This window comes from Dermochelys coriacea, chromosome 20, assembly GCF_009764565.3.
Source record: "Dermochelys coriacea isolate rDerCor1 chromosome 20, rDerCor1.pri.v4, whole genome shotgun sequence".
NCBI classification, from domain to species: Eukaryota; Metazoa; Chordata; order Testudines; family Dermochelyidae; genus Dermochelys; species Dermochelys coriacea.
Window position 1 is genome coordinate 6036604 of NC_050087.2, and position 215783 is coordinate 6252386.

Genomic DNA, 215783 nt, shown 5'->3' on the forward strand with positions numbered 1-215783 from the left:
TGTATTACAATACACTTTGAAGCCCCATTTGTGGACCAAGATCCTGCTGTACTAAGCACTGTACAAACTGTGACAGACCCAGACCAGTGGGGTACCGGAGTCTGGTCGAAGGCAAATATACCGGCCACTGGATGAATAGTTTTTTGTTCCCTGAGTGACCAGAGCAGGAGCTGCCCTAGAGCAATCAGGAACCTGCTAGAACCAATTAAGACATCTGAGCTAATTGTGACACCTGGAGCCTATTAAGAACTTACTAGAATCAATTATGGCAGGCATGCTAATCAGGACACCTGGTTTAAAAAGGACCTCCCATCAGTTAGTGGGGGGTGTGCCAGGAGCAGGGAGTGAGAAGGTGGGCTGCTGGAGGACTGAGGAGTACAAGTGTGATCAGGCTTCAGGAGGAAGATCTTGCAGTGAGGATAAAGAAGGTGCTGGGGGGGAGACCATGGGGAAATAGCCCAGGGAGTTGTAGTTGTCATGCAGCTGATACAGGAGACATTGTAGACAGCTACTATCCACAGGATCCTGGGCTGGAATCTGGTGTAGAGGATGGGCCTGTATTCCCCCCAACTCCTGATCGGACACAGGAGGAGTTGACCTGGTTCTGTGAGAAACACCAGAAGGGAAGGTCTAATTTGGAAAGGGATCTGGCTTGTCCCTGACCCACTAGGTGGGACAACAGAGACTTTAGGGATTGTTCTCCATTTCCCCCATGCTGGCCATTGATGAGTTTAGCTGGGTGAACGGCAGGTTTGAGCCTCTAGCAGAAGTGGCCAAACTGAGGGCTGCCGCGAACCTCTGAGGTGAGCAAATCCACCAAAAAGCTCAGAACCCCCAAGGCAGAGAAGGAACTTTGTCACAAAACACAGAATAAAAAGATGGTGTCTGCCCAAAAGAGCTTATGTTCTTCTAGCTATTAGCTCTGCAGTCCAAGAGGAGACTCATTTGTCCAGCAGATTTTCACAGTGCTATGGGGAAAACTTTTTAATAATAATCGACTTCAAACATGATTCAATAAAGACCAACAACTGAGAGGAACCAGGTGACGTCAGATAGCAACAAGCTGGAAATTACAATGATTCCCGAGGAGAAATTATCCCCCCACAAAAAGAACATTATGGGAAATAATGAGGTTGCGGGAATAAAAAGCCTCAAGGATTTAAGAAAATGGATAGAAGCTGAAAGTAGTGAAATGGCTTCTGTTTGATGTACAGGGTTTCTCTGCTGCTCATACAGTAGACAAAATCAAGACAGGCCCAGTTCCATAGGAAGCATATTTTTTTACTTGGTGCATGACAGCATAAAAACCGCCTCCAAAGAATAAGCTGGCAATGTGTAATTTACGATGCACAGAAGCAGGTTATCTGGACAAATTTGCCTTTCACAGTTATTTTTCCCTGCACCCACTCCTTCCCAGAATATAAGTATTTTGAACTAGAAATTCAACCACAGCTAGAACCCAAAACTAAAATTAGCAAATGAGACAGAGCGCTGCCAAAAGGAAATTGTAGGATCTAGAATTAGAAGTCATATTTCAGAGGAGGAACAAAGTCCAGCCATGTTCCTCAGAGGGCACTTTTGCCACTCTCTTTGCCCCACTCCCTCAAGCCACAATAACTGCAGCTCAGACGCAGCCCAGGATCTGGGCTAGAAAGCATTTAAGTACATGGAAATACATGAAGATGATAAAGATCTGCTGGGTTACCTAGGAAGGTGGTGGAATCTCCATCCTTAAAGGTTTTTAAGGCCCGGTTTGACAAAGCCCTGGCTGGGATGATTTAGTTGGGGTTGGTCCCGCTTTGAGCAGCGGGTTGGACTAGATGACCTTCTGAGGTCCCTTCCAACCCTGATATTCTATGATTCCGGTAGCAGCAAGGCGCATTGTACTGTACATGAGGATCTCTGTGCTCAGCTATGTAATTTAGATCGGGGGGAATCGTTTGAAGTGGTGTTCCAATCTCTACCCTCTTATAAAGACTTAGGTGCTCTCACCTGCACTAGTGTAAATCTGAAGTAACTCAACTGAAAGCAAATACATGGCTGTGAAACCAATGCAATTAAGACAGATGAGCATCAGAACCCAATAATGTAAAACGTAAATACCCAGATGAAACCTTTACTAACTGTTCAGGAAACTCCCAATGTTATTCCCGTTTCCAAAAAGTCTGTGGAAAAAAAATGTTACGGTTACAGTGCTTTAAAAAGAAGTTTGTAAGTTCCAAGTTAAGGTTTTCACTGAACATTCAAGCTTATTGGTTAATGCATTATTAGTTATTATTTATATTCAGTAGCACACAGAGGTTCCAGCCTAGATTGAGGTTCTGGTATGTTGGGATCTGTCCATATACTTTGCAAGGGACAAAAAGAAAAGGAGTACTTGTGGCACCTTAGAGACTAACAAATTTATTAGAGCATAAGCTTTCGTGATGAAGTGAGCTGTAGCTCACGAAAGCTTATGCTCTAATAAATTTGTTAGTCTCTAAGGTGCCACAAGTACTCCTTTTCTTTTTGCGAATACAGAGTAACACGGCTGTTACTCTGAAATTTGTAAGGGACAGTTCCTCCCCTAAAGAGCTGACAATCTAAATAGACAAAAGGTGGGAGAGGAAACTGAGGCACAAAAAGGGGAAGTGATGGGGCTAAGGTTATCAGCAGAGCCATGAACAGATCCCAGATCTCTTAATTCCCTGTCTGGTGCCTTATGCATTAGATCACACTGCCAAATGACCAGCTATTTGTAAATGTAATGATATCATGCTTAAAAATGGGACCTCAACTTGGCTCTTCTGAATTTTAATTTTAACATCCTGCCTTGCCTGCGGGATGTGCCTGAATCCTGTTAGAGACAATGCACAAACCCTAAGCTTAACTGAAGATTGTCCAAGTATCAGTACCAAGAGGCCTCTGAACATGGCAACAGTTGCTCTTGCCACTTGCTATTTCTGCTCTCTTCCCAGGCAGAGTGGGTGAAGTAGAGCAAAGCAAAGAGAGAAGAGTCGTTGCAGAGGGAGTGCAGAGAGAGACAGAGTTCAGAGACACTGTGCAACATTCTTTCAAATTGGTAGTGGACAGAAGGAAGCAGTTTTCACCTTATTTTCTTCTACCATAGCAGAACAAGACAACATGGGGTTAGCGGTGGGATTGGTAACTGAAGTTTCAATGTTAATAGCAAATATTGAAAATGACTTTTGCATGTGGAGGGGAGGTCAAGATAATCTTCCACTCTTGGCATAGCTGATCATTGACTGACCCGTACATGCTCTGTGCACATGCAGACAGCTACGTTAGAGCTGAGTGACAAACAAACAGATACCAGTTTCAAACCAAAACTGATTTTTTTTGCTTGCCAGATCTACATTCCTCTTTCTTACCCCCACAATTGCAATTTATTTGCATTGCAGTAGCACCTAAAGGCCCCAACCAAGATCAGGGCCCCATTGTGCTGGGCTCTGTACATATAATTCCTGCACCGAGGAGTTTATATTGTATACTGTATATATATACAGGCTCCTGGATGGGGCAGTAGCCCCAAGTTCTTGCAGAAGATGAGCCAGATTTTCACCTGCTGCAAATCAGCATCTCTCCATTGACTTGAGTGGACCTGTGCCAGTTTACACCAGCTGAGTAACTGCTCGGTGATGTCTTCTGCATCACCTGGCACCAGCTGTCTGGACCTTTCAAGGGCTGGTCTGGAGTCATTCAGCCTGATTTGGCATTCTGTGGCCAGCATCCCATTCCTGAAGCGTCCCAAAGCCTCTGCAGGAATCACATCTCCGAGCTCAAAGAAAATGGATGGACAATGAAAATAAAGCGAGACATGGAAATAAAGCGGGAAATGTCTCAGCCACCCACATTCCTTCTGTCGCAGGTATTGGGGTGCGGAAAATGCAAACCGGTGGCCACACTGAACTATCCTCCCTATCCACAAACCTCAGCGCCAGCTCCAAGGTGGAACATGTAGTGTAATGTTTAGTGTTCACCCCTCAGGGTCTGTGGTACAGAATCAGCTGCCTCACCCATGGCAGCAAAGGCTCCATCAACACACACCAGGAAAAGTGGTTTCAGCCACAGACTGTCCCAGTAGCAGAGAAACTGCAACGTTCCCTCGGAAATGAGAGCAAGGAGGGAACAGCTCACGCAACCCAGCTGTGGCAAGGAAGACTCTGAACAAAGCAAATGCTGCCCTCGGAGCTGAAAGAGGAGCCAAGAGACATAAACCCACCAAAGAACATCATGGTCCACAAACCGGGGCCTGTCTGGGAAAGGGCACAAAATGCAAGAATAATAAACAAGTGGAATCCAGATGCACCGTGATGCAGAGCTTACAGGGAAAATATTTTACAGGGCCTGATTCTCATTTACATAGGGGCCCCTTCCTGCCACTCTGGCCACTGGGGCCTTAAAGTGTGTGTAACAGTAATTGACAACCCCACCGGGGCATCAAGGAGCCTGATTCTGAGTGTGAATCTATTTTAGGTACTTGTAAGACATCCATTACCAGGCAATCTGAGCACTTCGCAGCCTTTAGTGCATTGATCCTTGTGCATTGATCCCATGCTCCTTGTGAGGCAAGGCCCTGCTATTATTATCCCCATTGTACAGATGGGAAACAGAGGCCCAGAAGAGCTAAGGGTCTCTTTTCACTGCACAGTTAACTCAGATGATTAGCACCTATGTGAGTCTAGCAAGCGTATCTCCAAAACTTGGGTCCTCACCGATGTGTCTGGGGGCACATCCCCTTTGTGCTGAGATGCTCTGAGTCTTTCCCACCCAATTGTGGAAGAACTTTGTCTGTTCTTTGTGAGGAATTGTGGGAAGGGCATTGGAGAACTAGCCGCACTCCAGTGATTTTTGCCCACATCATGGCTGCAAAGTACTAGTCAGGTTCCAGTCCAAGTCTCAACCTCACCCACAGCTGGGTAAGCTAGCCTGGCCTTAAAGCACCTGCAAGTCCAAGACAGAGGTTTTTCCTGTGTGGATGGGGTAGCGGGAGGAGAGGTTGGGCTAAACCCCAGGTTAACTACAGTGAAGATAAGCCCAGCCCATTTGTCCAAGGTCACACTGGAAGTCTGGGGCAGAACAGGGATTTGCACCCGGATCTCCTGAGTTCCAGACTAGTGCCCTAACCACTGGACCACAGACTTTCACTTCCAGCAAAGAAATCTCCTTCCAGCAAGAAGGACCCATGCTCAGGATTTTAGTCCTCAACTACTCCGAGTGAATCAGCATGCCGGAGCAGTGAGGCCCGAAAGGATGAAATTCAACCTGGTGCAGAGGATTTCGTGACTCAACTCCCACATGAGCTCTCTTTACATGTTAAGCAGCGCTGGCACTCTGCACAGTGGTAAATTCTACCCTCGGAAAGCATCTTTATGGTTACGTCAATTTTCACCAGCTGAGAATCCAGCTTAGGGAGGTTCCAGCCCAGGAAACTAGGGAGGTTCCAGCCCATTTCACGGAGCTACCATGGCTTTTGCCAACCTCTTGAGGCTACTTCATGCTCCAGGGGCAAATGAATTCTCTGATTGAGGTCACTTGGCTGATGCATGTGGATACTTTGTCAATAAGTAGCTAATTTCCAGGAAGAAGCATAGTTTATCTATATAAGGATTCTATATTGCCACCCATAGCTGTGGCATCTAAGCGTATGTCTATGCTACCCACTGGATCAGCGGGCAGCGATTGATCCAGCGGGGGTCGATTTATCGCATCTAGTCTAGACGCGATAAATCGACCCCCAAGCGCTCTCCCGTCGACTCCTGGAGAGGCACGGGCGGAGTCGACAGGGGGAGCGGTAGCAGTCGACTCACTGCAGTGAAGACACCACAGTGAGTAGATCTAAGTACATCGACTTCAGCTACGTTATTCACATAGCTGAAGTTGCATAACTTAGATTGATCCCCGCAGGGCAGACCAGGCCTAAGTGTCTTCTACATACAATCTATTAGCAACAGCTAAGTCCCTTCCGGACTCCATCATTGATGCAGCAAAGACTATTTTGCACAGGATGCTGATTGGTGTGAACATGATTGGAGTTCATCAGCCTGCTGCCAGCTCAGTCCTGCAAGGTTCTGAGCATTTCGGTCTGGACGCAGCAAACTTGCAGCATTTGTTTAAATACCAGAGTGGTCAATGGGGCTACTTGTGCTTAAAGTTAAGTATGTGTTGAAGGGTGAGATTTTGAAAAGAGCGTAAGTGATTTGGCCGTACAAATCCCATTGAAAGTCAATGTGGCTTGTGTGCCTAATTCACTTGGGTGCTATAGAAAATCCTCCCATCCTAAGTGCTTTGCTGAAGCAGAACCAGAGAGATCAACACCATACAAGAGGGAGACCTGAGAGCATCAGGTTCTCCGTGTGTTTGGAACTGGGCTCTTGGGAAGGGAAAAAGAGGCAAGTTTGCTCTATCTGTGTCCAGCTCTCCTGTCTTCCAAGCATCCCCTGGCTAGTGTTACCATAGGACAGCACTGGTGAAAGTCAGCACTGAATTTGAATCACTACATCCCTGGCAGAGGAATTTGAAGAATGAAAAGATGAGAACATCATACTAGGACGGTGAAGCTAATTCCTCCCTGAGCTGAGCTGAGCCAGGCCTGGCCCTCAGAACTTTGGTTCTGCTCCAAGAAGAGATACCCAAGATACAGCTGTTCGGAACACTTTGTTACCATAAGGTCTACAGAGTGGGCTTCTATTTGTGTTGCCTGGAGGCCCACAGTTATCTCAGGGCTGTCATTGTGGTGTCCAGTGGCAACGCCAGGAGAATGTTTCACCAAATATGTTGCTCCAGCTTAAACCCCAGAGCTGTAATTACAACTGTGATATGATTTTAAGAGACAATCCGAAGCTGTAGGGCAACCTACACTTGGCCCTGGCACCCGGCTGCAATACACCACAAGGGAAACCCCTAATGAGAGTCCAGGTGGTGTTTTCAATCGCAATGGGGGAGGCAGCTTTTCCAGCACTTCTGAAATCTTGCCCAATTTCAGAACTCCGGGGGCCGGATCCGGCCCTGGAGTAACCCTGTTGACTGGAGTGGAGTTAGCACTCCTGAGCTCAGTCACACCCTGAGTGTGACAGAAGAACCAGAGTAGCTGGATGCAGACGCTGCTTCTTCCTGGCCTTGACCTATTTTCTCTGCCTTCAATTTGATTCCAAGGGTTGAGCAACAGCAGGAAATATCAGTCTAGCATCTACACTGACTTGGTCAGGGTTTCAAAACAGCTGAGCACCCAGCATCTCGCATTGTTCTCAGTGCGAGGGAGGAGATTCTCCATTGTTGTCGGTGGGCAGAGGTGGACTATCCATAACTGTCCATTGATCTCAGTGGGGGGAGATGGATTCTCCATTGGTCTCAGTGGGATGAAGTGGAATTGTCTATGGTTCACAATGTGGGGAACATGAGTCTCCTTTGTTCTCAATGGGGTGGAGATGGATTCTCCCATTGTTCTCGGTCGGGGAGTGGGGGGGAGGGAGGGGATTCTCCCCTTGTTCTCAGTGGGAATTTCAGGTGCCAAGCCCTTGTAGTTCAGTATCCCATCAGTGAAAGAGCACATTCATCACGAGCGTGTCCTCTTGTGGCTGGGGTAGCAGGCTCCTCCCCCTGACAGTCACTCCAGCCCAGGAGCGGGGTCTCTTCCCATATCTCAGCCTTCCAGCCAGGTCAAAATTCAGTCCCACCCCTTTCAGGGCAACGAAGTCCAGCAAATAAAAGTTCAGCATCTTACAAAGAGGTTTTCAGCCCGATGGCAGGCCCTCACACCCTTCTCTCAGGCCTTTCCATTGTTCTTGCCCCTTTCCATCAGCAGAGGCTTTATGCCCCCTTCTCTCAGGCCAGGACTCCCAAGGCTCCCCCTGGAATCTCCCAACAAATCTCAAACTGAAAGTACTCACTTAATGCAACTATCCTTGGTTTTTGGTTTTGTTCCTAAGTTAAATGGCTCTCTCCCTGGAAGTCCAGTTCCTGCCCCTTGATGGGCTACCTACCAGAGCCTGCTCCATTTTGGTGGCTTCTCTGGGTCTTTCCTGGGCTCTTGCTAGACTTTTCTACTCAAGCGAGGATCTCGGGGCTAACACTCCCCCAGCCTTCCTCTTTGACCCTCCCCATCTTCCCACTCTCTAGTCCCAGTGCGTGACTCGAGTTTTTCCTTGCAGCTCTTTTCTAATCTGGGCTTCTTCTCCTAAATGAGCCTCCCAGCTCCAGCCCAGCTGGGCTTCATGATTGCTAACATTTGGCCCACTCTTCAGATGCAACTCGGTAGCTAAACTGGCCTCTCAGGCCCACATTCAGAGCCTGTCTGGGGTACACACCCCATCACACCATCTCTAACAGGAGCCAACACCACAGGCTTCAGAGGCAGGTGCAGCAACCCTGCAGGAGGCTGAGATGAGATAAGCCACCCCCAAGCAAAGTTCCTCCCAATCCCCAACAGTTATCAGCTTAAATCCTCTGGTAGGAGGGTTTATACCAGTGCCGAAAGTCTTGTGTATGGTTTTTTTAATGTACTTATTATAGCTCTGGGCGACTTCCTTATCTAAATAAATATTCTTTTTAATTATGGCTAATCCTATTTCACTCTGATGCAACACTTCTCAAGTGTCTAATCTCTTTCAGAATCCTGCTCAGCTCTTGGCCTCAGGTGTATTGTGACAGTGAGTTCCACAGGGTAAGTATGGATTGTGTGGGGAAAAGTATTTTCTTTGTTCCATTTTGGATTTGCCATTTTTCCATTTCTTTCACTCCCTTGGTGCTGTCTGCAGTTGACTCTGTGCTGCTAAGGGTGGAGGCAGTGTGGTCTAGTGACTAGCACGCTGCATGGGAACTCAGACATCAATTTTATTCCTGGTTAGGCACGGCTCCGCTGTGTGTCTGTTTCCCACACCCTGCAAAATGGGGATAAGGATAGAACCCTTCTCTGTAAAGTGATTTGAGATTTAAGGACTGAAAGCTTTAGGAGCAAAGTATTATTATTTCAGACTTGATAGCTGGGATGCTAAGCCAGCCCCTCTGGCTAGTTAGAGTGTGATAGGGAGTTGTACCATTTGTTGTTTAAATCACAGAAAGCAGAGTTGTGAATGTTTTCCAAAAAAAATTTCTAATTTCAGCCAAAATGCAAACACTTGAAATATTTTGATTTGGCAATGCTGCTGCAGTGTATCATGGGAGGTGTAGGTCAGGTGGCTCATTTTCCCCCATTCTCCACTCTAGGCTGCGTTCCTTGATCGGACTACATCTCCCATTACATACCCCAGTCTCCCTTCTTGGAGAGGGGAGATAGTGGATCATGGGTGTCCCTAAACATAGTGCATCATAGGAGATGTAGTCCAGCTGAAGAGCTCAGCCAGCAGAGGAGAATGGGGACATGAGGCCACTGAACTACAGTTCCCACATGGCATTTAAAAATCAAAATATTTGGGGGGGGAGTGTTGTTTTTCAATGAAAAATCAAAATTTTCCACAGGAAGCAGACACGTGTTGTGCAAATTGTCTGTCATTAAGTCAACAAGCTGATTTCCTGTTGAAAGACCGATGAGATGGAAAATGTTGAACTAGCCCTAGTGACCATGCCAGCGTTATCCATCAGTTGCATGGCAGCAGTCCCTCATGATGCAGCATATATCATCAGTAGCCGTGTCCCCCGTCAACATCCCAACATGCTACCTGGAAACACTTGTGATGAAAAACAAGAGCACTTGATCTTTGTGCCCTCCCTTTTATTGCCCCGCAATGCTCCCATCTTAAAATTTTATGACTGGCAAATCCTTGCAGTTTATTTTGGCAGGGGGCAGGGTTCAGTTCAGAACCTTCCAACCCAATAAAGGCAAATTACTCCTCCCTCAATAGCTGGTGGCTGGTCTGAGCGCTCTGATGGGACAGAGTTCCTGCCTTCTAGCTTCAATTGTCACCTTAAAAGCCCTCCCCTTGCCAACTCACCCAGGGATGTGTATATTCACCATAATGAAGTGGCAACATTTTTTCCAAAGGCAAATAAAACTGGTGATAAAAGAAGGCGGCCATAAAAACTGGATAAGCACCTGACACCTGGGAGGAACCCTTGTAAAACTCCCCAAGGCTACGTTCTCCTCCCTCAAATCTCTCCCTATACAAAATATTTGGCAACTGTTAGGTATCTGATGGGCTGTAACCAGTGCTTATTATTGTGGTGGGCTGAGTGAGACTTTATTGTTAGAGGCCGGGCATGGCTGCTGCCTTATATTTAGGACAGGCCACGGCGTGTGCAGGGGGGCAAGCAGGGGCACACCCCCTCCCTCCCAGTCAGTGGGAGTGACTCCTCCAGGGCTGTGGCGGGGAGAACCAGCTCCTCCGACTGCAGGGAGAGCATGGGAGAGCGAGCCCCACCGGCCCAGGCTAGGGTGGGAGATGACAACTCCAGCAGCCCCGGAGCAAACCAGCTCCTTTTGGGGGGTGGGGGCAAGCCAGCTTCTCCAGCTACACGGGAGGGCAGAGAGCTATCTCCTCCAGCTGATAAGGGGGGGAAGAGAAGCAGCTCCTTGGGGGCGGTTGGGGGGGTGATCCAGGTTCTCAGGCTGCACAGGGGGGCAGGGAGCCATTTTCCAGCTGTGGGGGTGGGGGAGAGAAGCAGCTCCTTTGACTGTGGGGGGGCACAGAAAGTGCCCCTATAAAAATGACCACATTTTTATTCCTGTGCACTCCCTTGGGGGTTCTCAACCTTTTTTGAATCACACCCCCACCCCATCATAAAACACACCTTTCCAATGTGGTCTAGATGGAGCCAGGGCCATTGATTCCAATAAAGGGGATTCTGCTTTTTAAAAAAAAAAAAAAAATCAGCCCTTTGATGCTGTCTAGCTGTACCTAGGTTACGGGCCCTTTCAAAAGCACATGCCATAACTTCCCTGCAAGTTTTCGGGGGCAGTATGTCTCAATTTCTGCATCGAAGACATCTAGTGGGGAAGGCCATCCCTGTGCTCCAGGTTGCAACAGCACTCATACCAATTTGGCCTCAGTCATGCTGATGGAGGGCCCGCTGGGCTAAATTTGATTGGCATTGCAACCCCGGGCATCAGGTCACTGCAACTCTTGAAAGTTTGAACCTCCTCCCCCAGGGGGGGTCGCACCCCACTGGTTGAGAGCTTCTGATGTAGGATAAATGTAGGGGTTAGGGCTTGGATAAGTAGAACTGTGTGTGTGAGACAGACAGACACAGCACAAACCAACCCACCACCGGGCAAGCTGAAGCACCGCGAGAAAGCCCTGCAGAAAGGCTGGATGCTTTTGGGCGCCGAGTGTCAACTGGAAAGGCAGGCGTGGAACTGCAAATGAAGGAATTGTCTCCGGCTGTTTGTTTGCTCCTGTGTTCAAAAAACCAGGACTTTGTACATTCTTTGTAAGGAAAGGCTGCATCAAAAATGCCTGATTAGCACCAATTTCTCCTTCTGAAAGGAACAGCTTACACAGGACCCCACGTTTTTGTCCAGCCAGTCAGCGCTCGGGTCAGTTGACCTGAGCTCGCAGGACTTAGCTGTGGGGCTAAAAATAGCAGCATAGATGTTCAGGCTCAGACAGAAGCCCAGCTGTGAGAGGCCCCTGCGTGGTGTAGGCACTGCCCATGGAAACACACGTGCCTTTGAAAAAACCCCTCAAACCATCACGTGCAAAATAATGACAAACAGCTCCTGAAACAATCGGGTCGAGATTTATAACTTCACCACATTGGAGAATCAACAAGTTCCCATTCTGCAGCAGCCAACCTGAGCTGAGCGGAAAGTTGAATTCTTTCCCATTCTAATCTACAGCCTTCTTGCTTCTTTACCTTTAACCTTGCTTCTTTATAAGTGAAGGGTTTTTTTTGCATGAAAATATTCCAATAAACTTCTCACCTGTGCCCCCATAAACTGATGCCTTAAGAGGCCAAGGCGCTTTCTTTATACTTTTTTTTTTCTTGCTGCCAATTTCTGTTGCTGATGGAAACTTTATGGATCATTTGCTCTCTCCTTCTTAGCAGCAAAACGCCAGCATGATTTCCTGGTTCACTTCTTACAGACAAGAGGCTGGCGACATAGGCGCTGACTCCGTGGGTGTGCCAGGGCTCAAGCACCAACTGAAAAAATATAGGGGGTGATCAGCACCCGCACGGCTGGATTAATCTTTTGTGGGCTCTGGCACCTGAGCCATGACCCCACTCCCGTGCTCCACCAGAGGCCCCGCCCCTGCTCAGCCTCTTCCCTGAGGCTCTGCCCTGAGGCCCCATCCCCATTCAGCCTCTTCCCTCCCCAAGGCCCTGTCTGCGGCTCGCACGGGGAGAGGGGGCAGAGAGAAACATCCACCGGCAAAAACAAAAGTCAGCATCTGTGGCTAGGGACCCGCTTCTAGGGCTCAGTGATGGATGGTCTTGTATCTCTAATCAGTGCTGAGACGAGCAGGGAGAATAGAGGGGAGCTGTTGCATCGTAGGTCAGAGTTGGGATACAATGTGGTAGGTAGAACAACCATGGAGCTCCTGTAATGACACAGGGCAGCCCCGCGCAGAGGGATAGAAACTAAAGAAGGGAACAGAGTTGCTTCCATATACAGCAGCATGGGTCTGAGCTGGGTGTTAGGTGCCACCTGCTCCTGTTTGCAGCGCATAGTAGCAACAACTTTATGGAACTCAAAATGTACATGCAAAAAGAAAAGGAGTACTTGTGGCACCTTAGAGACTAACAAATTTATTAGAGCATAAGCTTTCGTGAGCTACAGCTCACTTCATCGGATGCATTTGGTGGGCTTTTTTTTCCACCAAATGCATCCGATGAAGTGAGCTGTAGCTCACGAAAGCTTATGCTCTAATAAATTTGTTAGTCTCTAAGGTGCCACAAGTACTTCTTTTCTTTTTGCGAATACAGACTAACACGGCTGCTACTCTGAAAAATGTACATGTGCAACAGTGGCTATTACTTGTTTCTGCCACTAGATGGCAACCTTTCTATAGAACTATGAATATAGGCACAGATTATTTTGGGTGTGGGGTCTGTTATTAAGGTTTCCCCAACACTTTCCATTATAAGCCCCTGTTTTTGGTTGCTTATAACTTTGCCAAACTTTAACAGTTTAGGCTGAAATTTTACATGCCACGTGTGTGCTTCTGGCTGACTCACCTCCCATGAGCCTCTGCTACCTTTGAACTCTCAATCCTATGGAGCCCTGCTCCATCTGAAGGTTGAGCTGGGACTTGGCTCCCATGAGCCCCAGCTTCCTCTGCCCCCAGTGCTGGGAATCACCTCCCATGAGCCTCTGCATCCTGTGTTGGGACTCAGCTCATCCGCCAAGCTTTATGTGAGGACTTGGTTGCTGGCTGTTTATGCTGAGCATTTTGCTTCTCATAGATATTAAGGTCAGAAGGGACCATTATGATCATCTAGTCTGACCTCCTGCACAATGCAGGCCACAGAATCTCGCCCACCAACTTCTGCAATAAACCTCTCACCTATGTCTGAGCTACTGAAATCCTCAAATCGTGGTTTAAAGACTTCAAGGTGCAGAGAATCCTCCAGCAAGTGACCCGTGCCCCATGCTAAAGAGGAAGGCGAAAAACCCCCAGGGCCTCTTCCAATCTGCCCTGGAGGAAAATTCCTTCCCGACCCCAAATATGGCGATCAGCTGAACCCTGAGCATGTGGACAAGATTCACCAGCCAGATAACCAAGAAAGAATTTTCTGTAGTAACTCAGATCCCACCCCATCTAACATCCCATCACAGGCCATTGGGCCTATTTACCATGAATAGCTAAAGAATCAATTAATTGCCAAAATCATGTTATCCCATCAGACCTTCTCCTCCATAAACTTATCAAGTTTAATCTTGAAACCAGATAGGTCTCGTGCCCCCACTGCTTCCCTTGGAAGGCTATTCCAGAACTTCACTCCTCTGATGGTTAGAAACCTTCGTCTAATTTCAAGTCTAAACTTCCCGATGGCCAGTTTATATCCATTTGTTCTTGTGTCCACATTGGTACTGAGCTTAAATAATTCTTCATCTGAGCTTTTGGCTGGGACTGGTTCCTGTGAGTACCAGCTACCTTCAAGCATCACGCTAGGACTCACTTTCTAGTCATTCCTGCTCCCACGCAGCCCTCATTTCCTGGGAATCCCTCTCCTCCCAGAGCTCATTTCTTGGTCTCTTCCTCTGCCTCTGAATGTTTCTGGGATGGGACACCGCTCCGGAGAGCTCCTGCTCCCTTCGACCGTTGCACCATGACTCCCACTCCCTCGCAGCGCTGTGCCAGGCTTCAGCTCCTGCCGTGGACACTACGCCAGGGCCCCGCTGCAGGGAACCCCTGGCTAGGATATCGCCTCACAGCACTAGAATGTGCATCGTGGATCGAGCCAGGGAGGTAGGAGGTCCATACCTTCCGGCAGATTTTGCTCTAGGAAATTGCAGGTCCTTTCCTCTGTGATTCTAGTGTGGACAATGAATCACTGCCTCTTTAGCTCCCTCCTGCTCTGCCAGGGAGGGTGTTGGGCAGCGGGGATAACACTTTAACAAAGCCAAACCCCAGTATCTACCCTGTGATGGGCTCAGCAAAAGGCTCCTTCAGATGACACCCCCTTGTATAAGAACGGAGGGGGCTCAGATACCCAGAGATTGCTGAAGGATAAAGCCCTGATCCTGCACCATTTAACTCAATGGAAATTTTGCCATTCAGTGAACTCTGAATCTAGGATGGATGGATGCAGTGATGGGCAGAGAGAGTAATATGTCAGTTGGATCCTGCTCTGAGTGAGACTTTTGCCAGTGGAAGTAGGATCTATCTCATAATTTCCACACTGTGTAGATTCTTGCCATCTTCCATTTACCTGCGTAGAGACCAGACTATATGGTTCCAAAGACTTCTCCAGTCCAATCCCACCACCCCATCCAGCACTGAACCCCCTTTGCAACACTCTTGTGACGGGTCGTGGGTTTTTTGTCTAGTAGATTTCTGATCTCCACAGAATTAAGGATAGGAACGGCCCGCTGAGCCAGAGCCTTCATCCACCTTCTAAATCTGCTCCCACCCATTAATTTTAATGCCATTTTTCATGCATCAATTTTTATAGGTTTACATTTGCACAGTTGCGGATAGTTATAGAAACGGTTTGACAATTATTTAATGACCGCAGATGTCGAGAGGCAAGAAGTTAAAGTTTTATAAACCATTAAAACGCAAATTGTCAACATCTCATGTCAAAACACCCAAAGTAAATATTCTTAAAATCAACAAATCATACCCGTTTTTCCTGTCCATTTGCTAGTACATTTGTAACAAGCCTAATACAAATGTCTAAATCACTGGATTTTGACACTAAGAAGTACTCAAGCAGCATTTTTCATATTTTGCCTGTCTGTACATTTTGATTATTACAAATGGAAACTTTGTTTTTCTCCTGTTTGAGTGTGAGATCAACGTTTTTCCAAGCCTATGTACATAGTGCATTTCTCTCCAGAGATCCCAGCATGCTTTATTTGGTGGCTGAAAGCACAATATCAGAAAGCGAAACTGAAATGAAGAGATGAAAATGACTTTCCTACAGTCGATCAATGGCAGAGCAGAGACTAAAAAACAAGCCTTTGAAGGACCAGTGCGACACCCAATCCACCAAACCACACTACCTCCTGTTGAGAAGAGCTCAACTATTCCATAAAGATTGTATTTATTGATGTCATTTTTTGCATTTGGAAGCTTCCTTCTTGTTCAGCACCCCAGATGACATTAATTGAAATGGCGATAGGGCACAATTTTGAAAAGCACCTAAATGACTTAGGATCCTACATCCCATTTTCAAAAGTGACTTGGGCATAGGTGCTGGTGGCTTCTCTGCTGAGTATGGAACATGTCTTGTTGTAAAAGTGGCAGGTCTGTGGCCCAGCACTAGATCGCTTGTTGGCCTCCCTGGCTTTGTGGTACTTAGCTTTTACACAGCACTGCTGCAGGTTTCAGTAGTTTGCCTTCGCCTGCATCCCCCTGCAATCTTGTCATAGATGTTCACATTTCAACGGCTGGTCCATAGCCAGCCCCGGAGCACCCATCTGTATCTTTAGGCCCCTAAATCTGTTTGATAAGCTGTCTTTTGAAAAAAATGGGACATAGGCACTTTTGACCATGTAGCCATAGTGCTCTGTTTAGTGGGTACCAACTGCACTGCGCCCCCCACAAAAAGCCCCATCATTTTGGCATAGTCTTGGGGAAAATAATCATGTTCTTGGAAAATGAAAAGACTTTGTGGGACTTTGTTCTGACAAGATGGTGGGGGCTTCCCCTCTTATTGTGTAGAACTGGCCGAGAACCGGGATTTCTATTTTGTGGGAAATTCTGGGATTTAAAAAATCTGGTTTTGTTCCAAATCTGAACGAAATGTCAAATTTCTAAATTCCTGGTGAATGAGAGTCATTTCAGATCCATTGAAATGAAACGTTTGACTTTAGTTTTTATCTTTTATTTCATTGTATTTTTGTATTATTCATTTTATAATATAAAATAAAAGTAAACAGCTAAAATATTTAATATTAAATACAACTGGGGGAAAAAAACAGAATAAATTTTGAAATGAAGAGGCATTTTCAAACACAGAAATTGCAAAACCTTCCATGGCAGCAAGGTCAAAATGGAATGTTTTGATTAAAAAAACACCAACAACTTTTTTGTTGAAATCAACATGTTCCCATGGAACATGTCGGTTTCGACAGATCGGCATTTTCCAGTGTGTTCCATCAGAACATTTTTGATCAGCTCTTATCATGAGCAAGAGATTGTTCATCTTTGTCTCGAGGCTCCAGGCACACGTGCATGTCACTGCAGCATATGATGTAACATTGCATGAGACGTTTTGAATTCTCTGATGTAATACAATAGCACTTCAATCCCCACCCAGAATCAGAGCCCTATTGTGTAGCAAACTAGTTACAGCTCACTTCATCGGATGCATCCGATGCATGAAAGCTTTTGCTCAAATAAATTTGTTAGTCTTTAAGGTGCCACAAGTACTCCTTTTCTTTTTGCGAATACAGACTAACACGACTGCTACTCTGAAACCTATTGTACTAGGTAGGCACTGCACAGTCCCTGTCCCAAAGAGTTTACAATCTAAAGAAACACGGAAGACAAAGGCCTGGAGAGGAAAAACAAGCACACTGAGGGAATAGGCCAGCATCACAAAGGAAGCCACTGGTAGAGGCAGGACTAGAACCCACATCCCGTGACCCCTACTTTAGTACCATCACTACTGGACCACACCGCCTGGGAGCGTGTATGCTAGCTAGCATCTGTGTTTAGGCATGCTCAGCCGCTTGAGTGACTTAATAGCCCTATTCTTAGCTGGTGTAAATGGGTATAACTGTGTTGAGGCTGATGGAGCTCTGCTGATTTACACCAGCTGGGGATCTGTGACTTCAATGGAGCTGGGCCCATTTACACTCTCTAGCTGAGAATATGGCTCTAGAAGTTTCCATTTGCCTGTTCCCTGATCCCTCCCTAAACATAGAATCATAGACTATCAGGGTTGGAAGGGACCTCAGGAGGTCATCTAGTCCAACCCCCTGCTCAAAGCAGGACCAATCCCCAATTTTTGCCCCAGATCCCTGAATGGCCCCCTCAAGGATTGAACTCAAAACCCTGGGTTTAGCAGGCTAATGCTCAAACCACTGAGCTATCCCTCCCCCCCGACGCATTCCTGCCCACCTTTGGAGCCCCAAAGTCCACCCAAAGAATCGCTGTATCCTGACCACCAGGGCCTGATGACCATTCAGGAACGAAGGCACGCTTTACAGCGGGCACTCTCTGCTACGCCGCGTGCTCTGGAATGGAAAATCCATCTGGTTCTCTCTCACATCCTGAGACACAAAGAGGCGGTGAGTGATTGGAATGTGATCCGGACCGGGCCATGCGCTGTCTGCTATAGCCCAGGACGCATCTCCTGATCTTCTATCTCCAGAGCCCCCCCGCCTCCCGAGGCTACTAAGAAGAGTCCATTGGGTCTGCTGTGACTCTGGCAATGTTGGGCTAATTGTGAGGTTAGCGGGATACCAACTGATCACTGGCGTGCTTTCCTAGAAAGCCAAACCCTCGCTCTGTTTCCATGATGAGCTTTACTTAGATGCTCCTTCTCTTTACTAACCTTCCAATGCCCAATCTGCCAATACCCTCAAAAACACATACCGGGCCAGGCTTCCAGCCAAAACCACTTGCTTATGTGCTGGCTGGAACATATAAACAGAACATCACAGCAGGCCTTCTCCACCCACAGCACCTTCTCTGTCCCACATCCCTATGTGCCCCTCTCTGCCTCGCATCCCTCCCCCCGCTACACCCTTCCTCCCAGAGAAAGCAGCCGAGGCTGGGAAGGAAGAAAGGAGAGCGATTGCTGGGTTTAGTTTTAAATATTCAGGAGGCGCTTGGAAAATCAAGTGACAAGGCCAGATGAGAATCTAGAGATCATCCCCCTCAGGAGTCATTAATACTAGATCTCAGAGTGCTTGACAAAGGAAGTCAGTATCATTATCCCCATTTGACAGCTGGGGAAACTGAGGCACAGAGCGCAGCTTGCCCAATGTTACCCAGAAAATCAAGTGGCAGAGCTGGGAATAGAAGCCAAGGTCTGGCTCCTGAAAAGCGCCTAACTCCCATACCTCTGAGGATTGACTCCTAGTCCAGTGGCTCAACTGCCTTCTGGTTCAGGTAGTCCCACTGCCATTAAGTCTGGTGACTCTTCCAGGTGTGGTCTTTTCTGTTCTGGTTACACGGATTGCTCAATGTATTACTGGTGACGTAAAATGTATCTCATAAAACATACAAGATGGGCCATGCTGGGGCGTTCAAGGGACAGCACCAGCTACAAACTGGTTCCAACGGTAGATTTTGGAAAAGGGGTCTGGGGAGCTATTACAGAATTCCCCCTCCCCCCCGCAATGAATTTTTAGAGGCCAATGGATGCAGTTGTCTTTACACAAATAAACATCTATCGCAGCCTTTGCAGCCCCAATGCTGCAGCTCTGAGAATGTGACAGTAGCCGGGGCCTGGCTTCCTAGAAGTCAGAGCCTGCACCATGAGAGAGAGAGAGAGGGAGTTAGGACAGTCAGAGGCCCTGCCTTTCTGGAGAGGGCTTTGCAGAGCTCTCCAGTTGTGAGGATCTGGGGCCTAAAGGCCAGACAAGGTTACTAGAGAGAGTGGACCTTGCAGGCAATCCAGTGACAGATGTCTGGAGAAGGGAAAGGGTCTAGGGGGAGCTCCGAGAGCAAGGGCCAGATAGACACACAAGCCTGGAGAAGATGAGGCTTGAGGAAGTGCTAAGTAGCAGGACCTGGGTTTGGGGAAGAGCTGTTAAGCCTCGCCAGGGATCATGACTTGGGGGAAAGAGACCCCACAAAGGGGTGTTATTTGACGTGCAAATAGGGCTGGCTGGAAAATAGGAATTGCATTTCAGGGGAAAATGTCAAGGTTTCATTCTGTGTGGGAAAATGTTCACGAAAAATGAGTTCTCCCCACCCACCCACCCACCCATGTGGAGCCAAGAGCCTGGGGATTAGGGCATGCCGTGGGGACGAGACAGCCCCAGATTCAACTCTCTGCTCTGCAGTGACCTGACCCGAGGTCTTCCCTATCTTAGGTGTGTCTCCTAAGCATGTGGCTATTTTGGGATGGCTATTTTTCTTTTCCAGCAAAAAAATTCCATTAAAAAAAATCCCTACTAGTTCTACTTGCTGGGAGCAGTGACTGGGCCAGCCAAGAAGGGGAGCGTGAGATAGCAGCAGGAGTTGATGCTGGACCAGGTAAGACCCTGTTAATTAAATCACTTCAAAGATACCCTTTGTACCTACTCACAGAAATGTCTGCTAACAACCACCCCTCTGTTTTTGTGGGCAACAGAGCCAAGGACTGTCCTGCTAACAAAGCGCCACCCCATTCTGCAGCAACGCTAAACTCCCTGCAAACTTTGAAGTGTCTCTTTGTGCCCTGGGTGGGAATGGAATGCAAATAATGAGAGGGAAGATTGCAGCATTACATTGGGAACAGCCTTGCATTTCTCCAATATGGCTACAGCTGCATCTGACAGACCCAGACTTTGCTCATCCCAATTCCAAGTTCCCCACCTACAATGAAGCTCTCATTTCAGTAGTTGAGCACTGCATTTACTGGAGGCTGCAATTTGCCATGTGTCTAGCCTCACACAATTTGCATTCAGAAGCTTGTTTAGCTCAGGAACTTGCCTTGATAACAGGGGGATGTCGAATAGGACCTATAGGAAAGGCACTCTAGCATAGTGGTTAAGATCCTGTGGCCTAGGGGTTAGGGCACTGGATTTAGGAGACCTGGCTCTGCTGTCATGTGGCCTTTGATAAGTCACTTGCTCTGTGCCTCAGTTTCCCCTCCTACCTATTGTCTGTCTTGTCAATTTACAGAGTATGCTCCATGGAGCAGGGACCATCTCTCACTATGGGTTTGTCTAGATTAGGAAAAGAGACCTTTGTCCAGACCCTTTCCCAGATTCTGATTAACCTCAATTTAGCTGGCCACAGTCAAGGGGGAACTGAGGGAGGAAGTTTTAACTTGCATCTACATTAGGAAAAAGGTCAGGGTTATCTAGCATGTGTTAGCCAACCCTGAACTCTCCCCTAATATAGACGAAGCCTCGATGTTTGTACAGCACCCTGCACAAAGGGGCCCTAATCTCAGGTGGATCCCAGTAGGTGCTATGGTGATATAAGTAGTAGTCATAATAATAATAATAATAATAATAATTAATAAAGATGCCAACTCTTGTGATTTTAACATGAGTCTTGTGATGCTTGTGGGGTTTTTTAGAGTTCTTCTGATCTCTGGCTTCAAACTCGCAAAGTTTTTCCCTTATCCAAAATGTCTACTGGCAAGTGGTCTGGAGTAGCCCAAGGATGAGTGCCAACCTCAGGGAAGACTGTTAAAAGGCAGAGCACAAATCCCAAATTCATGGTGAGTTCTAACTTAGATTTCACCAACAAGTGTGAACTCCTCCCGCACTATGGCAGCCTAACCATAGAGTCACAGACGGTCCCCTTGGGCACTCCAGACTATCTTGCCACGCAGGCAAACTTGCCTTTGTGACAGCTGGTCCCTTAAATCAAATCTCACAGCAATATTCAGGTTACTCCCAACCCAAAGCACCAGTCACTTACCTTAGGTCAATTGCACCTTAGACCTAACTCCAAAGACAATGCTTATGGCCAATCCTATAAAAAACGGACTAAAGATTTATTAACTCAGAAAAATGAGTTATTTACAAGCTCAAAAGTAGTACACACACACACACACACACACACACACACGAGCCAGAGTCTTAGGTTCCGAAAGTTACCTGGGATCTGAGTTACCCAGGAAAGAATTTTCTGTAGTATCTGGCTGGTGAATCTTGCCCATATGCTCAGGGTTTAGCTGATTGCCATATTTGGGGTCGGGAAGGAATTTTCCTCCAGGGCAGATTGGAGAGGCCCTGGAGGTTTTTCGCCTTCCTCTGTAGCATGGGGCATGGTTGACTTGAGGGAGGCTTCTCTGCTCCTTGAAGTCTTTTTAAACCATGATTTAAGGACTTCAATAGCTCAGACATAGGTGAGGTTCTTCATAGGAGTGGGTGGGTGAGATTCTGTGGCCTGCGCTGTGCAGGAGGTCGGACTAGATGATCAGAATGGTCCCTTCTGACCTTAGTATCTATGAATCTATGAAAGGTAACAGAAGCTGCTGTGGTCTGCAAACTTTCTATGTCCTTTAGAGCTAAGCCAAGCGGTGTGGGGATCCCTTGCTTATGCTTAGAATATTGCCCTCTCCAAATTCCAAGCAGTGCAGCAATACAGCCCCTTCTGAGCAGGGATATTTATCCCCTTCCCACAGCGTTCAAACTCATGGGATCAGTGTCAGCGCCTTTCTCCTCTTCGTGAGTGTAGGGGGGCAAGCAACAAAGTCTTTGTCCTTTCATGTTTCCCGATGGCTCATTTGGTTTCAGTGGGCCTTCTTGTGTGCAGGACCAGCTCTTTGCATTAATTTATGCTTCTTTCCTGTTTGGTGAATCACCCAGTTACAGCGGTTTACAATGCAAACGCTCAGTGTTACTTTATACCATGGGCTACAGATGCTATAAGTCAGATTACTGTATGCAGCATCCTACAAGCATGTCATGATGTCTAACCACATTTTTAAAAAAATTAATGCCTCTTAACAATGCGACCCCACAGGTGACCCCGTCTGGTTCCCAGCTATGCATGTGTCAGTGTTCAGTGAGGCCTAGGGGCTTTGGTATGAGCTGGCACCTGGTCTGCCAGCATCCATTTCCCATGACCAACAAGAAGACTAAAGCCACAGACTTCCCTCAGGCAGGATTTTCCTATGGCCTTTGCAGATGTCCCTAGTAAAGATGACTATCATGTCCCATTGCTTGTAGTAGGGACATTTCCCGGTCCTGAAGAAGAGCTCTATGTAGCTCGAAAGCTTCTCTCTCAACATAGGTGCCAACTTCCCCTCTTTCTCGTGGGTGCTCGACCCCCTCCCCCCGGCCACTGCATTGCCCCCACTCCACCCCTTCCATGAGGCCCCACCCCTGCCCCGCCTCTTCCCACCCCTTCCCTACCCCCATTCCAACCCCTTCTCCAAAGTCCCCACCCCAACTCTGCCCCCTCCCTGCCAATATTCCAACTCCTTTCCTAAATCCCTGCCTCTTCCCCCCTCCTTCCCTGAGCGTGCCATGTTCCCACTCCTCCCTGCCCGTCCCAGAGCGTGTTAATGCTGCCAAACAGCTGTTTGGCGGCAGGTGGGTGGGAAATGCTGGGAGGTAGGCGGAGGAGCGGGGACATGGCCCACTCAGGGGAGGAGGAAGAGATGGGGCGGGGGGATGAAGGGAGCTTGGATGCTGGGGGGGGCAGAGCACCCACTGATTTTTCCCCGTGGGTGCTCCAGCCCTGGAGAGCACCCACAGAGTGGGCGCCTATGCCTCTCACCAGCAGAAGTTGGTCCAATAAAAGATATCATCTCGCTCATCCTATCTCCAAAAAAGTTTGGCTAAATCAAGGATGTGCGGTGCATCGGACGCACAATGACTAATCAGCTGTTCAAACTGTTCTTCCCAGATTCCCATGTCAAAGCTCTGAGGAGAGACATGAAAAATGGCTCACACGTCATTGTTTCCAGTATGTACACTTCTATGTTTTTTTCATCCTCGCTTCCAATGGCCATAATGCCCTGGGCCCAGGTGCACCTTATCACCGAAACCTCTGCTCTAAAATTCACTTTGAACTCATGCAGTGTCAACTAACAAACTCCCTGACCTGCAAAATCGAAGGGGGAGGGTTTTCAAAGGTGCTGAGCACCAGCAGATCCCGGTGCGACCCATACAAGTGTCAGTCCCTCTGAAACATCAGGCTTCAATATCATTTCGTTCCATTTATCAATTGCAAAAGAAGTCAAGTATCATCCTTATTGTACGGATGGGGAAACTGAGGCACAGGGAGGCCAAACGACTTGGGCAAGGTCACAAGCAAGTCAACAGCACAGACCGAACTAGAACCTAGGTCTCCTGAAGACTAGTCTAGCGTGCCAACCATGGGGCTCTGCTGACTTTTCCAAAAAAAAAAAAAAAAAAAAAGAGAGACTTTACTTATTTTATTTACAGCTGGGTTTGGGTGTGGTAGGAAGATGAGCCAACACAGCAGCCTCTGACTCACCATGCTCAAAGTGGTGCAATAGGTTTCCTGTGCTCGAGGAGACACTGTGGTAATTAACACCCATTGTTCTCTGTGTATATAAATCATCTCCCCACTGTATTTTCCACTGAATGCATCTGATGAAGTGAGCTGTAGCTCACGAAAGCTTATGCTCAAATAAATTTGTTAGTCTCTAAGGTGCCACAAGTCCTCCTTTTCTTTTTGCGGATACAGACTAACACGGCTGCTACTCTGAAACCTGTGGTAATTGATGCAGCCATGAGGGGGGCTGCTCTCCCCTGCTCGTTCTCAGCCAGGATGCTCTCAAATGGGCGCTTTCGTGAAATCGTTTTTCCAAGCACTGCGTGAGGCTCAGGGTGACTGGCTATTTCCAGCTGACATTAAGTTACCTGCTGATAAGAGGTGGCAATGGGAGGTCACTGGTGCGTTTCACATAAACAGCTTCTCGGACACAGCAGGATTTTATGGAGTATAATTCCTGGAGCCAAATTTACCCAGAAACTGATTAAAATCAGCGCTGGGCAATGAATTCTCCCTCACAATGAGAAGCTATTTATAGAGACACCCGTATATACACACACACATTCTACACCAAAGCATAATTGTCTGTGGCAACACATAAGGACTGCATGGGTGGGAGACAACAGACATCTCACCATAAAGGGATCTGTAGTTAGAAGGATGGATCCCCAGCTGGTATAAATTGCCCATAGCTCCACTGAAGTTAATGGGGTCAGATCACCACATGGTGTAAAGTATCATAGTCTAGTGAAGTCAGTTGGGCCAGATTCCCAGTTGGTGTGAATCCATTGAATATAACAAAACTAGGCTGATTCACACACCAGCTGGGGATCTGGCCAAATATCTCAAGTATGGTCTGCACCAGAAGCCTGCACTTTTATAATTCAACTGGGTGTTTAAATCAATTTAGTAAAACTGATGGAAACCCCTATGCAGACACCCTCTTCGGTTTAAACCTGGCATGTATCATTTATGGGAATTTCCTTGCTGAACCAATAGTTAAATCCAAAGGAAACCGATTTAAGAGCATGTCCACACAGGAGTTTGTACCGCTTGAACAAACTCAGTTTTAAAAACAAACAGTCAAGCTGTCTGGCGTGGCTCATGACTGTGAGTGCCAACCAGTTGCATCCGATGAAGTGAGCTGTAGCTCACGAAAGCTTATGCTCAAATAAATTTGTTAGTCTCTAAGGTGCCACAAGTACTCCTTTTCTTTTTTGCGAACCTCAGGGCAGACACCCCAAACTGGTGGTATGGTCTATAATTAGATTTCACCAAGCCAGTAACAAACTTGAACTCCTGAATCACTATATCAGTCTTACCATGGAGTCACAGACAGTCCGCTTAGACTCCCTGGTCTTTCTTGCCACCCAGGCAAGTTGGATTTAGCGATAAATGGTCACACACAAAAAAAAAAATCACAAAATATTCAGGTTGCTTCCAGTCCCAAGAGACCAAATCACTCACCCCAGATCAATTTATACTTTAGATTTCACACCAAAGACAACACCTGTAGCCAATCCTGTAATAAACTAAAAAAGGTTTATTAACTAGGAAAAAGAAATAATAGATTTTTTTGCAGGTTAAAGACAGCAAACATACACACAAATGAATTGCAAATGAAATCCTAAGAGTGACAGAACTGTAAAGAGTGATCTGTCAATTCAAAGTGTTTTTCAGGGAGGGCCCAGAGGTAACCTCTGAGGGATCTCTGGCTTCAGTTTGGTGTCTCTGGCCCTGGGAGAGTTCAAACAGCAAAGAGATGGTCAATTTTCCTGTGTCTGTTTTATTTCCTTCATTCAGCCTCTAAGTCCATGGGACCAGCTTCCGTGTGATAGGGCCATTCACCAATCCTTTCGTATTGCATGTATTGCAATGTTCCTTGATGGCCCATCTGATTTTGATAGTTCTTCTGTATGGGTGGGAGGAAACACTCTTCCCATATGAGTTCACAAGCTTAGAGCATCCGATGAAGTGAGCTGTAGCTCACGAAAGCTTAAGCTTAGAGCTGGAAGAGACCAACTAGCTTTCCTACTGCACCTGGTTGCTAGCCTGGCTCTATTTTAAAATCTACAGTGTGATAGATCAGTGACATAGACAAAGCTTTGCCATTGAGAGGTAGTGTGGTCCAATGGGTAGGTACAGCCTCCGGAGCTAAGGAGACCTGAGCTCAAGCCTTGCTACTGACCTGTAATATGACGTTGGGCAAGAAACTTTGCCTTGCTTTCCTTTCCCACCTTTGTCCATTTCTTTAGACTGCAAGTTCTTTGGGGCAGTGACTTTTATCTGTGACTCTGTGTTTGGACAGTACCTACCACAACTGGGAGCTGATCTCAGTTGAGGCATCTAGCTGCAACTGTATGATTCTCCTTTTGACCCAAACAATTAGTCAGTATTTGGGGCCTTGTGGGTCGTTTCCTTTAGGAAGAGAAATTGATGATGGAGTCAGGTGTTTCTTTGATGCAGTCCTGTTTGTTTACAAAGAATATACATGAAGTCCTGTTTCTTTGAAAACAGTAGGAATCAAATAGCAGGGGACAGTTTCTTTGCTCACAATTCCAAGCATCTTTCCAGACAGCACTCTGCTCAAAAGCACTCTTGGTTAGCTTTTTCTTAGGGCAACATTACAAGTAATTCTCTGAGTAATTGCTGCCTTCTGTGTCTGCTTCTTGTGATGTTTCTGCTTCTCTCTCATGCACACAGCTCCCTCAAATACTCTGCCCCTGTGTTTACATTTAGCCCTTAGGGAAAATCCCTCTGACTGCACGGCTCAGCTTTTGCTCCAGCCTTGCCTGTGGCCTGTATTTTGAATGGTGGCTTCTATTTTTTCAGATATCTTCTTCCATAAAGGAGCTTTTTACATGTATCCTGAAGGAGGGGTGGCTGTTATGCCAACCAGCTTCAGTGAAGTTTCACCCAACCTTCAGCGTAACTGTATTATAAATAATGCACATTATCTCTCAGGGATGTGAAAAATCCCCATCGCTTATTCCCAACCCCCTGGTGTAGCCAGTGCTAGGTGGATGGCAGAATTCTTCCATCAGCCTAGCTCTCACATCTTGGGTGGGTGGATTACCTGTGCTGATGGAAGAACCCCTCCAATGGGTGTAGGGTGTGTCTTCCCTGAAGTGCTACAGCTGTGCCACTGCTGTGTTTTAAGTGTAGACAAGCCCTTAGTTGTGGCTGTGCTGCTAGCCTTCCTGGTGTGATAAAAACATCACTGAGAAAGCAGCGGTGAATTGCAAACTCTCCACCGTTTCTGCCCTAGCTGTGATGACTGGGAGATTAGACAGGAAAAGATCAGCACCGCTGTCTATAAATAGCACCTCATTGTGAGGGTGAATTGCCCAGCGCTGATTTTAATCAGTTTCTGGGTAAATTTTGCACCAGGAATTAAACAACATAAAAAAGCCAGCCAGGGCTGAGAAGCTGTTTATGTGAAACGCTCCAGTGAGCTCCCATTGCCACCTCTTATCAGCTAATGGAAACAGCCATCAGACAGCACAGCTAGGAACACGATTTCATGGAAGAGCACCCACTCGAGAGCATAAGAACTGAAAGCGAGCCCCTCTCACAGCTGCATCAAATGCCCCAGAGTCTCCGCAAGCACAGGGCTCTCTGGAAAGCCCGTTGCATCGTTTTGAACCTGGTGAGCTAGATGCTGCTGCTTTCGCTCATCTGCCCATCACCCCCAAACCCAGCTGCAACTAAAATCAGGAAAAGGTCAGCACAATCTGATGGCGAGGGCCTCAGGAAACCTGGGTTCTAGCTCGTTCTCTGCTACTGACCTCCTGTGAGACCTTGCCCAAGTCACTTCGCCTTCTGCTCTTGGTGTACTTAGATTGTATGCAAGTTCCTCAGGGCAGGATGTGCCTGTCACGATGACTCAGATCCTTAAAGGCATTTAGGCACTGAATACCCATTGATTTTTATGAGAGTTAGGTGCCTAAATACCTTTGAGGATGGGGGGGACGAAGGCACGGGTGGGAAAACTTTTTGGCCTGAGGGCCACATCTGGGTATGGAAATTGTATGGCAGGCCATGAATGCTCATGAAATTGGGGTTGGGGTGCAGGAGTGGGTGAGGGCTCCAGTTGGGGGTGTGGGCTCTGGGGTGGGGCCAGAAATGAGGCGTTCAGGGTGTGGGAGGGGGCTCCGGGCTGGGGCAGGGGGTTTGGGTGTGGGGGAGATGAGGGCTCTGGCTGGGGGTGCATGCTCTGGGGTGGGGCTGGGGATAGGGGGTTTGGGGTGAAGGAGGGTGCTCTGGGCTAGGATCAAGGGGTTTGGAGGGGGGGAGGAGGATCAGGGCCGGTGCAGGGGGTTGGGGCATGGGGCTGGGGCCTCAGGAGTGCAGGCTCTGGGTGGTGCTTACGATAAGCAGCTTCCGGAAGCAGCAGCATGTCCCCCCTCCAGCTCCTATGTGGAGTCATGGCCAGGTCGCTCTGCGCACTGACCCACCTGCAGGCACCGCCCCAACAGCTCCCATTGGCCGTGGTTCCCAGCCAATGGGAGTTGTGGGGGTGGGGCTTGGAGCAGGGGCAGCATGCGGAGCCTCCTGGCTGCCCCTACATATAGGATCTGGAGGGGGGATATGCTGGCTGCTTCCCAGGAGTCATGTAGAGTGGGGCAAGCCCTTGACCACACTCCCCGGCTGGAGTGCCAGAGTGGGGCAAGCCCCTGACCCTGCTCCTTGGTGGGATCTTCAGGGTTGGATTAAAAGATCTGACGGGCTGGAGGCGGCTTGCAGGCCATAGTTTGCCCACCTCTTGATTAAGGGCTTGTCTGAATTTAAAACAGCACAGCTGCACTGCTGTAGCACTTCAGCGAAGACACCACCTACAGCGCTGGGAGTGGGTCTCCCGCTGGCACAGGTAATCCACCTCCCCAAAAGGCAATGGGGGGGGTGGATTTTTCACACCTCTGAGAGACATAGTTATACCGAGCTAATTTCCTAGTGTAGACCAGGCCTAGCACAACTGGGGCTAGATGTCTAAATCTGGCCCTTACATTAAAGTCTGTTCATGGCTGGGAATGCTCTTTTTTGTCTTACTATGGGGTGGGATTTTCAAAATGGCCCAAGTGACTTAGGAACATTTGCAAGTCGATGGCACTTGTGCTCCGAGTCACCTAAGCACTTTCAGAACCCCCACGCTATATAAAACAGTAAAAGATCCCTAGGTAGGGTGTCACATTCTACAGGACTTGCCACCTAGTAAGCATTTCCCTCTAGTTTCATCCACAACAAATTTGGAAGGGATATTAAAGTTCATGCTTAGGGATTTAAGATGCAGCCCATGTGGAGGCCTAATCCTCGCACACTTTCTTACTCTGGGGTTTCTAACACCTTTCTCTGCAGCATCTGACACATAGGAGACTAGATGGACCATTGGTCTGATCCCGTCTGGCAAGTCCTGTGTTTTGATCGGGAGTCACGCCTCCCTTGTGATGAAGTGGGAATTTTCTTAATGTTTGTGTGAATACGATGTGTGCCTCAGTTTCCCCATGTGTTGCACAAGTATCTAGGTGGTGGGACAAGGGTGTGTGATCGTTGCAGCGACCCCTAGAGGGCAGGTGTGATGGCCATCTAGCTGCCTGGGCACAGACAATGGCCAACACTCAGTATCCTGGCAACTGATGGCTGCAACCCACTCTCTGCAAGAGCCAGCCGAAGGAGTTGGAGAACAAAGAGAGAGGTGGATGCCAGGGGACCAGTTTGCCTGGGAAAGAGTCAAAGGATGGAGGAAGGGCAACTGGGAGTGGGGCTGCTGGAAACTAGTCAGTCTCCTAGTTTGGGACAAGAATCCAGGGCTCTGGTCTCACCAAGATGGACTACACCAAGTGTAACCCACCCACCTCCTGGGTGTGGGGTTCTGTCCCATCGAGTGGCACCAAGACCCCTTAGAGAGAAATTTAATGAGTCTGCTCTACAGCCTTTGCTAAGAGCCCCATGGCTTTTAGCTCATGCAGTAGAGGCTCATGCATGTAGCTCCAGAGGTCCCAGGTTCAATCCTGCCCGCCGATGACTGAGGGGGTCTGTCGGTGTTACATAAGGCTTCCCCAGCTGTCCCATCCAGGTGGACTCTCTGCGGGCAGCGCAGGTCATGAACAGGAGTGCTGCTGAGCACTCGGTCTGACCCAGGAGGCGCGGAAGCCAAGGAGGCTTGTCCTAGTGAGAGTGCGCCCTGGGGGGAGTATCATTCATTTCCACTGAATGCATCCAATGAAGTGAGCTGTAGCTCATGAAAGCTTATGCTCAAATAAATTTGTTAGTCTCTAAGGTGCCACAAGTACTCCTTTTCTTTTTGTGACTACAGATTAACACAGCTGCTACTCTGAAACCTGAGGGGAGTATCACACAAGAGGGTCCTGTCTGAACTTCATTCCCAGTGGTTCCAGAGCACTGGATTTGTGCTCCCGTCACACCCCTGTGCTTCTGTATGTGACTTTCTTCCCCTCTCAATCTCCAGTAATTACCAAACCAGCACTGTGCTCAGTGGGTTTAAACTCCCCCGTGTCCCCTCATCAGGATGTTTATTTTGTGGAAATTATTTCCTCCCTAGCAGATTTCAGAGTGTGACTTTTCTGCTCGGTAAATTGCCAGCCCTGTTCTCTGTGTCACGCCACTTTCAGAGATCTTAACTTTTTGTTTAAAAGTTTTTGATTTAAAAAAAAAAAATCTTCCTGCCATACTTTTAAGCAGAGTATATGGATGTGTCATGAAGAGCAGCAGTTTCTGTAAAGAAATACTATTGCAGCTCTAAAAAAAGAACAGGAGGACTTGTGGCACCTTAAAGACTAACAGATGTATTTGAGCATAAGCTTTTGTGGGTTTATGCTCAAATAAATTTGACGGCTGCTACTCTGAAACCTGTCATATTGCAGCTCTGATTTCTAACAGATTGATTCTTCCTGATGGGAACAGCAAGAATTGGAGGAAGAACAGCCCAGGTTTTTGTCTCGGGCTTCCTGTAAACCCAGATGGGATTTCCTTGCCTTGTAGGGTGTGGTGTAGCAGTAGATCGAGTTTGGGGGAAGAGGAGCGTCTGGTCACAGATAGGGAAGTCTTACAGCTGTAACCCAAATTGGTGCATGGGGAAGGATGGTCTTGTGGTTAAGTCTTCAGGAAACAGAAGTTCAGTGCTTAGCTCAGCCACTGACTGACTGTGTGAGGCATTTCATCTGTGTTGTGCCTTCATTCACTGCCGGTAAAAGCGGGAGACACTCTTCTACCGTGCAGCGGCCCAGGGGTGTTGTGAGGCTGAAATCCATTAATCTTTCTGAGGTCAGGATTAACTGCACCTTTACCCTCCCTGCAGGCAAGCAGCCCCTTGCCTTCACCTGTCTGGAGGTGCAGCATTTTCCCACTCGCAGATGGAGCTACAGCACCCTGTTTACCCAGCAGACCTGGCTGATTTCAGCTGCCTTGCAAGACTTCCCTCAGGGGCTGCAAACACAGTGACCTAAAACAGCCCTTTCAAAAAACTGGATCATTTAATTAGGCATTGGAAGGATTCAGTTTTCATTGGAAAATGTTGCTTTCACTGTACATCCCCTCCCGCCCCCCGACAAAAAGACATTCCTATTGATAATAGCTGAAATTCACAGATAGGCAAAGGAAGAAATATGCTGCTTGAGAACTTAATAGAGTTTGATTTAAGACTATTTGCTTCGTGTATTTTGACATGCGATGTTGCCAGCTGGTGTTTTAACAGTTGTAAAGCTTGAACTTTCTGAATCTCAACATCTATTGTCATTAAAAGGTTATTGTCTGGCTTCCCTATTGTCTGATCCGCCCACACATAATTAACCACCACTGTGAAAATTTACACAGATTAAAATTCGGGGAAAAAAAGGCTTGCAAATAAATATTGCTATTATCTGTTGAAATTGGAAAACAATAAAAATGGAATTCTGCCCAGCCTACATATAATCTCAACAGTAGGCAGAAGGCATACAAGAGAAGAGTGTTCTTAACCCAGTAAAGGGGCTATATGCCTGGCTGTCTCACCTATAGTTTACCATCTCCCCCCGCCCCCATTTTAGGATAGGCCAGCTCCTCAAGACCCATCCTGCGGGACCTTTCTCTGTGGGTACGTCTACACAGCAGCTGGAAGGGGTAATTCCCAGCATGAGTAGACATACATGTGCTAAATCTGCCCCACTCCTCGGGGATGTAAGTGTTACTGCTGCTACATTTCTACCTTTAGGTGCTGGCTCAAGCATATAGGTCTACTTGAGCCAGGCCTCACTCCTCCCAACTACGGACCCTGTGTCAGTCTCCTTGTCCGCAAACAGCCCCTGACAACTGCCTCCTGTTCTCCTTTTAACTGTTGCCTTTTGATCTGTCTGTTCACAGCCCTGATACAACAGCTGTGTAGCTTTGGGTACAGTTAAGAGCACAGCATCATTTCATAACCTTCGGCCCTGTTGCTGAGAAATAGAACTGCGGGGAATTATTTGACCAAAACTTTTTTTTCCCAGCAAAAAAAAAGCAGATTCAGGTCGACAGACATTTTGCAAATTGTTACTGGGGGGGGGGGGCGGTGGAAATCCCAAACAAAGTCAGAACTTTTTCATTTGGAAATGCCTGTTTGTTGCAAAACTTCCTTCAGTTCTACAGAGAAAAGTTTTCAAATCACAAGGAACTTTTCCTTCTGATTTTTCCCAAACTGCCAACAAATCAAAAAATACACTGCTGGAAAAAGCTCTAGCCAGGGTGGGTTCCCTCGAGTCATTGTGTTACCTTCAGCAAACAACCTGCTATTCCAACCCCCATGCAACAAACATTTCAATATAATCACACAAGGAAGCATTTCCTATTACCTTGTCAGTACAGATCTGCCTCATGTCTTTCACACTGAGATCAAAAGGTGATAAGGGACACAGAAGTACCTAGATAAATAGAGGGGTTTGGGGACCCTGTAGTGGCTGAACCATATAAAGGGATTTTTGACCATGCTACTAAGGCTCAACTACCAGGAGGTGATCCCTTAGTTCAAGCAGTCTGATACATACCTTTTTTTAGAGCCACTGGTCCTGGGTTCAAGTCCCATTTGTGACTCCCACAAGAGCCCAGCCCAGGGTGATTCAGTCGGGGAGAGAGCTGGTTGGGAATTTGTTGACAAAATGTTTTTTCCACTTGAAAATGCCAATTCAGCAAAACCGAAATGTTTCATGGTAATGCACTCATTTCAGCGAGAAAGATTTTGCAGGTCCAGAATAGAAAATCAAAGGAAAAGTCGCACCTTGCAATAGCCCTGTGGTTATGGTGCTCATCTGAGATGCGGGAGATCCTAACTGAGTGCCCTAACCAGCAAGCTATTCCCTGTTCAGGAGTGGGTCTCTCTCCTTTTGGAGTTGTTCCACATTGTAAAAAAAATCATGGAAGCAGCAATTTGAACCTGGATCTCTCCCCTCACAGGTGAATGCCATAGTCACTGGGCTAATGGCTGCTTTGGAGTAGGGCGCTCTCTTTCGGACTTTTCACCCCAAAAATAAATAAATAAAAGATAGATGGGATTCATGGGAAATCATTTTGAACTCTCAAAAATTTTGCACAATGGGAAAACTATCTCCTACCCAGCTTTAGTGGGGAAATATATTGTATTAATGGGATGAACCATTGGGATCAGAGAAGAAATGTATCCAAAAAGGCAGTCATGCCTGTGACACAGTCCCAAAGCCAGCTGAGCTAGGAGAAACCTGTGTCAATTCAATAAGCAGCTCTACTGAACTTGTTCACAGCAGCAGCTCTCTCCTCCATTGGCTGAATTCTTCTCTGGCCCCTGTATATCTGAGTGAGGTAGAAGGGCCAGAGTGGTGTCTGTCTGTCATGGTCTTACCAGTCCACTCTACTATGCTGTGCACTCATCCCACAGGCCTCTGAACACAGAGAGATTCCTGCATATAGTTCGTACAGCTAGTAAATTTTGCAAATGCATGATCATTACCAGCCTTCTCATGGCGACGCTTACCCGCCCCCATAACAAGCACTATTAAAGCAATCACGCAGGAGTGGGAGCAGCCATTAAAATTAGATCGTTAAGGTTGCAAAACCATTTCCGCTCTCACGTGCTCGTAACTTTCACCTTCTGGGACAAACTTTTCCAGCTTTGATCTCTGCCAGAAAGTGATGTTTCTGGGAAAGTTTGAGCACAATCCCGTCAGCTGTTTGGGGGTTCGGAGAGTTTGAGGGATGGGTGGGGGGAGACGTGCATTTTCCCCCATTATAAAAAAAAATGTCTGTTCGTTTCTCTTTTTGTAGGGTCAATAATCGCTGCCTCTCTCTCTACTGTTTGCATTGCACCTCTAATGTCAGGTTGTTGCTAACTGAGGCATTTTTATGGCCCCTATCACCACAGTATCTGACATCTGAATTTATTCTCACAGCATACACATGGGCCCTGGCAGTGCCATTATCCCCAATGAACGGATGGGGAACCAAGGCAGACAGGATAAGGAACAGAGTTTTAAAGATATTTAAGCATCTAATTCTTTAAAAAACTTGCCCTAATTCAGGCAGGAAAAGCAAGGACTTAAACACAACTCTCCCAAGTCATAGGCTAAGGTCCTAACCACTACGCCATCCTTTCTCTCAGTGAGCCAGCAAAGATCAAAGGAGAAAAGGGCTGAATTTCTTGAATGTTTAAAAAAAAAGAATTCAGAAAATGAACAAAAGGTGGACATAAACAAGCAAAAGACAAGGCACCCGTCTGTATTATTTAATATTTATATTACTCTGGGTTTGTATGGCGCCTAGCACAATGGGCCCTGTTCTCTAGGCATGATAGAAAAGCTAATAATAATATTGCAATGCAGATGTCAAATTATTATTATTATTATTATTAGTTTTCCATTGTGCCTGGAGGTCCCAGCTGAGCTCAGGCCCCCATAGTGCTGCACAGACACAGAGTGGGAGACAGTCCCTGCCCTAAACACAGAGTCATCGTTGAGACCCCAATTAGGAAAGCACTTAAGCACCTGCTTAAAGTTAGGCAGGTGCTTAAGTCCATTCTGATTAAGCAAAGCATTCATGCAGTGCTTAATTTGCACCAAGGCTTGCCAGGGGGCAGCGATGTCACCTCTAGGCTTGGCAGTTCATAGTCCTGGCACCTCTTAGCTTGCTGCATCAGTCACGAACGTAAAAAAATTGCTTGAATCCCAGCACCTAATTGCTTGAGCCCCAACACTTCTTTCATTACAAATTAATCACTGCATTTATAGAATCATAGGACTGGAAGAGACCTCAAGAGGTCATCTAGTCCAGTCCCCTGCATGCATGGCAGGACTAAGTATTATCTAGACCATCCCTGACGGGTGTTTGTCTAACCTGCTCTTAAAAATCTCCAACGATGGAGATTCTACAACCTCCCTGTGCACATGCTTAGGTCCCAGTGAAGTCAATAGGACTTCAGCACTCGTGATTGCATGCTTTGCTGAATCAGGGCCTTAATAAAGAAGGCAGGGTGCATATGGGATCATTTTTGTGGCCTCGGGAAATATGGGTTCTTGGTTCCTGTATCAGTTCATTGTGTCCCATGAGTTCCCAAGCGTATTACCATACTTCACTGTCTTGCCATCCATCATTGTACAACAAGGATGTGCCCATCCAGAATTAGTCATCCTGTTCTGCATGCAATTATAGCCTCAGCGAAATTAAAACTTGGCCCTGTGATTACACGACAGAATCCCCATGTGTGTGGGAGAAGAGAAATAGATTGGCATTATAGCAGGGGAGAGACTGAGAATGTGTGACCTGCGGCAAACCAGTTGCTAAGAACTGGATAGGATATGACAGAGCAAAGGAGACCGATGGGACAAACCTGGAAGAAAAGGCCCCGAAGAGGGTACAAAGAACAATATAGGTGACAGGTGCTGACAGAGGCAGTGTGATCCAGTGGACAGGGAACTGCAATGGGAATCAGCTGCTGATCAGCAGTGGGATGTTGGGTGAGTCACTTCCCCTCTCACCCTTAGCCTATTAAGATTGCAGTCCCTCTGAGGATGGTCTCTCATTGCATATCTGTACAGCACTGAGCACAGTGGGGCCCTGATCTTGGAGGGGGACCTCTGGGTGCTACAGCAAACAGAGAAAGAAGGTGTCTTTGGTAGCCAAGAGATGTGGTTCTGCCTATAGATCTTAAATCTGACCCAGGGAATTCAGCCACATGTAATCTGTTCGCTGAAGAGCCAAATTCATGCGTGAACGTGCAATACTTGTGAAGGTGGCTGTTCACATGAAATTCACTCACCTATCTTGATATCTCCTTGTGCTTTTCAAATCAGCCTATTGGAGAGCAGAAACAATGCCATGGGATCTCTGGTGCTCAATCTCACAGCAAGAAGAGCAGTGTTGTACAACTCCCATGAAATCTGGAACTTTCCTTAAAGCCCCTAGACCCCGGATTCATGGGACTATATGGGGGAATCTCGGCTTTTGTTTAAAAAAATAAAGCCATTTCTAGTGCTCATGGCTACTACGGAGAAAAACTGGAAAGCAGGAAGCAAGGGCACCCTGAAGGTACAGAAACCAGAATGTAAATAAAAAGAGCCCAGTATTTATTATTTTTAAAAATCTCTTGGTTTTTAAGCCAATCTCATGATTTTTGGAGACCTGACTCAAGATTTTTGAAAGCTTGAGGTTGACAATACTGGAATAGCGAGTTATGAGCAGCAAATGCCTGAAGCGATAGTTGCTACAAATAGCCTACAAGCCCTTCAGAGGCTGAAGCATGTTGGTAGGAACCATCTAGGCAGCAAAGAACAAAGTCCTACAAATTGAGGTCTGTTCCTGGCAATGTTCCAAGTTTGCTTCCTGTATGTGGAACGAATGGATGCCAGAGCTCATGTCTAAAACCTAGAGACCTGGCTTTATAGGCTATAAGGCCCCCCATGTAGAGACCATGGTGATCATCTAGTGCAGTGGTTCTCACCCTGTGGGTACGCAGGGGTCTTCCAGGGGGTACGTCAACTCATCTAGATATTTGCCTAGTTTTAAAACAGGTGACAGAAAAAGCACTAGCGAAGTCAGTACAAACTAATAACAGACAATGACTTGTTTATACTGCTCTATATACTGTACACTGAAATGTAAATATAATATTTATATTCTGATTGATTTATTTTATAATTAGATGGTAAAAATGAGAACCTAAGCAATTTTTTAGTACTAGTGCGCTGGGATACCTTTGTATTTTTATGCCTGATTTTGTAAGCAAGTAGTTTTTAAGTATGGGTTATGCAAGACAAATCAGACACCTGTAGAGTGACCAGATGTCCCGATTTTATAGGGACAGTCCTGATATTTAGGGCTTTGTCTTATATAAATGTCTATAACCCTCCACCCCCTGTCCCAGTTTTTCACCCTTGCTATCTGGTCACCCTAGACACATGCAAGGGGTACAACAGTCTGGAAAGGTTGAGAGACTCTGATCTAATTTGACCTCCTGCATAACACAGGCCATGGGACTTTCCTGAACTAATTACTGTCTAATCTAGAGCAGATCTTTTAGAAAAGCATCCTATTCTGATTTAAACATTGCCAGTGATGGAGACTCAACCATGACCCTTGACAAGTTGTTCCAATGGTAAGTTACCCCCACTGACAAAAATTTGCACCTAATTTCTAGCTGAATTTCTCCAGCTTCAATTTCCAGCTAACCTCTTGCTTGGTTAGCTCCACACTCCTCCCTGTATCTTATCGGTACAGTCACTTTGGTTTGTCTCATTACCCCACCAATCTAACCCCAACATCCCAGCATGGGATATTTAACACCCCCTCTCGCTGAGGAGAGATCAAACAGTCATAGCAAACCAGACATTCTTTGACAAACAGGTCTTCCTGCATGAAGTGCATGACTCACTTATAGACATCTTTGTGCTGACACAAAGTTCAGGCTCAATCAAACCTGTATCAGAAACCTGACCCTTCTTACAGGCAGACTTGGAGCGCCTAAAGGCATCCCATATGCACAGTCAGTGCCAAATCCTGAGCATAAAGTGGTTTGACTTTGTGCAAAATGTCACAATCACGCAGAGATCTACCCTTCCTTCGGTTGCTTATTATAATCAAAAGCGGCTTTGCATGCTCTTCAGCCATGTCGCCAAGAGGGAGAAAAACACCCCAGCAGGCCATGCTCTCAAAACAACATCGGCAAGTGAAGGGCTGCATGCCCTAATCCTATCTGGCGCTTCCCCCGGGGCCACTCCAGAGATTCATGGATTTGCAGCATTGAACCAGATCTGGGAACTTCACTACAGAATGCCTGGTTCACTGCCATCAGCCGTGGTCACTCTCGGAGGCACAATGGTTCTCAGCCATGTATGTACTTTTGATAATGATCTCATTGACCCCTACACCAAAGCCAGAGATAGTTAGGCTGTGCATTGCCAGGGGGTGTTAAAAGCCCAAATCCCAGGCCTACACTACACTAGGAAGCTATGGAAACATAGCTATGTTGGGTGGAAGTAATAAATTCACACGCACCCCTCGCTGACATAGCTATGCAGACAAAACCCTCAATGTAGACGCAACTATGCCAACAGAAGTGTGTTCCCGTCACCTTACTGAACATTGTTTTGGATATATTGGCAGATGTTGCATCTACACAAGGGGACTAGGTCAGCATAGGCTCTGGAGCATAGACATGGCCCCAAGGAAAGTCAAAGGAATCTGGGCAATAAACTCCCTCATTTCTGTAGTCTGCCCCTTGTATAGTCATTATAGTGTTATCCTCTTGTGATATTTGGTGTTTTTCTTAAAGCCCCAGCTCCTGGAGTCATGGCAGTATGGGAGAATCTCACTTTTCATTGAAAAAGGTGAAGTACATTTCTAGCTCTTATGGCTAGAGAGAAAAGCCAACATATGTGATCTCTAAAATCTCCAAGCCCAGAAAGCAAATAAAAGAACCTCAAATGTATTATTTGTGTTAAAAGTCTCCTGATTTTTAAGCCAAGTGTGTGATTTTGGGAAAGGCCTGACGTGTAATTTGTGAATGCTTGGAGTCAGAGACACCAGTGCAAGGTGGCTGCAGATCAATACCATTTGGTGTTAATAGCATTTTACTCTCATTTTGCACAAGGTCCAGGGCAAGGGAGAATCTGCCTGGCTGTATTTCCCCACACTGAGGCTGTGAAAAGTTGCTTATCACCCAAAGTCTGTCTTGCACAACTATAACTAATGTTCACCCCAGCTGACTGCAAAGTTCTGAACATTTTGATTGACTAAGATTTATTTTTCTGATCGGCACCATTAAACCAATTTAGAAAAGTTTAGCAAAACATTTTTCCAGGGCAAATTAAAGCTGTTGAACTTACTGTTTACGGTTCATAGCTAGGAGAGCAAGGACTTTTTTTTCTGTTGTGCTGATGTGTCAGACGCCTCTGCTTTCTTTCCTGATGTAGGTTTACTTTCCCCACATGCAGTCGGGGCCATAGGACCCATTTCTCCTGGGGATCGGGGGCCAGAAGATGTGTGAGACATTCAGCCAGGCCAAATTTTTCAACCACTTTTTTTTCTGCAAAAATGCAGATTTGATGATACCAAAATGTTCTGCGAATTTGTGCCAGTTTCGCATCATTGCTCATTTTGAAAAAAAATCCCCCAAAACTCACCAAAAAAATCAAAATGTTTTGTTTCCACATTTTCAAAACAAAGTTTTGATCTTTCCCTTTGAAAAGACTTTTTATTTAGACATCTCCTTTAACCTTTTTTTAATTAAATGTTAAAAAAATCTAAATTTAAAAACTTTTTTCTGACTTTTTGATTTGCTGAAAATTTTAAAAAATGTTTTCTATTCAATCTGAAAAATTCCTCCCCCACCCCTCCAGTTTTCTTTGGGAATTCCCAACAAACTGAAAATTCATTATTTAGCCAGCTTAAATTCTAGCTACATTTAACTAGGGTTACCTGAAAATCCCCTCCCAATTTTATACAGGGGGCTCCAAGTCATAGATTCATAGATTCCAAGGCCAGACGGGACCACCGTGATCATCCAGTCTGCACTCTCGCACAACAAAGGCCACAGAACTTCTCCAAAATAATTTCTAGACCAAATCTTTTAGAAAAATATTAAATCTGGATTGAAAAATTGCAATTCACAGATGCTTTTACAGACATATGTCTGAAGAAGGAAAATGAGGAAATAGGTTAAGGATTTGAAATCTATGAATCCATAAATAACACTTTGCAGATTTATGTGGTAGCCCCAATGTTTCCTAGTCTCACAATATTAGGTGTTTTCTTAAAGCCCCAACTCCTAGAGTCAGGTGATTATATGAGACTTTCAGGTTTGGTTATTTGGTGGCGGGGGAAGGTAAGTCTCTATTCCTCATGAGTACAGAGAAAAAATTGAAATCATGAACCCTAAAGACTCCAGATCCAGAAGGCCAATAAAAAGAACACAAAATCTGTCTGCAGATGCACTATTGAGGCCAAATTCTCATGTGGTGTAAACCAGGACATTTTGGGGACTTAATTGGGACTTAAGTACTGCATAGGCCTTGTGCTGGGTCTCTGCATTGGGGTGAGAGGAGGTAATTTTCCTAAGGGACTGGAAGATGTCAGGAAAGTCCTGAGGTAAGAAGAAGAAAGGATTGTCGTCTCTCTGCCAAGTGGTAGCAGATCTTGGGACCCTGCATGGCAGTTTCCCAGTGGAGGAGAAATCAGTGAAGCAGAGCCTGGGTATTTTCTCAATGTAGCTTGTTGATTCACACTAAACACACCCATCCTGGAACAGAGGGGGTCACAAACAGCAGACAGACAAATCCCCTTTTTCACAGGTCTCAGTCCAGCAACCAATACCTAGTTTCCAGGAAGCAATGGTGCCCAGAAATTGACTCTAGTTTGAGAGATTGAGGCTAAGAACAAACTCTCCTGCTGCTCCCAACAGCTCCTCCAACAAGAATGTGCATTGCAAAACTTGCAGCAATACAGCATTTCTTCAAAGACTGTACATTGCTTGAATGCTCAGAACTAACCACCTGGGGACTCCTGCCATAACAGTATACATGGGAAAAAGTGGGGAGTCATGTATTTGGAACTTAAAAGCGGAAGGAAATTAATTCATGGATGGAAGGAACAGGGACAGTCAGAAGAAGGGAAATTAATGGGAATGGAAGATCCAAATCTCTTGGAAGATCTCAGCTGTGCAGTCTAAACAAGGGCACATTACAGAAGTATAAGGTGTGCAAAATAGCCCAGAGTCTGCAGGAAACATGGTTAAAAACAATGCAAAACAGGGCTATTGCAAACCCAGATTCATCAAAATTAGTCATCCCTGCAGACAGAAAGTCCGGGAGATAATTAAATGCTGGAACCATCTTACTGTATTTAAACAGGTAAAGGCACGAGTTAGAGATTGCTACAACTCCCAAAGGCCCTTCCTTTGAAGGAAGCTTCATGAGAGCAAAAACAACAGGACACGAGTTCCTTCTTATGAAGGAGAATTTGCTCAGGGCTCCTCTGTGCACCTGGGAACTGACTGCTGCCCCGCCCTTTAAGAAAGGGCATTGTGCTCCCAGGGCCAGATCTTTGGGCAGCTCTGGGAAGCAAATGGATATGCCTATAGCTCTGCCTTTTCCTGGGCTCTCCTGGGAGGGCAAGGGTTACAAATGGAAAGGTACAAGTTTCCTTAAATTCCCCCTCCCTACATACACCTGTGACAGCTGCCATCTGAGGGTATGTCTACACTGGAACTACAGGGTGTGGCTGCAGCTCATGCATTAATCAAGCTAGCTAGTTCAGGTGCCAGAGCAGTGAAGTTCCAGCAGCATGCATTTGCTCCATGAGAAATTACCCAGATTTCTGGGCAGTCTTGTACAGCAGCAGCTTCACTGCTCCAGGACCCTAGATTAAAGCTAGCTTGGGTTTGTCTACACAAGCTTCAAACACACCCAGCGATTGCAGTATAGAGCTACACTGAGTCAACAGCAGGGCATTCCAGAGCTGAATGCCTAAGCATCCGATGAATTGAGCTACAGCTCACTTCATCGAAAGCTTATGCTCAAATAAATGTGTTAGTCTCTAAGGTGCCACAAGTCCTCCTCTTTTTTAAGCTGCTTCAGTTTGAGCTAAAGAGCCAGACTTTGTAGCTAGGGCCTGTGACACACTCACATACTTTGTAGGTCACGCACAGCAAGGGACACGCTGACCCAGGGGTTACACATGTGCCCTCGGGCTGCTGGGCACAACCAAAGGATGAAATTCTCCCAGGCCTGCTGCATCTTTTAAGCCTAGGGTGACCAGACAACAAATGTGAAAAATCGGGACGGGGTGGTGGGTAATAGGAGCCTATATAAGAAAAAGACCTCAAAATCGGGACCGTCCCAATAAAATCAGGACATCTGGTCACCCTATTTAAGCCCCACATGCAGACCCTCTGCATTCATGGGGTGAAATTCACCTTAGCTCAGAGCAGTTGGCTAATTGTCAGTCCTAGGTCAGCAGCAACTATTCTGATAATCTAGTCCAATCTCCCACATAACACAGCTCAGAGAACCTCCCCCAGTAATCCTTTCATTGATGCCAATAACTTGTGGAGCTGGAGCTATAGCTAGGGAGACCCCGCAGTGTAAATCAGTCACTCTTCCTCACCATTGAGAAATGTTCCCCTGGAAACTGCACGCAGCTTGGCAGCTACTCATGAGAGCGGTGTGGGGGGGAGAAGCTGGGAGGGGTGGTGACATGGAGGGCAGGTGACAGAACGGCCAGTGAGGCAGATCCAAGGCTGGTCATCTAAATAGAAGGTTTCAGAGTAGCAACTGTATTAGTCTGTATCTGCAAAAAGAAAAGGAGTACTTGTGGCACCTTAGAGACTAAAAAATTTGTTAGTCTCTAAGGTGCCACAAGTACTCCTTTTCTATTTAAATCGAAGTTTCACACTGGTTCCTTAAAATAAGCCTTGACTGTATACAACCCTTAACTTTCAACGGTTTCAAAATCAACTGGTCTATGTGCAATGTTGTATTTGGTTAACTAAAGGTGTGGTTTTAAACCAATTCAGTGCAACTTTGTGGTGCATGCTTTGAAGTGCCCATAGGTGCTGCTAAATCAATATAAACCAGATTTTAAACCGGTGCAAGCTAAATTGATACATACAAGACAGATTTAAGGGTATAGGGACACTGAGATCAAAGATGTGATTGCCGCTATACCTGCATGAGCTTTAATCTAGCTAGTATGGCTAAAAATGCAAAAAGATATGGTGGCATGGACCCTGGCACTGGCTAGCAACAGAGCCTGTACCACGGGGACCAGGCAGATTAGTACAGCCTGAGCTGAAGCCCCTGGGGCTGTGCCTTCACAGCTGTTTTTAGCGGGTCTAGCTAGCTTGAGGCTAGCAAAGGTATGCCTGCCTGCAACCACACCTTCGATTGCAGTATAGACTGTCAACAAGGGGATATACTTCCTGGGCACTGGAACTAGGGGTGCTGCTGCACTCCCTGACTTGAAGTGGTTTCCATCCTATCCAGGGTTTAAAGTTTGGTTCAATGGCTCTCAGCACTCCCACTATACAAATTGTTCCAGTGCCCCCTATACATTAGTTTAACCAAACTGATTTGAAATGGATTTAAATTGACCAGTGCAAACCTTGTGTGTAGACAAGCTCTCTGTTAAAGCAGTGTAAACCCCTGTGTGGATTGGTTTAAAAAAATCACACCATTAGTTAAACCAGAGCCACTCCTGTGAGTGAAGGCATGTTGGGGTTGAAACATTAGCCAAACCTGGTCAGATAGCGTGAGAATGTTTCAGGTTTTCATCACGTTTTCTGGCAACATGGCTATAAGCGACAGTCGGTTCTGATTGGTTGGCCGTTATGAACGAGAATGAGGTCATGCCAATAAAACTCTAATAGCGCTCTTTGATCCCATTTCTGATTTAGTAGGGGAAAAGGTCATTGCACAGAGACCATATTTGGCTTTGTCAGGTGTCTGATAGAGAATCATATAATTGATATAAAGGATCGCAATAAAGAGCACTTAGGAAAGAACTTCACAGCACAGATTAGAAGTTAGTGTTTGGATGGGAAACTGACCTCTGCGGTATGGAGATAGCTATTATACTGTATTTGCAGCTGTAGCCCTCCCCCGCACCCCAATAACTCCGGAGTTCCATTGGCTGGGAACTGTGGCCAATGGGAGCTGCGGGGGGTGGTGCCTGCAGGCAGGGGCAGTGCGTGGAGCCTGTGGTGTGGGGCCAGGGCACGTAGGGAGCCTGATTTAGCCCCGCCACCCAGGAGCCACCCAAGGTAAGCGCTGCCTGGCCAGATCCCACACCCCAACCCCCTGCCCCAGCCCTGAGCTCCCTCCCAGAGCCAGCACCCCAACTCCCCTCCTGCACCCCAACGCCCTGTCCCAGTCCTAAGTCCCCTCCTGCACCCAAACTCCCTCCTAGAGCCCACACCCTCTCTTGCATCCCAACCCCCAGCCCAGGCTCAGCCCGGAGCCCCCTCCCACACTCCAAATCCTTCAGCCCCAGCCCAGAGACCACCCCCCCCTTCACCCAAACCCCCTCCACCAGTGGGGTGGGGCCTCCAAGAGAGGGCGGGTCAGGGGTATTTGGGTTTGTGATTAGACAGTTGGCAACCCTACCTACACGCCATTGTAATAATCTTTCTACAAAATATGCCGTGTGAAGTATCATTTGAAAACTCATAACTCACTGGTCAATAATATCATGATGAAACATGTGTAGCAATGTTAAATGTTAAAGTTCTGAATGGGGTGCTGGAACAATTTGGGGGGGTGAGAGCCATTAAAGCAAACTGTAAACCCTGTATATGGTAGAAACTACTTCAACCCATGGGGTGTGGCAGCACCCCAAGTTCCAGCACCTAGGGGTCTAAATTCCCCCTGAATAGCATTAGTAGCACATGTTCAAACCCACTTAGTCCTGGTTAGGCAGGACTGGTCAAGCAGGTCTTAAACACAGGAATGTGTGTTCACCTCAATTTTCATATAAGTTGTAAACAGTGAGACAGTGAGAGGGGGAAGATAGGAAAAAAGACAAATCTGCATTTCAGCCAAGAGAGGTGAGAAGAAACAGCATGCACTGTGTCACCTTCTTTACTGTCTGAATGAACTTGAACTGGGGTTAGCCCTCAGGAAAATGCATTTCAAAGGGTGTCTGAACTATAAAGGTGAGGGGCAAAAACACTCCAAGTTATCTTTCCCTATCCATCTCTCTTCTTTTCACCTAAAAGGACAAAAGAAACAGCCGCTGGACTTTGGGGGCCAATCCTGCCTGAGAGTTTGGTCAGCAATGTTACTGGAAACATGCAGTAAGGGACTCTAGTTTGTTGAGTTTGTAGTTAAAGACACTTGTTTCATCCTTCAATCAAAACTAATACCGTGTTATGAAAAGAGTGGCAACTCCATTTAGAGTAGCAAACTGTTGTATGCTGATCCCCTTAGAGGGGCAAATGGACCTAATATATCTGGTCTGTCAAAGAGAGGGCTGGACAGTGCAGAACACCCATTTTGGGGGGAAAATCCGGGACTGGAAGTGTGTTGGGGTCACCCTGCAAATAGTAACCAAGGCTACTGGAAGCCAGAGCATGGCTGGTGTTTGCTGACAGGCTGCTGGGGTCAGAGTTGCTGGACCAAGGCTGTGGCTATATGCAGACACTCAGGTGTGACCTGCATGCTGTTTGGCTGTGTGTGAGGAGATCAGAGCTACAGCAGCAAAGCATTGTGAGGCGCACCAAGTTGCAAGGCAAGTGGTGACACAGCCCCTCACTGGTCTGGATTGCAGCCTGGAATGTCATATAGGGAAGCTAGCTGCATTTGGAGGGAAAGCCAGGCCTAACTGAAGAAGCAGCCCAATTGGGCAGGAGTAGGCTGGCTTATAAAGCCAGGAAGTTTGCAGCAGAAAGAAGCTGCAGGGAGAGAGGCTGCAGTCAGTCTCTGGGAGAGGACAGGAGAGAAGAAAAGGGAGAGAGACTGGAGAGGGAGCTTGACCCACACTCACTTCACAGAGGCAGCTCCTGTCCCACGAGGCTGGGCCCAGCTTCCAGCGCTGGGTGTTGTGACCTGGAGCCCCAAGTTGCATACCAGTCTGGTTTGGAAGTTTATTATAAATCAAATGAAACCAAAGGTAAATGGAATAATATCATTTCTAGTATACAAGGGCGGCAACAGCCAAGCTAGGTAGGTTAAACCTTACAGAGACAGTCCTGGTAAATGGGAGATCACAGTTTAAGCATTCCGTGTGTCTGTCCCATGGGCTCAGCCATTATCCCAACCTCTCAGTTCCTGAAATCATAGCGGTCAGTGAGACTATTCCAGTCCCCTCTTCTGAGGGTCTGTCACTTACACTCTCAGTTCCTCTAAAGTCTAGGTTGCGAACGCTATCCCCTGATGCCTGCTAATCTATCATAGAATATGCAATGGATTTTGAAGCCAAAACACCCTCCCCAGTAGATCTCCCAATATTATTTACTAATAAAGAGGGCTCTGTTTGCATGAACAAAGAGTTTTTCATCTCCTGTTATTTAAAATACATCCCTTCAAAGTAAGTCCAGGAACTGTTTACATACCACTTGATAATAACGACATCTAGGTACTGTAGTGTAGGTGTAGGTTTGTAATGAAAAATAAGGGGTGGGGGGGTCCAAAGGGGAGAGCCCAGGCCTCTGGGGCTGCTGACACTTAAAGCAGCTATGAAATCTTTACTGGGTGGTCAGGTAGAGACAAACAACAAACCATCGTAAGTCTTCTGGCACTGAACTAACTCTCCGCTGTGTTGTTATAACTGTACCCAGGCACTGTACAAAAGACTGATAGTGCCAAACTCTTATACAGTTGTAGTAACACTGAACTGACTCACTGCTGTGTGAGACTTAATTACAATGATCACAACAGTTAAAAACCCAGGAAAGCATGCCCTTCCCCGCCATGAGACCCCTACACCCATCTCCTCCCAGAAGCCTCAGCCCTCAAGTGAGCCCCCTTACGGTCCCCTCCCAGGAGCCCCTGCCCCCTTCCACCTCACTCCTTCGCCTTCCTTCTGGCTTGAGGCTTCTTTGGAGGAAGGAATTTTAGGGTCTTACCCTCTCTGCCCCACATCCAGCCCAGCTCCCCCGCCCCGCTGGGTTCCTGGGAAGGAGTTGCCATCGCAACTCAGAGCGGGCAAGAGCAATCACGTTCCCCCTATCCCTCCCTAGCTCCCTACCAGGCCAAACCAGAATAGCCCAGCTGCCTCGCCCCACCTAATACCTTACCCCTGCCTGCTAGCTCAAGGCTTCCCGCCAGTCCCCAGAACTGAGAGGAGCTGCCGCAGGCTCAGCAGGCTGAGTGGGACCCAGCTGCTGGCCATGCTCCCAGCCATGGAAGATGCAGTGCACCACTCAGCCAGATTTCTGTGGGTACAATTGCACCCATTGGCCCCAGCTAGTGATGCCCTTGATTGTATCCTAGGAAAGGCCTACAAGCCCCATATGAAATCAGAGCATTGCTGTGCTAGGTGCTGTAAGAACAGACAGTAAAACTCAGTCCTTGCTCCAAAGAGCTGATCGTTGAAATAGACTCAGGGAGGAGAACCAGAGGCCCAGAGAGGGGATAGGATTCGCCAAAGGTCACACCAAAAGTCAATAGCAGATCCAGGATCACAACCAGGTCTCTTGGGGACTCATACAGTGGCCTAGCTACTAGACCACACTGCCTCTAAACACAAGGGTGGGCAAACTATGGCCCGAGGGCCACATCCCGCCCTTCAGACATTTTAATCCGGCCCTCGAGTTCCCACCAGGGAGCAGGGTCCGGGGTTTGTCCCGCTGCAGCCGGGGAGCTGAGTCAGAAGCTTGCCCCGCTCTGTGCGTGCCATGGCTCCGCGCGGCTCCTGGAAGCAGCAGCATATTCCTCCCCTCCAGCTCCTACGCATGGGGCAGCTAGGGAGCTCTACACACTGCCCCCGCCCCAAGTGCCACCCCTACAGCTCCTATTGGCTGGTACCATGGCCAATGGGAGCTGCAGGGGCGGTGCCTGTGGACAGGGCAGCACGCAGAGCTGCCTGGCTGCACCTCCACGTAGGAGCTGGAGGGAAGGAACATGCTGCTGTTTCCAGGAGCTGCTTGAGGTAAGCATTGCTCAGAGCCTGCCCCCCTCCCACGCACCAACCCCCTGCCCCAGCCCTGATTCCCCTCCTGCCCTCCAAACCCTCGGTCTCAACCCGGAGCATCCTCCTATACCCCCAACCCCTCATCCCCAGCCCCATCCCAGAGCCCTCCCCCCCACCCGAACCCCCTACCCCAGCCCAGAGCCCCCTCCCACATCCTGAACTCATTTCTGGCCCCACCCCAGAGCCCATTCCCCCAGCCAGAGCCCTCACCCCCTCCCACACCCCAACCTCATGAGCATTCATGGTCCACCATACAATTTCCATGCCCAGATGAGGGGCATGTTATCATGGAACAGTCTTCTCCTCAGACACCTCCTGTGTGTTATTTTTGTACTGCTACTCATATAGTGAGAATGGGTCCATTCTTGCAACAAGTGCAGCATCTTCCTACTAAAAGAAGTACTTGTGGCACCTTAGAGACTAACAAATTTATTAGAGCATAAGCTTTCGTGAGCTACAGCTCACATCCGATGAAGTGAGCTGTAGCTCACGAAATGTTATGCTCTAATAAATTTGTTAGTCTCTAAGGTGCCACAAGTACTCCTTTTCTTTTTGTGAATACAGACTAACACGGCTGCTACTCTGAAACCTGTCATCTTCCTACTGCTTTAAACAAGCTGTGACCCATCAAAGCCTCAAGGTTACTAGAGCCCTCTGCTCTGGCAAGGGGACCTGGCTCCCTGACCCAATTAAAAACCTCTGCTGTGACTGACCGCAGTTGCTCTAGCAGGACCAATAATAGGTGAGGATAGAATGCATGCTGCCAAGCTGCTGTAGCCTGGAGAATAGGCTGGGAACAGAAAACAGCCCCCAAAAAGAAAAGCCATTGTTGCCAGAGTAAAAACAACACCCCAGCATTTTCCCCTGATTTGGAGGGCTGTTAATTATAATTATTTATTGTAGCAGGGTAGCCAGACAGACAGCTTTGGCCTGAGGCAAAGCCCCTTTAAGAATGGGTATTTGGGCCTGGGGTAGAGGGGATGATCAGACCCAGCTGGGAATGGGTCTGACTGCCCAATGGACACCTGACGCCAATAAAAAGCTGAAAGCACCACTGAGGTGGGCTGAGTTATGAGAAGCAGGTGAACTATTAGTCCATAGGAGAAGTAGGGAGGAGCTGGCTAGGAACAGAGTGGGGGCTGGTAATGAGGCCCCTGGGTCAGAGGATAACTAGCAGCTGGATGCTGGGGTTTGCTGAAGATTGTTGGTACAACTAGTAAATGGTGCCCTGCAGAAAGGGGAGCCCAAGCCAGACCCTTGGTTTGGTGTTTAAATCTTCCGGGGGGGGGAGAGAGAGAGAGAGAGAGAGAGAGAGAGAGAGAGAGAGACCGCAGTAGCCAGCATTTATTTATTACTGTTGCAGTACTATCTAGAGCAGCCGTAGTCAATTTATTTGTCAGTCTAAATTTCTTCCTCAAGGTATAGTTGAGGTCTAGACTCCAGAGAAAATTAATAAGGATAAAAAAAGCAAATAAAGAGTTTGGGGTCCATTCAGAAGTGCTGGGTGACCTGGATTTGTCCTATCGTCTGGCTATTGGCTCCCCCTGATCTAGAGGTCTTTCTTGACCCTGTTGTGTTAGGTGCTGTATAAGCTTGTGAGTAAATGACAATCTCTGCTTGCAAAAAGTTGATAATTTAGAATAGCGGTTCTCCACCGTTGCCATCGTAGGACCTGTCTCCTGTGTGGCTGGGCCTCCCATCTAGAAATATGGGAACAACAGGATGGTTGTGATGCCCTGATCCCTTTTTGTGATCCTCCAGGGGTTGCAGCCACTGGGCTCAGAACCCCTGATCTAAAAGGCAAGAGGTCTCTGTTGTGTGAGACAAACAAGTGAGGAGGGCAAAGTCATGCTAATAATAGTATGTTTTAGTACAGAGTACCTAATTCATAGATGCAAGGTGGTAGCAGTGACCCTGGTTACTGCAGCTGACTAGCTGCTTAGCAGACATTAGATGGCAATCCTATCCCACCATCCAAAAAGCAGCTTTAAATGTGGTGTAGACAGGCTTGGTGAAACAGCGCTTTTCCCATTAGAATGGGATGCATGTTGGGGGCTCTGCTGAGAGGCTCAGCAAGGAAGCTTGTGAAGTAGGTGCTGATTCTTTCATGAACCCTGGGCCTAGTTTTCTGTTGCCCTGCATGGTGCAAAATGCACTCAGAACAGCAATATTGCACCTTGTGCAAAATGGGTTAACAGGTCTGAGTCTGGGTATGTGTTTGGAGGCGGGAGTGCAAAACAGCAATACATTTGGCAGTGATTTCTGAGCTGCCTGGGAGGTATGGAATTTTTTTTTTATTGTTTCCTTTTACAATCCCATTCTTGGGCACCAGCGCCAGCAGCTGCCATGCTGAGCCATGCCAGGTAGCCAGCAGGGGAGAAGAAAAACACTGCAATTAAGAGTAGGGACACTGAATTTGTATACGTAGGAGCATTGCCAGCAGATCAAGGGACATGATCCTTCCCCTCTATTTGACATTGGTGAGGCCTCATCTGGAGTACTGTGTCCAGTTTTGGGCTCCACGCTACAAGAATGATGTGGAAAAATTGGAAAGAGTCCAGCAAAGGGCAACAAAAATGATTAGGGGGCTGGAGCACATGATTTATGAGGAGAGGCTGAAGGAAATGGGATTATTTAGTCTGCAGAAGAGAAGAATGGGGGGGGGATTGGAAGCCCCCTTTCAGGTAGTTGAAGGCTTCTATCAAAAGAGGATGGATCTAGACTATTCTCAGTGGTACCAGATAACAGAACAAGGAGTAATGGTCCCAAGTTGCAGTGGGGGAAGTTTAGGTTGGATATTAGGAAAAACTTTTTCACTAGGGGGGTGGTGAAGCACTGGAATGGGTTACCTAGGGAGATGGTGGAATCTCCTTCCTTAGAGGTTTTTAAGGTCAGGCTTGACAAAGCCCTGGCTGGGATGATTTAGTGGGGGTTGGCCCTGCTTTGAGCAGGGGGTTGGACTAGATACCTCCTGAGGTCCCTTCCAACCCTGATATTATTGGATTCTACGGATGGAGGCAGGGCAGCCCTGGTCTAGAATTTACTTGCAAAAATATTCACTATTCTCACCTGCTCGGAGAGGTACCTGAGACAGACCCTCTTACCAAGGGCTAATTCGGTTTACACCGAGGCGGTTTGCAAACCCACTCAGCATTCCCAAACTATCTCAACTGCTCACGTTAAAGTTCATTTATTTGAAACCGCTTACTTGAAAGCTTCCTTTACTTAACGGCCTTCCCCCAGTCATCCGCTAGAGCTGTGCGAAGCCTTGGGAGAGAAGGAGCTCTGTGCGCTCGTACAACGTGCTGTCGTGGCGCACGTGCTGCTGACGGCTGGGAATGGAGCAGAGAAAGCACCGCTCCCTACTGGGCGAAAGGAGTAACTTTGCAGACTGTGTCAGGCTCCTCTATTTGATATGGGACAGCTAGACTAGCGCAAGGGTGTCAAACATGCAGAGGCTGGAACTGGCCTGCAGGCTGTATCCATGTTGGGCAGCATCTCGGCTTTTTTTTTTTTTTCTTTCCTAGCCCTCCTGGCTTCAGAGATACTTGGCGCCCATTGGGAAGGTTCACTGCGGTGGCCATCCCTGCCTGAGGGTGCGGAGAGCCTCGGGGATCAGTCAACGCCCCCCCCCCCCCGTTTCCTGCTAATTTGATTGGAGCAGCAAATCTACAGCTCAGTGATGACACTTTATGAACTGCTTCATGGCTGATTATTTTGGCAGCTGGAAGGGGGTGAGAGAAGCACATGGGGGGGGCACGGGATGGTGACTGGAACTGGCAAAGCAAAGGGGGGACAAAACATGGGGGGCAGCAAGACAGGGCTGGTGGAGGTTGGGAGGAGGGCTGGGAGTGGCAAGGTAGGCCTGATGGAGGGTAGGGGAGCTGGGGGCTGAGAGAGCTGGTGGAGGGAAGAGGGGCTGCAGGGGTAGCAGGGCTGGTGGAAGGACTGGGGGGCTGCAGGGCAGAGCTGGTGGAGGGAAGGGGGTTGAGGGGCTGCAGGGCTGGCAGAGGGAAGGGGGGCTGGGGAGTGGCAGGGCTGGTAGCAGGAAGAGGGGTGGCAGGGCTGGCAGAGGTAAGGGGGGTGGCAAAGGGAAGAGGGCTGGGGTGTGGCACGGCTGGCACAAGGAAGTGGGCTGGGGTGTGACACAGGGAAGGGGCTGGCAGAGGTAGGGGGTGGCAGGGCTGGCAGAGGTAAGGGAAGTGGCACAGGGAACGGGGCTGGGATTTGGCGCAGGGAAGGGGATGGCAGAGGGAAGGGGCTGGCATAGGGAAGGGGTGGCAAAGGGAAGGGGCTTAGGGGAGGTGGCAGGGCTGGCACAGGGGAGGGGGCTGGAGGCTGGCACGGGAAAGGGGTTGGGGTGGCAGAGCTGGCACAGGGAAGGGGGGTGGCAGGGCAGCTGGGGGGTATCAGAGCTGGCACAGGGAAGGGGGGTGGCAGGGCAGCTGGGGGGTGGCAGAGCTGGCACAGGGAAGGGGGGTGGCAGGGCAGCTGGGGGGTGGCAGAGCTGGCACAGGGAAGGGGGTGGTAGGGGGCTAGTGGGTGGCAGGGCTGGCACAGGGAAGGGGTGGTGGTAGGGGGCTGGGGGGTGGCAGGGCTGGCAGAGGGAGAGGGGTGGTACGGGGCTATGGGGTGGCAGGGCTGGCACAGGGATGGAGGTGGCAGGGGGCTAGGGGTGGCAGGGCTGGCAGAGGGAAGGGGTGGCAGGGGGGCTAGGGGGTGGCAGGGATGGCAGAAGGAAGGGGGCGTGGCACGGGGGCAGAGGGAAGGGGGGTGGCAGGGAGGCTGGGGGGGTGGCAGGGCTGGCACAGGGAAGGAGGCTGGTACAGAGAAGGGGGGTGGCAGGGCTGGTACAGGGAAGGGGGGGCAGGGGTGGCACAGGGAGGGGGCTGGGGGGTGGCAGGGCTGGCACAGGGAGGGGGTGGTGGGGGCTGGGGGGTGGCAGGGCTGGCAGAGGGAAGGGGGTGGCGGGGGCTGGGGGGTGGCAGAGCTGGCACAGGGAGGGGAGTGGTAGGGGGGCTGGGATGTGGCACAGGGAAGGGGGGGCAGAGGGAAGGGGCTGAGGGGTGGCAGGGCTGGCACAGCAAAGGGGGGTGGCATAGGGAAGGGGGATGGGGGTGGCAGAGCTGGCACAGGGAAGGGGGTGGCAGAGAAGGGACTGAGGGGTGGCAGGGCTGACACAGGGAAGGGGGTGGCTGGGGTGCTGGCACAGGGGAGAGGGTGGGAGGGGGTGGCAGGGCTGGCACAGAGAGGGGGTGGCGGGGGCAGGGGGTAGCAGGGCTGGCAGAGGGAAGGGGGAGTGGCAGGGGGGCTGGAGGGGCTGGCAGAGGGAAGGGGGGTGGCGGGGGGACTAAGGGGTGGCAGGGCTGGCAGAGGGAAGGGGTGGTGGGGGTTGGGGGGTAGCAGAGCTGGCAGAGGGTAGGGGGTGGCGGGGGCTGGGGGGTGGCAGAGCTGGTACAGGGAAGGGGGTGGTAGGGGGCTGTGGGGTGGCAGGGCTGGCAGAGGGAAGGGGGGTGGCAGGGGGGCTGGAGGGGCTGGCAGAGGGAAGGGGGGTGGGGGGGCTGTGGGGTGGCAGGGCTGGCACAGGGAAGGAGGGTGGCAGGGGGGCTGGAGGGGCTGGCAGAGGGAAGGGGGGTGGCGGGGGCTGTGGGGTGGCAGGGCTGGCACAGGGAAGGAGGGTGGTAGGGGGGCTGGGGGTGGCAGGGCTGGTACAGGGAGGGGGGGTGGCAGGGCTGGCAGAGGGAAGGGGGTGGCACGGGCGGCAGAGGGAAGGGAGTGGCTGGGGGGTGGCAAGGCTGGTACAGGGAAGGGGGGGTGGCAGGGCTGGCACAGGGAGGGGGGTGGCAGGGGCTGGGGGGTGGCAGAGCTGGCACAGGGAAGGGAGGTAGTAGGGGGGCTGGGGTTGGCAGAGCTGGCACAGGGAAGGAGGGTGGTAGGGGGCTGGGGGTGGCAGGGCTGGTACAGGGAGGGGGGGTGGCAGGGCTGGCAGAGGGAAGGGGGGTGGTAGGGGGCTGGGGGTGGCAGGACTGGTACAGGGAGGGGGGGTGGCAGGGCTGGCAGAGGGAAGGGGGTGGCAGGGGGTGGCAGGGCTGGCACAGGGAAGGGGGGGTGGCGGGGGGACTAGGGGGTGGCGGGGGCTGGGGGTGGCAGGGCTGGCAGAGGGAAGGGGGTGGCAGGGGGTGGCAGGGCTGGCACAGGGAAGGGGGGTGGCAGGGGGGCTGGAGGGGCTGGCAGAGGGAAGGGGGGGTGGCGGGGGGCTGGAGGGGCTGGCAGAGGGAAGGGGGGTGGCGGGGGGACTAGGGGTGGCGGGGGGACTAGGGGTGGCGGAGGGAAGGGGGGTGGCAGGGCTGGCAGAGGGAAGTGGTCTGGGGGCTGGCAGAGGGAAGGGGGTGGCGGGGGGCTGGAGGGGCTGGCAGAGGGAAGGGGGGTGGGGGGGCTGGGGGGTGGCAGAGCTGGCACAGGGAAGGGAGGTAGTAGGGGGGCTGGGGTTGGCAGAGCTGGCACAGGGAAGGAGGGTGGTAGGGGGCTGGGGGTGGCAGGGCTGGTACAGGGAGGGGGGGTGGCAGGGCTGGCAGAGGGAAGGGGGTGGCAGGGGGTGGCAGGGCTGGCACAGGGAAGGGGGGGTGGCGGGGGCTGGGGGTGGCAGGGCTGGCAGAGGGAAGGGGGGTGGCGGGGGCTGTGGGGTGGCAGGGCTGGCAGAGGGAAGTGGTCTGGGGGCTGGCAGAGGGAAGGGGGTGGCGGGGGGCTGGAGGGGCTGGCAGAGGGAAGGGGGGTGGCGGGGGCTGTGGGGTGGCAGGGCTGGCAGAGGGAAGGGGGGTGGCACGGGGGGGTGGCGGGGGGCCCGGCTGGGAATTTGGGGGGCAGGGACAGCGGCAGGACTCCGGCCACTTCAGCCGGCGGAGGCGGGAGCTGGGGGCGGAGCTTGAGCAGCGGGGGCGGGGCGGGGCGGGGCGGGGGCGCCGGTCAAAAGGCGGGCGCGGGGTGGGTGCGGGGAGCAGCCGGCGCTGGGCACCGGGACGCGCAGGTACCGAGCCGGGCGTAGAGTTGTCGCGGGGGCTGGGCGGGCTCCGAGGTGCCCCGGGGGGGGCCGGCTCCGAGGTGCCCCTCCACCATGGGGCTGGGCTCCCCCCTGTCGCCCTTTGTGCGGGGAGGTGTCAATTTCTCCCTCGTGCAGCAGGGTGGGCAGCTTTCTGCCCCCTTGCCCAGGGGCTGTGGAGGGGGGCCCTGAGTTCCCTCACCCCTGGGGGGCCTGGCTTTAACCCCTGCCAGGAGTGGGTGAGGCCTCAGAGCGGGCAGGGTCGGCTGTGAGTCTTCCTCCCCCTTCCCTCTTAGGGGGTTTTGTAGCATGGGGGCCGCGGGGGCCCCACTCTGGAAAATACTCTGTAAGAATTTAACCCCTGCCTACCCCCTTCACGCACTTGTAGGTTCTCTTAACCTTGCCCCCTCACAGGCTGTCCCTTAACCAAGCTCCACTCGCTTATTAATCTTTCCTCCCTACTGGATTCCTCCAGCCCCCTAATCTCTTCCATGGCTCTTCCTGAGCTCCTGTTGCTTTGTCAATTTCTTTCTGGTAACCTGGTGCCCAGAATTGATGGTCATATTCCTGGTTTCAGAGCAGCAGCCGTGTTAGTCTGTATTCGCAAAAAGAAAAGGAGGACTTGTGGCACCTTAGAGACTAACAAATTTATTTGAGCATAAGCTTTCGATGAAGTGAGCTGTAGCTCACGAAAGCTTGTGCTCAAATAAATTTGTTAGTCGCTAAGGTGCCACAAGTCCTCCTTTTCTTTTTGCATATTTCTGATGTGGTTGTATAGAAGACCTCATGCACTTCCTTGTGCCTAAAATTGCATTAAGTTTGTTTCCTTTATTTTATTTTGCAGCCGCATAGCAATGCAAGCTGATGGCTAACTTGCTGTCTCTGCTTGTAAAGAAGGGCTTTCAACATTACTGATTCCTTGACTGCTTGTTTCCGTGAAGGACCTGATTTAGATTTTCCCTTCTCCGCCCCCCCCCCCCCGCACATGCCAATACACTAGCTGCGTTTTTCTAAGTTGAATCTCTTTAAAACTTTTTGCCCATGTATCTAATCTCTCTAGAGACACACACACCCTGTGTTTCTCCATCCCCAGTGGTGTCTGCAGCTCCTTCCCATTCAATAATCTAAGAATGTCAGTTCAGTTTAATAAAACTATTGGGATTACAAATTTATACAAGTGTTGTCAAAGTGTTAAGAAAACCCAAACCCCTCAAGTATTTGTTGGGGTGGGCATAGCACACCCAGGATAGTTACATGCTGTATTTGGGTTTGATTGCCATGTGGATGTCATTAATATTTTGCTTACTAACTCTTCTAGATAATTAATGAGCATATTACAACATGTCTTAACACTGGTTTCTCAGCATCTCCCCGTGTGCTACTTTGCTACTTGTCATAATCATTTTGTATATGGGTTTCCAGCCAGCTTGCAATCCACAGGAGTTGTTCTATCTGAGCCAATTTGAATTAACTTCCTAATTGAGATTTTGTGAGGCACAGTATTGAATGCCTGACTAAAATCCAGATTGAATCCCTGCGTTCTCTTTCTCTAAATCTGACAAACTCTAGATTTGTAGTGACTTGTTCCAATATATTCCTAACGATAAAAGTTTGCCTTATTGGGATATAATTGCCAGGATTTTTGCTCTTTTGCGAGGGATAAACTCTCCTGTTCATAACCGTATGCCCCTCCCTGAGTTGTCTGGGATGTGGGTAAAAGATTAAGGCATCTCTGAACTCCATTGTGACAGGATGGAGTAATTAGAGGGAGAAATTTCTTTTTGGGGCAGGGAGGGAAGGGGGAATGGGTAGGCAGGGTTAGGAAGAGAAGTCTCTGTTTGGGGCAAAGGTGAAGTGAAAGGATGATTGCCATCTTCTCCTCTGCTGTGGTTTTCTCTCCTTTTGGGGCTATAACTTGCTGATGTAGTAACAGCAAAGTCCTGGTGTCTGATCGTCTTCTGACATTAAAGTAAGGTTCCATAGAAGCCAATTTTCATGAAAAGCCCCCCTAGGGCTTGCTCTGTTCCATAGCTTGCTCTCCTCCCACAGTAGATGATGTCAGTGACTCATCTTCCTTTATGAGCTCAGTTTAAAAAGCTGTAGCAAGTTCAGGAGCATGTGCGTTTCCTTCTGAAGGGGAACTTTGTTCAGAGTTCAGCTTTAGTATGGAGTCCACAAAATCCAGTGTAGCTGCTGCCACTCAAAAAAGAAAAGGAGTACTTGTGGCACCTTAGAGACTAACAAATTTATTTGAGCATAAGCTTTCGTGAGCTACAGCTCACTTCATCGGATGCGTACTCTTCTCTTGCATCTGCAGTACAGTAGGTGTGAGCTGGGTCAGTAGGCTCTGGTAGAATGGGATAAAGGCCTTGATAAATACTTTTAAAACAGTATAGTCACTAAAGAATATTTAATCTGTCATATGCCAGACACAGAATAATTATGTAAAGTTTAGTCATTTATTGCTCACTTTTTAAAGCCTCTTTTCCCCACCACAATACTGGCAGTTTACAAACTGAATCTGAGTTTAAAGTGCTTAAAGAAAAGGAGTATTTGTGGAACCTTAGACTAACAAATTTATTTGAGCATAAGCTTTTGTGAGCTACAGCTCACTTCATCGGATGCATGCAGTGGAAAATACAGTAGGGAGATTTTATATACACAGAACATGAAACAATGGGTGTTACCATACACACTGCAACGAGAGTGATCAGGTAAGGTGAGCTATTACAAGCAGGAGCGAGAGAGAAAAAAACACCAGTGTGTATGGTAACACCTATTGTTTCATGTTCTTTGTATATAAAATCTCCCCACTGTGTTTTCTACTCCATGCATCCGATGAAGTGAGCTGTAGCTCACAAAAGCTTATGCTCAAATAAATGTTAGTCTCTAAGGTGCCACAAGTCCTCCTTTCCTTTTCTTTTTCCGGATACAGACTAACACGGCTTCTACTCTGAAACCTGTTAAAGTGCTCAGGTTGTGAGGCAGATTTTTCTGTCATTTAGATAGGAATTTTCTGCGTTCTAAGTAAGTTTTTCTGAAATCTGTCAGCAAACTTGAAATGCAGGAAAGTTCAAGCTAATCTTGTTATGAAACAGTTAAGAGTCCTGATTGCTCTAGCAAAAGTTTTAGGAGCGCTACAACTTTGATAGGTTTGCATTTAGAGTACAGTTCGATCATGTTACTCAGATCAGAATGATTTTAACCAAATGCTCTAGACACTTAAGCTGTGTGTTCTAATCATGGCTAGGGAGTATAAATGGTACTGAATACTCTGTAAAAGTTTTACTTAAAATGTATTATGAGCAGTTAGTTTCACACAGATTTCTGTGTGAAACTTTCTCAGTCCTTTTTAAAGGAGCCTTATAAAACACACATGAAAACCTATTCTCCTGTCCTTTAGCAAATAACTCAAGTATTTGCTTATCTTTCCCCCACCCCCTAAAAAGCTACTGTCCTCAGATGACAAATATTCTGCAAGGACACATTTTGTCTGGCTATCTTGTAGACAAGGATCTATAGTGGACCATAAATTCTGTGCTTTCATCACTTTCAATTTAAGTTGCCTCACCACCATATGGAATCTGCAACTGCTTCCAGTGTCTTCACCAACAAAAGCCAATGCAAACTCTCACCCTGGTGCTCTGAGGAACCCCCCCCCCCCGCCCATGAATTTCTAGAACAAATTCTTTCTTGATCCTAATCTCCAAAAGCTTTCCTATGTTGGGACTTGGCAATTTTGGGACCACACTTCATTGCCTACAACTCACCCAAGTGATTGTGCTCGATAGGGATTATGCAGTTGGAGAACCCCAAGAAAAGACTGCTTGGAGGCTGACTGAGACCAGTCTTGCTTGTGATCACATCAAGATGTGGAACCATGCAACAGAAGTCCAGATCTACTCTTTCAAAAACAAAATTAAAAACAAATTCTTGAATCATGAGAAGAATTGCTTTCTGTACTGTCTGCTTTTTACTGATTTTTGTGCCTAGATACTAAGGTACTTAAGACAGGTGGCTATATAACATAACCCTATGCAAATTGCAAATATAACTCTGCTACTTGTGGTGAGGTGGCTATTTCTGTCTTTGGTTAAAGTGCTGACTGTGTTTTAAAGCATTTTTATATCTCTGTAACTTAGCCAAAACTAAAACAAGTCACCTGAAACTTCCTGTGACCTTCTGTGAAGAAATACTGGAATCTTGGGCAGTTGGACAAAGAATGATCAGATAACAAAAAACAGAGGTTTGCAAAATTTCTCACTTTGCTGGAAAATCCTGAGCTCAAGGAAAAGATGGAGAATCATGGGATTTAACAGTGAGCTCCATGAATTCTACAGAGTTTCCCTTTTTGGATAAACTCTTAATTGTAAATCAAAGAGCACAACATTTTTAGCAAACTGTACAGAAAAATCATGTTATCATTAAATAACTGATAACCTCTTTCAGAGTAGCAGCCGTGTTAGTCTGTATTCACAAAAAGAAAAGGAGTACTTGTGGCACCTTAGAGACTAACAAACTTACTTGAGCATAAGCTTTTGTGAGCTACAGCTCGCGTCATTGGATGCATCTGGTGGAAAATACAGTGGGGAGATTTATATACACACACACACACACACACACAGAGAACATGAAACAACGGGTTTTATCATACACATGCTGGTGATGGCTCATCTTAAGTGATCACTCTCCTTACAGTGTGTATGATAAAACCCGTTGTTTCATGTTCTCTGTGTGTGTATATCAATCTCCCCACTGTATTTTCCACCAAATGCGTCCGATGAAGTGAGCTGTAGCTCACGAAAGCTTGTGGCACCTTAGAGACTAAAATTTATTTGAGCATAAGTACTCGTTTTCTTTTTGATAACCTCTTGCCACTGCCAAAAACCTTGTGAGAAAGAAGGGCTTTGCCCATGTGGGGTCCAAGGAGATCATTTAATTCTACTTTTCGTGTCTGTCCCCAAACCACCTGAAGTTGGGTGGCCAGGCTTAAGTCTGTAAAAGTTTCTTTCTTGCATAGATGGGGGAGGGGATATATCAAGATTATACTATACTAACCTACTTAACTATTAGTTTCTGAAAGAGGGATTTGATTTAGTCATCTTATATACATTTCTAAGGCTGTGGGGGGGTTGTATTTCTTTGTGGAAAATCCCTACAGCAACAGCATTTCACAGTTTGACTAAATGGAGGGAAAATATGGCTCCCAAACACTGTGAAAGATGGTAGTTTTGATAATACAAATGACTGATCTGTTGTCAGTGAGAAGGTTATTAACAGCAACTCTGGCATGTGGAAACAGTTTGTACTTGTGGGGAGGAGGGAGGGACTGGTAAAACCAGAACACGAATATAAACTGCAAGATAGAAAGGGAACAAAAGTCCAGCCAGATAAGCCAGGTCAAAGACTCTTGTCGGTCTTAAAGTGGTGTGTGGTGGTGTGGTTTTGTTTTGTTGTGTTTTGTTTTTTAATAATTCTGTGGCAAATATGATGACTAAAGGGAGGAAAATTAGAATGCCACTATTTTCTGCTAGAATTAAGCTTGTCAAGGCATTCTGGGTCAATTAAGGGTTATTGAGGACATGTTCTGGAATATAGAATGGGTTAGAATAGCTTGGGTGGATAAGGATGGTGGAGCTGCTATGAAGAAGTCTTGGTGAGACTTCTAAAATGAAGCTTCTTAATCACTGTATTCAGCCTGGAAGACTACGTGAGGGATGTTCTCAGATTCCTGATGTGGACGCCTGTATCCATCGTCTTCTGACTTTGGATGCCTCAGTTTCTTGGTGTCCAATTTGGGCCTGATCTTTCTTTTCCCAGTAGTGCTGAGCTTCCAACAACTTCAGTTGGAGTTGAGGGTGCTCACAGCCCATGAAAATAGGGCCTGAAGCTGTCTCAAGTTGAGCACCCGGAAACTAGAAGCAACTGCTTAAAACATGGACCTAAAAATATCCATTCAGAATGATAAGGGGATGGGGAGAAGTTAAGAAGTCCCACATCCAGTTACCTGTGCTTAATTTGTGTGTGTGTGTGTGTGTGTGTGTGTGTGCGTGCATGCGTTTAAAGGCGATTTACACTAGCAGGTGTTACTTAGCAAAAGGTAAATAAGCAAGCCACAGACGATCAGTGGAAAAAAAATGACACATACCAGTTAATGTTCTTTGCTGTTTAAGACAGATTAATCTGTTTGGTTATATCTAAAGAGAAAAAAGAGGGCTAAAATAATAGATATGCCTAGTGCTCTAAATCCTCCTTGGTTAATATTAGTTGTTATATGGGAGTTTTGTTTCTTTGGCCTTTAGCATTTTCTATTAGTATATTCAAATCTGTCAGTTGATATTTCTTGTGGCTACAGGGCAGAAAGAAGAGGAGGAAGGGGTTCAAGGCAATCCATTTAATTAGCTGTCAGGTTTCCTTCTTGGTCAGACTAAGATGTATATATTTTTTATTACTATATTGTGGAGCCATGATAATGGCTTGGTGGTAAGGTTAATTTCTGTTACAGGCCAGAGACATCCAATATTGTGCCTCTTTTCCTCCACATAGAGACTGAGATCCAACCTTCTGTCATCAACACTTTTCACAGTGATCAAGAGATTGCTACAAGTAGCATCTTACTCTGAATATTTAGGCACCAATTCAGCAAGATATTTAAACAGCCCCATTCAATTCAATGGGGTTACTCACATGCTTAAAGATTGGTATGTAGTTAAGTAACTTGCTGAATTGGCTGTAATTCAGAAACTCTAGTTTGCTCCACCGCACCCAGGATATTAATGTTATCAATATAAACCTAACCTTGGGAAGTAACTCATGGTTATAGCTTGTTGAAAATGTGAACTAAAAAGCTCATGGAATGACTACCTGAAATATTAATACATGCATTTGATTCTAGAGACTGCCTACCTTGTTGCCAAGATTATATACCCCTTGCCTGGAGTGTCAGTAGGTGCCAACATAAGTCTTCTGTATCTTGACTCTGAAACATTCGTGTTGATAGAACATCGGTAAGTAGCTCTTTAAAATACTTTATATAGAAGATAGTCTTGCAGAATTATAAATATGCAACAATTACTTTTGTGCTTATGGTACTTTTGGCTTTAAAAGCCAACTCTAAATGTTGTCTCTTACAGAAATAGACATTCAGAAAAATTAGTTACTTCAGCTCAGAAACCTGAATTCTCAGTTACCCTATAACAGTAGTTCTCAAACTGTGGATCGGGACCCCAGTTTAATGGGGTTGCCAGGGTCAGCATTAGACTTGCTGGGACCTGGGACTGAAGCCAAAGCCTAAGCTCTCCCCCCAACCCAAGGCAGCAGGGCTCAGGCTCCGGCACCCTCTCCCCACACTAGGGGCGGCAGGGCTTGAGCTCTGGCCACTTACCCCAGGATCATGTAATAATGTTGTTGTCTGAAGGGGTTCACGATGCAATGAAGTTTGAGAACCCCTGCCCTATAAGGTTCTTGCATACCACTCTGGCAGCATAAAGAGGTATCACATCCAATTTAAGTCCCTTTCATGCTGCCAGAGCAGGTGAAGGGTGCTTCAGTGTAACTGCATCAGGCACTGAATTTTTAGTAGCTTTTGTTCTAACGATGCTGGAAGTGAATAGTAGTTGATACTTTTTAGTTGCATAGATGGCATCAGAATTTCTTTTGTTGAAAGATACATGTCTGGCATAAAGGTCTTGTGATGGCTATAGTGCTTGAGGCTCTGTGTATATACAGGCTGGAGTCTTTGGAAATCATGTAAAATCAAAACAAAATGCATAGTTCTCCCTCCTTCACTGCTTCCGTTTGAATTGTATTCTAGCATAGCTTGTCCTGCTGGCATGAGTGAGGCCAAACCCTATTGCAACATATAGATTGGCCATGCAAACCATGTTAGAAAACAGTCCAGCTGGGATCGTTATTGCACTGTGAAACTTTTTTTAACATGGGTTTGAAACATTACCCCACTGTTACCCTATTCTGTATATGTGTGGGTGAAAAGGTTGTTATGGTCTGTATTCCTGTTTTTACTCCCTATATGTCCAAAAATGAGGCTTTTAAAACAGATCCCTTCTGTGTCAGAGACTTCTAGCATATGACTGGTAGAGTTGGTGAGCAAGCTAAGAATTCTGGAAGAGCCATAATATGTGATTAGAGACTACAACTGTGGGTTAGGGCATTGCTGAGTCCTTTTCTATGGAGAGAAGAAAATTTTGTTGCACTAGGACCTTTTGAGTTGCATAATTAGGTGTGTGCTTAACCATCTTAACTTTAAGCAAATTATGGGGCTTAGTTGTCTATTTTTCCTCCCCTTTCTCCGCCCCCCCCACCTTCTATGGCTCATGTGGGATACAATGTGTGACTGAGATACAAGTATTATTCATGTGGGAAGCTCAAAATGCTGTAGGAATCCTTCTCCTGGAGTAAATAACACTTTTTTTTCCTAGAAACTCAGCTTCTTGATTCTGTATTTCTGATGTAAATAACTTTCAACAATAAAAGTGAAGAAGACACCACATTGATCTAGAATGTAGGGAACTTTAGGACTAAAATGGGTAATGCCCATTGAAATGAGGGAAACTTGAGTAGCATGGTATCTAATTGTTAAGTGAATTTGCTTTCATTTAACTTTCTTTCTTCATAGGAAAAGCTGTGCATTCGTGTAAGTATTAGCAGAAATCGTCATCTGTCCTCCATGATTTAGGAACTTGTCTGAGTCTCCTTGTAGACTTCTAAACATCTGATTAGTTTAGGCATGTCCAACTTTCAGGCGTGATCTGCCTACACTTAAAATTTAGGTTGCTATAGCTACTTCACTTGGGATGTGAAAAATCCACCTCCCTGAATGACATAGCTATGCTAACCTAATCCCCCAGTGCAGATGCAGCTAGGTTGATGGAAGAATGATTCCATTGACCTAACTACCATCACTCAGCAATGTGGTGGACCTATGCTGATGGAAAAATGCCTTCTGTAGGTATAGGCTGCTTCTGCACCAGGGTGCTGTAGTTATGCTGGTTTAATGACTGTCATGTAGACATGGCCACAGTCTCTCATTTCTGTGTTTAAAAAAAAAAAGTTGTAGAGTCCGTGAATATGCTGACACGGTAGTTGTTGTTTATAAATCTTTATAGTACCATAAATGTAAGCACTTTGCAGAACATAGATAAGACACATTAGCTTGCAGTCTAAATATAGATTTGCTTATTTCTATAGTGTGTTTTTTGCTTTCCAATCTCGGAACTGGGGTCATTCACCCAGTTTCTGTCCATCAGGTGGTGGTGTGGCTCAGTGGGTAGGGCATCAGACTGGACTTGAAGACCTGGATTCTATTTCCAGCTCTGCTACTGACCTGCTGGGTGACACAGGTCAAGTCACTTAACCTGTTTTTGATTTAAATCTTTTATGTGTAAAATGGAAATGGTAATGACTAATTCCTTTTGTAAAGCACTTTGAAAGCCTTTATACAGCACCTTTCATCCATAGATATATACTATTGTTAATATTGCTGGCTGGAAGTCTGGGTTTTTTAAACTGGGAAGACACTGACTGTTGTTGTTCAATATTAAAAAGTACTATATCATACTATAGTTTAGTTTAAATCTTGGTTTACATTAGGAGTATAGAGATCATGCTGGCTAGTTCAGATCTGTATTTTGCCTGTTTTGAGGATTTTTTTTTTCCAATATAGTATATCAGTCTTTGCTAGTGAATAGATATAGCATGTTGCTTTCCCTGCAGTCCTGTGACTTCAGGTGTGGAGCTCTTATCTGTATTTATGCTAAAAGTAGTATACTTGTAGTTTTGAACTGTAGTTATCTCAGGCTTGTGTACTCAGACGTGATTATTATTATTATTATTATTGTTTTTTCGATTTATTTCTTGACTGATTATTTCTGACCTTGTCTCCTTCATATTCCGATATGGCAGAATCTTCTTAATATCCTAGTGGATAGAACTCTGGATTGGGAGTTCATAGAACTCAGTTTCTTTTCCTGTCTGTAGCACTTATCTGCTGGGTAACCTTGATCAAGTCATTTTGCCTCTCTCTCGCTCTTTCTCCTCCTGCTCTTTGTCTGCCTTGTCTACTTGGACTGCATGGTTTTTCAAGGCAGGTACAGTCATTTCCTGCATGTGTTCAGTGCCTAGGACAATGGGGGCCCCAATCTTGATCCTCTAGGTGCTATCGTGATACTGCTAATAATAATAATGACTCACACTAACGACCAGGAGATGCATTGTGAATTAATTACTTGCTGATATGATAGTTCACGAACATGCAAAGGTTATTGCAGTGCAAAAGATACTTTCTTCATTTTAAGTAACTGTAGTTTAGTTTCAGAATAGCAGCCGTGTTAGTCTGTATTCGCAAAAAAGAAAAGGGAGTACTTGTGGCACCTTAGAGACTAACATTTATTTGAGCATAAGCTTTCATGAACTACACTCACTTCCACGAAAGCTTATGCTCAAACAAATTTTGTTAGTCTCTAAGGTGCCACAAGTACTCCTTTTCTTTTTTGTAGTTTAGTTTGTAATTCAAGCCCTAGCAAAATGTGAAAATATTTTGAAACTAATGAAATCTTGGTAATACAAAACCTCACAATTGCTCTCTGTTATAAAAGCTTTGAGGTGGGGGAGAGACTATAAAGGACTTGATCACTAATTCTAAACATGTGAAGATCCCATTCAAGTTAATGGGACTACTCACGCTTAATGTAAATGTGCCCTTTGTGGGGTCAGAGTGGAATGTTCCAAGATCGAGCCCAGATTAGTAAGGTTCTCCTCCACTTGGTGAATGGGAAGAGGAGCTTTTTGACTCTTTTTTTTTTTTCTGCCCTCATGTAAAAACACGTAGCCTCTCTACCCCAGCCCCAAATGTCTTTGGTCAGGCTGCTTTCTGAGCATAGTGTTCTGTTTCAGTGTAAACTGAATTGTAAACCGTTCCGTTTCTGGAAGTTTGACTTTTTCTCTAGGAATGGGGCTCTCTTATCAAAACTCATCCCTGGGAAGGGAAAAATAATTACCTGTAATTCTTTTCTCCAAAGGTACATGGTCATAATAGGTTTCAGAGTAGCAGCCGTGTTAGTCTGTATTCGCAAAAAGAAAAGGAGTACTTGTGGCACCTTAGAGACTAACAAATTTATTAGAGCATAAGCTTTCGTGAGCTACAGCTCACTTCATCGGATTGTTTCATGTTCTCTGTGTGTGTGTGTATATAAATCTCTCCTCTGTTTTTTCCACCAAATGCATCCGATGAAGTGAGCTGTAGCTCACGAAAGCTTATGCTCTAATAAATTTGTTAGTCTCTAAGGTGCCACAAGTACTCCTTTTCTTTTTATGGTCATAATAGATCCACTTTCACCCGCTTGCTTCCTGTGAGTCCTCAGCCGTGTTGCTAGAAAAGGAACTGACAATTGAGGGCTGGGGCATTGTGACTCTGCCTTCAAGTCACATGACTGCCACTCTGCTGAGAGTTTTATATTCTCTGTTTACTAGTTAGCTCCACCAGTCTGTCATTGGAGGCACAGACGTAGCAGTCGGAACCTCTTATAGCTGCATGCTGCCAGAGATCAAGTACTGCAGGTAAAGAACCTTTTTTTATCTAGTTTAGTAATTTACCCAATCCTTAGATTCCTCCACCCTACCAGTCTTGGTGCTCCAGTTTTGCTAAATTCAGGTGACATTCACTGCCTTAAGTAATGACAGGTTTCAGAGTAGCAGCCCTGTTAGTCTGTATTCGCAAAAAGAAAAGGAAAACGAAAAGGTGCCACAAGTACTCCTTTTCTTACTGCCTTAAGTGTGATCTTTCTCATTAGTGTTCTTAATGCAGGCAAGAGACAATAGCCTTCTAAAACAAGTCTTACTGTATTTAAGAGTGTTTTTAGAAAAAGTTTTCCTAATGACTGACTAATAATTACTAGGTTTAAAAATTATTTACTTCTCTTTATCCTTTGTTTACCTGCATTTTTGCATTACTAAATATTCTACATTGACATAGTGATTTCCCCCTCAAATTAGGGACAAAGTTGTTTTCTCCCCCTCCCCATAGGTCTGAAGGTCTTAACTTGTCCCTGAGCTATTTATAGCAATTTCAGAAATATTTTCTGGCATAATACAAAAAATGATTTCTGATTTTTTTCCCCCCTGCCCCCAAGGGATAAGGGCAGTAATGTGACTGTAGTCATAGTTTGTCATGTAGTGTCAATAACTTTATAAGTTACTTGGCACTGATGCAGATATTAAATAGGTATTATGCTTTCCCTTATATTCTAAGGCTCTCTGGAGTCTTTAATCTCTGTTTTTGGGTGCGGGGAACATCAAGACACAATTGATATTTGAAATTACTTTAAGAAAACTAGAGATGTGTTTAAACTATGATGCATGTTTCTCTTGTTCGTTAATACAGAATTCTTAGTTTACAAGTACAGCTTCTCTTTCCATTCCAATAATCTTTTTGTTGTTGTTGCACACTTTTTGTATTGAATAGTGTCACCATACTAGGTGATAAATTTTCAGACAGAGTTTTGTTAAAAACTTAAAAGATCATACTTCAAACAGACAACTGAAAGGTTTGCTTCTTTTTAAGTCCTCCTTTCAGACCAGGACTCTAGTACGAGAGATACAAAACCCTGAACTTGTCTCTTTGGACCAGATCCTGCAAAAGCTTAAGTACCTGTTTAATTTTACACACTATGAGAAATCTCACTGAAGTCAATAGGATTTTTCAGTGCATAAAGTTAAATGTGAAAATTATTTGTGGTATTTAGGGCCTTGATAAATAAGTGGAGGAGGACCCTCCTTTCAGAGGTCACAGTATCCTCTTGCACAGAGGATACCCCTTCCAGGGAGGGGACCCCAGTTATTATAATCAGACAGGTAATAGTTGTGTTTGTGAACTTCTTGCTGGGTGCAAAGGTTGCAGAGTTTTCAAGACATCTAGATAGATTTAAGTGCTGGGGAGGAACTAGTGAATGTGCTACATGCAGGTACCAGTGAACTAGGGAAAGGTAGGACAGAGACCCCGGAGGCCAAATTTAGGCTGCTAGGTAAGAAATTAAAGTCCAAGATGTCCTTTGAAATGCTTCTCGTTCCATGTAGAGGGCCAGTTAGACAGGCAGAACTGCAGAGTCTTAATGAGTGGATGAGATGATTTTTGGAGGAGGGATTTAGGCTTACTAAGAACTGGGGAACTTTTTAGGTAAGGAGGAACTTGTACAGGAAGGATGGGCTCTACCTAAACAAAAACAGAAGCAGTTCAGATTGCTGGTATGTAAAATTAAAAAGGTCTTAGAGGAGTTTTTAAACTGAGGGCTGGGGGAAAGCTGACCAGTACAAAGGAGCAAACAACTCAGAGCGGGATCCCTTGGGGGAGGATTTATTAAAGGGGATACTCTATATCCTAGTAAAGAGGTGAGGACAGAAGTTGATAAAGTATAGCTAGGAACTGAAGAGAGACGGTCAAAAATGAGTCCCATTCAGTTACATTACATGAAGGCAGACCACTAAATATTGGCACATTTAATAAGTGTTTGTATAAAAATGCTAGGGAAAAATACTAAGAAGGGTGAACTTCAGTGAATGGTATTAAATGAGGATATTGATGCAAAAGGCACCATAGAAACTTGATGAAACAATTATAATCCATGGGGCACAGTTATACCAGGGTACAAAATACAGAAGAATGACCAAGTAGGTTGTGCTCGTGGAGGAGTGGCATTGTATGTGAAAAAGCTTAGAGTCAAATATAGTAAAAATCTTAAGTGAAGATACCATAGAATCTTCATGGATAGAAATTCCCTGCTTGAATATTAAGAATATAGGAGTAGGAATATGCTACTGACCAGGATGGTGATGGTGACTGTGAAATGCCCAGGGGGATGAGAGAGTTTACAAAAACAAAAAATGCAATAATAATGAGGGATTTCAACTATCCCCCTGTTGATTCCAGACATGTCACTCAAGACGGGATGCAGCGAGAAAATTTCTAGATCCCATAAATGACCGCTTCTTGGAGCGGCTAGTCCTGGAACCCACAAAGGGAGGGGTAATTTCTGATGTAATCCTAAATGCAGCACAGGATCTGATCCAAGAGGTGAATATAGCTGAGCCGCTTGGTAATAGCAATGATAATGTAATTAAATTTAAACATCCTTGTAAGGGGAAAAACACCAAAGAAACCCACCACAGTTGCATTTAATTTCAAAAAAGGGAACTACATTTAAAAAAAAAAATGAGGAAGCTAGTTAAATGGAAATTAAAAGGAACAGTCACAAGGGTGAAATGCCTGCAAGCTGCATGGAAACTATTTTAAAAAACACTGAAATAGAGGCTCAGACTAAATGTATACCCCAAATTAAGAATGAGAGCATAAGAGAACCCAAAAAAAAGCCACTATGGCTAAACAGCAGAGTAAAAGAGGTGGCTAGAGGCAAAAAGGCATCCTTTTAAAAACTGGAAGTCAAATCCCACTGAGGAAAATAGAAAGGAACATAAACTCTGGCAAGTCAAGTGTAAAAGTATAATAAGGCAGGCCCAAAAAGAATTTTGAAGAGCAACTAGCAAGAAACACAAAATCTAACCGCAAAAAATTTAAGTACATCTGAAGTAGGAAGCCTGCCAAACAATCAGTGGAGCGACTGGATGATCAGGGTGATAAGGAAGACAAAGCCATTGAAGAGAAGCTAAATGAATTCTTTGCATCTGTCTTCAATGCAGAGGATGTGAGGGAGAGTCCCACAGATCTGAGGAACTGTGCCAGATTGAGGTTTCAATAGAGAAGGTTTTTGAACAAATTGATAAATTAAACCATAATAAGTCACCTGGACCAGACAACCTTCAGAACTCTTGGATGAATAAACTCAGATATGAAATTGCAGAACTACTAACTATGGTATGTAACCTATTGCTTAAAAAGCCTCTGTACCAGATGACTACTGGGTAGCTAATGTAATGCCAGTTTTTTTTTTTAAAGGCTCCAGAGGTGATCCTGGTAATTTACAGGCTCGTAAGCCTAACTTCAGAACCAGGCAAATTGGTTGACGCTATAGTAAAGAACAGTATTATCAGGCTGATTATAAAAACTGAATTATATCAGTTGATACAGTGTACTTGGGCTTTCAGAAAACACTTGTCAAAGGCTGTCAGTTGTTGTTTCTATGTGTGTTCTCTCTGCATGGTGCCTGTACAGCGTCCTTCGATCAGGTGGCCCAAGGAGTCCACAGACTGTTCAGTGGTGAAGGCACTCAGCCAGGTTTATTCCCGACAAAGCACAGTATTAGTGCCCTATAAGAGCTCAAGGTACACTTAATACATGTATGCCCATGACAATGGACCAGCTCAGTGAGCGACAGAACTTTCCGATTTCCCCCTCCCCGCCTTGGCCAGACAGCCCCTCTGTGACCCCTCTTTTATACACTGATACAAACATGTTACATATTGCCCCTCTGAGGTTGTTAGTTACCATCCTTTACTTTGCACCTGTAGGCTCGATCAAAACATCTCTATCCGTCATCCTGATCTTATCTTTAGGAGGGGTCAATGTGTCCCTGTGATCATCTTTGTGGGAGTGTGTTTACACCATAACCTTGTAGCGGGGTGTTCTGGTGCTACCCTTCTGGAATGTGTTTATGTGAATACTCAGTGCCTAGGAGTGTTTTGTGTTTTTGCAATGCCATTCCTGTTCTTGCCAAGCTCATGTATTGGATAGTGAACCTGCAAGCAGGCAGCTACTTTGTAACAGGGCCTGACTTTTGCTCGTAGCTTGATTCTTGCTAAGTTTGCTTTATCTCAACAGGGCCTTATACTAGGTCTCAGGCTCGCTTTCTACTACAAAAAGGTCCCACTCCAAAAGATCATAGAATCATAAAATATCAGGGTTGGAAGGGACCTCAGGAGGTCTAGTCCAACCCCCTGCTTAAAGCAGGCACAATCCCCAATTTTTTTTTTTGCCCCATATCCCTAAATGGCCCCCTCAAGGATTGAACACTCAACCCTGGGTTTAGCAGGCCATGCACTGAGCTATCCCTCCCCCTTATCTTAAGCAAAATAAGCAGTCATGGGATAAGAGGGAAGGTCCTTTCAAGAATTAAGACGGGAAACAAAGGGAAGGAATAAATGGTCAGCTTTCTCAATGGAAATGGGTAAATAGCAGGGTCCCCCAGGACCTGTACTGAGACCTGTGCTGTTCAATATATTCATAAATGATCTGGAGAAGGGGGTAAACAGTGAGGTGGTAAAGTTTGCAGACTATACAAAATTACTCAAGATAGGGAAGTCCAAAGCTCACTATGAAAAGTTACAAAGGGATCTCCCAGAACTGGGTGACAAAATAGCAGAGGAAATTCAATGTTGATGAATGCAAAGTAGTGCACATGGGGAGGTGGAGAATAATGGGGTCTAAATTAGCTGTTACCACTCAAAGTGATCTTGGCATTGTCATCATGGATAGTTCTCTGAAAACATCTGCTCAATATGATTGGCAATCAAAAAAGCTAACAATGTTAGGAACCAGTAGGAAAGGGATAACACAACAGAAAATATTGTCATGCCACTCTATAAATCCATAGTACACCTTGAATACTGCATTCTGTTCTGATTTGCTCCATCTCAGAAAAGATGTATTGGAATTGGAGAAGGTTCAGAGAACGACAACGCAAATTATTAGGAGGATGGAACATCTTCCGTTTTAGTCCCAGTCATTTTAATCTCTCCTGTTCATCTTAGAAAAGATATAACTAAGGCAGGGATATGACAGAGATCTAGAAAATCATGGTTAGTATAGAGAAAGTGAATAAGGAAATGTTACTTACTACTTCACATAACACATGAACTAGAGGTCACCCAGTTAAATTAATAGGTAGCAGGTTTAAAACAAAAGGAAGTACTTCTTCACACAGTGCAGTCAGCCTGGGGAACTTGTTACTCGGGAATGTTGTGAAGGCCAAAAGTATAACTGAGTTCAAAAAAAGAAAAGGAGTACTTGTGGCACCTTGAGACTAACTAACAAATTTATTAGAGCATAAGCTTTCGTGAGCTACAGCTCACTTCATCGGATGCATTTGGTGGAAAAAACAGAGGGGAGATTGATATCAATCTCCCCTCTATCTCCCCTCTGTTTTTTCCACCAAATGCATCCGATGAAGTGAGCTGTAGCTCACGAAAGCTTATACTCTAATAAATTTGTTAGTCTCAAGGTGCCACAAGTACTCCTTTTCTTTTTGCGAATACAGACTAACACGGCTGCTACTCTGAAACCTGAGTTCAAAAAGATTTAGATAAGTTCATGGAGGATAGATCCATCAACGGCTGTTAGCCAGGATGGTCAGGGATGCAACCCCATGCTCTGGGTGTCCCTAAACCAGCCCCAGCTTCTGGCAATCAAGAGGATGATGGGATGGGTCACTGAAATATCTGACACAGGCTACTGTTGGAAGACAGGATACTGGGCTAGATGTGCTATTGGCCATACTGGATCAGAACATTCTCATGTTCTTAAATTATTTTGAATTTTTTGTTTTAAAATGTATTTAGATTTGAATATAATTTAAGATTTGAACCCATAGAAATACTTTTGGGAGTGTTCTTGTATCCATGACATCAAGAATAGACTTGACAGATTTTTTGAAAACCATGTACAAATGTGTGTTCCGCTGTCACAGTATAAAGACATTTGAAAATCTTCCATTTTTAAACTACTTAATCTCTGGATTCAAATGTCTTAGATCCTGTATCTAATACAGAGGTGGGCAAACTACGGCCCGCGGGCCACATCCGGCCCATGGGACCGTTCTGCCCAGCCCTTGAGCTCCCGGCTGGGGAGGCTAGCCCCTCCCCTGCTGTCCCCCCTCCCCCACAGTCACACCGCAGTGGCTGGGTGGTGCGGCTGCTCTGAGCGGCATGGTCAGGGGGTTGGATTAAGGGGCAGGGGATCCCGGGGGGCAGTTCGGGACAGGGAGCAGGGGGGGTTGGATAAGAGGTGGGATCCCGGGAGGGGGAGGTCAGGGGACAAGGAGCGGGGGTTGGATAGGTGGGGGAGGGTCTGGGGGGGGAAGTGGGAGGGGGCGGATATGGGGCTGGCGCCAGGATGTTTGGGGCGGCACAGCCTTCCCTACCCGGCCCTCAGTACAGTTTTGCAACCCTGATGTGGCCCTCAGGCCAAAAAGTTTGCCCACCCCCGGTCTAATATAACAATTTGTAACCAGGTACCTTTATCTTATTGTTAAGGATTTGGATAGGAGATGTGGGTGGGTGTTGATGTCGGGTGTAAATTTATGACTACAGTTAATCCTTGGTACTGATGAAAAATCAAACTTGTTTTGAATACAAGGAGGGTGAGGTGAACCTGTGACCACTCAAAATACTGTACATTTATAATAACATGTCCAAACAGTTTTCTGGATAATCTGGTTTACTTGAGGATTTGACTCAAAACAGATTAATTTTTTTGTAAAGTAGCTCAGTCCTAGTCTCCTCTGGGAATAGAATTAATCTCTCTAGAAAGATTTGAGGAATACTGAAATTTCCGCTCTTCAGCTCTGATAATGAGACAACTTGAGGGTTCATAGTTGTGCTGGTAATTGATCTTCACCTGAATATAGATATGCCGCTGGGTGACTGTCTAGTGATTAAGTGTGAGTATCTAGTTTATGTATTGAGGTTGCACAAAGATAGCAGAGAAGGCTGCTGTGCAAGGTTAGACCATGCAATTTGAGGGTTTTTTTTTTAATTTGAATTATAAAGGTTACATATTGCTTCAGAATCTCGGGCATCCATGAAAAACATGCTGCACCTTTAACTTGATCACTATGAATCCAGTGACAAGACACAGTTCAGTTCAATTAATGAGACTTCATTAAGCTATAAAAGTGTTGCAAAAGAGTAAGAAAAAGACAGACCTGTGTTGAGGCAGGTATAGTTTGCGGAGGATGGAGTTGTGCTATGTTTTCTGTTTGATTCCCCACTGTCCATTTGTCATAAATGTCAATTCCTGACCCAACAGCAAGTTGCTACGTTTTACAACACACCTTTGCTACTCTAAAATATGAAATCTATATGTAATGACCATACTAGTGGATAAAATCTAAAATTTCAGATGTCATCATAATCTTCAACTCACCCAAATCTGGGAACCATGAATATCATTCAGTTATACCCCAGTATTGTAGTAGAATTACACACATGTCCAATGTCTTGCGCTATATCACAATTGCAGATAATCCTAGGCCATGCTAGATGTTCGTTCTTTAAGTGTAACTTACTGTTTTAATACACAATGAAACTTTCATTTCTTTTCTCCTGGCTTTCACTCTACTGAAAGAAACTATATTTTGCAAGTCTATATTTTAAAAAGAAAAGATAGAAAAAGACTTTCTGGGAAATTCTTTATCCAGTGAATGTCCACTGTAATCCTTGGATTCCCAAACAGGCACTATTGCACAATTAAAATCTGGATCACCTCATCGAGATGTTATGACCGATATCCTAATTTCCTGCAATATAATATGCTTGCTTCTAAAGAGCTGTGTGATAACTTATAACTGCAAGCAGTTACATTTTTCATAGCCTTTGAAGAGGCCTGGTTATGCAGTCTGGCTTTCTGGGGATAACTGTGTCGGCAGGGCGCTGTGCAGCCTGGAAAAACCCTGGCCCGGAGCGGGAGAGAGGTGCGTGTCTACCCAAGCAGGGTGGGGACTGAGTAGCCCTCAAGGGACCACAGAGGGGAAATACAGGTGCAGTTGCCTTGACTTATAAAGTATAGCGTGGCCGAGTGTGTGGGATGTATGACAATGTGAATTACCATAAGTGAACAGCAGTGAAAGCAAGTGCCACAAAAGGGGAAAGCACACAGAAAAGTCTTGTAGTCCTTTTGGGAAAGAGACAGCAAAAAAAGAGGCAGGGAAAGCTAATTATGAATAGCTAAAGAAAAAGCAGCTACAAGAGCTATGCAGAGAAAGGCAACTCAGTACTGAGAACTGTACAAAGACACAGCTAGTTGACTTGCTGTAGTTGCATGACCAAAAGAGGAATGACTGTCCAGGTTCTCGGGGAACATCCAGTCCACTGGCAGAGCCCAGAGAAGGGAAAGGGAGTGGGAGGCGTGGGGGAATCTTGGAGTTGACTCCTTGAAGGGAGGCCAGAGAAAAGCTGACTGACAGCAACTGTGTTCCATTGGGATCGAAGGCACGGCTGCAACAGGAATTGTGGATGGATCAACTGTTAGAGCAGCAGAAGCAACAACTGTCAAGGCACAGAGTGCATCTGGAAATCCAGCTGCTTGCAGACCTGGAGCAAGAGAGAGGCAGCATCAGTGCAAGAGAGAAGAGAGGGAAAACTAGCACTAGGAGAGGGAGACAAGGATTGTCAATCTCAGCTCAAGGTGGAGAAACTGCACCAGGAGAACCATAGTATGTTTCCAGTGGGTGGCATAGACTCCAAATTACTTCCTTGCTTTAGAGAGGGGGGAAGACGTGGATGTGTTTCTAAATGCTTTTGATGTGGTATGGTATCTGGCTCCACTGCTGTTCAGGCCAAAGGCTTTGGGAGCATTTTCACCCTTATGGACCGAGGACTATAAAGGTTACAAGTGACTGTAAACAAGCTTTGCAACAAAAGCTTAAATTGGTCCCTGAAATGTGTAGGAGAAGATTTTGGGGAGTTTGGGGGAAAAGGGGACATGACCTGTGCTGAGGTTCAGCCCAGATTAGGGGTATGTAAGAAAGTGGGGAACTGGTTGGAGGGTTTCCATGATCGATGAGTTAGTGGGTTTAGAACAGTTCTATAAACTCTGCCACCCCAACCTAAAATCTCAGTTAATAGACAAATCCTAGAAATGTAACTGCAGGGGAAATGGGCCCACCCTTACGTGGATAGGTTTTCTATCAAACACAGGCAAACTAACGGGAAAGGAATGTCATCAAAGAGCAAGGATTGAGCCCAAGTGCAGACCCACAGCCAGGGGAGGGAAGCCACTTCTGAGAAGCCCTGGGACAGGTTGAGGAAAAGCAGAGTTCAAATGTAGGCAGCTGGCTCACTTTGCCCAAGATTGCCCATTCTGCCAGCTGAGGCCCAGTGCAGTGCTGGAAAGACCAGCTGTACTCCAAATCTCACAGAGTTCCCATCTCAGAGGGAGAGTTGCGCAGCCAGTCCACTGATGGCATATAATGTTTATGCTGAGCCATTCACATCCCAAACCACCGCTTCTGTGTCATTCTGCGCCCTGCTGGGTTGCAGATCCAAGGCTCACCAGTGGAAGTAGTTAATTGGAGACATTCATTAGATGGGGAGATACTGGGACTGCTAAGACTATAGTTAAGCCCCATGTCATGAAACCCCATTAAATGCTCTCGGGGTGTGAAATCGGGGGTTAAAATTCCCACCGTAAAAGTCTTTGCTCTACTTACAGCACAGATTTTTATACAGATCCAGGAAGGGTCAAGTGACCTGAATATTCCATTTAAAGAGTCATCTGTGGTGTCAAAATATCTGTGGTCAGATATGTTGAGTGAGGGAGAGACATCAATTTAGTATCTACTTGCACTGACCAAAAATTCCCTTGTCTTTTTGTGGGGGGAGGGGTCCATTTGCCAGAAAAACTTGTTTTTATACTGGGTGTTAGTCTGTGACTTAGTGACCCTCTGAGCCACATACAACAATCTTCAGAAGTTCATGAACCAGAGCCCTGGCAGGCATGTCCCACAGGGTTGAAGCCCTGAGATCTCCCCCCCCCTTCTTTCTGGGCAGATGCCTCTACCCCACCACCTTCCTGCAAGACAGAGATCCTGAGCTTTCTCCTCCCCCCCCCCCCGCCCCCATCTGCTAGATGGAGAATGCGGGGGGGGGGGTGACCTGGAGGGGGAGCTCTGCGAGCTGCACTTTAACTGTAAAAGAGCCACATGCAGTTCGCGAGTCACTGTTTGGCCATCCCTGGTCTATGATGTTCAAAAGTGCCTAAAATCCCAGCCATAACTCACTTGGCTTTGCTTGCAGTGAAAATGCAGCTCTTGTGTTCCTACCTAATTAAAAGCATCACTTCATTTTTTTTTTTCATTATTTACTTTATCTCCTGAAATCTCTTACTTAGTTTATAATTTCAAAGGTTATTGAATCAGCTGGCAATCTTAGGACTGTCCGGTGTATTCTGCGTGGGTTGCCACTTCATAAATCTTGTCCTTGATCTATAGACCTTGAATTCTGAACTCTTTCCTGCAGAAGCTCTATATTTAGTGCCTTGAGCAAGAGGGAATCAGTGAGACATCCCACTGTTAATTGCTACTGTGATGAATGTGTAAATATCACTTGAATAATTTGTCAGCAAACCGTGCTTGACTCAGGACTTGCCTTAAGTACATCTCAGTTCTTCAGTGCTGAATGCACACTTGTCCGACACTGCCACAGCTGAACTGTATATTAATTTCAACTACTTGGATTAAATTACTCACATCTTCAACTCTTTACCTGGTCCTTATTCTTAGAGTGACCAGACAGCAAGTGTGAAAAATCGGGACACGGGGTGTGGGGTAATAGGAGCTTATATAAGAAAAAGACCCAAAAACTGGGACATCTGGTCACCCTACTCATTCTCCCACTTTACTGTTATGGGTCACAGCATGCATTATTCTTGCTATTCTGTCTGTTTTGGCATACATTTTTGCATTTGTTATTTTAAGTGACGGAATGATGCTTTTGTGAAATCTTTCTCTTTTTCCTTTATTTTAGGAATTACTGAAACTAAAGCTCTGATAAAAGAAAAGAAGTACTTGTGGCACCTTAGAGACTAACAAATTTATTAGAGCATAAGCTTTCGTGAGCTACAGCTCACTTCATCGGATGCATTACTGGCCTCCAAACTCTGGGCCAGCCCTTCAGCTAGTAAATCAAACATAGCTGTATTGGCTTCAGTGGAATGCTGTTGATTTTAAGCCAGCTGAGGATATAGTCCTCCTGTCATGAATACATTTGGGGCATAATATCTGAAAGATTATTTTTTGTTTAAAAAGCTGCATGAAACTCTTTAGTCCGTGTATCCTTCTGTTTCTCCTTCGTCTGCTTAATTGTTTGTTTGGGAATGACAATGAATGCTCCCTCGTTACTGGCATTTAGTTTAATGGTTTATATGTATTCTTGTATCTTCTCAAGATATTTAAAATTCTGAGGAGCGTAGGATTTGCTTAACACAGGGGAAACTCCTCCCCACCTCTTAATTTTTGCTATTCTTCCCTGAGTGTTTTGGAATATGAAATCTGGGGAAAAGAGAGCTACGTAGCCTAAGAAGTCAAGAAATAAAATTTTTAAAAGAAAAAGGACAGTTATGAATGGGGCAACCTAGTTGGCTAGGAGTGAGAGGTGCCAATAACTAAATCTGGCCAAGTAGTCGAGGAAGTAAGAAATTGGGGAACAAAATTTGTTTTCACCTGAGGTTTGAAAGGAGATAGGGGAGCTGATTATCAGCTTGACTACTGCTCCAGCAAGTAAAGTAGATGTGAACTATAGTTTTGTAACTGAGCAAGTTGATGATCTGATCTAATCTCCATCTCTTTTCAAATCTCAGGTTAAAAGTAAGGGCTTCTCTACATGGGCAATTTACAGTGCTGCAACTTTCTTGCTCAGGGGCGTGAAAAAACAACCCCCCCCAAGCGCAGCAAGTTTCAGCACTGTAAGGTGCCAGTGTAAACAATGCACCAGCGCTGGGAGCCACGCCTCTTGTGGAAGTGGGTGGCTGGTTTTTTTGTCTTTGTTTTTGTTTTGTTTTTTTGTTTGTTTTTGTTTTTAGAGCGCTGGGAGAGCGTGACTACACATGCCACATTATCATTGCCAGTGTAGACTAGCCCAAATTTTCTCCTGCTCCAACACGCTTTTGCAACTGCATTATTTAACTTTAAAGTATTTTGGGATGGTTAATATGAAGGATGCTGTTAAAAATAACTTCCATGATGGTGCTTCGCTTTCCCATGCTAGTTCTTCTTGTCTGGGATTTGTAAAAGGGTGGGTGAAACTGTTTTGAAGAACAAAACTTTCCCTTTGTGCTGTCCTTGCCATACCCTGCAGTTAGCTGGATGTGAATGTGTTGCTACTTTCCGAGGTGCGGTGATTTGAACAGTTCGGTAGTGCAATTACGTGGATAGTAATATCAGTATGGAAATCATGTTGACTAAGCTAAAGGCAGAATTCCTAGTGGAAAAAGTAGCTTGGAAAAATAATTGTTCTAGATAAGAAATGAAAATTAAAAACAAAATATAGAATCACTGCTACTTGCCACTTTTGTCCAGCTGCATGTCATTAAATCTCCCTCCCCGGCCGCCTTTATTTGTGTTTTGGTCTCTACAGACATCTGCTTATTTGTGGATGGGTTTGAGTTAGATTATTCTAATGCCAAATATTATGCAGTACAGATGGTGTTTCATGGAGACTAATGGTGCACAGATTTAACTTTTAAGAACATTTCTCACTCTTAAATGGTCTCCCTCTTGACCAGCTCTAGGATATAAATTCTTCAGAGGACTCTCAGAGTTCAAGATGAGGTAGCGCCTAACTATTTAGCATCTTAGCAATTGTTCTTTGTGTTCATTTGAGTCCAAAAGGCTTGCATCCAGGAGAATAGTGGGACCAAAGTGTTCCTGTGTTTTGAGTCAGTGGGAATGCTACTCTGAGATGACCTAGGTTATTTGAAGAGCTTCTCATGTTGCTCCAAAACTGCTACAGTTGGATTCTAAAGTGCCTTTGATATGTCTGCTCCCTGCTTTCTCTAACATCTACATTTGGTATAGGGAGGAAGAGATTCCCATCATTGATTTCCCAACCTCTATGGTGGTGGAGTGGATTCCCAACGGTGACATTTAGTTTAAGGGGTAGAGAGAATGAGGAGCTGAATTAGGAGAGGGTGCAGGGACAAGATGGGAAGTGAAGTTTCAGATTACTGTTGCTGATTATATATCTTCTTTTCCCCTTCCACTTCATCTCTTGGCCTGATATTACTCTTCATGCTGTCAGTGCTCCTATCTGACTTCTCAGTCTGACTAGTGATTTCTTGACCAGGGTTGTCAGATACAAGACTGATTCTCTGGGCTCCAGGAATCTAATCCCTTTGACTAGTGAATATAGCACCTTCTCTTACAGACTTTGTCTCAATCATGTACTCAGAAATCTTTGAAGCACTGAGGAATGCATCAACCAGTATGTGTGACTCAGAGCCCTGTGGATGGAAGCCTGTGAAGGATGTCTTGCTAGAAGAAGGTCATTGCTTCTTTCACAGAGGGCAGCCTACTAGACCAGGCCAACCAGTTCGTGAGCTTTGCTCAGTGCAAATGACTTTCTAAAATACCACCTTGGCTCTAACTTTGTCTACTTGGGGGTTGAGAGGATATCTGAGCAGTCTCCAATTGCACCTGACCTCTGCCAATGTCCTTCCGATCAGGAGGTAGCACTGAGGCAGTGCTGTTGGTCCTGTCACCCCAAACGGGCATCTGTGGCTACCAGTGCAGTTTGGATCCGTGTGGAGCTCTGGATACTGTCCATCATGACATTGTCATTGACTCACTTAAATGACTTGGTAAAGGAAACACAACTAATCCAGCATCACTTGTTTCTTTGAACAGATGCTGCTGCTACTCCTCCCTCAGAGCGCTTACTTGTGGAGCGTGCAAGGCTGTCCTCTCTTCCCTTTATGCGATGTGTATTAGAGCTCTAAAAGAGATCACTAGACTTGAATGCCAGCAACATGCACACTATTTCGGCTTTCAGAGTAGCAGCCGTGTTAGTCTGTATTCGCAAAAAGAAAAGGAGTACTTGTGGCACCTTAGAGACTAACAAATTTATAAGAGCATAAGCTTTCGTGAGCTACAGCTCACTTCATCGGATGCATTAGTGACTAAGGCAGATTGTTAGCCACTGAATAAAGGGCAATTGGCAAGACTGAATTCATCATGGAAAAAGAAACAAGTTGACACTTTCTGAAGTGTTGGATGATTTGCTTGATGGAGGCTGATGTCTTACAATTGTAAAGATTGTGCAGGCTTAGTCTTGGGCCCTTAGGGATGCTTTGCTTCTCCTGGATACTCAAATGCTGTGGCTAGAAACTTTTTTCCTTCCTCTTTCAGCCAGGTATCTGCACCTCTTCCTGTTGTAGACTGACTTGTCCTTAGTGAGCCAGATGTTTCAACTCAAAAATCTGCAGCTGTTTCAACAGGCAGCAGCCACTACTGTCTGTCTAGTAACACAGGCCACTGAGAACATGTTGCTCCAGTGTTCCGTGCTCAGCACTGCCTCACAATCCAGTGCCAGGTCCACTTCATGGCATATTTTGGTCCTTGGTTAAATACAGGACTGCCATTCTCTGTGATTCAGGATGACCGTTACCATCAAAGGAGACTCTTGAACTGGCAGATCCCCATATGATGCTTACTCACCCCAAGTACTATGCTGCTTTTGTGGCAAGCCCTTGGCTTTGGAACTCCCTTCTAGACGATAATGAACAAGTGTAGACCATACCCCATTCTGAATGGCATTGTGAACAGATGTCTTCCAGCTGAAGACTAGCATAGGCACACATTCCATGCATTCTAGCAATGTGATAAGAGAGTGGAGAAGACTGTCCTGTGGACTGAATTTTGCTTTAAATTTTGGGAGATATCCCGGTGATGGGTGGCATGTAAGTAAATACCAACTGAATCAGCTATATAATGGTATCTAGTGGGCTTATGCCAGTAAACATTCCATTTTGTTTACCATGACCATTTAAAAAAGTTGCTTCTAATGGATGATATGGGAGCCCAGGAGCATCTCCATTAGTGGTGTGAGTTCCTCTTATAACTGCCTTTAGTAGCTTTGTAGTTAATAAAATGGTCTTGATTTTTCACTGCTTTAACTTTGTTTAAAGCTAGATATAGAGGCTGCTATAACTCATCTATCACATTCACATTCTTTAGGATCAGTTAGTTGAAGTAGGTAAGAATTTCCTTGAACTCTAGTGATCAGATCCATGTCAAGTACCATAAGCTTTCCCTTTTTTTTTGAATATTCAGTGGAGGAATTCTTTTAGTTGGCCCCTTCGATGACACACCTGCTGTGGGAGACACTCTGACTGCATTCTCAACATATGTCCAAAATATTTTCATCATCTTTTCTGGCTAACTTTAGAAACAAGGGGTGGTTGAACTCGGACAAATCTCTACATGTATTATGAATCCCATTATAACCTAGGATTTTTCTAAAGCATTTGCTTTTTTGTATCTTTTCTACTGGTCTCTGGCTAACAAGTGTCTGGTAATATTCCAAATGCTGAGTAAATGGCCCTAGCCACTGCTGGAAAGTGGGGAAAGAACCTGTTAAGTCCTATGGAGGGAAAAGGAGACAGGACCTAGTCCCTATGTGCTGGGCTAACCATCAAACTCCTTAGTGAAGCAAGAGCCAGACTTTTAATCCACGGAGCAAAATTTGAATAGCAGTTGACTATCTTGGCCTGCTCCCTGAAGAGCTCCTTTTACCCTCTTTGTGTTGTGAATGACATGGCAGTTTTAGATAATAGGTTGAACTTCATTTTCTCATTTGCTGATTTAAGCCAACCAGAACTTAACTAAAAGCACAACAAGACCTTTCCGCGTTAGTAACTAATGCCTATCAATGTGTATATATTTGCAGTGACATCCAGACTTGCGTACAAAAAATAGTTTAGTGTTTATGGTCTGTATGTATCTTAGAAACTGGAGGAGATTGAAAGGGGTGGGTGGGTTTGAGAACAGCATGTCCTACCAATCTCAGTAGCTCAGTAGGGTTATTCTGCTCAGCACCACTACTGAATTCATGTTTATTTTAAAGCGTTTTATCTATTTTTATCAATGTATATTTTCACACTTGCAGGAAATTATGGAAGGGAGTCAAATATTCAATGACTGTAGACACTCAGATTCAAAAAGTTAATTTTGTGTTTCAACAGTTTGTAAAGCTTTAACTTTGTATGTCAAAATATACAAGTAAACATTCTTCAGTCAAACTCTTCAGTTCTCAAGCTGCAGTTTTCTTTTCTTATCTGTACATTTCAATTATCAATGGAAAGTGTGTGTGTGTGTGTGTGTGTGTGTGTGTGTGTGTGTTTCAGAGCAGCAGCCGTGTTAGTCTGTATTCGCAAAAAGAAAAGGAGTACTTGTGGCACCTTAGAGACTAACAAATTTATTTGAGCAGTGTGTGTGTGGTGAAAGTGACGACGTTTACTGATAATATAATCCTAAATATATGGTTAACTCCACTAGTTATGTATGTGCTAATTGTGTTCTGTAAATAGCTACTTTAGTATTTTATTACAGTCAGTTGGGTGACTGCCCCTACACAGAGCTTTGTGAAATTTAGGAGGGGGGAACAAAATTAGCTCTATACCTATCAAGATTAATGTGACAAGGTTAGCTATTTAAAACCATTCTTTAATGTTGCTGTCTTGCTAGAGACACCTTGGATGACTGTACTGTTCTTCTACTAGCCTGGCTCTTTTTTACATATGGCTTATCTGATCCCAGACATTTTCTATCTGCCAGTTAGCAGGTAGAGACAGAATCCACTGTTTGGCTTTCTCCAGTGTGTGTACCTCCTAACAGAGCTGCAAGCTTAGACTAGTTACTTGATCTTTGCCTTTCTTCCAAAGAATTTGGCAGTGGGTGGAGGGTGTTAAATCAGATGAAGACCTTCTGCAGTTTCTCTTTCAAGTGGCTCCACAGCGGCAAGTCAGTGACTTACTGCATCTTTCCACTTTCTGACCTAAGGAGATTTGTTATAGCTCTCCAGGGAGACTCTGGAATGAGTGATGCTTCAGCTAGTATTTGAAGTGAATGGTGTTTTGCCAACATCTGCATTACAGGTTCATCCAGAACATATGACTGTTCTTTAAAATCCTTAAGAAGGAAAGTGCTTGGATTATATTGGTGAGTCAAAAAAACCCACTGGTTTCGGAGTAGCAGCTGTGTTAGTCTCTAAGGTGCCACAAGTACTCATTTTCTTTTTGCGAATACAGACTAACAAATTTATTTGAGCATAAGCATCCGATGAAGTGAGCTGTAGCTCACTTTAAGCTTATGCTCAAATAAATTCGTTAGTCTCTAAGGTGTCACAAGTACTCTTTTTTTTTTTTTTTAAACCACTGAATTTTTTTTGTTTTTCTTCCATGTGCTGGCAGTTTTAGACCTTCAGGTTGCATCAAAATTGAATTAACCCATGTATGACTTCCTCAGATCATCCTCATAATTGCCAAGTATCCTTACTCACCAACAATAAATAAAATCAGACATTCATACAGATATCTAATCTAATGCAACAATGAGGTTGAGAATTTAGTTTTTCAGTCAGGATATCCAGTTTCCAATCGTGTAGCAGTAAGGTTGGTATACAAGTGTTAACAAGTTCATATACTGTAATTTGAGTTATATTTTTACAAGAGATGAGACCATAACACACACAAATTTGGGAGCACCTAGAATCTAATAAGGTAATAAATAGCAGTCAACAACAAAGAACAAATCATTTTAAGCCAACCTATTATCCTTCTTTGACAGGGTAACAAGCTTGAGGAATAGGGGGACATCAGTAGATATGATGTGTATCCAATTTTTAGTAATGTTTTTGTTACTATCTCACATGACCTTCTCATAAGCAAACTAGGGAAACATAGCCTTGGCGAGCCTACTGTAGGGTTTGGTGCACAGCTGTTTGGAAAACCATACTCAGAGTAGTTATCAATGGTTCATAGCCCAACTGGAAGGGCATATCGAATGGGGTCCTGCAGGGGTCTGTCATGGGTCCAGTCAGGGCTGGTGCAAGGAGGTTTCACACCCTAGGTGAAACTTCCACCTTGCGCCGCCCCCCTCCCTGCCTCCCTTCGGCCTGGGGAGGCCCCCCCCCGCAACAGCTCCCCACCCCAGCTCACCTCTGCTCCGCCTCCTCCCCAAGCATGCAGCCGCTTCTCCTGCCTCCCAGGCTTGCAGCGCCAATCAGCTGTTTGGTGCACAAGCCTGGGAGGGAGAGGAGCGGGGCGGTGCTCAGGGGAGGAGGTGGAGCAGAGGTGAGCTGGGGCGGTGAGCGGTCCCCTGTGCACCGCCCCTCCCTGACTTTCTGCAGGCGACCCTCCCCGTGCCTCTCTGCCCCAGCTCACCTCCTCTCCACCGCTGCTCACAATCGCTTTGCGTCCTAGGCGACCGCCTAGTTCACCTAGTGGTTGCACCGGCCCTGGGTCCAGTTCTACTCAATATTTTAATAAATGACTTGGATAATGGCATAGAGAGTACATTTAATTTTTGTGGAAGATATCAAGCTGAAAGGAGTTGCAAGTGCTTTGAAGGACAGGATTAAAAGTCAAAGTGATCTTGACAAACTGGAAATTCAATTAGGACAAATGCAAAATACTACGGTTAGGAAGGAATAATCAGTTGCAGAAATATAAAATCGGAAACAACTGCCTAGAAAGGAGTACTGCAGAAAAAGGATCTCGGGGTTATAGTGGATCACAAACTAAATAGGAGTCAGTGAAGTGAACGCTATTCTTGAAGTATTAGCAGGAGTGTTGTAAGTGAGATGTAATTCTTCCACTCAGCACTGATAAGGCCTCAACTAAAGTACTTTGTCCAATTCTGGGCACTACGTTTTCAGAAAGATTTGGACATAACAATTAAAGGTCTAGAAACTTGGCCTACGAGGAAAGATTGAAAAAATTGGGGTTTGTTTAGTGTTGGAGAAGAGAAGACTGCATGGGGGATATAAGTCTTCAATTTGTAAAAGTTGTTATAAAGAGGAGGATGATAAATTGTTCTTATCTACTGAGGACAGGACAAGAAGTAATGGGCTTAAATGCAACAAAAGAGATTTAGTTTGACATTAGGAAATCTTCTTAATTGTAAGGGAGTTTAAGCACTGGAACAAATTACCTAGGGAAATTGTGGAATCTCTGTCACTGGAAGTTTTTAAGAACAGGTCAGACAAACATCTGGCCTAGATCAGGGTTCTCAAACTGGGGGTTGGGACCCCTCAGGGGGTTGCGAGGTTATTACATGGGGGGGGTCACGAGCTGTCAGCCTCCAGCCCAAACCCCGCTTTGCCTCCAGCATTTATAATGGTGTTAAATGTATTTTTAATGTGGGGGGGGTCACACTCAGAGGCTTGCTATGTGAAGGGGTCACCAGTACAAAAGTCTGAGAACCCCTGGTCTAGATAATACTCCAGTCTTGCTTCAGTGCAGGGGACTGGACTAGATGACCTATTGATGTCTCTTCCAGTCCTCCATTCTATGATTTTAGTAAACTGGGGGAAAGTTTGAAGCCATCTCTAAATTCTGTGGCTTGAGCCTGTCTCTAGGTTTTTGTAGCAACTGTAACTCTCCCCACTTCTTGCATATTTGTAGCTGTGTTAAAAGGCAGTGTTGCTGAGTTGGGGCTGCAATGTAAACCCTGACTTTTGAACTTCCTGACTCCTGTATGTCAGATAAGGGAAAAGAGAAGGTGCTGATATAGTTGATATTGCAGATTTTTGGATGACAGCAATTGAGTGCAGTGTAACTTGGCTTCAACAAAAGTTACAGCTTGTGAGGCAGGGGAGGGACTCAGGTGCTCAAGTTAGGACATGCCAAAATTGATGCTGGATGTGTAACTTCAAGTGTGCTTCTTTTTGCAAATGCAGCATTACTACGCAGGCTTTAATTACATGATAACCTACTATTTTCCAGATAACTCAGTGTAGTATCATGCAAAGATACACGTATAACCTCTTTTATAATATTTTCATTCCTTCGTATACTTGCGGCATTGTAGTGGTCCAGCTGATCTTTATTGCCTTACTTTTTTAATACAAGATCGCCTATCTACCAGGTATGTGGGGGTGGCTTTTTTTTGTTTTTTCATAACTTAAATCCCATTTTCTTGTTAACCAATAACTCGTCCTCCCTTAAGTACTGCTCAGGAGATGGGGCAGTTAGCTTTAGTTAACTTTGTTGCTGACTTAATGGTCTATGTACCTCGGTCAATGTTCAACTATTTTCTATGTTCTTAAGTCCTTCTTTCACAACATATTACAGCTTATTTACTTTAAATGACTTCTGTGGACTCGGGCATACATGGAACAGTACACAGTACTGCAAGATGCTACATATGTTTATGTAAGTTGGCAGGAAAAATATGGTACATTGTGCTGGTATGTGATCATTGTAATGCATAAGCACAAGTGGTCAGTCATGCATCTATATGCAATGTCTTTTTACTTCTAACATGTGCAAATTTGATGTAGAGTAACAGCCATAAAATTCCATAATGCTATTTTTAGAGTGACACTTTAAATTTACAGTGCTATTTCCCATTCCAAGTATCAGGAAGGCTGCAGTAAAGCCATAGTGCAGCAAGTTAGATGTATGTATGTTTGTTTGTTTTAAAGGTAGCAGCTTCTTGTGAGTTACTCTAGAACGAGTAGTAAGAGCGGTTACAAATACTTATTCATCTGACACTTTGGGGTGCTAACAGATTTTTGTAAACTATTTATTTAGGCAGTTTTAACAAATTTGCAAACCTTTGCCATGTTAACGTCCGAAACAAAACAATCATTACAACAGCTAACTTTTGTTCAGAGACACTATATAGGAATACAGTCATCCGATCTTTCTATTTAACTGGTGTTACCATCGTAGAGTGAACATCATTACAACACCTGTAATATATCATTTCTAGTGATTTTTATTAAATGGAGTGAAATCTCTATCTATACATTTAACAGATCAGGCATGTCTATCCAATATCTCACAGCTCGTTGGTTGAGCCCCGAACAGGCATCATGCCTAATCTGGCAGGCACAAGTGCTCTTTGAAATTGTGGCCCTCAAAGTCCATATTCATAGTCTCCATTTTTATGTCTTCACTCTTTTTGAATATCGGTGGACGATGGCGGGAAGTTTAGAGATTAAATAATTTTATTTCTTTTATGTTCCTCTTGGGTCCTAGGGCTGTCTGACCTAGCACTGGTGTGTGTGGTCTGTTCTACTGGTGTGTGTGTGTGTGTGTGTGTGTGTGTGTGTGTGTGTGTAAGGCTGGCCAGCTGTGTCTCTTGCGAGCGGGCCATCTCCCCCCCCCCCTTTTTTTTTCTAGGTTTCATGGTTATGGAGAAGAGTTGGAAAACATGAATCTTAAAAAGAAAAGGAGTACTTGTGGCACCTTAGAGACTAACAAATTTATTTGAGCATAAGCTTTGCTGTAGCTCACGAAAGCTTATGCTCAAATAAATTTTAGTCTCTAAGGTGCCACAAGTACTCCTTTTCTTTTTGCGAATACAGACTGACGGCTGCTACTCTGAAACCTGTCATTATGCAAGGCAATGAATCTTAAAGGCTCAAAAGAGACAAATAAGCCACAACAAAGTTTTAGTGCAATTTTGGGGGGCCCTGACTCATGATTTCAAATTCAGTTCTGGCTATTCTTTGGTCAGGAATTGTGATCTGAAAGCAACTATAAAATCTCTGAAATTATTATGGAGAAGCAGCTTTGTGTGTTTCGGAGTGGATTTTTTTTTTTTTTAAAAAAGCAAAAAAGAAACCTTGATTTAAGATGTTATTAGCTATTCTGAAAGAAATGTTGATTCTCATGGGTTGGTAACTAATTAATTAAATTTATATTACAGTTGCTTTCAAAACTTGCTGATCATGTAAGTGAACACCTGATATTCCAATGATTCTCTGCAAACCTAGCTTGGCAGTGAATTGGAGGGCTCAAAAGAAGGGGTTCAGAGAGTGAGCATTGGCAGAACATCTAAACGCTGCTTCTCTTATTGGAGTCTATCAATAAGTTAAGAAAGTAATCCAGATATAGAAGATACAAGAGAACACTGTTTGTTCTACTGAAAGAAGATTCTGGAGGGACTTTTAGTTAGACATCCAGGTGCAAGAACGGATGCATCATGGGGCGGGGGGGGGGAAGGGGATGGTACATTAGTTGAGACTGAAGACAAGATAAAGGAAGAATATGGAAACAAGGAATAGTAATAAGATAAAGAGAGGAATTGTGTGTGTGTGTGTGTGTGTGTGTGTGTGAAGCTAGTCAACCTAGACCTCTCTTTATAAGATGGAAAATCAGACAGAAGAAAGGGCCTAATGATAGACTGTAGCTGGCTAAGTGAGCAAAAGCTGAAAAGACGCTACTAAAAAAAAGAACAGGAGTACTTGTGGCACCTTAGAGACTAACAAATTTATTTGAGCGTAAGCTTTAGTGTGTGCTAAAACCCACTTCATCGGATGAATGCAGTGGAAAATGAGAGAGAGAGAGAGGGGGGGGGGGGGGGCAGACGCGAAACAATGGGTGTTATCATACACATTATAACGAGAGTGATCTGTTAAGGTGAGCTATTACAGCAGGTAATTCCCTTCACATAGGGATTGAGACAGAAAGGATGGCTGCAGAGACCAGCATCCCAGGATATGAAGGGCATGAGACTGAGAAGAGCAGTTGATGGGTATTTAATGTAGAGAGGCAAAGCATATAAACTTTTAGGATTTTAGAGTTGCCACAGTATCCAAGTATCTTTATTAGAACTCATGTGACGTGGATTAGGTAACAAACATTTCACATCTAAAGGTTCCAAAATCCTAAATGCTGTTCCTTTAAAGGAGTGGAAAGAAGCCAGGTATACAGGCTTTCCAATTAGTGCTTGGGCATAATGACAAGGTCATGCTGGAACACAGGTACTCTGATTCCTGACCAGCACTAACTAAACCTTTTTATCTTGAAGTCCCCTAAAAAGCAAGATGCAGAATTCTATTCTCCACGCATCTTTTTTTTCTATTTCCATCCCTCCTACTCCATGGGATGGCCTCTCTTCTGGAGCTCAGTTTGAGGATTCCTCCTATTTGATATATCTGGTTAGTACAGTTTATGTCTGATGGGGCTTCACATATTTTCCCATAATTTCTAGTTTGTGATGGCACAGGGTGGTGAGAGAAAACATCTAAACTCTGTGGGGCCACCTAGTATATTTCTGTTTTGGGGTGTAAGCCAATGAGGAGAAATATGGGGAGTAATGAGGCCAGAAACACTTTGCTATCTCTAATTAGAAGGTAAAAACGATGTTGCTTCTGTAGGCCGAGCACATTGCACACATTAGGGATGTTCCTTGCTTGCCTCCATTTCCCTCCTCCCTCCCTCCTTCCCTTTCCCCCCAACCCCCCAAGCTCCATGTGTGTGATTTGCAGTAACCTGTGTTCCTTCTGACATATGCCAAGGGCTCTGTCTCCCCTTCCCTCTTCCCCACCATGGCAGGGTCCCTATGTGCCCCCACCCCACCCCATTCTTCCCCTTCATAAGAATGGCCATATTGGGTCAGATCATCGGTGCATCAAGCCTAGGATTGCCAGCCCTCCAGGAATTAAAGATTTGTCATGTGATGAAGCCTCCAGGAACATGTTCAACCAAAATTGGTATCCCTAATCTAGCCCAGTATCCTGTCTTCCGACAATGGCCAATGCCAGGTGCCCCAGAGGGAATGAACAGAACAGGTAATCATCAAGTGATCCATCCCCTGTCACCCATTCCCAGCTTCTGGACAGGGCCTCTACAGTCCCCCTTCCAGTTTTCTGATTTTTTTTTTCCACCAAAATCAGTAGGATTCTGTCCCTTGATACCTAGAAGATTCCTTAAAAGTTTGGAATTGTTTGGATGTGGCACTCGGAAGTTAGAAATGCCACTGAGTTCAGTGTAAGACCTTGCTTCGCTTGACCAAGTTTCCTTTTTTTTTTTTTTTTTTTTTAAAGCTTTAATACCAGGATATGGCTTTCAATAGCTAACTGTATTAGCTAACAGCTTTCTGGCTTTGTAGACATCCATAATCAAATTGAGTGGATTTGTTTCACGGTAAAATCTTTGTATGGCCTCTCTAAAGGCTATGATGCACTCCAGTTTCTCAGAGGTAACGAGGTAACTGTTCCTTTTTTATATTAGGATGTATGTTGTATCTTTTGACCTCTAAACCAAAATACTTACCTTGTTTGGTTTTTTTTTTGTTTTTTTTTTCCAACTGTCGGATGCAAAGGAAATTATTTTTCCATTGCCAGACAGCACTGAGCTTACTCAAGCCCAAGTCCTAGCACATTTGAGAATCCTTCCTGTGAATGTTTGTAGCCCAGTGACTCTGTCCTCTGCCTTGCAAAACTGTACTGGAAACACTTCATGAAAAAAAACACTTCATGAAAAAACAGACTAACACGGCTGCTACTCTGAAACTGCAGGATTGTCATCCTTCTGGAGCAGGAACTGTGCCTTTCTATTTGTTCAACATCTAGCACAAGGGATCCCCTGAGCGTGATAGGGGTCTCTGGAAGCTCCAATAAAATTAATGGAGGGAACAGTTCTGCAGTGGCTGACGGGAGTAACTAACTGCCAGTCTGCATTCCAGAGTCACTGTGCTCCAATGTTGCATGCACAGCCAGCTGCCACATGTGGCCTACGTGTAGAAGCAAGACCTATTTGAACAGCATGGAAAATAACCGCTCCCCAGTTAGAACTGCAACAGGGGGCTAAGGGAGATTCTGTATAGGGAAGCAGATCGTGCATCCGATGAAGTGAGCTGTAGCTCACGAAAGCTTATGCTCAAATAAATTTGTTAGTCTCTAAGGTGCCACAAGTACTCCTTTTCTTTTTTGCGAATACAGACTAACATGGCTACTCTGAAACCCGTATAGGGAAGCAGATGCTTAAGGAAGTGGGTACATCTGCTGTAGTGTATGAATTCTAGATGCAGCCTACGGGCATACCTGAAAAACTATCTAAAAGCAATTACTATAATGTGGCTGTTTCCATGCCCAGGAAATAAGACTCTATGCCTCACCTCCATATTGGTGTGTAATTTTTTGTTCGTTTCATACAGAAGTGGAGGTGCTAGTTGAAAGTCAGTGGGATTTTAGAAGACTACGGGCCTAAAGGTCAGAGTTTAAAAGGTAGTCAGACGCATCTCACTACCTTTAGAACACCGACCTTTAAGTGACTTAAGTTCTTGAGAAAATTTTACACTGTATCTCTTGTCCCCAGCCAGCTTATCCAGGCTTCCACATTAAATAGCTTCATGTTGGGTACCATGCTGTCTATTATGAATATGGTATCAATGTTTTGTATATAAGGAGGCCATCAGACATCTGTTCAATAACTCTCATTAAAGGCAGCTGAATAATAGGGCTCCCTGAAGCTGCAGGAGAAAGCAACTTAATTGCATTTTTTTCTTTCCAGAGAAGGGCTGCACACGTGTCATAACTAGACATTATGGAGAGCTAGTTTTGTACTGAAAAAGCCTCTTGAATTTCAAGTGTTATACCAATAAAATAAAAACCAGCAGGATCTTATAAAAGGGGAAAAGGCAAATGCCACATTTATTGTGAATACAGAAAGAATCATAGTAAGCAGTTAGTTATAGCTATAACATGCCATTCAATTTCATATTTATTCTCTCTCTCTCGCGCGCGCACACATTCTGCAAGGTTGTTATCATAGTTACCAGACTTAGAGTTACTCATGCCAAGCCACTGGCCAGGTGTCCTGGACATGAGGAGGGAGCAAGGCCTTGTCAGATGCTCATCTGACGCTCCTGGAAGTTGGTTTGCAGAATCAGACCCCAAAGTTCTCACTTTCTAGAGTCCATTTTTATAGGAATTTCTTCCTATGTCTGTCTATGGGAATTGCTTCATCATGCTGTTGCTGAATCAATCAGCAGATGGCACATTCCTGACAGCTCCGTGTATCTTGTTCTTTGGTTCTCTCATTCTTGAGGCTGTAAGGTGGATTCCAATCTGCCCTCTGGAGGTACTCTGATTATTTCCACTTGACGCCTTCTTCAGCCGATGGACATTGGATTCTTAGGCTGGCACCTCTCTGATCATTCAGTTATTATCCACACCAAGCATCCATCCACATACATCCTCTATCTCTATTTTAATCACCATTGTTAACAAAGCAAGCTGAATACAACAAAAGGGCGGGGAGACTCTGGGTGCTGTTTCTGTTACAGAGTATTGCTTTGAGTCTATCTCTCTCTGTGAGTAGGTTTCAGAGTAGCAGCCGTGTTAGTCTGTATTCGCAAAAAGAAAAGGAGTACTTGTGGCACCTTAGAGACTAACAAATTTATTAGAGCATAAGCTTTCGTGAGCTACAGCTCACTTCATCGGATGCATTTCCAAATGCATCCGATGAAGTGAGCTGTAGCTCACGAAAGCTTATGCTCTAATAAATTTGTTAGACTCTAAGGTGCCACAAGTACTCCTTTTCTCTCTGTGAGTAGTTGTTGTTACAAAGAATTGCTTTGAGAACAGACTCTGTCTTATAACTGCGGGATCGGTCGCTGGTACACATGGCTCATGCGGCGCCTCAAGGTCTGACACAATCCGATGGTCCAGGGACATCTACATCGAACACATCATCGGCCACCGACAGTACTAGGAGGTGTGAGCCGGTACAACATTGTGCATCAATTATGGGAAAGGGACTGAGAGACTTCTTTTTTTTTTTTTCATTGGACCATATGAACTGGAACCATAAACTCACTGAACATTAAATCCCACCAAATGAGGGTAGATCCATCCTCATCATCGTATCCACTCATTATACTCCACACCTGAACATAGCTATTGTATGAACAACATACCCCCGTATCTCAATGTCTGTACTTTGATCCGTTAAACTTTTACCCCCAATGGGGGAGATTGCAGATTATGTATTCTTTACGCCACCCGCACCTAAACTGAATTTCGCACCCCTTGATAATCTGTACCTTATTCCCTGATAACCAGAAACTTCTATGCCTAAACTCTGTATCTTTTTTTTTTTTTACTTCAACATTATCTTAATAAAAGTACTAACACAATTAGCAGCTTGCAAGTTTCACACAGAGAGGGAGAGAAACAGTACCAAAAACCAAGAGACCTCTTAATTAGTAATACTCTGAATTTAAACTATGGGGAATCAAACTCATTTGTGATTTTAATACAGAACTTCTTTAATATGATCCAACACAAGTACCATGCCAAAGTTTCTTATGTTAATGCAGGGGGGATCATTGCATTTTTCACGTCACTGTTGTGAAACAAATGTGTGAACCATAAAGCTAATAGAATCATAGAATATCAGGGTTGGAAGGGACCTCAGGAGGTCAGGAAGGGACCTCAGGAGGTCAATAGAATATATGACCACTTACTTAACATGAATAAGTTTCTTTAATGATGAGTTTTTGAATGATATAGTTCTAGCTGTGTATTTTATCAGCTACACCAATCACAGTTGTTTTCCTGATCTCTAGACCAACTGAAGATGGTCATGAAAGAGGGAAATCTCAGTAGTGTAAATTCATTAACACTAGTGACTCCACATATTACCTTTCACATATGACCCTCTTGTTGAAAAGCCCTCTGTTGGTGTTACATAACCTAGATTTCAGTATAAACTCAACTTCTAGGTTTTGCTCTTGTCCTAACTCCTGCTTTTGTCTTTACACGGGGGATCCCCCCTGGGTATAACTCTCTCAAGGCTTAATTCTCCTGGCAGCCTTCAGGCTTGAGAGGGGCAGCATAGTTCAGTGGATAGGGCATAGGACAGGGGTGGCAAAGACCTGGGTTCTAGTCACATTACTACTGACCTGCTGTGTGACCTCAGGTCAGTCACTTCACTTCTGTGCCCCCTCCTACTTTTGTTTTGTCTAATTAGATTGCAAGCTCTTTAGGCCAAGGATTTTCTCTCTTGCTATGTTTATTTATACAGTGCTTAGCCCAGTGGGGCCCTGGCACTACTGTAGGCCTCTGGCCACTCTGTAATCTCACCGCTACTACTATTAGTTATAATATATCCTGGATTATTAGTCTTATTGCTTACTCTAGACACTTTCATATACTTGACTCTGCTCTCTATTACTATACCCAGCATCCAAATGAGACTTGACCACATGTAAATGCATATTCCAATGGATATAAAAATGTACACAGTGGGAAGTATTGAGATAAATGCATCTGTGAAATTTAATAAATTACTGCAAACTAATCAATGATGGGAAATCTGATGTTGTGATGAATGATGTACTCTTCCATTGCAACTTTTTTAATAGGTTGAGGTTTGATCATTGGCCTTTACTAGCATGAATTCCTGGCTTTTGGTTTTTGCTTAAGCCATAATATTTATAGCTGCTTGTTTACTTAATATCCTAACTAGTGAACCAGTTTAATCAATTACTGAACAAGGCAGTCCTATACTGTGATAGTGATACAGCAGTTGCTATGCAGGCAATGAATTAGAGTGACTAAGATTCTTTAGAAAGAACGATCATCCAGTGAGAAGACATCTCCTTCATTCTGCCAAGACTTACTCATGCTTGTCTGTCTTGCAGTTCTAGGGAGCTAAGCATGGGGTATAGCCATAGAAATTGTAACCTCTTGAGAAGCCAATATACACACTATAGTTAAGTGCTAGAGTCTGGAAGAAATATAAAGATTTTTAATAGTTAGAAAGTTCAGTGATTGTTGCATGAAGAAAAATGTTTGACATCAGGAAAATGGTGCCTACTGCAGAACCCAAGGGAATCCGTTCTAATCACAGTAGCTAGAAATACAAGACTCAAGTAGATCAATCCAGTTAATCGTCTGTCAATGCAGTATTGTTCCTTTATACACTTCTCCAGTCTAGGTGTAAATGACCCAAGAGGTGGAAATTTCTACCACTTTCCATGGGAGACTATTTTGTAACTGAATTGGTCTCACTAAATTTAGGCTGAATAAAACATGGGGTGAGAGATTGAGTATCCTATTAATCCTTTCTTTGGGGAAGACTGTAGGCCTGATTATCCTTTGCCCTACACTTTTAGTAGTAGTGCAGAGTGGATATAAAATGCTATGAAACTATAATTGTTTTTATCGTGGTTTCATAGCATTTCATACCCGTATTACACATGCTTTTCCCTGGTATAAATGACTGTCCATGACGCAGGACAATGCCAGATCTGATTCTGTCCATTTTACAAATATTTATTTAAATTGATTCCAGACTTTTAGTGAAATGAGAATTCGTCAACTACCTATTTTCCCCCAAGTTTAAAGCCAGCCTGCCTACCAAGCCCTGTCAATTTTGAACCTAAGAGGTTAGTACCCATCTGCTTAAACAGATATTAGTGCTGAATGTCTGGATTAGATGCTCCTAGCACTATTCCATTGCCCTCTGCAGGGCCGGCTCCAGGCACCAGCTTGTGGCGGCGGTTAGAAAGGGGCAGCAGGGTTTCCGCGGCGGCGGCAATTTGGCCGCCGCCCCTCTGTCCCACCAGCTGTGGCGGCAAATTGGCGGCAGCTTCTCCCTTTTGCTGTCTGCAACGGCAGTTTTTTCACTGCGTGGGGTGGCAAAAACTGTAGAGCCGGTCCTGGCCCTCTATGTCCATTGGTTGGCCTCTACTGTTGGTGATCCTTTATTGATAATGTATTTCAGTGCTGGAAGGATTTCCCAAGATCTTCGGCATTAAACCAGCACAGCCTTTGTTTCTCTTCCCATGTCTCTAAAGGTTGTCTATTAGATAGCCTATAGTAAGCAGAAATTCCATAGCATTCTCCATGTTATCCTTTTTTCCTTTTATTTCTAGTTCCTGTTTTGGAAGTCAGGATGCAGAAAGCCATTTCTCTTGCCTCACAGATTGAGAAACATGGTTATATTCACTTAGAGCCACTGGAAAGACGAGGCAACGTCTGCCCTTTGATTTTGTTTACCCATGCTTCACCTCTCTGCATCTTCTCACTCTAATCTTCTAACTCTAAGCCTGATCCACACTTAGCTGGACTCTTAAGATTAATGGGTCTGTGCATGTTTCTTTTCAATAATGCCACTTTTTTTTTCCTGCCGTCCTGCATCATTCACATCTGTCTCAGTGATGTCCCTCCTGATGGTGCCTTTGTGATTTAATTCCACTTCCTTTTCTGCAGCTTCATCTGAACTTTTGCACTTCCTCCGTCCGAATGGAAAATCCTCTCCACTTTGTGCTTACATAGATCTATCTACACACTAGAACTCCCCACAAGAATTTTCTCTTTGTTTGTTACTCGCTTAGGCTTACTGAGCCACAGCAGTTAAATCTGGCCCAGTCCCTGTGTCCCTCTGCCACCCCCACACATGAACTTCCGAACAGACTAGTAAACATGTGGTTTACCAGCCAGCACTTTGCCTTCTGTCACTCACCCTTGAAAACATGGAATCTATTCTCGGACAGAAACATTTAAGGTGGAGTTAAGGTTGAAGTTGGGGAGTGCATCTCTGACCTAGTCCTGAGGGTCCCCTCTTTGTCCTCCCTGTGATCCCATTTAGATTCATAGATTCATAGATACTAAGGTCAGAAGGGACCACTCTGATCATCTAGTCCGACCTCCTGCACAGCGCAGGCCACAGAATTTCACCCACCACTCCTATGAAAAACCTCACCCATGTCTGAGCTATTGAAGTCCTCAAATCATTTACATCACTACTTTTAAAAAGCTGTCTTCTGGAACTTCCCCAGTGCTTCAAGACTTACTAAAAATCAACATTAATGGTCCAACGAGCTCTTCAGCTAACTTTTAAAATTTTTGGATGCAAGTTATCTGGACCTGCTAATATAAAAATGTCTTGCGTTAGTAGCTTCTTTTTAACAACCTCCTGAGGTACTAGTGGATAATAGTGGTCATCATGATAGTAGTGTTCTCTTCACACCAGCAGCCCTAACCATTAAAGTTTTTGTAGGCATCATGGCAAAGGAAAGGTTTTGGATGGGATCTGAAAGTGGATAATGAGGTAGCTTTGCAGAGGCCCTTGATCTCCAAGTCCTAAGCTAGTTCCCTAATCTCTCTCTCTCTCTCTCTCCCTCCCCCCTTTTGGAGAAGGGTAGGGCCCTTGTAGATTCTTTGTTCCAAATTTTGCAGGTCCATATCTGGGGTTTAGAGAATCCTGCCTTTAATATCACCCGGTGATGCTAATAAGTAGAGTGTGGCTTTTAACCATCCTGCAGAGGGATCAACTCTAAAATAGTTCTGGCAAACCCGATCACATTCATCATTAGTGGAAGGGTTTTTTTTGCATGTCCAACATGCCTTCAGTCACTCCTACGTAAGGACAGCCACAAATAAGAATAACATAAGAATGGCCCTACTGGGTCAGACCAAAGGTTCATCTAGCCCAGTATCCTGTCTTCCAACATTGGCCAGTGCCAGGTGCCCCAGAGGGAATGAACAGAACAAGTAATTATCAAGTGATTCATTCCCTCTGGTGCTCATTCTCAGCTTCTGGCAAACAGAGGCTAGGGACACCATTCCTGCCCATCCTGGCTAATAACCATTGATGGACCTATCCTTCATGAATTTATCTAGTTCTTTTTTTAATCCTGTTATGGTCTTGGCCTTCACAACATCCTCTGGCAAGGAGTTCCACAGGTTGACTGTGTGTTGTGTGAAGAAATACTTCCTTGTGTTTGCTTTAAACCTGCTATCTATTAATTTCATTTGGTGACCCCTAGCTCTTCTGTTTATGAGAAATGGTAATTGAATATAGTATATGTGTTTAAAAGAATGTGCAGTATCATCCATGCTATGCAGATGATTTCCCCCCATCTATTTAATGTTTAACCATAGTGGCTTTCTTACTATAATTGCTTCCTCTGTGTATTCTGTTGAGTAGTGTCCCAATGTAGTGTTCTAATGGTTAATTCTCTTCTTAACCAGCTCAGTGTGGCTATGATAGTTTAGTTTTTTTCATTCTTAGTCAACCTTACAGTGGAAGGTTGTCATCCTAACCTTAAAATTTCCTAACTTTTCAAAGACTTGACTTCAGTTTGCTCTATTGGAATAGGACTTACTGAACTTTATCCTTGGTATAGCGCAGATTTTTTTTTTTTTTTAAAGCCTCTAGGTAGACTCCCCCAGGACAAAAAATAGGTCAACTCCTACATACAGATGTGAAACTAGTTTGACCTTTTTTCCAATTCAGAGGTGCGTGACCAAGGACAACAGTTTTAAGATAAACAATTTGGGCTCTTTCAAGAGTTGAAGAATAAATGTCAGCTTGACGAATCAGCCACCTTTAATGGCGGGGGGTGAGGGGATGGAAACTCCTGCAGATCTGTCAGTTTCATTATAGTATTGAGTAACAAATTCCAGGAATTCCAACATGAAATTGTGCTAAACGGCCTAGTAATTCCCATGGTGACTGCATCTGATGTTCATCGGGAGAGCAGAATAATTAATTGTGTAATTTTAATGACAAACCACCTTTTGCTTTTCATTAAAAGTTAAGTAAGCTAATAGCAGGAAGAGCAAGCTACAGGGATAAAGCATATACAGTGTAATTACAAGACTCAATAATGCCACCTGACCAGTAGTGAGCAGGGAAATATACCCCTGACCAACGTGCTCTTCTTTTCTGTCTAAATTTCACTGGCAGAGCAGGAACTAGAGAGCTGATAGCTGGAGTGCTCTTCTCTGCTTGGTGCGGGTGTACTGGCCAGAGTCTTATCAGAGGATATGTCTACACTATGAAATTAGGTTGAATTTATAGAAGTCGGTTTTGTCGAAAGCGTTTTTATACAGTCGACTGTGTGTGTCCCCACACAAATGCTCTAAGTGCATGTAGTCGGCGGACTGTGTCCACAGTACCGAGGCAACAGTCGACTTCCAGAGCTTTGCACTGTGGGTAGCTATCCCACAGTTCCCGCAGTCTCCACCACCCATTTGAATTCTGGGTAGAAATCCCAGTGCCTGATAGGGCTAAAACATTGTCGCAGGTGGTTCTGGGTACATATCGTCAGGCCCCCGTTCCCTCCCTCCCATAAAAGCAAGGGCAGACAATCGTTTTGCGCCTTTTTTCTTGAGTTACCTGTGCAGACGCCATACCACGGCAAGCATGGAGCCCGCTCAGCTAACCGTCACCGTATGTCTCCTGGGTGCTGGCGGACATGGTACTGCATTGCTACACAGCAGCAGTTTATTGCCTTTTGGCAGCAGACAGTGCAGTATGACTGGTAGCCGTTGTCGACGTAGTCCTGGGTGCTCTTTTAACCGGGCGCCTGGGCAAACATGGGAGTGACTCAGCCAGGTCATTTCCCTTGTTTCGTCTCATGGCGATTGAGTCCTACCGGCAGTGCACTGTCTTTTAATCTGCAGCTAGCAGAAGACGATGGCCAATAGTCATACTGCACTATCTTCTGCCAAGCACCCAGGAGGTGACTATGGCTAGCAGTCGTACTGCACAGTCTGCTCCCAGCATGATGTATAAAGATAGATGAAGTGGCTCAAAACAAGAAATAGATCAGATTTGTTTTGTATTCATTTTCTCCTCCCTCCCTCCCTCAGTGAAATCAACAGCCTGCTAAACCCAGTTTTGAGTTCTATCCTTGAGGCGGCCATTCAGTTTCTCGCAAAGCCACCCCCTTTGTTGATTTTAATTCCTTGTAAGCCATGTCGTCAGTCGGCCCTCCCTCCGTCAGGGCAACAGCAGACAATCGTTCCGCGCCTTTTTTCTGTGCAGACGCCATACCACGGCAAGATGGAGCCCGCTGAGATCACTTTGGCAATTAGGAGCACATTAAACACCACACTCATTATCCAGCAGTATATGCAGCACCAGAACCTGGCAAAGCGAAACTGGGCGAGTAGGCGACGTCAGCGTGGTGACGAGAGTGATGAGGACATGGACACAGACTTCTCTCAAAGCACGGGCCCTGCCAATGTGGGCATCATGGTGCTAATGGGGCAGGTTCATGCGGTGGAACGCCGATTCTGGGCTCGGGAAACAAGCACAGACTGGTGGGACCACATAGTGTTGCAGGTCTGGGACGATTCCCAGTGGCTGCAAAAGTTTCACATGCATAAGGGCACTTTCATGGAACTTCGTGACTTGCTTTCCCCTGCCCTGAGGTGCAAGAATACCAAGATGAGAGCAGCCCTCACAGTTGAGAAGCAAGTGGCAATAGCCCTGTGGAAGCTTGCAACGCCAGACAGCTACCGGTCAGTCGGGAATCAATTTGGAGTGGGCAAATCTACTGTGGGGGCTGCTGTGATGCAAGTAGCCAACGCACTCAAAGATCTGCTGATATCAAGGGTAGTGACCCTGGGAAATGTGCAGGTCATAGTGGATGATTTTCCTGCAATGGGATTCCCTAACTGTGGTGGGGCCATAGACGGAACCCATATCCCTATCTTGGCACTGGAGCACCAAGCCAGCGAGTACATAAACCGCAAGGGGTACTTTTCAATAGTGCTGCAAGCACTGGTGGATCACAAGGGATGTTTCACCAACATCAACGTGGTATGGCTGCGAAAGGTACATGACGCTCGCATCTTCAGGAACTCTAGTCTGTTTCAAAAGCTGCAGGAAGAGACTTTCTTCCCAGACCAGAAAATAATCGTTGGGGATGTTTGAAATGCCTATAGTTATCCTTGGGGACCCAGCCTACCCCTTAATGTCATGGCTCATGAAGCCATACATAGGCAGCCTGGAGAGTAGTCAGGAGCTATTCAACTACAGGCTGAGCAAGTGCAGAATGGTGGTAGAATATGCATTTGGACGTTTAAAAGCGCGCTGGTGCAGTTTACTGACTCGGTTAGACCTCAGCGAAACCAATATTCCCACTGTTATTACTGCTTGCTGTGCGCTCCACAATATCTGTGAGAGTAAGGGGGAGACGTTTATGGTGGGGTGGAAGGTTGAGGCAAATCTCCTGGCTGCTGGTTACGCACAGTCAGACACCAGGGCGGTTAGAAGAGCACAGGAGGGTGCAGTGCGCATCAGAGAAGCTTTGAAAACCAGTTTCATGACTGGCCAGGCTACGGTGTGAAAGTTCTGTTTGTTTCTCCTTGATGAAACCCCCCACCCCTTGGTTCACTCTACTTCCCTGTAAGCTAACCACCCTCCCCACCTCCCTCGATCACCGCTTGCAGAGGCAATAAAGTCATTGTTGCTTCACGTTCATGCATCCTTTATTAATTCATCACACAAATAGGGGGATAATTACCAAGGTAGCCCAGGAGGGGTGGTGGAGGAGGGATGGACAAGGCCACACAGCACTTTAAAAGTTTAAAACTTATTGAAGCCTTCTGTTACTTGGGCAATCCTCTGGGGTGGAGTGGCTGGGTGGCTGGAGGCCCCTCCACCGCGTTTTTGGGCGTCTGGGTGAGGAGGATATGGAACTTGGGGAGGAGGGTGGTTGGTTACACAGGGGCTGTAGCAGCGGTCTGTGCTCCTGCTGCCTTTCCTGCAGCTCAACCATACGCTGGAGCATATTACTTTGATCCTCCAGCAGCGTCAGCATTGAATCCTGCCTCCTCTCATCACGCTGTCGACACCTTTCAGCTTCAGCCCTCTCTTTAGCCCGCCACTTCCTCTCTTCAGCCCGCCACCTCTCCTCCTGGTCGTTTTGTGCTTTTCTGCACTCTGACATTGTCTGCCTCCATGCATTCGTCTGTCCTCGGTCAGTGTGGGAGGACAGCATGAGCTCAGAGAACATTTCATCGCGAGTGCGTTTTTTTTGCCTTCTAATCTTGGGTACACTCTTTCACAGTAAACCTTGCTGTTACCATTGCATACATAGCACATGTGCTTTCGTTACAAGGTCACATTTTGCCTCCCCCCACCGTGTGGCTAACAGCAGGGAACATTTCTGTTCAGCCATAGGCAAACAGCCCAGCAGGAACGGGCACCTCTGAATGTCCCCTTAAGAAAAGCACCCTATTTCAACCAGGTGACCATGAATGATATCACTCTCCTGAGGATAATACAGAGAGATAAAGAACGGATGTTGTTTGAACACCAGCAAACATACACTGCAATGCTTTGTTCTACAATGATTCTCGAGTACGTGCTACTGGCCTGGAGTGGTAAAGTGTCCTACCATGGTGGATGGAATAAGGCTGCCCTCCCCAGAAACCTTTTGCAAAGGCTTTGGGAGTATATCCAGGAGAGCCACGAATGCCCGGGCAAATTAATCATTAAACATGCTGGCTTTTAAACCTTGTATAGTATTTTAAAAGGTACACTCACCAGAGGTCCCTTCTCCGCCTGGAGGGTCTGGGAGGCAGCCTTGGGTGGGTTCGGGGGGTACTGGCTCCAGGTCCAGGGTGAGAAACAGTTCCTGGCTATCGGGAAAACCGGTTTCTCCGCTTGTTTGCTGTGAGCTATCTACAAACTCCTCCTCGTCGTCTTCCTCGTCCCCAAAATCTGCTTCCGTGTTGCCTCCATCTCCATTGAATGAGTCAAACAACACGGCTGGGGTAGTGGTGGCTGAACCCCCTAAAATGGCATGCAGCTCATCATAGAAGCAAAATGTTTGGGGCTCTGACCCGGAGTGGCCGTTCGCCTCTTTGGTTTTCTGGAAGGCTAGCCTCAGCTCCTTAAGTTTCACGCGGCACTGCTTCGGGTCCCTGTTATGGCCTCTATCCTTCATGCCCTGGGAGATTTTCACAAATGTTTTGGCATTTCGAAAACTGGAACGTAATTCTGATAGCATGGATTCCTCTCCTCATACAGCGATCAGATCCCGTACCTCCCGTTCGGTCCATGCTGGAGCTCTTTTGCAATTCTGGGACTCCATCATGGTCACCTCTGCTGATGAGCTCTTCATGGTCACCTGCAGCTTGCCTCACTGGCCAAACAGGAAATTGACATTCAAAAGTTCGCAGGCCTTTTCCTGTCTACCTGGTCAGTGCATCTGAGTTGAGAGTGCTGTCCAGAGCGGTCACAATGGAGCACTCTGGGATAGCTCCCGGAGGCCAATACCATCTAATTGTGTCCACAGTACCCCAAATTCGACCCAGCAAAACCGATTTCAGTGCTAATCCCCTTGTCGGGGGTGGAGTAAGGAAATCGATTTTAAGAGCCCTTTTAAGTCGGAAAAAAGGGCTTTGTCATGTGGATGGGTGCAGGGTTACATCGATTTAACGCTGCTAAATTCGACCTCAACGCCTAGTGTAGACCAAGGCAGAGCAGAATGTCGATGACTCAGGGTTAGTATTGACTGGAGCATCTAGGCACTGAATATACCTTCAGAGGAAGTAGAAGTTTGCTGTGACCCCATGTGGGGAAGAGACAGTGGCCCTTCTCTTTTCCACCCTTCCCACTCAGCCCTTTTTCCCAGCAGAGGAGAAGAGAGGATAGCACTGTGCTGCTTCCCATTTCTGAAGGTATCTGCCAATTAGACCTTGGTGCCCAGGTACCAGAGTGATTAGAGATGGCTGTATTCTTCTTTCCTGTAACTTAACGCTTGGAGGTGCCAGATGTTTATGAATGTTTATCTGGCCTTACGTAGATAGCAACAAAGCATGCTTTCTACCTCTTCATCCTGTATTGTTTTAAGGGGTGCAGGACACTTCATTCTAACATTGCACTCCCGTTTCCCTAAGAGACAATGTCCCACTCGCCTAGGGAAGCCACCTTCATTTTGGAAAAATTTTGAGTGCATTGTAATGTCCTATCCTCATCCCTAACACTTGGGTATCATACAGTGGTGCTGGGGCAACCTAGTTCCATCAGAATAGCTAGGGCACTAGAGCATAGTGATGACTAATTCTGATGTTTTGTATAGAGCTGGGGGAGAAAAGGAAGCTGCTGCTTGGCAGGTAGGGAGGGAGGATGCTGCTTTTGGTGTCTGAGTAACCTGGTTAATGAGACCTGTGGGTTATAATTTATGTCATGTCCCTACTGATCAGGCAAACAAGCACAAAGGGTGGCAAATCTGCATCTTGAACCTTGGCAGCTATTGGAGAAATCCACAGCCTAGATTTTGGCAAGAATTAAAGCAGAGCAAATGTTAGTTTTGATTCCAGTTGGGATGTTCCTCCATTAGGTTTGGGATTCTAACTCTCTAAAACTAATCATTTGGAAAACCTGTGTTTTTAAAATACAAACATGGCGAGGGAGCCCAAATAAGGGGAATCTGCCCATGTTTCACAGTCGGCCATATGGCCTGTGGATTCAGAGTTGATCTGCTATATTAATGGAGAGCTAAAATGCAGAGAGTGTCTCAGTTTCAGTATGTTCCTGTATTTACCCTCCGTCATCCGTTCCAGGAATGCCCAGTCAGGTCTTGAGTCTCCACTGTCACCTGTTGCTGGGTAGGGCCCCTTGTCCCACTTCCTTCTGACTAGGGCAGGGATCTCAAATTACCAGGAGGGCCCCATGAAGACTAGTACATTGGCTCACGGGCTGCATCACTGACACCACTGCCCCTGGCCCCACCCTCACTCCACCCCTTCCACGTGGCTCTGCCCCTGCCCTGCCTTTTCCAACCCCTTCCCCTAAGCACGTGGCTTCCCGCTCCTCCCCCCTCCCTCCTGGAAGCGCTAAGCACTGCCAAACAGCTGTTTGGCGACGAGAAGTGCCTGGAGTTAGGTGGGGGGGGCTATATAGGCGCCTATTATCTCCCACCCCCGTCACATTTTTTCACAGTTGCTATCTGTGCACCCTACTTCTGACTGGGGCTTTTAAGCCTGCACAGCCCCCTGCCGTATACTGTCATGTTCCCAGCAAGCAAGTCTGCTTAAAGGCAAGCCCCTGCCCTGTACTTTCTTTCCAAGGATCGTGACACTGTTTTGGGTTGTTTTTTTTTTTTTTTTTACCAGTGACCACAGAGCTCTTTCTGAGCAGAGTACATTTATTTTTAGGACAAAAAAGGATATGGAGAAAGCATATAAAAGCAATAAAAGTTCCTATACACTGACTAAACATGCCAGAATGCCCTCAACATTCCTTCCAACCTGTCAGCAAGGGTTGGGGCTTTTCCTGGGACAGAAAGTCCTGTCCATTTGCTGAATCAAAAGGAAGACCACAAGTCCTTTTAATTTCATCCTGTTCTACCAAAAATTCTTTCTTTGTTTCCTAGTCTTTGGAAAATCCAGCTTTTCCACTCTGTGCAAACTACCCCGTGGGGCAAAACTTCTCTGGAATTGTTTTTGATCTCTGGGTAATTACCTCCTGCTGTTTCTAGTTCCTGTAAGAGATGTGGTACCCCCCCATAATCCCTCACTATGGAGTAGAACACAATCCTGTGTAAACCATTCATAAATGTAGTACTGTGGTCCCCAAAAATATTGCATGGGTTGCAATATCTGTCACAAGGATACAATGATTACTCCATACAAAAAGTGCCATCAGTGGGCACTGGAGTCATTCTAAGGGTGGCCCTCCTCCTAGCCATGTATTGTCTCTGGCAAAAGACAGAAGAAGGGGAGCAGCTGACAGATCTTTGTATTTGTATATGAGATGTACAAAATCCTAAGGATGGAGCAGATGCAAAGAAGAGAGAGCAAGAAAGAGGGTCTGATTTTCCATTACCCTGCCCCTTGTACATCACTTACACCAGGGTAAAATGGGAGTAAAAAATTCTAAATCAGAACAGCAGGGTATCTCTCTGGTCTGAATGACTCCAGAAGGTGCAAAGTAATGGACACACTCTGGCTTTCTTTACCTACTGTAGTGGTTTTCATACTGAAGGATCTCAAAGCACTTTACAAAGTCAGCAGCTACAAAACACAGGTATCACTTAATCCAGTCTCTAAATTCCAACTGCCTCCTAAAGGAGAGTTTAGTGGTTTGTTTTAAAAGTAGATGGGGCATCACACAGCAGTTCAACACAGGAAGTGAAGAAAAATCCTTTAGACCATCCAACTCTGTGGGAAATGAGTGAGTCAGAGAGCTGAAGTGTTGCCATGATACCAAGGCTAACGTCCAGAGTCTCGGTTTCCCCCTGTCCCCCCCCCCCCCCCCAAAAAAAGTCTGGGGACCTTTAATGACAGTAAGTAGCCAGGACCTCCAGTTTGGTCTTGTTTAAAACACATCAGCATCCCTGATGAAGTGTTGTTACCATCTCAGAGGGGAGAGTGCCCCCTGTGGAATTGCCAACACCATTGTCTGCAGAATCTATGTCCTTTGGAGTTCTTTTATCCACATGCTACTCCAACCCAGTCCTGCTTAACATTTGAGATCTGACAGGATCACCTCACAGGGTAGCAGAGCTGCAGGCAAATGAATAGTATGACTGGAAAAAAAGTCTATTTTTGTCAAGTTTAAACACAGATTACTGAATATAAATCACGTTTCTGTATGCACTGATTGTCGTTAGATGTAATCATATTATGCAAAGTTCATAAACAATTTGAAAAACCAAGGCAGCTCATGTAACTGTATTTTTGCACGGTTGTCCCAAATTTAATTCTTCTTTAAATTTTTGGGATACAAAATAGTCTTGTAAATCCATATTGTGAATTTGCCTAATCTCTGCCCAGGCTAGCCCTGTGCCCCAGGGTTCTTTGAAAGCTGCCAAGGTACAGTGTGTTTCACAGCAGAGCAAAAGCTGTTGTTGGACATGGAGAGGGAAATGGTCATTTTAAAAACTCTTTTGTAATAGAAGAAGTCCAGACTCCATTTGTGACCGGGCCCCATTATGCTGTGTATGTGCAAAAGAAACACAAGAGACGAACCATATCCTAGAGGGATTACAATCTGAATTAAAGATAAAAAACAGCAAGTGAATTTAAAAAGGGGGGAAAAAAAGAGGAACAGGAAAGGGAGGATGAATGTAACAGTAATAGGAACATCCATTTATATAGGCTAGCTGTGTGCATAGTTAGATGGGTTAGAGATTTTCTTGCTTTTTAAAATAAGGTATAGGCATAGATATAAAAAATCTCCATTGACCATCTACACAGCCATTATTAGTTGTTAACCATATGGTAGAGATTAATTTTGAGGGGAGACTTCAAGGAGGGCAGGGTAGTGGTTTGATAGACTAATGTCCTAGCAATACTTTTTTTCTCTAACTTTTAAATGTGTAACATCTTATAAACTTGATTTTTCATTCTTGTACATTTGCATGGTTTTCACTTTCATAATGGTCTAGTATATCTTTATTGACCTGAGATGGTATTTCTTATGGAATGTGGGTACCTACCTCCTTTTGCCTCTTTCAAAAATACCCTAAAATTTTAGGTTTGGGGGGTGCTATATAAGAGAGGTGCAGTAATTGACACCAAATGTTAGGATTGGTAGAGAGACACCTCTAGTAGAGTGTGTCAGACCTATCCCAAAATATTTTGGGTTATTATCCTCAATTCTCTATATGTTGTTACAAGGGAAGCAGATCTTTATAGATGGAATTTTTTAACTGAAATAATATAAATATTGACTTTTTTTTTTTTAGTCAAAAGTTGAAACTCTCTTAGCAAAATTCTATTCTACACTTTCTGAGAAAAGGATTAATAGAAAGTATTAAGTCAAAGTAACTTCAGTTTAATAAAAGTATTCTATAAATTTTCATTTGGCCTTTTGATCTAGCAGCTTCACAAATAGTGACAAGGCTTAATATCTCAACCTTCAAAATAGGAAACCGATAGTGGTGAATCACTGCAGAAAATGGGGAAAGAGAAGTTAGTGTGGTAGATGAGGTAAAAAAAAAAAGTGTGTGTGTGTGTATATATTATTTTTTATTTTTTTTGGACCAACTTTTGTTGGTGGAAGGTACAAGCTTTTGAACTATATAGAGTTCTTCAGGTGCGGTGAAGGAAGCAGAGCAGCTGCATCAATTAGTTTACAGTTCCAATGTAGTTGCACCAAAGCAAAAAAGACAGGTTTCAGAGTAGCAGCCGTGTTAGTCTGTATTCGCAAGCATCCGATGAAGTGAGCTGTAGTTCACGAAAGCTTATGCTCAAATAAATTTGTTAGCCTCTAAGGTGCCACAAGTACTCCTTTTCTCAAAGCAAAAAAGTAACCCATTCAGTTATTTCTGGGATCTGAGCATGCACATATTAATCCATGTTGTCCTGTAATCCTGCCAACAGGGCAGCCAGATAAAGAAATAAGGCCCCCGTTCCACAAGGTAGTTAAACATGCATCTTAACTTTCAGCATTTAAATGATCCCACTGACTTCATGCGTATAGGCTTTGTTGAATCAAGGCCAAAGCTGGGAAAAGCCATTCAGCACCACTCAACTCCATCCCCCACAAGCCTGCCCGTGCCTCTGTGTTAAGCACTTGACAAGCTGAATTGTGAAACTTGCGTTTATAGAAAAATGTAATCAAGATTAAAGAATCTAGCTGTGCGTCATTCTCATCCTTTGTTCTTCTTCCTGTGTCTTTGAGCACTACATGGATTCTCCCCTAGCATTGCTCTAATTCTTCTAGCAACGTGCTTGGTCTGGGCATCTGGAGGGCAGTATGCCCTCCTGTTAGCAAAAAGAAAAGAAGTACTTGTGGCACCTTAGAGACTAATAAATTTGTTAGTCTCTAAGGTGCCACAAGTACTCCTTTTCTTTTTGCGAATACAGACTAACATGGCTGCTACTCTGACTCCTGTTAGCAATATCTCTTAACGTATCTACAGGAGGCGGGGTTATGAGAACCTCTGTGCCATGGGAAGCTGAACATGGCATTTGGTGCTGCAAGAATCTGTTTGGGTGGAGTAGGTTATTTTGAGAACACCACACCCAGGTAATGAATATTGCTTACGTCAATAGATCAGAGTTTAAGGCAGGAGTAAATTCCCAGAATTCAAGCAGAATCTGAGATTATCCATTTGACTTGCCTGACAATCATTTAATGTTTTGAGAAATTACATTGTCAAACATTTTTGACCACAGGTTGTTCCATGTCACAGCTTCAGAACTGTTGGGGAGTATACCAGGATGGTGCAACGCATGTTCTGGATGCCGGTAAAGTCATTTTTGTTTGTTTGTTTTTTTTCTTCTTAGAGAAGGAATATCTGTCTGTAGTGTAATGCCTATTGCTTACTCCTGCAGTATGTCAGGAAAGAGGGAGATCTTTGTGAGTTTCTAAAATAGCTGGGAGTGAATTCTGTAATTTTTGGCTGGGGTTTCTGTAGGACTATAAGGGAGTTCAGCTCTCGGGTCCCAATGAATTTCAAGAGAGTTAGGCACCCCAAATCAGTTAAAACTCAATTGATCCAAGGCACCTTTGCAAATCCTAGCCCTTGAATGCACTTTCTTTATGTGTGTGTTTACTCTGGAAAACATCCACTATCTTAAGGAGTAAACTTTCAAGACTGCCTAAACTGTTTGGGCATGCAAATCCAATTTTCAAAAATGACATAAGATATGTCTACACTTAAAATGTGATAGTTGCACAGCTGCAGCAATTCAGTGTAGATACTTGCTACAGCAACAGAAGGGGTTCTCCCATCTGTGTAGTTAATCCACCTCGATAGTTAATCCACCAGCAGTAGCTAAATTGACAGAAGAAGTCATCTGTTGACTTAGTGGTATCTGTATTGGGGGTGATAATAACTCAGCCAGAAGTTAGGGGTCTATTACAGGAGCGGGTGGGCTAGGTTCTGTGGCCTGTGATGTGCAGGAGATCAGACTAGATGATCACAATGGTCCCTTCTGGCCTTAAAATCTATGAATCTATGAGATGGAATACCTACACTGACAGAACCCCTAGGTAATGTCCTCACTGAAGCACTACAGCAGTGCATCTGTAGCACGTCAAGTGTAGACAAGCTCTTAGTCTAAAAAGACTCTCAGAATTTCAATGAGACTCTAGGTTCTTGAGTACCTATGTCACTTCTGAAAATAAGACTGAGGCTCCTAAGTCACTTGGGCTATATGTTTAAAGGTAACACCCAATGGGTGTTAGGCATACTTCTGAAAATTCCACTAGCTGCCTAAATACCTTTTTAGAAATCTGGTCCTCAGGCACTTTTGAAAATCTTATTCAAGAGCTTGTATTTCTGTGCATTGATTTTCAAACAGCCTGTACAGAGCAATTTTCCAATCACTTTATGGATTATCTTTCTATATTATCTGGAAATATTGGTTCACTTCTTTTAAAGTGCATTTAAATCGAAATTTACAAACTGCTGAGATTAAAAAAAACAAAAAAACAAAGGCCAATAATAGTGTACTGAATACCTTTTTATTGCTCATGTGATTATTGAATCTGGGGCCTTGGTTGTTGATTAATCGCTGCCTGAAGAGAGCATTATACAGGACAATTCCAGTGCTCACTGAAAAAGGCTTTCAAAAAGTGGAATAGATATTTTGATCACTTGAAAGGTATATTATTCCTCATGGAAGTGGCGGGTAGCTAATGAGCCTGATTAGATTACTACAAGTAAGCATGTAGATTAATAGACAGATTGATAGATTAATTAATAGAAATTAATAGATTTATTGTCTTCTATTGAATACAGACTCTCTATTTAAGTAATTTGAATGTTTAGTTATAAACCAAGATTTTGGCCCTGGTTCTCATATATATCAAGGCAGCTCTACACTGTTCTTTAAGGTCCCTTGACGCTGCTAGAGCCAGATAAAGCTGCCTTCAACTGAGAATCAGACATTACGATTCCCTCGTGGCTGCTAAATTAACATGAGTTACTGAGGAAACCTTAACACAGGAGTAAGTTACATTCAATGCTATTTACAGAGAGAGTCCGTATTAAATAGAGCACAAGTGTGTTACTGTCGCATGTTCCAATCCTGTCTAAGGCATACTTTTTACAGAATTTGCCTAATATATTTAAATACTAAATTTACTTAATCCGATGCTAGGAATAGCATGTTCTGTCTTTTCAGTGTTGAAAATACAAGTTAGAGATCCTACAGTAACATGCCTGTATTGCACATGTCATAGAATCATAGAATATCAGGGTTGGGTTAGGATACACATTTCAATAGCATAATTAACAAAAATACTTTCTGCTTCTATTTGGGGATCTTAAATTTGTAAATTAATTTTAGATTAAGACACTCAGTCCCTCTGAGAGAGCTAATATCACTTTACAGATGGGGAAACTGAGGCACAGAGGTGATGAGACTTTCTCGAAATTGCACAGTGAGTCATTGGCAGAACTAGGAATGGAACCCAATCGCCTTTATCAACAGTGCCTCTGAAAATGTAACCTCAAAATTCCATGAGCCAGCTCCCACTTTAGGTATCTGAATAAGTAATCAGAGACTGATAAATTCTCATTTCCCAGCCAATTGCTGTTTGCTTCCCTGGAAAACAATGGGAGCTTCTGGGTGCTGAGCACTTCTGAAAATCTGATGCAATGTGGAAATTAACATTTGCAGAATAACAATAATACTTGCATATTCTGATTCTTGAGAGTTTTGAAATTAAAACCTTAGTTCAGTAACTTGCTGCCATATAATCTTCCTGTGTTTTTAAGCTTGGATGTTGGGTCAGGGTAGGAGAGAGCAGAAGACTAAAATGCTGGTCTTTCTACTGATTGGTTCCACAGTTTGAAAGTATGCAAAGAGATGAACTCCACAATCAAAAAGCAGCTCGAAACCACATCTATGTAACTGACCAGCAGTGATTTTATCTAATTGGTGCTTTCTAGTAAAAAGCCCAAACTTCCCAGATAGGTACTGTGTGTGTCAAGCAAAATGTGCAGTTGCATATAGTTTTTTGTTTTTGTTTTTTTTCCCCTCCATATTAGCCCAAAGACTGTTATCCAGCAAGGCCTGGACACCATGAGAAGTTCAAACTTTTAGCCATTTTTGAGTTATTAAAGTTCAAAAAAAGATCTTCAGTTGTCAGTTTTAGTGAAGAACTTTAGACACAGTTATGAGCATGCTGTTATATTGTAATAATGAGGTTATAATAGGCATCTACATATACACTTAATTCTAGTGTTCGCTGCCACAGACAACATACTATAGTATGTGCAATGTCTAAATTTCTTTTAGTGACACACCAACCCTTTTCTCTTCATACCTCTTTTAAAACAAACTACCAACCAAACATACAAAGAAAAAAACCCATTATTTAAGAACCAAGACATAAAAAAAACCCTGCTCACTTGATTGGCAGTGTTTGACTCGTGTTTGCAATTTTACTCATCTCCTCATAAAGGTGGCACGGATGTACTTGGGTCACTTCCTTTTTCTGCAGAAGGGAAATTTTACTTGTTTCTGGTGAGCTGCATGTTTTCCAGTTGGTATAAATGATGAAATCTTAAGACACAACTCTTTCTGAAAGGATCATATAAGGGTAGGGACAAAAGATCCTGACTACAGATTGGGCTATAGCCATGTATATACATTCCCTAGATCTTAATAAAAAAAGACTGCTTCGAGGTGCATGTGGTCAAATTGGGAGGGTGGGTGGAGTGGAGATCAGCAATGCAGTTGCTGGGTAGATGAGCATAATTTGCATGTGTACATTTTTGTGATTCCATCACATTCCTGTATATATGTTTCTTGTACTATACAGAGGCAACACAAGTACTTTTGCCAGTGAGTCAGCAGAAACCCAGTGCCTCCATCTTCAGTTTGCTTAACAAGTCTCTGTAATGAAAAGATCTCTATAACCTTCTTGCTTTTTCTCAGTCTCAGAGATGGAGGTGCTGGCAGCAAGTACACCTCTTCCTGATTCAGCCAATGAATTTGATAGGAACGTTCCCCGTATCTGTGGTGTCTGTGGAGACAAAGCTACTGGCTTTCATTTCAATGCCATGACGTGTGAAGGCTGCAAAGGATTTTTTAGGTAAGTGATATTTTTGAGAGTGAAAACTAATTAGAAACCAGCCTTCATTTTTAAAATAACAAACTCTGACTAGTTAGGAAGATTGAGGAAAGGGGCGCCAACTCTGCTTTTTGGCTCCTGGTTAGAAATAATCAACATCTCTGCAAATGTACGTTTGAGAGAACTTGTCTGACAGGTGCACTAATCTAACCCTTTGCGCTGATGCAGGAGGCGATGACTAATAAAATTGCTGAAAAGTCCAGCTATGCCTCCATCCCCATGCAGTAGGAGTTCTGTGCAGTAAAATGCTACTGGCTAACACAAAACAGCTTGTATACATGTGGAAGGGACCTTGTATTATATGAGCATAGGGAGTTGTACGACTGAGAGAACTGTAAAGGAAAATAAATGCCTTTCACACCCTACACCAAGACTTACCTGCCACTTTCTAAACCTACACAACAGCTATAGTTTTAAAAAAAAAAAAAAATAATGTTGCCATATGGCGCCCTTGAGACTTTTCTCTAATGGAAATATCTATGCATCACATTTTTGTCATATAATATAACATTCACATGGATATTGAACTCTGTATAAAACTTTTTAAAAACTTGCTGCCCAGATTCTCTTTGCACAGCTCTGGCAGTGTCTAGGGGCTTTACAGTAGGCATAACCTATATTTAGACCCATTTTGAGGCCTGTTGCATTGCCAAAATGGTGTAAATGAGAATCAGGCCCACTAAGTTTCCCTTGCTTTGGTACATTTCCTTTCACTCATGTTGTGCCTCTCCTGTTCATGTTGGCTTCTTCCCCCCCGTCACTTTTCAATGCCTATTCCTACCTCTACACATAGGCGCACACATGTAATAAGCCCCTTCTATAACTGGAGAACACCTGTTTAGAAGGTTCCACCAGGGAGCAAACTCTCCTCCTTGTCATTCACGTAGAGCATAGGTCTTAAAAGGGATTTAAGTGGTGCATAAGCTTTGTACTGCCCCTTTTATTAAGGGCAAATTTGCCTTTGGGAGCTGTAGGGGCAGCTCTGAGTAAACTTGGACGGTTCCAGACAATAGGGAGTTCTGTATGCCAATTATCCCCTCACCCAGCAATTATCTGCAAGGAAGCAGTTGTATCTATCTTACAGAATATCTCTGTATTGACAAACTAGAGGATTTATAGATTCATAGATTCATAGACACTAAGGTCAGAAGGGACCATTCTGATCATCTAGTCCGACCTCCTGCACAACGCAGGCCACAGAATCTCACCCACCCACTCCTACGAAAAACCTCACCTATGTCTGAGCATTGAAGTCCTCAAATCGTGGTTTAAAGACTTCAAGGAGCAGAGAAATCTCCCTCAAGTCAACCATGCCCCATGCTACAGAGGAAGGCGAAAAACCTCCAGGGATTTGCATGGGAACTTCTCCTGTTTGGTACAAACTATATAATGACTAAGAGCTGGTGTAATTAAATAAGCTAATAGCTACTATGTGACTAATTAGGGCAAAACTTACTTAAGCATTTAGTTGTAATTAGAAGATAGTAGCAAGTGGTGGTAGAATTAGCTGCATTGTAGAATTAAAGGAAACAAAGTTGGGGTGGTCAATTTCATAACTACAATTCGATCTGGGGTTTTAAAAACCTTAATTTCTATTGTTATAGGAGCCAAGTAGTCACAGGAATTACTGGACTAGATGTTTTTGCATACCACAGCCTTGCTGCTTGTTTTCCAGTTGGGTTACACTGCAGCTTGGTTAACTAGAACAACAACATTTCCTCAATTACTGTGGCTAAATGAGTAACTCTCCTTTCAGGTGCTCACTTCCACGCACATGTTAACGTCATCAGTTAGTCAGGCACATGCAGTCTGGATGATGCATATCAAGAATTTTGTCATGGTGACACAGAGAAGGGAATAAATGGTCAGTTTTCCTTCTCCCTTAGTTTCTTATCCATGAGTGCTTCCCTTTTTGTTCAGAGAGTATGCACACCTTCTGAGACTCTGGTATTGTGGCTTGGCCTTTTTTTGGTACAGATTAAACTATTTTGGTCAGGAGGGTGATCGGTGGGTTTTGTGTGTGTGTGTGTCGTGTGTGTTTTTTTTTTATAACACCGATTATAATTAAAGCTGTACAACCCCCTAGTGTGGTCTCAGTTATACTGGTATCAAGATATAAATTCTTGCAGATAGGCTGTATACACACCTTTTTATACTGGTTTAACTGCATCTGCTCTAGGGGATTGATCTGTTAGCTATATCTGTTTTCTAAACTAATACAGTGAAAGCAGTACAAACACTGTGCCTACACCTGCTTGGTTATTCTTAAGCAGTCTCCATGGGCCCTCATAAAGACTTTAACATTTGTATCTTCAACTTATGGACTTGCTTTCTTGACTTGCTTCTTCTCTTTTTTTAAAGCTTCCTTATTCCAAAACAAAGTGTTAACCATGGTAGTTTTTTGTACCTTTCCTCTTCTTCGCGCCCTGCCCAATGCCCCCAGGATGTTCTGCTTTGGTCCTAGTTTACAAAGGTTTCAATTATTTTTTTTTTTTAAACAATGTATTGAATTTTTTTAACTGGATATTTATGACTCAAGTTTCCCAGGGCCATTCCACCCAAAGTAAAAGCTCATCACTATAAAACAGCTTCCACAGGTGACAATCTCTTGCTTCCTGCCCTTTATATAGCCCTAAACCCCACCACTTTCCTGTTTTCCATGGCGGCATGTTAACCTCCAATGCAACAATTTGCCAAATACTGCAGACAAAATTAGCTCACTTTATTGATCTGTGTGTGTGTGTGTGTGTGTGTGTGTGTGTTGACTTATCCTGAAATACTACCTTGTTCCTCTGCATTTTAGACCTGTTGAATTTAACACTTAAGGACCTGTCCTGAGGTGGCTTACATCACCTGTACTGGCTATGCTGGGTGTGAAGGAAGTAGTTATAGTGAAATCTGGGGCGGGGGGTAAAAAACAATTAGTTCAAGACTCCAGGGCAGAGCCAGTCCCACCCTGACCTGCCTTCCCCGGCCCACATGAGAAGCTTGTTCCCCCTCCACCCCTACTGGGTCCTGCACCTGCCTCTTATGGAGAAACAGCAATAAAGCAGCTGCTAAAGGATGCATCAATGGCCAGGGGCAAGGTACTTCACGCAGGGAGTCCAAACTGGCTCTCTGCTATATAGCTACCTGCCAGCTAAGTGCTCATGGGAGAGGAGTGCAAGAGTTGCCACATACTGGATGAAGGAGCCCAGGGATTGTGTGTAACAGAATAGCTTGTACTGCTGCCCTTCATGGTAGCACGTGAGTGCCTTCCACATAAAATAAATGGCGGAATTTCTAGTGGACTTCATGGTGTTTCTGGCTCCTTTTCCATTGTGGGGTTAGAGAGACTTTTGCATAGGGGGGTAGATTCTTAATTTTGGAAGGAGGGCAGTGGCAGTGACAGCCACTGTGAATGTCATTCTGGTGGTGGTAGCAAAACTTTACCAAAGAGGCTTTGCAATTTTTCCTGAGGTGGCTGGGCTCTGCTCTTGAAATGCACTTAGAAGACTGTAGTGCACCTGCAAGAGAGCATAGTGAAGGGCGCGTGTTCTTCTAAATTGTTTTCCTGTCTTGAAAGCTGGCTTTGTTGGCCCATGTGTAAATCCTAAAACTCAAGGCAAACATGAGATGCATCTGCACCATAGTTCTGAAGTTATGAATGTTTGAAACCAGCAGGACCTGGGAGTACCTTTAATTCCTACATATTTATGAGGCGATGTATTCATCCATACAGAGGTACTGAAATGTGTACTTAGCCTATAGTACTAACAGACACTAAATAACCTTTGGCCAATTTGTGTCTCAAGTCACAGTTGGGCAGTTTACTAGTGACATTGGTAGGCATCAGGTGGCCTTTTGTTAAGCAGTGGCTGCTCAGTATTTCTTAAACTGAGCTAAATTTGTCGTACACAGAATAAATCTGGAGTGATTTCCCTGAAGTCAGTGGAGTTATTCTGGATTGACACCAGCATAAGCAAGTGCAGAATTTATCTCTAATCTCTTCACCCAACCCTTTCTTCTCTTTCCCTATCCCTTACTGTTGACAATATCACAGTCATCCAAGTTTGTCAGCTTGTGTCTCTATGGCTTGTTCTTTTTCAAGATCTGTAGTTTCGTTCCCCCCTCTCTAAAATCCATTCTTTCCTCCATCCTTATGGCCCTATCTTGATCTGTACCTACCTTCTCACTTGCCTCAATTATTTTTAATCTCCTTTCCTACATCTCTCCTCTCCCCACTCTCATCTGTCCAAAAGGTAGTTGCCAAGATCACTTTCCTTCCACCCTGTCTTTGACACCCGTGTGCCAAATCCTGTAACTGGCTTCCTCTCCCCTTCCACATTAAATTCATGCTCCTGATCCTCCCCTCAAGGTTCTGTTCAATGCTATTCCTGCTTCCACCCATGTTTTACTCCCCATCCTATGCCCCATACAGTACCCAAGCTTCTCTACTGATGGCTTACTTCCCCTCCCCCACCCACTCCTGACTTAGAGATGGTGTGAAGCTTTTACCATTTTAAAAAAAAATTCCCATAACTTGGAAATTTTTTTGCAATTTCTGGAAAATGTTGGCTAGCTCAAGTTTAACTTTGCTGGGTGCTCTTCAGTAATGCTCCCCAAATATTTTTCCTCCCCTTCTGAAACTTCTAAAGGTCCATTTGTTCTTAAAGGATTCCATCTACAGAGACTATCCTTCCTTTCCCCTCCTCCCGACTCCCCCCCCCCCGCGCGCACACACGCACCCCCAGCCCTGGCTCCCACTTGCACATTATAACTTCTGTGTAGTAGGGAGTCTAACTCTGGCACATTTGCAGTGTTACCAACCCTCACCATTGACAAATCATGAGTCAGAACCCCCCAAAAATCATGAGATTGGCTTAAAAATCATGAGGATTTTTAATGAAAAGTGAGTTATCTTTATTTCTCCTCCAGTTTCTGAGCCTTTAAGGTGCTCTCAGGTCACATATCTGCTGACCATGGGAGCCCATCATCATGGAGGGCCTGCAAGGAAGGGCTGCCACTGTCCACCTTGGGGTGGCAGACAGTGATCTTAAGTAAAATTATTAAGCCTGACTCATGATCACGGGACAGAACTCTCCAATGTCAGGATTCCCCCCCCCCCATCTTGTGGTTGGGGGAAAAAAATCTTTGACATTGGAGAGTACTGTCCTGCAATCATGAGTCAGGCTTAATAATTGTAAGTAGAAAGCCCGTCTCTCGTGATTAATTCGCGAGTTGGTGTGTCTGCCATTGTAAAGGGTCTTGAATAACTGTGGCACTATGTGAACGATTACTAAGAAAAAAATAGTGCTCTGCTTTTATGCACGCTAAAAAAATGACAGAACCGTGAAGTAGGTTCATAGGTTTCAAGGCCAGAAGGGACCATAATGACCTTCTGCATAACACAGACCAGAGAATTTCACCCAGGCATGATATGTCTGTGAATGGGGAAACGCCTGCATAAACTGTTCATTTTTTAAAACGAATGTAATGAGACTGCTGCAGACAAAACCAGGGTATAGAAAAAAGAAACCAGGCACAAACTGCCCCTCTGGACTTTTTCCTCTTTCTATCTTAGTTCAAAGGTCTAGCTGAACAAGCCGGTCCTAATTCTTCCTGTCAGGAATGCAGTTTGGGTCCCTGGTTAAATGCATTTCTGGGCAGGGTGCAGTTGTCTCTGTTGCATTTGTAACCCAATCCGTGGAACTTGAAGCAAAAGTGCAGGATGGAGTTTGCAGCAATTATTCCACTTGTGCAAACAGACATAAGGGTACAGACGAAAGGGTTGCCAAAGAACTACAGCTCTACCAACCCCAGCCTTTCAAGTGGGTGCCACCAATGGCAAATCTCTAGGAACTCTTTTAACCTTGCCATGTGTCTGCTGCTCATGTATTTGTCTGGAGACAAACACGCTTATTCTCTTAGCTGTGCGGTCGCCTCTAAAGTCAGAGTTACTGCTCTTTGCTAGAACAGAGACCCACTCTGCCTAGTGAGTATTGCAGCTCTTCTTGGTGCTTTTCTATGTCTCACGGACCTCATGGGGACCAGTTAACCCCAACTGGTTTGTCCTTGTGAGAGACAAGCATATTTTGTCTCCTGGGATGGTTGGTCGTCCCCCCCCCACTTCCCCCTCCCCAGTGTCCATAGTTCCTTTTTAAGCAAAATATTCTTTAGCTAGGAAATGAAAAAAACCCATAAACAGTAGAGCTGTCAAGCGAAAAAATTAATCATGATTAATCGCACTGTTAATAATAGAATACCATTTATTTAAATATTTTTGGATGTTTTCTACATTTTCAAATATATGATTTCCATTACAACACAGAATACAAAATGTGCAGTGCTTACTTAATATTTATTTTTATTACAAATATTTGCACTTGTAAACAAAAGAAATAGTATTTTCAATTCACCTAATACAAGTACTGTAGTGCAAACTCTTTATCATGAAAGTTGAACTTACAAATGTCAAATTATGTACCCAAAAATAAAACCATGTAAAACTTTAGAGCCTACAAGTCCACTCAGTCCTACTTCAGCCAATTGCTCAGACAAACAAGTTTAGTTACATTTGCAGGAGATAATGCTGCCTGCTTCTTATTCACAATGTCACCTGAAAGTGAGAACAGGTGTTTGCATGGCACTGTTGTAACTGGCTTTGCAAGATATTCACGTGCCAGATGCGCTAAAGATTCATATGTCCCTTCGTGCTTCAATCATCATTCCAGAGGACATGCTTCCATGCTGATGACAGGTTCTTCTTGATAATGATCCAAAGCAGAGCGGACTGATGAATGTTCATTTTCATCATAAGAGTCAAATGCCACCAGCAGAAGGTTGATTTTCTTTTTTGGTGGTTCGGATTCTGTAGTTGTCGCATCTGAGTGTTGCTCTTTTAAGACTTCTGAAAGCATGCTCCACACCTCGTCCCTCTCAGATTTTGGACAACACTTCAGATTCTTAAACCTTGGGTCGAGTGCTGTAGCTATTTCTAGAAAACTCACATTGGTACCTTCTTTGCATTTTGTCAGTTCTGCAGTGACAGTGTTCGTAAATCAAACAACATGTGCTGGGTCATCATCCGAGACTGCTATAACATCAAATATAGGACACAATCCAAGTAAAACAGAGCAGGGGACATACAATTCTCCCCCAAGGAGTTCAGTCACAAATTTAATTAACGCACTATTTTTTTTTTAATGATCAGCAGCAGCAACAGCATGTCGTCTGGAATGGTGGCTGAAGCATGAAGGGGCATACGAATGTTGAGCATATCTGGCACATAAATACCTTGCAACGCCGGCTACAAAAGTGCCATGCAAATGCCTGTTCTCACTTTCAGGTGACATTGTAAATAAGCAGGCAGCCCCATCTCCCATAAATGTAAACAAACGTGTTTGTCTTAGCGATTGGTTGAACAAGAAGTAGGCTCTTGTAGGCTCTAAAGTTTTACATGGTTTTGTTTTTGAGTGCAGATATGTAACAAAAAAAAGTCTACATTTGTAAGTTACACTTTCACAATAGAGATTGCACTACAGTACTTGTATGATGTGAACTGAAAAGCAGATTTAAAAAAAAAACCTATCATTTTTACAATGCAGATATTTGTAATAAAAAATAATATAAAGTGAGCACTGTACACTTTGTATTCTGGGTTGTAATGGAAATCAATATATTTGAAAATGTAGAAAACACCCAAAAAATTAATAAATTTCTATTGGTATTCTATTGTTTAACAGTGTAATTAATCACAATTAATTGTTTAATCGCAGTTAATTTTTTGAGTTAATCGTGTGAGTTAACTGAGATTAATCAATAGTCCTAATAAACAGATACATCAAATAGACTGCTAAAGGCTGGGCTAAGAGACTCAATTACGAAGGTGACAGGTTGGTGCAGTAGCTATGAAGTTAACCCAAGCACTTCCCCTTTCTCATGGTTCATTCTCTTAGCTCCCATGCCAGGCTGTCAGTGGGGTTTCCTGTCTGTTCCTAGGCCTGCTTTTCTCTCCTGTTAATTTCCATGTTCTCTTGTCATAGAAGTGTGACTTCCTTTTGAGCTTGGTGGCAAGAGGTGTTGAAGGTTTATTTAGCAATACTGAAACACGCAAGGATAATTATAATGGAAAGTTACAACACTTTTTAATGAAAATTTCTGATCCCCCCGCACCATAGAGCAGTTATTTCTACTTTGCATGTAGGAAGGTCTCCTATGCAGTGAGCTGCAGAACATACCAGCTGATTTCCAGGTGAAGGTGCTTGGTTTAAACCTGTAAAGATTGGGCCCTTGCAAGTGATCTGTCAAATGGTATGATGATATTGCTACAGTTGTAGTCATCTGAGGCACACAAGCTGACACCATGCATGATTTAAAGAGGGAGCTAGCAGCAGGATCTTCCCTGACAGGGGTCCTTGACCTTGGAAATCTTTGGTTCGCGAGAGCTAGGATTTGGTGACCTTCATTGCACACCAGAAGAGTCTTCTGTCCTCCAAGCTTCCCTGAGTGACTGAAGCTAATGGCAGGGGTATTTGTACACAGGCGCCCCTTTGAGGCTGATTCTGTTTTGTGTGTGTGTGTGTGTGTGTGTGTGTGTGTGTGTGTGTATAGAACAGGGGGATGGGTGTTCTAAACCATGCACTTGTTCTGGCTACTTTCAAATGTTGGGTATCCAAACTTGAGAAACCTTGGGCCTAACTCTTTTTTAAGAGGGATCCCGATTACCTGCAGTTCCCATGGATGTTCACCAGAGTTGTGGGTGCTTGGCTTTGAAAATCAGGCCCACTGCGGCTCAGACAGGGCACCCAAAAATGGAAGACAACCAGAATGAGTGAACTGACTTTGGAAATTTTAGGTCTACATTTGGGAATTTTGTAGCACCTGGAAAATTTGGGGCTAGCTGGGATTATGGGTCTTCATGGGTGATTTCAACATGCAGAATATTCGTTTAAAATTGCAGTTGTTCCTTTAGAGCCCCATTCATGGATGAGTGCCACCTTGCGGTGGACACTTAGTGTAGTATAAATACCTAGATAAGCAGCACAGAGCTGATGTCTACAGCTAACCCAAGAGAAGTGGGAAACTTTTTACCATAGGCTGAGGACTGAAATGACTCACTGGCATTAGGTAGATAGTCCCTGATTCCGGGCGCTAGAGCATGAGTAACAAAATACACCAGTTGGTATGCTGTGATTTTTTGGTTATGGCAAAGGTAACTTTCAGGAATTTGAGCATTTCACGGGTTTCACAAATGGGCTAGACATGCGGGGGAGGGGGGTAGTTTTGTCATTAAAGGTCACTGTACTACTTAAGATTCAGAGAGAAAGTGAAACTGAAAATCAGAGGGGTTTTTTTTCCTTTCAGTAAAAGGCTAAGCGACAACAAAATATAAATAAATAGCATCTCTGAAATAGTGAATTCCCAATACCCTCTGTCAACGCCTCCTTCCATAGTAGGTCATCACTTGTGGGTACAGGCCAGTGCGTGATCTTTTTGTCCAATTAATTAAAAGTTTTTGTTTCTAATTAACTATGTTGCCAAAAAGCTATTTCACAGGGGGGAAAAGTCTGAATCCTGTTTTTAACATCTCTTCTTCCTTTATGTTCTGCCCTGAACACATTCTGGTACAAATATCCACAGAGCAGTTGCCAACTAAAGTAACTTTAAGTATACACTATAAACTTACTATTTGTATTATCGTAGCACCTCAGAGCCTCAGGATGGACCAGGATGCTGTTGTGTTGTATCTTTGTCCAAACACCAAACAAAAAGAGAACCAACTTAATTTTCTAATGTCCTCATTTGGGAGACCTGTACTCAGGCAACTTTACTATTTACTCCTGAAGGAATTCTGCGCCCCCCCACCCCCACCCCCAAAAATTGTGCCCACAGTATTTTAAAATTCTGCAAATTTTGTGTGTCAATAAATAAATGTGGAGGCTCCACCATGGCAGTGGGGAGCCAGGCGACTGGCTGCATGAAGGTAGGAAGATCACCTACAGTGCGCTTCCCCAACTCCCGGGACATGGGCTCGACAATGGGGTTGCACCCAACCCTGACACAGTGCAAGGGCTAGGTCTACCGCAGAAACACCCCAGGGCCCTACTCCTCTGCACCAGGTGTGGGCAGGCAAGCTGGTTCAGCCTGGCAGATCCAAGGGTGGTGGGGCTTAGTGTGGGGGGATCCAGATATGGGGTGAGAGAGTTCTGTGTGGGGCAATCTGGGTGCAGGCAGCTCAGTGGGGGGTCTAGATGTGGGGGGGATCTGTATGCCCAGGGGCTCATTGGGGAATGGGGTGGGGTTCTGGGTGCAGGGGCAATGGGACTCTGCAAGGGGGTCTAGGTAAAGGTGGTTGGGGTTTGAGTGCAGGGGGCTCAGATGGGGTTCAGAAGCAGGGGGCTCTGGGTGCAGGGGGCTCCAGATGCAGGAGATGCAGCTCAGTGGGTTTGGGGTGGGAGAGCTCTGAATGTGTGTGGGGGGGTAAGGCTTGGGGGGTGGGGTCTGGATGCATGAGGGTTGGGTGGCTGGGGTAGCAGCTCCTGCACACTGACCTCTCCCCCCAAGGCTGAAGAGCAATGGGGGCAGGAAGTGCAGGGGTGGGGTTGTGGAGTTTCCTGCAGCCGGAGGAGGTTTCTGGGGGTGGGTCTGATCTGGATTAGCCACTCCTTGCAGGGGAAGAAGTCCTGTCCTTGCCCAGCCAGGACTAGCAGCTGAGCCTGGCACAGAATAAGAACCACTGCTCAACATCCCCAGACCCTCCCCGCAGTGATTTACCTCTCCCCTGTTTGCACCAGGTGCCTGAAACGACACACCTGCACTGCTGGGGACAGGCGTGAGACCATTCTTGTGGCTTCCCTTTGTTTCCCCATCAGAAAATCATTTTTCTGCAGGGAAGCAAAGAAATCTGCAGGTGATGTGAATTCTGCACATGCACAGTGGTGCAGAATTCCCTCAGGAATAAATATTACTTTCTTGTATTGTGGAAGCACCTTAGAGGAGTCCTAGTCATGGAACAGGACCCCACTGTGGTAGGCACTCTAAATGCACCACAGAAAGATAGTTCCTGCCCTAAAGAGTTTACAGCCTAAGCACCCACCCACATAAGTGCCAATTGGAGTATCCACTAGAATCCAGCATTCTAGCCCGGGTTTCAAACAAAACAGTCTTTTCAAACTTGTCTTAAATTGTGGGCCTAATTTTCAGTGCGTTGGGCACTCACAGGTGGGTTTCCAATAAAGTATATTGAAAACTGCCACACAGATTCATTTTCATGTTTAGTTGCATGCAAACTTAACTACTTCTTCCTGAAGTTACATGGATCTGTCCAGAATTTCTGCACGGTATGTGAGCTCTTAATTCAGTCATCCAGCAGTTAGTTGATTATACAGAGCATGAAAAGCAATATCTTCCATTGCTCACCGATAGCCAGGCAGGTGAATTCTGGCCTTTGCTGAGACAATCATTTCTACATTGGAAATATGCACCAGAGCTGCCTGGGAACGGGGGGACAATTTGCCCAGAGCCCCTAAACGGAGTGATATTTGCAACCTGGTACACAGGATTGCAGCACCACTCAGATTTGGCCTGGTGGCCTCTCTGTCACGATGGAGCAGCAGCTGGGCCAGATGTGAGTGATGCAGCAATCCCAGGTGTCACGTTGTAACTCCCAGAGTGGGGAGCTGGCCCCAGCCTCATGGGACAGGAGCCACCGCTGCAGGGCAGTCTCCTTCTCCAGCACTTCCCCAGCTCCCCTGAGGGATCTGTTTGTTTTTTTTTAGTTTTTAATTTTTTTATTTTATTTTGGTGGAAGGGTGGAGGGCCTCAGTTTCAGATTTTGCCCAGGGCCCCAAAAACCTCTGTGCAGCATGCACTGGCATGTACTTTTGTTTTTGGTTGAATACAGAGCCTGTTTATGCTTGCACATAGGCAGGATTAGTGCAGGGAGGGATTTCGTTATTTTTAATTTTTGGCAGTATGCCTGGGACATAGTTTTAAGGGAGCCTTGAAATGGCTGGTTCTGTAAGGGTGTTTTTGTTTGTTTGTTTGTTTGTTTTTGTTTTTTAATAAAAATACACTGAGGCTGGACAGAGCCTGACAGCTTGTGCTCTTGTTGTGCTTCTGTGGGTAGGACATCTGCCCCCACTGCACTGACTCTGTAATTTAGTTTCTTTTGTAATAAAGACGCAAAACCCTAATGTGCTCTGAGCAATAAGACTTGCTTTTAAAAGGGCTCTTAAACCATGTCATTTTCCACTGCTGCTCTGCATGGAGGTATACAATGAATTGCAATAGTTTTCACGCTAGCCAAAATCCAAGTACTGTATATTATTGATTTGTATTACGGTAGTGCCTAGAGGCCCCAATCAAGATAAGTACCCCACTGTGCTGAGCTCTGTGCAGGCGAAGTCCCTGCCCCCTAAAAAACTTACAATAAATGAGACCGTGTGCAAGGGAATACAGAAGCATGAGGGGGAGAGGGAGCAGATTTGCCAACGTAACTCTTCAAAAACCATGAGTTGGGTCCATCAGAATAGCATTGGCTTAAAAACCATGAGGTTTGGGGGTTTTTTTGTTTTTTGTTTTTGTTTTTTTTTTAAACATTGCGTCCTCTTTATTTGCCTTCTGTGTTTTGTTTGGTTTGGAGTTTTTTGAACCTGTAGGGTGCACTTGGATCACATTTTCAAAATTTCTTTCCATACGCACAAGGGTTAGAAACTTTTTTTAGTGAAAGCCAAGGGTTCTCACATCACTTGCCTCCTAATGACTCATCAAATATCACAAGACCTGTGATAACATAAAGAGAGTTGGGTTGGCACTGAGGCAAAGTGATTTGTCCAAAATCATGCAGCAGACCTGGGAATAGAACCCAGATATTCTATCTACTAGGCCAGTACCCTAGCTCCTGGACCATGCTGCTCCAGCTGTATTTAGGAAGTATAGTAACAGCAATTCCAGAAGGGAGAGTTTATTGGAGATTTTGGCCCATCTAATCTTATTCAGGGAGCAAACTTTGGTTTATAGCATATCAGATAATATTGTTTTCCCTTTTTGGTTAAATGAGCTGTAAATATGTTGAATGTAATGTCTTTTTAATTAGCTTTTAGAGGGCCCTATCTTTCAGCCTTTCAGTAGCCCCATTGACACAAGTGGATAAGGGCTGCAAGATCAAGCTGGAAACAAAATTTAAAGCTTTGGGCCAAGAAAATATTTGCTTGGAGACATTCTCACCTTAAAGCCTCTTATCTGCTTCTGTGTCCTGATATATCTTGCTGACACCATTGCATGAATTCACATGGAGGCGTGGCAATGAAAAGTCAAGGGGGAAGGAGAGGAGATTCATTCAGAAATGCATCCGATGAAGTAAGCTGTAGCTCACGAAAGCTTATGCTCAAATAAATTTGTTAGTCTCTAAGGTGCCACAAGTACTCCTTATCTTTATTCAGAACTTAAGAAGAAAGCAAAATTTGGCCTACTATGTATTTGTTTTACTGTACTGCCTTGGGGCTCCAACTAAGTGTGGGACCCCATTGTGCTAGGCATTGCTCATAAATATAGTAGGAGCCCATCTTGAAGGGCTTACAATCTAAATAGACAAGACAAGGGGTGGGAAGGGAAACAGGCACAGAGTAGGAAAAGTGAGGTTTTTCATAGGAGTGGGTGGGTGAGATTCTGTGGCCTGCGCTGTGCAGGAGGTCAGACTAGATGATCAGAATGGTCCCTTCTGACCTTAGTATCTATGAATCTATAAGTGAGATGCTCAAGGTTACCCACCAGGGTCAGTGGCAGAGCCAGGTCTCCTGATTCCCAGTCCCCTAACCATCATACCATGCTGCCTCTCAGTACCTTTTAACTGGCAGGCCCAATGGGTAACCTGAGATCTTTCTCTAACTGGATGGGATTGGGTAGATCTAAATTGCAGTAAAACACTTGCGACTGGCCCGCGTCACCTGGCTCAGACTTCGCTGCAGGGCTATAAAATTGCAGTGTAGATATCTGGGCCCGGGCTGCCATCCTTCCTAGTATCTTCCCTATTTAGATCTCTGCTTGGAGATATTCTTGCTCCAATCTCTGCTGCTCCACCACACTTCCCCTCCTTTCTAAAGGATGCATTTTTGTATTCATGTCTATCTCAAACTACATAACTTCCCCAGACGATTCAATCTGTGCTCACAGATGTGCTGTAAATTACATTGCATTCTTCATCCAAAAGAAAGATGATGGGTCCCTGTTTTACATGCAATATGGAAACCGAGCTTAATATAGAATCACAACTAACTAGTCATTAAAGAGTATGCTATACACTATATATATATATTGTGCTAGTGCCTTGGAGCCCTAGGCATGGACTGGGGCCATACTGTGCTAGGTGCTGTACAAACACAGAACAGAAAGTTAGTCCCTGCCCCAAAGAAATCCTAAAAAGAAAAGGAGTACTTGTGGCACCTTAGAGACTAACAAATTTATTTGAGCATAAGCTTTCGTGAGCTACAGCTCACTTCATCGGATGCATTTGGTGGAATATACAGAGGGGAGATTTATATACACACACAGAGAACATGAAACAATGGTTTTTTTGGTTTCAGAGTAGCAGCCGTGTTAGTCTGTATTCGCAAAAAGAAAAGGAGTACTTGTGGCACCTTAGAGACTAACAAATTTATTTGAGCATAAGCTTTCGTGAGCTACAGCTCACTTCATCGGATGCATTTGGTGGAAAATACAGTGGGGAGATTTATATACACACACACAGAGAGAACATGAAACAATGGTTTTTATCATACACACTGTAAGGAGAGTGATCACTTAAGATGAGTCATCACCAGCAGCGGGGGGGGGGGGGGGGGGAGGAGGAAAACCTTTCATGGTGACAAGTAAGGTAGGCTATTTCCAGCAGTTAACAAGAACAACTGAGGAACAGTGGGGGGTGGGGTGGGGTGGGGGGGAGAAATAACATGGGGAAATAGTTTTACTTTGTGTAATGACTCATCCATTCCCAGTCTCTATTCAAGCCTAAGGTAATTGTACCCAGTTTGCAAATTAATTCCAATTCAGCAGTCTCTCGTTGGAGTCTGTTTTTGAAGGTTTTTTTTGTTGAAGGATAGCCACCCTCAGGTCTGTAATCAAGTGACCGGAGAGATTTCAGTGTTCTCCGACTGGTTTTTGAATGTTAATTCTTGACGTCTGATTTGTGTCCATTTATTCTTTTACGTAGAGACTGTCCAGTTTGACCAATGTACATGGCAGAGGGGCATTGCTGGCACATGATGGCATATATCACATTGGTATATGATATTGGCAGGTGAACGAGCCTCTGATAGTGTGGCTGATGTGATTAGGCCCTATGATGGTATCCCCTGAATAGATATGTGGACAGAGTTGGCAACGGGCTTTGTTGCAAGGATAGGTTCCTGTGTTAGTGGTTCTGTTGTGTGGTGTGTTGGTGCTGGTGAGTATTTGCTTCAGATTGGGGGGCTGTCTGTAAGCAAGGACTGGCCTGTCTCCCAAGATCTGTGAGAGTGATGGGTCGTTCTTCAGGATAGGTTGTAGATCCTTGATGATGCGTTGGAGAGGTTTTAGTTGGGGGCTGAAGGTGATGGCTAGTGGTGTTCTGTTATTTTCTTTGTTGGGCCTGTCCTGTAGTAGGTGACTTCTGGGTACTCTTCTGGCTCTGTCAATCTGTTTCTTCACTTCAGCAGGTGGGTATTGTAGTTGTAGGAATGCATGATAGAGATCTTATAGGTCTCTGTCTGAGGGGTTGGAACAAATGCAGTTGTATCGTAGAGCTTGGCTGTAGACAATGGATCATGTGGTATGATCTGGATGAAAGCTAGAGGCATGTAGGTAGGAATAGCGGTCAATAGGTTTCCGGTATAGGGTGGTGTTTATGTGACCATCGCTTATTTGCACTGGAGTGTCCAGGAAGTGGATCTCTTGTGTGGACTGGTCCAGGCTGAGGTTGATGGTGGGATGGAAATTGTTGAAATCATGGTGGAATTCCTCAAGGGCTTCTTTTCCATGGGTCCAGATGATGAAGATGTCATCAATGTAGCGCAAGTAGAGTAGGGGCATTAGGAGACGAGAGCTGAGGAAGCGTTGTTCTAAGTCAGCCATAAAAATGTTGGCATACTATGGGGCCATGCGGGTACCCATTGCAGTGGCGCTAATTTGAAGGTATACATTGTCCCCAAATGTGAAATAGTTATGGGTGAGGACAAAGTCACAAAGTTCAGCCACCAGGTTAGCCGTGACATTATCGGGGATACTGTTCCTGACGGCTTGTAGTCCATCTTTGTGTGGAATGTTGGTGTAGAGGCTTCTACATCCATAGTGGCCAGGATGGTGTTTTTAGGAAGATCACCAATGGACTGCAGTTTCCTCAGGAAGTCAGTGGTGTCTCGAAGATAGCTGGGAGTGCTGGTAACGAAGGGCCTGAGGAGGGAGTCTACATAGCCAGACAATCCTGCTGTCAGGGTGCCAATGCCTGAGATGATGGGGCGTCCAGGATTTCCAGGTTTATGGATCTTGGGTAGCAGATAGAATACCCCAGGTCGGGGTTCTAGGGGTGTGTCTGTGCGGATGTGTTCTTGTGCTTTTGCCAGCAATGCCCCTCTGCCATGTACATTGGTCAAACTGGACAGTCTCTACATAAAAGAATAAATAGACACAAATCAGACGTCAAGAATTATAACATTCAAAAATCAGTTGGAGAACACTTCAATCTTTCCGGTCACTCGATTACAGACCTGAGGATGGCTATCCTTCAGCAAAAAAACTTCAAAACCAGACTCCAACGAGAGACTGCTGAATTGGAATTAATTTGCAAACTGGATACAATTAACTTAGGCTTGAATAGAGACTGGGAATGGATGAGTCATTACACAAAGTAAAACTTTCCCCATGTTGGCAAAAAGAAAAGGAGTACTTGTGGCACCTTAGAGACTAACAGATTTATTAGAGCATAAGCTTTCGTGAGCTACAGCTCACTTCATCGGATGCATTACATTCCCCATGTTATTTCTCCCCCGCACTGTTCCTCAGTTATTCTTGTTAACTGCTGGAAATAGCCTACCTTGCTTGTCACCATGAAAGGTTTTCCTCCTTTCCCCCCCATGTTGCTGGTGATGGCTCATCTTAAGTGATCACTCTCCTTACAGTGTGTATGATAAAACCCATTGTTTCATGTTCTCTCTGTGTGTGTGTATATAAATCTCCCCACTGTATTTTCCACCAAATGCATCCGATGAAGTGAGCTGTAGCTCACGAAAGCTTATGCTCAAATAAATTTGTTAGTCTCTAAGGTGCCACAAGTACTCCTTTTCTTTTTGCGAATACAGACTAACACGGCTGCTACTCTGAAACCAAAGAAATCCTATAATACTGACTAGTCAAGGAAGACAAGTTATACTTTTGATGGGACCTATAACTCTGAATGTCCTGATTTAAGAGCTTTAAAAATCTTCATCACACACACACACACGTGCAATAGTGTGTGCACAAGCATGTGCGCACAAGAGAGTCTGAAATATTTCTCCCATATCCTCCAGTGGGATTTCTCTCTCTCTCTCTCTCTCTCTCTCTCTCTCTCACTCCAACCAGGAGGCTTTCAAGCCTGGTAAATCTTTAATAACATACACTGCTTCTGAAAGGACCTTGCTGGGTACAAGCTGACTTATACTCTGGTTTGGTTTAGTTTCCGTTGCTTCTGCTGCTTGTGGTTCAATTCTGTATTTCTCTGTAAATCCTTCCACACTTTTTTCCAATTTCACAGTATCCAAAACTGGGAAATTTAAAGTGTGGCTAATATTTTCCTGTTTATAGTACATGTTGTATTTGTTGACAAGAAGCTCTGTGTGTTTGGGTATTTTTGGGCAGCTTAGAAATTTTTAAACCGTTTAAAAGCCATAGAGACATACAAGTTGTGGCTGTCTTTCAAACATATTAAAAAAAAAAAGTATTTTAAAATGTACAACTTGCAGAAACTTAACAGTGGCTACTTAGAGGAGTGTTCTGGCACACACTTGCAATCCTCATCCCACAGCCCAATCAATGGAGAGCTGGGTTTGACTGCAGATGTCCCACACAATGTTTTGAAACAGTTTCCACACACAGCTTCAATGTTTCTTTAGCAGTAAACAAGTCCAGGCATCATAATATTTATTTGTGTTTTATTTTCAGGAGGAGCATGAAAAGAAAAGCAATGTTTACATGTCCATTCAACAGCGACTGCAAAATCACCAAAGATAACCGGCGGCATTGCCAAGCCTGCCGGCTGAAGCGTTGTGTGGACATAGGCATGATGAAAGAATGTGAGTAAACAAGTGCACAGTGATTCTGTGCTTAATGTACTTTAGTTTTGCAGTAGTTTACGGCTCGGGATTTGAGGTGCTTGACCAGCTTCCATTGACTTGAATCTCTCAGGTCAGTTTGAAAATTCTAGCCTAAAATGTTTGGCCTCAACCTTCAGAAGTGACTAGCGATTCTCTGGATGCTTTTGGGTTTTTTTGGGTTCCCAACTGGAGTCACCTTTAAAAGGTGCCTTGTTTTGAGAAAGTGCTGAGCTCCTATCAGGAATCAGGGTTTGCAGCAGAGCAACTTTGGGCAACCTAAAAAGCACAGGGCCTGTAGTAGGTTGTCTGATTGGCTATACCACCTGGTTGATTGGAAGAGTCTTAAGCCCAGCAGCAGTTCAACAGCTGCTCAAACCATTCGCCCATGGCTGTGATACTTCCTGGGCCTGCTTGCTCCCATCCTTGCTCCTACATTGCTCCCAGCCTTCCTCACTCCAGGTAACCCAGTCCTGACCCTTCGCTCCGGTTCCTGGCTTCTGACCCTGGGATCTGGCCTCTGACTCCTGTTCTGACCCTTGGCTCTGATTTCGAACTACCAACTTGTGCTCCAGCCACTGGGTATGAAAACCTACATCCCGGTCTCTGACAGCTCCTGCCCTCTGAAACTCAGGCCCCTTTAAGATATAGCTCCAGATGAGCACCCAAAAATGGAGGTGCCCAGAATCACTAGACACTGCCATGGAATAGACAAATAAGTCAGAAGTCTGTAGTAATACATGGATCATTTCATGCATTACTTGCCATCTTAATTTTTAATTTGGGATGTAACTAGACTGCAGTAATTCATGGGTAAGAAGGTCCACAGTCCTGAACTGAGTTTTTCAGCATTCACAATGATTTAAAGGAGAATTTTTGCAGTAGGCTAAATTTTGAAACCAAGCACATTGCTCCCAAATAAAAGTCAAAGTAGGGAATCCTACACCTTGCACTGATGGAAACCCTTAATGCAGACCACTGCACTGGATCAATTTACTCCAGTAATCACATCATTGAAATATGCTGGGTGCAATTTCCCTAATCTAGACAAACTTCAAGTATCTTGTAGTCATCTAACGTCTGTAGATATGTGCTTTCTAAATTAGAGCTTTTAGTTTCCCAGCCAAGCATCTCTCTTGCCTGGTCCTTCTTTGAAACCTTGTTGTATTGTCTCCTGACAGCAGGAACAGGTGGACCACTCTATTTAAAAATTGAATTCTCATAGAAATTAGAGATGTCAAAAAGCAATTTGGGTCATCTACTTCATCTCCCTCTTGTCCTAGCAGAGTTTTTCATTCTCTCTTTTAGAAGTAGCTGTTCTGTTAGTTTTGTTTACAAAGCAATTTGCTCACTGTTAAATACCAGGGAAATGAAGCAAATGTCTTAAACATATTCCTTGCTAGGGAGCATTGTGATCTGAGAAATATGTTCACCCACTAGAGATCGTGATCTGTTCATGGCTGTTCTACCCTGTGTTTCCTGAGTTGAAAAGGGGGAAAGATTTCATAGCACTCAAGTTTTCCTCGTGCATCTCTGCATTTTACAAGGACTTGGTTTGGTTAAAACAGGATGCTATAGGTATGTATTGTTTCTGGGCGGAGCTGATTAATGATTGAGAGGGGTTTAATAACTGAATTAATTAGGTTTTGGTTTCCATATTGGTTTGTGATTTGTAAAGGTGGAGTTGGCTCTGTGCCATGGGAGAACTTCTTTGAACTGAATGGCAGTGTTGTCCATTGTTAAGCTACTGTCTTGAGAGAGAGAGAGTATCCATCACATTTGTCTCTTTGAGGTTGTCTCCTTAGTAGGTTTGAAGAAAGGTATTAACAACCCCCATACTGCACCCTGGCTTTGTGGAAGCTCCTTTCTTTGGTGACATAATATCACATCAAACAATTCAAATATTCATGCGGTACTTCCGTTTAAACATCTTCCACGTAACTTTGGCTTCATGCATCTCTCTTATTGTATTTTTTGCTGTGGAATTTCCTTGTGTTTTTCCTTAATGGCATCTCTTGTTGGTTTTCATTTCAGCAGAGTTCTGTTTTGTGACCTTGAGCCTCCTTGGTAGAGGCTTGGGGAATAACTCGGGAAAAGTAAAGTTCAACTGAGTTCAAACACATGAATGTTGTCAAAATATTTATTTTACTGAGTTTGTACTTAAAATTACATGTCCGATGAGTTTGTACACATTCTTTTCACTTCTCTATGAATTCAAGTCAAACCAAAATGATCCACCTTCATTAGGAAACATCATGAACTTTCTGCAGGAGTTGTGCTGTTCTCCTGATTACAGGTACCTGCAGAGCCTGGGTGTGTTACGGTGTGTATGGTGAACCTGTGCAAGTAGCCAAAAGTCCCTGCACTTGATTCTCTACTTCCTTATACCTTTTGTGTCTATTCTCCCTGTGCAAAATGAGTGTAAGGTAGTATTCTATCAAAATGTTAGTGTGTTGCACCCAGTTTGCACAGGTATAATTGATACACAATATGATGCAGGCAGGGGAGAATCAGACATGGCTTCTCCCTCCATGCTTTTTGGAGTGGGGAGAATCTCGCTGAGAGTTGCTGACCCTAGCTTCTCCCTCTTCCCATCTGTAGGAGTTTCCCCTCCTCTAAAGGGGAGTGGAACCTGTACCATGGAGGCAACAGTTGCCTCTTATTTCTTTTCAGCTGGGATGTGGCTTGGCACCACTTGTGCAAGTGTGGTTTTGTACAGAGAGAGAGTTCTTATTCTCTTCCAGCCAGCCTCACCATTTACTCTGCAAGAGAGTGCCTATCCCTTTGAGGAAAATCAGGGCACGGGCACACAAGACATTGTGCCACGTGATGATAGATGGATTTAAAAATCTGCAACCTATTTGGAAAATTTTAGTATCACTTCGCTTTCCTATAAATGTTCTCTATTTAGTAGAGAACAAACAGCTTCATAATGTAACTGGGTGCAGCTAAGGAACGTCACCTATGGCTCTTTAAGAAAACCAGTGTTTACTGGAATGCTCCAGTCCAGAAGAGTCTTGTATCTTCAGCACATGTGGAAAAATCTCCATGTTTCTAGTAAATAGGCAGGCTCCAGTAAAACTAGTTTTAAAGTTAGTGGGTGAGGTTCCATGGAAAGAGAAACAAAGGCCCTGTTTTCCCTGGGTAACTACTGAAACTGCAGTTTATTTATTTGTATTCAAACACAGGTTAACTGACTGCAAAAAACAAACTAATTGTAATGTCTTTACTCCAAAGTTCTTACTCTTACTCTAAACCAACTCCTGCCCACACAGTCTTTCGCTTGAGCATGGTGGTGCTGAAAATCTGAGCTAGCTGGGCCATTGGAGGGCATAGGTTAAAGCTCATGTGCATGATAGAAGAGAATTAATAGACTGCTCTCTGTTTTATTTTGGACTCTGTGTGAGCACTTTGGGATCCAGTGGGTAATGTAAGATACCACACAAAATAATTTAGTACAGTACACTGTTAAAACGTCCTTGTGCCCTGGCTAGAGCAATGAACCAGTACAGCTACTTAGTAGAGAACAGAGAGCAACACAAAGTCAACGACACTTAAGCAATTCTGAAAATGTTTCTCAGCATTGTAGTTTTTTTCGGGATATTCCAGAAATAATTATTTGAAATGGAGAATTTTCACAGGCCTTCTGCTTTAATAAGGGATGGCTCGGCTTCTCCTGCACATTTCTTCAAAGGCCGGAGACCATTCTCCAAGAACAATGTTGTTTTCAACTGACATTATCTTTCAGAGTAGCAGCCGTGTTAGTCTGTATTCGCAAAAAGAAAAGGAGTACGTGTGGCACCTTAGAGACTAACAAATTTATTAGAGCATAAGCTTTCGTGAGCTACAGCTCACTTCATCGGATGCATTTGGTGGAAAAAGCAGAGGAGAGATTTATATACACACACACACAGAGAACATGAAACAATGGGTTTATCATACACACTGTAAGGAGAGTGATCACTTAAGATGAGCCATCACCAGCAGCAGGGGGGGGAAGGAGGAAAACCTTTCATGGTGACAAGCAGGTAGGCTAATTCCAGCAGTTAACAAGAATATCAGAGGAACAGTGGGGGGTGGGGTGGGAGGGAGAAATACCATGGGGAAATAGTTTTACTTTGTGTAATGACTCATCCATTCCCAGTCTCTATTCAAGCCTAAGTTAATTGTATCCAGTTTGCAAATTAATTCCAATTCAGCAGTCTCTCGTTGGAGTCTGTTTTTGAAGCTTTTTTGTTGAAGTATAGCCACTCTTAGGTCTGTGATCGAGTGACCAGAGAGATTGAAGTGTTCTCCAACTGGTTTTTGAATGTTATAATTCTTGACGTCTGATTTGTGTCCATTCATTCTTTTACGTAGAGACTGTCCAGTTTGGCCAATGTACATGGCAGAGGGGCATTGCTGGCACATGATGGCATATATCACATTGGTAGATGCGCAGGTGAACGAGCCTCTGATGGTGTGGCTGATGTGATTAGGCCCTATGATGGTATCCCCTGAATAGATATGTGGACAGAGTTGGCAACGGGCTTTGTTGCAAGGATAGGTTCCTGGGTTAGTGGTTCTGTTGTGTGGTGTGTGGTTGCTGGTGAGTATTTGCTTCAGATTGGGGGGCTGTCTGTAAGCAAGGACTGGTCTGTCTCCCAAGATCTGAGAGAGCGATGGCTCGTCCTTCAGGATAGGTTGTAGATCCTTGATGATGCGTTGGAGGGGTTTTAGTTGGGGGCTGAAGGTGATGGCTAGTGGCGTTCTGTTGTTTTCTTTGTTGGGCCTGTCCTGTAGTAGGTGACTTCTGGGTACTCTTCTGGCTCTGTCAATCTGTTTCTTCACTTCAGCAGGTGGGTACTGTAGTTGTAGGAATGCATGATAGAGATCTTGTAGGTGTTTGTCTCTGTCTGAGGGGTTGGAGCAAATGCGGTTATATCGTAGCGCTTGGCTGTAGACAATGGATCGAGTGGTATGATCTGGATGAAAGCTAGAGGCATGTAGGTAGGAATAGCGGTCAGTAGGTTTCCGATATAGGGTGGTGTTTATGTGACCATCGCTTATTAGCACCGTAGTGTCCAGGAAGTGGATCTCTTGTGTGGACTGGTCCAGGCTGAGGTTGATGGTGGGATGGAAATTGTTGAAATCATGGTGGAATGCCTCAAGAGCTTCTTTTCCATGGGTCCAGATGATGAAGATGTCATCAATGTAGCGCAAGTAGAGTAGGGGCATTAGGGAACGAGAGCTGAGGAAGCGTTGTTCTAAGTCAGCCATAAAAATGTTGGCATACTGTGGGGCCATGAGGTCAGAGTATGAACAAGAGGCTACTAGGCAGCTCTCCAACACCACTTTCTACAAGCCATTACCCTCTGATCCCACTGAGAGTTACCAAAAGAAACTACAGCATTTGCTCAAGAAACTCCCTGAAAAAGCACAAGAACAAATCCGCACAGACACACCCCTGGAGCCAGGACCTGGGGTATTCTATCTGCTACCCAAGATCCATAAACCTGGAAATCCTGGACGCCCCATCATCTCAGGCATTGGCACCCTGACAGCAGGATTGTCTGGCTATGTAGACTCCCTCCTCAGGCCCTTCGTTACCAGCACTCCCAGCTATCTTCGAGACACCACCGATTTCCTGAGGAAACTACAGTCCATTGGTGATCTTCCTAAAAACACCATCCTAGCCACTATGGATGTAGAAGCCCTCTACACCAACATTCCACACAAAGATGGACTACAAGCCGTCAGGAACAGTATCCCCGATACTGTCACGGCTAACCTGGTGGCAGAACTTTGTGACTTTGTCCTGACCCATAACTATTTCACATTTGGTGACAATGTATACCTTCAAATCAGCGGCACTGCGATGGGTACCCGCATGGCCCCACAGTATGCCAACATTTTTATGGCTGACTTAGAACAACGCTTCCTCAGCTCTCGTTCCCTAATGCCCCTACTCTACTTGCGCTACATTGATGACATCTTCATCATCTGGACCCATGGAAAAGAAGCTCTTGAGGCATTCCACCATGATTTCAACAATTTCCATCCCACCATCAACCTCAGCCTGGACCAGTCCACACAAGAGATCCACTTCCTGGACACTACGGTGCTAATAAGCGATGGTCACATAAACACCACCCTATATCGGAAACCTACTGACCGCTATTCCTACCTACATGCCTCTAGCTTTCATCCAGATCATACCACTCGATCCATTGTCTACAGCCAAGCGCTACGATATAACCGCATTTGCTCCAACCCCTCAGACAGAGACAAACACCTACAAGATCTCTATCATGCATTCCTACAACTACAGTACCCACCTGCTGAAGTGAAGAAACAGATTGACAGAGCCAGAAGAGTACCCAGAAGTCACCTACTACAGGACAGGCCCAACAAAGAAAACAACAGAACGCCACTAGCCATCACCTTCAGCCCCCAACTAAAACCCCTCCAACGCATCATCAAGGATCTACAACCTATCCTGAAGGACGAGCCATCGCTCTCTCAGATCTTGGGAGACAGACCAGTCCTTGCTTACAGACAGCCCCCCAATCTGAAGCAAATACTCACCAGCAACCACACACCACACAACAGAACCACTAACCCAGGAACCTATCCTTGCAACAAAGCCCGTTGCCAACTCTGTCCACATATCTATTCAGGGGATACCATCATAGGGCCTAATCACATCAGCCACACCATCAGAGGCTCGTTCACCTGCGCATCTACCAATGTGATATATGCCATCATGTGCCAGCAATGCCCCTCTGCCATGTACATTGGCCAAACTGGACAGTCTCTACGTAAAAGAATGAATGGACACAAATCAGACGTCAAGAATTATAACATTCAAAAACCAGTTGGAGAACACTTCAATCTCTCTGGTCACTCGATCACAGACCTAAGAGTGGCTATACTTCAACAAAAAAGCTTCAAAAACAGACTCCAACGAGAGACTGCTGAATTGGAATTAATTTGCAAACTGGATACAATTAACTTAGGCTTGAATAGAGACTGGGAATGGATGAGTCATTACACAAAGTAAAACTATTTCCCCATGGTATTTCTCCCTCCCACCCCACCCCCCACTGTTCCTCTGATATTCTTGTTAACTGCTGGAATTAGCCTACCTGCTTGTCACCATGAAAGGTTTTCCTCCTTCCCCCCCCTGCTGCTGGTGATGGCTCATCTTAAGTGATCACTCTCCTTACAGTGTGTATGATAAACCCATTGTTTCATGTTCTCTGTGTGTGTGTGTATATAAATCTCTTCTCTGCTTTTTCCACCAAATGCATCCGATGAAGTGAGCTGTAGCTCACGAAAGCTTATGCTCTAATAAATTTGTTAGTCTCTAAGGTGCCACACGTACTCCTTTTCTTTTGACATTATCTTGTAATCATTAAACAAATCGTGTTTGAGAGAGCAAATGCTGTTGTGCTTATTTGAATGGAAAAAAGGCTTTGAAATCTGTGACTCTAAAAACCAAATTGGGTGCAAGCCTTGGTTTCTGGAGTCCAACTGAGAGTTGGCATAAGCAAGTGCAACTCCACTGAAATCAAGGGGATTATACCCGCTTGCGCTAGTTCATGAATTTTGCAAGGACAGCCAGGAAACTTCGGTAGCAGCAAAACGGGGGTGTTGTTTTCCAGCCTGAGCAAAGCTGTGTAGTAGTTAACTTGTAAATGATCCATTTAATGAAATCCATACTTTATCAATAGAAACCTAACCCAGAGTAACTAAAAATAGACCCTCTGAGTGGACTTAACTGCTAGTTAAATGAATGGGAACAAAGTGTGCTTCAATTATTTTTAGGTCGAATCAGGTTTAAAACTCCTGCAAGAGTGCAAGCAGTTGTCTTCCCACAGCTATCACCTCCTCTCTCTGGGACGTCCTTATCACTGTTCCTGCAACAAGCAACAGAGTGACACTGATCTGATTTTAGACCAACGACGCAGAAACATGATCTAAGGGAGTGAGAGAAGGGAAAACACTGGCAGATGAGACAGAGAGCAAGGAAGTGAAGGGAGCCAAAAGAGAAAGGGAAGGGGAAAGAACTTCTGTGAAAGGGGGGAAAGAAGGGAGACAGAACTGTAGTTTAGCAACAGCTCACTAATGCAGGATTTAGTGTTGTTCGTCCTTGCTCCCCCAAGCCAGTGAGAGTTGTGATTGGTTCTCACATGGGCTGCAATTGCACTGTTTATTTTTCAACAAATGTACATTCCCCAGGCCCATTTGCAGCCCAAACATGGCAACACTGAGGAATCTGGCTTTATGAATGTTTGTTATCTGAGCCTTAAGAATGAAGTCCTGGGAGCTTGAAATCAATTAGGAAGGTGAAAGAAGGGAAGGCTTTTGGGGTGGGGAGAATTCATAAGGTGACCTAAGCAGCTAAAAAACCCAACAACCCCAAAACCATTACGTTAGCAGCAGCAGCTTGAGGAGATGAGGTATTAGGCAGCTAGAGAAGGTAGCTCAGGTGAGACACAAATTCTTCCTGGTGGAGATAAATTATTTTCTTTGTATTGCGGTAGCATGTAGGAGCCCCAGTCACAGACCAGGTCCCCTTTGTGCTAGATACTGCACAAACAGATAACAAAAGGACTCCCTGCCTTGAGGAGCTTACAGTCTAAGACAGGAGACAAACAGTATAGATGCAAACATGGGCAGCATAAACAAATCAGGAGCAATATTGTTTAATATGATAGGCAGTGGTCTCCGCACACCAGCTGCCTAACCGTTGCCATGTTTCCTGCAAAGAAAAGTTTGTAGGAGGGATTTGAAGGAGGAAAACAATGGCCTTGCAGCTGTTGATGGGGAGCTCCTCCCATGTAAAGAGGAAGAGAGGGATTTTATTAATATAGATGAAGTGGCAGGGCATGGTAAGCTTGTGAATAGACGTGGTGAGACTAGATGACCAGGTGGACAGAGGGTATTGGTCAATATCAAATGGTTCAGATGAAAAGAGGAGTTTGGAATTTTTCATGCTGAATTTTAGTCTACAGCAGAATATCCACGTGGAGATGTTGGAAGCAGCTGGAAGATGAAAGACTGATCCTAGGAGGAAGGGTTGTGGGTAGATAGGAAAGATCTGAGTATTCAGATATAGTATAGGAGATCTAGAAATCATGGCAGAGGATGAAGTCACCCAAGGACAGGGTGTGGAAGGTGAGCAGAGCTTTAAAGAAAGCAGACAGTGATAGGAAGAAGCGTCTGAATGAGTGAGGAGTTGGAGAGGTATGATGAGGTACAAGAGTATGGAGTCAGGAAAACAGATGTTGAAAGTAGCCATGTAAAAGGTAGTATAAAGAAGGCCCTGAACTTGGATAAGAAGAAGTGTTTGATGACTTCTGAGGCACAGAGAGGGAGAAGCCGAATAGCAGGGTGTTCCAGGAGATATCTGGAAGTGGTGGCAAGGCAGACATGGCTTCCTCAGGGAGCTGAGAAGAAGGAGATGGGACAGTAATTAGAGGGACAACTGGGGTTAAAGAGAGGAGTCTTAAGGACAGGACATGAGGAATGTGCTGAGAGAATGAACAAGGGAGTTGAGAGACCATAAGGTTTCAGTGACAGGTTGAGAGGTAAGAAGTAGACATGGACAAAACTTAAAATGTAGGTCGACATAGCTATGTCTCTGAGCACTGTAGGCAAGCTGACCTAACCGGCTGTATCAATATGGCTCAGTCAACAGCAGAATCCTCCGTCGATCTAACTACTGCTACCAAGGGAGGTAGATTGCCAATGGAAAAACTCCTTCCGGCATTGTAGGAAGTGTCTATGCTACAGTCTTACCATGGCATAGCTGTGCCACTGTATATGCATAGCCATAGACAGTGATGGTGGTTTCTCAGAGTTGGAGATGGGTGAATGAGCAGAGATGCTTGGACGAGGGAGGAAGGGGCATAGGATAGATTAGTATATTCTCTCCCAGTTGCAGGCAACCCTGATAAACAGGAAATAAAACTCCTGCAAATAGGTGGGATCACAAGAAAAGAATTAATGAATGAAGTTGTTCAGTTTTCTTCATGACTTTTTTCCCAAAGTGTATTACTGAGTGAGGTCCATAGAATCATGGAAGATCAGAGTTGGAAGAGACCTCGATAGGTCATCTAGTCCAACCCCCTGCTCAAAGCAGGACCAATCTCAACTAAATCATCCCAGCCTGGCTTTTGTCAAGCCAGACTTTAAAAACCTCTAAGGATGGAGATTCCACCACCTCTTTAGGTAACCCATTCCAGTGCTTCACCACCCTCTGAGTGAAATAGTTTTTCCTAATGTCCAACCTAGACCTCCCCCACTGCAACTTGAGATCATTGCTCCTTGTTCTGTCATCTGCCACCACTGAGAACAGCCGAGCTCCATCCTCTTTGTAACCCCCCTTCAGGTAGTTGAAGGCTGCTATCAAATCCCCCCTCACTCTTTTCTCTTCTGCAGATTACATAAGCCCAATTCCCTCAGCCTCTCCTTGTAAGTCATGTGCCACCTCTTCCAACCCCTTCCCCAAAGTCCCCATCCCAACTCCGCCCCCTCCCTGCCAATATTCCAACTCCTTCCCCAAATCCCTGCACCGGCCCCGCCTCCTCCCCTGAGTGCACCATGCTGCTGCTCCTCTCCCCCTGCACCCCTCCCCCTGGTGCATGCTAACACTGCCAAACAGCTGTTTGGCGGTGGCCGGGTGGGAAATGGTGGGAGGTAGGCGGAGGAGCAGGGACGCAGCATGCTCGGCGGGGAGGAGGAGGTGGGGTGGGAGGGTTAGGGGATCTTGGCTGCTGGTGGGTGCAGCACACCCACTAATTTTTCCCCATGGGTGCTCCAGCCCTGGAGCACCCATGGAGTCAGGGCCTATGAATGCAGCCCATTATGCCATTAGCCTTCTTGGCAACAAGGGCACACTGTTGACTCATATCCAGCTTCTCATCCACTATTATTCCCAGGTCCTTTTCTGCATAGCTGCTGCTTAGCCAGTAGGTCCTCCAGCCTGTAGCAGTGCTTTTTTTGGTCCAATCCTCCAGTTTGTCTAGGTCACTCTGGACACTGTCCCTACCCTCCAGCGTATTTACCTCTCCCCCCAGCTTAGTGTCATCCGCGAACTTGCTGAGGGTGCAATTCATCCCAGCATGCAGATCATTAATGAAGATATTGAACAAAACCGGCCCCAGGACAGACCCCTGGGGCACTCTGCTTGATACCTGCTGCCAACTAGACAGCCGTTGATCACTACCTGTTGAGTCCGATGATCTAGCCAGCTTTCTAGCCACCATGTAGTGGATTCATCCAATCCATATTATTTTAACTTGCTGACAAGTGGGAGACCATTTCAAAAGCTTTGCTAAAGTTCAGATATATCATGTCCACCTCTTTCCCCATATCCACAGAGCCAGTTATCTCATCATAGAAGGCAATCAGGTTGGTCAGGCATGACTTGCTCTTGTTGAATCCATGTTGACTGTTCCTGATCACCTTACTCTCCTCCAAGTGCTTCAAAATGGATTCTTTGAGGACCTGCTCCATGATTTTTCCAGGGATTGTTTTCAATTAAATGTGTTAATCCTGTCACGCATCAGATGACAGTTTTCAAACACCATTCTGAAAGAATGAACAAATTGAAACAGAAAAGTGAAAATAGTCTTCTTTTGATCAGCAGAGACATTATTCCCCAACTAACCTCTGAGGATAGGACAAGAAGCAATGGGCTTAAATTGCAGCAAGGGCAGTTTAGGTTGGACATTAGGAAAAACTTCCTAACTGTCCAGAGTGGTTAAGCACTGAAATAAATTGCCTAGGGAGGTTGTGGAATCTCCATCACTGGGGATTTTTAAGAGAATAAGACCATAAGAATGGCCCTACTGGGTCAGACCAAAGGTCCATCTAGCCCAGTATTCTGTCTTCCGACAGTGGCCAGTACCAGGTGCCCCAGAGGGAATGAACAGAACAGGAAATCATCAAGTGATCCATCACTTGATGTCACTCATTCCCAGCTTCTGGCAAACAGAGGCTAGGGACACCATTCCTGCCCATCCTAGCTAATAGCCATTGATGGACCTATCCTCCATGAATTTATCTAGTTCTTTTTTGAACCTTGTTATGGTCTTGGCCTTCACAACATCCTCTGGCAAGGAGTTCCACAGGTTGACTGTGCGTTGTGTAAAGAAATACTTCCTTGTATTTGTTTTAAACCTGCTGCCTATTAATTTTATTTGGTGAGCCCTAGTTCTTGTGTTATGAGAAGTAGTAAACAACACTTCCTTATCTACTTTCAATACACCAGTCATGATTTTATAGACCTCAATCATATCTCCCCTTAGCCATCTCTAAGGTTGGACAAAAACCTGTCAGGGATGGTCTAAATAATACTTAGTCCTGCCTTGAGTGCAGGGAACTGGACTAGATGACCTCTCGAGGTCCCTTCTAGTCCTATGATTCTACATAGTAATGATAGGTCCATCTTTATTTCCTGTAAGATGCCTTGTATATACTCAAAGCTCGTTTTACAGTAACAGGGTTAGATAAGGGAGCAGGAAAACCACAACTATATTTGCTAAGTTCTGTAAAGCAATGTGTACATTTATGGTGCTTTGCTATTGATAAGAGGGTGCTTACTCTAAACAGTAGCTAAAGACAAGCCACATCATTTCTAAATGCTCTTTTTACAGTCTGAACTCTTAATGACAGAGTTTTTGCTCACGGAGCATGTCAAATGACGCAACTGTTTCCCATAGCTAGGCCTGGGAACACACACATTCTATACAGGTATAACTATTTTGGGGAACATTGGAGCTGGAAGTTGCAATTTCCAGCCTGTGTAGGCATACCTGCATTAGCGCTAATCGACCTAGTGTGCTAAAAATAGAAGTGTGTGTAGCCATGGCAGTGCAGTGGGCTAGGTTCCCCAAGTACATACCTAGAGTCTTGGACAGGATCATACTTGGGACGGTTAGCTAGTCCTGCTGCCACAGCTACACTTCTATTTTTAGCAAGCAAGCTTGGTCTGAGCTAGTGTGGGTATGTCTACTCAGCTGGAAATGACACCTTCCAGCTCCAGGGTAGCTATATCTACAGTTAAAGGGGTGAATTTTTTTTTTTTTACCAAAATAGTTCTACTGGCAATAATCCCTAGGTTGGAGGGAGTTACATCCAGTTAGGGAGGGTCTAGAGGTACTTGGTCCTGTCTCAGCACAGGGGGCTGGACCTGTTGACCTCCTGAGGTCCCTTCGAGCCCTACATTTCTATGATTCTATGAAGGTGCCTTTTACAGGGCCTATTGCTGTTTTTTTTTATTTCCCCTCCACTATGGGAAAAGCTACACTGGTAGAAGGCACCTTTATACAAATATAACTGAACTATACTGTTATAGTTAAAGCAGTCCAACTTTTGTGGTAAACAAGCCCTAAAGCCTGTCTGAACACACAGTTGCACCGATTTTAAATAGTTTTTTGGGTTTTTTTTAAGAACATCCATGGGGTGTTTGCACTCATTTAAATACATTGATTTTAAAAACACACTTAATTGGTGTAGGTTTCAGAATAGCAGCCGTGTTAGTATGTATTCGCAAAAAGAAAAGGAGTTTGTTAGTCTGTAAGGTCCCACAAGTACTCATTTTTTTAATTGGTGTAGTTGCCAAAGTCCAGGACATCGTGCAGCCCAGTGGTTTTCAACCGTTTTTTTTTCATTTGCGGACCCCTAAAAAATTCAAATGGAGGTGCAGACCCCTTTGGAAATCATAGACATAGTCTGCAGACTCTCAGGGGTCCGTGGGCCACAAACTAAAAACCACTGACATAGCCCAAGCCTGCCTTCCTGAACCGCCCGACTACTCCTGGATCCCTCACAAGGAAGGGAAGCAACTGTGGGCTGTCTTCAGGCACTTAGGGCAGTTGAGGGGAAGTGCTGATATATGTCTCCCATAATGAAGCTAGGTGTTCTCCTTTGGGGGTGTGAAGGAAGGAGGATTCTTGGGCTGAGCAGGGACTGAAGGAGTTCGATAGCTGTACATGGGAGTGGCTGATGACAGGGGCATGTTTATGTGAAGAAGAAACTGGGAAGAAATTATACTGTGCTCTTGGAAAAAAATATTCTACTTGTTTTCTGTCTCTCTCCACTTTTAGATAGTCCCTGACTCAAAGAGCTTACAGTCTTACGTTCACTGTGTACAGTGTCTAGCACAATGGGTCCTCAGTCCTGCTTGGGGGTGGGGTGGAGGGGACCCTTAGGTCCTATGGAATACAAATAAAAACACTGAACAGCTTCTCGGGGAGAAGGGGGGGAGCTTAAAGGGCTAAAAAAATTTCTCTACATCTCATATAAATCCTGTGTGTCTAAATTGCTTTTTAATTCAAAATGTTTTCAGCCTAGTTCACTCCACGCTCACTCTTTTGTTTATATAATTGACCCTGATGTGTACACCCATTTTTCCACTAGTACAGCTGTGCGTGACAAGAGCTCACAACGCCTCCCTAGGTGAGTGTGAGTAAACACTGTGAGGAAATATACTTAAGGATATGTTAGTGTGACAAACAGCCAGGATTACAGTTTCCCATAGCTGTTCTTCACTTACACATAAAATATCTGACTCAAACCAGCCAAAGCAGCCCTGACCGTTACAATCTGCAATTCTTGAGAATTTTGCACATACTTCAACCTTGCTTTGCTACTTATTTTAATAGGCAGCAGCAGAACAGTTTGAACAGAATTGCCCTCCACTGCTTCCCCATGTACTCCAGATGTGTAAGTGCTGACGTTCCATTTGAATATCAGTGTGGTCTAGCAGACAGGGCACTAACGTAGGAGTCAAGAGACCTGGGTTCTGTTACCAGCACTGCAACTAATCTGTGACCCATGGGCAAGTCGAATCCCCTGTCTGTGCCTGTGTTTTACCACTTACCCTTTTTCTGTTTTGACTATTTAAAGTGTGAACTATTTGGGGCAGGGACTCTTTCTTATTTGGTATGTCAAGCCTCTGGGCACTTCTGTAATACAAAAAAAAATAAAATAAAAAAAAATCATTGCTCCACCCATGGCTGAAAGATCCAGCATTGTCTAGTAGAAAAGGGGTTAAGTGACAGCAAGAGATCCTCTTCTGAGTTCCTTTTTTTTGTTGTTTTTAATTTTTTCATCACCTGAAGACTTCCTTGGAACTTAATCTATTAGGAAATTACAAGTATTGTTAAATTTGTTATTAATTTAGTGCATTTGATATCGCTCTGGCTAGTCCTGATATCTACTTGGACACATATCTGTATCTTTTGTGACAGGGCAAGGCCAGATGGCTATAGGAAAGTAGTGGGAGATAGATATATTCGCTCCAGGCTAAACAAATCCCTGGTACCAGGTTAAGTGAAATGGAAGCTGCTCCAGATCAATTAAGACACCTGGGGCCAATTAAGAACTTTCCAGAAGGCAGGAAGAATGCTATGTTGATTGGGACACCTGAACCCACCCAACTGCCCAAGGAAGGCCCCTTTCGAAGCAAGCACCCAACCCCAACCCTGGAAGGTTGGGCAGCCAAACCCCCGGGGAGTCCTAGGTGGAAGAAGGGGGGGGGCGAAAACCAGCGGGGACCCCAGAAGGAAGGGATTGGCCCGAGTGGGGGAAACCCCGGGACTAAACCCCCTAATCCCCAGGATAGGGGAGTGATTAAAAGCAATTATAGATGTTATGCATGTGGGGACTCGGGACACATAGCAGCACAGTGTCCCAGCACCGAGGAGCCTATGCAATGTAACTTGGGGGATTGGGAATCCCATGCTCTCTTATCCACCTCGCGGGGGTCGCATTAGCCCTGCATAATTACACCAGGCCAGTGAGGATAAATGGAGCAGAGACTACAGTGCTTGTGGACTCTGGGAGTGCTATCACCCTCATATCGGGTAAGCTGGTAAAAAATAGTCAGCTGCTACAAGCCGAACGCGTAGCAGTGACATGCGTGCATGGGGCCGTGAGCCATTACCCCACCATCCCAGTGGAGATAGAGGTTCAGGGAAACCCCATTGAGGTGACTGTGGGCGTAGTTCCTAAACTCCCATATCCTGTAGTCATTGGGAGGGAGTATCAAGGGTTTGATAATTTACTCCCCCCGGAGAGGCTGGAGGGAGGTGGGGACCCTGAGGACAGCGACTCATCACCGGGGGAATGTCAACCCCCCATGTTCGCTGAGATTTCTCAGGATCTGTTCTCAGCCCCCCAAAAGACCTGGAAGACAAAAAAAGAGAGGAAGGCCACAAAGGCCTTGGGAACCAGGATCCTGACCCAGGGCCAGAAGACCTCCCTAGTAGGCAGATGGACGCGAGCAGCCAACAGAGAAACTTCCACCACAGAAGGTGAGCCAGAAGCTGCCCCCAGCCATGACGGCGGTGAGCCATTGGAAGAAGCAGAAGCCGGCCCCTGGGAGCTTGGGCAGGTTAGTCCCAGGAGAGACACTTTTGGGCGGGACCAGGCGGAGGACCCCAGATATGATAACACCAGGAAAGAGGTGGCCGAGATCGATGGGATACCCATGGATGGGAAGGTCCGGGGTCCCGGACCTTACTTTATAGTGAAGAAAGATCTCCTGTACTGTGTGGTGCAAATGCAGGAGCAAGAGATGCAACAACTTCTGGTGCCACGAAAACATCAAAAAGCCATATTGAGTCTTGCCCACAGTCACTTGTTTGAAGGACATCTAGGGGTAGAGAAAACCCAGGCACTGGTCCTGCGGAGGTTCTTCTGGCCAGGAGTACATGAAGATGTCCGGCGATACTGCACCTCTTGTCTGGAGCGTCAGTTACATAGCCCTCGCCCGCACTTGCGGGCTCCTTTTGATACCTCTTCCAATAATAGAGGTTCCTTTCGAATGGATAGCCATGTATTTGGTAGGGCCCCTAGAGAAGACAGCTCGGGGCCACCAACATGTGCTTGTTGTACTGGACTATGCAACCCGGTACCCGGAAGCTGTTCCCCTGCGCAACACAACTTCCAAGACAATAGCTAAGGAGCTAGTACAGATCTTTGCCCGGGTTGGGCTACCCAAGGAGATATTGACTGATCAAGGGACACCTTTCATGTCCAAGCTGATGAAATATCTCTGTTCATTGCTCCATGTACAAGCCCTATGGACCTCTGTATACCACCCGCAAACAGATGGCCTTGTGGAAAGGTTCAATAGGACCCTCAAGGCCACGATCAGGAAAGTGGTGAGCCGGGATGGGAAAGATTGGGATACCCTATTGCCTTACCTCATGTTTGCCATCCGGGAGGTTCCGCAAGCCTCCCTGGGTTTCTCTCCATTCAAACTACTATATGGGCGCCACCCTCGGGGCATATTGGATATAGCCAGAGAAGCCTGGGAAGAGGAGCCAAATCCCGGAAGGAACATAGTTGAGCATGTACTGCAGATGAGAGATCGGATAGCCCAAGTTATGCCCATTGTACGGGAACACTTGGAAAGAGAACGGGAGACCCAATGAACTCATTATAACCACCAAGTGAAGCTTCGCTGGTTCCAACCAGGGGATCGGGTGATGGTACTGGTGCCCACAGCAGAAAGTAAACTGTTGGCCCAGTGGCAGGGACCCTACGAAATAATCGAAGCCGTGGGAGAGGTGAACTATAAGGTGCGGCAGCCAGGCCGCCGGAAATCGGAGCAAATTTACCACATCAATCTTCTAAAACCTTGGCACGATCGAGAGGCATGCTTAGTCATGCAGGAGACCCTTCCCCAGGAGGATAACTTACACGAGCAAGTGAGGATATCATCCGACTTGTTGCCGATCCAAAAGATTGAGGCAGCTGACATGATTAATCACAACAGAGATGTGTTCTCTACAAAACCAGGGCGGACGACTGAGACCTATCACCATATCCGCATGATCGCCGGAGCCAAGGTAACATTGAGACCCTACCGAATCCCAGCAGCCAAAAGAGAGGAAATCAAGGCCGAAGTAAAGAAAATGTTAGAATTAGGGGTTACTGAAGAATCTTACAGTCAGTGGTCTAGTCCAATTGTTCTACTGCCTAAACCTGACCATGAGATTCTGTAATTACTTTCGCTGACTGAATGAAATATCCCAGTTTGATGCATACCCCATACCATGCATCGATGAACTGGTTGACCGACTGGGTAGTGCCCAATTCTTGACTATACTGGATCTGACAAAAGGGTACTGGCAAATTCCTCTGACCAAAGAAGCTAAAGAAAAGACAGCATTCGCCATCCCAGATGGGCTATTCCAGTACACCGTCCTCCCTTTTGGGCTACATGGGGCCAGCCACATTCCAGTGCCTCATGGATAAGCTGCTGCGCTCCGATACTAGTTATGCAGCTGCATACCTAGATGATGTCATCATCCATATGCCAGACTGGGGAACCCACTTGGAGAAAGTTGAGGCAGTACTGCACACCTTAAGGCGGGCTGGCCTCACTGCTAATCCCGCTAAATGCGCCATAAGGCTAGCAGAGTCTAGGTACCTGGGATATATTGTGGGAATGGGGATAGTGAAGCCCCAAACGAATAAGCTAGAGGCAATTCAAAACTGGCCCTGGCCGACCCGAAAGAAGCAGGTCCGTGTGTTCCTAGGCGTGGTAGGCTACTACTGACGGTTTATTCCCCACTTCGCCACTAGGGCAAGTCTCCTAACAGACCTGGTGAAGGCCCAAGGTCCAGACATGGTAAAGTGGACCGACGTAGCAGAGGGGGCATTTACAGACCTTCGGACGGCACTCTGTAATGACCCCGTACTCATAGCCCCAGACTTTAACAGGGAATTTATTTTACAAACAGGAGCTTCCGAGGTGGGGTTGGGAGCAGTTCTGTCGCAAATGGTGGAAGAAGAGGAACACCCAATCCTCTATCTAAGCAGAAAGCTTCTCCTAAGAGAACAGAAATACGCAGTAGTCGAGAGACAATGCCTTGCTGTCAAATGGGCTATGGAGTCTCTGCGTTATTATCTCTTAGGCTGGCAATTTACTCTTGTGACGGACCATGCACCCCTCCAGTGGATGCAGCAGAATAAGGAAAAGAATGCAAGGGTCACCAGGTGGTTCTTATCCCTCCAACCATTCCAGTTTCGCATACAGCACAGGGCTGGATGTCACCATGGCAACGCTGATGCTCTGTCACGAGCATACTTCCTGGTGTCCCAAGTTGCCCAACTCTATGGTGTTGAGCCGGGGGGGGGGGGAATATGTGATGGGGCAAGGCCAGATGTAGAAAAGTAGTGGGAGATAGATATATTAGTTCCAGGCTAAACAAATCCCTGGTACCAGGTTAAGTGAAATGGAAGCTGCTCCAGGTCAATTAAGACACCTGGGGCCAATTAAGAACTTTCCAGAAGGCAGGGAGAATGCTATGTTGATTGGGACACCTGAAGCCAATCAGGGGCTGGCTGAAACTAGTTAAAAGCCTCCCAGTCAGTCAGGTGGGAGTGCATGTCAGGAGCTGTGGGAGGAAGTTGCGTGGTTGGAGAGGCTGAGTAGTACACACCATATCAGGCACAAGGAAGGAGGCCCTGAGGTAAGGGTGAAGTGGAGCTTGAGGAAGTAAGGGCTGCTGTGGGGGAAGTAGCCCAGGGAATTGTACATGTCATGTTTCTAAAAGGTCAGCTACCATAGCTGATACTATTAGGGTACCTGGGCTGGAGCCCAGAGTAGAGGGTGGGCCCGGGCTTCCCCCCACCACCACCACCACTTTTCCCCCTGTTTAATCACTGAGACTGGGAGACAACAGAGACTGTGCAAGGAAGGATAACTTCTCCTCACCTCCCTCGCTGGCTTATGATGAAAATGGCTCAGTAGACTGTGACCCTTGTCTCTAGAGAAAGAAGGGTGGGGGAGTAGCACTGTATGTAAGGGAGCAGTATGACTGCTCAGAGCTCCGGTACGAAACTGTGGAAAAACCTGAGTGTCTCTGGATTAAGTTTAGAAGTGTGTGCAACAAGAGTGATGTCATGGTGGGAGTCTGCTATAGACCACCGGACCAGGGGGATGAGGTGGATGAGGCTTTCTTCCGGCAACTCACGGAAGCTACTAGATCGCATGCCCTGATTCTCATGGGTGACTTTAATTTTCCTGATATCTGCTGGGAGAGCAATACAGCGGTGCATAGACAATCCAGGAAGTTTTTGGAAAGCGTAGGGGACAATTTCCTGGTGCAAGTGCTAGGGGAGCCAACTAGGGGGAGCGCTTTTCTTGACCTGCTGCTCACAAACCGGGTAGAATTAGTGGGGGAAGCAAAAGTGGATGGGAATCTGGGAGGCAGTGACCATGAGTTGGTTGAGTTCAGGATCCTGACGCAGGGAAGAAAGGTAAGCAGCAGGATACGGACCCTGGACTTCAGGAAAGCAGATTTTGACTCCCTCAGGGAACAGATGGCCAGGATCCCCTGGGGGACTAACATGAAAGGGAAGGGAGTCCAGGAGAGCTGGCTGTATTTCAAGGAATCCCTGTTGAGGTTACAGGGACAAACCATCCCGATGAGTCGAAAGAATAGTAAATATGGCAGGCGACCAGCTTGGCTTAATGGTGAAATCCTAGCGGATCTTAAACATAAAAAAGAAGCTTACAAGAAGTGGAAGGTTGGACATATGACCAGGGAAGAGTATAAAAATATTGCTCGGGCATGTAGGAAAGATATCAGGAGGGCCAAATCGCACCTGGAGCTGCAGCTAGCAAGAGATGTCAAGAGTAACAAGAAGGGTTTCTTCAGGTATGTTGGCAACAAGAAGAAAGCCAAGGAAAGTGTGGGCCCCTTACTGAATGAGGGAGGCAAGCTAGTGACAGAGGATGTGGAAAAAGCTAATGTACTCAATGCTTTTTTTGCCTCTGTTTTCACTAACAAGGTCAGCTCCCAGACTGCTGTGCTGGGCAACACAAAACGGGGAAGAGATGGCCAGCCCTCTGTAGAGATAGAGGTGGTTAGGGACTATTTAGAAAAGCTGGACGTGCACAAGTCCATGGGGCCGGACGAATTGCATCCGAGAGTGCTGAAGGAATTGGCGGCTGTGATTGCAGAGCCCTTGGCCATTATCTTTGAAAACTCGTGGCGAACGGGGGAAGTCCCGGATGACTGGAAAAAGGCTAATGTAGTGCCCATCTTTAAAAAAGGGAAGAAGGAGGATCCTGGGAACTACAGGCCGGTCAGCCTCACCTCAGTCCCTGGAAAAATCATGGAGCAGGTCCTCAAAGAATCAATCCTGAAGCACTTAGAGGAGAGGAAAGTGATCAGGAACAGTCAGCATGGATTCACCAAGGGAAGGTCATGCCTGACTAATCTAATCGCCTTTTATGATGAGATTACTGGTTCTGTGGATGAAGGGAAAGCAGTGGATGTATTGTTTCTTGACTTTAGCAAAGCTTTTGACACGGTCTCCCACAGCATTCTTGTCAGCAAGTTAAGGAAGTATGGGCTGGATGAATGCACTATAAGGTGGGTAGAAAGCTGGCTAGATTGTCGGGCTCAACGGGTAGTGATCAATGGCTCCATGTCTAGTTGGCAGCCGGTGTCAAGTGGAGTGCCCCAGGGGTCGGTCCTGGGGCCCGTTTTGTTCAATATCTTCATAAATGACCTGGAGGATGGTGTGGATTGCACTCTCAGCAAATTTGCGGATGATACTAAACTGGGAGGAGTGGTAGATACGCTGGAGGGGAGGGATAGGATACAGAAGGACCTAGACAAATTGGAGGATTGGGCCAAAAGAAATCTAATGAGGTTCAATAAGGATAAATGCAGGGTCCTGCACTTAGGATGGAAGAATCCAATGCACCGCTACAGACTAGGGACCGAATGGCTCGGCAGCAGTTCTGCGGAAAAGGACCTAGGGGTGACAGTGGACGAGAAGCTGGATATGAGTCAGCAGTGTGCCCTTGTTGCCAAGAAGGCCAATGGCATTTTGGGATGTATAAGTAGGGGCATAGCGAGCAGATCGAGGGACGTGATCGTTCCCCTCTATTCGACACTGGTGAGGCCTCATCTGGAGTACTGTGTCCAGTTTTGGGCCCCACACTACAGGAAGGATGTGGATAAATTGGAAAGAGTACAGCGAAGGGCAACAAAAATGATTAGGGGTCTAGAGCACATGACTTATGAGGAGAGGCTGAGGGAGCTGGGATTGTTTAGTCTGCAGAAGAGAAGAATGAGGGGGGATTTGATAGCTGCTTTCAACTACCTGAAAGGGGGTTTCAAAGAGGATGGCTCTAGACTGTTCTCAATGGTAGCAGATGACAGAACGAGGAGTAATGGTCTCAAGTTGCAATGGGGGAGGTTTAGATTGGATATTAGGAAAAACTTTTTCACTAAGAGGGTGGTGAAACACTGGAATGCGTTACCTAGGGAGGTGGTAGAATCTCCTTCCTTAGAGGTTTTTAAGGTCAGGCTTGACAAAGCCCTGGCTGGGATGATTTAACTGGGACTTGGTCCTGCTTTGAGCAGGGGGTTGGACTAGATGACCTTCTGGGGTCCCTTCCAACCCTGATATTCTATGATTCTATGATTCTAAGGGTTACGTGGAGGGTCACAGTGAGCCTCTGAGGCTAGCGAAATCCGCCAAAACGCGGGACCCACGGAGGCAAGAACAGAGCTTTGTCACACTTTACAAGCTTAGACTATGGATTGATTATTGATCCCTTGACAATATGTAGTTGAACCATTCTGCAGTCTTTGAGCCAAAAGGCATTTGCTCTTCAGTCTAGTCTGAGCTATGCAGTGTTGTTGTAACCATGTTGGTCTCAGGATATTAGAGAGGCATGGTGGGAGAGGTAATATCTTTTATTGGACCAACTTCTGTTGGCCAAAGAGACACGCTTTGGAGCTATACAAAGCTCTTCTTCAGGTCTGGGAAAGGTACTCTGAATGTCACAGCTAAATACAAGATCCAACAGATAGAATATGTGCTAATGACTTATGTTAAACTAATCTGTTGGATCTTGTATTTAGCTGTGACACTCTGGAGTACCAGGGGCCAAAGTCCATGGATAACAGACTGACGTGTCAGCAGAAGCTGCTCACTTTGCTTGTAGGGAGGCAGGATTTACTGTCTCACCTCCAGCGCTTCTGAAATGTGGTCTGAAAATTCATGAGGGGAGTGGAGTGGAAAATTAGCACCATCTGGGAGGGGTGGATTGCAGAAATAGTTATGGGAGCTCTCCCTGATCCGCAAGTGGAAGAGGAGGGAGGCTAAGAGCAGAGAGTTGCAGGGTGGGGTAGAGTAGCAGCAAGGCCAAGATGGGGATGGTGTTCGCTAGGGCAGTAAGGCAAAGGTGAGTGAGCACACCAGGGAGGAGGTAAGGAGCAAGGATATGAGGGGAGAGGAGGAAGGGAGTACTAAACAGGGACAGGGAGTTGGGAGTCTATAGGGAAGTAGCTGCAGTGTCTTCTGGGTGGGGAGGGGGCATGTGGAGAAAGCAGCTTCGGTAGCACATTGTTCCTCAGTGGACAAAGCTGAGATTCACCAAAGCAGAAGGCTACGGCTAGTACTAATCTTCTGATGTAAGAGCAGTTCCAGCCAGAAGGTGACCTCTTGGAACGGTAGGGTTCATTCTCTTACAAACCAAACAGCTTCTCTCTCCTCTCCTGTGCACTAAAGTGTTAAAAAGCATGCTAAACTCTTCTGTTTTCTCCTGTGTTTTTAATTTAATGCAGAGACCAAAAAAGGATATTTTTTTTATTTAAAAAAAAAAAAGCTATTTTGAGTTTCATTCCTAATAATCCTTGTCCCTAAAAACTATAAACCAGAGGTGGCATTTCCCGCATGCTTTTGGTTCTGTGAATAATGGCTACGACTACTGCATTTAAACACGGAAAAAGGTCAGGAAACAGAAACTGCCTACCACATTCTCTTGTGAGCAACGAATAATATAATTGTGCAAGGACTGGCCTTTGGGATGGGAACTGACATTAAAAAATCTGGCAAAGAGGAGAGTGCATAATATTAAAAAGAAATAAAGGTTCTTTTTGCCATCTAAGAAAAACTCTCCTTTGCCGGAATAGACACGTCCTGTTTTGTTAGACAAGGTTGCTAGAGTGCTGGGGACCTGTCTGAACCACCATATGCTCTTATATCCCTTTTACAATTATCGTTGAATTTTCAAAGATACCCAGGAAAATCAATGGGAATGGGGTGCTTAATTCCCATTTATGTCCCTCCCCCTACATGCAGTGCTAGCGTCACTCTGCTCAGCTTCATCAGAAAGGAACTGTTTTCATTCTTGAGGTGAATGCGTGTCACTAGCACGGGGCATTGCAGCTGCTATTGCAACTCTAGCTTTGCGCTTTCACGCTTCTCATGGCACTGGTAGGGAGCATAAGATTTAAACATACAAGATCTACTGCAGCTTTTAGGCTGGCTTCACTGCTAAAAAGGAGTATTTGGGTTTTTTTAACCACAGGATAATATTAGCTATCCTGTTGTGAAATCCTGGTGGAGACAAGGTCCAGTAGTTTTACTGTGAGGTCAGCTGTGGGAGGAGGATTAAGCATTGACCTCACCTAACTAACTAGGTAAATGACACTGATGGGTGCCTTGTCTCCACTAAGATTTTTCCAGCAGGATGACTATCATGTCTTCGTTATCTTGCAGTAAAAAAGAACACCTCTTTGTCAGTGAAGACGAAGCTTCGTTATTGTCAGCTCATCACAAGTCTTGCCACCTCTGTTGTGTTTTTTCCTCTTTAAAGCTCTAGCTCCTGAAGTCATGTGATTATGTAAGACTCTCAATGTTCACTTTTAAAAAGAAAGTAGGGTTCTAGCCCTCACAGCTGCACAGAGAAGCTTGAACACCTGAACCCCAAAGGTTCAAAACCAGAAAGCAAATAAAGACCCACCACATTTATTTATGTTAAAAATCTCCTGATTTTGGCGGGACCTGACTTGAGTGCTTGGGGTTGGTTGGGGTGATGCCCTTAAGAGTGAAGGCAGAGGAGCAGCACTGCTGGGAGCAAGGGAGACAGAGACAGCAGCATTCTGAGCAGCAAGACGCGAGCTGGCTCAACTCACTGTGGTGCTCATTCCTTTCCATTATACAACTGCTTTCCTTTTCCCAGGAAGGATGATTCATTTAGGGTGAGTTACAGGGCTCTGGTTGCATGTTCTGTGAGAACTAAACGGAAGGGTGTGTTATGGAGAGGATTCTTCGTACGTGTGCCATGACTAATAACACGTCTGCATGTCGTGAATATGCCTGTGTGTGGCCTCTCTTGCGCGAACCTCCAATTTTGCTTCTGTGCTGCTGGTTCTTAGGCTACAACTTTGCTGTGCTAGGGCATTTTTTTTGCTGCTACTTTGGCATTCCTGCCTTCATGGTCTGTTGCCTGCTCCCAGCGACTGTAACTGCTGTTACTGGTTGTTTTTTCACCAGCCCCATTCCTACTCCTTCCCTCATTTTCAAGGCCTTTCCGGCTCTGCCCCTCCCTATATACCTTCTCCTCTATTGTGTTGAGATCCCAGCTGCTCTGCTGGCTTTGACCACCTCATTTCTATGGTCCTCCTGTGTGTAGAATGCCCTCCCTGAACTGTTTCATAAGGCTTCTACCCTCTCCTTTGTACATGCCTCCTCAAAACCCCTTCTGTGACAACTATAAGAAACTGGCCAATGAATACTGGGGGAAGTCTGGTATAGACAATGTGTGTTTTTTAATTTAGAGATCAATGTTTCTAAATAGCGTACCTATTTTTATTGTAACACTCCCCCATCCGTCTGTATGTATGTTGTTTTTCAAATTACAAATTCTTCAGAGCAGTGACCAGACAGTCCTAGTATGCTCTGATCACTACCAGAACATTGCTATTTCTTTCCGTCAGCAGAGAATGGGAGCCAGGAGACAAGTTCTAATCCAGGCTCTACCACTGACTTGCTGTGACCTTGAACAAATCATTTACTACAACATCTCCCTGCTTCAGTTTCCCTTTCGGTAAAAAGGGGATGGTACTAACCAGCATCAAGGTGGGCAAGAGGTTTCATTAATGCTTGTGAAGCACATTGGCAATGTCAAGTGCTTTGTAGCATTGTCTGTGACAGCAACATTGGGTGGCTTAGTCTTTTTCAAGGGATGAGGAACGAGCCTGTTTTGGCTTGCACTTCAGCTTTTTGGCAGGGTTCTTCTCCCCTGCCCTTTTTCTTTCCTGCTTCCTGTGTCCTGCTGCTGAGAGTGTCACTTTCTCTGTCCGTTTCTTCTGCAGCCTGGAGTTTTGCAGTCTTCCCTAGAGAAGAGACCTTCCTCCTTTATGCTTCTCTCACTTTCAAAGGGCACAATGCTAGTAGTTCTCATGGAATGAGATCCACAGGTGGTGGTGGCAGCAGCATCGAGGGGTTGGGAGTGGCAAAGGTGGGAGCAAAGCACTGACAGGAGCAGTTTTAAGCTATTAGTCTTTCCATTTCTGCAGGCGGTGCCGCTGCTGCTTCTCACAAGACAAGCCACTGGCAGAAGGGCAGTAAAGAGGCTTCCCCATTTTGTGATCCAGTATGAAGCTGTATCCTGTGTGTTGCTTTGAAACCATCTGTTGGGACTGAGTTGCCTTGTGATGTTGCAGGGGGTCAGATTGAGTGATCCAGGGGATCACTCCTGGCCCACCCAAGTGTGATTCTCAATCCTATTTTTGTATTAAATGTGGAAAAACACCAGGAAGTCCAGGGTACATGGAGTCCTGTGGCAGCTCTGTGACCAGCCCTGTCATGTGGAGTTATGTTTCATCAATCTATTTATAAATTTGCATAGTCTAACATCCTGGAATTGGTCTCTTATACTACCAATATCTCTTGCCTAACTATGAATCATTGTAAAGTTACCACTGCTTTGGGAGTTTCTGTTGTGTTTTGTGTTGCGGTTCAGCTGCAAACTCAATTATAGTCTGGCTCGATTGTGAGACGCCTGATGTGGCCAGTTCACACTACTGCTGATCCAGACAGGATCCTGAACATCTTGGCCCTTTCATTTCGCTGTCTTAAATTCTCCTATTACAGGGAACGTTCTGCATCCACTGACGGGTAACAGACTTGAGCAGAGCCCTCGTGCGCAGCAGAGAGTCTCTGTAGTTCTGTAGAAATCTCAGGAAGTATTTACAGGAAGAGCCACACAAATTGCATGTCAGGAATGCAACAGGGGATTCACAGATAGCACTTGGTCAGCATGTACGCTGACAGCCAGGCTGAAGAGCTGGTCTGCTGGCTTTCATTCTGAACAAAATGCCTGAGGGGTTTTAGCATAGCTCAGTCGCCATCCAACAGTGATAAACAAGATCCAGGGTTTTGTATACAGGGCCCTCAGCCTGCCTAGTACTATAGCAATACACAATTAAAAATCTTTTATTCTTTTATTAAAGGGAAAAAAAGAAAAACAGGGAAAGCACTTGAAATGTAGAGTATTAAACAAGGCTTTCATTTTAACAATATTCTGTGTTCCATTTCCATGTAGCTGGAGAATGGAAAAGAAAAGCCCTAGTTTGACAGTCTCTTAGATGGTAGGTTTCAGAGTAGCAGCCGTGTTAGTCTGTATTCGCAAAAAGAAAAGGAGTACTTGTGGCACCTTAGAGACTAACAAATTTATTTGAGCATAAGCTCTCCTTTTCTTTTTTCTTAGATGGTAGTAACTGCTGGAGCTCTTGCTACTGTTAAAGTCTGCTCCTGTTTAATGTCTGGTGGTGTGTGTGGGATTCAGCTGGAGGTGGTGGGGTGGTGGTGGTGGTGATATCTGGATCCCACCCTCTCCCACAATCTGCTCAAGACACCCCTCAGGGTTAAGACAATGGGTGCCAGGGGAAAAAAGTGGGGGTGGCAGCCTTGATGGTGAAGCTTGCTTCAGTAGCTTCTGTCTGATCTTCCACATTTTTCCTCACAAAGTCTTTCTTTAAGGACCCAAAAAGGAAGTGATGGGTGGAATATTATTTTGTCCACCAATTAGGCCTAGTTTTGGATCCATCAATTTTGGTTCACTGATTTCTGGACCCACATTTTCTGGTTTACTAAGCAGGATCTTGACACAGTCCTTGAGTTATATCTGTAGGCCTTTTTGTTTAGACTAATTCAGTTTTTGTCTCCTGTTCAAACCTTCTCCCATCAACGTTTGTTAGGAGAGGTTACCATGATATCTTATGAACTTTCGCATACTTTTTACAGTTCACTTTACAATGAGAGTACGTGTATAGGCCCCAATTATCACAACATTGCACCCTTTATAGCTCCATTGTTGATCTGTAGCCATAGACTGCTGCTATTGGGCAGAGAATGGTGGTCAATATGTTTTCCCAGGACCTTTTATACAAGTTCTTTGTAATTTAAAAATCCTCCAGCCATGCTGTGTGTCCTGTGATGTCACTGACAACTCTTTGAGTGTTTTAAATCCTCTTGCCTAACCCTTGGTTCTACTGAAGGTAAATCTCTAACATCAAGGGTTTAATGACTCCAACTTTGCCTCAAATACAAGGCACATGTGTGAGATTATATTGTCCTTCTCCATTAGCTGAAATTGTTTCTATGGAAACCCTTAACACTTCTCAACCTATGGAAAGCTCAGCTATAGCAATTCATTTCCTACATCTTAAGTCTTGCACAAACTGCCAATGTGGCAGAAATCTTTCAACCTGAATTCAATATACATCTACTAAAGACAAACTTTAAAAGATATGGAGGGATCCAGTTTTCTCTGTAATTGAAATAATCTTGTACTCCACTGCAATATTTTTAAAGCTCCAGTAACATTTGGACTCTTGCTGAAGCTCTGGCAAAGCACATGGAGCTGGCAAAGCTGATAACTGCGTTCAGTGACTGGCAGTCAAATATGAAATTGTGGGTGAGTTACTACAGATGCTCTACAAGGCCCTGTCCTGTTCCCAGTGACATCAGTGAGGTTTGACTTCTGTGGAAGCAGGATCCAGCCCCACAATGTTTAGTCTTCCAAAATGCTTCATAACAGGTTTCAGAGTAGCAGCCGTGTTAGTCTGTATTCGCAAAAAAGAAAAGGAGTACTTGTGGCACCTTAGAGACTAACAAATGTATTTGATCATCCCTAGTGCTCAAATAAATTTGCTAGTCTCTAAGGTGCCAAAAATGCTTCATGCAACTGACAGCACTCAATTTGGTGACAGAACAAATGAGGAACTCGCTGCTTCATTATATAGCCTCTTTATAGTGAAAGAAGATCTGGATGGATTACAAAACAGGATTAGGGAGTATAAATTTGCCAGCATTCTCACTTCTGCAGAAGCAATGATTTGCAATGTTTTTGCTTTGTGTGGGTTGAAGTTGCTATCCTTTAGTTAGAATTAAAATTAATCCATTTTGTGAGCGCCTTTTAAAGTTAACATTTTCCACTTTTTTTAAGCATTTAAACGGGGCTGATTGGTGATAAGTATACTATACTTTCCTTAAATCATTCCTGTCTCCAGAACTAACAAGTGTGATTGTGTTAACGATGTGTGGCATGTCACAATCCATCTGGTGGAGCATACAAGAGTAGGAGTTTGCCCTCAGTAGTATTCAGTCATGTCCCCTCTCTGGGAAAGTGTGTGGAAGCTGGTGAATGGGTGTATTGAAGCTGAATACAGCAGAACTGTTGCTGAACCCAGTTAATTGGTGGCACTCTTAAGCAAAGAAATTAAAATGCTACAGTGATGCAGCTGCACTACTGCAGCTGTAGCGCTTCATTGAAGACACTACCTACGCCGATGGGGGGGGTCTCCCGTGGGCATAGGTAATCCACCTTCCTGAGAGGCAGTAGCTAGGCTGATAAGAGAATTCTCCCATCTACCTATCCCTGTCTACAGGGGGGGTTTAGGGTGGTTTAACTGTGTCACTCAGGTGTGGATTTTTCACACCCCTGAGTGACGAAGTTATACTGACCTAATTTCCTAGCGTAGACCAGGCCTAGGACTTGTCGTATAAAATCCTAGTAGGAGTAGATTTCTTCTAGACCCTACCTGGCTAGCTTCTTGACAATTTTGATATTTATTATGCCATACTTCTATATAGGCTTGGTAGAATTCAATTTTTATTTTTAACATAATTTTGATAGTATCAATGTTTTTACTTTTAAGCGGTTTTTATTTTTATTGATTTAAATTTTCATGTTGGGGAGGTCAGACAATTATTTAATGATGGTAGAGTTTGTTTTAGGATATTTACTTTTGTATATTTTGACGTGATGTTGACAAATTGTGTTTTAATTATTATAAAGCTTTAACTTTTTGCATCACAACACCTACTAGTTCTCAAGCAGGATTTTTCTTATCCTACCTGTAAATTTTGTTGTTTTTTACTATTAGTATTTATTATTGAAATATTTTTGTTGGTTTATGCGTGCAGTGAAATTGACATTTACCAATTAAAAATCGATTCCTTCCAAGCCTAGTTATATAGTTCAGTAATACCCAGTAACCCAGTCAAGATTAAGGAGTACTTGTGGTACTTTAGAGACTAACAAATTTATGTGACAGGTTTCAGAGTAGCAGCCGTGTTAGTCTGTATTCGCAAAAAGAAAGGGAGTACTTGTGGCACCTTAGAGACTAACAAATTTATTTGAGCATAAGTTTTCGTGAGCTACAGCTCACTTCATCGGATGCATTTGGTGGAAAATACAGTGAGGAAATTTATATACACACACAGAGAACATGAAACAATGGGTTTTATCATACACACTGTAAGGAGAGTGATCACTTAAGATGAGCCATCACCAACAGCGGGGAGGGGGAGGGGGGTAGGAGGAAAACCTTTCATGGTGACAAGCAAGGTGGGCCATTTCCAGCAGTTAACAAGAACATCTGAGGACCCCACCCCCCACTGTTCCTCAGATGTTCTTAAAAAGAAAAGGAGTACTTGTGGCACCTTAGAGACTAACAAATTTATTAGAGCATAAGCTTTCGTGAGCTACAGCTCACTTCATCGGATGCATCAGATGTTCTTGTTAACTGCTGGAAATGGCCTCCCTTGCTTGTCACCATGAAAGGTTTTCCTCCCCTCCCCCCTCCCCCCCCCCCCCGCTGCTGGTGATGGCTCATCTTAAGTGATCACTCTCCTTACAGTGTGTATGATAAAACCCATTGTTTCATGTTCTCTGTGTGTGTATATAAATCTCCCCACTGTATTTTCCACCAAATGCATCCGATGAAGTGAGCTGTAGCTCACGAAAGCTTATGCTCAAATAAATTTGTTAGTCTCTAAGGTGCCACAAGTACTCCTTTTCTTTTTGCAAATTTATTTGAGCATAAGCTTTTGTGAGCTACAGCCCAATAGCATTGTGTAGTGTTCATTCTTTTGAAGAATCTGGAATAGCTCCTTTTGTTATGACTCAGTGGTTTCCAATTAACCTCTACAGGGAATTTAGAATTAATTTTTGCTCGTTTGCAGAGAGCCAGCACTTCAAGCCACTTGTAAACCCTCAGATGGGGCTCAAGTGGTGCATAGACCTCCTGTTGTTCCTTTGCACAAGGGTGAGTTTCACTAATAGAGTGTAAGGGCTTTCTGAGCTTCCTCACCATAATAACATCATTCTCTTGCAAATCTGACATAAGAATCTTGGTCTGTAACTACTATTCAGGCACCTAAATAAGGACTGGATATTCAAACTCTCTAATCAAAATTCAGCACCTTGCATGACAAAGGAGCTGATTTTAAACAATGGGAGGTTTTGATAAACTCTGGTCCAGTTGTTGGTACTGAGCACACTCTGAACATCTGGCTTTACATTCTGCTTTTATTGTTCTCCCCAGAATGACATGGTCCCTTTCCTTGTAAAAGGGTGTGATTCCTTGCCATTGCTCTGTGAGAATTTTCCCCTTGGGCATATACATATAGCTTCTCTGAGTGCATCTGAATACCCTCCGTGCCCCACCACCACCACACTCCCTCAAGTATCTATTTTCCCTCTTAAGAGTGTTTTTGTTGCATGATAACCTTGCCCACGGTCATCCTAATCTCGTTATCTATCATTGTTAAACACCTATCTACCCTGTTAATCTTTCAACCAGAACTGTTCAGTGGTGATCATTTTAATTTTACTACCACTCACTGGCTAGCATTGTCTTGAAAGATCTTTATCGCTCTCTCTGGACTGATGAGTGCCATGACTTTGCAGGCTGATAATGGACAGGCAAAAACCAGTCGGAGAACACTTCAATCTCTCCGGTCACTCGATTACAGACCTAAAAGTTGCAATTCTTCAACAAAAAAACTTCAAAAACAGACTCCAACGAGAGACTGCTGAAATGGAATTAAGTTGCAAACTGGACACCATTACATTAAGCTTGAATAAAGACTGGGAGTGGATGTGTCATTACAAAAAGTAAAACTATTTCCCCATGTTTGTCCCCATTTCCCCCCCCCCCACTGTTCCTCACACTTTCTTGTCAACTGCTGGAAATGGCCCACCTTGATTATCACTACAAAAGGTTTTTTTTCTCTTCTGCTGGTAATAGTTCACCTTACCTGATCACTTTTTTTACAAAAAGAAAAGGAGTACTTGTGGCACCTTAGAGACTAACAAATTTATTAGAGCATAAGCTTTCGTGAGCTACAGCTCACTTCATCGGATGCAAGTGAGCTGTAGCTCACGAAAGCTTATGCTCAAATAAATTTGTTAGTCTCTAAGGTGCCACAAGTACTCCTTTTCTTTTTGCGAATACAGACTAACACGGCTGCTACTCTGAAACCTGTCATTATGCAAGGCACTTTTTTTACAGTGTGTATGGTAATACCCATTGTTTCACATTCTCTGTGTATATAAAATCTCCCCACTGTATTTTGCACTGCATGCATCCGATGAAGTGAGCTGTAGCTTACCATTATCTTTGAAAACTCGTGGCGAACGGGGGAAGTCCCGGATGACTGGAAAAAGGCTAATGTAGTGCCCATCTTTAAAAAAGGGAAGAAGGAGGATCCTGGGAACTACAGGCCGGTCAGCCTCACCTCAGTCCCTGGAAAAATCATGGAGCAGGTCCTCAAAGAATCAATCCTGAAGCACTTAGAGGAGAGGAAAGTGATCAGGAACAGTCAGCATGGATTCACCAAGGGAAGGTCATGCCTGACTAATCTAATCGCCTTTTATGATGAGATTACTGGTTCTGTGGATGAAGGGAAAGCAGTGGATGTATTGTTTCTTGACTTTAGCAAAGCTTTTGACACGGTCTCCCACAGCATTCTTGTCAGCAAGTTAAGGAAGTATGGGCTGGATGAATGCACTATAAGGTGGGTAGAAAGCTGGCTAGATTGTCGGGCTCAACGGGTAGTGATCAATGGCTCCATGTCTAGTTGGCAGCCGATGTCAAGTGGAGTGCCCCAGGGGTCGGTCCTGGGGCCCGTTTTGTTCAATATCTTCATAAATGATCTGGAGGATGGTGTGGATTGCACTCTCAGCAAATTTGCGGATGATACTAAACTGGGAGGAGTGGTAGATACGCTGGAGGGGAGGGATAGGATACAGAAGGACCTAGACAAATTGGAGGATTGGGCCAAAAGAAATCTAATGAGGTTCAATAAGGATAAGTGCAGGGTCCTGCACTTAGGATGGAAGAATCCAATGCACCGCTACAGACTAGGGACCGAATGGCTCGGCAGCAGTTCTGCGGAAAAGGACCTAGGGGTGACAGTGGACGAGAAGCTGGATATGAGTCAGCAGTGTGCCCTTGTTGCCAAGAAGGCCAATGGCATTTTGGGATGTATAAGTAGGGGCATAGCGAGCAGATCGAGGGACGTGATCGTTCCCCTCTATTCGACACTGGTGAGGCCTCATCTGGAGTACTGTGTCCAGTTTTGGGCCCCACACTACAGGAAGGATGTGGATAAATTGGAAAGAGTACAACGAAGGGCAACGAAAATGATTAGGGGTCTAGAGCACATGACTTATGAGGAGAGGCTGAGGGAGCTGGGATTGTTTAGTCTGCAGAAGAGAAGAATGAGGGGGGATTTGATAGCTGCTTTCAACTACCTGAAAGGGGGTTTCAAAGAGGATGGCTCTAGACTGTTCTCAATGGTAGCAGATGACAGAACGAGGAGTAATGGTCTCAAGTTGCAATGGGGGAGGTTTAGATTGGATATTAGGAAAAACTTTTTCACTAAGAGGGTGGTGAAACACTGGAATGCGTTACCTAGGGAGGTGGTAGAATCTCCTTCCTTAGAGGTTTTTAAGGTCAGGCTTGACAAAGCCCTGGCTCGGATGATTTAACTGGGACTTGGTCCTGCTTTGAGCAGGGGGTTGGACTAGATGACCTCTGGGGTCCCTTCCAACCCTGATATTCTATGATTCTATGATTCTAAAAGCTTATGCTCAAATAAATTTGTTAGTCTCTAAGGTGCCACAAGTACTACTTTTCTTTATGCGGAGATCTAGGTAGCATAGGCCCACGCTTCAAAATACACCTCTTGATTTGTGCCACCTTTCGGTTGATCTCCACTAGGATTTAAAGGTGTTAGCTAGCATGTTCTAAAACGCTAGTCTGGACAAAGCAGCATAAAACACATTAGCTAACACATTCTAACACACCTTTTAAATCCTAGGCTAATGTTCACTTCAGAAAAGTTGTGCATCTTCGTTGAGAGAGCTATCTACCTCGTACCCCCCTTATGTGGGACTGACGCAGAAAAGCTACATTGAAATAAAACCTACCTGTGCTTTGTCTCTACTAGGATTTTTACAGTGTGATAGCTGTCTCCTTTTTCTGTCTTCACTGCACAGCTGTAGTCAGGACAAAGCTTTTGTTCAGCTTGGCTTGATGTTTTTGTTTTCTAGCTCTTCTACCTGCTAACCAAAGCAAACTGTGTAATTGTAATTTAATATTGAAAAATAAAGATTCACAGCCTCCCAAAAGCATGTTTGTCTAAGGAGATCTTAACTTTGCCCACTACTTTTATTTCTTTATATTTGCAGATATCTGATTCTAGCAATGCATCTACTAGTCCTAAAGCTCCTTCCCCTGCTAATTTTTTAGCAGTTTCCCATTAAAATTTAGCAGTCCTCACTTTGCTATCAAAGGCTGCGTATTAAAGGGGAATTTGTAATTGTCAATCTCTTATTCAGGTTAATTTGTAAACAAACATTAAAAAATGATTTTACAAAAATATATTGCTTAAGAACTAATTGTAGTATTCTAATCGCTAGTGTAACCCTTTGGCCTGAAATGTTCAGGTAGCTGCCTCCTAGATTTTTAAATCATTTTGAGGCATGTAGAGTGTTATGCAATTTCAAAAAAGGTATTGGAAAAATACCAGCAGCTAAACCCTGAGGCTATAACTGAAAGCTACATAGCACTGCTATTGTACCTTACATTACCTCTGAGTACAGCTACATCAATTGTATTGCTTCGCTTTTTCTTGCCAAACCTTTCATTCCGAACTCCACCTTAACCTAGCAACGTAGAGTATTCCTGGAACCTAATGTCGGCAAAAAGCCTCCAGTCATAAGATAAATCTTTTTTTTATTTGTTAATGATAGGTTAAAAGACTATTAATGTCTTAACGAATGTGAAATTCTTCTTTTCTATATTTTGGGTTTATTACCTACCCTTCAAGTTGTATTTGCTCTGCTGAGTTATGTCGCTGTATTAAAACAGGACCTGTCTATGACTGTTTGGCTTTGGGTTTAAATATAGATGGAAAAAACCCACCTGTGGTTGCTATCCTAATCTCTATCAAAAGATAAAATAAACTGATAGAAAAGGAGTACTTGTGGCACCTTAGAGACTAACAAATTTATTTGAGCATAAGCTTTCGTGAGCTACCGATGAAGTGAGCTGTAGCTCACGAAAGCTCATTCTAGTAAAGCACTGACCACACACCCCTTTCGACATTTGGAAATTTGTTGTTTGGTGTCTATGCGTGCTACCACAAAGCAATCAGGACAGGAACCTCAGTGTTTTACGTGCTGCAGAAACACATAGGCCCTGCCACAAAAATCTTATAGGCCAACTAAAAAGAGGCCCCACAGAATTCCACAGAGATTTCTCCAGACAATTTACTTTTAGGGTGAGAACAAGCACAAGCTACTTCTGCTCAAATGGTACCTTTATTAACGAGCTCCAAGCATCTGAAAAGTATAACCAATTGAAGAGCTTTAAAACCACAACTACATTGCTATTATAACAAGATTATAATAAACCCTGTGGCATAAGCAGCATAGAGATTTTATCAGTTTACTGACAGGTTTCAGAGTAGCATCCGTGTTAGTCTGTATTCGCAAAAAGAAAAGGAGTACTTGTGGCACCTTAGAGACTAACAAATTTATTTGAGCATAAGCTTTTTGTGTCAGATGAAGTGAGCTGTAGCTCACAAAAGCTTATGCTCTAATAAATTTGTTAGTCTCTAAGGTGCCACAAGTACTCCTTTTCTTTTTGCGAATACAGACTAACACGGCTGCTACTCTGAAATCTTTACTAGAATGACTCTGTCATAGCTCAAGAACTGTAAGAACTAGATTTTGAAAAGGAACTCAGCACCCACAATTGAAGCTAGATTTTCAAAACAGCTCATTTCCAATTTAGGCACCTAAATAAGTTGCCAGACTTTAAAAGATACTCTGCACCCAGCAGCTCCTCTTGCTTGGGTGCTGAGCTTTTTGAAAACCCAGCTATAAACCTAACCCTCTTCTTGTTTTCTATGGAAAAACTTGGGTTTCAGAGCCTGATACTACAGGTGCTGAGCACCCTTAACTCCCACTGACTTCAGGGACAGTTGAAGATGTTAAGCACATTGCAGGACTGGCCGATAGACATTTTTGCAAAGATTTTATTTAGAAAGAGCAAGGCATGTAAGGTTTAGAAAAATCTCTTGTCCCATATGCGCTGTACGGGACCAAGTACTCAAGAGCTGATGCTTCTGCATGTCTGCAGACGTGTGATGGACTTCCCTGGGGTGCAACCTGGAACTGGGGTACCGCTGAGCCCTCTGGCATACCAATCTGGGCCCCCCCCCCCACACACACTGTAAGGCTGTGACAAGCTGCAATTCTCTCCAGGTCTTGCACTTACACAGCCATACGGAGACAGGGATACGCTCAGCTGCAGTTACATGCCACTCATGAGCCAACAGAGGCTCGCATAGGCACCAACTGTGTAGATGCTCCAGGGCTGGAGCACTCATGGGGGGAAAAAAGGACCCACTGGCAGCCAGCTCTCCCTCCCCCACAGCACCTCCCATCTGCCACTGGCCCCTCCACTCAACACCTCCCCTCCCTCCCAGCGCCTCCCACCCGCTACAATCAGCTGTTTCATGGCTTGTAGGAGGCACTGGAAGGGGGGGAGGAGCAGGTATGGGGTGTGCTCAGGGGAGGGGGCGAAACTGGGCGCGAAGAGGCAGGACTGGGGTGGAGCGGAGGCGGGAAGAGGTAGGGTGGGGTGGGAGCTTGGAAGAAGGGGTGGGGGCAGGGTCTGGGGTGGACCTGGTCAGGAAGAGGTAGGGCAGAGGCAGAGGGGTGGAGGTGGGAGTGGGGGTAAGGGTTTGAGCACCCCTGGAGCCCGGAGGAAGCTGGTGCCTGTGGAGGCACCAGCCAGCTCCCCAGCCTAGGACCCCAGAGCTATACAGTCTTGCCCTACTCAAAAGCTTGACCAGCGTAAGTTTATTTCCCAGTCTGTCCCTCCCTCAGTGTGGAGAGGGCAGTGCACCTGCCCCTGGTCCTGCCCCTCTTCCCTTTGCACTTCAAACAACACACTGTTTTAGGTAAAAAATATAAAACAGATTTTATTAACTACAGAAAGAGAGAATGTAAGTAATTATAAATAATAGCACACAGATCAAACTTGGTTACCTAAGAAATAAAACAAAATTGCAATCTAAGTTCTGTACACTAGACAAGATTTGAATCAAGTGCTGTCTCACCCTTATGGTACAAACAGTCCACCAGTCTTCCATACACAGGCTAGAAATCCCTTCAGCCTGGGACCACTTCCTTTCTTTGTTCCTAAGGTATTTCCAGGTGTTGAGTTCCAGGGGAGTGAAGCCAAGTGATGATGTCACTTCCCCCTTTTATAGCTTCTTCCATCTGGAGGGAACTTCATTGTCCCAAACAAACCCCCAGCACAGTTAGTGGAAAAGTACAGGCATAAGATGGAGTCCAGTGTCACATGATCTGATTACATGCCCTTGCATGCTTCAGTGAGTCACTGCAGGGGCCATTACCCATATGCTGGCTAGAACTTTCACAGGAAAGTTCATCAGGTCTGGGATTAGCTTCTTCCATGGCCTATTGTGTTTCTTAATGGGCCATGACCTTGAATGGTTCATCCACAATGTGCTGGCTAGACTGGATGTAAACTATCTTGTGGGTGTCACCCCAGGAGCAAACACATTTGAAATACTTGTACAAAGTCAATATTCATAACTTCAGATACAATGACAGCACATGCAATCCAACAGGCTATTAATGTTCAACAGATCAAGACTTTTAGAATGATCCCTTACAAGGCATATAATTAGATCACCTAGGTAAATATGAGGATACTTAGGGTGTTGCTTTGGGGTACAGTATGTCATAACCTGTATGTTGAAATCTAGGCAAGTGTGTTTGATAGCTAGAAACCAGTATTGTCCATACATAGTACTGAGGTGGCAAAACTAATATTCTGAATGGAAATATACATATGTGGAAAGGAGACAAGCTATGGTCAAAGGAAGAACAATGACTTGAATTTCCTGAGTTTTGTGGAGCTAGAATCTCAAACATAATTTTCCTTTGTTTTCGGACAGCTCAAAGGACACTGGTTTAAGTCCTGGAAATTGTTAAAATCAATCCTAGACCAGAGCCAAAAAAGCACTATTCGGTTAAGGAACCAGTAATGGGTTTAAAGACCAGCGATCAGAGAAGATGGTGAATGACTTTTGTTTGCCAAGACAGCTGTGACTGTTCATTCAGAGTGCAGAATCCTGATCTGTACGAAGGCCCCAAATCAGCAAATCGCTTCAGCTCATGCGTAGGTCTCGCTAAAAGATGTGCTTAAAGCTAAGCATGTGCTTACTGCCTTGCTGAATCAAGGCCTGAGTACATAGAGATGAGTCTGCTTGGTCCTTTAGGAACCCTCCACATTCTGATTAGTGAGTTTTAAGCCTATACTGTATGTTCATTTTTTTTAAAAATCCCTGAAAACTGCTGATGTTTACTAATAGTAAGTGTAATTGTAAGCAGGGCATAGCTTGTGTTCATAGCAGATTCAGGTAGCTTTTGCTGAACAAATATTGCTATGTGTACTGTAACTGAACTGTACACACTTGCCCAAATTAATCTATGCAATCAGAGAAGGAAATGCTGCCACTTCTCAACAACAGTATCTGCAGAGTGTAATGCAAACCCTTCCTGACCATGAAACTGTAAATTGTCAGTGTTTTCAAAGAGGGATTGAGAATCTGCCTTTTGCATTCTACCATGCCTGTGGAATGTACACTGTTCAGAGTAATGCATGGAGCATTTTAATTACAAGTCTAGAATTCTCTTCAGGAGTTTTGATGGTGCAATAAAGCACAGAAGTGAAATCTGATGAGACATTTTGGGGGTGGGGATAAAGAAATGGGAAAAACTTGCATTGTACGTGCAAAAAAGATTTACTGTACTTTCAGTTTCACTTTTTTCCACTCAATTTTTGTTAATTGAAAATGTTAATTTCACAAGAATATGGAGCAGTTTGTTGCTGTCTTCTAAAAATGCAAGGACCAGAATGAAGACTTGCAAAAGGAGCTCTAGTTCCTCTTTTGTATACATGTCATCTTCCTAAATTTTAGGATGTAAACAGTATGTGAAATCAGCTCTTCAAAAGACTCATCTTCTAGATCACTGAACATCTTGGGCATTTTCCCATTTGATGACCTCTTGAACTTTGGTGCATTTTAGTTTAGAATGTAGGAATTGTAGAGTTACAGACTAAATTCTCGTATGGTCAAGAGGGGCATTCAGCACACACAAAGGACTTTCAATCTGATACTTCCTCCCTTGCTCAAAGTTCCCTGAAGTAGGAGATTACTCATTGTACTAGACAGGTTTCAGAGTAGCATCCGATGAAGTGAGCTTTAGCTCACAAAAGCTTATGCTCAAATAAATTTTTAGTCTCTAAGGTGCCACAAGTCCTCCTTTTCTTTTTGCATTCTACTAGAGTGCCCCCACACAGGGCTGTCACAGCCAGCACAGGAGCATGGAATCCTGCCTGAGGAAAAGAGTGGGTACCCCACTGCATAGTTATTTTTCAAATACGTTTTTTAAAAAATATTGTACGTGCCTTGGGATAGAACATACTAAGGCAGCAGGTTTCAAACAAAAGGAAGTACTTCTATTTACACAAGACATGGTCAACATGTGGAACTCATTTCCATGGAATGTTGTGAAGGCCAAAAATATAACTTGGTTCCAAAAAAATAAGTTAATTAAGGCTAGGGCCATCAATGGCTATTAGCCAAGATGGTCAGGAATGGATCCCAGGCTCCAGGTGTCCCTAAACTTCCAACTGCCAGGAGTTGGGACTGGATGACTGAGATGAATCGCTTGAAATTGCCCTGTTCTGTTCATTTCCTCTGAAGTATCTGGCACTGACATTTTCAGAAAACAGGATACTGGGCCATTGTTCTGACACAGTATGGCTGTTCTTATGTTCTTAATATCAACTGCAGGATCTAGGCCTTGAGTGAGCAAAGAGACAAGGTGGGTGAGGTGATATCTTTTAATTGACCAATCTCTGTTGGTAAGGGAGACTAGCTTTTGATCTTACACTGAGCTCTTTGGGTCTGAGCAAGGCAGTCTGCAGACTTTTTTAGGGCTCTCCACAGAAGTTCACCCACATGCAACAAGCTGCAAGGCTGGGGTCTAGAACATGTATGGTGATGCCAAAATTCCTCACATCTCTCTTTCTCATTCCATCTAACACCAGATCAAATGCTTCTCTAGAATTATGGGAGATGTGACATTGCTGAATCAGGATTTAAATAGCAGCAGGAAGCAGTGACCTGCTAATTCAGGAGATTTAAAACGAGAGGGAGAAAATACAGGTTTAATTATTAAGTACCAATACAAAAGAGACAGGATATTTACTCTGGAGCTCACTTTTGAGACTTCTTCTACAATGACTTTTTGGTTTTACCCAGTTTCTAAGTATTTGTAGATAATTCCAGGATGTTGATTTTTGACTCTTGTTCATTCTCTTCCCCTTGCCACATGTTTCTAAACAGTCATTCTGACAGATGAGGAGGTCCAGAGGAAGAGAGAGATGATAACGAAGAGGAAGGAAGAAGAGGCTCTTAAAGAGAGCATGAAGCCCAAATTATCAGAGGAGCAGCAGAGAGTCGTTGACATTCTTCTCGAGGCCCATCGCAAAACTTATGACCCAACCTACTCTGACTTCACCCAGTTCCGGGTATGTTCCAGGACCTGCTTTCTCTCCCTTAGCTTTTGTGCAGAAGACTTCCTGTTTGCTGTTACTAGGAGGACCTCTGGTGGTGGTAGAAGGCTGTGCCAAAATTCTGATAGATAAGCTAAGTAGTAGTCTCTACCTCTTTCATACCATGACTCAGTGTTACAATGTAAAGTTTTGAGACCTTCCTCCTAATTAGTAATACGGGAAAGGAAGGTGGTCATGACGCCCTGAATCTTGTTTATGACTCCCCCAGGTTCAGAACGTGTGATCTTAGGGCACTCACTATCAGTGAAAGTGCTCATGTGCTGTTCTCCCAAAATATCATTCTGTCTGTATAATTGGGGCTCAGAATCTTGCCACAAATGACAGTGGCAGCTGTCAATCACTTGGAAGGCTTTAAATCAAGACTGGATGTCTTTCTAAAAGACTTGCTATAGTTCTAACAGAAGCTGTGGGCTTGAATAAGAAATTACTGGGTGAAGTTCTCTGTGGCTGGTGTTATGTAGATCAGACTAGATCACAATGATCCCCCTAAGCTCTGACCTTAAAATGTATGAATCCATTCCAGTTGCCATCCATGAGAGAAGTACTATAGGTCAAATCAGAGCCTACATGTGTATTGAATTAGTCAAATTCCTCAGTGGTCCGCAAGGACTCTGGAACACAAGATTCAAACATGCAGCAATTGCATAAAACCTTTCTCTGCCTCGAATACAGTTGGTTTTTTTTAATAAGCTGGAAATTAATGAGTAGCTGACTATTTTCTTAGATCAATAGTGATCGGAAAACTAATATTCAAAACCTGAGCATGTGCTGGATGAACTGGTTAAATATGGCAGGCCTGATCCCAGCTGATGTAAATCAACTTAGCTTCATTGATAGGCTGATTCACACAACCAAGGATCTGGCCTAGGAAGTGGAACACTAGTAGCTTAAAGAAAAGAAGTACTTGTGGCACCTTAGAGACTAACAAATTTAAAATTAGAAGAAAAACCTAAACCTAAGTTACTAATATTCCTAATGTATCTGCCCTGTTAGTTTTGAGACCTTTAACACAATCACTAGGTAATTTTAATTATAGAATTATATTTAATATGTCTTAAACCCAGAAGATTCACAACAAAACAGAATTAAAAAGTAATGTCCCAGTGCAAAAGAGGACACATGGTAGAAGCTATTGGTTAGTCAATTTTAAAATACTTCTAAATCATAGAATCATAGAATATCAGGGTTGGAAGGGACCCCAGAAGGTCATCTAGTCCAACCCCCTGCTCAAAGCAGGACCAAGTCCCAGTTAAATCATCCTAGCCAGGGCTTTGTCAAGCCTGACCTTAAAAACCTCTAAGGAAGGAGATTCTACCACCTCCCTAGGTAACGCATTCCAGTGTTTCACCACCCTCTTAGTGAAAAAGTTTTTCCTAATATCCAATCTAAACCTCCCCCATTGCAACTTGAGACCATTACTCCTCGTTCTGTCATCTGCTACCATTGAGAACAGTCTAGAGCCATCCTCTTTGAAACCCCCTTTCAGGTAGTTGAAAGCAGCTATCAAATCCCCCCTCATTCTTCTCTTCTGCAGACTAAACAATCCCAGCTCCCTCAGCCTCTCCTCGTAAGTCATGTGCTCTAGACCCCTAATCATTTTTGTTGCCCTTCGCTGTACTCTTTCCAATTTATCCACATCCTTCTTGTAGTGTGGGGCCCAAAACTGGACACAGTACTCCAGATGAGGCCTCACCAGTGTCGAATAGAGGGGAACGATCACGTCCCTCGATCTGCTCGCTATGCCCCTACTTATACATCCCAAAATGCCATTGGCCTTCTTGGCAACAAGGGCACACTGCTGACTCATATCCAGCTTCTCGTCCACTGTCACCCCTAGGTCCTTTTCCGCAGAACTGCTGCCGAGCCATTCGGTCCCTAGTCTGTAGCGGTGCATTGGATTCTTCCATCCTAAGTGCAGGACCCTGCACTTATCCTTATTGAACCTCATTAGATTTCTTTTGGCCCAATCTTCCAATTTGTCTAGGTCCTTCTGTATCCTATCCCTCCCCTCCAGCGTATCTACCACTCCTCCCAGTTTAGTATCATCCGCAAATTTGCTGAGAGTGCAAGCCACACCATCCTCCAGATCATTTATGAAGATATTGAACAAAACGGGCCCCAGGACCGACCCCTGGGGCACTCCACTTGACACCGGCTGCCAACTAGACATGGAGCCATTGATCACTACCCGTTGAGCCCGACAATCTAGCCAGCTTTCTACCCACCTTATAGTGCATTCATCCAGCCCATACTTCCTTAACTTTCTGACAAGAATGCTGTGGGAGACCGTGTCAAAAGCTTTGCTAAAGTCAAGAAACAATACATCCACTGCTTTCCCTTCATCCACAGAACCAGTAATCTCATCATAAAAGGCGATTAGATTAGTCAGGCATGACCTTCCCTTGGTGAATCCATGCTGACTGTTCCTGATCACTTTCCTCTCCTCTAAGTGCTTCAGGATTGATTCTTTGAGGACCTGCTCCATGATTTTTCCAGGGACTGAGGTGAGGCTGACCGGCCTGTAGTTCCCAGGATCCTCCTTCTTCCCTTTTTTAAAGATGGGCACTACATTAGCCTTTTTCCAGTCATCCGGGACTTCCCCCGTTCGCCACGAGTTTTCAAAGATAATGGCCAAGGGCTCTGCAATCACAGCCGCCAATTCCCTCAGCACTCTCGGATGCAATTCGTCCGGCCCCATGGACTTGTGCACGTCCAGCTTTTCTAAATAGTCCCTAACCACCTCTATCTCTACAGAGGGCTGGCCATCTCTTCCCCATTTTGTGATGCCCAGCACAGCAGTCTGGGAGCTGACCTTGTTAGTGAAAACAGAGGCAAAAAAAGCATTGAGTACATTAGCTTTTTCCACATCCTCTGTCACTAGCTTGCCTCCCTCATTCAGTAAGGGGCCCACACTTTCCTTGGCTTTCTTCTTGTTGCCAACATACCTGAAGAAACCCTTCTTGTTACTCTTGACATCTCTTGCTAGCTGCAGCTCCAGGTGCGATTTGGCCCTCCTGATATCTTTCCTACATGCCCGAGCAATATTTTTATACTCTTCCCTGGTCATATGTCCAACCTTCCACTTCTTGTAAGCTTCTTTTTTATGTTTAAGATCCGCTAAGATTTCACCATTAAGCCAAGCTGGTCGCCTGCCATATTTACTATTCTTTCGACTCATCGGGATGGTTTGTCCCTGTAACCTCAACAGGGATTCCTTGAAATACAGCCAGCTCTCCTGGACTCCCTTCCCTTTCATGTTAGTCCCCCAGGGGATCCTGGCCATCTGTTCCCTGAGGGAGTCAAAGTCTGCTTTCCTGAAGTCCAGGGTCCGTATCCTGCTGCTTACCTTTCTTCCCTGCGTCAGGATCCTGAACTCAACCAACTCATGGTCACTGCCTCCCAGATTCCCATCCACTTTTGCTTCCCCCACTAATTCTACCCGGTTTGTGAGCAGCAGGTCAAGAAAAGCGCTCCCCCTAGTTGGCTCCCCTAGCACTTGCACCAGGAAATTGTCCCCTACGCTTTCCAAAAACTTCCTGGATTGTCTATGCACCGCTGTATTGCTCTCCCAGCAGATATCAGGAAAATTAAAGTCACCCATGAGAATCAGGGCATGCGATCTAGTAGCTTCCCTGAGTTGCCGGAAGAAAGCCTCATCCACCTCATCCCCCTGGTCCGGTGGTCTATAGCAGACTCCCACCATGACATCACTCTTGTTGCACACACTTCTAAACTTAATCCAGAGACACTCAGGTTTTTCCACAGTTTCGTACCGGAGCTCTGAGCAGTCATACTGCTCCCTTACATACAGTGCTACTCCCCCACCTTTTCTGCCCTGCCTGTCCTTCCTGAACAGTTTATAACCATCCATGACTGTACTCCAGTCATGTGAGTTATCCCACCAAGTCTCTGTTATTCCAATCACGTCATAATTCCTTGACATCACCAGGACCTCCAGTTCTCCCTGCTTGTTTCCAAGGCTTTGTGCATTTGTATATAAGCACTTGAGATAACCTGTTGATCGCCCCTCATTCCCAGTATGAGGCAGCCTTGCAACATTGTCATGACAACTTACCATCCCAGGAACAATTGACTAACCTGCTCTTTCCCATGGTGGTGGTGGTGGAGGAAAACCTGATGATATTTTACTCGTTGGACAGGTTATCGTAGGAAGAAGTCCAGCGTCAGCCAGGAATGACCTGAGCAATCTAATAGAGATAGGAAAAGACCAAGGTAAAGTTTCCAAAAACACTCAGCACCAGTCCAACTCTGCTTCCATCAAAATGAATGGAAGCAGAGGTAGGCCAACACTGAGCACTTTTGGAAATTCTCCTCCAAAATCCTATAGTCCACTGGATTGCACCCTTATCCTTGGCCAGGACTATGTTTAAGAAGTGTGCCCCTCTACCTGGGAGGACACAGAGAATAAAGAAAAATGCAGTGTTCCTTTGTCAACCCACTTTCTCAGTGGTATAATCAGTCCCTGCATTCTGTTCCAGCCTCCTGTGAGAGCCAACTCAAGCAAAAGAATAACTAGATCATCATCGGTCCTTACGCATGGCTCCTCATCAGAAGACTCTTCAGATACCTTCAGCTGTTCTCCAGGTATTATATGTTGTATTGGATTACTCCCCTACAAGTGATAGTCACATGGATAAGTCAGAGTAGGGATTTAAGCAATTTGTGGGGTTTTTAAATAACGGTTATTTTGACACAGTTTGTCATTTCTGAGTCTTCATGTCCTTTGTTTAAGAAATGCAACCCCTTCCCACACAACTCTGCCAAACACTTAAATGCATACCTAACAGTAAGCACGTGCATAGTCCAAGATGAATGCTCGTGTGTTTAAAGTTAAGCGTGTTAAATGTTTTGTTGGATCATGGCCTAATTCCACATTTGGCTTCCAGCGCAAGACCACATTGTAACACCTCTTAAGGAGCTCAGATCCTTGATCACTGTCGTAGGGCCCAGTCATCGCTGCTGCTTGCTTGCGCAGAATGTGGGGTGAAAGGAGCGGGGAAACAGCTCAAGTGGCCACAGTCCCTCAGAGGGAGAGGAGTTAAGCATCAGAGGCATCCCCTCTTGCGCCAAACCTGAAGCAACTCTTCTGCCTGGAGGGTTGTGTGGCTGGGAAGCAATAGGTAATGGCAGAGGACAGGTGCTCTACAAGGTATCGCCTTAGCAAACCCTCAAGCAAATATCTTTGTGACATTTCTGCTCTGTGCTATGCCAGTCCAGTGGTGTTGCAGATTTTAGAGAGCAAGAGAGAACCTGGCTCAGAGAAGGGGTGGCTGATTGGGATGCTACAGAGAGCAGGAGACAACCATGAGAGGGGGTTTGCTTTAGGTGAAGACTGGATGGAGAGGAAGCCAGGGATGAAGAGGAACCTATAGAGGCGTCACTGGGAGCGGTTTGCTGTAGGCGTATGGCTTTGTTGAACAGGAGGGAGCTGTGGGGGTAAGTAGAGAGAGGATAGCAAATAAGTAAACAGCTGGGGAATGTGGTGAGGGAAGAGCAGGGAGCAGAAAACTGGCTAGGGGTAAATAGTTGCAGGGGTGGTATCAGGGAGCGGGGGGATTATAACACAGGGGATATTGGTGCCTGGGTATGGGGTGGTGTGAGTTATTAGGCAAGGCAGGGATATAGACTGCTTGGAGGCAGATGGTAACAGTGCCAGGTGAGAGATGTGGGTGAATGCGATGCAGATTTTCAAAATAATCAGAGCTTTAGTGTTGCTTTGATTCCAGAATTCTACTAATTGTGCTGGAGGCGCTCCCCAAGGCTCCTTTTCCAAGGACAGCTAAAATCCCTGTAGCATGAGTCAGCTCACTCAAACACAGATTGTTGCATACTCTTCCTCTCTCTCATTTTTGCTAAGATATTCCCTAGCCTAAGTTCTAAGGGCAAGGTGCACGTGGTGCCCATGGACTGGGATACAAATGTTGTGGTTGTGCAGTTATTTATTTTGACACTGTCTCCTCTTGGTTGATTTTTTATCCTGAAGAACAAACTTTCTATCATGGGGAAACCATGCAGCCAAGATAAATATCAACCTCTTTCCCCTCCACAGATTCTGTAGAACACAGAATGTTCTCCAACATGGCACTGAACGAGGAGTCTGACGAAAGCCCTCCGATGGATATTAACCTCTCGCACCTCACCATGTTACCTCACCTGGCTGACCTCGTCAGCTACAGCATACAGAAAGTGATTGGCTTTGCAAAAATGATCCCAGGCTTCAGGTAAGGACAGGTTTGTTCCACAAAGTTTGGGCAGGCGTTGCTTTGATTTTTTTTGGTTGAAATCACTCTGTGTCTTTCTTGCTTTATGCTGCTTGTACATTTTCCTAAATTTGTCTCATCTCTGCTGCTGCCTTAAGCCCAAGCATTCTTCTTTCTTGATCCTTCTGCAGCTCAGCACTGCCTCCACTGAAGTCATCACTGACTCTTCTCTTCCTGTGGCACCTTAGAGACTAACAAATTTATTAGAGCATAAGCTTTCGTGAGCTACAGCTCACTTCATCGGATGCATTTGGTGGAAAAAAAGGTTTTTTTAGAGCTTATGCTCTAATAAATTTGTTAGTCTCTAAGGTGCCACAAGTACTGCTTTTCTTTTTGCGAATACAGACTAACACGGCTGCTACTCTGAAACCTGTCTTCTCTTCCTGTTGCTTCCCTAGCCTTATCCACAATGACCCTAATCCAGCACTTAAACACATGCCTAACTCTAAAGGCTTGGCTACACTTGCAAGTTAGAGTGCATTAAGTCAGTCCCTGGCACCCTAACTCCTGAGGTGTCCACACTGGCAAGGCACATAGAGCTCCCGGACTCCACGGCTGGGGTGCCCCGATAATCCACCTCCACAAGAAGCATAACATTTGCTGCGCCCCGGCTGGAGCACCGCAGCACCAGTGTGGACACCCTGGTCTATTAATGCGCTCTGATCGGCCTCCAGAAGTGTCCCAAAATGCCTGTTCTAGCCACTCTGGTATTCACTTTGAACTCTACTGCCCTGCCCTCAGGTGACCAACCATCAGACACGCCCTTTACATTTTCTGGGAATTTTGAAATTCCCCTTCCTGTTTGCTCAGCAAGGCGTGGAGTGCTCTCAATGCATCTTTCCAGGTGACGATGCCTCCACGCAACAGGCAATCCCCAGTATGGGAGCAATGGCGGGGTGCTGGACCTCATAGAATCATAGAATATCGGGGTTGGAAGGGACCTCAGGAGGTCATCTAGTCCAACCCCCTGCTCAAAGTAGGACCAATCCCCAACTAAATCATCCCAGCCAGGGCTTTGTAAAGCCTGACCTTAAAACCTCTAAGGAAGGAGATTCCACCATCTCCCTAGGTAACCCATTCCAGTGCTTCACCACACTCCTAGTGAAAAAGTGTTTCCTAATATCCAACCTAGACCCCCCCACCCACTGCAACTTGAGACCATTACTCCTTGTTCTGTCATCTAGTACCACTGAGAACAGTCTAAATCCATCCTCTTTGGAACCCCCTTTCAGGTAGTTGAAGGCTGCTATCAAATCTCCCCTCACTCTTCTCTTCTGCAGACTAAACAATCCGAGTTCCCTCAGCCTCTCCTCATAAGTCATGAGCTCCAGCCCCCTAATAACTTTTGTTGCCCTCTGCTGGATTCTTTCCAATTTTTCCACATCCTTCTTGTAGTGTGGGGCTCAAAACTGGACACAGTACTCCAGATGAGGTCTCACCAATGCCGAATAGAGGGGAATAATCACTTTCCTCGATCTGCTCACAATGCTCCTACTAATGCAGCCCAATATGCCATTAGCCTTCTTGACAACAAGGGCACACTGTTGACTCATATCCAGCTTCTCGTCCACTGTAACCTGTAGGTCCTCTTCTGTAGAACTGCTGCCTAGCCACTCAATCCCTAGTCTGTGGCAGTGCATGGATTCTTCCGTCCTAAGTGTAGGACTCTGCACTTGTCCTTGTTGAACCTCATCAGATTCCTTTTGGCCCAATCCTCTAATTTGTCTAGGTCCCTCTGTATCCTATCCCTATCCTCCAGCATATCTACCACTCCTCCCAGTTTAGTGTCATCTGCAAACTTGCTGAGGGTGCAATCCACACCATCCTCCAGATCATTAATGAAGATATTGAACGAAACCGGTCCCAGGACTGACCCTTGGGGCACTCCGCTTGATACTGGCTGCCAACTAGACATGGAGCCATTGATTACAACCTGATGATCTAGCCAGCTTTCCATCCACCTTATAGTCCATTCGTCCAGCCCATACTCTTTAACTTGCTGGCAAGCTAGAGTTTGGGGGGAAGAAGCTGTCCAGTCCCAGCTGCGCTCCAGCCATAGGAATTACGATACTTTCGGGCAGATATCAAGGGACATGATGGAAAGGGGCCATGACCGGGACACACAGCAATGCAAGGTTAAAGTGAAGGAGCTGCAGAATGCCTACCACAACGCGCGGGAGGCAAACCGCCGCTCTGGTGCTGCCCCCACGACCTGCTGTTTCTACAAAGAGCTGGGCGTGATAGTTGGGGGCGACCCCACCTCCACTCCAAAGACCACCATGGAACTTCAGAGGCCATAGCAGCACAGAGTTCAACAAGGCAGGAGGAGGAACGAAGAAACGGGAACGAAGGTGCCTAGGAGAGGGGGACAGCCCGGCATCCCTAGATGCATGCAGCCAGGAGCTGTTTTCAAGCCAGGAGGAAGGTAGCCAGTCGCAGCGGACAGTGCTTAGGCAAGAACAAACCGCAGAGGAGGTGCCTGGTAAGTGGCTTTTATTTTGGGAAGGTAGTTGTTCGGTGTGGGCCCTTGGGACAAGGAGGGTTGCAGGGTTAGGGCTGCATGCATGCCTAGATGCGGAATAGGGCGTTGATGTGCTCTCTCACATCGCGGTAATTGGCCTCAGTGATATCTTCAAAGGTCTGATGCAGAAGCTGGGCAATCCGCTTACGCAGGTTCCTTGGCAGAGCTACTGTGCTCCTTGTCCCAGTAAGGCTAACATGTCCATGCCACTGTGCCGTGACGGGCGGGCAGACCATTGCTGCACACAGGCAATCTGCATAAGGGCCAGTGTGGAAGACACATTGTAGTAGAAGACCCTCCCTTGCTTCACAGGTCACCCTCAGCAGCAAGATATTTTCCAGGACAAACTCATCCTGTGGAAAATGTGGGGACAGTGTTCAGTATAGGGGTCCCCTGCAGCTGTTGGCTTTTCCCAAGGCAAGAACCCCAGAGGACAGTATGGCTATGAAACAATCAGTCCCCCTTGCCCCGTGCTTACTCACCATTTTGGGGCTCCTGTGGATTATGTTCACTCGCTTTGGGTCAGGCAATTTCTGCTATTGTGTACACTCTATTTGTGTTTAAGTACAGCCAAATCATTGCTCTGGCTGGTGTGAACAATGCTGCCTCTTTTGCATTTTGGCTTTACAGATGCAACCTTGAGATCCCAGCCGTCCTTGTTATCAACTGCCGAAAGATTGCAAAGAATGAGGAAGCGTCCGTGAAGACGCAAAGAGGACCTGCTGCATGAAGTCATGCAGCAGTCCCTTAATGAAAATCAAAAAGTGCAGGAGTGGCTGGAGACTGAAAGGAGGCTCCGCCAGCAGAATGCGGATCACCGGCATCAAAACACGGAGCAGTTGCTAAGCATCATGGAGCGCCAAGCGGACTTGATACAGGCGCTCGTAGCAATGCAGATGGAGCACATCTGCACCTGCCCACCCCCCGCAACCGTTGTCCCAAAATTCTTTCCCTTGTGCCTCCATGTCACTGCCAACCCACTTTCCCCAACATCCGGGTTCTTATTTCCACCAGCTGCCTCCAATGCCTGTAGCTTCACCGCCCAGCCCTGCAAACTACAACCCTTACCCACTGCACTCAACCCACATCACCACGCATGTTAGCCAGCCTGAAGTGCAGCACTCATTGTACGGCACTCCAGACAGAAAGGCTGAGTATGATAACAGGACATACGCAAATCTGTGATTGTCCCGTTCCCGCCCCGTTCCCGCCCCCTTCTCTCCTCCCACACAGCACAGGTGTGTCATGCCCTTTGTTTCCCAAGAAGTTGTGTTTCTTTTCAATAAATGAATTTTTTGGCTTTGAAAACATTCTTTATTGCATTAAGTAAAAGATACCATAGCCCAGGAAAGCAACAGGCACTGCAAGTCAGTGCATCATACATAGCAAACACAGATGTCTACTAACATTGGAACCACTGTATTTCACTCCCATGCAGGGCACCAAACATTACTGGTGGCTTTCAGCATCAAATTGCTCCCTCAAGGTATCCCTAATCCTTACAGCCCCACGCTGGGCCCCTCTAATAGCGCAGGTCTCTGGCTGTTCAAATTCAGCCTCCAGGTATTGAACGTCCGAGGTCCATGCCTGAGTGAAGCTTTCACCCTTCCCTTCACAAATGTTATGGAGGGTACAGCACACAGCTATAACCATGAGGATGTTGTCGTCGGCCAGGTCCAGCTTCCCATACAGACAGCACCAGCGGCCCTTTAAACGGCCAACAGCACACTCAGAAGTCATTCTGCAAAAAGAAAAGGAGTACTTGTGGTACCTTAGAGACTAACAAATTTATTTGAGCATCAGCTTTCGTGAGCTACAACTCACTTCATCGGATGCATTCTGCACCAACTCAGTCTGTTGTTGAACCGCTCCTTGCTGCCATCAAAGCTCCCTGTGTAGGGTTTCATGAGACACGGCATTAAAGGGTAAGCAGGATCTCCAAGGATCACAATGGGCATTTCGATTTCCCCTATGGTGATCTTCTGGTCTAGGGAAAAAGTCCCAGCTTGCAGCTTCCTGAACAGGCCAGTGTTCCAGAAGATGCGTGTGTCATGAACCTTTCCGGACCAGCCTGCGTTCATGTCCATGAAACACCCACAGTGATCCACAAGCTCCTGGAGAACCATAGAGAAATACCTCTTCCGATTTATGTACTCTGAGGCTAGGTGGTCTGGTGCCAGAATTGGAATGTGCGTCCCATCTGTCACCCCTCTGCAGTTAAGGAAACCCATTTTTGCAAAGCCAGCCACAATGTTACACACATTGCCCAGAGTCATGGATGTTCTGAGTAGGATGTGATTAATGGCCCTGCGAACTTTCATCAACCTGATTCCAGTGGTCGACTTTCCCACTCCAAACTGGTTAGCGACTATTTGGTAGCTGTCTGGAGTTGCCAGCTTCCAGATTGCAATAGCCACCCGCTTCTCTACCGTCAGGGCAGCTCTCAATCGTGTGTCCTTACGCCACAGCCCAGACTTGCATGACGATGTGATCCCACCACTCAGTGCTTGTTTCCTGAGCCCAAAGTTTACAAATCACTCTATAAAGCATTCTATAATCTTAGCATGATGATAATTCATAGAAGGCGTGTGGTGTTTTGTGGATTGCTCTGGATTGGAAGTGGCTTCTGCCAAGTTCAGCGAGGACTTTTCAAGAGCTCCCAGGAAGAATAACTAAAGCACTCAAATCTAAAAGCTTACTCAGATAGCAGTGTCTTTCAGTTTCACATGGCTTCAGTGCTCTCAAAGGTTCTGTGTTTCTGAGAATTCCAGGAACAGCTTCTGCTATTCTCTGATCACTTTCATCTAGTACAGATGGTGGACTGATTATTGGTCTGGAAGCTAATCATGGATTTGAGATAGATCCCTGATGTGTGCTGCCATCTTGGTAAAGCCAAATTTGCCTTTTATTTTTCAAGTTTACACCAGTATATTTGTACCCTCTGTTAAATTCTGATTTGTTACACTGGTGTAAAGATGGAGTAAATCCATTGTAGATAATCCATTGACACAAATGAAATCAGAATCTGGCTCCTCACATCCAAAAGTACTTGTACTTCTCGCTTTTGCTCACTAGTGGGATTCTTTTGCAAGATGTCAACTCAAGGTTCAGCGACTCAGTGTTGGAAACTTCTTCTGCCCACTCGATTTCTGAGCCCAGGATGCCAGTAGGAATTGAGGGTTACTATAATATCTAGATATGGATAGTGAAGGTGGTTAGGCCAGCAGATACAGTTTAACGTAAGCAAATGTTAGTTAATTTGGGAGCCAGAGAGTAGGTGTTAGATGGATAAGTCATCAGACACCTTAATGAGCAAAAAGATCTGACTGTTACTGTGGGAAAAACAGTGAAAGCATTGGTTCCATCACTGGTAATGTTAAATTTGTGTTTGTGAGGCTCTTAGGCCTCTCTCTGGTGTGCATCACCACAGTATCCGTCAGCAATGCTTTATTCTGATACCATAGCACCCCAATGTGGTAAACTGATTTCCTTATTCCCCATTATGCAGTTGAAGTAAGGGACCACAAGATTACATAATAAGGTTTTGTTCAACATCTTCGTTAAAGATCTGGAGGATGGCATGTATTGCAGCCTCAGCAAGTTCATGGATGACACTAAACTGGGGAGAGAGGCAGATACACTGGAGGGTAGGGATAGGATCCAGAGGGACCTAGACAAATTGGAGGATTGGGCCAAAAGAAATCTGTTGAGGTTCAACAAGGACAAGTGCAGAGAGTCCTGCACTTAGAATGGAAGAATCCCATGCAGTGCTACAGGCTGGGGAACTACTGGCTAAGCAGCAGTTCTGCAGAAAAGGATCTGGGGATTACAGTGGAGAAGTTGGATATGAGTCAACAGTGTGGCCTTTTTGCCAAGAAAGCTAATGGCATATTGGGCTGCATTAGTAGGAGCATTGCCAGCAGATCGGGGAAGTGATTATTCTCCTCTATTCGGCACTGATGAGGCCACATCTGGAGTATTGTGTCCCGTTTTGGGGCCCCCACTCTAGAAAGGATGTGAACAAATTGGAGAGAGTCCAGCAGAGGACAACAAAAATGATTAGGGGTCTGAAGCACGACTTACGAGGAGAGGCTGAGGAAACTGGGCTTATTTAGTCTGCAGAAGAGAAGAGTGAGGGGGGATTTGATAGCAGCCTTCAACTACCTGAAGGGGGGTTACAAAGAGGGTGGAGCTAGGCTGTTCTCAATGGTGGCAGATGACAGAACAAGGAGCAATGGTCTCAAGTTGCAGTGGGAGAGGTCTAGGTTGGAAATTGGGAAACACTGTTTCACTAGGAGAGTGGAATGGGTTACCTAGGGAGGTGGTGGAATCTCCATCCTTAGAGGTTTTAAGGTCAGGCTTTAGAAAGCCCTGGCTGGGATGATTTAGTTGGGGTTGGTCCTGCTTTGAGCAGGAGATTGGACTAGATGACCTCCTGAGGTCTCTTCCAACCCTAATCTTCTATGATTCTATTATTCTAAGTCAGTGCTAGAAGCAGGATTAGAACACAGATGTGACAGTCTGTATCCTTATATTCACCCCTTTTACAAGACTATGATAAATTATGCACAAAATATGCCTTGTGAGGTGTCATTTGAAAACTCATAATTTGCTGCTCATTATTGTCCTGGTGTGGCAACATTGTATGTAAAAGGTTCTACTGTATGATATTACTGAGACATGTTCCAAAGTCTGAAAAGCAGCCAAAATCCAATTCCTCAGAGACAAAAGGCAAACTGACACTTCAGCCAGCTGTCAGTGAAATCAAATAGACTATAATCTGGATAAGTGGCCATTCTGTGGCAGGAAAAAGGGTGTAAGGGAGAAATTTACATCTTGGGACCAGTACTGTTCAAGATATTCATAAATGATCTGGGAAAAGGGGTAAACAGGTGGCAAATTTGCAGATGGTACAAAACTACTCAAGATCGTTAAGTCCAAAGCAGATTGCAAAGAGTTACAAAGGGATCTCACAAAACTTGGTGACTGGGCAACAAAATGGCAGATTGCATTTATCAACATTGAATTTCAAGTAATGCACATTGCAAAATATAATCCGAAGGATACATATAAAATGGTAAGTTTAAATTAGCTGTTACCACTCAAGAAAGAGATCCTGGAGTCATTGTGGATAGTTCTCTGCAAAAAAAAATCCACCCAGTGTGTAGAGACAATCAAAATAGCTAACAAAATGTTGGGAATAATTAGGAAAATATTATATTGCCTCTATGTAAATCCATGGTACACTCTCATCTTGAATACTGCATGCAGATCTGGTTGCCCCAGCTCAAAAAGATCAATTCATGGAGGATTGGGCCATCAATGGCTCTTAGCCAGGATGGGCAGGAATGGTGTCCCTAGCCTCAATTTACCAGAAGCTGGGAATGGGTGACAGGGGATGGATCACTTGATGATTACTTGTTCTGTTCATTCCCCTGAAGCACCTGGCATTGGCCACTGTTGAAGACAGGATACTGGGCTAGATGGACCTTTGGTCTGACCCAGTATGGCTGTTATGTTCTTGGCAAAGAAACAGCTGGAGGTTCTGGTCCCCACAGATTTTGTCTCCTGAATCCCAGCTGGAGATGATTCTCAAAGAAGAAGAAAAAGTGTAAGAATGGGGAACAAACACTCCAAGTTACTCCTCCTTTACTCTCTGCCCATGGCATCAACACCTGAAGGATAAGGAAAGTAACACAGAACTAGGGGAGGGGTCCTGGCTGACAGAAATCCAGCCTGTAAGACTACTGAAGCAAGTGGTGAGAGAGACCTTTGCTTTGAATTCATTTAGCTTAAATTAATATTCTTTGCATTTTACCTTTTTATTTTCTTGTAGCCACTTCTGACTTTTATGCCTCATTACTTGTAATCATTTAGGTTTTATCTAAACCAGTGTGTTTGGATTGAGATACCATTTGTGATAACAGGATTGGTGCATATCATTTTCTATTTAAAAAATGACTATCTTTATATAAGGTTGTATTGTCCAGTAGAGAGCTGGGCAGTATGAGACTCACATTTCTGGGGGCAAATCTGGGACTGGGAATTTGCTGGTGTTGCTCGGCAGTGTAATTCAGAAGCGGCTTGCTGTAGCACTCACCGTATACCTGGAAGTGATGTACATGCTGAAGGCTGTGTGTGAGCAGACCAGGAGTGGTTGCTCTCACAGCAAAGTAGTGTAAAAGGCACTCCAGGTTGGAGAGTTGAGGGGACACAGCTGTTCAGTAGTCCCAGTTGTACCCTGGGGAATGTCACAACAGGATTCCTGACTGCTACAGTCCACACTCTCTCCACTAGGCTACAATGCTTTCTAGGTTAATCATAGGACAAATTCTGTTTGAGACCTAGGCATGCTTGTTGTCAGAACTAGTGCATTATCAAGGAAATAAGTCTATTTAATCAGGGACTGCCTTTTGGTTCTGCGTCTGTATTGCTCCTAGCACAATGCACTCCTGGTCTGTGACACAAATAAAGATGGTAAAAGATGGTACTCTGGTGTCGTCATTTCTGTTAGAAACACAGGGAAATACCAGCTTTTCAAATAGGAATGACAATAGGGGAAGTTGTTGTTGTTTTTCAAGATTCTAAGGGGATATTGCAAGTGAGAGAGATTAATTCCAAGTTACAAAAAAAGCTATACAGGTCACTTTTCCCAACTCTAACTCCCGTAAGCATTTCATCCTGGGTGAACTGCTGTATCTTTTTACTGCAGTTTCAGTTCATTTAATTTCCAAACAAGCCACCAGAGGGAATTTTGGGCTTTATTCTACTTCTGTATTTCTGTAGTACAAAAAGGCTGCTTTTGGTGGTGAGCCAGAAGACATTACCTGTATGGCTGGCATTTGGTTGCAGGTCCATTGCCAATCTAACTGGAGGGTTGGTGTTAGATTTACTTGAAGTCTCACTGATTATTGTCTCCCCCTCCCTTCCAATGTTCAGGGATCTGACAGCGGAGGACCAGATTGCCTTACTGAAGTCCAGCGCCATTGAAATCATTATGCTTCGTTCAAACCAGTCGTTTTCTTTGGAGGATATGGCATGGTCATGTGGAGGCAATGAATTCAAGTACCAAATCAATGATGTTACCCAAGGTAGATTATCTCTGGCTACCCCTGTAACCAAAGTACGGCATGGGTCCATGGCAGCTTTGTTGCTTGTTGAAGGTTAATAAATTTGTCTGGGTCTGATTTCCCCAACCTTAACATAGATTTTTGCATTTAATATAATTTAATACCACTTTGGGGATGCAAATTGAGATCCACACCAATTCAAGGATGCAAAGTTAAGGTGGTGATAGCTGGGATTGGGTACTGACATGTAATTCATTCCTGAGCAGAGCCCCAGCTTACATTCCACTTGAGCCCCATGGGGCATGTACATTTAACAGCCTAACTAGTCATCTGAAAATAATACCGATTAGAACAGTGGTGGGCAACCTGCGGCCCATAGGCCGCATGCAGCCCATCAGGGTAATCCGCTGGCGGGCCACCAGACAGTTTGTTTACATTTGCATGGCTGCCCACAGCTCCCAGTAGCTATGGTTTGCTGTTCCCAGCCAATGGGAGCTGTGGAAAGTGGCATGGGCCAGGGGGGCAAAACCAAAGCCCAAAGTCTTCAGCCCCAGGGAAAGGTCCTCTAACCTGAACCCTGCCGCCCAGGGCTGAAGCCGTTGGGCTTTGGCACCAGGCCTCAACAAGTCTAAGCCAGCCCTGGCAACCCTATTAAAACTTAGTCGCAACCCACTTTGGGGTCCCGACCCACAGTTTGAGAACCGCTGGTCTAGAAGTACCTATGCAGAGAGAATATATCTGATAGAGGGATCCTTAGTCTATCCAATGAAGTCTTTGTCACACTGTCTGGAGTGGCTTACGGCTATGAGTGTCTGCCTCGGGACAGACACTCCAAACCAGTGGTATGTTCTATAATTAGCTTTCACCAAGCCAGTAACAAAAGTGAACTCCTGGATCACTATGCCAGTCTTACCATGGAGTCACAAACAGCCCCTCAGACTCTCCAGCCTATCTTGCCACTCAGGCAAACTGAACTTTGTGATAAAAAAATCTCTTAAACCAAAAATCACACCACATCAAGTTGCTCCCAGTCCCAAGAGACCAGTCACTTACCCCAGATCAATGTGGCCTTGAAATCTGAGCTTCCAGCAATGTAGTCCCTGCTGCTGTCATTTGTTTACCAAACTTGGGAGATTCCTGTTTCCAGAGCGGCTGGCTTAAAACAACCTGCTACTGTTAACAACAGTAAATGCTTGGAAATGATCTCTTTGCAAAAATCCTAAGGAAAGTTAAGCGAGTGTGAATGCAAATGTGACACTTGAATAAAATGAGTGTTTAGCACTGTTGTAAACTCCCACACTCTCCTTTTGCAGATCAACTAACTAGGAATAAGAGTGCTAGGCTTTCCAAGATCCTCAAGTGCCATTGATTCCTTCTCCTAGCTCCTAAAATTATTTGCTTTTAATGGGCATAGCATCAGCAGCATGCTAAGATGCTTTAAATGATATAAAGACAAGGTCCCTGCTCCAAAGTCTTACCATTTAGCAAGTCTCCGCAGGAGAGAGGCCCAGAAATAAGATATAGGGAGGGTTGTAGGTCTGGAATGAGGTGCATTGAGGTAGAAAGGACTGTTCTGGAGAATGTTCTGTGTTTTGTCTTTTAGCTGGTCACAGCCTAGAACTGCTAGAACCACTTGTGAAATTTCAGATTGGCTTAAAGAAGTTGAACCTTCACGAAGAGGAGCATGTGCTCCTGATGGGCATCTGCATCCTCTCCCCTGGTAAGAGAAACTTGGTGTCTGGCTGCATGTTCCATGCTCAGAGCCAATAATCTATGAGCTGCCTTCATCTGTACTGAGGAAGTGGGGCTGCCCCCCTCAGCCAGGGCCTACGAAGCTAACCACTAGCCATCTATAAGACCCTGATCCAAGCCCAGGGAAGGCACCGCAGCCCTCACAGCCACTGCCGAGCCAGGGAGCAAGAGACTTGGAATCAAACATGGGTTGCCAAGGTGCTGTATGTGGGCCTACACCTTAAAACCATTCGGAGACTGATGCCAGTGCAGAACAGTGACTCGCTTATTGAGTGGAGCATCTCGCTGGGCGTATGACACCAGTGCTCTTGGATCTTCACTGGCACCTGAGTTGGCTCCCCCTCTTGTAAAAGAGAGGGGGCAGCTGACAGGGCGATCCCTCCGAGGGATCTGTGATCCTGAAACTTGCTCTCCTCCTTGGTCTGAAATAGCACCCGATTTAGTGGCATGCTGCCAAAAACCTCTGTTTGGTTTTCCTAACTGAGGGAGGGGAAAGGAGTTTTCAGTGGGTGTCTGGCTGTTTGTTTCTGTTGAAATGATGATGTAATGCAGCTGTGTCTGACATGTGGCAGTAACAATCGGGCAGCTGGAGCCTGGCATAGGTGTACATCCTGAATCCTTTTAAATAAACAAGCGGCGATAGCAAGAAATCATGGAAATGTCGAGCTGGAAGGGGTCATCCCTGAGGGATAGCTGGGAGAGGGAGGGATAGCTCAGTGGTTTGAGCACTGGCCTGCTAAACCCAGGGTTGTGAGTTCAATCCTTGAGGGGGCCATTTAGGGATCTGGGGCAAAAATTGGAGATTGGTCCTGCTTTGAGCCAGGGGTTTGGATTAGATGACCTCCTGAGGTCCCTTCCAACCCTGATATTCAATGGATTATGCTTAGACCATCCTGACAGTACTAATCAGCTAAACCCTTCCCATGACCTAAATTGTTTGCTTTGATTTCTAGACCGCCCTGGCGTGCAGAACACTTCTTTAGTGGAGTCCCTCCAAGACCGCCTTTCCGAGGTCCTGCAGACTTACATTCTGTGCAAACACCCTCCCCCGGGCAACCGCTTACTCTATGCCAAGATGATCCAGAAGCTGGCAGACCTGCGGAGCCTGAATGAGGAGCATTCCAAACAGTACCGCTGCCTTTCCTTCAAGCCAGAGCACAGCATGCAGCTCACCCCGCTGGTCCTGGAGGTTTTTGGCAATGAAATCTCCTGACTTCAGATGCAGGACAGCGCACCGAGAAATAAAGGGATAAGTCAGCCTGGTGAGCGGGAGGGGTGTGACTCTTAACCAGGGTTTGTATATAGACCCAGTTTAGTTTCACACTACTGGAGAGGACTGCGTTTTCTGCACATCTTCAGTCACCTGGATTGGCTTGCTGCGGAGCGGCAGCCAACCCAGCTACGCTGCTTTTTTTCCCCAGCGAGTGGCTTTTCCACTTGCTTTCCTTCTGTAACCAGCTCACATATCCATTTATGGCTGTTTCAAGGCTGCTTCAGACCGAGGCCTTCTTGAAACCACCACTTTTTTGGCTTGTTTTACGAAGTAAAAACTGAAATGTCAGGCCACTAGTTGGGAGGAAACGACTGAGATTTCATGGGTGAGCATGGAATTCAGGACTTCAATGAACCCCTAATGCTGTCTGTGGAGAGAGAACAGTTCTCTAGTTACTCTTCCTATCCCTTCCCAAAGCCTGTTGCCCAAGTGCTGTTGGTGCACAGTTGCTGGTTCATTCCACCCCAGAGCCAACTGAATGATCCCAGCATATGCACCCACTGCCCCCAACACTGGCTGCAAAGTATAGAAATGTCTTAGTCTCAAAATAAATAGGAAAATGCACTTAGGGGAGGACAATTCCTGTATCTCTGAGAGAAATCTCCATTTGCCCACTGTGTAGAAGCTGAAGATCTCCAAAGCAATGGCACGTTGTGGTCTGTCCCCCTGTTAATATGACAGGAATGATGGGATATTTGTAAGGTTACTAGTCTCTCGGGTTGCTCTGAGAGGTGTAGCCAGACTGGAAGTGGTCTCTGCCAGTTTCACCCTTGATCTGTGATAGACTGAAGACTGTCTCTTGGGCTCCCAGGATGGATAGCTAAAAACACGAAAATCCATGCTAATCAACACGCTATACCATTTTTATTTCAATGTTGATGTTGCCAAGTGTCGAGGTGAGATCTCAGATAATCAGTTAGGAACAAAAGTTCCCTTTCAGCCTGTGGGATGGCCAGTGGGGTGGTTTCTGGTTTGGGGTCTGCTGAACAGTTATCAAATAGTGTCTGAACAGATTATTTGCCAAGCCTGTTAAATGTGCAACATCTTGGGATAACTCAGTAAGAATTAAGTGGGGAAGAATTAATCTCGCGTCTTCCTGCCCTGAAATGTTCTGATTGCAGCAAGATTTCAGTCTTTACGAGAGGAGTCCTGGTTTCTTAGAACTAAGGAAGGGGCAAAGCAGCCAATAAGCTGTGCATAGCATTGCATCACAGTCAATTAAGGCCTGAGATGAACCCAGTCTTTCATCCTGAGTTCTCCAGAGTTTTCCTGTGCTAGGCAGGAGTCCTGCTTTCAATGCACTACAGGACACAGACTCCATTGTGTCAGGGATCCCATTGTGCTAGGCACTGTGCAAACATACGAAATCATAGGGGCCAGTGATAGCATCCATTTTTGGAGAGAAGCATGTATCCACTACGGGGCCTCCAACAGTGGCAGGTCAAGCGCTATTAAGAGGGCAAGAAAAACTGTAGAAAAATCTGCCAGCCAAGGAAAACCAAACGAGAGCAAAGAGCAAGAGCAAAGAAAATCCCTCTAGTTCAGTCCCTTGTGTGTCAGTCATTGGGTGTACAGAGGATGTTTGGGGTCGGCTTCTGTTTTATGTACTATGAAAATTACTTTCCATCTGCTAATGTGCACCTTTAGCTGTCACCGCCGCCTTTGTAAACAAGTTGCTCGTTTTCCTAATGCTAAAGAATCAGAATTGGGCTTTGAAGCTCTGTGTTTGTGCTCCTCTGTCGGGTGGCTACCGCATGGCAATGGTGTTGCTTTCTCTGTCTCTTGCACTAATGTGGGAAGATTTGTGTTGCACTTTGGTTGACCCTCTACCGCTCTCAGGAAGTTGCCAGTGGCCTTTCGTGTTAAAACCATTTATCCCATATGCCAAAACTTCCAAGCAATTATTGTAGGAGCGTGCATTCCCCCAGCTTGTGAGATTTGGAATAAGAAGAAATGATTCTTTTAAAAAAAAAATTATTTCATAATTCTGGAAGGAACTCGGCCTGCAGTAACTCACTAACTGGTGACTTCAGAGAGCCGAGATTCCACAAATATATTCTTGGGAGTTATGTGAAATCAGGGTATTTCTCTTGTTTAAATTATGCTTTTTCTCTGATTCCTGTGTATTGACTTATGCCTGAAATGCCAATTGTCTCTGCTGTGCTCGCTGCCACAGCTCTGCAAGAGGGAGCCCTAAGTAATGATGTTTAATAAAATGACGTGATTAAATATAAATAGGAAAATCTCATTACTGAGTAAACTTTCCAGAAAGCTGAAGTTGAAACTGGCAGAGAGACCCGGCATGTCATCTGCTTTTTAGGCATCTCAGTACCTGAATGTCATTTAAAATGTGCATAATTCAAGTGCGTGTCTGCACAGCACAGGGGTATGAGGACAGGGAGAAGGGTATGCTGGGACACCACATTGTGAAATGGAGATGTTTAAGCTTCTATATAGAATCTTCAAAGGGAAACCAAAATAATTCCTCCCATCAGGGTAGAAAAAGGCTGTAGGAATGATAAGTATATCCCTGAAGATATTCTGGGAAATAAGAAATCCTGTGTCCCAGATGGGGGAGAGACTGCTTTGCTTGTATCTATGGTTGCAATCTCTCTTAGTCTGTACTCGCAAAAAGAAAAGAAGTACTTGTGGCACCTTAGAGACTTAAAAATTTATTTGAGCATAAGCTTTCGTGAGCTACAGCTCACTTCTCGAAAGCTTATGCTCAAATAAATTTGTTAGTCTCTACGCTTTCGATAAGTGAGCTGTAGCTCACGAAAGCTTATGCTCAAATAAATTTGTTAGTCTCTAAGGTGCCACATGTCCTCCTTTTCTTTTTGCGAATCTCTCTTGTGTCCTCTTGGTGTCGCTAGCACAGCAAGAATGAAAGCAGCTCCTTTGCAAGCGTTAAGTGCCTTGAGCTTATGTACAGCACAGTTATCTTTCCCCTGTCTGCATTCCTGAGTCTCGCCAATCTGAAATATCACTCACTCAGATCCAAGGAATTGATCTCCTCCTTGGTCTCTACACTTGTCTGAGAAGCCGTGGGAAGGCAGTTCCCCCTCGGAGAAAATCACTGTGTTCTTTAATACAGTTGTCATCTTTGCTTGAAATCAGTGCCTTAAATATAGATGTCTTGTTGCTGTATCAAATATATCTGTATGCTTGTGTAGTGGGTCTTTTAAACTCAGTTGATTTTCCCTTTGGTTGATTTCATGGTATGTGTGTAAACCACCCCACCCCCCCGTGTGTGTGTGTCCTGCAAACCGCCCAGTTCTGCTCCTCAGTCCAACCCCCCACCCCAACCCGCTGTCTCCTTGGGCCTGCTCACTCTGTGTGTCTGGAGAAAATCCAGCCCCCGTGAGGACTTGCTCTTTGCTGCCTCAACTCTGTTCTCTGCCTTGTCAAATGACTCTACTTCTCCTTCAGTGTGTCCTGCCTCAGCCCTGCTAGTTTTCTTCTAAGGCAAAATTCGCACTGTTCACTCTACATCCAGTTGTCCATTTTCTTCCTCCGCTTTCAAGCTTCTCCTTTAATCCTGTCTCTGACTCAGAGCTGGTTGGAAAACTGGAGGAAGGGGTGCTGAAGTTTTTGATTTTTTTTTTTTAAAAATTGTTTAAATTTCCCCATGGAAAATTTTGGCTCTTCCTCAAAAATCCAAAGAAGTGTTTGACCACAGAAGAGTTGAAATTTCCCCCAGGATGCAAACATGAAATTTCATGGTAAAAAAAAAACAATTTTCTTTGGAAAAACTGCTTCAGAAAACTCTCAACCAGCCATACCCTGATTCCAAGCCCCCTCCTCCTCCTCTCTGGCTTGCTCCTTCTGTGCCTATCCTTTTGGCAACCAAATGACATGGCAGTCTCCTGTTCTGGAGGGGGATAAAAACCTTTTCTTCACCAGCTACTGGACAGGATGGTGCCAGATGGGATGGAAGACTACTCAATATCCCGCTGCCAAGACAACTGCCCCTTTCACCAATTCCTTCACTGGCTTCCTCCCAAGTTCCTCATCTCCCCATTCAGATTTCTGCACAGCCCATGCTTAAATTTCCTGGGCTGTTTTGCCTTTAACCTCCCTATATGCACCCTCCAAGCTTCCCCTGGCCCTGCCATTCCATCTTTCCCTCGCTGTTGGCATTGTGCCTTGTTGCCATGACCAACCCACCCAATCAATGCTTTCCCCTCATCTCCTCAAAGCCAGTTGTGGGAAGTGTTCCAGCTGTAGATACCTCACCCTTCTTGGAGTTTACCCTGTATTGTACCCATTTGTGCCTTTAGACTGTCAGCTTATCAGGGCAGGGACTCTTGCTGTCACATTTGACCTATAGTACAGTACCATGCTTAACTAGAGCACTATAAAAGATTGGAGACCTCTGGGTGTACATATTTATTCCACTTGCTAAACTGTGAAGCAGGCATCATTAGAGAGAATCTTTGACTGATGGGAGCTTTCTTTCCATAAAGGAGCCTTTATCAAAGAGGGAGGCTTCCCAATACTATAGCACCACAGTGCTCTAGCAATCCTAACCCATCCTTAGGGAGAACCACAGTTCCTAAGGGGCATCCCGCACAAATGCTGCATAGAAGTTCCCTTCGGTTAGACTTGGAGTGGTTCTGTTTCAGTGTCTCTAATGCGGAAAGGGGAGCTGGGTGGAGAATGGAAGAAAAAAATCCTGACTATTACTTTGAAACTCCTCAGGTTTTCAAAACTGTTGAAGAATTAGGCTTTTGTAACTTTTCTTTTTTTCTAACCCAGAAAATGATATATGGAAGAATGTCCAATGTCTTGCTAAACATTCTCTGAATCTTTTTAATAACAAACTTTTTGACCTAATAAAACCCTCACTTTTGTTCCAAAAAAGTTTTTGGGGTTTTTTTGGGGTTTTGTTTTGTTTTTTTGGACTCTCTAATGAAAACTGTGCATTTTGAAAATGCACAAGCCCCCTTTGCGTTCTCCTTCTTCCAAAGCTCAATATACCCTACAACTTGCAAGTAATATAGAATGTCAGAGCTTAAATTTTAAAAAACAAATAAGCCTTGACCCTCATGACTGTGTTTTCAGCAGCTCCAGATGTATTTTACCCAAATAACTCCAGCTTTGCACCATCAGTCACCAGGGCATTGCTATGCCGGGAAAGGGCAGCTAATGCCCAAAGGGAGCATGCTGAATATCTCCCTTTGTGTCTTGCGGTTCTAGTCTGTTTGCCTGACCTCACCTTTTCTTTCCTAAAACCATTGCACACACCAGGGAAGAACCACCCCTGGGGAAAAATAGCACTAAAGTAAATGATTTACTGGAGAAACTGAACATATAGACAACCAGGTGATAATAGGGAGGTCTGATTTTTAATATCCTATAAATGGCTTAGTTAAAAGAAAATATTTCTTTACGGTGGTGGGGAGAAGTGGCGGTGGTGGTTGTTTTTAATATTGATCCTGTTAACAAAAACATAAGTTATAGATCTACAGAATGATTGCACCAAATTTTGTTGAGTAATTTAGTGTCAAAATGTAAATAACTATTTAATATAGTGGAAATGTTTTATTGTAAATTGGATTTTAAACAAAGTGTTTAAATCATTCAAAGCTGCTCTTTTGAACTGATAGAAGCATGACTTTTTTTTTTTCCATTTGTGCATGTAAACCAAGTGTGTACAGTACTTAGGTAAAATTTCTGAATGTGAAACACAGCTCTCTGTTTTGTTGCCTTGTGTAATACAGATTGTAAGGCAATGCACTTTATAAATAAAGATTTAAAAGAAATCTATTTTAATTATAGTGATGAAGAATAGAGGCAGCTGCTGTCTCTCTCTCTCTCTCTCCGCCCCCCCCCCCCCCCCCCCGGTATGCCTTGAGCTTTTCCTAATGGGCAGAAAAGAGTAGCTGGAATATATGTGTATTACTGTGAACCCAACTTCAAAGCTTTAATGCTATGACAAAGGAAGTTGGATGCTGTTTCATATTTGTACTATGCTGTTGCCTTATCAATAAAATGTATGATGTTGTGAAAAGCTCATTTCAGTGGGGCTGGTTTGAATCTTTATGGGACTTTTTAAGCAGACAGTGATTCAATGCTTTATACTTCTGGCCCTACTCCGACAACACTACAGACAGTGTCCTGCCACCTCTCACCACCAGTACAGCTAGGGGGAACTAGTCCTGGTCTCCACACAGAGTTGTATCAGTTTAACTAAAGGTGTAGGGTTTTTGATCCTTTAAAAGTGCAAAACCCTGTGTAGCTGTGCTCATTTGATTTCAAGCCTGGCTTATATAGCTCTAGTTTCAACTGATTCCTTACTTATTAAAGCTAAAGCCAGGGTTAAATTTGAGCATCCACACAAATTTAAATTGGTGCAACTTCTGTGCGATGACGAGGCCTTGCTCTCATAGCATGGTACCTAATTCTGCAAGCTGTCCAAGCACTTGCTGAGTAAAGTACACCATGAATAAAAGGAGTCAGAATGTAGCTAAATGGCTTTTACAGGGGTATGTAGCAAATTGGTCACAATGGCTATTTTGCTCAAACAGCAGAGAGTTGAATCGTCTTACTGCAAGTAATAGCTAGTTTTTCAGTTGCATTTCATGAGCTCTGATGTTGTTGCCCTCTTTTTTTCCCAAACTGATCAGCCAATCAAAATTTGGGGCCCTACAGCTGTTCCAGTTGGCAGTAGAAATTGATGGAGCTGGTATTTTCTCTGATGCAGTCTTGTTTATTTATAAGGAATGTGCAAACTCCAGTTGTCCTTGGTTCCTCCTGCATTCGGAACAAGGGGAGCAGTTTCTTAGCCTCTTTAGCCAACAGACCCAAAAACATGCGCTCTAGTTTTCTCCAGGGTGTCACTGTGCTCACCAGCTACTGCTTGGCTTTCTTGTTTTTTACCTCTGCGCCTCTTTCTATTTTGGTCTTTTCTCAGTTTGTGTGTGTTCTGCTTGCTTGCTCTCTCCCGTGCATACTCTTGCGCTTTCACACATACTCAGCAAAAGTCCTCTGCCCTCTTGGGTAGGTTCACAACCTTTTGTACCTCTTCCTAAAAAAACCAAATATGTAACATCTACTGTCTGACTCTCTCACTAAGGCCCTGATTAAATGGGACACAGTTGCAGGAATGGAATCTAATTTTGTAACTTCTGAGATCATAACCAGATCCTCTTCTGTTGTCAACACTTCAAAAAGGAAGTTGACAAATTGCAAGGAGTTCAGAGCAGAGCAACAAAAATGGGCTGGAAAACCTGTCTTGGAGCTTATTTAGTCTCTTACTTTATCCAATTTGCCTAAGCAATGATTTGATCACAGTCTACATGAGGAAGAGACTGGGGGTAGCAGAGAGCTCTTCAATCTAGCAGACAAAGGCATAATGAGATGCAGTGGTTTGGAACTGAAGTGAGACAAGTTTGGACTAGAAATAAGGTGTATGTTAAGTAGCAAGTAATTAGCCATTGGAACAAATTTACCTGGAGAAGTGGTGGATTCTTCATCAGTGAAGTCTTTAAATCAAGATTGGATGTCTTTCTAAAAGATATGCTCTGGCTCAAACGGTGTGAGGCTCTCTGGCCTGTGTTATGCAGGTCACACTAAGTGATCATAAATGGTTCCTTCTGGCCTCAAAATCAGGGACCACACACACACACACAAAAGCAAGCCTTATTCCTTAGAAACCCTGACTGCTGATCAGTGTTCATCCCATTGAACTCTAGGGGCCAGAGTTTCTAAAGAGCTGTGTGCACGCCTGCTGAGATTTTATGAAAATCTGCCCATTGCTGTCACAAGGGGAGCTGTGGTGTCCTGAGCCCTTTGGAGAACTTGGCCCCATGTTTAAATGCTCAAATAGCTGAGCTCTCTGAAATCTGGTGCTGACTTGTGGGTGCTAAACACTGAATCTGGGCATAAATATATAGCTATTTTACTCTCTTAAATATTTATAATGGGCACCTCATACAGTAATAATTACGTAGGGCAGACTAAACAGCCACGGGTGAGCGCAATTAACCCTTGGAACAATTTACCAAAGGTTGGTTACTAATTTACCAAAGGATTCTCCATCACTGCCCAGGTTTAAATCAAGAGGGGAAGTTTTTCTAACAGGTCGCCTCCAGGGAGTAGGGGGGGAAGCTCTCTGGCCTGCCTTGTACAGGAGGTCCTGCTGGATGATCACAAGGGCCCCTTCTCTCTAGCCTGAGACTCTATGAACCCAGGGCCGGGTCTCTGCTCCGTGAGCGGCCCCCTCCCACCACCCAGCCCCGGGGGCCAGCCTGGCTCACTCCGGGAGCACATGGCAGGTGAGGGCAGAGGGCGGGCAGGCAGTGGCTTCGCTTGGCCTTGGCGCGCCTGCTCGCAGGGCATGCGCAGTGGCGGCGGATGGGGCTCGGGCTTCGCGTGCTCCGGCCCCGGCCCCGCAGCGCCATGGCCCCGCGCATCGGCACCCACCGCGGCACCTTCCACTGCGACGAGGCGCTGGCCTGCTACCTGCTGCGGCTGCTGCCCCAGTACCGGGTACGGGACCCTCCGGACCGGGACCCCCCCCGGGACCGGGGATCCCGCCCCCCCACCGGGCCCCCCCAGCCCCCAATGGACTGGGACCCCCCCGGGACCTGGGGATCCCGCCCCCCCACCGGGTCCCCCCAGCCCCCAATGGACTGGGACCCCCCCGGGACCTGGGGATCCCGCCCCCCCCACTGGGCCCCCCCCAGCCCCCAATGGACTGGGACCCCCCGGGACCTGGGGATCCCGCCCCCCCAGCCCCCAATGGACTGGGACCCCCCCGGGACCTGGGGATCCCGCCCCCCCAGCCCCCAATGGACTGGGACCCCCCCGGGACCTGGGGATCCCGCCCCCCCCACTGGGCCCCCCCCAGCCCCCAATGGACTGGGACCCCCCCGGGACCTGGGGATCCCGCCCCCCCACCGGGTCCCCCCCAGCCCCCAATGGACTGGGACCCCCCCGGGACCTGGGGATCCCGCCCCCCCACCGGGCCCCCCCAGCCCCCAATGGACTGGGACCCCCTCCGGGACCTGGGGATCCTGCCCCCCCAGCCCCCAATGGACTGGGACCCCCCCGGGACCTGGGGATCCCGCCCCCCCCAGCCCCCAATGGACTGGGACCCCCCCGGGACCTGGGGATCCCGCCCCCCCACCGGGCCCCCCCAGCCCCCAATGGACTGGGACCCCCTCCGGGACCTGGGGATCCCGCTCCCCCATACCCTGCTTCCTCCACATTAGGACCCACCCTGGACATGGGATCCTGCTCCCCCCTGGGGACCCCCCAGCCCTGCCCTCCTAGCTCCCAACGGACCGGGACCCCCCCCCACCGGGACCCCTTCAGCCTCTTGGGATCCCACCCACCCAGCTCCCACCGGGACCTGGGATCCCGCTCCCCCACACCCTGCTTTCTCCACATGAGGACCCCCCCCCCCGACCTGGGATCCACATCCCCTGGGGCCTCCCTGCCCTGACCCCTGGGACCTGAGATCCTGCCCCGCACCGGGATCTCCCCAGCCCTGTCTCCTGGGATCCCACCCAGCTCCCCCCCCCAGTACCTGGGATCCCTGGGACCCTCCAGCCCCGATCCCCGGGACCTGGGATCCCATGATCCCTCAGCTCTGACCCCCCCCAACTCCGTCCAGACCAGGAACCCCTGGGACCTGGGATCCTGCCCCCACCGGGACCCCCCCAACCCCCTGGGATCCCACCCAGCTCCCCCTGGGACCCCCCACTAGCCCTGCCCCCCCCAGCTCCCTCCAGACCGGGACCCCCCCGGGAACTGGGATCCCACCCCCTACCAGGACCCTCCCCCAGCCCTACCCCCTCAGCTCCCTCCGGACCGGATCCCCCCCCGAACCCTCCCCCAGCCCTGCCCCCCCAACTCCCTCCAGAATGGAACTCCCCCGGGACCAGGAATCCCGCCCCCCACCGGGACCCCCCCAGCCCTGCCCCCCAGCTCCCTCCGGACTGGGATCCTGCCCCCCCACGAACCTCCCCAGCCCCCCCCAGGTCCCTCTGAACTGGGACCCCCCAAGCCCTGCCCCCTGGGATCCAACCCATCCCCACCCAGCTCGCCCCAGAACCTGGGATCCCGCCCCACCCTGGGAACCCTCCCAGCCCTGGCCTCCAGCTCCCTCCGGAACGGGACCCCCCAGGATCCTGCCCCCCCCACCGGGACCCCCTCATCCCCCTGGGATCCCACCCAGGTCCCCCCAGGACCTGGGATCCACATCCCCTGGGACCCCCCCAGCCCTTACCCCTGGGACCTGGGATCCCACCCCCCCGGGAACCTCCCCAGCCCTGCCCCCCCCGATCCCTCTGGATCGGGACCTGCCCAGGACCTGGGATCCACATCCCCTGCAGCCTCTCTGCCCCCCTGGAACCAAGGCCCTTTCCCAGTACACCTGCCCTCTTTCCCCCCCGGAAACTGAGACTCCCAGTCTCGAGCACTCCCCCAAGACGACCTTCTCCCTGGACCTTTCCCCAAAACCAAGACCCCACAACCACCCTCCCCCAGTTTGCCTTCCTGGGACCTGGGCCACCATCTGACACCTCCCCCTGAGAACTAAGAAGCCTGGGACCCCCCCCCCCCAAAATCCCTGTTTCCATCCTGGGACCCCCACCTGGGAACTTGGACCTATACCCGAGACTCCCTTCTGCCCACCAGGAGCTGGTACCCTTATCCCGCAGCCCCTTCCCCACCAGGAATTGGGACCCCCAACTGGGATACCAGTCCTCCCATACACCCCAGGATCACCTATCCCCCAGGACTCCCGGCATCCCCACCTAAGACCACGGTACACCATGACTTCCTCCTGAGAACAGGACCCCCATCCACCGGTACCCTTTTCCCCTTCTCGTCCTCCTGGGATCCAACATTCCCGTCCCTTGACACACCTCCATCCCCTCCTGCTGGCACTGGGGCATGCACCCCTCCCTTTCCCTTGGGATTCCCAGTCCCCTTTGCCCCGAGACTCAGCAACCCTCTTCTGGGACCTCAAACCCTGGACAGCTCTCTCTCGGGCACATCTTCCTCCTTTTCCCAGAGCCTCCAGCTCCTCTCCTGGGCACCCCCCCCCCCACCCCCTCTGGAGACTAGCACACCCTGGGACTAGGGACGGGGATCCCTCCCATCATCTTTCCTAGGAGACACCAGCCCCAGAAAGCCCCAGTTCCTTCCCCCTTGGGTGCCTCTGACCACTGCTGAGTCCAAGCCCTGCCCCTGCTAATAAACACGGGGTGGAGCTGAATTCACTCCCATACTGAGCTGCTTTGTGGAGGGGAACCTTTCATTGTGTGCCCCCTCCCTCCAGGATGCGGAGATCATCCGGACGCGGGAGCCCCAGCTGCTGTCCGAGTGCGACGTGGTGGTGGACGTGGGTGGTGAGTACGACCCTCAGAAACACCGGTATGATCATCACCAGAGGTGAGGACAAAACGCACAGCCTCTGCCTGGCCCCTCCCACTGCAGGGGCTCAAAGCATGTGACAAAGGAAAGGGCAGGAGCATCACGCCTCCCTTTATAGATGGGGGAACTGAGGCACAGAGGGGGGGAGGGGAATCTGAGTGGACTAGCGGACAGGGGACTGGGCTGGGACTCAGGCCACATAGTTCCTGGTTCTGTTCCTGGCTCTGCTGCTGACCTTAGACATGTCCCTTCCATTCTCTGGGCTTCTTTTCCTTCCCGGTCTCTCTGTGCAGCACCTAGCGCAGTGGGTCCCTGATCTCGACTCTCCTGGGATACAGGTAATTATGTAACAGCAAAGTGACTTGCCCAAGGTCCTACACCAAGCAACTGAGTAGAACCCAGGCATCCTCACTGTCACTGGGTCATGGGGCCTGGGCCCATCCTTCTTAGGGAATATCTACACTGCCTCAGACTCAGGTTTAAGCCCAAACCCTCCTACCATCCACACACAAATCTGACTGACTTGGGCCAGGAAACCCTCTGGACCCGGTGTTAGGATATAGATGTTCAGGCCTGTCTGTAAAGGCCTATAACTCTAAGAATTTAGGTGTATTCTTATCACTTGGCTAGTTCTAAAGATATAAAAGAAAGACTCAAAATCATGTCTGCCGGTGTAAGGGCCTCCTCTCACTGCGACAGTCTGAGGCCCTGTTCTTAGGCTAAGGCCTTTGGCTAAGCACCAGAGGCTGCCATAAGCTGGGAAGCGACCGGTCACATTGAAATCGGGTGCTATTGGGCCATTAGGATACAATCCTGTCCTGATAATGCCCCTCGCCTCCAGAGAAAGGGAAGTGCCTAGAAGATGTAAAAGGAAACTTAGTTTGAGAGCATCCTGTCTGGCAAGAACTCGCTTATCAATAGCTGGGATGTGAAATCCTCACTTCTGTATTGTTTTGTCATTAAAGTTCCCACTTTGCTATTGTTTATTTGCATGGTCTCTGTCTAGTTCTCGGATTGTTTCTGTCTGCTGTATAATTAATTTTGCTGGGTGTAAACTAATTAAGGTGGTGTGATATAATTGATTACATAATTACGTTACAATATGTTAGGATTGGTTAGTTAAATTTCAGGAAAATGATTGGTTAAGGTATAGCTAAGCTGAACTCAAGTTTTACTATATAGTCTGCAGTCAATCAGGATGTGGGTGGGGGGGAATGGGGGTGGGGAAATGGGAATCATGTTTTGCTAAAGGGGGAAATGGGAACAGGGATACAAGTATGGCTCTGTGGTGTCAGAGCTGGGAAGGGGGACACTAAGGAAGGAAACTGGAATCATGCTTGCTGGAAGTTCACCCCAATAAACATCAAATTGTTTGCACCTTTGGACTTTGGGTATTGTTGCTCTCTGTTCATGCAAGAAGGACCAGGGAAGTAAGTGGGTGAAGGAATAAGCCTAGGACCCAACTCAGCAAGGAAAGGGAGATCTGAGTTCAAGTCCCACCGAAATTGGATGCAAGCCCTGTCATTTTGCAGTGTGGACGCAGCTCCAGACACAGACCTGAGTCAGAAGGGCTGCGTAGTGCTGTATGGATGGGTTTGCATGGCTCTGAGACCCAGGTCCAGCCATTGTACGCCCTGGTTTACTACGCAGTGTGGATCTTAAGCGCTGGCTTGGAAACACTGAGTCCACAAGCCTGGGTCCCCCAATCTGGGTTTACACTGCAGTGTGGACACACCCTAATGGGCTCAGGCAGTGGGCACAGCAATGGCTAGTATTTCAGTTATTTTGGTGTATAATACACTAAAGAAGGAGGGGTGGCCCTAGGGCCTTAGGAGCTCGGGCTAATTCTTCCCTGCCTTTTGCAGGTCCTTTTCACAGTCCATGCACTGCCTGAGGCCCGACAAGCCCTGGAAAACCAAGCTGAGCAGTGCGGGGCTGGTGTATTTCCATTTTGGCTCCCAGATCCTGGCCAGTCTATTGGGGCTGAAGGAGGAGGATCCTGTAGTGCAGGTGCTGTACGATAAGGTAGGAAGTGGGGAGGCAGGGTGGGTGGGCACTAACCGGGGTGCCCCACGCTCCAGGGCTAAAAAGGCCTGTTTTTCCTCCTTAGGAAAATCATAATCAATACCCCTTTCTGGCCCCTCCTGTCTGAGGATCTCAAAGCACTTTGCAGACATGGATGCAGTGATCCTCATCAGCGTCCTGTTTGGTGGATTGGTATCCTTAGCCTTGTTTTATAGCTGGGGAAACTGAGGCACGGAGCAGGGACGTGTTTTGGCCAGGAATGGTGACTCGCCCGTAGAGATGGGATTGGAACCCCAGCCCCTCCATCTCTGACCGTTAGACGCCCTTCCCCTCCCAGACCTAGGAATGGAACCCAGGAGTCCTGGCACCATCACCTTGCTCTAATGGCTGGCTGATGCTCCCTTTGTAAAAAGTCCTATTCTGCTGACCTTCCCCAGGAAACCCGCTTTTTTTAGACACGCTCTCACTGTCCATATTCTCGGATTCCCACCATGATGTGGGCGGGGTGGGGGGGTGTGTTCATCCCAGCTGCACCCCAGAGACAGGGGAAGGCAGGTAGCTGCTGCCTTGTTCGGAAGCTGCAGGAGCCAGTTCAGCTCCTGGTACAGGCTCGGCCTGTCCTAACTTGAAAAGCACCCATGGGACTTGGCAGGGGTGCAGAATTGCAGATGGGTAAGGTTGCCCCATCCTTGCCTCTGCCCTGACACGGGATGTCCCTGCTTGTGGGATAGAGGGGTCCCTGTGTTGCTGGGATCCCCCAGGAGGGGCTCTTGGGCCTGGCCTGCCTAGCAGCCGTAGAGAGGTTGGATGGAATCTGGAGAATCTCTGCACATGGTTTCCTGCTCACGCATGCCCAGAGTTGCTGCGGTTTACGGTGGGTGCGCTGTTCTCCAACGGCCAAGCCCAGCTCACGTTTCTGTATAACAGAGCTAAGGCGTAGCTAGGCTCATGGTCTCAGCCCCTCGGGCCAGGTCGTTTTCCCAGCAGCCCTTGCTGCTCCTTCTGCTGGTAGCTGGAAATGCAGAGTTTGTGGCCTCAGAAGGCCAAGCTGGGTCCTTTTCTGCATCTTGGCGGCTGATAAAGGAGCCGCAGCGGGAGCCGGGCTGGCGAATCTGCCTGAGCCAGAGCAGACTTCAATATCTTCATAAATGATCTGGAGGATGGTGTGGATTGCACTCTCAGCAAATTTGCGGATGATACTAAACTGGGAGGAGTGGTAGATACGCTGGAGGGGAGGGATAGGATACAGAAGGACCTAGACAAATTGGAAGATTGGGCCAAAAGAAATCTAATGAGGTTCAATAAGGATAAGTGCAGGGTCCTGCACTTAGGATGGAAGAATCCAATGCACCGCTACAGACTAGGGACCGAATGGCTCGGCAGCAGTTCTGCGGAAAAGGACCTAGGGGTGACAGTGGACGAGAAGCTGGATATGAGTCAGCAGTGTGCCCTTGTTGCCAAGAAGGCCAATGGCATTTTGGGATGTATAAGTAGGGGCATAGCGAGCAGATCGAGGGACGTGATCGTTCCCCTCTATTCGACACTGGTGAGGCCTCATCTGGAGTACTGTGTCCAGTTTTGGGCCCCACACTACAAGAAGGATGTGGATAAATTGGAAAGAGTACAGCGAAGGGCAACAAAAATGATTAGGGGTCTAGAGCACATGACTTATGAGGAGAGGCTGAGGGAGCTGGGATTGTTTAGTCTGCAGAAGAGAAGAATGAGGGGGGATTTGATAGCTGCTTTCAACTACCTGAAAGGGGGTTTCAAAGAGGATGGCTCTAGACTGTTCTCAATGGTAGCAGATGACAGAACGAGGAGTAATGGTCTCAAGTTGCAATGGGGGAGGTTTAGATTGGATATTAGGAAAAACTTTTTCACTAAGAGGGTGGTGAAACACTGGAATGCGTTACCTAGGGAGGTGGTAGAATCTCCTTCCTTAGAGGTTTTTAAGGTCAGGCTTGACAAAGCCCTGGCTGGGATGATTTAACTGGGACTTGGTCCTGCTTTGAGCAGGGGGTTGGACTAGATGACCTTCTGGGGTCCCTTCCAACCCTGATATTCTATGATTCTATGATTCTATGACTCTGCCTTGGTCTGGGTATCTGCAGGGCTGGCGGGAGTTAACCCTCTTTGTGGCACTGAAGCCGGCAGGTCACCGTGGCAGCTGACTCAGATGGGCCCGTTTTTACAGCCTCTGATCTGCTCGTGACCGGCCTGAATCCGCCAAGAGGTTTCATCGGGAGGTGGGCAGGGTAAGGCGCCCCCTTTTCTCCCCCCCCCACGCAGACCCTGTTTTATCCTCTTCTCCGCCCCCATCCCAGCTGTACGAGAACTTTGTGGAGGAGATCGACGCCATCGACAACGGCATCGCCCAGTGGGACGGGGAGCCTCGCTATGCCGTGACCACCAACCTCAGCGCCAGGGTGGCCAACCTCAACCCCCGCTGGAATGACACAGACCAGGACACGGAGGTGGGCATGTGGGGGCGGGCGGAGGGGAAAGCGCAGGTACCAAGTGGGCTGCACCATGGAAACATGGAGGGGAGCATAGACTTAGAGGGGGGTGGGCTGTACCATAGGCGCAGACCTCCTATCTATCTATCTGACCCATCTATCTGTGGGTGCTCCGGGGCTCAAGCACCCCTGGGGAAAAGAATTGTGGGGGTTCAGCACCCACCAACCACAGCTGTTCAGCGGCAAGAGGGAGGGCAGAGAGCAGCAGGCAGGCAGGGGCCTCAGGGGAGGGGGTGAAGCAGGTGTGGGAAGAGGCTGGGAGGGGGGCCTCAGGAGGAGGTGCAGCCTCAGGAGAGGGGGTGGAGCAGGGACAGGGCTTTGGGGGAAGGGGCAGAGTGGGGCGAGGCTTCCGGGTGGAGCAGGGATGGAGCCTCCCACAGGTAAAAATTAAAGTCAGTGCCTATGGGCTGGGGAAGGAGCAGCTAAATTCCCTGGCTTGTTTCTCCTCCAGGCCGGGTTCAAGAAGGCGATGGAGCTGGTGGGCCGGGAGTTCCTGGACCGTCTCAATTACTACCACCGCTCATGGCTGCCGGCTCGTGCGCTGGTGGAGGAAGCCATTCAGAAGCGCTTCAAGGTATCTTCTAGCACGCAGGGGTTCTTGGTCTAGGGGCTGGACCAGCCCTGGCCTCCCCACGTGGGGATTCTCAAGCTTGGGGGACCCCGGGATGGCAGAGGCTGATCACTGTCCTATTGGCTGTATGCTGGGCTGGGGTGTTGAGCCTAGATTTGGTTGAGAGGCTTGGCCCAGTGCCCAGCTTGTGTTTCCAAGGATAATTCATACCCCTTCCAAGGATTTTCAAGCACATGATGTCCACTGCAGTTGATGCCCACCAAAGACACACACACACACACACACACACACACACACACACACACACACACACACACACACACACACACACACACACACACACACACACACACACACACACACACACACACACACACACACACACACACACACACACACACACAGAGTCAATAAATTTCCACTCTGCAGAAGTGGGGCAGCAGCCTATCTGAGGCCACTCAGTGAGCTGGGAATAGAACCCAGGAGTCCCGACTCCCAGCATGTCCCCTGCCTGCGTTTCTCTGGTCACTGAACATGCTTGGCAGTTATTCCCACCGGCTACTCCAGTGGCTCTGCTTTCACGGGCATGTGGGTTTCTTTTGACCTCAGCTCCCTCCCTGGGGCAGTGACAGGGCCTCATTGGGCCAGGCACCGCACAGAGACACAGTCAGGGACTGTGCCTGAGCTTGCCCAAGTCAGGGACTTGCTCAAAGAGCTGAGACTCTAGACTCGGGAGGGGAAACAGAGGCACAGAGAGGGGAAGTGACTTGCCCAAGATCACTCAGCAGGTCAGCGGCAGAGCTAGGAATAGTCCCAGCCCAGGGCACAAATCCATTGTGGTTGTAATGGCCCAGCATCCCGGGAGCTCTTATCTGCTCCCCTCCCTTCCTGAGTCCCATGTCTCCCTCTCCCCTGGCAGGTGGATCCCAGTGGCGAGATCCTAGTGTTCTCCCAGGGCGGCTGCCCCTGGAAGGAGCATCTCTTCAGCCTGGAGTCTGAGCTGGGGGTGGAGAAACCCATCAAGTTCGTCCTGTACGCGGATCAGAGCGGCCAGTGGCGAGTGCAGTGCGTCCCTGCCGGGCTCCACACCTTCCAGAACCGGTAAGACGCTTGGCCCCCAAAGCCCCACCCCCAATCTTCTCTTGCATGCCCCCCACCAGCAATGGGGTGAGGGAGAGACAAGCCACTGCCTCTGCGAGGGGAAGGGAGCGGGGGTTGGGAGTGGAAGCCCCTAAACGACATAATTGTACGAGCACAAACACTGTGTAAACTAAGTCCAAGCGGGGCTCGCTTGGGTTCATCTTAAACCTGCTCCTAATGTAAACGGAAATCAGAGCACCTGTGTGTCTTGGATATTTCACACTATTTCTGGGTGCAGACAAGCTCGGTGTCTGAGCTGGGTCAGGTGAGGGTGCCAGGGAGATCGAGAACCTTCGGACGCACCTCAAATGCTCTGAGCTCAACCACGCCTCTTTCCTCCTTGCTCGGTTTCTCTCCTGGCCAGGCTGTCCCTGCCGGAGGAGTGGCGCGGAGTCCGGGACGAGGCGCTCTCCCAGCTCAGCGGCATCCCGGACTGCGTTTTTGTGCACGCCAGCGGTTTCATCGGAGGCAACCGGACCAGGGAAGGCGCGTTGCGAATGGCACAGAGCACGCTGGCTCGGCAGACCGGCCCTGACGCGCCAAGCAGCTGAATGCCACCAGACTGTCCCAACAGAGCCGGCCCCCCGGGGAGAGCTTCTGGGTCCCGCTAAGCCCGTCCGGGTCGTGCTGTGAGGAGAGCCAGTGGAGAGTTCCCGAACTGGGCCCTGGCCAGCGGAAACCCCTGGAGGATTGAGGCCGGGTGGCCGCGGAATCACAGCGAGGATTGGAAAATGCTGGAAGTGGAATAATAAAGGATTGTGGATGGACCTGTCCGCGTTGGGTCTGTCTGTCACGCGGCTAGGCCAGGGCGAGCCATGACGTAAATCAGGTCGGCCATGCTGGTCGCAGCCCCCGTGGTATACTTGTGCTGTGCATCTGTGCTGGGCTGCATCAGTGCAGGTGCGCCAGGTAAACAAAGCAACACCAGCTGTGACATTCCCCGGGGCACGATCTGGACTGATGGACAATTCTCCAGCCTGGGGTGCCCACATGCAGCCTCCAGCATGTACATCACTCCCACCTACACTGTCTTGAGTGCTACAGCCAGTCGCTCCTGACTTATACTGCAGAGAAACTCCCAGTCCCAGATTTGCCCCCAGAAACATGAGCCATGTACTGCCCAGCTCTCTCCTGGACAATACAACCTCATATAAAGACTGTCATTTTATTAACCTAACTTAACAAGCTCAATGAATTCAAAGCACAGGTCTCTCTTACGCGGTGCTTCAGCAGTCTTACTGGCTGAACTTTCAGACAGGATCCCTCCCTTAGTCCAAAGCTGTTTCTTTGTTCCTCAGGTGTTGTGGCTGCCGTGGGGAGAGGTGAAGGGAGAGAGATCTTGGGGCATCTGTTCCGCATTCTTACACCTTTTCCTCCTCTTTGAGAATATCTCCAGCTGGGGTACTGGAGACAAAATCTGTGTGGATGGGAACCTCCAGCTGTTTCTTTGCCAACATGTACATTTCTCGCTCACATCCTTTTTTCTGCCAAAGAATGGCCCTTTTCCAGGTGATGGTCCATTTGATTTTGCTGACACCTGGGTGAGGGGTCAGTTTGCCTTTTGTCTCTGAGGAACTGGTTTGTGGCTGCTTCCGCAGATTTGGACAAGTCTCAGTAATATCATACAGTAGAATCTTATAATTTTATATGCAATGTTGACACACATTTTATCAGGACAATAATGATCAGCAAATTATGAGTTTTCAGATGATACCTTGCAAGGCATAGTTTGCACAAAATTTATCATAGTCTTGAAAAAGGGTGATCTAGGGTACAGACTATCACACACTCAGCCATTCTAACCAGGCAATGCATTCTGCCTCTGATCTCTTTGGCATCTCATCCCAGTAATCTTCCTCATGTCTTGGCGGGGGGGAGGTAAGTCCAGCCCTGGCAGCAGAGGTAGCACTAAGGTGCTAGGGCCTGCTTTAGTCGCTGCCCTAGGGTTTAGTACTTGTCTGGCAGGGGCCTGAGCCTCACCTTTCACCAGAGCTTTGGGGTTGCCCATTCTGGATCCAGGTCTGAACTTCCTCAAAGAGTTCCTCCAGAGCTAGCCGCATCTTCCCTTCTAAAAAAAAAATCCCCCAGCTGCTGTTTTGCCAAGGTGCAGGGTAACATCTCCCAGAGCCTCTAAGCCACTTACAAAGTCGGTCTAGTGCTTTTGGAATTTGTTCCCATCAGCCTTTCAAGCCACTGCAAACTCCCGGCCCCCTCCCCTTGGCTATCCCTCTCGCTCTAATTGCAGCCTGCAACTAATTAACCTTTGCCACCATAGGCCTGATTGCTGGAGCTTTGATCTGCTCCAGAGGGATGTGGGGCAAGCTTCTGTCAGGCAAGAGGGTCTTTGTGTTTATGCAGGGCGGCCACCCTTTGCATGTCTCTTTCATGCTGTGATGGAGTCGGGAAGGTGCTTCAGTCTTCTGTTTCTATTTCTGGGCTGGCTACTGCTGAGATCAGGGCCCATCTTATACTGGGTGCTGCACAGCCAGAATGAGTCCCTCCCTATCCCAACAAGCACCGAGGAACGGCTGAGAGGTGTTAGGGGAAACTGAGGCACGGAGCAGGGAAAAGTCACTTGCCCAAGGTGTCACAGTGACAAAGCTGGGGATAGACCCCAATCCTGTTCTCTAGCCACTAGGTCACACTGCCTTCCCCAGGGTTTCAATGGAGGTGAGAGAGCTGGAACTAGCTTGTCTCGGGAGCGCAGTTCCCAGCACCTCCCCCTGGGAACAACGGAGAATCTCCCCCACCTCCCCAATTCCTAATGGGAATCCCCCCTCCCCGCACTGGGAACAATGGAGAACCCATCCCCTGCAGTGAGAACAATGAGGAGCAGTGGGGGCTCTCAGCGCCTGTGAGATCATCCAGCTCCCCCCACCCTGCCATGCACCCCTCTCCAGGCCCCAGCGCCTCTGGCTAAACCTGCACAAAGCAGAGGGTGGGGGTAGGGGTGGGTTCTCTGCACCCTTGCCCAGAGGTGGGGCAGCTTGTGCCTACTCAAGTCTTGTCCCCCCAGTGTGGGCCGAGGCATGTGGCTTTGGACTTGTCTTGCCTGCGGCAGATCTGGGGGGGCGCTGTTCTAAGGAAAGCTGAAATCTGGCATGGGGAAATGACCCAAGGAGCTTCCAACACCCCTTGAGACTTCCCTGTCCCATGGACCCCCCTCCACTGCTCCTTGGCACCCCCTTGCCCCCATCCTCCAGTAACTAACCTGCTCCTCCCCCATTCTCCCTAGCAGCCCTTGGGATAAGCAGGAGGTCCCCAGTCATGGACATGGGTGCTATTAAACCAAAGCTATTGGGGGCCTGACCCCTCCCCCTGGAAGGAGCTGGGGGGGCTGCTCTAAATGGGACTCTTAGGGGAGTGTCCTTTGATCCTAGCCAGGCCCCCACACCTCGGAAGCTGCCAGCGTGTCCCAGAAGGATCTGGGGATGTGATGAGAGGGCAGCGTCTGTCACACTGAGGGGGAGGGGAATGAATAGGAGGAGGTGTTGGGGTGGGGCGGGTTGGGGAGTCTTGTGGGGTGGCAAGTGGGGACTGGATGTGGGGGCATGTATGGATGTGTGGGGTGGCTGTGATTGGGGGAATGGGTGTATGGAGGAGATGGGGAGTGGGGGAAGATTGTGGGGGGTTGAATGGGAGTGGGGGTGTTAGAGTGTGGCGTGTTGAGCTGGGGGAGGTGTCAGAGAAAGGGGGTTGCATGAGGGGGGAGTATTTCATAGATTCCAAGACCAGACGGGACTGCCTAGCCTGCCCTCCTGCGTACACAAACCAGAGAACTGCCCCAGACTAATTCCTAGGGCATCTCTTTTATGAAAACATCCCATCTTGATTTTAAAATTGCCAGTGATGGCGAATCCACCACCATCCTTGGTAAATTGTTCCAATGGTTACTTACTCTCACTGTTAAAAAGTTATACTTTATTGCCACTGAATATGTCTAGCTTCAACTTCCAGACACTGGAGTGGGTTAGACCTTTCTCTGCTAGATTGATACTCCCATTAGTAAATATTTGTTCCCCGTGTAGGTACCTAGAGCCTGTGATCAAGTCACCCCTTAACCGTCTCTTTGTTAAGCAGCAGAAATTGAGCACCTTGAGTCTATCACTATAAGGCAGGTTTTCTAATCCTTTAATCATTCTCAGGACTCTTCTTTGACTCTCAACAGTCTTCAAGCGGGGGCACCAGAAATGGACTCTCTATTCCAGCAGCGATTGCACTACAGAGGCATATAACCTTGCTCTTCCGACTCGAGATTGCACTGAGAGCCCCCTGTTCATCTGATTATCCACCAGCAGCCCCAAATCTTTTTCGGAGTCGCTCCTTCCCAGGATAGAGCCCCCCATTCTGTAAGTGGGGCCGGCATTCTTTTTCCCTAGATGTAGTCAGTTCCATTTAGCCCTATGAAAACACATTGTTTGCCTGGGCCCAATCTACCAAGCGATCCAGCTTGGTCTGTATCAGTGACCGATCTGCTTCAGTATTTACTGCTCCCCAATTTTTGTGTCATCTGCGAACTTTATCAGAGATGAGTTTAGGTCATTCATAAACATTTTAAATAGCGTAGGGCCAAGAACCCATCCCTGCAGGACCCCACTGGAAATGGACCCGTTCAATGATCCCCCATCTACAATTACACTGTGAGACCTGTCGCTTAGCCAGCTTTTAACCTGGTCAATGGGTGCCATATTAATTTTATATTTTTCTACTTTTTAATCAAAATGTCGTGCGGTACCAAGTCAAACACCTTACAGACGTCTCAGCACATTACATCGATGATATTACCTCTATCAGCCAAACTTGTGATCTCTCAAAAAAAAAAAGAAATCAAGGTAGTTTGATAGGATCTATTTTCCATGAACCCATGTTGATTGGCATTAATTATAAGACCCCTCCCCCTTTTAATTCTTTATCAGTCCAGTCCCATATCAGCTGCTCCATATCATGCCCAGGATAGGTCAGACTGACAGTATTATAGTTACCCAGGACATCCCATTTTACCCTTTTTAAAAATTGATACAACATTAGCTTTCTTTCAGTCTTCTGGAACTTCCCCAATGTTAATGATCCAGCACTAATCTTCAGCCAGCTCTTTTAAAACTCTTCGATTCAAGTTATCTGAGCCTGCTGATTTAAAAATGTTCTGACTCTAGTAGCTGCTGTTTAACATCCTCCAGTGGCACTAGTGGAATGGAAAGAATCATAGAATATCAGAGTTGGAAGGGACCTCAGGAGATCATCTAGTCCAACCACCTGCTCAAAGCAGGGCCAAGCCCCAATTTTTGCCCCAGATCCCTAAATGGCCCCCTCAAGGATTGAACTCACAACCCTGGGTTTAGCAGGCCAATGCTCAAACCACTGAGCTATCCCTTCCCCCAGAGTGTTGGGTAATATGACTAACTCATTTTCCCCCAATACAGAACAGAAATATTTATTGAATACATCTGTCTTGTCTGCATTATTGACAATCCTACTATTTCCATCTAGTACTGCACCAATACCAACCTGAGTAGAGAGATGGAGGCAGTATGGGTGGTGGGGTGTCAGAGGGAGGGAGGGAGAGCAGTGTGGGGGATGGGGCAGGGGGGGTGTTTGGGCACACTGGAGGGGGCAGTGTGTGTGTCGGTGTCAGAGAGAGGGCAGTGGGGATGAAGGGATGTAGAGGTATGTTGGGTGGTATGTCGGGGGTGGGGGTGTCAGTGGGCTGTGAGGGAAGATTGGAAGCGGTGGGGTGGGGTGGGGAGTATAGGGGGACAGCAGTGTGTATGGGGGTGTCAGTGGGAGGGGGGGTGTGTGTGGAGGGAGTGTCAAAGGGAGGCAGTGTGTCTGGGGGGTTAGAGGGAGGGTTGTGGAGGGAATGGGGGGTTGGGGGAAGGGCAATGCCTAGGGGTTGGGAGAAGGAGAGAGTGAGGGGTGTCAGAGGGAGGCAGTATATGGGAGTATTGGGGCCTGGGGGGGGAAGGCAGTATGTATCTGGGGGGCTGAAGGTAGGAAGTGTGGATGGGGTGGTTGGGAGAAGGGGATGTTGAGGAAGAGCAGTGTGTCTGGGGAGCTGGAGGTAGGGCTGTGGGGAGGGTGGGGGGCAGAATTGTGGGGGATATTGGCAGCAGGGCTGTGGGGGAGTATTGGAGGCAGCCTGGTTGTGGGGAAGGAGGTGCTGGGTGAAGGGCTCTGTGGGGGGGGGGGGAAGTTGGGGGCAGGAGCCAGGGAGGTGTTGGAGGCAGGGCTACAGGGGGGAGGGTTGGGAGAAGGAGAGGGGGCTGGAGGCAGAGCTCTATGGGAGGTTAGGACTAGCCTAGGGGCAGC

At 45.9% G+C, this 215783-nt stretch overlaps 2 protein-coding genes across 5 annotated transcripts; both read left to right on the forward strand.

The window, feature by feature from the left end:
- The first annotated feature begins 47715 nt into the window (after positions 1–47715).
- VDR (vitamin D receptor) lies at positions 47716–197711 on the forward strand. Of its 4 annotated transcripts, XM_043506677.1 has the most exons (13): positions 54767–54831; positions 61739–61850; positions 66331–66417; positions 67421–67503; positions 109417–109488; positions 113134–113290; positions 131483–131613; positions 172711–172895; positions 177440–177545; positions 179011–179182; positions 188682–188833; positions 190416–190532; positions 191518–193938. In XM_043506677.1, the coding sequence occupies exons 5-13, from the start codon at positions 109425–109427 to the stop codon at positions 191775–191777; spliced, it is 1344 nt and encodes a 447-aa protein (XP_043362612.1). In that variant the 5' UTR covers positions 54767–54831; positions 61739–61850; positions 66331–66417; positions 67421–67503; positions 109417–109424; the 3' UTR covers positions 191778–193938. The 4 variants fall into 4 exon arrangements, with proteins under 4 accessions (XP_038234018.1, XP_043362612.1, XP_038234021.1 ...); XM_038378093.2 differs by lacking the exon at positions 67421–67503; XM_038378090.2 differs by lacking the exons at positions 54767–54831; positions 66331–66417; positions 67421–67503 and adding an exon at positions 47716–47765 and having other exon boundaries at positions 191518–197711.
- A 2429-nt stretch (positions 197712–200140) lies between these two features.
- Positions 200141–210244, forward strand: MYG1 (MYG1 exonuclease). The gene is made up of 7 exons (XM_038379357.2): positions 200141–200330; positions 203131–203243; positions 205091–205250; positions 207575–207724; positions 208218–208340; positions 209257–209438; positions 209842–210244. Exons 1-7 carry the CDS (start codon positions 200196–200198, stop codon positions 210026–210028), a joined length of 1050 nt encoding a protein of 349 aa, XP_038235285.1. The 5' UTR covers positions 200141–200195; the 3' UTR covers positions 210029–210244.
- The last annotated feature ends 5539 nt before the right edge of the window (positions 210245–215783 follow it).

Bases quoted from the DNA above. Each gene is read 5' to 3' on its own strand.
- VDR (XM_038378090.2), top strand. From the start codon at position 109,425: ATGTCACAGCTTCAGAACTGTTGGGGAGTATACCAGGATGGTGCAACG. The intron at 172,896-177,439 runs GTATGTTCCAGG...ATTCTGTTCCAG, and splicing joins CTGACTTCACCCAGTTCCGG to CCTCCTGTGAGAGCCAACTC. The intron at 188,834-190,415 runs GTAGATTATCTC...TTTGTCTTTTAG, and splicing joins AATCAATGATGTTACCCAAG to CTGGTCACAGCCTAGAACTG.
- MYG1 (XM_038379357.2), top strand. From the start codon at position 200,196: ATGGGGCTCGGGCTTCGCGTGCTCCGGCCCCGGCCCCGCAGCGCCATG. The intron at 200,331-203,130 runs GTACGGGACCCT...CCCTCCCTCCAG, and splicing joins GGCTGCTGCCCCAGTACCGG to GATGCGGAGATCATCCGGAC. The intron at 207,725-208,217 runs GTGGGCATGTGG...TTTCTCCTCCAG, and splicing joins ACACAGACCAGGACACGGAG to GCCGGGTTCAAGAAGGCGAT.